At 42.9% G+C, this 263,803-nt stretch overlaps 2 protein-coding genes and 1 pseudogene across 3 annotated transcripts; 1 reads left to right on the top strand and 2 right to left on the bottom strand.

Moving 5' to 3' along the window:
• Positions 1–15,289: 15,289 nt before the first annotated feature.
• Strn (striatin) lies at positions 15,290–106,238 on the top strand. Of its 2 annotated transcripts, XM_075955694.1 has the most exons (19): positions 15,290–15,640; positions 58,637–58,740; positions 67,532–67,605; positions 74,170–74,248; positions 76,808–76,975; positions 78,413–78,548; positions 83,061–83,196; positions 86,088–86,198; positions 88,831–88,917; positions 89,389–89,532; positions 92,896–93,032; positions 93,788–93,963; positions 96,538–96,585; positions 97,782–97,903; positions 99,262–99,429; positions 101,191–101,331; positions 102,313–102,420; positions 103,407–103,493; positions 103,584–103,829. In XM_075955694.1, the coding sequence occupies exons 1-19, from the start codon at positions 15,407–15,409 to the stop codon at positions 103,751–103,753; spliced, it is 2,430 nt and encodes an 809-aa protein (XP_075811809.1). In that variant the 5' UTR covers positions 15,290–15,406; the 3' UTR covers positions 103,754–103,829. The 2 variants fall into 2 exon arrangements, with proteins under 2 accessions (XP_075811809.1, XP_075811810.1); XM_075955695.1 differs by lacking the exon at positions 88,831–88,917 and having other exon boundaries at positions 15,291–15,640; positions 103,584–106,238.
• Positions 106,239–130,609: 24,371 nt separating this feature from the next.
• Positions 130,610–250,141, bottom strand: Vit (vitrin). The gene is made up of 14 exons (XM_075955552.1): positions 249,932–250,141; positions 228,639–228,708; positions 212,633–212,698; positions 195,263–195,419; positions 187,199–187,332; positions 181,887–181,964; positions 174,342–174,527; positions 161,474–161,518; positions 159,729–159,791; positions 154,858–155,005; positions 139,978–140,081; positions 136,454–136,680; positions 134,160–134,673; positions 130,610–131,195 (listed from the first exon to the last, which is right to left on the bottom strand). The coding sequence occupies exons 2-14, from the start codon at positions 228,688–228,690 to the stop codon at positions 131,017–131,019; spliced, it is 1,953 nt and encodes a 650-aa protein (XP_075811667.1). The 5' UTR covers positions 228,691–228,708; positions 249,932–250,141; the 3' UTR covers positions 130,610–131,016.
• On the bottom strand, positions 225,603–227,985 carry LOC142839548 (large ribosomal subunit protein uL5-like; annotated as a pseudogene).
• Positions 250,142–263,803: the final 13,662 nt, after the last annotated feature.

The following is a 263,803-nucleotide window of genomic DNA, read 5'->3' as shown; positions in this document are numbered from 1 at the left end:
GCATAGCATGTAGTATTTAATCTGATAAGCAATTTTTGCATGTATATAAATGATGATATACATATATTAAATCCAGTGTAGCACGTAAGTTTAAATATGGCAGATGACCACTGTCAAGAGCTGCTGGACTTGAGAGATGGACTTCAGATCCCACTTACGTCAGGCATGGCAGCCTGCACCTGTGATGCCAGCCTGGGAGTTGAAGCAGGAGGACATGCATGTGCAGCCCATACATGCACACCCATGAACACATACACCATATGAACGATTCGTTCTAGATTTAAGAAGCTGACATTTCTGTTGTGTGATAGGCACTGTACTAGCCTTTCTAGATCCATTCAAATAATGGCGAATGATGGACATAATTAACCCAAATGTACAACGTAATTACAACAGTCCTATTCCTCACAGTTTTTTCATCCTTAATTAGAATTTTTAGGTTGATGTCAGAAATGGTTAGAAAAAAAAGCTATAAATAAATTTCTTTTCTTTTCTTTTTTTTGATTTTTCGAGACAGGGTTTCTCTGTAGCTTTGGAACCTGTCCTGGAACTCGCTTTTGTAGACCAGGCTGGCCTCAAACTCACAGAGATCCACCTGCCTCTGCCTCTGAGTGCTGGGATTAAAGGCGTGCGCCACCAATGCCCAGCTAAATAAATTTCTTTGTTCTTTTTTTCTTTTTTTTTTTTTATTTTTCGAGACAAGGTTTCTCTGTGGTTTTGGAGCCTGTCCTGGAACTAGCTCTTGTAGACCAGGCTGGTCTCGAACTCACAGAGATTCTCCTGCCTCTGCCTCCCGAGTGCTGGGATTAAAGGCGTGCGCCACCACCGCCCGGCTCTAAATAAATTTCTTGTTCAGGACTTTCCACCAAATCAACTGTTTTTAACGTCACATCATCTTGCCAATTTGGTCAAATATCAAGCCAGGTACATCCTGTCGTTACAAAACTGAAGGCGTAAGTCACAAACAATGCCACACCAGTTTGGAATTATGATTAATAGGGTGGTATTTATTTAAAGGGGAAAAAACTTACAGATAACCGTCCCAGACAACAGCCCTCTGCGCAATCAGGAAGGAGTCTAGTTGCTGGAATTGGAGCAGGAAGCGAAAGAGAACAAGAAGGGAAGTAGCAGCTTTTTTAAAGGGAGAGAGACCACGCCCCAATGGGCTAGTATCTCAGCGGCTATAGGCTGGAGGAGCGGAAGGACCTCCCGCAACACAAAACTAAACAGTGATTGCCATAGGCACCCATTTTCAAGAACAACAATCTTGTTCAAAACACGTTTACAGAAATAGGGGTGATCTAGCTCCGAGCCTGTCAGCCCTGAGTCAGAACAGTCCCCCGGGGTCTGAAGTGACAGCTGGCATCCCCAGACGAGGAACCTGAGAGGCTTCGGCTCCGAAAGAATTTTACGGGGAAATATTTGAGGAAAAATGGGGTTTCCAGGAATAATCACAGATGTCCCATGCACAATTGACAAAATGACAATAAAACCGCCAAGAGAGAGAATCAATATTACGAGAGCGAAGAGAGCATGCAGGCCGTGCAGTCCCAGCAGTATTCTGCGCTGTCCTGAGGTCCACTGGTCCCTGCCAAGTGAGACTGTCCCCGCGGGCTGTGCCTCAGCTGGAGACCCATTGGACAAGCCCTCATCTACTAGTCTGAAACTATTCTGCATGGCTCCCCACAGACCAGCTTCTCATGCACACATACTTGTCTTCACACTTTATTAGAGACTTTTCGTATATGCATATACATACTTAAATATGCATATATATATATATAGCTGTAATGGGGATTGAATCCAATGGCTTGACACATTTAAGCTGTCTACCACTAACTATATCCCTATTTTTTTTCAAGACAAAATTTCTCTGTGTAGCTTTGGAGCCTGTATTTCTGTCTTAGCATCTGTCATTTCTTTCTTTCTTTCTTTCTTTCTTTCTTTCTTTCTTTCTTTCTTTCTTTCTTCTTCCTCTTCTTCCTCTTCTTCCTCTTCTTCTTCTAAACATAAAAGAACTTTTTAAGAGGCAAGTGTTCACTTTGTAGCCCAGGCTAGCCTCAGATTCACTATGTAGCCCAAGCTGACCTCAAACTTCAACAATCCTCCTGCCATTGCCCTTGTATGCCTGGATTACAGGCCTACTCCACCGCCACAACTGCCTCTTCTCCTTCACTCTCAATCCCATTCAAGAAATCCATCGGGCCGGGCGGTGGTGGCGCATGCCTTTAATCCCAGCACTCGGGAGGCAGAGGCAGGCGGATCTCTGTGAGTTCGAGACCAGCCTGGTCTACAAGAGCTAGTTCCAGGACAGGCTCCAAAACCACAGAGAAACCCTGTCTCGAAACACTAAAAAAAAAAAAGAAAAGAAAAGAAAGAAATCCATCGTTTTTTATAACTTTGATTAATGATTTGGTTGTTAAATCCCTTCTTTCTAATTCATTTCTAATTACACAGAGAAATGCCTCTCTTGTCTCATTTGAGAAACCAAAAAGGGGCTTTATTCTTGTCTAATGAGTGTAAAGTAATGTCAGAGGAAAAAGGAAAGTTGAGTTTATGTCTTATTGTCAGCTAACCAATTGTTATGAAATTTGCATTCATTGACATTTTGAGAAAATTCCTCCAACCCACTACCACCACCCTGAAAAAGAAATCCATGTTGATATTTGTGTGTAATTTCCTCCATATTATAAAATTGTGTGGCAGATGTTTTAGCTTGTGATCCTCTATATTCTTTTATATTTGTTTATAAGCTTTCTCCTGTAATACTACTCTAATAATATGGAAAGAAGTTAGTGTTTTTGGTTTTTTTTTTTTTTTTAACCTCTGGGCCTTGCACACGCTAGGCAAGCTGTCCGCCACTGAGCTGTCACTCGGGAGTTTTTGTTTGCATATCCGTGTGTAGATAGTGTGCACAGGTACCTGTACGCTTGTTTACGTGGGTGTACACGCACGTGGAGACCCAAGGTTGACGTGGCATTGAAAGACCCTACAGACCCCCTCCTCAAAACCCGCAGCTAGCATGCTCCCGGGGGAACGTCCTGTTTGTTTTAAACAAATCTCCGGGTCAGCAGCCAGCCTGCTCCCGTAAGAACATCCCAGGTGCCTGAGAGAGCAGGAGATAGAGATAGGAAGACTGCAAGGCAAGATGTCAATAAGATAGGATGTCAACAAAGCAGGTTAGCTATAAGATAGGAACAGGATGACTGTTGCCAGGCATCCATGCTGAGAGAGGAAACCTTTCATGCCCCCCGCCGCATTCCGATAACCACGCTTTTGCTTCTGTAAACTTGCTTTTTGCTCTTCCCTATAAAAAGCCAGCCCTCCAGTTGGCAGGTGCGCAAGTCCTCCGAAAGACTTGCTGCCCGCAGGTACCTGTGTTTACTCAATAAACCTCTTGCTAATTGCATCCTGTGGCCTGGTCTCGGAGTGTCCTGGTTCTGGGGTCTTCATCAGAGAGGAAAGGTCCTCTCTGAGGGTCTTTCATTTGGTGCATTGGCCGGGAATAACATCTGTCTTCTGGGGATGCTCTATACCAGTCATCATGTGCTGTATCCAGGTAAAAGCCTCTGGTTTAAAAATTGGAAAAATTAAATTAAGTCACTTTAAAATAATATGCTTATAAAAAAAAAACCTACAGATTGTTGGTTTCTATATTTCTTACTATGCAGTGTGTCCAGAGGAAAGTAAATTCCCAGCTCTGTTTAGATGGATGCAGGACTACACTGTCTTCAAGAACTATTGCTGTAAAAGGCCTGGCACAGGGCCAGGGCCATATGAACAGCCCAGCTGAGCTTCTAAGCCAGCCCATGTTTAGATCTGAATTTAACACTTGTCTGCTCACAATGCTTGTGATAAGGTGGGGGCCCCGAGTTGCCCCACAAGGCAAAGATCTGCTAAAGCCTCTCACCCCACTACGATGGCAAAGGGGGTGTTACTGAATGATGAGGTTGAGTTAAAATGGCCCTTTTGACTCTTTATAATGTTTATGGCTATTTAAAAAAAAACATGGCAAAGATTCTCATTTATTATTAATATAAAAAAGGTGCATTTTGGGTTGTTTTCAGATTCTGTCAATGATAATATAAAGGATGTCGCTAAGTTTTTAAGGTAATATGTTATCTAATTCTGAAAATCCACCATGCTAATGTTCAAAGTAGCTGTAAGCATATTGTCAAATGATATTTTTAATCTTGGTCAGTTTTACAGGAATAAGATAAAATCTCAGAATTGTTTAATTTGCATTTCCCTGATGATTAAGGATGTTATATTTAAGCAAATTTTAAATATCTTTCAGTCATTTCAAGTTCATTTGTTGAGAATTTACAGTTTTGGTCTGTGACATAATTGTACTGAAATATTTGTTTTTATGAGGATTAAGTTCCTAAGTTCCTTATATGTCTCATGATACCTCCCCATTCTACAGGTTGATATTACATTCCGTTGATTATATCCTTTGCTATACAAAAAGCGTCTCAGTTTTAAAAATCTTATTTATTGATTGTTTCTCTCAATGTCTATGCCACTGAGGCTGTGTTTGAAAATGAATTTTAAACTTTTTTCCTTCTATAAAAAGTTCAATATTGTTGGTTTTATGTTAAAGTCTTTAATTTGTTTGGATTTCAGTTTTGTGCATAGAGATAAATATGGATCTATCTTCATTCTTCTACATGATAATGTCTAATTAATTCTTAAAGGGAGAAACTGACAGTCAAAATGCTGGGCTCATGGCAAATCTCAGGGGGGGCTGCAAGGCACCCCACTAATTCGGCCAAGGTAAGAGAGGTTCTCCAGGGACCAGTTAAAATCTATGCTCCTTAAATGATTAATAAAAGTTTACAGGCATTTTACCCAACCTCTGAAGGTCAGCAGACAGCAGTAGCCATGGCCTACATAGGACAGGCAACATCAGATATAAGAAAAAGTTACAGCAAGTAGATAGGTCACAAGATTATACCTAGTAAAATTTGGAGAGACCAAAAAAAAAAATGTTAAACGAGGGACAGAGAAAGGGAAGCGAAAGAGAGAGAGGCGGGAAGCAAAAGAAAGATAGGACTCAGACAGATTAGGAGCCTGGGCAACAGAAGATCAAAGACAAATGAAGAGGAACACTGGAACTGAGTAAAGAATACAAACTGGACACCTTACGAACTAGAAATTTGGGAAAAAGACAAATAAATGACTCGTTCCTCCCTGATCACTTCTGAATGTATGACCAAAGCCTTTTGTTGACCAAACGAGGGACTTTTGCTTTCTCTGCTGTTTTCAGTTCTGCAGGAGACGCAGGCTGCTTGTCTGCCTCTGCCTCTACCACGCCCTCCTCACCAGGATGACCACCTCTCCCTGCCATCACCGCTGAAGAAATCCTCACCTCCTAGCAACTGCCTTGATGCTGTGCTTGCTCTAAAGCCTGCATGAGCCCTGACTGCTCACTCTACAGTCTTGCTCCCCTCACCCATGTCAGACTGCGATACAGCAGTCAAATGCTACCACAGGTGCCCTCCTGTGCCTGACTACTGCTCCTGTGCTGGGCTGACGTCGATGGACTAAGGATCCTACCAGCATCTGCATAAAGGACAGGCGAATGGCAAAATGGCAGGCTAAGCTGTGCCAGGCAGAGCCGAAAATGAGGGCGAAGCTTGCCAGGGGCACAAGGCTGGCGGTCCGAGCTAAGCAGGTACACAAGACTGAAGTTCTCACAATGGACACAACCCTGTACATTTGGATAAAGCTGATGCTACAGGATGCAATGGAAACCTGTAGATGCCATGTGGTGCCAGCTGGACCGAAACTGACTTCTCCGGCACATTCTCTGGAGTTGAGGAACAACACTCCCGGTGTCTACAGCAAAAGAGATTTGTATTCATAATACTGAACTTGCCTCTTATGAGAAGGCATCCATGTGTTTCTTAGGGCTGAGTTAAGCTCTTTGTAGTCAATAGACTATTATTGCCACAGTGTTGGGTGCTATTCTCGGGACTACAGTGGTTCACAATGTCTACCATGTAGTTACTTTCAAGCCTCATTCAGATAATTTTGTTAAGAGCTATGTACACCCTAGAGATGTTCTACTATCTTCTCCCAATACTGCTCTGTAAAGTATAAGTTATTTTGTTTCATCAGTTGTACTAGTTTTCATATGGCTATTGTCTGAGCAAATCTTTCAGAGGTGGTGCTCCATAACAGGAGGGGCCTGGACCTGTTGCTTTTAAAGAAAGGGAGTCTTTGTGCTACACTCAGGGGAAAATGTTACTTTTATGCTGACCATACTGGATTGGTTAGAAGATCCATGACCAAGCTTAGAGAGAGATTAAGACAGAGACAAAGCTGTTCGAATCACAACAAGGATGGTTCGACGGATGGGTTAATAAGTCTCCCTGGTTTACAACTCTATTGTCTTCTTTGATGGGTCCCTTGATTATCCTCCTTCTGATTCTCCTGTTTGGGCCCTGCATCTTAACCGCCTGGTCCAGTTTATAAAAGACAGGCTGTCAGTCATTCAGGCCCTAGTACTGACCCATCAGTATCACATGTTACCACAACAAGATACCGAGGTTCTGTAATTGCTTTGAGTAAAAGATTTAACTCATTAACAAAAAAGAAAAAGGGGGAAATGAAAGACCCTACAGACCCCCTCCTCAAAACCCGCAGCTAGCATGCTCCCGGGGGAACGTCCTGTTTGTTTTAAACAAATCTCCGGGTCAGCAGCCAGCCTGCTCCCGTAAGAACATCCCAGGTGCCTGAGAGAGCAGGAGATAGAGATAGGAAGACTGCAAGGCAAGATGTCAATAAGATAGGATGTCAACAAAGCAGGTTAGCTATAAGATAGGAACAGGATGACTGTTGCCAGGCATCCATGCTGAGAGAGGAAACCTTTCATGCCCCCCGCCGCATTCCGATAACCACGCTTTTGCTTCTGTAAACTTGCTTTTTGCTCTTCCCTATAAAAAGCCAGCCCTCCAGTTGGCAGGTGCGCAAGTCCTCCGAAAGACTTGCTGCCCGCAGGTACCTGTGTTTACTCAATAAACCTCTTGCTAATTGCATCCTGTGGCCTGGTCTCGGAGTGTCCTGGTTCTGGGGTCTTCATCAGAGAGGAAAGGTCCTCTCTGAGGGTCTTTCAGCATGTCCTTGCTCAGTCCCCACCTTCTGCAGGCTCTCAGAAGCTGGAGCTTGTTTTAAGGTCCGGACTTGCTGGTCTGGCTAGTTCATCTGGTTAGTTTGGCTAGCTCCAGGGAGTCTCTGAATCTGATCTGGTGCCGGGATTACAGGCAGGCCACCAGGCCCACCTGGCTTTTTATGTGGCTTCTGGGAATGTGGCTTCTTCCCATGACAAACACCTTACCTGCTGAGCCATGCCCTCAGCTCCCCAGCAGGTTTCCTATGCCGCTTTCTAGTCACTTTGCCATTGTTGCAACTTTTATCCTAGAATTAGGTACTTCGTTTCCAGTTTTTACATCTTAAGAACTAGTGCTACATTTGACTTTATACTCTTTTTTGGGGGGACAGATTTTTCTAGGCCTTTTTTTAAAAAAAAAAAACAACTTAAATTTTGCTTCAGACTGCTGATTTTTAAAGTAAGCAATGCATTTTGTTTTGTTTTGTTTTTCTGTTGGTTCGTTTGTAAGTTTGAGTTAAGTTTGAGTTAAGTTTTACTAAAGTTATAATAGAAGCTGGATGGGTGGTGGTGGCGCACGCCTTTAATTCCAGCACCTGGGAGGCAGGGGCAGGAGGATCTCTGTAAGTTCGAGGCCAGGGCTACAAGGTGTTAGGGAAAGCATGCTTAGAAAAGAGATGAAAGAAGAGAAAAGGTTATGCTTTTCTGAGTTGGAAAACAAGCAGAGTTGCGAAGTTGCATAGCTATGCGCTGAGAGGTTGGGTAGTGGTGAGGTTCTAAGAGGGACGTCAGAATAGGGCTTGGCCCTCTGAAAACAACTTAGAAATGCCTACTGATCCTGAGATGACGTACCCTTGTGAACTCAGATCTCACTGATCCTGAGATGACGTACCCTTGTGAACTCAGATTTCACTGATCCTGAGATGACGTACCTTTGTGAACTCAGATCTCACTGATCCTGAGATGACGTACCCTTTGTGAACATAGATCTACTGATCCTGAGATGATGTACCCTTTGTGAACTCAGATCTACTGATCCTGAGATGACGTACCCTTTGTGAACTCAGATCTCACTGATCCTGAGATGATGTACCCTTTGTGAACTCAGATCTGATACCCTCGTGAAAATCTCTTCCCTTGGTGACCAGTTCTTTAATGTGATCGTCAAGGCTCTGTTTAATCTGACATGGGACTTGACATCTTCTTTTTATTCTTGCTGGTGTCTGTGGCCACAGTGTCCTCACCTGTCAGGTAAAGATAACATTACAGTTTTGGGCAGAGACACGCTGGGGCTGGGATCCCTGCCTCTGAATTGTATTGTCTTTGTGAGTTCTATAAATCATAGCAATATACTTCCTGGCATCTCACGATCTATGTGTTGACACTTGGGGCTTCTTTTTTTATTTTTTATTTATTATGTATACAACATTCTGTCTTTGTGTATCCCTGCAGGCCAGAAGAGGGCACCAGACCCCATTACAGATGGCTGTGAGCCACCATGTGGTTGCTAGGAATTGAACTCAGGACCTCCGGAAGAGCAGGCAATGCTCTCAACCTCTGAGCCATCTCTCCAGCCCCAGACACTTGGGGCTTCTTAACATGTCACCTACATTATTTACTTTTTCTTCCTCAAAGCGTCTAAACTTTACTTAACAACCCCCCCACCCAAAAAAATTCTTCCTTCTAGCTGACTCTCGTTTGTCATTTACCCCTCCCTCCTTGTCACTCAGACTTCTTTCGTGTTTCCACACTGGCTACATCTCATACAATCATGGCAGTGCTAATTTGATTATCGCTGTATACTTAGAACTATATTTAAACTGCCCCTCCCCCCTGAGGTGAATTTGCTTGTACTGATTACAAATGAAGTTTGGAAACAGTCAGCAGCTTGGTCATGTTCCATACAAGCTCACATAGAAGTCCGTGTGAGCTGGTTCAGACCGCGTCTGCCCTCCTGCGCTTGGCACTTTGTGTCCTGCTGCAGAGAGGAAGTCTGGGAAAGGAGATAGCGTAGATAATGGTAGAACTTTCTATCGTAGAGACCAACAGCACGTTCTGCAACTAACACGTACTGAATAGTACCTGTGTTGAGAGTTACCGAGGAAAGGGAGCAAGACAGTGCTTGCAAACTCGGTACAGTCCTGTTTTGAGAAATTGAAGAAAAGCCAAAAAAGTCAAAAATTAAAGCAAAAACATGAGGTTGGAAGTTCCATCTCCATCTATTCTTTTAGCTTTGTTTTTGTTTTCTCACATTAAGCCCTGGTTTTTTTCTCTTACATATTTATATAAAACAATGTACAAAAGGAAATTATGTTCTGCATTCCTTTGAGGATTGACTTACTGTGTGTTTGGGGAACCCCAGGTGAGAATTGGGAAGGTGGTGCTGTTCAGAGGGAAGGTCCAGTGTTTTCTGCTGAGAGTGACTGGACCTGGAAAGGACTTCTTTTGTTTGTTTGTTTGTTTGTTTGTTTGTTTTCGAGACAGCGTTTCTCTGCAGCTTTGGAGCCTGTCCTGGAACTAGCTCTGTAGACCAGGCTGGTCTCAAACTCACAGAGATCCCCCTGCCTCTGCCTCCCGAGTGCTGGGATTAAAGGCGTGCACCACCACCGCCCGGCTGGGAAGGACTTCTGCTCAGGCGTGCACACACACTCACAGCTTCAGACACACTCGCTCACACACACAGCTTCAGACACACTCGCTCACACACACAGCTTCAGACACACTCGCTCACACACACAGCTTCAGACACACTCGCTCACACGCACAGCTTCAGACACACTCGCTCACACGCACAGCTTCAGACACACTCGCTCACACACAGGCACATTGAAAAGAGCTTCCATTCACTGGAAAGATGACTCCGTTGGTGACGAGCACTTGTTTTTCTAAAGGACCTGGGTTTGATTCCCAGCAACCAAGGGTGGTTTAAAACTCTCTGTAGCTCCAGTTCCAGGGAATCTGGTGCATTTTTCTGGCCTCTCTGGACACGTATGTGGTTCATGCAGGAAAACATTCATACACAAAAGATAAAAATAAATAAGTGTGTGTGAATGTATATATATATATATATATATATATATATATATATATATATATGCAGAATATGATCAAAACCTAATATGTTTGCTGAGGTAAATACTTAGGTTGATCACTACTAATATTCTTTTTTTTTATTTTTTTATTTTTATTTTTGTTTTTCAAAACAGGATTTCTCTGCAGCTTTGGAGCCTGTCCTGAAACTAGCTCTCGTAAACCAGGCTGGCCTCAAATTCACAGAGACCCACCTGCCTCTGCTTCCCAAGTCCTGGGATTAAAACCACCACAGCCTGGCTACCACTAAAATACTAAGAGAAGGCTAGCAACAGCTTCAGAACTCTGTAATCATCTCAGGCTGTTCTGGGCTCATTATTTATATTGATTTAGGAAATCTTGCTGTTGCCTTGAAGTATTTATTTCTTAACTTATCAACAGTCACAAAACTAAAATTAATTTTAATTAATAATGAATTTTTTAAATATACATGAAATTTTATTCTAAAAAGAGATCTTTTACCATGACGTATCAAAAACTGGCCAGTAAAATAAAATAATGTGTTTTGTTTTCCAAGATTCGAAATAATCCCGACTCTAATATACTGCTAATGCTCACTTGTCTGTATTTTAATTACTCCTTTTATAGATTATCTAAAAAATCTGAAATGGAACTTAAAAGTTAAACTTATTAAAAAATGAATTTTAGTTTAATTTTAATTGATGTGTGTGTGCGTGCGCCTGTGCAGGTGAGTATGAGCGCCCACCAAAGCCAGAGGTTGTCCATCCCCCAGACCTATAGCTACAGGTGCTTGGGAGTGACACCCCTGCCTTGGGGGCTGGGAGTCTAGCTAGGGTCCTCTGGAAGAACAGTGTGTGCTCTTCATTGCTGAACCGTCTCTCCGGCCCCAAATGACAATGTTAAAACTGAGATAAGTCAACATTCTAAATTCAGATTTGCCCCCAAAGGAAGAGTCACTGCAATAATAGCTAATAAAGGCTATTTCCCTATCCTATCATGAATTTGTGATGCAGATTTAATTCTTGGACTCCAGACGACAGAATCCCTTCATTCTCAGTGTACATGGCTGTTTCCACAGCTCAGTCTTTTTTTTTTTTTTTTTTTTTTTTGGTTTTTCGAGACAGGGTTTCTCTGTGGCTTTGGAGCCTGTCCTGGAACTAGCTCTGTAGACCAGGCTGGTCTCGAACTCACAGAGATCCGCCTGCCTCTGCCTCCCGAGTGCTGGGATTAAAGGCGTGTGCCACCACCGCCCGGCCACAACTCAGTCTTTATCAAAGGGCAGATCTCGGCACCGCATCTGGGGACTCTGTGGGCAGCTGGATGTAGGAAGAAGCTCCCTGACAAAGGACAGGCAGGAAGGAGAGGGGCCAGAGATGGACAGGGCAGAGGTAAATAAGCATGGGTTATTGCAAGTTCCTGTTCCCCAAAGTGCTTTTTGTCCATTTGGAGTCTTCTTTCTACCAAGGCAATTTCCTTTTTTTCTGTCCAGAACTCTGAAAGAGCTATCAAGTTCAATTTGAAGCCTTTCTGTGAAATCCCAATAACTGGTCATTTTGCACAGTTTGGGGGAAAATAGCCACTCGTTTTTAAGGAAAAAGAGAAAAAAAATCTGACGAATTGTCAGTACTGAGCCTCCAAAGCGTACGTGGATAACCCAAACGCAGCGACCACGTCTACCGTCTGAGTACGCAGTTAGCCGGTCACGTTCATCTGAAGCCGCTAAACTGATGGATGATACAAGAGTCAACACCTCCACAAGCGCTCGCAAAGACACTGCTTCTCATGTCACTTGGGCTCCGCTGTATAATGAAAATATTGGGAAGCCAACAACACCGTGAGTTTTGTTTGAGGCTTAGAGGTTCGTTTAAGCATTAGTCGTGCTGGTTTGGGGATTATTTTCATGTAGGAACGCAAAAGGAGAGCAAATAGCGACGAGGGCCCTGGCATTTAGCAAGGCCTTAAGTGTGTGTTTTGTGTGTGTGTACGTGTGTAGGTGCGTGTATAAATTTCAGTTAGTCTTGTGAACTCTAGTCTAAAAATGGCTATGATTATTCAGTATATAACATATGTAAGGGCTATGCTAAAGGCTTGAATTCATTCTCCTATATAAACGCACGACTATTCTGTAAGACAAATGTTATGTTTTAATAAAAAAATGAGAGAACTGGGCCAGTGGGAAGGCTCAGCGGGTAGAGGCGCTGCTTGCCAAGTATGACACACATCCTGAGTTCCACCCCCACATGCTGAGAGAGGGAATCTACTCCGTAAGTCATGCTCTGATCTCCATACACGAGCGGCAGATGTGTGTGCCCGCGGACACACGCAAACTCACGGACTTTCAGAACCTAACTCCTAGAGGAGGAAAATAGGATGTAGCTGCGTAAACGAATGCAGACAGATTGTAACAATATATATATCTTTAATGTCGAAATAGACTTACAGAACCACCGTTCCAGTGGAGATCAGGAAAGCAGAAGCAAGGCTGGGAGCACGCTCGCCAAATTTATAGGCAAACATTAGCCGGAGGCGAACACGCCCCCCAAGGGGCAGGACTTATCCCTACAATAGGAGATCCATGGCCTAATAGTAAAGCAAAAGAGCCTTAAAACTTGTTTAAATACAGTTTCTTTTGTTAAACTATCAATAAAATGCCACCACATGCAGACCTTTTAAGTGAAGGTAAATTTCATAATACCATTTTGCTACAACTCCTATTATTTTGACTTATTCACTGTTATTTCTATGATATGGGCCAAAATACTATTTTGATTATAAACAAGTACTCAAAAGTAAAGAAGTTATTGAATAATGAAGTTGAATATGAGTTAAAATAATGCTTTAGTACGTATTTCATAGTAGTCCAGGATATTTAATTTTTTTGGAAGTATATATGCGTGTGCACATGTGTGAAATCTACACGTATTTCTGGATTGCTCCCCACCTCCATCTTTAGTTTAGTCTTTATTTTAGTTTATTTCTTTATTGAAACAGGAATCTTTCACTGAACTTATTGTTCATCCTTTTGGCCACGAACGCCATGCATTTTCCAGTCTCCACATCCACAGTCCCCACAGTCTCCCAGTGCTGGGGTTGTGGGTGGCTGCCTGCATCTACCTGCATCTGCCTGCATCTGCCTGTATCTGCCTGCATCTGCCTGCATCTGGCTTTACGTGAGTGCTGTGAATGCCAACTCAGTTTCCCACGTTTACATGACCATCACTTTAGTGATGGAACCATCTTCCCTGCCTTATTATCTATATGTTCAATTATATTTTATAGTCTTTTATGAATCAGTTTAAAGCAATTGTCCAAAAATTCTTCTGTTATAGGAAAAAGCAGATTCTTAACATTCAAACTTATAAAATTACTTAAATCCCTCAGATGGAAAAAATTGATTCCTTGTTTCTCTGATATATATATATATATATATATATATATATATATATATATATATGGGCGAACTCAACCTGTTTTTAATTAATTAATTAATTAATATTATTATTTTTGAGACAGGTTTCTCCAGGTAGCCCTGGGCTGACTTCTGCTTCAGGACTGTGCCACCATGTCCTGCTCAACATTTCTTTTTTAAGGTCACTGAACTAGCAGGCAGCAATCTGGGTGCTAGTTTTGGCAGTAATCTATCACTCAAGGTCTCCTTGAGGACAGTCTCAATTTCTTGAGCTGTAAGCGAGAGGATCCGTCTGGCCCCCAAAGGACATTTAGAGCCAAAATAATTTATGGCACAAGGAATTTGGCCAGGCCTGGATCAACTTTTTATGATAATAAAGAATGAATTCACAAAGCAGATACATTCAGTAACTGAGAGAAGAGGGCTTGCCATTGCTGTTTGCAAGCTGAGCAGATACAATGTATTTCCTGTCCTTTTCACTAGTCTCCATGGGAAGACCAGGGTGCAGAGAGAGGACAGGGACAGGATGTCCTTCCCTTGCAAGTCACTCACCAGCTTCTATCTTTACTTTTTCTTTTTCATGCCCATAGAAACAAGATTACAAATTTGTTGCTAGCGAGACAATTAAATAATTACTTAATTTCATTCTCATTTCTGAAATGTTCTTCGGGCATCTTCCTTTCTCCCGTCGGCGTGATGTGAAGTTTTAGTGGTAGTAGTTATGAAGGAGCACAGAGAGAGAAAGTACTGGCAAGTCACTTAGAAGGAAGGATTTTGGTGTGCCTTTGGTGTTAAAGGTCAATTGCCCAAGAAATTGGGAAAGCGACAAGTGAAAGGAAGCGGTTCCTGGGTATTCAAGGACGCAGTGAAGCAAAAAGGGACTTTGCTACTCCTGAGTGTAGCCCTTAGGACTCTGTATGTCAATCTGTGGCATCTGTCTTTATATTCTCGGCACAACATATAACTGACAATAAAATGCTTGTTCAAGTGAATTGGGTAAAAACTGTGCGGCAATGACGGGAAAAAAGAGATTGAAGAAACAGCACTTGTTACTGGAGATCTACAACTTTCACAGAATTTACCAAAGGATTACAACAAAGGGATTTCAGATTACAGGTGTTAAACTAGAATTTGGAAGAAGTCCTCCAAAACCGCAAATGTGGAATTTCAGCAGAGACCAGAGTGCCTCCTAAGCAAAACCGATCTGTCAACAAAACTGAGTCCCTCGGGAGAAAGGAGGGCAGGCGCGACCGTGACCCCTGGTCCAGGGATGTCGGGGCTCCGATGAACCCCCAGATGGGCGACGAGGGAGAGGACCCACCGGATGGCTTGCTTTGAGCCTTTTTCTTAACAAAACAACCAGGAAGCCCTAAAATATGTGCAGCTGGGGCTGGTACTCGGAGTGATAACTTCCGCGTGTGAGTATGCAACAGGGAGCGCCGCCCGCGAACTTCCGCGTGAAGGGAGCCTGCGGCGGCTCGCCCGAAGGGCACTGCCCCGCCGCACCGCGGGAGAGGAAACCCGCGCAGCCCCGAGGGGAGGGCGTGGCGAGGAAGGGGCGTGGCCTCAGCCCCGCCTCGGAGAGGCGCAGCCCCACAGGCGGCCGGGTTCGCCACGCCCCGGGACTACATTTCCCGGCAAGCCCCGCGGGCTGCAGTTGACCCACTTCCCGGCCCGTCACGGGCTCGCCCGGCCCCCGCGCCCAGGCGGCTGCTCCCTGCTGACTGGGGTGTGGGCGGGGAGCGGCGGGGGGAGGAGGCAGAGCTGGCCGCCGCAGTTTGCCGCCGCTGCTGGGCGCCTAGGCAGAGCTCCCCGGGGTTCGTGCGGGCGCCATGGACGAGCAGGCGGGGCCCGGCGTCTTCTTCAGCAACAACCACCCCGGTGCTGGCGGTGCTAAGGGACTCGGGCCTCTGGCGGAGGCTGCAGCGGCCGGAGACGGGGCGGCTGCCGCGGGGGCGGCCCGAGCTCAGTACAGCCTCCCCGGGATCTTGCACTTCCTGCAGCACGAATGGGCCCGCTTCGAGGTGGAGAGAGCCCAGTGGGAGGTGGAGCGGGCGGAGCTGCAGGTAAAGACCCTCCCGGCCTGGCCATCTTCATCCCGCCTCTTCTCTCTCTTCCGCCCCGCCCCGGACCCTTCGCCCCCTCCCCCAGCCCACTCGCGTCCCCTCCCCCTTGCCTCGCGCCCATCACTTCCAGAATCTCATCCCCCCCCTCCCCCTCTTCCTCCAGTCACCTTTGGCTTTTGCTGACCCCATTTCCTAGACCCTGTTTCCCGCTCCCTCTCCTAATGCGTTTACCCTCCCGGAGCCTTTTCATCGGCTGTTTTCCCTCTCTCAACTCCCGTGTTCATTTCAACTGTTTGCCATGCCACATCATGGGATGTCCCTTTCGGTTTAACTGATTGGGCTGACAGTAGTTTTGAGAGCCTCTGAGCAGATCATCCTGGCTCAATGTGATGCACCTTAGGTCTAGGGACATTCATCGCCAAAGGTTTTGGCAGTTGCCTAGTCTCTGCAAGGAAGGTGACCAGAGAAGACAACCCAAGTTGTATCGGCGAGGCCCTGGCTTTCTGCGAAAAGCTGGCGTAGGGCTACAGTGGTACTAACAGGATCAGCTTCAGTTTTCTGACCGAAAATGGCTCTTCACTCCCTTTCTGCCCCTTCACCCCCTCCCGCTTTTCGTTTAGATTCGCAGGTTTTTCAATGAAGGAAACTTGATGGGAGTCAGCTGAGTCTGAGAGGGACCTATTCACAGGCTCCAAAACTTCCTGAGAGTTGATGTTCTGTTTAGTGTTTTGCAAGATTGACATGTACTTTACCAGGAACTAAAGGGGCTTCAGTGGTACGTTGCCTCCTTGCATAATCTGCAAGATAAAGCGCATCTGACAGAGGGGAGCTGTTGTGGGCCCGCAAAGAACGAGAGGTTGATGCTTCCCTGGCCATTCAGTAGCTGTTTATAAAACTTGTAACACACACACTAATTGCCAAAGGAACCCAAGGAGCTGTGAGTGCTTGTGCCTCCCTGTTTCATGGGCTAATCCTGCATGCTTATGAAATTGGAGCACAGTTTTAGTTTGTGAAGCACTTGAAGTGTGTTACTTTTTTTGGTCTTTTTTTTTTTTCTTTGCACAAAAAAACAGAAAGAAAACTCCGCTGAAGAGACTCCTTTAAGCAGTGTACGGCCTTGTGAGGCTGGCTTGGTGTTCAGGCGGCTCTGGAAGGCGCAAACAGGCAGGGTTGTAGTAAATAGGTCTATATTAAAGACTGTGCCAGCTTGTGACCTTGAGGAAATCCTGTGACCTCTCTGGGCGTCAGTTCTATCACGTTCTGATCCAGCACTTGCTCAGGGCTCATCGAATGCCCACCTAGTGTGCACAGAGTCCAGATTAACAAAACCGACAAGGCTGCTGCCCTCATGGAGCCTCTGTTCTAGTCAGGAGAGCAGGCAGCGAATAGAGCTGTACGATACGGCCTGTAGTTACCTCTGTGAGGAAAAATAAGAATACAGGAGTGGAGTGTGGTACAGCGGCTGTTTAGATAGCCTAGCTTCGGGGAGGTAGGTCTGGGCAGTTGAGTTAAGTGAGGAGCGGACTGCACGGTTTCTTAAGTTGTATGTTTGTGTCTTTGGTGACTTTCTCACACCCACTGTTAAGTTTTTTTAGTATCCACTTGATTTGCTATTTGTAAGTTTTCTCTGATTTGGTACCCAATCAGATAACTGAGCGTACACAGAGAAGTGTGATTCTTAGACTTTTACCTTGGCTGGCCATGCGCTCTGTAATTGGGCTTACAGAGCTCAGGTTCAAGGCACCATCGAAGGCACGCCTAACTAATGCAAGGTGGCTGCAGATGATTTTTGTTTGTATCTGCTGAGGTTTTAGCATATTTTCTAGTTTAGAGAATATAAAGCAAGTAACACTGATCTTATTAAAAACAAGCAGTTAATCTATGTGTACCTTGCTATGTGTAGGAGCTTTGTGAGTTCCAGACCATCTTACCTTTGCTCGTTCTAGTCTCTGATGCTTAAATTTTACAGTTCATCTCCAAATTTAATCAATCTTTAATACTTGCACACACATCCAAATTAACTTCAGGTAAGTTTCCTGTTATTGCTATTAAGAACATTGCTTATTTTTTTATAGCACCTTTTGATTTGTGCTCTAATGAAAGGAATTGTTCCAGAGTAAGTTAAAAAAAAATCATAGAATAAGTAGGGTAGTGGTGACACATGCCTTAAAACCCAGCACTCAGGAGACAGAGGCAGGTGGATCTCTGTGAGTTCGAGGCCAGCCTGGGCTACAGAACAAGTCCAAGACAGCCAGAGCTACAGTGAAGCCCTGTCTTGAAAAACCAAAACTAACTAACTAAAAAACAAAAAGCTAAAATAAAATAAAAAAGTAGAATGTTTTATTATTATTATTGGAGGATTTGCAATAATGCATGGTCTTTGTGCCATTTGTTAACATAATTGAAAATTAAAAAAATATACTTTAGATCAATATTAAATTAGATTTTTTTTCCCTATATGTGCCGTGGAACTTTTGCTAGAAGAAACAGCATAAAGTCAAAGAGTTAAATGAGTTGTGATGACACATGCGTCTGTCTGTGTCCTTTTATTTTTTTAAATCTCTTCCGAAGTCATTAACACCAGTCAACACAAGTGTCTTTTAAGATTCAGTCTCATTTGTCCCTTTAGGAACCTGTCAATCCTGCTCTCTCAAGTCGCCAGGGCTGAGTTGTGAAAGGCAATCCCAGTTCTCATCTGTCTGGGCGGCCTTTGTCACTTCCTCCCTCCTTCAGATGCTGGGAGTGAGAAAGTAGTCACATCAGAAAGAACTTTTTCAGCTTGTTTCCTCCTTTCCCCGCACCCATGAGAACTGGTGATTCATGAGGGAATGAAGAGTATCAAGGTATCACTGAGTTCAAGGAAGGAACTGAAGAAAGAGTACTAATAATATTTGAGAATATTTTCCATGTATGAGACATTGTGCTGGAGACCCCAGGAAGCATGCACCCTAATTTATTTGGCAGTGCATAAACAGTAGGTGGGAGACTCAGGCTGCCATTTGAGAGGAGACTCAGCAGCAAATGTGGAACATGTTGTAGAGTAATAACCTCAGGTTTAGTAATTTGAAAATTATCTTACAGGAAAGCAAGCGTGTAAATGAAGTAATCTAGATTTTGATGTTTGTGTGGGAGTGGAAGAGGCCCTGGTCTCTGCCCCAGAGTGCTGGAATTGCTTAGATTAAGTAGTATAGCATATGTGGTATAGAGGCCCTGTGCAGGAGTGTTTAGGAATCGAGATTTTGGCACTAATAATTTGTATTTCACTGAGCAAATATTTTTCAGGTATGTAGTTCATGCCGGATCCTGTTCTAGGCATGGAGAAGATACAAGATCTTATCTCGTGAAATTTAATCATGGGGTCAGGTAAACAGTGATGAATACCTGCTACACTGGGAGTAGCACACGCTCTGGTAAAGTAAAGGTGTAGGAAGTAAGTCTTTACAGACAGGGTGTCATTTGAGCTGAAACTTTCCTAGGCAGTACCTGAGGTCCAGAAAGAGTTGAAAAAGCCAGGAGCAGGGAGGGTGCTTAGAATACCAAAGGAACAGCAGGGAGGCAGCTGTGCTGGAGTAGAGGGGGGGAAGAAAGGACGCCAGAGGAAGGTACTGGGTTCCGCTTGTTATAAAGATGTTGGATTTTGCCGGGGTCTGGCAGCCTGTAATCTCAGCTACTTGGCAGTCTTAGGGAGAAAGATCACAAGTTCAAGGCCAGCCTTGGACTATAGAGTGAATTCAAGGGTGACATGGGCTGCTTAGTGAGGCCAGCTTCAAATGAAGAGTCAAATGAGGACTGAGGATACTGCCCAGTGATAGTGTTTGCCCTGGCGGATTGGATAGCCTGTAGAATGCTACCTTTGCAAAAGGAGCATCTTTAAAAAGGGAACCTTAGCAGGGATTCCGAGTAGGCTCAGGGAGGTGGGTGGAAGGGGCAGCGGGAGTATTGTTTTAATTCATTGAGGCCTGAGTTAGAGTAGGTGGTAGTGGACATTTTTTTTGCATGTACATTTTGCTGGCATATTATTAGAGTAGGCAGTATAGTAGATAGACAGGAAGGTAACTAGCCAGGTGTGCTGAGGGATAGAATATGAGGTTTGAGGAAAAGGGGACTGAAAACGATCCAAATGCATTGCTACTGAACATCTTCGTAAGATAGCTGATGTTTACTGAGCATTTAAATGAAAAATGTATGAATTTTAAAATGACCGTTTTTTGTTAATTATGGTAATTATTTCCCATATCATGAAATGCAGCAATGGCATAGACCTGTTAATAAATCCATACTCTAAATTTACTATTATATTTCATGCCCATAATATATATTTGCCAAAAGTCTGACCTCTCAGAGCCTTAATATCCTCCTGGTAAGATGAGAATAATAAATTTCCTTGTGAGGATTTAGTGAGATTATTCTAAAGTACCTAGTATGTGCTTGGTCTTTAAGTCAAGTAGGTGCTGAAGGAATGGTGGGAAATGCATGATGTTCCTTTTTACTCCCATTTATTGCCTTCGAGAAAAGGATAATCTTTAGTCATACATTTACCTTGAATCAGAACATGATGGTGCCTTCTGAGACCATGAAGTCTAATATTTTGGGTCTGGTGCTGGCACCGAAGCCATCTAACAGGAATGGTAGTCTTTTGTGTCTGCTCAAAACATTAGTTCTATACTACAAATGTGCTTGCCTTTCTCAGCAGCCCACCATGTGGCTCAGCTCTAGTGGATACCGTCACTTAGCTTTGCCCTACATCTTACTAACCATCTTACAAAACTAACCACCTGTTTTAACTTTTTCTCTAAACTACTTTAAGTTCGGAACAAATGAACCCTCATTATATCATTTTGTGAATAGATTTTTAGTTGTATTCATATCCTTGATAATTTCATAATCTTTAATTATACTTCGGAGGGATTACAGGGATTTTACTCTTTTGAAGCATATCCTTTTTTGTTTGCCATTTCAGTTCAGTTTTCTCAGTCTTTTTTTTTTTTTTAATTATTTTACTATGTGCACAGTGTTCAGCCTCCATGTATGCCTGCCAGCCAGAAGAGGGCATCAGATCTCATTACAGATGGTTGTGAGCCACCATGTGGTTGCTGGGAATTGAACTCAGGACCTCAGGAAGAGCAGTCAGTGCTCTTAACCTCTGAGCCATCTCTCCAGCTCCCAGTTTTCTCAGTCTTAATGACACTCTTAGAATAATCTGGGGAACCTGTTAATTCAGAATCGTAGAAATTAGGCTGTAACATTTTTTGGAGTTCCTATGTGGTTCTAATATGCTACAAAGATTGGCAATAAATACTTAGTGTTTTTTTCCCTTTTTTATCCTTTCTGTCTCTCTCTGTCTCTCTTACACACATACACATATACAGTGTATATAAAGAAGTTTGGCAGATTTCAACACGTGTTGGCATTCAGTATATGGAAGGCTTTTTATAGAATATGAGATATAATTTCTGTTAATTTCCATTGTTCTTTCTGGTGATAGCTAGCATTTTATTTTTAGGCAGTAGCCTATTATCGTTTGACTCACCTCCTACTGACTGAAGTATATAATGACAGTAATCTTTGAGGTGGAATGAACTTCGGAAGTAATTCAAACTTTTTAGGTAACAGGAGAGGTTAAATGACCAAGAATGAAGTGGGTTTTGTATAAATGCTGTCACTTTTCTCTTCTGATATTTTGACAGGCTTTTTCTTTTTTAGAGTCTTTTCAGGTTCTTTACCTCCTCTGCCACCTCTCCCTTCTCCTCTTTTGTCCTCTTCCTTTAGATTCAACCCAGGGCATGCTAAGCACACCCTCTGCCACTGAGCTAAACTCAGCCCCAGTGTCTCCTTTTATCCCTAAAGCCTTCTGAAGTAATCAGTCACACTTACACTTGCTTTTTTTTTTAAATCTAAAAAATGATTTTAATATGTTTCACTGATTTCTGGTTAGATACATCATTTACATTTTTTCTCTGTTTCTGGTATTTTGTGTTTTATTGATTTTTTTTCCCCCCAGAATATGGATTTCTGTTTGTATAGAATTTTGTTATACTCTTTAAATCTGATTATCTTACAGAATGTCCGGCTATAATTTTTTTAGATAGGCCCCCTGGTACACTGAGCACGGCCGCGTGTATCTTAGTCCTTCCTTCTCCTTTCTTCTCTATGGTTTCTGTCGTGTATCTCCACCCTTGATTCTGGCTAATGTTCTGACTTACCTTCCAGTCCACCATTTCCCTTCAGTTCGTTTCCGTCTGTTATGGCTATGCAGTGAGTTTTAGCTTGGCTTATTGTTGACAGTGATTTGGATTCCTTTCGCAGTCTGGTTCTTGTTTTTTGATGATGCCGTTGTCTTTGCAGATGTTTCTAAGGATGATCTTTGTAGCCCCAGTGTGTGTCATTTTGTCGGTTTCTTAGGTTTGAGGTGGATTGTTCCCCTTGCTCTTTGCTCACAATGACCTGTTCCTTTGTGAGTTTGGTTTTGTGTGCTGCTGCTTTCTTCTTTGGAAAAGTATAAGATTAATCTGAATTTCCAAAGGTTTTGCATTTGACTTTTGGTTGATTACTAGTAATTGGATGAATTACTAGTTCAGTACTACCTTAAACAAAAGTTGATACTTGGGGCATTTGGATCACTCATGTGTTTAGGATTGGGTTGTAAGTGCATTGAAAACAGACACACTCCGCCGTCTCTGCCTGGTGATTATAAACCCTGTAGCGTCTTTCCCAAATGTGAGCTATGTCACCCACCAGCTGTCCACTCTGCATGGTCTGGGTGGTTGTTTTGTCCTTGGTTTCTTTCATTGTTCAGCCTGATGTGATGCGCTGCTGTGCTCTGGTTGGTCTGTATACAAAAGCTTTTATTTCTGACCTCCCGGGGTTCTCATAGTCTCTGTAATTTTGACCAAACATTTTTTGCTATTTTGTCAGTTTTATGTTGCTTTAAAGAAAATTGTTATAATATTTTCTCTAGAATTTTTAGCTGTTTTCAGTAGAAAAAGTTGCTGAATTCTTGTTTTTAGTCTCACAATATAATAAGAATGTCCTCAGTGTGTATTTTGGGAAAAATAATACTCAAAGCTCTCCCTCATATCAAGAGATAATGCCTGTGTAACCCTAAACTTTCTTTCTTTTTCTTTTTCTCTTTTTTCTTTTTGGTTTTTTGAGACAGGGTTTCTCTGTGGCTTTGGAGCCTGTCCTGGAACTAGCTCTGTAAACCAGGCTGGCCTCAAACTCTCAGAGATCCGCCTGCCTCTGCCTCCCAAGTGCTGGGATTAAAGGCATGTGCCACCAACGCCCGCAACTTTCTCTTTTGATTATTTGTTTAGATTTTTCTTTGATACAAGGTCTTGCTTTGTAGCGCAGGCAGGCCTCAGACTCCTGTCTCCATCTGCTGGGTATGGGGTTATGAACCATCACCGCTAAATTCCAGTCTCTATTCACATTTCTTTGAATTCTAGTAGTAGAGGGAGACCCACAGTTCCCCTCTAAAATGTGTGTCCTTTAGGCAGAATTTAAAGCAAAATTCTTGACTTTGTGGTCTTTGGGAAGTGTCTGAGAGACCAAATAATCTGGATAGATCCCTTTGCTTTTGGTTTATGAATCCTGCTCACGGTGTCCACGTTTCAAGTTAGGCCATTAAAACAAAAAAAACCAAAACCTTGCCGTTGGGATCCTTGGAAATTCTTACCTGGGTCACCTCTCCAGATGGTGGCACAGTCTTTGACCATCATAAGTTGGCAGCGTGGAATGTGGGCCTTAGGGCCAGACAGCTCTGTCACTTAGGGTTTTTGTAGGCTTCTCTTTTATTTATAAAATGTTGGTGATAACATACAAACCAAGCAGGATAGATGAGGGTTTAAGAAATAGAAAGTATGGGTCAGTGAGGTACTCTCCTGGAAAGGTGCTTGCTTCTAAGCCTGCCAGTCAGTGTTTGAACTCTGGAATCACATGGTGTAAGGGGAAAACCAATTCTAACTTCCATTAATACACACTGGAGCATGCTTGTGCACACACCATAATAAATGAGATAAAAGTGGATAATATTGTAGGGATATACTGATAGCCTAACAAGTGGTTAGCTTTACTTGGTTGATGTCTCTGGACAGAATGCATTAACTTATATGATCTACTTAACATGTTTTAGAAGCTAAGTGATTCAGTTGTCATAGTAGCTGCTATACTCTCTGCACTGAATGTAGTGGTTTGAGAACTACGGGGTGTTGATGTTAACGGACAGCCTAGCATAGCAGTAGTGATAGTGCTGAGTGTGTATGCACTAGACATAGAGGAGAGGAGAACAGCTGAGGAAGATGGACAGGGGAGAGAGAAATCAGGAGCCCGGACAGATAGGAGGAAAACTGCACATTTTTTTTTTTTTAACTCTTACAGGATGTTAGTATAATAATCTGAATGTCTCATTGAAGCATTTGTAATTGGAGAATTCTGGAGCTTACCTCCCAAACCCATGTTTCTACTTGTTTTCTGTCCTAAGAATATTTTGTCTTTGAAGAAAATTTAGACTATAAGTAGTCTCAGTTGGGATAGACTTAGTTTGAACTGAGTCTTAGTCCCTAGCCCTGGGCCTGCTTGCCTCCTGTTTTGTTGTTTTCTTTGTGTAGTTGCTTCTGGTTTCAAAGAACCAAGTAAATGATAAGATTATGGCTATGTGTATTTTGAATGGCTCTTGCAGTTTAAATTCTCATCACTTGGAAAGTGTTTTTTTTTCCCCTTCAAGTTGGAGAATTCATGGTATACTGAAGAAATGATGTAGTTAGGGACTTAAGTCTTAAACAATTTGTGTTCCTCAGAAGTATTTAAGTATATTGTTTACAAGTCGTTCCCCCACCTCATCCACAGTGTGCCTCAGACTGACTTTGATAACTGTATGTAGTGGAGGATGACCCTCTTTCCTGCCTTCCTAACTTCTAACTTCCTAACTTCTGACCCTCCTTCCTGCCTCCCTTGCTGGGATTTACAGGTATGTGCTACCATACCTGGTTATATGCAGTGTTGGAGATGAAACCAACAGTTTTAATTTTTATGTAGGGAATACTGAAATAAACCTTGTTTTCTTCAAAAACACCCAAATTTTGAGCCTTTGAGTTTGTTCCAAGGCTAGTAGTATATTTAGATTCAGTGTATATAGTTTAGTATGGTTTGTATGTTGATCAGGCATCAAATTTGTATAATGTTGTGGTTATTAGGTTTTCTTTGCCAGTTCTATATATGCTGTGTGAGGACAGAATGATTTAAGTGTGCCAACTGTATTTGCTGTTATGCAGAGAGTTAAGGCAATAAGGTTTAACTTTCATTACGTAACTTTATCTGAACAAGACTATGGATATTAGGTAGTATTGATTAGGAGGAAATTTTATTGCATAGGAAGCTGGAAGCAATTTGAAAAAGGAGTACTTCATTCAGGAGATGCAGTGGGGAGAAAAGCAAAGGACTACTAGGTAGGAGCTATGGAAGGTGAAGCTCGGGAAGTATTGAGCAAGTGTGGATGGAGTAGGTATTTTGGGTGTGGCAAATCCGTTCTTGGCATAATTACACTAGAGAGAGCCTTTCCAAGGAAGGGCCAAGGAAGGGCCAGAGGGAATGTCTCACCGCGGATCGCACAGGCTCCATTAGCACTCATTTGCATGAGGTAGAAATTGGATCCAACACCAGTATATCTACTTTGGAGAAATAAACATGACGTCAGATTGTACAAGGTGATACCAGTTTCACTTGATGGAAAAGTACAGCGCAGTCTGAATTGTTCTCTCTCTCTCTCTCTCTCTCTCTCTCTCTCTCTCTCTCTCTCTCTCTCTCTCTCTGTTTTGTTTGGCTTATGCTTTCTAAATGAGAAGGTTGTGCTATAAGTAAAGGACCTTAAATTACAGGCACAACCCAAACCTGCTCCTAAGGAATGTGGATTCCTATAAAGCTAAGGAAGAGCCTGGAGATGTGGGTCAGCACCTCATGAACTTGAAAGGATAGGGCTAGTCAGAGGAGGCACCTGTCCTCCCAGCAGTCAGCACACTACTGTGACTGCTGTCTTCTTTACCCTCTATAAGCAGCATTTTGTTTGTTGAGTACCATGTGTCAGATACATTGCTATTTAAATACTTCACATTTAAATTTTAATCTTTATAAAACTGTATGTAGAAGGTATTGATTATTCCCCAATAATTCCAAAAATGAGAAAGAATAAATGTTACGCCATAGAACAAGTTGATCATGGTTTTGGGCAGAGTAAGTAGGAAGAAGTATTTTGACATTTTCATTTTCTTTCATACTTCTTGGTCAGTCTATAGGAATGTTCTGCCTCCTAAATTCTGATCACCAGTGACTTTCTCTGGAAAATCTGTTTGACTTCCAGACACAAAGAAGTATCATGCACCTTGAGAATACACACACACACACACACACACACACACACACACACACACACGTATATATACACATATGTGTTAAGCTTTTAATATGAGTGATCATGTTGCTAGAAAAGATGTTTAAAACAGTATCTTAACATTTTAAAGTTAAGATATGTTTATATAGTTATTTGTTGGTGTAAGACCAGGTTTACTTGCCCTTCACTTGTTTTAAGACTACCAGCTAAAGGGGCTAGAAAGGTGGCTCAATGGTTAAGAACAATGGCTGCTCTTCTGGAGGCCCATAGATGGATTCCCAGCATCCACATGGCGGCTCACAACCATATGTTAACTCCAGCCCAAGGAAATCAGATGCCTTCTTCTGAGCTCCGAGGGCCCTCCATGCACATGGTGCAGACATACTTGCCGGAAAACACACATAGAAGTAAATAAATAAAATGTTAAAAAAAATGCCAGTTAGAGTTTTGTGTTGTCATTCCTGAATAAACCACAATTATAACATGCTGTTAGGATTTTGGTTTTGGTTTTCCTTCAGTAAAGCACACTAAAAGCAAACATCTTAAGACTTGTGTGGCCCTTTCCTTAGTGTTACACACTTGTTCCCACATCTGTTTTGTATTTTTTTTTTTTTTGGTGACTCTTCTTCCTCTGCTTTCCTAGAATCTTCCTATCCATTCATCCATCCACCCACCCCACCTTCCTCCTGCCTTCCCTTCCTTCCCCTGCCCGCTTTCTAGATAAGTCATCTAGTTAAATTCATTTAAACTGTAGCAGTGACGTAAACATTTTTGACAGGAAAACCAATGACTGTTTTGTTTTTGAGTCAGAGGATTTCTCTGTGTAGCTCTGGCTGTCTTGGAACTCACTCTATAGACCAGGGTGGCCTCAATCTCAGAGATCCTCTTGCCTCTGCCTCCTGAGTGCTGGGATTAAAGGTGTGTTTATATCCCCCCCCCCGCCCCATCCTTTTGTCTCTTGATGAGCATATACAGTTCTGTGGAAATCAAAGTATATAGAGGAATACAAAGAATGGCTATTGCTGTGACTAACGTGTGCTCTGGGCTTTGGACAGTGTTTCACCAAAACAAGAAAATGTGCCGGTTCATCCTGGAACACTATCATTCCATCTGTTTCATGCACGGCATGGCATGTTTGCTCGTTTGCTAGACTGTTACTGAAGAGAAGGCTTATCTTTTAAGGCCCAGCAGAGTGAAATAGTTACTAACAAATTATTCTTAATTGAATGGCTCTCATGTTAGTTACAGTGTTATTGAATATGTATCAACATAAACATGTGTATATATGTTTATTTTCTCTCCCATCAAATTTTCTTAGAGGTGGGCCTTGTGTCTCAGACATCTGTGATGTTTGTTTTATGTGACCATAGCAAATGTACAGCATATATATTGTTATTAGGCAAATACTTTATCTGTTCCTTTTGCTGCTAGACAGTTGTACCTTGTGACTTCCACCAGAAAGAGCCATCTGAGGCAAGTCCTTTCTGCATTCTTGTCATACAGAGCATTGGGCCCTGCCCTGCCAAACCATTTTGACAGGGTTCATTTCAGGGATGCCACTGGCTTCGTAATTGCTGCTGGATGCTGCTGCAATAAATGGCTGCGAATGGGTGGTTTTGTTTTGGTAGTTGTGAATAAGGATTGTTTCCCACAATCCCCTCCTACATATTGAACTCTGACCATCAGGAAATGCCTTTGGCATCATGTCCTAAAACATTTTTATGATCCACAGAGTCCTGTAACATTTTTCTTTTTTTTAAAAGCCCATACCCTCAAATTTTCCATTCTTCTTCTTTCTAAATAGTTAATTGCACTTTTTTTCCCATGGCAGTCTTATTTTGAATAAAAATATCTTAAGACTAGTGTGGTAGTTTGTGCCTCTTGGGACTGAGGATGTTGATATAGAAGGATCACTGTAAAGGCATCTGGTCAGAAAAACCAACAACCAAACAACCCCACCTCTTCCCTAGAAAACAAGTAATTTAGGTATTGTTATCATGTTTATTTTTATAATTTTGTTTATATATTGCTTACTAATATATTGTGGTATTTAATTTTTTTTATTGAAAAAAAATTTCCGCCTCCTCCCAGCCTCCCATTTCCCTCTCCCTCCTCCCACTCCTCTCCCCTCCCCCTACTCCTCTCCCCCTCCCTCTCCAGTCTGAAGAGCAGTCAGGGTTCCCTGCCCTGTGGAAAGTCCAAAGTCCTCCCCCTCCATCCTGGTCTAGGAAGGTGAACATCCAAACTGGCTAGGCTCCCACAAAGCCAGAACATGAAGTAGGATCAAAACCCAGTGCCATTGTCCTTGGCTTCTCAGCAGCCCTCATTGTCTGCCATATTCAGAGAGTCCGGTTTTATTCCATGCTTTTTCAGTCACAGTCCAGCTGGGCTTGGTGAGCTCCCAATAGATCAGCCCCACTGTCTCTGTGGGTGGGTGCACCCCTTGTGGTCCTGACTTCTTTGCTCATGTTCTCCCTCCTTCTGCTCCTCATTGGGACCTTGGGAGCTCAGTCCGGTGCTCCAGTGTGGGTCTCTGTCTCTATCTCCATCGCCAGATGAAGGTTCTTTATTTATGGCTAGAAACCAATTATGAGTGAGTACATCCCATGTTCATCTTTTTGGGTCTGGGTTACCTCACTCAGGATAGTGTTTTCTATTTCCTCTTACACCTTTCAGAATGGCTAAAATCAAAAACACTAATGATAGCCTTTGCTGGAGAGGTTGTGGAGGAAGGGGTACCCTCATCCATTGCTGGTGGGAATGCAATCTTGTGCAACCACTTTGGAAAGCAGTGTGGCGGTTTCTCAGGAAATTCGGGATCAACCTACCCCTGGACCCAGCAATGCCACTCTTGGGAATATACCCAAGAGATGCCTGATCATATGACAAGGGCATTTGTTCAACTATGTTCATAGCAGCATTATTTGTAATAACCAGAACCTGGAAACAACCTAGATGTCCTTCAATGGAAGAATGGATGAAGAAAGTGTGGAATATATACACATTAGAGTACTACTCAGCGGTAAAAATGACTTCTCGAATTTTGCATGCAAATGGGTGGTGTTTAATCTTAATCTTTTTGTACTCTGGACCTTTAGATAAATGAAATGCCTTAATTGCCCTAAAGTTGGAATTCTTCCGTCTGAGCCTGCTTTTTTTCATTAAAAATGTGTAGGCCAGCCAAGTCAGTAAGACTAAATAAAGCTCACAGGACTCAGGAACAACCCAGGTTGATGAGGCCTCACAGAAAATGTGCCATCAAGCCTGACTTGGGGGTGTGCCTTGTTGTCTAGTTCCTAGGGATACTGAGACATGAGAGGACCTCTTGAGTCTAGGATAACATAGTGAGACCCCTGTCTTTCCTGCTTGATTCTTCCCTCCCTCCCTCCCTCCCTCCCTCCCTCCCTTTCTCCCCTCCTTTCTTTTCCTTCCTTCCTTTTTTTTGTTTGTCTTTTGAGACAAGTTTTCTCTGTGTAACCCTGGCCGTCCTTGGAATACACTTTGTGGAAGAGGCTGGCCTCGAACTCACAGAGATTGACCTGCCTTTGCCTCTTGAATGCTGAGATTAAAGGCATGCACCACCACCACCCAGCTGAGACCCCTCTTTCAGAAAAGAAAAGCGTATCATTGTGGAATTTTTAAAGTTAAAAAGCATTCTGTACTTTCCCTTCATGTCCTCTTAGGTTATCCTATTTTAGCTTTCCTCATTTAAAAATCAACCAAGCAGTAACAACAAAGGAAACCCCTTTCTTTCTCTGCTCCACTATTGAATGGCAATGTCTTCTCTGCCTCCATTCTTTTTATTTGTCTAAACTTCTCTGAACAGACCACGTTTATTATCTTCTGGTATTTTCCTGGTTCTCTTGTATCATTTTTTTCTCATTTTCTTTGTATTCCCCTTTGTACCACTGTTTCTCAATCCCCTGTGATCTTGTTTATGTCTCCATGGAGTTTGCCGAATGCAGGGTTACGCTGTCCCACTTCCTCCAGTGGATACCTTGGTTTAGCTCTTCTACTCTAGCCAGCACGATTCCTTTGTCTACACCAGTGCATCTTTAGCTATGTTGACAGTTTTATTCAGTTAAACCTGACATGTCTAGTTTTTGCAAATGTCAGGGATGACCTGTTATTTGAAATTTGATCATCTACTGTAAAATCATTTTTCCAAAGCAGGGTGACTCTCCTTCCCACACCCAGCCCCTTAACCTTGATTCAACTTTTAGTTAGTCTTTTGCTTTCTTGTACTCTTTCGGTTATGCATTGCCATGTGAATGCTTTGCAGTTTTTAAAACATTTTAAATTATTTTATTCCCAGTACTGCTGACCTTAGCAGTTCAAGCAGGGGTCTTCCTAAGTTTTCATTTGTAATGTCTTCTTTGGTACACATAGTCTACACTGTCCTACTGCCTAAGCAGCAAAATAATTAACTAAAAATTGATTAGTTCATGACATTCTTTTTCTTTTTTTTTTTTTGCCTAGTATAGATCTCAGATCTCTTTACAATAAGACTGTTCATATATCCTACTTATTAGAGTACTAGTCATTAGAGTACTGCAACCCTTCTTTACATATAAACCATATCTACTTGGAGTACTTATTTTGTCATTTGGACCAATGAATCCTGTTTAATTACTTCTTATACATCTGTTCAGTTGATGTAGATATTTATTGAGCCTCTGCTACTAATATTTGCAGGTGACTGTTGTAGGACTTGGGATGTAGCAATTAATAGCATGGCCTGTTCTTGACCTCCTTAGACTTCAGCAATTTTCTCTGTACCTCAAAAAATTATCTCCAGTACATATCAGAGTAAGTGTTGATGATGTTACTGTACAGTGTATGCAGCTATCAAAGCATCTCAGGCCCGTAAATACATACAGTTTAAGAAAGTGGAACCAGCCAGATGTAGTGGTTCACATTTTTCTTTTAAATCTCAGCTTAGGTAGGCAGAGGCAGGCAGATCTTTTCAAGTTTGTGCTCAGCCTGTCCACAGATTGAATTCTGGACCAATCAGGACTGCATGGTGAGACCGTGTTTTTTTTTTAAAAGTGGAATTAAATAATAATATAAACAATAGTGTTATTAAAACAAAAAGGGAAAGTTAGAAAGGCAGCCCTTTGCTTCTCACTCTAGCTAGAGAATGGGATTTTCATTTTGGAGGTTGAAGAAATCTTTGGGCAAATGGCTCTTTTCATCATCTTTGATGCAGTAAAAATTAAAACATTGTCAAACTGATGCTGCATTAGTTCAGTTATATCCCACTAATCCACTAACTCCACAAGCCTTACAAAGGACAGGAGCAGAATACAAAGAAATAGAAATCGTAAGAAGGAACTCCTTGTCCTGGAGACAGTTCTTTCTCGCTCTGTTCTCCCTCCAGCTTCTAGTTCCACCTAACAGTATGGAAGTCAACATATGTTACTGTTTCGTTCTGTAGTTTGCTCAGAGAAGTTGAGCACTCTGCGAAGGTTGCACGAACTGGAGAATCCAGCGTCAGAATCACAGACTCTTGTAGAATTGAGTTTCTTCCAAAAAAAGCACTGGCTTTGCATAGGACGATTCAAAATTGATATTCAGCCCCAAGTTTTCAAGAAAAAAATGTGTTATATTCTTCACTGGATTGTCTTGGAATTTTCTTAGAAACTTGTACACTGTGTTTGTTTGTCCCCCCTCCAACCTCCCCAAGACAGGGTTTCTCTTGTATCCCCAACTCTCCTGGAACTCTGGGATTAAAGGCGTGCGCCACCACTGCCTGGTTTAGGAATTTGTACACTCTTAAGATTAATATGCTTAGTGTTAAATGACTCAGTTCGTCTCAGATAGTTTTATAGTGGTCTAGTTTTTTTATTTTATTTTTATTTCCTAGTCTCCTGTGTTTTGATTGTTAGAATACAGTTGATTGCTTAATATTTTATTTAATTTTGTGTATTAGGCTTTAGAAGGAAATGAGCATTATGATCTTTGAAATTCAGATAGTTATGGGTACATTTGTTTTAATCAAACAATCTATATTGATTTTTTAAAAAGTGTTTATAACTATGCTTTAAGATTAATTGTAGAAAGAGTTGGACAATGAAGAAGCAATTTAAAAACATCAGTTTCTTAAAAAAGACTTTAAATTCAGAATTCAAAGTTAAATTTAGATTTTATTTGTGAAAACTAAGATTTATATTTAGAAGAAATTATATAACATTTAAAATATATATACATTCATATACCTATATATACACACCAATCAAGATTACAGAAATACAGAAAATAAAAGTATTTCTTTTCCCAAACCATCTACAAGAGTTTTACAAATCAATTTATAATTTACTGAACATATTTCTGGATTTTACATATGCATGCCCATGAACATTCCTGCTTTTTATTATGTTTACATTTACCTTGGTGGTAATTGGGATTTTTTTTTTTTTTTGCTTTTTCGAGACAGGGTTTGTCTGTGGTTTTGGAACCTGTCCTGTAACTAGCTCTTGTAGACCAGGCTGGTCTCGAACTCACAGAGATCCGCCTGCCTCTGCCTCCCTAGTGCTGGGATTAAAGGTGTGCGCCACCACCACCCGGTGGTAATTGGGATTTTTATGTTTTATGTCTTCACAATTAATATTTCCCTTCTTTAAGTAAATATCTCATACTTAAAAATACCTAGAAATATGCCTAAGAATGTATGAGTTTTATTTCTGGTGTGAGAAGGATTTTTTTTTTCCCATTACATTTCTGCCATCTTTGGATCTCTTTGCAGAAATACTTTAATCCTTGCCATTTTTCATCCCAGTTGAGTTTCTTACTGTTTTCCTTGTTAATTTATGATTATATCTTGGTTAGGTTTTTGTCAACCTGACACTAAATAGAGTTATTTGAGAAGTGAGAACCTCAATTGTGAAAATACCTGCATCAGTTTAACCTATCGACAGACTTTCTTGATTAACGATTGATGTGGAAGGGCCCAACTGATTGTGCATGGTACCACCCACTCCTGGTAGGTAGAAGGTCCTGAGCTGTATAATAAAGCAGGCTGAGCAAGCCACGCAAAGTGTTCTAACCATTGAGTTACACCTCCAGCCTGTGTAACTTTCTCTAAATTTATAGTTTCTGCCCTTCATTTGATTACATATATTTACTTGTTATTTGTCACTTTTATAAAATATTGTGTTTACTGCTAAGAAATGATACTACATTAAGAAGGTATTGTAGGAGAATGTGGATAGGCCTTATATGAGATTAATTACTTGGTCCTTTGTTTTATACAGCTCAACAATTTGTTTATTTTACAGGAAGTGTTACAGATTCTGGAGGATTATGCTTTATTACACAAGCTTAGAAGAAATTCTGTACTGATTTTAAAACTTATAGGAGTTTAGCCATTTCAGTGACCAGGATCTTTCTAACTTTAGACTGGGGAAATCAATAAGCAGAAGTTGCCTTGGTTTTTATAATTGTCCTGCTTTTAAAACATATTTAAAATAGGGAGCTCTAACAAAATATCAAGTACTTCATGGTGATTTTTTTATTATTGTTATTTTTTGAGGGTGACCTTCTGTCTCTGTAGATAAAAAGGAATGGTGTTAGATTTTTATGGAGTTAATTTATATCCTGCCACTTTGCTAAATCTGTGTATGATTTTCAGATTTTTCCTGTTTCCTTTGGTATGGTACATATATAATCATTCCATTTATAAGACATTTTCCCACTTTTTCTCTTGAATAATACATGTATACAGTTGTATGAATGTTTTTCTTACTGTATTAATGATAGTGATGACAGCCATCTGGATTAACTTGAAGTGTTTTCCTAAGTGTAATTTGGGGTGTTTTTAAGTAGGTGGTGCCAGTCCATCTAAAAGGCATAATTTTAATTGCTAGAATTCTGAATGTTGAAATGCAAAAAGATAAAAATTCCGAAAATCTAAAATCCTAAAAATGATAATCCCAAGAGATTAAGGTTCTGAATGTTGTAGTTCTGGAAGTTGAAATCATGAAAACCACAATTTCTAAAGGAAATGAAAAGGTTGTATAAAATTGGTCCAGAGCTGTGAATGTAGCTCAGAGGTAGACTGTAGCACAAATAATAAAATCCAGAGATCGTTATTGGGATTCAGCCTGAAGATCAGAAAAACAGAACAACCAAGCCACTAGAGAGCTCTTACCTCTCTGAATTCTTTAGACTGAAAGAGAGCGAGTTCCTGTCTCATCCCGCCTTACATTCTCTAATGCTGGGATTAAAGGCAGGAAGCACCACCACCCAGCCTCTGTCTGTCGCTAACTAGTGTGGCTTCTTGGATTATGTGTGCCACTACTGCCTGGCCCGTATGGGTGACTAGTTTTTCATTCTGATCTTCAGCAAGCTTTATTTATTAAAATACAAATGAAATATTACTAGATTTTCTCTTTTTGTCTAAAATAAGAAGGCTGTAAATAATATAAGAAAAATTATATACAATAAGTACAATAACTGTATTCAATATATACAGGCAATAAATATATCAACAGTGTCCAGTTCATTTCCATTTGACACATACAGAGAAAGTACTCCATATCTATTTTATCTTGGTGAGTCCAAAGTCTTCTATTTAATTTACTTTCTATCATAACTTACTTTCTCTGTCTGGTAAACAAGGAAAACTATATCTAGTCTGCAACTCCCTCAGAGATCCAAGAAGGAAATAATATTAGCTGAGTAAGCAGGAAGTATGAGCAGACAACTTCCAAAAAGTATAAGAAATAACAAACAGCTGGCTGTATGGACAGTCACCCAAGGTTTCTCTGCAATGTTGGGGCATCCATCTTCAGCCTACAAGCCTAGAATATTCAACAGACTTTTCTGTGGAGTATTCTGAATGGCTGTCCTACCTTGTCTCTGCAATGTTTGGCAGTTACTTTCTTTTGTGTCCTGCTTGTTCAATTACGACAGTGTACTGTCATCTGTTGAGGCAAGGACATTTTCTTAGCCAGTTGCTTACAAGCTTTAGACACAAAGAAGGTAAACTCCATGTGGAGTTTCTTTGATGTCCATTATCTTCTCTGAAGAGATTGGTGCTGCCAGGAGCAGACATGTCTCATTTTCATTAACAAAAAAAAAAAAGAACCTATGTTTTTAAAATGTCTTAAATTCCATATTTAGTAGATCTCTGATGTGCTTGAAGATAACCTATCTATCTAATATATATGCTTGTTTGACTTTGAATACATGCCTAATGTGACTTCAAGGTCGATTATAATAAATTCTAACCCGCATTTCATTATCATCCTAAACAGCTGGTAATAATAATTTTCAGGGATTAGAAATTTGTATTACATTGTTAGGTGAGTTGTATAGGTACAGTACCTTGAATGAGAGTAGAAATGTATGTACAGTATGTTCTAACAAAATTAATCTCAAATTTGTATCAATATATAAAATTTGCATACAATGATATAAAAGTCTAATCCTGTGTAAAACATTTAAAACTAGTAGTTGATTTTTAAAAGTAGATTCAATAATCTGCCCTTTGATCATATCTGTATCCTCCTTTTTTTCTTAAAAAAACAGAATTTAATCTCCTTTGTTCAACTTACCTCCTGACCATCACCAATAATATCTTGTAACCATCCCCCCTAAATAATGAAAAATATCCATAACCCATTGAACGACCAAAAACCACCCACCCCACCTCTTGGGAATGTGAGCATTTTATTCTTAAATTTACTCCTGCTGTCTGGGAACAACAGCATCTTTAGGGGATCCTGAAAAGAAAATTTTCGTTTGTCAAGTCCTGAGAGGGTAGCTGTAGTATTTGTTGTTCAGTCTCTGCGTAATGGGAAAGTGCAGGGCTTGTCTCAAGGCCTGGCTAGAGTAGTCTGTGAGGCTGGATCATTTTAGCTAGCCACCTTGAAATTTAAATTGTTCTGAGCAATTTGTAGTTCAAAGCCAATATTTAGATGTTGTTTTTTATCCTAGTGGTGTTATCTTAGTCCTGGAGGAATCATCATTGTGGGGTCAATATAAAAATCAAGGGATAATGAGATTAGTGGCAATAAGAATAGTCCTTAAATATTTGTTTTTCTTCTGTCTCGTATCAGGTGGCACTTCGTATATAAGACAGAGATTTTGGATTTCACTTTTATAAGCATACTTGGGTTTAGAGAGTGACACTCAACTCCAAAGCCAGCTTTATTCTCTAATTGGACTGCGACTGCAAAAGGACCATTTGCATTATGTGTCTGTAGAGAACAGCAAAAACAAACATTTGGGAAGATTGATGAAATTTTATCCTGTTGGAAGTGTGATATACTAATAGGCCAATTTGCACCTTTTCCTCAGACATTTTTTCTGGACGATTTGTCCTTTTTCTTCAGATGTCTCATTTGTCCAGTGGTCTTCAGATTCCTTAGCTGGAACATTTATTTTCCTGAAAAGACAGAAACAAAACCCTTCCCCAGCCCTAATTTTGGGGGAGGTTCTCTTTTGGCAAGTTATATCTGATCAAATGAGAAGCAGTCCTTAGTTTTATAGGTTAGTTCAGATTAAACAGCCATGCTGTTTCATGAACTATCATCCCTATTAATTAAGAGGTTTGTCTTGTTCAAATCAAATCTTTATCAATTTTGATGGTATCCATAGCTTTTCTTCTGTGGAAACAAAAGCAAAACCTCTTCACAATGTAACAGATGTCCTGGTTTCCATTCTGAGGTCAATACCTCTTTAAAGTATATTGGCTGACTTAATTCTGTAGTATTTTCTACTATCCAATGTCTCTCTGCAGCTGTTGTTCCTTTCTCATTAGCATTTAGAAAATTCAAAGTTAATAAAGCATTATGCAATATATTTCTGGGGGTATTTATCATCCCTTTATGCGTATTTAACATATCCTTTAGAGTTCGATTTGACCTTTCTAAAACTGCCTGTCCTGTAGGATTGTGTGGTATACCTGTAATATGCTTTAGATTATAAGAAGCAAAAAACTGTTTCATTTTCTTAGAGACATATGCTGGAGCATTATCTGTCTTTATTTGTACAGGTATACCCATGATGGCCATAACTTCTAGCAAATGTGTGATTACTGAATCAGCCTTTTCCAAACTTAAAACAGTTTCTCATTGAAAACCTGAATAGTTATCAGTGGTATGGTATACATATTTTAGTTTTCTAAATTCTACAAAACGGAACACATCCATCTGCCAGATTTCATTTCTTTGAGTATCCGTTAGGTTACTTCCTGCTGGTAGTGGTGTTTGGTTGTATTAAGAACAAGTAGGACATTTCCTTTTTATTTCCTTGGCTTGTTGCCATTTGATGGAAAAGTCCTTTTTTAAACCTTTGATATTGATGTATGTTTTTTAATGAAATTCTGAGGCCGTCAGCACATTTCCAATCAATAACTGATTGTTTTCTGCATTACCCTGTGCTAGAGAACCTGGCAGACTTGTATGGCATCGGATGTGTGTGATTTACTTTGGATGCTTCCTGCTCCTTGTTGTATCTTGTAACTGAATAAATAATAAAGTCAGTTCTGTATAAATCCAATGGTTTTTATTGCGGTACAACTCTTTCTGCATATTTTGTGAATCAGTAACTATGTTGAGAGGTTCTTTAAAATCTCTCATGTACCATGAGAATAGTATATATTTCTGACTTTTAGACAGAATCATAAGGGCTTTGATTTACTTTACTTTAATTTTCTGATTTTTAACTTGTCTTTCCTGACTTATTTGCATTAGTATAGACTATGGGGGCTCCAGTTATTGGTGTATCCTGTACAATGTGAGGTCGGCTCCAGCTAGTTATTTTTAAAAGTTGAATTCTCTTGCTTTTGGGATAGTTGTTATTAATCTCCCTCCCTCCCCAAATTACTATAAGCTCTTTGCCAGGCTTTATTTTCTTTCCATAATTTATCAACTTCATTGTTATTGAAAAGTACTATAATTTCTGATGTGTTTATTCCTGCTAATTGATATACTCTAAATTTTCTTCTTAGAATTAACTCAGAGACCTTTTCCGCTTAAGTTTTTAATTTTTTACTTGGTTTATGTGGTAAAAGATCCATTCTAAGATAATATCTTCCCTTTGCATTGAAATTCCTGTAGGGGAATGTTTGGAGGATAGTATGACCTGAATGCAGTTAAGATTCGGATCCATATTATCCACATATGTCTTCTGTAATTTCTCTTTGATAAATGCCAGTTCTCTTTCATCTTCATCTGAGAGACTATTTAAGTCCTTGTCACCATCTAAGGGTTTGTTTAAATTAATCAGGTTATCAGGACATATCCCAATAGTGGGCCATAGATGGGAATTATCTCCTAGCAATCTTTGGAAGTAATTAAGAGTCTGTAATCAATCTCTCTTAATTTGCACCTTTTGGGGTCTAACTTTTTGTAAATCTATTTTATAGTCTAAATAATTAATAGAATCTTCTCTTTGTATTTTTTTCAGAAGCAATTTGTAATTTACTACAAGGCAACATTTTCTTCAAACATTTATTCTAAAGTTTCTATATTTGAATCAGTAAAATGTCACCCATGTAATAGTAAACTATAGAGTATGGAAATTGCCTACGTATCATTTCCAATGTGTGACTTACTAAATATTTGCACAGCGTGAGGCTATTTGACATTTCCTGTGGGAGAATCTTTCATTGATGTCTCTAAGCAGGCTGAAGATTATTATAAGTAGGCACTGAAGGCAAATATTTCGCTGTCTTTTTTTTTCTTTTTTTGTAAAGGTATAGTGAAGAAACTATCTTTTAAATCAACTATAAGAGACAATCCTTTAGGCAACAGAGAAGGCAGAGGAATGCCAGACTGTGGAGAGTCAATTGACTGAATCACCTTATTAACAGCTCTTAGATCTGTTACCATTCTCCATTTTCCAGATTTTTTTAAACAAAAGATATAGAATTTCCAAGAGTTGGTTGATTCTTCAATAGGCTGAACATCTAGTTGCTCCTTTACCAGTTGTTATAAAACCTGCACTTTGTCTGTTAAAGGTCATTGCTTAACCCATACAGATTTGTCTGTCAACCATTTTAAAGAACGGCTGTTAGTGCCTTTGAAATAACAGTAGCTGTTTGGCCCTGTTCTTGTACAACCTGAATGGTTGGTGACTGTTCTTTATAATACTACCTTGTAATAGTTTTCCCATAAACATACATTAATTTATGGTTTGTTTCTTTGTTAGGGAAATGTTAATTTGAGTATTCCATTGCTGTAACAAATCCACATCCCTACAAATTCATTGCTTTGTTAACCACGTATGGTTTTAATATTTCTCTCTGTCCTTCTGGCCATATACATTCAACCTACCTCACGCTCTGCTTTACCTGAGATAAAGTTCTAATCCCTGAAAACTGAATATTTACATCCTGAAGAGGCCAATTTGGATGCTAAGATTCGGATCAAATTATTGTTATATCTGCACTTGTGTCTTCCAGACCTTCAATGACAACACCATTAATTCATATTTTTAATTTTGGTCTTTGTTTATTTATAGAAGTTTGCCAAAATACTTGCTTTATGGTTTCTCTTAAATTTTTGGTTCTCTGTTCTATAGCTGTTCCATTACCCAGAACAGTATGATTTCTTATAACAGACATTAGGTTCTTTAATTGCTCTGGGAAGGAGTTTTCTCTACTGTGGCAGGAAATGACTGAACTGGATAGGGGCCTGCGAGGTCTTCTTGGAGTTTCCCATTAGCAAAGGATTACCTTGAATTTTTTTTGTTCGTTAGTCCAATGCCTGCCTTTGCCACATCTTCTACATAATCCAGAAGGGAGAGGTGTTCGAATGGATTATTCTTAGAAAAAACATTATTTCTAGGAACGCCCTGTCTACAATCCCTTTTAAAGTGACCTTATTTGTCATAGTTGTAACATTTGATATTTTGTTTTTCTTCAGTACTCTGGAAATCAGCTCTCCTCCCCATGCATCGTCATGGTCATGAGGTTCAGTATTAGTTGTATCTCAAATCCATTCCTCCAGAGGTACTGACCTTACCTTTAATGACCTAATTATCCTTTTGCTTAGAGGATTGTCCTTTTCAAAAGCCAGAGATTCAATTATTATTTTTATAGCTTCTGAATTTGGTATTATTCTGTTTACTGCTGATGTCAGTCTTTGTAAAAAATCCATAATGGCTTCCTTTGGGCCCTGCATAACTTTAGCAAATGACTCAATTTATTTTCCTATTTCTCCAGTTCTGTCCCAAACATTCAAAGCTGCTGCACAGCATAAAGCCAGGGCATAGTCATCATATAGACATTGCCTTTCTGTAGTACCATATTCCTCCAAGAATTTGATACTGGGAAATTTCCCTACCTCTAGCTTTACTCCATTCAATAATCCTAGCCTCTTTCTGTGCCAGGTACTCCATGTAACTGTCTACCATGCTCTAAAACACCTTTAACCAATTCTATCTAGTCTTTAGAGATACTTCTGTTATAAACTAACCACAAGTTTAACATTTGATTCACAAAGGTGAATGCATGCCTTATTAGACTATTACTTCCTTGCATTTCCTTAAATCTAACATTGGCATAGGAGTCCAGTTAGCTGTTAACAGAGTCTCTGCCATTTCGCAATTCCTGTGAGGTTATTATTGTATGTATTAAGGTTGGTTGTTTGAAAACCTTAGGCTGTTCCTCTCTAACCTTATAATGCAGTGCTGAAATTGTTCTCCTTTAAATTTTTCTGTCTAAATTTGGATATCTTTGTGCTCTGTTTTATTAGGTTTTTCTAAGACCTATATCTCAGCACTCAGATAATCAACATTTTTAGTGATAAGACAAAAATGATAAAGCTAGTAATGTTTACAATTGACATTACATAATCCTGATGTGGGAAGTCCTTCTGTATATGTGTTGCTTTTATTGGCTATTGAATAAAGCTGTTTTGGCCAGTGGCTTAGCAGAGTAAAGCCAGGTGGAAAATCCAAACAGAGATATAGAAAGAGAGTAGGCGGAGTCAGGGAGACGCCATGTAGCTGACAAAGGAGAAAGAAGCCAGAACAGAACCCTACTGGTAAGCCACGAGGCCTGTTTAAGCTTCTCGTCAGAGCGTTTATAGTACATGAGACCACGCCCAAAGTGGGATGGTATCTTAAAGGCTGTTGGCTGAAGGAGTTCCTACAGCAGAATCCCATCAAATTAGACATCCTCTCATTTAATTGTCCATTTTCAGACTGTCCAGCATATTATCATACTGAGACCCAAATCCCTCCACTGTAATGGTTTTTCCCATTAATGTGGGAAAACCTCTCTCTTTTAACTAATTCCTCCCTTTAAGAGTTTCCAGTTGTATTCCCAAGTCTTCTAACGATGTTGATGAAGATGTGAGGCTTGTTGCTGCTGAGTAGTTTAGTAAGGGCCGACTGGATGTCAAGGCAGCTACCTAGTTTGGCAGCAGCCCGAGAAGGGGGTTCAAGGAGAGAGACGGTTGTGAGGGTGGGGTGAGGTGAGGAGCCGGCTGTCTGAAAAATGCACAGGGGATTGTTCAGAAAAAAGCACGTGTGGCGGTTGGCAGGGGTGGGGGTAGGGAGGCTGCAGAGGTCCCTGAAGGCAGAACCAGTCATCGAGGGAGGTGAGTGCTGTGGCTTTTGTAGCCCAGGTGCTTCTGTAGTTTGGGTGGCAGCTGGAGACTTTCTGAGAGGCTACAACAGGAAAATCCCAAACTTGCTTGGAGGCTTGGAGAAAAAAGCAAAGAGCCTATCTGGGTAGGACTGGAGTGCCATGTGCAGCTCCGTCCCTTGCTGGTTGCTAAAAAGCTGCAAACAACTTTTTCATGAATTCATACCCCAAACTTTGGCCACCAATTGTAGCACGAATAATGAAAACCCAGAGACAGATATTGGGGTTCAACCTCAGAAAAGCAAAGCAGCCAGCCACTAGAGAGCTCTTACCTCTGTGAAATCTTCAGACTAAAAGAGAGCAAGTTCCTGTCTCATCCCACCTTATACTCCTCTCTGCTGGAATTAAAGGTGTGCACCACCCCCGCCCCATCTTCTGTGGTGGCTAACTAGTGTTAGCTGCGGGCATTTGAGGCATGTGTCACCACTCCCTGGCCTGTATGGGTGACTAGAATGACTGTTTTTCATTCTGATCTTCAGGCATGCTTTATTAATTAAAATGCAAATGAAATATCACCACAGCAGACCACTTGTCTAGCATGTGTAAGACTCTAGATTTGATATAACATTGCATTAAAAAAAGAGCTGTCAGTGTGGCTCAGAGGTAAGGTGCTGCACCAGGCCTGATGACCTGAGTTCCTAGAGCCCTGTGATGAAAGGAGAGAACTGATTCTCACATTGGCCTGGGGGAGGGATGAATACTTTTATGGTTGCATGCTTGATGCTTGCATCCTTTCAGACAGATTGAATACTTGGAAACCAGGGAAGCATCATTTTGTATTGGAGGTTAGTGTGTGAGTCTCAGAGGACAAGGTATAGCAGTTTCAGGAACATGGCACAGAAGATGGAAAGATTAATTGGCATGTTCTTGTCACTGTATAGAGAGTCACAAAAGGAGCGGTGTCACTTAGAAAATTACATGAATGGATTATTTGAGGAAAGTGATGCCCATTTTCTAAAGAAAGGACAATTTGGCAATCTATTGCATCATGAGACTTCAGAATGTAGTGTTATTGTGACAGGCAGTTGTATGGGCGCCTGCCTCCAGAAATTGCCCATCATCCATCCACTTTTCTCATAAATCAAAGTCTGCCTTCCCTTATTTTGGAGGTTTGGGTCTTGCCTGGAACTTGAAATCCTCTTGCTTCAACTCCAGGGGTGTTGGAATCATAGGCGCAGGCCACCAAATCCAGCTTTCAGAATGCTTTTCTTCCTGTGTGTGTGTCCACAAGTGAGCCATTGCCTCAGATGCCCTCCCCCACCCCCCAGGTTTCTCATTAGTTTTGCCTTGAACCTATCAAGTGGACTAGGCTGCCTGGCTGGGTAGCAAGCTCCATGGGTTTTCCAGTATCTTCTTTTTTTTTATGATTTATTTATCTTTATTTTATGTGCATTGGTGTGAAGGTGTCAGATCCCTTGGAACTGGATTTTCAGACAGTTGTGAGCTGCCATGTGGGTGCTGGGAATTGAACCCTGGTCCTCTGGAAGAGCAGTCAGTGCTCTTAACCGCTGAGCCATTTCTCCAGCCCTCTTCTTCTTTTTTTAAAAAAATTTTTAAAAATTAATTAATCAGTACCACACACTCCCCCTTTCCCCCAACACATGCACTATATTTCTTCTATATATTTCATTTGGCATCATTTCTAAAAGTAGAGATACAAATTGTACAAAGTCTCAATTCTAATCTGCTGTGTGCATTTTCCACAGACTTGACTCTTAGCAGGCACATTATCGTAAATTGACTTCATAAGCCTTGTGTATGTGTATAAAAATATTGAAGCTTAGCTGGATGTCATGGTGCACACGAGAACTTTGGTGGTTGAGGCAGGAGAGTCATCAATTGAAGGCCAGTCAGGCCTACAAAGCGAGAATGTGCCCTTCTTAAAGTAAATGAAGACATAAATGCTAGGTCTGTCTTCAGTTCTATATATAAATTTAACAAGATCTCTACTCTGAGTGGTGATCTCTTTGTTTTTCCCTTCATAGTTTTTAGTGTATATTCTTTGTACAAAATGACGCTTTGTTATGATATACGTGCTTGTTGTATACTTTGTCCATATTTGTCTTCCTCTTGTATAACATTCTCCCCTTCTTACCGTCTCCTCCCGTATAGCTTGTGCATATATCTCTTATGTATGGCTATATGTAAATCTTGATTCCTCATCTGAGAGAAATCATACGCTATTTGCCACCACTGAGTAGCAGAACAGGCTTTAGAGGGCATGCTGGATGCACCTGGAGGCTGTTAGAACTGTTGGACAGGACAGGTGTTGCTGGTGTGGTGGGAGGCTGTAGAACTGTTGGGCAGGACAGGTATATGACAAGTACTTTGGGAAAGTCACTGTGGAAAAGCTGGAAGTGACTTTTTGTTATTGGTTTTTCTTTTATTTTAGGAAAATACAGTGTTTTCAATGTTTTTTGTAAGAACAAATGCAGTTTCAGTTAGACAGTCCTCCAGCAGCACCTTCTGACCCAGCAGAGGGCTGAGAAGTTCAGCTGGTAGAGGCGCTGGATGCCAACCCAGATGAGACCCAACTTCTCCAAGCCGTCCTTTTACCTCCACAGACACAAAATGAATAAATGTGATAAAAATTAAAATAGTGCCAGCAGGGATTTGGTGAGTCTGATTAACAGGCTAAAACAGGAATAATGGAGGCAGGTGTATTGGTGCGCGCCTGTAGTTCTAGCACTTGAGAGGTGGAGGCAGGAGGAACAGGAGGGTAAGATCGTCCTTGGCTACGTACTAACCTTGAGGCCAGCCTGGGCTTCACGAGACTTTGGAATTTGACAACACTGAAGAACAGATTGGAGGCTAATGTTATTTGTAAAAAATAAATGCAGGTGGAAAACACCAGATACAGACTAGGATTCAGACCAGACCCATTTGCGTATACCTGTATGTTTTTCTCAGTTGCTGTCCTTTATTATCATATAGCCTTAATCTTTTAACAATTATTATACTAATATATTCCTTTGATGATAACAAAGTTGGGTTTTCCCTTTAGAAAAATAGGAATCTTTTTAGATTTACCTTTTTAAAGATTTATTTTTGTCATTTTTGATTATGTTTATCTGCATGTGGGTTTGTGCCTGAGGGTGCAGGTGCCTGCACATGCCAGAGGCATCAGATGCCCTGGAGCTGGAGTTACAGATGATATTGAGCCTCTGAAAGAACAGCAAGTGCTTTTAACCACTGAGCCAGCTCTCATCATTTAGAAAACTAATTTTTAAAAAGACATTAATGTTCACAACATACTTTATAGACTTGGTAAATAACTCATTTATGCTCTTCATTTGTATAGCAACCTGTTTGCTAATTATTAACCTAGTTTTATTTCTCTGCCCTCTCCTCCCTTTCCCTTTGTTATTTGGCTGATTTTCCTTGTTGAAACATTTACTGGTAATGAAATTGTTTCTACAAGTGTGTCTTTTATTCCTCTTGTTAACAAACTGTCAGGAGTGGAAGTTTCTAACTAATCTGGTCTGTTTCTTTTCAGGATGTGTACTTTTTAATTTTCAAATAAATACTGAAATTTATATTTAGCAAAGCCTGCCTCCTTTTTTCTTTTTTTCCACTTTTCTTTTGTTTTTTAAAGCAGGTCTTGCTATCAAGTATTGATGGGCCTTGTACCTGTTGTGTAACTCATCTGGGCTTGAACTCATGGCAGTTCTTCTGTCTCAGCCTCCACCTGTTGGAATTACAAGCACGCACCACCATATGTGGGTCTCTTTTCTTAACTGACTTTTTTCCCTTTCCCATTTTTTCTCCCTGTCTTGGCCAGTTTTTTGGTATAATGACCTGGAAAATTCTCCTATCTTAAATTGTGTTCTAAACCTACTTAAGAACATAGATTATTTCCTTTTTTGTTGTTTTGTTTTAGGCAGGGTTTCTTTGTGTAACAATGCAGACTTTTCATGGAACTGACTCTGTAGGCCAGGCTGGCCTCAAATTCAGACCCACCTGCCTCTGCTTCCCGAGTGCTGGAATCAAAAGCATGTGCCACCACCCCTGGCACATAGATAATTTCTGATGGAGAATTTTTAAAAATGCCTGAAAATTTGTTAGAAAAATGTAAAATATCATAAATTTCATAAAGTACTAATTCTATATTTATATATAGAATATTATTTGGTTTTCAAGTAGGAAATTGTATATTTTGTGTTTCAAAGGACATAATAAATACTGTGAGCTGAATCACCTCTGAGTGGGACACTGGTAGAATTTGAAAGTAAAAGGGTATTTATGAAGAGAGAGAGAGACAAAGTGCAAAGGAAAGGCACAGATGTGGGGACCTGGGGTCTTCTCTAGCATGTGAGTAGAAAGAGGAGCTGGATCAAGTAGTGGGTGTCTATTTCATCTCGTAGAAATTGTATTTATCTGCACTCCACCTCAATTTTTTAGCATCATAATCACTGGGAATGAATGCTTGAAATGCTAAAGTATGGTGTAGCCCAGGGCAAGTAATTTTATTGGTTGAAAACATTGAGAATTCTCAGGGCTTTCTAATGATAAGCAACACCAAATATTACAGAAGTTCTATTTGTAAGCAAAATTTTTAAAACTTACAGATTCTCGAATTTTAAAATTAAGGTCTTCGTGTAGGACACTTTGAATTGTATTTCCACGTAGAGTCATTGCTTTTAGATAGATAGATAGATAGATAGATAGATAGATAGATAGATAGATAGAGTCTACAAATTTAATAATGTTCTTTTCTACTTTTGTAAATGTTTATTTCACTCAATGAATCATTTTTGCTCATGTTAGAGAGTTTGTTTTATCAATGATTTTTTTTTGCTAGAGAACTTTTGGTGGACTTGTTTTTATTTATAGCTACCAACTCAAAACCAAATTTGATATTTTTTTCTAGTTATGAACTGTCATTTTTTTATTGCTTATATTTTAACTTCTTCTAACACCATTGCTAGAAGCTTGACTTTGTTGGTGACAGGGGAGATATTTTTCATAAAGAAACTTGGGGGTGGTTGGAGGAAGGCCACCTGTTGGTGTCTGGCTGCTCAGCCCCTAAATAATCACACAAAAACCATATTAATTATTAAATCACTGCTTGGACCATTAGCTCTAGCTTCTTATTTGTCAACTCTTGCATATTAATTTAACCCATCTCCATTAATCTGTGTATCGCCACGTGGCTGTGGCTTACTGGGTAAAGTTTCCAGTGTCTGTCTCTAGTGGGGTTACATGGCTTCTCTCCTCTGACTCTGCCTCCTTTCTCCTAGCATTCAGTTTAGTTTTCCCCCTCCCCCACCTACCTAAGTTCTGCCCTATCAACAGGCCAAGGTAGTTTCTTTATTCACCAATGGTAATCACAGCATACAGAGCGGAATCCCACATCAGGTGGTGATGTTTGTTTGTCTAGGGAGTAATTCTCAAGCTTCCTAATGCTGTGACCCTTTAATATAGTTCATGTTGTGACCCCTGACCTTAACATTACTTTCATTGCTACTTCATAACTTTAATTTTGCTACGGTTACAATCGTAACATAAATGATTTTTGGACCTAGAGTTTTATTGTAGGGGTCGCAGCCAACATGTTGAGAACTTCTGGTTTAGAGCATCTCACTAGCCCTTGCTGGCCTGGAACTGACTGTATAGCCCAGGCTGGTATCAGACTCAGAGATCTGGTGTCTGCAGAGGCCAGAAGAGGTTGTCAGATCTTCTTGAACTGTAGTTAACAGACACTTGCGCTTCACCATAGGACTGGTAATCAAATCCAGTCCTCTGGAAGAACAACAAATGCTCTTAACAACTAGGCCATCTCTCCAGGACAACTCCCCCCACCCCTTAATTAAAATGACTGGTTATTGCTTTTCAACTTTGAGTTACAATACATAGTATTCAGTTGAATTCATGCAGTTTTAGCTTTCTTATTGAGCTTTAACCTCTATTGCCTTAACAAAGAGCATAGCTCTCAAAACAGTAGTTACTATGAATGTAGTAGTATCTTAGTTTTAAAAAGTTTTTTGGGGGGGAGGTAAGGTATGTATGTGCGTGTGAATGTGTGCTCATGGAAGCTAGAGGTATCAGATCCCCTGGAGCTTGAGTTAAAGGTTACAGATGATTGTGAGCCTCCTGGTTTGGGTTCTGGTAGCCAAACCCAGGCCTCTGTAAGAGTAATATGTGTTTTTAACCATGGAGTCATCTCTCCAGCTCCTCTTTAATTCCTTCTTTCTTCCGTGTATGTGTGCACTTACCGCTTTTCTTTTTCTTTTTTTGAGACAAGCTAGCATGTAATGTAAGTTAGTCTCACACTCACTATGTCACTAAGGATGAGCCTCTTGCCTGCATCTCCCAGGGGCCGGGATTACAGCTATACACTACCATACCTGGCCTATGAAACTATATTTTTTAATCCAACTTTCTTGCTAGTCCTCTAAGCAATTGTCAGGAATGTTTGTAGGTTTGGGAATGAGGATGTGCTTAAGGAACGGACTGTTTGGAAACCTGGGAAAATCATGAGGTCATCAGAAACTTCCTGATGTTATCTAATTTGTATGTGCCGTCATGAGCTGATTATGTGAGAGTAATTATCCTAGTATTTTATATGACAATTTGGGAAGCTAAGGCTTTTTCTTTTCTTTTCTTTCTTTTTTCTTTTTTCTTTTTTTGTAATTGCATGTGTGGAGATGAGGATTGCTTTGTGAGAAAATATCTGGTAGCATTTCAGAGGCACTTTGTCATCTAAACGTTTGCCTTGTGTTACTGCACAGACGTGACAAGCACATGAGAATTGGCCCCGAAATACTTAGGAGGAAGTTCTGATAAGCTCACTAGTTTCTCAAAAGGAAAAGCTCATGGTAGAATAAATACCATATTAAAAAATTCACTTTTGAGTGAAACATCAATTGGATATGTGTCTCCAGAGTTAGACAGGCATTCCACTGTATTCGTGTTTACGTCTGTAATTACTTTTCAGATTCTGATGGACTGTGTGTGCATGATTTGTGTGTCCCTTTCACCTATATATTCTACGCAGCATTTGTTTCTTCTACGACTGAGTTACCAGGCTGACCTAGACCTTCTGTCCCTCCTCCTTCATCCGTGAAGGAGCAGATTGCAGGCAGCTCCATTGTGCTACTCAATGCCAGTGACTGTGTTGGACATCGAACAGGGCTTGCCTGACATTGCTGAACAAGTCAATGGCAGTACTTGTCGGTGTCACTTGGCCATTATCTTGTCTTAGCTCTTTTGTAGTTACATATATGTGTTGCCCTTATGCCCCAACTCTATTAGAAGTGTGTTGTGAATAGGCCTTTTTTTTATTTGAGACAAGACCTTGATGTATAGGCTTGAACGGCTTTGAACTTCTTTATTATGTAGCCCAGGCCAGCTTTGAATTCAGGATCCCCCTGCTTCAGCCTTCTGAGTGCTGGGATTAGACGCATGTGCTACTATACCAGTAGGCACATTTTATTTTTTCTTTTTTATAGTCTTCTTTTCAGTATTTTAAATTGGTAGGCAATAGGTATTTCTAAACATGCAGTAGAATAGAAATATGTTTGTAGGTTTGATCTCTTAATCAGCAGACTGCTAATATTGTAGTCCTAAGTAAGGAATTTGGAGGAGATTTAGAAAGCTGCTAACCCATACTCGTGTGGAGAAGAGAGCTAGGGTTCTGTGACACCCGTCTCTCCCTTCATATCAGCCTGCTGCTTTATTTGGTTCCTGATTGTGTCCCAGGGTTAGTCAGAGCCGCTCCAAATGCAGCTTCGGTCCACAATACCGTGATCTGTAGTACCTGGTAGACGTACAGGTTCCCAGGCCCCGCTCCAGTGCTCTAGATAGCACTAGGTTGTGACTGCCTTTAGGAAAGGGCTGGCAGCCATGATGTGCCAGCGACCTAGGTCAGAGAGTGTCTGTGTGTGCAGGCTTTCTCCAGGGAGCACGTGTAGTTATAAGAAGGCCTCCGTGGGACATGGACAGGTTATTGAGACGAACTTCACTGTGTTCTGTTTCTTAGCATAAACAACCTACCATGCTGACTCAGTTCTCTTGTTTGTGTTCAGATTAGAAGTTGAGAACCTTAAATCAGTTGTGCTTTCTAATGCCTTATTTTGGATTTTTAGTGAAAATGAGTTCCCCTTATGTCCCACAACTGATCAAAAACAGCTGGAAATTGTGGGCTTTAGTGACCTCAGTTTTGAATTCTTATTTATTTAGTTAGTTTTGCAAGACTGGGTTTCTCTGTGTAGCCTTTGCTGTCCTGAAACTCACTCTGTAGACCAGGCTGGCATAAGACTCATCTAACCCGCCTCTGTCTCCTGAGTGCTGGGATTTAAAGGCATGCGCCTCCATGCCTGGATTCATTTTGAATTCTAATCCTTTAAATTTTAGAGTGTGGAATAGTTTGAAAAGTCTCAGGAAAGTATGGAGTACATTTTAAGTGTTTTAATTGTTTATTAGACACTGTGCATACAGATAAGCCTGTTTAGGAATAGAAGATATGTTCTGTCTTCAGCATTATCTGAAATGCTTGGGCCAGAGATGTTTAAAAATTCATAGACATTTTAATTTTTGAAGGATTTACATACATTTTACTGGCTAAACATCCCTAATCTAAAGGTCTGAAATCCAGGATGTATTCTGATGCTCACATTTCAGGTATAAAAGTTCAACCTGTGTACATTTTTTTGGCAAATTAAAATTGAGAATAATTTACAGATAACTGATTGGGCTGGGGTTATAGCTCATTGGCAGAAAGCTTGCCTACCATACCCAGGGCCCTAGGGTTGGATCTATAACACCACAAAACCAAACAAACTTAACCAACTTGCCTTGTTCAGTGTCTATCCTGTATGCATTAATCTTTTTTTTGTTTGTTTTCTTCTATAGATGAGAAAATGAAAGTTCTACGCAGTTATGTAAAAGCAAAGATCTTAATGCATCATGGATTTTTACTTTGATTTTTGAAGATAATTCTATTTTTTCAGAACTACTATTATCACGTACATGTTTTTGAATAGAAAGTGACTATATGCTGAATTGTGAACTTTTAAAACATATATAATGCTTAAAAGATAGCTTTATACTTTATCTTTGCTCAGTTTGAATTTCTCTAATTTTCACAAACTTTTCAGAATGATTTTTTATCAAGTGCATTCATTTTCCTGATTCTGGCTAGTTAGATTTTAAGAATATTGATACTCTTAGTGCAACAAGGCTTTCTAAAGAACTCTTCAGAGGTGACTAACGGTAGTGGAAAAGTTTATCTGTAAATACAAGACAATTGAGAATGTCCCCTCCGGAGGCCAGTAAACTTGCTCTCTGAACATCTCCACCTCTCATTTGATGTACTCCATTGCCAAAGTGTGTAGGGAATACATTTAAGGCTTCTTGAGCTGCTGCATTCTGTCATACCTTATTGCAGAAACCGTCTCTCCAGTAGGTGTGTGGCTTGAGTTTTCCATACGATGATACGTTCATTATCTCTCTCTGTCATCTTGGCTCATTTGTGAGAATGCTGTTTCCCGGGATGTAAACCACTTAATCTCTTGGTGCATCATTTTATTTCTCTCTTTAAAAAAATGAATTTTGACTATAATATCCCAAACAGTCTACATATTGATGCCTCGGGAACTGAATTTGGTAGATGAGTTTGTTTGAAAACACATTGTCATGCTTCGAGGACAGCCTTCAAAGGGTGTAGAGAGTATTAGAAGGTGTTTTAAACTCAAGGTCTTCTGTCCCTGTCACCCTAGGACCTGGAGAAACATTTACAGTCATTAAATACTTAGGAATTATTCTAGAAAGGTGTAATTTACCTTTTATTATTTTTTAAGAAAAGCAAATAGCTGCAAGCTTCTCCTCCCCCCTCTTTTTTTTAATCTATCTTGTACATAATTCCCTGCCAGTGTATGTAGAATTCCCTGTGGTAACCGCTACATAGCTGTTACCTCTCTCCTCCTATTTCAACCTTCTTTCCTTTTTTCAGCCCCTTCTTCCTTCTGTGTCCCACTCTGCCCCTTTTCAAGTAAATAATCCAGTTCAGAAAATAGTATATTGTGAAATCTTGGCAATCTTTACCTGTGATTTATGTTGGAAAGACAGATATATAGCAATCATGTTTTAGGTCTGTGAGTTTTAGAGAAGAAAGTAGTCTCCGTATGCAGCAACATATATTTTAAGACTGTTTTCCAGGGGAAGAAGATGGACAGGCTTGGCATTACTCTCACAGTACCATTCCTGTACTCAGAGGCCTTAGCTGAGGTGCCGATTTCTCCAGGTCTACTAATACTTTTTAACCTGATGGACAATGCATTGTACATGTAGTCTTACCTCTGTGCCAATGTACTTAAAAGCTACCATTCTAAAATTGCTGGTTTAAAGAATATATGTATTTCAGACTAATAGATATTGCGCATTACAAGGGAAGGCTGATCCAGACCACATCATAGAAATAAATGCCTGTTTTCCGTCATTATTATCCCCATTGTTGTTGTTAGTGTGAGTCAGGATCTTGGTCTTTCCCTAAGCTGATGTTGAACTTGTTGTGTAGTCTAGGCTAGCTCGTGGACTAGAGACTAAGTCACATAAAGATAAATGAGATTTTGTTTGTGTTCACTAATAGACACTCACTTGTTTGTGATAGGGTCTTGTGTAGCTCAGGCTGGTCTTACACTTTGACTCTTCAGCTTCCCACTTGCTGGGATGACAGGAATGTGCCTAGCTTTCATTACTTTGACATTTTTCTTTTCTTTCTTTTATTTAATTTAGCATAATTTCTTTATTGAATCCTTAGGAATTTTACATCATGCACCCCAATTCTGCTTACCTCTCAGTCCCTCCCTATTATCCCCTCACCTCTGCAGTGCCTCCCCAAAAGAAAATTAACAAAACCAAACCAAAATAAGCAAAAAACAAAAACCCCAACCAAACAAAAAAAAACATAGAAATTTGAACATCTTTTTTTTTTTTTTAAGATTTACTTATTTATTATTTATACAGTGTTCTGTCCACATGGATGCTTATATACCAAAGGAGGGCACCAGATCTCATTACAGATGGTTATGAGCCACATGTAGTTGCTGGGAATTTAACTCAAAACCTCGGGAAGAGCAGCAAGTGCTCTTAACCTCTGAGCCATTTTCTAGCCCTGAACATCTTTGTAGTATATTTGAACCTTAGGTTTCTTTCTGTCTGCTTTTCATTGCTTTTCTATTGAATTCTTGATGTTGTACTACTGACTTGTAGGTAGTCTGTATATGCTAAGAAGAAATAAATTTTGTGATTTGTGGTGTCCTTAGTTCCATTTGTTTTGATGGTTTACAGGGAATATCTTATTTTTCAAAATACTTTTTCAGAAACTTCTTAATTATTATTTAAAAAATGTAGATGACATTTGTTAGTCTTTTAGGGCCTCGGGATGTAACCATGTTATTCACTGGCCTTCACACATGTATATTGCACACAGACATATATACATACATACAAATAAAGAGTGTAGTTTCTTTTAGCCCTGGAGATTGAACCTTTGTACTAAGCATGTTCTCTGTCATTAAGCTATACCTTACCCCTGCAACACTTCTCAGTTTTAAAGATCCTACCGAGTTTGTTTGCATTGTTCTATACCATAGGTGTGACTTAGGAAGTAACTTTAGAACTTTAATGTGTTTTAAATATTTGGAGCTTCTGGGAAGGAGAGGTGGCTCAGTTGAGAACACCCATTGTTCCTGCAGAAGACTTGGGTTTGATTCTCACACTCACACAGTGACTCACAATTGTCTAACTCTAGTTCCAGAGGATCCAGTGTCCCCTCCTGACCTCCACAAGCACCAGGCATGCATGAGGTGCACATGCATACGTGCAACCAAACACTCATACACATAACATTAAGTAAACATAAAATTTAAGGTATTTTAGAGCTTTTAAGTAATTTTGTTGCTTATTTTTGATTGCTTACTTCTTATTTCTATGTGAACTTTAGAATTGTCTCACTTTTTAAGATTTTTGTTAATTTGCTGGTGACTTGCCAAACATTTAAAGATGAATTTAGGGAGAAGTAAAATCCTGTAATGTTTTTATTTAAGAACATGGAATTTTTTTTTAGTAGTTCATATCATTGTTTTTGATTCCCCTTAGGAGAGTATTTATAACTAAAAACAAAACAAACAACAAAAAAACCCACAAATATTTTTAAAGTTTGTTTTCTTGGAGTTTTGTGGTAGTCACCCATATGTAGAAGGAACAGCGGGCTGTGTTCCTGCCGCCCGGCTCCCGGCCACCTGGCTAGCTTATGCCCCGAAATAACAACACACAAATTGTATTCATTTAAACACTGCCTGGCCCATTAGTTTCAACCTCTTATTGGCTAATTCTCACGTCTTGCTTTAACCCATATTTAGTAATCTGTGTAGCACCACGAGGTGGTGGCTTACCGGAAAAGATTCAGCATGTCTCACCTGGTGGCTGGCTCCATGGCGTCTGCCTGACTCTGCTTTCTTTCTCCCGAATTCTGTTCTGTCTTCCCCGCCTACCTATGTTCTGACCTATCAGGCCAAGCAGTTTTCTCTATTAATTAACCAATGAAAGCAACAGATAGATAGAAGACACTACTACATCATTTCCCCTTTTTCTGTTTAAACAAAAAGGAAGGCTTTAACTTTAACATAGTAAAATTATGTATAACAAAACAGTTATCAAGCAAGAATTACAGTTACAATATTTATATCTATTTTATCTTTTATCGTAACAATGGAAAACTATAACTATCTATCTATTCTTCAACTCCATCAAAGACTCCAGAAGGATATAATGTTACCTAAGCAAACAAGAAATAAGCAACTTCCAAACTCTAGAAATAACAGAGACATCTTGCTGCCTGGACAGTCACCCAAAGTTCTTTCGTACCGTTGGGGCATCCATCTTCAGCCTACAGGCCCATAGTATCCAGCAGACATTTCCATGAAGTGGAAAAATTTCAAAGACAGTTCAGTCACTTTCTTTTGTGTCCTGCAGAATGTCTCACAGACTCTTTCATGAGTCAGGAACCCCAAAGGATCAACTCACCTTTAGGCCAAGTTCAGCAGTCCTCTTCTCTGGGGGTTCTCTGTGTCCAGTTTATGTAACAGTCCAGGCAAGAGCAGTTTCTTGCCCACATGGCTAAACAACTCCATCAAAGATCTGAGAAGGGAAGTAATATTACTTGAGCAACCAGGAAGTACAAACGAGAAACTTCCAAAATGTGCAACAAATGACAGAGACAACTGACTACCTGGGCAATCACCCAAAGTCTCATTTGCAATGTTGAGGCAGCCAACTTTGGCTAAGGCTTAACGTAACTGAGATACCATTTTCAAAGGCAAGAAACTTTTCAGAACTATCTTACCCTGTCTTGGCAGGATATGACAGTCCTGTTTCTATCCATTTACGGATACTCTGTATCTCTGTCAGTGGTTGAGGTATGGGCTTTTCTTTGCTCAAAGGCCGGTTCTGCCAAGAAGACAACCTCCAAGTGGAGTGACTTTGGTGCTCAACATTCTCTCGGGAGTAGAGTGGTGTTGCCAGGAGTGATTGTCTCACTACCACGGAACTCTAGGTTAGATTAAAAGCCTTTTTCTACAGCTCTTTGAAGAGGTTGAAGATTATATTATCTATACTAAATATAAACTCTATGTATCTAAAGAACCTGATTAGCCTAAATATAAATATGACAAACATAGATGACTATTGTTCTATAATTCTTGATACCTATCTAACTTGAAGACTAAGAGAATAAAAACTGTGCAATAAATGAGGACAATGACCTCCAAATGTAAACAATGTATGTCATTACATAAACAATATATAAGTATCTTAGAGGTAGAAGTGTACACTGCAATATGGTAAATATATATCAATACAATATATATATCAATACATAATTTTTTTTTTTTTGGTTTTTTGAGACAGGGTTTCGCTGTGGTTTTGGAGCCTGTCCTGGAACTAGCTCTTGTAGACCAGGCTGGCCTCGAACTCACAGAGATCCGCCTGCCTCTGCCTCCCGAGTGCTGGGATTAAAGGTGTGCGCCACCACCGCCCGGCCATAAAAAATGTTTTAAACTGAGGTAGAAGCATATTTGCATACAGTATTCAATATAATTTAACTTTGTATCAATATACAAGAATCGATACCAATATAATTTTCTAAAAACAATAACTCACAAATACCAATTGATTATCCCATCACCAATACCCATATAATTTGCAAATGATATTTCTTTTTTCTACTTTTATCCTTATTTTTCCTTAATTAAATGACTTTTGTCAGCACCTCTAGCACATTGGTAAATGATTATGTTGAATTGGGTATTTTTTGTTTTGCTTCTAACTTGATTTCAGTACTCCTAGGTTTTTCTGTTGTATATATTGTTGGCATTTCGGTTGAATTGGAACCTTTTACTTTCAAAGTTGTTATTGTATCTCAGTTGATTTAAAAAGTCAGCCAGAAATCTTAAGTTGAAAGAAAAATTGAGAGGACCTTGCAAAGAATTTGTTTTTCCCTGAATTATAAGGGCTAGTTGCCAGCTAGCCTGATAGTTCATTGTCTCCGTCCGAATACCTCAGTGTTTTATTTCCTACAAAGAAATACTATCCTGTGTAACACACTGCATCAATATCAGGAAGTTAGCCCTGATATACTAGTACTTTCTAATCCTCAGGCTCCCTTCTTCCTGTGCTGTCTGTCTGAATAGCTCTGCACAATCCATCACAGTTCAGAATCATACATTGCATTTGACTTCTGGTGTCTTTAGTTCTTCAACCTGAAACAGTTTTTTTGTGACTTTATGAGTTAACTCATTTGAAGATGACAAGAAGGCTGACGCGAAAGGACTCTAATGTTGGATTTCCTCAGTGTCTCCTTCGTCCTTATGTCTTATAAATGTCTGAGCTTGAGGAGCACCATGGCTCCACGACTCTCTCAGGTTTGCTTTGCATGCATTGCCAGTTTCTGTAACACTCACAGGTTTTTCTGTTTGATTATTAACTAGACTCTGGTGTGAATTGATAGACAAGGGAAGTAAGTGTCGTAGGAAGGCAGGCAAGTTGCCAGTGGGTCGGAGACTCAGTCACAGTACAGACTTTATGTTATAGGTTGAACTGTAGAATTACCCAGGGTCAGTGACATGTCAGAAGTTCAGAAATAACCAAAGAATATAGAGGATGAAATTGGTGATTTATGTTATTGTTACTTTGCTTGGTTACATTTATTAGGTTTATTGTTTTTACTAACAATAATTTTTTTTTTAAATGTACTCATTGCTCTTTCAAAGCAACTGGTTGCTTGGCCAAATGAATTGGGCTGACATAATCTTCTGACGAGCTTTCATCTTCTTCAGCTTGAAGTGTATGTGCCATTGTTGTGTATATGTCACCTTATATACATTTAAAGCATTTGAGGATCTTTGAGGTGAGGACAGATAATTGTGAATATTCAGTGCCTTTCCCCCTTTTTATCTAAATTTGAGATCCTGTTTCTATATACAGTTGAATTGTTGCCAATCTTAATTACTTTAATAAGGAGAATGTCCTTTTAATTGAAATAAGATCTTAAGAGCTTTTTGAAATGAAAATAAACACATCATAGTACCTATTTATAATTCAAAGTTATGAGGAGTAGCAAATTAGATTTTATGTATGTTCATCATGGTACTAAATAAGTAGAACTGAGTCTCATTTAAATTAAATAGAACTAAGCTTATTAGTTTATTCATTAAACCATTGTTGGACAACCCTCGAAATTCTTTAGGGGCGTTTTAAAGTCTTCCTTAAGTATGACATTCTTTCTTGAATGGGAAGCAGTGTTCATACATACACAAATAACATTGCTGTCTGTCCCTGAGTTGCTGTGGTAGAAATGGGTGAGAAGAGCATGTGCAAGTAGTAAATTGGGGGTTATCTGACGCACCTTAAATGAGCACCTTCCTGCCTTTCTAGAGCTTACAAACTGCTTGGACAAGCTAGTAGTCCAGCGCTTGCGGTTCTTTAAGCAGTGATGTTATTTCAGTCCTCAGTGTCTTTCTGTTTCTGCTGCTCTTTCCTGTCCCTTTCCTGCTGAAGCTGAAAGTTGTGTGTCCTTTGTCTCATGGTGAAATGCTGAATTGTTGTCACTCTTCAGGGAGGAGCAGTGTGCTGAGGCTCGGCATCTGATTGTCCCTTTTCTCTTCTCTCTCTCCTTTCTCTCACATATGAGAAAAGAGAGCTATTTATTGTTTGTAGAGTAAATCTAGGACCAAGTTAGGGACTCTCTTATAAAATTTAGATATATCAGGAAACTTCTGAAATTCCATACGTGTACTTGTGTGTCTCGGTTCATACTCACTCCCTCCCTTCATCTCCCCAGCACCCTTCTCTTCCCCATCTTATCTCTTGTCTTCCTCACAACTCCATGTCTTAACTACAGAGTCCGGTCTGTGCTGCCCATAGGCCCACATGTGTGAGTTAATCCACCGTTAGTGCTGCCCCTAGGCCCATGTGTATGGGGTTATCCACTGAAGTCTGGGGGACCTACCAGTGCCTACCCACCCCAAAGTGACTGTCTTCCTCACCACCTCTAGGTACTGTCCTCTCCTCAATGAGGGGTCTAGCATGAGGAAGTCTTTCCTCCCTCATATGCCGGGATGTTTAACTCTCATCTTAATAATGAAACTCTTAATTTGGAAGAATTTATAAGAATTCTGGTCATTTTGCTTTCCTGCCTTCATTTTTTATAAAAATGAAACATCTTCCAAGGTATTTTATACCTTGGACAAACTGCATGTCTACTTTGTACCCTGTTTGTTGTTTTGTAGGTCCTTAGGGAAGATGGGGACCACACATGGCAACATCCCTTTCTGAAATAAACTGCCCATAGGTCTCTTGTGGATATTGTTTTCAAATTAAGACTTTACCCTTTTCAGCTAATACTTCTTTAGTTTGCACTGTGACGGATTTGAAAAGGAATTGTATTAATTGCTGTTCTAAAAGTTGTTTTTAAAATGTTGTTCTGAACTGAGTTTTGCCTTTCTCTCCCTTCCAGGCCCAGATTGCCTTCCTCCAGGGGGAGAGGAAAGGTCAAGAAAATTTGAAGAAAGATCTAGTGAGGAGGATCAAAATGTTGGAATATGCCCTGAAGCAGGAAAGGTAATCAGTGGGCTCCTTCTGTTCCCACCTCTTCATTATCCTACCATTCCAGAACTAAAACCATATCTTAGTTCTGTGTACTCTTGAGAACCCGAGTAGGGAATAAACATTTATGTATGATTCTATGTGATTTATGTATGCAGTATGTTAATCTTATCATAAATAATAACTTTAGTACTATAATTTACATGACTTAAAACATTTTAGCCTTATTTATTCACACTCTGCCTCTTATATGAAGCTTATGTTCTTTCTAGACGTGGACTGTCACCTGTTTCTCTCCCTTCCACCTTCTGCTCTTTGTTTAGGTTTGCTTGTTTTTAGATAGCCTTAGACTCAGACCCCCTGGGTAGACAGTGTTAGCTGGCCTTGAACATTTCGTCGTCCTGCCTCTTAACTCCCAAGTGCTAGGATTATGTTCATGACTGAGGTGCCTAGTTAACATATTTCCCGGTTCTCCTAGCATCCCTCAGTCCCTACCCATTACATTCTCTACCCTCTACTCTGAACTCTTCAGCCCAGGGGCTGGTCTGCCTTTCCCCCAGAGGCTCTTCCCTGTATAATTTAGATAATTTGGTTACCTGCCCCCTTTTTTATACCTTTGACCTCCTGGCTACACTCCCCCCCCCACGCATGCACGCACGCAACCCTCCCTCTCCCCCCCAGTCTACTCTGGATGTTCCCAGATGTCCCTGTTACTGCTTTTACCTACATTCTCTTTTTTAAATCTACAATAAACTTTCTTTTCCACCATACCTAAGAGCATCCATGTCTTGTCCTTTTTATTTCCTGTTTTTTTCATCCATGAGTAAAATTATATTTTAATTGTAAGGAAATTTTTATGATGCTTCTCCCTTTTTTATAATGTAATATTCAGTTTGATACAGTTTCCTAAGAAAAAATTGCTCTGATTGACAATGCCTTTTCATAGACAGTTGAAGGAGCTGTGGGCCTGCTGCCCAGCTCCCAGCTGCCTGGCTAGCTTATGCCCCAAAATAACAACACACAAATTGTATTCTTTTAAACACTGCTTGACCCATTAGTTCTAGCCTCTTAATGGCTAATTCTCACAATATTGCCTAACCCATATTTAGTAATCTGTGTAGCACCAGTCTTACCAGGAAGGATTCAGCATGTCTGACCTGGCGGCTGGCTGTATCGCGTCTGCTCTGGACAAGGGAGGCATGGCGTCTGTCTGAGGCGTCTTACCTCACTTCCTCTTCCTCCCAGCATTCTGTTCTGTTTACTCCACCCACCTATGTTCTAACCTATCAGGGCCAAGCAGTTTCTTTATTAATTAACCAATGACCTTCCTCCATCAATAGACTTTAAATTTTTTTTTTCCTTTGTCCTATGTGAGATACTCTTATCTCTCCAGAAGGAGAGCTTGCCTTGCAATTTTGCTAGTTTGGGTTATAAGTAAAGGGAAATAGGTCACATGTGAGAGTTTGTGGATTAAGTTTCTTTAATGGGTTGTTTTTGGATTTTTTTTTTTAAATCAACATTCTGAAGTAGTTCATTGTTTTTAGTAATATGAACATTTGATAACCTGGTATTAGAATTCTCTGTTTTAGTACATTTTTGCCTTATTTTGATAGTCTCTTGCTTTTCTTCCTTTTTTGAAGCTGACAAATGAACTAGGTGTAAAACCACCATAATATAGCATTAACATTAAATATTTTTAAACATTGAGAAATTGATACAAAAGAGGTTTCTCTAGTTGGTGGAAAAATAAATGGATTTTTCTATGCCTTAAGAAGTTGATTGAAGTGACATCAGGGAGATAAGAAAAACATTTCTAAAAGTATGTAATTTGCAAATATTTTAAATCTCAAGCTGTCTTCACTGTAGGCTTTTCCTCACTGTAGGTGAGGGAAATGAGAACGGTAATAGATGTATTATTTTGAGGAAGTACAGTGTGTGTCCTAGCTCACTTTCTGTTGCTGTGATATAAACCTATCAAAGCCAACTTGGGGGGAAGGCTTTGTTTCATTTTAGAGCTTCCAGGTCACAGTCCGTCACTGAAGGAAATCTGGGCAGGAACTCACGGCAGGAATCTGGAGGCAGGAACGGAAGCAGAGACTGTGCTTCCTGGCTTGCGCCATTTGCTTTTTTGTTTGTTTGCTTGTTTGTTTTTTTCCTTTATTTAATTTTTTTGTGTGTGTGCATGTATGTCTGTGCACTGCATATGTACCTGGTACCTGCAGAGGCTAGAGGAACTAAGTTACAGACAATTGTGAGCTTTCATGTGGTTGCTTGGAATTGAACCCAGGTCCTCTGGAAGAGCAGCCAGCACTCTTAACTGCTGAGACATCTCTCCATCCCCTTCAGTTGCTTTCCTGTTCAACCCAGGACTACTTGCCAGGGGTACTCACAGTGGGCTGGGCCCTCCTACATCAATCTTTAATTAAAATACCCTACAGATATTCCCACAGGCCAATCTGATGGGGACAATACCTTAGTTGCTGTTTCCTCTTCCCCAGGTAACTGGAGTTTGTGTCAAGTTGACAAACTAGCAGTATCCAGACCCAGAGACTTAAAACTAAGTAATTGTTGTAGAGTCATAGGTCAGAACTCTCCAGGCTGAATCTAAAGTCTGTACTCTTTTATTATTTTGTTATCTATAAAGCAGTAGAACTGAAACACAGATACTAAAGTAACCAGAAATGTGTGTGTGTGTGGGGGTGTGCATACACATGAAGGCTTGTATCTAGACGTACACTGAGGTGCTAGGGGCTGAGGTAGAAATGTGTCCATGATCCCCAGTGGGGTCAGAAAGAGGGAAGCAGCTATACTACCATCACAACAGGTAAGATGCCTTGCCAGTGAGGCAAGTGTAGAAAGTAGAGAGACCACATCAGAACCAAACAACGTGCACAGTAATTTGTAGTCGTGTACGAAGAATGTTAAGAGTATAGTGGGCATTAGTTATTATTTGATGACTGCAAATGGATTGTGGAGTCTATTTAAGGAATTTAGACATTTACCTTAAACATGGAAGGAAACATGGAAAGCTTTCAGATGTTTCTATCAAATGATCTTGAACTAATTCTCTTGTACTCTTTACTCGCCTTTGCCAACTGTACATTTTTCTTTGCTTGATTATGCTTGGTGTCAAAGAGCCTGTGGTTTTTTTCCTTAAATTATTGCCTAACTCTCCCCTAACTAGTTTAATTTGTAATTTCTTTTTTGTTTTTTCCCCTGTGTTTTCTAAGAGCAAGAACCTTCTTTTATCTAACCACCATGTACTATTGTTGGTTTAATTCTGTTACCTGTCAGATATCCTAATAGTGATCTTCATAGCGGATCATACCCTACCTCCAATCTAGGATCCAGTCTGAGATCATGCTGCTAGGGGAAGGTTTTAAGCATGAAATACATTTTAGAAATATCTTCCTGGGGACTGTACTGGAAAGGTCTGCTTATCAGGGCAGGAGTGTAATAATAAATGAGAAATGATAAACATAGTACCTGCTGGAATAGTAGTATCTGCCATAAAACATTTTAAGTACAAAGAATCTAAAAAGTGGAATTATAAAAATGTGGAGATGGTATCCTAAGAGAGAAAGGAAAAGTCAGGAATGACTCCCAGGTTCCTGACTTGGGAGAGAGGCAGTGGAACAAAGGAAAGAATACAGTTGAAGGTGGATTGCTACTGAGCCATGGGAAGCAGGTGCATTAGATAAGGGATAAGGAGGAAGAGCCAAAAAAAGAGTCACCGAGGAGGGAGAGGCGGTGTTTGGGAAGAGGAAGGAGAGGGAGGTAGACACTGCCAGATGCCAGTGCAGTCTCCATGCAGGCTGTGGCTGAGTGTAGTCACTGGGGCTTGCCCATTGGTGCCTGCTGATGTCCTTGACAGGGCAGTTCCCCAGAGGTGGTAAGAACAGGAGCCAGGTCACAGGAAGAAGCAGAGGGAAGGGAAAGAAGAGACAGGTGAACCCCCTGACTGCAGATGGTTGTAGAGCAGAAGAGAAAGAACTGGATAAGTCTAGGGAGATTTCCTTTCTTTTCTTAACCCACCCCCGTTAACAGAGGGATTCAAAACCAGTTTTGGTTTTCTGGGTGTTGGTGAGGTGATGTGGGGGTTTTCCGATCCAGTGGCACCTGTTTTGTTCAGTTTGGTTCGTTGTTTTCCCTTTGGACAGAGTCTTGATGTTCACATTCATCAGCTGTGGAACCCCTGTAGTTTCTGGGTGCTGGGATTATATGCATGCCTCACCATGCACAGCTACATGAAACTTTAAAAAAGATTCATCATTATTATGATTAGTTGTGTTTCATGTGTGTGGATGTTTCACCTATATGTGCACCATGTGTGGGCATAGTATTCCCAGAGACCAGAAGAGAGTGTTGGATTCCCCTGGAATTGGAGTTATAGAAAGTTGTGAGTTGCCATGTGGGTGCTGAGAATTAAACCCAGGTTTTCTGGAGAGTGGCCAGTGCTCTTAACTGCTGAACCATTTCTCCAGCCCCTGCAGTGACACTTTTTGAGAATATTAACAGATAGATACAAAGCATGTTCTTTATATCATGGAGCTTTTGACTTCTTTTCAGTCCTAATCCCAGGAATTAAGAAAAAATGGATTGAGGGCATTTGAAACAAAAATTTGGAGACATTAACAACTTAAAAATTTTGTGTGTGTGTGTGTGTGTGAATGTTCTTGTGTTTGAGTATAGGTGTGCACATGCTATACAGTGTGTGTGTACTATGGTACGTGAGTGAAGGTCAGAGGGTGACCTTGAATGTGCGTCCTCACCTTCTTTTTTGAGACAGATCTCTTGCTGTTTACCACTGCTTGTGTCAGGCTGCCTGGCCTGTGAGCTTCCAGGGATTACAAACATAAGCTCCTGTTCTGGCTTTGTGTGTATGTTTGTTCTGGGCATCTGAACTTAGGTCCTTACACTGGGCAGGCTGGTACTTTACCCAGGGAGCCATCTCCTAGACCAAGCTTAGTAACTTTATACATACTCTTGCAAGCTTTAATAGTTACTGTGTTTGTCATTTATTTTGCCCTGGTCTGTTTTTTACGTTTAATTTTGTTACATCAGTTTATTGCAATACAGTCACAAATAGAAATATCATACAGCAAGATTAAGGTGGCCACTCAAACACCTTTGCAGCCATGCATCCCGGTTAACGTTTGTACATCTAGAATGGCCATTCAGAGGTCAGAACCTCACTTCTGATTTTCTACTTTTAGTATCAGTTACATTCTTATGGCCCGAACCATTTTAAAGACGATTCAGTACTATACCATTTCACCTATAAACAGCTAAGTAAAGATCAGTGTAGATTTTCTAAGTTCCCCTCTTGAAAGAGACAAAATAAGAACTGGATCTTTAATATAGATGAACTACTCACCTAGCAATGAATTTATCAAAACTTCCTGTAAAGCACAGTAAACTTTACAGAATAAGGAGGCTTACATATTTCTTTTTAACAGTGCAGTGTTTGACTCCACATTTTTTCAGCAATTTAATTTTAAGGAATCGATGTAAAACCAACTTTGAAGCTTTCTCTTGTGTTTCCCATTTCTCTGTACTCATTGTGACTTTTATCTTTACTGTAATAGTCCAACTGTCTTCTTGCTTTTTTTATTTCTAAATTCTAATTCATCTTCTAGATAAAAGGTAAAATTTTCCAATTTTAAAAAGGATTAATCATAATATATCCCTGCTTTGAAATACCTAGTTAATTTCAAAGCTATTCCTATGTAAGTAGCATTTTTTTTTTCAGATACCTTCTGTGAACTCTGTTTCTTCTAATTCTTTTGCTCACTATACCTAGTGTTTATAGTATTTTGACCTACTGGATGTTTATGTTTTAGGAGCCAGAGCTTGTCCTAAACACAATAGTCATTTGTGCAAATCCAGACAGAAATCTCTTGTACATCTTAATGATTGAGGTTTAGTCAAAATCTCCCGTTACCTATGTTTTGCAGAGTTAGATGATCCTTTGTCCACATTCTTCAGATATATGCTTACAATGCTTATGTCAGTGTGCAATACTTTTTGTATTTTCCTATGCCCTAGGCATCCTTGTTTTCACTCTTACTTCACTATAAACTGCAGGTTATTTCCAGCAGTCAGCTCACCACCTTGCATATGATAAGAATTCAGTAGTGTGTTGAAATTAATCACTAGGGAATGGGGAGATGGCTCAGCTAGTAAAGTGCTTGCCATGCAAGTATAAAGACATGAGTTCAGATCCCCAGCCTTCACAAGAAACAAAGCAAAACCAGGCACAGTAGTACTTAAATGTAACCCCAGCATGGGGGCAGAGATAGGCACTTGAGTTTTACTGATGAGCTAGTGTAGCTGAAATGGCAAACTCTGAGTTCTATGAAAACTCTGTCTCAAAAAACAGTATACAAAATGATAGTGGAAGACACTTAACTTTGTCTTCTGTCTCTACACAGAAACACATGAGCATGCATACCAGTACACTCACTTGTACATGTGCGTGTACACACACGATCATTCTTTTTAGTGTTAGCATTTTAGATGTGATTGGACATGTTTTTTTATTCCCAACATTTTATTTATGAGATTGGTTTTTAAACAAAGCTAAAATAAGAGTTCTTCAGTGTATTATAACTTTGAAACATGTTTTATACTACGCAGTAAAGGCCATTCCGGGGTAGGGAGTGTAGGTGTATATGAAGTAATGAGATCTGTAGTTATCCTGTAGGTCATGAGACAGAAAAAAACAATAATAAACAAGATTGTTAACAAAATGACTTGAAGTATCAAAACAGTAGGAAGCCATGAGTTCTTGAGAAACATTGTAGCATTTTCTCTCTCAGGATGGTCTAAGTTTGAGGAGGGCTGTTACTAAAGTTTATTTAGAAAATTTAATAAGAGGGAAACACAGATCTTAGGAGCCAGAGCTTGTCCTAAACACAACAGTTATTTACATATTTTATCTTGGTTTAATTTTTTGTGAAGTAGTAGTTGATAACGTGACTGTCTTGTTACATATATTGTATATAATATTTTCTGGTTGTTTTAAAACTAACTTCTGTTGCAATTTTTTCTCAGACCACTAGAATGCACTCTAATGCAGCGTTGTTGTATTGAAATGCTTTTTCCCTGTGTGTTTACATCATATAAATAAGCTTCATATTGTGACTACTTTTATTTGGTGTTATCTGATGTCAGGCCAGTTTTGTGACTTTTAAGTAGTGTTATTTTGTCTGTGGCAGATGTACTATTTCCGGAAATCTGAAGAATGACAATTGCATTAAGAATCTGTTTACTTTCTTCTGACAGCGAGTCAGGAAAATATCTCCACAGCTTACCTTCTGATCATCTAGTATATGGAAATAGATGTGGATATTTTTAGTTCAGTGATGAAATCACTGTGTTAAGAGACACATTGGGATATGGAGAAGCATGTTCTAGATAATTTGGTGGCTATAATCTGTAAATTGTCTTAAGACTCCCCTCTATATAAAAAATATGGTTTTTATCAATAGCTACAAAATGATTATTGAGAAATAGTGAAAGATTTCAGTAACTTATATATCGGAGTGAATAATTTTCTTTATCTAATTTTAAATTATATAAAAATCGTAGGATAAGGGTTCCATCCATTTTTTGGAAAACAATTTTAACTTTAATTTTTTGTTTGGTTTTTTTTGCCTATATGTATGTATGTATGTGTGTACATATGTATGTGTGTACATGCACCATGCATGTGCCTGTTGCTGAGGAGGGCTCCTGATCCCTGGAACTAGGGTTACAGATGATTGTGAGCCTTCATGTAGGTGTTTCGAATCGTGTCCCAAGAAGAGTAACCAGTGCTCTTAACTGATGAGCCATCTATCCAGAACACATACTCCTCCCCCCATACCATTCTTTTTTTTTTTTTAATAAGGAAGAAATGCTTTCAATTTGGCTATGTTGCCTTTTCCTTCATTCTTGCTTTGGTTCTGAAAATTATTTTTATTTGAATATTTTATTGTTGTTTATCTTAATTTACAAATATTTGTTCACAAAAACCCTTCATCTTGTAGAGAAGAGTTAAAATATACAAATATATTAAGCATATGTGTTATTTTTATTTAATCTTAAAAAATTTTTCTTATGTGGATAATTTTTTTTGTTTCATTTGTCTTGATCTGAGATGGTTACATTAGATGACTAGTCCAGTTAGCTGAAAATAATAATACTCTGCTAACTTTAAAAAGAAATTAGACAGTCTTCTTAATTATGTTTTTTTTTTCTGACTAAAGATAAAGTACATGTTAACCACTACTGCTAGGCTATCTCATTGCCTTCATCCGGGTTTTGCCATGTTCTGATTGCTCACCATAAGAATATTTGGAGAATTGTAAGTACCAAGTAAGGCACATAACAATATAGATAATGTTTCCTTTTAAGATAAACCCAAGTATTGAGACAGGCTAGTTTTAACAAATTAAATTGTATAGTAAAGGCCTCTTTTTTTAATTGATATAATTCAGCTTAAAATCATTAAGAAAATTTGAATACAACAGAAACTAGAATTTATGTGGTTCATCCTAGGTATAAAATAAAATTTTTTATTCCTAGTATTATCCCTTTGTTTGCTTCGTTATAACGGCAGTTGGTGATTCAACAACCAAAACGGCAAGTTTTTCTTTTGTTGTTGTTGTTACAACTTTGACACCATGGAAATCTCAGCGCCTTTGAAAGTTCTAGGCATGTTTAACTGGGACTGTTGCACACTTATAACTTTTTTTTTACATATCTTAAAGCTTCTTTAAGTTATTTTAACATGGTTTGTATTTTCTCATTTCTTTATTAGAGCCAAATACCACAAGTTGAAGTACGGGACAGAACTGAATCAGGGGGACATGAAGCCTCCAAGCTATGATTCTGGTAAGCTGCTTATAACGGCAGTTTAAGTTAAATCTAATATTTTGTAGAAAAATTTGAAACTATAAGTTAGCATCTATTTGCATGTTATTTTTGTTGTCTTGTTTTTGGAAACTAATAATTTCGTGTCATGAGATCATTTTGTAGCACTTTTCCCCATCCCTTTTTTAGTTCACCGTGTTCTGCCTATGTTTTACATATAGTAGAAGGTTCATGGGGTGGCTGCACCAGCCATTTCTTAGTGTGTCTTCCTTGCATTAACCGACACGTTTGGCATGAGAATACCAAAGTGCATGCTGTTCGGAAATCCCGTTGAAGAGCAGAACTATGGAAACATGAAGTTTCTTCTCTGAGCATAAGGGAATTGGCGAATCTCTTACCCATGATGCCTCAGTGGGCTGGGGATGCAGCTTAGCCTGTACTAGGCCCTACGTTCAGTCCTCAGTACTACCAGCAGCAAAAAGCAAACAAACTTGACTCCTTAGGTGAATTTTCTTACTTAGTGGAGCACAGGGTATGTTCATTAGCAGATGTAAATGAAGAGTGAGGAAAATTGTACCAAAGTTATTACCATACATAACTTCTGTCCTATTTCAGATGCAATTCTTATTCAAATAGTGGAGGTATTAGCAATCATTTGTATGTCATTTATTAAAATCCCTACCTGTAATTTTAAGAGCTTCATTAACTTTAATCATTTAGTGAAGATATTGTTATTCTCATTTTATCTATGCAAAACTAAAAGTCACGAAGTTGGAGAATTTTCCTGAGGTTAACCAGTCATGAAATGATGTGGTAAATGGAGTGAACTCAGGCTTACCAGAACTCAGAAATTCATATTCTTCCTATTTTCCACATTTGAGTACAATGGAGAAGCTTTCCAAAGTGGATTCTAATGGTCTCACTTTACATCCCAGAATATTTCAAGTATGTTCTTAAGGTTTTCCCAAATTCTTAGTTATCTGTTGTCTCTCGGTTGACCTCTGATTTTATTAATTTGAGTTTTCTATGTCTTCAGCTAATTCAGCTCAGGGCTGTCAGTCCTCTTTTTCTTTTCAAGGTCCTAGCTCATCATTTCTTTCATTCTTTACACTTTTTCCGTTTCATTTATTTCTGCTCCGGTTTTGATAATTTCTTTCCACCTATTTCTTTGGTTTTTTTTTTCTTTTCAAACTATTGAAGTGCATTTTAAAGTATTTATTTGGGTTCTTATTCTTTTCTTATTTTTTCATTTTAAATTGTGTGTATGATATATATGAACACGTGAACTTGAGTGTAGTTTCTGTAGAGGCCAGAGCAGGTCATAGGACACGTAGAGCTGGAGTTACAAGTGGTTGTGAGCCAGCTGATGTGCATGCTGGGAACTGAACTCTGGATCCTCTGCAAGAGCAGTGCACGCTCCCAACTGCCGAGCCACTTCTCCAGTCCCTCTTTCTGCTTTTTTATTCCTATTTGAGGTATTGTGTCTTTTAGTTTTAAACTTATGCAAAATTTTATTTATTTTATAATCATTATGTATTTATTTATTTATAGATGACTATCATGCAGTTGCCCTCATACTTCCTATGTAACTGAGTCAATCTCTGGTCTTCTCCTGTCTCTGTTTTCTAAGTCTTAGAGTATATATAGGTGCCCCTCATCCTCATTGGTTCAATAAGATATGTTAAAATTCCTTCCATGATCATTTCCATCAAAATGTGTCTTTCCGCACCTTGGTAACACATTGTTAATTAAAAGGTACTCTTCTTTTTCTTTTTACCCCATTGCATGTATAATCTTGTTAATGCCTTATGAAAAGTCTCTATGCATTTAAAGAACAGCAGCATATGCAATGGTGTACTTCTGTCTATTTTGATCAGGTTTAATGATCTATATGTTTGAAGGATGATTGCCAAGTTTGTTTTTTCCTGTAGAATATCATAGGGTAGAATGAAAATTTGTTAGAAAAAGCAGAGAAACCAGAGACAAATTATAGAGTGATCTCAACCTAAACTGAACTTTTCTTTGGCATGAATTTCATTCATAAATCATAAATGGGGACCTATAGCAAAACTTTAATATATATCCAGCTGAAACTAGCATTCATTGTTTTATATAAAGCAAGGCATTGTGGGTGGTAGCCAGTGTATTTTCTTTTAGTATGTTATCAAGTCATTATATTTCAGTCATTATATATCAGTCACGATCACCAATGAGGCAGTTACTCTGAATTTTAGTATTTTTGTCCATAGCAACTGCAGGACAAAAATACCCTTATTTGTTCAGTTGAATAAACAATCCCTTCTCATCACACATAGCTTTTGATAGTTATTTGCTCTTCAAAACCATGGAAGAAATAATAGAATATTCAGTTTATGATTTCTTATAATCACAACATTTAAAAAATATGTTATCTGTATAAATAATGATCTACTTAAGAAATGTAGTATCATCAGTGATGTCACTCTAGCCTAATTTAGGACAGTTACCTTAAAATATGTTGATCTATTTTATATAAATGTGTGTGTCTCATTAATTTCAGTTTTTTATTGATATTTATTGAGCTCTACAGTTTTCTCTGCTCCCCTCCCTGCCTCTCCCCTCCCCACATTAACCCTCCTGCAAGGTCCCCATGCTCCCAATTTACTCAGGAGATCTTGTCTTTTTCTACTTCCCATGTAGATTAGATCTATGTATGTCTCTCTTAGTGTCCTCATTGTTGTCTAAGTTTTCTGGGATTGTGGTTTGTAGGCTGGCTTTCTTTGCATTATGTTTAAAAAACCACCTATGAGTGAATACATGTGATAATTGTCTCTCTGTATCTGGGTTACCTCACTCAAAATAATGCTTTCTAGCTCCATCCATTTTCAATTCAGGGTGTCGTTATTTTTTTCTGCTGTGTAGTACTCCATTGTGTAAATGAACCACATTTTCCTCATCCATTCTTCGGTCAAGAGACATTTAGGTTGTTTCCAGGTTCTGGCTATGACAAACAAAGCTGCTATGAACATGGCTGAGCACATGCCCTTGTGGCACGATTGAGCATCCTTTGGATATATACCCAAAAGTGGTATTACTGGGTCTTGAGGAAGGTTGTTTCCTAATTTTCTGAGAAATCACCACATTGACACCCAAAGGGGTTGTACCAGCTTGCATTCCCACCAGCAATGCAGTAGTGTTCTCTTTTCCCCACATCCTCTCCAGCATAAGTCGTCACCTATTTGAGGTATTTAAAGCTATACGTTTCCCTCTTCGGTTTGCTTTCATTTTATCTCAGGGGTTTTGGTATATTGTGTTTTCATTTCATTTCATTCCAAGGACTTTTTTCCTTTCTTCATTCTTCATCGGTCCATTCATCATTTAATACTGTCTTGTCTTACTTTGCTTTGTCCTGTTTTGTTTCATCAGGGTCTCACTATGTAGCCGCTGCATGTAGACCATGCAGGTCTCACTCACAAAGATCTGCCTGCCTCTGCCTCCAAGACCTGGGACTCAGGTCTGTACAGCACACTAGCTCCATACTTACTGTGCTTTTAGTCTCCCTTACTTTGTGTGTTTTCTTTGTTATGTTATCAAGCTTTATTGCATTGTGGTCAGAGAGAATACATGGAGTTATTTCAATTTTTCTGATTTGTTGAGATTTGCCTCGTGTGCCAGAACATTTCTGTTTTAGAGAAACTTCCATGGGCTGTTGAGAGGAATTCTATAAGGTTTGGGCAGAAAATTCTGTAGATGTCTGTTAAGTCCATTTTGTACTTGATGACATTTAACTTTAATGTTTCTCTTTATTTTTCGTGTGGAAACCTGCCCATTTGTAAAACTGGCCATTGAAGTGACCTATCATTACTTTATTGTGGTTAAATCTGGCTTAATGTTTACTAGTATTTCATGAATTAGGATGCCCTGGATTTGGTGCTTAAATGCCTACAATTATAATGTGGTCTGTGGGTTGTTATCTTGATAGAAGGAAGTGGCCTTCTTTACTTTCTCTGATTAGTTTTGGCTGATGTCCATTTGTCAGGTATTAGAGTAGTGATATATCTTCTTGTTTCCTGGTGCATTTGGTTGTAGTTACCTTCTTTGGATCTGTTCACTCAGTATCTATCCTTGAGCATGAGGTGTATTTCTTGTAGACAAGAGAAAGGTGGACCCTGTTTTCTAGGACAGTTGGTTCTTATATAGTTGTATCTTTTAATCGGTGGTTTGAGGGCCCTGGTACTTGGAACTGTTATTGGAAGGTAGGTCTTAATCGCTGTCGTTGCTGATTTTGTAGTGTGTAGCAGTCTTACTTGGCTTACCTGTTAAACTGTCATCATTAATCTTTTTCCTATTAGCCTCTTGAGTATGCTCATCCTCCTGTTCATCCCAGAGTGTTCCTTGTATTCGCTGTAGGCCGGTTGTTAGTCACAAAGTTCCCACCAAGAAGTCAGCTTTATTCTCATGGGCCTGCTCTATATGGAAGCTTGGATTTTATTTCTTTAATTTTTAACACCCCTCCCCTTTCCCCATGCATATTTAGTGTGGGGAGTTCTTCTCAGGTCTTGTTTGTACTGAATTCAGTACTCCTTGTACTGAATGGGTGTCTGGGATTTTATTGAAGATGTGTTTAACGCCTTTGACCTGGAATTATTTTCTTTCTCTTTCTCTTATGTCTATAATTCATAGATTAAGTCTTCATGTGGTATTTCAATAACCTGTGAGTTTTATTCATTTTTTAAAAAAATTTCCATTGTCTTTAGTTGGAGGAGCCTGAGAGGACAGAACCCAGGGGAGCTAGTTAGTGTAAGCAACTGGAAGGGCCCAAGGCCGAGTGGTGGGCTGAACAGGTTGGCAGCCCTACGACGGGGCCTGTCTGCTGGTGTGCTCAGCTAGGGTCCTGTAGGCAGAGTTCTTCATTCTGAGAGCCTGTCGCTCCCAGATCAGCTAGACAGACTGCCTGACCAGTAAACCTCAGGTACCTCTCTGTCTCCAGTTTCCCCAGTGGTGGGATTATAGACACAGACTGGTTTTTTGTTTTGTTTTTTTTAAATTTTTAAAATTTATTTATGTATTATGTATGTGTGTTCAGCATGCCAGAGAGGGCATCAGATCCTATTATAGATGGTTGTAGCCACCATGTGGGTGCTGGGAATTGAACTCAGGACCTCTGGAAGAGCAACAGTGCTCTTAACCACTGAGCCACCTTTCCAGCCCCTTGTTTTGCTTTTTAAATAATTTTACTTTTGTAAATGTGAGTGCTAGGACTTAACTCAGAGTTACATGTTTATGTAGCAAGTGCTTTACTGATTGAACCATCACCCTGAAGCTCCAGCAAAACACCATTAAAAAAGAAAAAATAGGCAATTTTCAAAAGACTATCATAGGTATGTAGTATCTGATTCAAAGCAGTGTGTTTATTGCAGTGCTTTGATTAAACACTGCCATGTGTGTTTCAATTATTTTAGTTCCCTCCACCATAGAATTTATAGAGCTGTTTAGTAGTACAAAGGTCTAGTTACTGTGCATAAAAGAATTTTATTGGGGTTCGGTAGATGGCTTAGCAATTAAGATATTGAGAACCCAGGCTGGGCTTCAACTTTTGATCTTCCTGTCTCCACCTCCCAAGTGTAGATTGTAAACGTGTGCTACCGTGCCTGGTTACATGCAGTGCTTGAGATAGAGCCCATGCATGCTTTAGCATTCCTGGTTACATGCAGTGCTTGAGATAGAGCCCATGCATGCTTTAGCATTCCTGGTTACATGCAGTGCTTGAGATAGAGCCCATGCATGCTTTAGCATTCCTGGTTACATGCAGTGCTTGAGATAGAGCCCATGCATGCTTTAGCATTCCTGGTTACATGCAGTGCTTGGGGTAGAGCCCATGCATGCTTTAGCATTCCTGGTTACATGCAGTGCTTGGGGTAGAGCCCATGCATGCTTTAGCATTCCTGGTTACATGCAGTGCTTGGGGTAGAGCCCATGCATGCTTTAGTGTTTCTGGCCAGCATTTTACCCACGGAACCACATCATATCCCTAGCTGAGATCATTTCTTTCATTCGTTCCTTTGTTCATTTTGTTTTATTTTGCTTTGTTTTGAGACAGGGTTACTCTGTGTAGTCCTGGCTATCCTGGAACTCACTCTGAACCAGACTGGCCTCTAACTTCAGCTCTTAAACATCTGCCTCTGCCTCCCAAGTACTGGGACTAAAAGTATGTGCCGCCACCACCGCCTGGCTCTGAGATAATTTCTTTGTGTATGTATCAGACTGTTTGGGGGTTTTGTTTACTTTACTTTTACCACTTCTAGGATTTATAATATTTCTATTTACTTCTCACAGGAAGAAAATTCTCAGGCTAGTGAAAAATGAAAGAAAAAAATGTCTTTATTCTTAATTCTGTTGCTCTAAAGAGAACTCAATAGAGATACTTAATCATACAGAGTTTTTTATTACTAAGATTTGAGTTAAAAAGTTTATATTGGCCTAAAACATAACTCTTATAAGTTACAGTTTTTGTATTCTTAATCTTATAATGTTTATTGGACACTGTTTATGAATTGGGTTGCCTAAACATGTCAAATACGTCAATTACATTATAATATTCTCTAGATGAAGGCAATGAAACAGAGGTGCAGCCGCAGCAAAACAGCCAGTTGATGTGGAAACAAGGCCGTCAGCTACTCAGACAGTAAGTACTGAAGGGTAAACGCACAACTTGATAAAAGTGGGAAAATTTTTTCATGCTCTTTTGTTTGTATTTTTTTCAAAGATTTATTTATTTATTCGGTATACGGTGTTCTGCCTGCATGTATGTCTTCATGCCAGAAGAGGAGAGGGCACCAGATCTCACTATAGATGGTTGTGAGCCACCATGTGGTTGCCTGAAATTGAACTCAGGACCTCTAGGAGAACAGCCAGTGCTCTTAACCTCGAAGCCATCTCTCAGCCCCCTTGTTTTTATTTTTAACTCATTAAGTTTCCCTTGTATTATACCACAGCTCAGAGTAGTAAATAGTAAGGTAGGTTTTAAAAAGCTTAATTGATTTACTATTTGTTTTTCATATTTACATTTTCCCCTCACTGTTGGAATTTGTGTAGTTACAAGAATTCTGTGTCATTATTATTCTCATTTCATCAGCTCTCTAAGCATAGACATTTCACTACAAACCAGTAAGGATTCCCATATATATTTGTGGTACAAGCCTTCTCACTACACTGAAGAACTCCTTGGATCCCTGAATTTTGCAGGTGCTGCCTAACATCTACTTTCTCCTAAATGCATAACTAGGGGTCTACAGAGGTCCTGATGTCAAGTCGAAGACTAGATCTGTAGTCTTGGAAACTGGTGTACTGATGTATGCCAAAATAAAAGAAAATTTGTTCTGTCTTGGACTTTTAGAACGGCTTATTAGTAGTTTATTTCTCAGATTTTCAAAGTAGATTAATGCCATCCATTACTTTTGAGTCTAGAAAGAGAACATTACAATATTTCATGCTTGTCTTTTATCTAGGCAAAGTTAGAAAAAGAATTAAACTAGTAAGTGGATTTTGGTTACTCTTCTCGCTTTAGTCTTAACTATGACATGTATTGTCCTTTTAAATTTATTTTTGGTACTGTGATATTTTGGTTCTGTCGTTGCCAAGCCTCACAACTGATCTACTTCTGAGCCACACTGACCTCCTGTTTGCTTGTTTACTCATGTCTTTATTGACATGCACTCGTTAAGTTGCCTAGGCTAGTCTTGCATTTGTAATATTCCTTCCTGAACCTCCTCAATAGCACACACCTGTCGCCAACACAGTTGAGGAGGCTCAGGAAGGAATATTACATATTGAAGGCTAGCCTAGGTAACTTAATGGGTTTTGTAAACAGGAATTTGTGATTTAGTGTTTTTGCCAAAGTGAGGTACATACCAAATATTAATTATTAAGAAAAATGGCCTGGAGATGGCCCATTAGTTTCAAGCACTGACTACTTTTTCAGAGGCCCTGGTTTGGTTTCCGTAACCCATATGGTGATTCAGCACCGTTCGTAACGGCAGTCCCAGGGCATCTGATGTGCTGTTCTGATTGCTGCAGACACCAGGCACTCACGTGGTACATTCATGCTCATGAACAAGCCTAAAATCTATGTCTTATTTTATTATAGTAGTTTTCAAAAACATCTGATTCAATTCAATAAGTAGAAATTTATTCAAATTTTGAAATCAAGACTTTTCTGTAGATACTGAATGGAACTGAAAAGTGAAATCTTGATTTAATAAGATGTATTGATCACATAGCTTTGTGAGGTGCCTTTCAGCTCTCGTAGCTATAAAAAAATGAAAACCTGAAGTAAGCTGAATTTAAACTGTCTTGTCAACTTTTGTTTTCATGTTTCCTTTGGTAGAATGCACACCCACTATATAAATAAACGTGTGTCATCTGTTGTGATATCCATGTCATTTCCTTTGTTCTGGTTCCACCACTACCACTTTTGGTCTTTTAAAACAAATTATTATCAACAGTTGACGTTAGGACTCTTGGTCGCTTTTGTATAAATTATGGGTGGTAGTAGGACTCGTTGATGAGAATAGAAACAGTTTAACAAAACTAAGGCTGCACATGGAAGTGGCCGAAACGGGCTTAAGACCTAGATATGACCGCATACGCTATGCTCTTTTTACTGTGCCTCTGACTCCCTGGAACTACACACACTGATACGAGTCTGTATACCTCATGCCCCACAATTTAATTGTCTATTTTGTTTTAGAGTTTCTCAAGACAGAAATGTCTCTTCTACAAGTGACTTATGAAAAATGTTATCCTTTTCTATGTTCTGGAAAGAAACCAGTTAGATTAGAAACATTCTCTCCAGATTTCAGTTAATGACACTTCACATAAGAAATGCTAAAAACAACTGGAGCCATTATTGTAAAATAGTGATGGTAGAGTTTGGGAGGAGATTGTTCTATTCTTCCTAAAGAAGAAAGTGTGCTCTGAAACACACTGAAGAACAGTTTCTTCTTAGGATAAATGAATAGTGTTATTGTATACTTCTTCAGTTTTTCTCAGTGACTGTAGAGGCTGGTACTGCAAGAGGCAGCCCCATCTGCAGCTGGAATATTATTAACAAGTCTTACTAACATAGTACTGTTCTGTTGATCCCTATGTAGTCAGTGAGTTTGAAGAAATACTTTTATTTACGTTTTAAGGTTTACAATGCTAATTCCTGTGTGACTGAATTGTAAGGAACGTCTTTGTGCAGGTACCTCCAGGAGGTTGGCTACACAGACACTATTCTAGATGTGAAATCCAAAAGAGTGCGAGCATTGTTGGGCTTTTCAAGTGACGTCACTGACAGGGAAGATGACAAGAACCAGGACTCGGCTATAAATGGCACAGAGGCTGAAGTTAAGGAGACAGCAATGATTGGGTGAGTATTTTAACTGGAAATTGTTTTAGCTATAACTTCAGTTTTTATTGAATAGTTTTGGTGTGGAAGGCATCGAACTTTTAATGGTGACTTAGTAATAAGTTTAGTTAATTAAATGTTATAATAAAAAAGTTTCAATTAGTTAGAAACCTTTATTATGATTATTTTAATTCAGGAACATAATTTTTGTTTAAGGTATTTTATTTGCTTTAAATTGAGGTATTTAACAAATTTTAGTATCTTGAAGCTTTGTTAACCACTGTTAGAATCTCATAAAAGATGTTCCAATTAAATACAGATATGTAATGATGTTTTATTGGTGAAACAGAAATCAGAAAGTAAATATCTTCTTAATCATTTCGTGTATAACACAGTATTGTACCTTATCTTATCTTTGATATAAAATAGCTATTTTAAATATATATGTATATACACAAATATACATATAATTTGAATAGATTATAAAAATTCAAAAATTATTTGAACTGTTTGATTTTTGTTTCAGACCACAGAGCATAGACATAATTTTACTTAAATGAACATAAATAGTTTAATAGAATTATTCTTTATTAGAGAAATTTGTCATAAATCTTCACTGAATTAAAAAAAAACCCAAAGATTCTGTGAATGTCTAAGTCTGTGTTGACTTTGTCTTGATACATATTTAGGATAAAAGAATGGTTGATTGAACTCTGTACATTTCTTTGGGAAACCATTTCCTGTTGTTTGAAATATAAAAATATGGAATTAGATGAAGGTCCAAAATAAAAAAAAATTATAAATAAAATGCCTTTGGACCTTTTAAAATTGCAACACAATTCTCCTTAGAGACACACAAGATGTGCATGCTATGAATTAGTTGTATTTTTCCCTTCTAAGTCAGTAGATTTGTTATATAGTTATGGATACTTATATTAGAGGTCAAAGAAGAGTTACAGAGGAGAAAGGCTAGAGAAAGATGGAGGCAGAGCTACTTAAAACAATATATATGATTATATTAACATGAAGATAATCTGCTCGCTCAGAAGGGAACTCAGGGCCGCTCTTCTGGCCAGCTGTGATTGAAGATGACTGAAGTGCTTGCATACTTCTTTTTTTCTTTTTGGTTTTTCGAGACAGGGTTTCTCTGTGGCTTTAGGAGCCTGTCCTGGAACTAGCTCTTGTAGACCAGGCTGGCCTCGAACTCACAGAGATCCGCCTACCTCTGCCTCCCGAGTGCTGGGATTAAAGGCGTGCGCCACCACCGCCTGGCTTTGAATACTTCTTGTTTTACTGTTTCAATTAATCCACAGAAATGTAATAGATGGGAAACAGTGTAGGTCATATTATAGTTAGGGGGTCACATATAATATAAGTTACCAAAGTCTGCCAGTAGTTAATTTTTATGGTGACGTTTTGAAAGATTACCTGAGTATGGTTGTACATGTTTTAAACCAGAAAATCCGAGTTAACGGATTCTGCTTCTGTGCTGGACAACTTCAAATTCCTTGAAAATGCAGCTGCAGATTTCAGTGATGAAGACGAGGACGAAGACATTGATGGAAGAGAGAAAAGTGTCATTGATACTTCAACAGTGAGTTAGAGAACTCATTTTCCAATATGTTACGTGCCATAATGCATATGTTAAAAAGCCCATGTCCTTTACATCTTGAGTACTTAAATTCTTTTCACGAATTTAGGGCGAATAAAGTGTTTTTATTACTGACTTTAATTTCAATAATATTTTTAGTATAGAATCTTTCCCATAGACTACTCAGACCTTTTGTTTACTCATTAGACAAGGCAGCATCTGCATAAAAGTGCAGAGATACTGAATGCTGCATGTTGTAGCAATGCCCTGGTGTTGATAATTATGACGGGAGAACTGACGGACACATGGTGGTGCCTGACGGCAGCTGTCATCAGCTCTGAGACTTGTAGTTTTTGTCTCTTAGGAGAGCTGCTGCACAGACAATTTCTGCAGATTTCAGGAATTCCCCCATGTCTTTCTTGAGTTGTTTAGAATTCCTAGGTGTTTTTATTCCATCTTTATTAAAGTTTATTGACTTAACCATACATTTCCTACAGTAAGAAGTGTCTCTAAGTTGCTGTTCCTTCTTTCTCTAGTCTCTTCCCTCCTCCTTTTTCCCCCCTTATTTCTTTTTCTCCTTTCACTGCTTCCCCTTTCTCCTCTTTAAAGTAAGGGATGAAGACATGCTTCACTGTTCAGCCAGGCGTGTGCCTTTTCTCAGTGCAGTAATCATTTACAGTGCTGATCCTAGCCCTGTCATAGATACATTTGAATACAAAGTTCCCTTCACTAAACAAGTTATAATAGTATGTGCTGGCCTAAATGTCTGTCACTTTTTCTTTGTCTTAATTACCTGAAGTTGTATGGTTCCTTATGGTTTTTGGTGTGATGATTGTTTTGAGATACCATTTTCCTATTTAAAAAAACTTTATTCATTGCCTAGTAGCAAATAACTCGTGTTATGTTTCTTTGTTGGTAATTATATCAATCTAAATAAATTGACTTTAAAAGTGTGTTAAATGATTAGATTAAAAATTTCTAACAGTAGCCTAACCATTTGCTTTCTTAGTTCCTAACCATTTTATTTCTTTTTATGTAATAATATTCTTAAGTATTGGTGACATTCTAGTTAGCACAGACCATAGGCTATTATGAGTATGTGTGAAGGTGCATCTGTTGGAAACAGACTTACCCATTCGCCACATTTAAATACTTTTCTCCTTCATCTTCATCCCATGCTAGGCATTGAACCCAAGTCTTGTGTTTACTAGGCAAATGCAACACAGCAGCCCAAGAAGAAAACTAAATTTAAACAACTGGCTATTTTTCTTAACAGTTTTATTAAGTTTTACATTGTGTTGTGTAGATTTTCATGTTAGGCACAGCCTGACAGGTGCATGTCAGAAGGATTCTTAAAAGCTTTCACTATATAGAATGGTAAGCATGACTTAGGAAATGAATTAAATTCTATACAGAGAAATTGATTGAAATTTGTCCTGTTAACATGCTCATAGAACAAGTAGGTTTTTAAAACATTTTAAAGTGAGGCTCGCAGCACTCTGGAGACAGGCAAGAGGATCTCTATGAGTTCTTGGCCACGCTGGTCTACACAGTGAGCTCTAGGACAGCCAAGACTACACAGAGAGACACTGTTTTGTTTTGTTTTTAAGTTTAATTTTTTTTTTTTAAAAAAAGGTTTAATTTGAAGTGAGAGAATATGGCTCTTAGGTACCGTTGACTGCATTTAGGCTGTTGTACATGATGTCTCTGGCCGCACACTCTGCTCTTTCTTTCTGCTTGATTTCAGGGTTTGCATGTTCCTTGTGTTGCCATCTAGAACATTTTCATCTTTTGTTCAACCTCTTCCCTCATTACGTCATCAGCATATCATCCTCATCACCTTAGAAGAGTTAGGATCCTGAAATTGTACATGCTTTAAGATGTTATTTTTTTCGGTGTAAGAGATAGTTTCTGCTGAAACAATTGCCTTATTCAAGAATGAGGAAACAGCAACGGAATTAGGAAGTGTTAGGTGTTGTCTTAGTAATTGAGGAATACTGATTTTTCATATTAGGATCTCTAGGATTCTAGTGATTTTCAGAGTTGTCTTTTTTTCTAACCTGCTTGAAACTCAGTCTAGCCTATAACTCATTTCTTTTTTTATCCTTGTTTATGTTTTCAGTACCCTCTCTTTAATTGTTATTGTTACATAAATGTATGCATGTATGTGTATGTCTGCATATGTATCACGCTATATATATAAACACAGCTTGGATCTCTTTTTGTTGTTTGTATATATGTGGTTTCAGAGTTGACCACTCTGCAGTGAGCAACCAGTAAGGGGGCTCATCCCTGGGAGAGGTTAATTCTCCTCCCAGCAGTTACAGTTGTTTCTGGGGTGGAACTTGGCAAAATTCCCCCCTTTCATGTTAACATGTCCTATGTCATTGCTATTGTTCTTGTCTAGTCTGCAGCTATTTCTAGGACAGACTGCTTCATCTGCTTCACAGTGGGCTTGCTAGTATTCTGTTTCCTACAGTTCCTACCCCAGCTGCCATAGATGCAGGAGCTGTGATGTGGATGTACCCACTGGGACTGGATTCCCCTCAAGCTGTTGATCTCTGTGTTGTATACAGTTGTGCGTTTCTGTGATCGTCTCCATTGCTATTCATTTCTCCTTAATTTCTTAAGTGGGGAATTTCCTGTGTAGGGAAGGGAAGGATTACTATTACAGATTTTATCCCTTTCTATTTACTGATCATATATTCATTTGGCAGCCACAGTTCTTTTTTCTTTATACCTAAGAAATACATAAGAAAACACAGGACTTCAGTTTGTTTATTGAAAATGAGACTTGATAGGCATGATCTGTAATGACGGTGATACACTTGGTGCCTGTCTCATTTTGTTTAAGGTCTAGAAACATGTCTGTCCTACGAATTGCTTTTGTGACTTAATACTATGTTTAGTAATAACTAGAGCCCCAAATACTCTGAGACAGCTAAGACATATAAGACATTGAGATGTCTGACGTTCTGGTTGCTACTTCTGGATTTTCTCTGTCCCCTTTGTTAGGCAGTGAGAACAAGAACTCTTCATCTTGAGGCTAGTGATGGCTCCTCTGAAGCAAGCTGGTCCCCTAACAGAGACGGAGACATGAAACCTTTAGAAGTAACTGGTGCATTTATATGTGGAATTGTGAGGGTAGGGTAGCCTGTTGGTGGTGCCTCCTTTTTTTTTTTGTTTTTTTGTTGTTTGTTTTTTAATTCTGTTTTTTATTTTATGTGTGTGGATAGCTTGCCTGTTCGTTTTTTTGAGCATCCATGCGTGTGCTCTTCTGTCCATGGAGGCCAGGCCAGAAGAGGGCATTGGAATCCATGGATCTGGAGTTATAGTTAGTCATCATGTGGGTGCTGGAAATTGAACTCAGGACCTCTAGAAAAGTAGCCAGTGCTCTTAATTGCTGAGCAATCTCTTAATATGGGCTCTCTGTTCAGAATCTGCTATGGTTGTCTTATGGGTTTTGTTATTTTTTATTTTTATTTGTGTTTAATGGGTTTGCTAATTGTTAGGTTGAGAAGTACTATAAGTACTATTTCTTGATTTTAGAGTAATACTTAAGTAATAACTCTAAGCAGAGAATTACAGCCTCATTAAATACCTCATGATTTTTCCTGTTTAGTTCCTATATACACAAAGATAATGAAGACTGCCACAGAGCACAGGCATGTTGGGCTCAACCCTCCCTATTAGGTTTACCCTTTAAAACTACTGGATTTGTGGTTTCGTACAAGTCTGAGTTATATCATTCTGCATATTCAGTGTTTTAGGGGGAACTGAATGTGTGTAGATCTACGCTGGGCACATGGTGCATGCGTCTCATCCCAGTGTTGTGGAGTCAGGAGCAGCTCAGCTTCAGGACTACCCAGGGATACATAGTACAACAGGAAGTAAAACAGAGCTGTTAGAGAAGTCGAGGACAGTAGAAATAATGTAGGAACCTTACAGTGTTTCTATTCCTAAGACATTCATTTCTGAGTTTGTAGTTGTGACATGGGTTTTGTGTGGGTATATTGTAGTTATATTGAGTTATCATGGCTATAGTCAGGAAACATTTCACAGTTAAAGAATGTCTCTTGTTTGGGTTAGTTCAGAATGTCTGAAGACTGCACAGACTGTATCTAAGGAATGTTAGTTTAATTGTTCTTATAACATGAATGTGTGTAATTTAAGTACAAATTTTACTTATCCATTTAGATCTATATCTATCTATATTAGTTTAAGTAATCATACCCTTGAACAAAGTTTAAATTACGGCTTTAACATGTACAATGTTTGTTTTTAAAAAATACAATGTGCTACATAGAAACCCTGTATGGGGGGATACAATGTGTTTTTTACTGCTTAAAGTATTGGCAATTTTTCTTTTTTTAATATAGCAAATACATTCCGAAGGAAATAGTTGCTTTGCTTACTTGATTACAAGGGGATAGTGTCTCTTTTGTTTAAGTTAAATGAGTAGTGTTGACTAATAATTTTAATTTGACATGTCCCGTCCCCCCCTCCCCCCCTTAGATTGTTCGGAAGAAAGCGTTGCCTGACACCAGTGAAGATGGAGACACTAAGGAAGCTCTGAAGGAGTTCGACTTCCTTGCCACAGCAGAGGACGGAGACAGCGAATCGAGAAGTGCAGGCGATGGGACAGACTGGGGTAAGGAAGCATCCTGTGTCCAGTCAGGTCTGATGAATGCCGCGAATTCATGCTTTGCCAGGCGGGTGATGTTTTGGAACCAGTGTGATTCTGAAATGCTGCGCACCAGTGATTGTCCAGGTTGTGTGGTTTCCTGTGAGGAAGATTATGTAACTGTTGTCTCCTCCTCCTCCTTTAAATATAAGGAATATGGTATGAAAAGAATTTGAATTAAAACGGGCTAATTTGCTTTCTTTTCAGACAAACAGAACCTGCTGATCTAGATTTTGGGGGAAACTTGAGTATGAAGATGTAATAGAGGAATTTATTTTTCTTATGTCTCACATTGTCTACATAAAACAAATTATGTTAGAAAATTATGGTTTCTATGCTTCTTTAGGTTTTTATAGATTATGCCAAAGTTTGAAAATAAAGGAGAACATGCAGGTCTGTGCTCTGCCTTCTCTGCCTGAGCTTATTTCTCATTACTTAGGTGTTTTAGGTAACAGTTTCCCAAGTGCAGGAGCTGGGCTAGCATTGCACTGTGCCCGGTGAGGTCTTCAGCACAGATAGGACTGTCTTTCCTTGCTAGTCTTGTTGCAGGCACACCTGGTACTGGCTTTTCTGCAAAGGCAGCTGGATTCTCCCTCATATAACTAACTCTCTAACCAAAGAGCCACAGCCCAGTGGTACTAGCTGTGCGCCAGTGTGTGTACACTTTAATTCAGTGTGATCGTGTGCTAGGTCAGTTAGTGAGTGTAAGTAGACACTCTCAGTTGATAGGAGATTTGGGCCTTGAATCTTATCTAAACTTTTGTCTTTAGATTTATTTTATTTTATCTGTATGAGTATTTTGCCGGCACGTATGTCTGTGTACCATGTACATGCCTGGTGCCCGAGGAAGTGAGAAGAGAGCGTCAGAGCCCCTGAAACCGGAGTTGCAGATGGTTGTGATCTATCCATGTGGTGTTGATAGTCAAGCTGCAGTCCTCTGCTAGAGCAGTAAGTGCTCTTAACCTCTCTGAGCCGTCAGTCCAGCTCCTGGCCTTGACTTATTCATTTTTTTTTAAAGAAAAGAATTTTTTAACTGCCAGGCATGATGATGTACAACTTGAATTCCAGAACTTGGGAGGCAGAAGCAGGTGGATTTCTGTGAGTTCAAGGCCAACCTGGGCATATAGTGAATTCCAGGACAGCTAAGATTACAGTAGTGAGTGTTGTTCTTAATGAGTCCCTTGAGACTATAAGAAGACCAATTTTTCCCTTTAACAGATAAAATTATTTCAAGATTTAAGAGCAACCAGTTCATTGTTCTGTCTTTAAGACTACCAGGGTGACTTAGTAAGCAAAACTGCTTGCTGCCAAACCCGACAGCCTGAGTTTGGTCCCTCGAACCTACATAGTAGAAGAAGAGAACCTACTCCTGCAAATAGTCATCTGACCCCACGTGTGTGCTACAACTCTTGGGAATAGGACACACGCACATATGCACACACATGTGCGCACACACATACACACACTCAAATAATTAAATAAAAATTTTGAAAGACTTGGCAAATATTAGCATTTTTAAAAAGATTTATTTATTTTATGTTTATGAGTGCTCTATCTGCATGCATGCCTTTATGCCAGAAGAAGGTATCAGATTCTACTAGAGATGGTTGTGAGCCACTATGTCGTTCCTGGGAATTGAACTCAGGACCTCTGGAAAAGCAACCAGTGCTCTTGACCTCTGAGCCATGTCATTGGCCCCCCAAAATCATCATTTTTTAAATTGGCTAGTCCTTCTGGAAGAATAGACTCTTCCTACTACTGATTAATATTACATCAGCTATCTAACCAGATACTTTACTAAACTGGATTGAAACTTAAATTACTTTAAAAATAGATTTTTTTTATTCTTATTTATTTCAGGTAATCCCAATGTTAATTCAGCAAATAGATTGATCAAGTACTTTCCATGTCTTGAGTCTTGTAGGTAAAGACTTCTGCTCCTTTGGTACTCACTGGATCTAGCATTGTTCATAAAATCAGTAGCACCTGCCTAAAGCATAAACCTCTTTTTTCTTTCTTTTCTTGTTTTGGATAATTATCTTTTTAAAAAGGATTTATATCTTAATAAAATATAATAATATAAAACAAAACTAACACATCTGGGTCGGACAAGACAAAGAGAAGGAAAAAAGCTCAAAGAAGGCATAGTGATTGCTCATACACTCAGGAGTCCTATAGAAACACACACATACACACACACATATGCATGCATGCAGAGGACCTGGTGCAGACCTGTGCAGACCCTGTGCTTTGATCTGTTGGTGTGGAGGACCTTGTTTTCTTGGTGTTCTCCATCCCCTCTGGCTCTTACACTCTTTCAGCTTCCTCTTATGCAGGGTTCCCTCAGCCTGGAGGGGAGGGATTTGATGGAAACATCTTATTTAGGGCTGAGTGTTTCAAGGCTCTCACTCTCTGCTTATGTCTGGCTGTGGGTCTCTGTATTTGTTCTCAGCTGCTGCAGGAGGAAGCCTCTCTGTCTATGACTAATAACTATTTCCCTGGCTGGAACTCTTGAAAAGACCATTTAAGATGATTCCGTGTAGTCTTTTAATAATAGTCTTCTATCACTGTATACATATGATATGAAATACATTGAAAATGATTATAACACGCCTGGACTTAATGAAATATCTAGATTTATTTTTTCTGTCTTTTTTTAAGAGAAATGTTTTGTCAATTAGAAAATTGAATTGACCTTTGTTAGGTGTTACATTTTGTCTGTCACCTATCTGAATATAAAAATGGCTTTTCTTTTTTTGGTAAGTGGTATTGTGAAGAAAATCATTGTGTCTTTCAGATATTGATTTAGAGTATTTGGTATTTTATTGAAGAAAGACTGTTTGTCTCACTCTGTTTAGAAAAGGAAGATCAGTGTCTCGTGCCTGAAGCCTGGAATGTGGACCAGGGAGTAATTACCAAACTGAAGGAGCAGTACAAAAAGGAGAGAAAGGGGAAGAAAGGGGTGAAGAGTAAGTGGAAAACATTGTATCTATAAACTATGAAGTCTGCATCTTGATGTCTTCCAAGCTTCCAAGGTTTCTTTTTTTTTTTCCAATGTTTTCCTAAAACTACTTACTCTTTTCTTTTCTGCTCCTGATTTCTTTCCTTTTGCCATCCCTCGGGGGTTGAAATTAAGTGGCAGTGACTGTGAATTAAACAAAAATCATATGTAAATATGGAATTTTAACAAAAGTGTAAACCTCATGCGAATGCCGGCCTGTGAATTTGAACATAGGAATGAGTTGGCCTTTGAAGGTCTGTGTGCTCAGTCACAAGGGTGTTTATTTCCAATGCCAATTTATAAATCTTATTTAAACTCAATTTGCCGGCAGTCTACCAAAGTTCCTGCTTATACTTTCAGATCTTGAGACAAGAAAGAAGTTAATTTCTGCCCCTGAATAGTATGTGTTCACAACATGAAATTCATTTGCTATTGTCTCTATATGCTGTACAGGGCACACAGTCAGACATATAACTTAAATGAGTCTGTTTTCTAATGTAAATGTTTTACCCAGCTTTATTAATAGCAGTATTACCAGTTACCTTTTTTTCCCTTTTCAATAAAATGTATACCATATCAGAAGCAGAAGCCAAAATCAAATTTATAGCCCTGTGGATCATATAACTCATTATGCAAATGAAAAACTTTTTAATAGATCTAGTTAAGTATATAAAATGGAAATATAAATCCTCACAAAACCTTGATAAAAATATTCTTCAACAGCCTTTTCGTGGCTGCAGTGTAGCTCAGTTGGCAGAGTGTCTCCCTAGAATGCATGCACAAAGCCTTGGGCTCATCACTGGAACTTCCTAAACTGGGTGTAGTGACTTGTGTCTGTAGTCCCAGCACTCGAGGTAGAGGCAGGAGGCCCAGGAGTTCAAGGTCATATTTAGCTACTAAAGAGTTAGAGGCCGCCCCAGGATATAGGAGACCTCATTTCAAAAACAAAACAACGCACTTTTGTGGGAGAATAAGATTAAACTACTTCTTGTGCTTCTACTCACTGAGATGATAAACATGGCTTTCCTCTTTTATGGCAATAGTGTTGCAAGGAGAGGGCCTGCTTGTTCATCCCGTCCACCCAGCTAGCTTACACACGAAATAATCACAGAAACTGTATTCATTAAGACTGCTTGGCCCATTAGCTCTAGTTTCTTATTGGCTAATTCTTACATCTTAATTTAACCCATTTCTATTAATCTGTGTATTGTCACATGGCTGTGGCTTACCTACAAGATTCTAACAGGCGTCCGTCTCAGGCGGAGGATCCATGGCATCTCTGACTCTGCCCTTCTTCCTCCCAGCATTCAGTTCTGTTTTCCCTGCCTACCTACGTTCCGTCCTATCAAAAGGCCAAGACAGTTTCTTTATTCATTAACCAGCGAAAACAACACATAAACAGAAGGACCTCGTACACCACAATAGGAATTTCATTCTTTGAGATGTGAAAATAGTACAAAATGAGATTAAAATCTAAATTTAGTGAGAAACGGAATTATAAGTTAGCAAAAGATTGGAAGGAAATACTGCATTCCCTTGTTACTTTTTAATTATGGCAAAACATATCAAGACCAGTCATTCCTGGCAGACATTGTTTTACAATCTGCTAATTACCATTAAAACAGTTAGATATTTACTGAAAATCTTAGAATTTTTAAATTGTTAATTCAATGAAAAGTCTATGTCCATTACTGATGTTAACACAGTTTTCACAATTACTGAAAGTGTTATCTCAAACTAGATAAAATCAGAACAAGAAAGATTAACATTAAAACAAAACCGCTTCATCCCATTTTTCAAATATTCTAAAAACTTTAAACTTAAAAAATATATTGACATGAATTGCTATGACTTTTAGAACCATTTTCGAGCCAGTTAAACTAAAATGTTGAGGAAAATTTGTATATCATACATTAGAAATGGCTTCCAGATTAAATCAGTGTTGGTATATTTCTTTGGGACATTATGTTATACAATGAGTGTCTTGCACTATGAAAAGATCTTTTAATTGGAAAGGTTGCCAACTCATCTACTCTTACATTGTGGGTAGAATTTAGCCCTTCAGATCTAAAACTGCACCATTTGACTGGAATAGTATTCCTTTAAACAGAAGCAATTGGATTCTTTACACCTAGGGATTGCATATTTAAATATATAGCACATGGGCTTTTTAAGTAAAGAAGTGTTAATTCTATGGGGGAGAAATTCGAATGTCTTACATGAAGATAAGGCATGTAGACTAAGGCCCCCACATTTTACCGTTCTCACTTGTTATTATGTTAAAACAGTAGTATGAGGACAAGTGAAGAGCTGTGATAATGAGAAGAATGAAGTAAAGCTGTGCATTGTTATACAGAACATTAGTTTATAAGCTACCAGATACACTTTTTAATCGAGCTGCTACCCACTGTAAACTTGTTGTTTTTAATTGGTCTAGTGTAAGTATATCCAGTCAAATGGTGTACTCCAGTCATACTGTCTTAAACTTTTCTAGGAATTCCTTAGAATTGCTTAGAAATAGTTGTATTCTTTGCTGGTATAGCAAATACCATAACGGACTATGGGTAAGATTTTCCCATTCTTAATTAAACTTGTAACAGGAAAAACTACCGAAGATCTGTTTCAGCCTCTATCCTATATAAAACAGTCAAAACAGGGATGTGGGAGAATGAAGAATCAAAGCCCAGGTAAGTGACCAACAGGGCATGAGACTTCACTTTGGGGTCCATAGCTGCAGAATGTAAGGCAATGAATGTAACTTAATTTAAACAGCAGGAGTGTATTGTTCAGTTGAGCTCACATTTGGTTCCTGATCTCTGCTTGTCTGTCTTCATTTAGACCGATAGTCACTGGTTTTGTTGTAGATAAGTATGACTTTTAATGGTACATACTGGACATGACATTCTTTTTTCATGTAGTGATTCTATTAACTTAATTTACAAAAAAAAATATGTAGTTAAGTATAACTCTTTTCCAGAAATAATAAACTCTTAAAATTTGAAAATTTCAAAAATAGCTGCTCCTAATTGATCAATCTAGTAGGACGTTTTAAAGGTGAATGTTGGCAGATGTGAAAAAGCTTACTGTACAATTTTTATGAAATGAGTGATTCTGTTTTCTCTTTTTTTTCTCCCCTGCCCTCCCCCTTTTTTGGCTAGGGCCCAATAGGTCAAAACTACAAGATATGCTTGCTAATTTGAGAGATGTTGATGAACTTCCCTCATTGCAGCCATCTGTTGGCTCCCCTTCCAGACCCAGCAGCTCCAGGCTTCCTGAGCAGGAGATCAGCAGGGCCGATGAAGGTGAGCACCTGGACCATAGCCAGGACTGGCGCTTTAGAGTTTACTCTGTCTGCACACAGCCACTTTCTTCAGTCAGTGGGGGTTGACTCCAGCTTCGTCTGTGATTTGGGGGAAGGGGTATCTTAGTTTCTGGTTTAGAATAACCACTGATAACAGAGTAGTAACAGACTTGCCCCGTTCCAAGGCTGAGAAAATTGAGTCTGAAAATTGGTACTAAATGTTCACTTCGAAAGGCACCATAATGCTGCAAGTCTGAAGTTCTGTCCACTCACACCTATGATGGATGGCATGCAGTTTTAAGGTAGAGCTTAAAGATAACCAGTTACCTGAACAGCGATTTGCCCAAGGTTAAGTTTATAGTTATTACTGCCTTTGCATTTGAAAGCTGATACCAAAGTTCATGTTATTTTCACGAGTTTGTCCCTAATATGTGACCAATACATTTATTTTAAACTTAACGCCATTGTACAAGATTTTGTTAAGTAATTATATTTTTTAAGCAATCCACACAGAATAGTAATTCAATTATATTTTTTTTGTTACAAAGTTTACACCAAGCTAAAAAATTGTGTTGTTATTGCATTGACTTTTAAAAACCTTAAACATATCTGCTCACATTTTCTTCATTACTTAATCATTACTTTTTTTTGGATTTGATGCTTCTTTCCTTAAACTCACGAACTGTGAATAAATAAAAAACATCTTTTGACATATGGGCAAATTGTCATCTGATTTACTATGGTTGAAGGAGTCTCAGAATGACAACAGTTTATGAGATTTTCTGGGACTATCCATGTCAAAACCTATAGTTATAATTTAATAAAAGAATTCACAATAATATGCCTCATCATTTTTAGATAATGAACTTGATGTTATGATGTATTAGATATTCTGAATAAACAGAAATGAAGTGGAGAAAAAGGTCAGCATGCTTAATTTGTTGATTTAAAAAATGAAGGGACCCCGGACATCATGGTGACCACATGCTTTAGTCCTAGTATTCAGAGGCCGAGAAAACCAGCCTCCTGAGAGTTTGAGGTCAACCCAATCTACAGAGCAAGTTCTGTGCAGCTAAGGGCTGCATAGTGAGACCCTGTCTCAAAGCAACAACAAAATGGAAGGAAAACCTCCCGCTTTCATATTTTCTGCTTCCCATGTTTCCTTGTTTCCTTTTAAAAGTCCTTATCCACTTGCATGTATTTTTAACATGATAGTTACAGCCATCGTGTAGAATAGTTCTATCTTGTTTTAGTATAAAATCATATATTGATCATTTTCAAGCTCAGCCTTAGTGCTATATATTATACTTTAGATTTAAAATAAAATCCTTTCTCCTGAGTTTTTTTTTGGGGGGGGGGGAATGTTACTAGCTTTTCCACAGTACAATTCTATGGCATATAAATATGAAAAAAGTCCACGGTTGGAATGTCACTTGGTGATAGAGCATTTCCCTATCAAGCAGAGCTAGGTTCTGTCCCCTGCTTTAGGGTTGAAGAGTGTGGGAGAGACTATTGCTTAAATATTTAATTGCCTGTCACTAAAGAATCTTTACCCAGCTCTCAGGAAAAGCTTCCATACTTGGTGTAGTATTTGAATTCCAGTTAGTGTTCTAAAATCTAATTAGGGGCTGCAGTGTTTAGTTACCCAAAGCACTGTAACCTGTTTCTTAACTTCTGAGGCCAGAGAGAACAAGATGCCCACCCACTTAGAGATGTGATGTCTCTGTTGCTTTCTCTTCTGACCACTGACTAGACTTTCTAGAATATTAGTTACCACTAACCCATGCTGTGATCAGTCTCAGGAGCCTCTGTTTCAGGGACAAGGTCATTTGTATGAAAACGTTAGAAATGAAAAACGTAAGAAACAAAGAACACCTGCTGAATACCTAGACACACATAGATAATACACAGCTGAAGCCCATTTTTATCAATGCCACTTCTGTGTACATGTGGCTCGATAATGGTTTACTTTGTATTGTTTTATTCTGACAGTGATTTTCTTTTATTTCTGACCAAAATTTTGAGTTTCTGTTACTGGTACTAGGTCTTTGTCACTGTTTATCCCTGGCTAATTTGAGCTCATTACGTAGACCAGGCTGGTCTTGAGGTTCACCTGCCTCTGCCTCCAGAGTGCTGGGTTTAAAGGTGTGCACCACCACACCCAGACCACTTCTGTTTTTAAGAGCAAATAACTATGATTTAATATGTTCAACAAGTACCTATTAATAAACATGATTAACTGTAGCACTGAAAAACAACTTTTAAGTCTGCTGTACTTGATATAATTAACTCACTTCTTTGTTAAAAGATAACATCTCTTTAGCAAATCCTTTGACTTGCTAAATTCATCTTAAATGTTTCTCATCAATGAAGAAAGGCAAGCTCTGGAGCCTTTTTGGAATAGTTTTCTTTTATAAAACCTTAATTTAGCATTTTGCTTTTTACTGGCCCTTCAGTGATACTGGTTGGAAAGATTGAAGTGCTGTGTTCAAAGTTACAAAGTAAGAAGTTCAAGTTGATTACACAGTAAAACTCCATCTCAAAGCACAGTAGGCATCTATTAAAGTTCTGAAATGGACTTTAAAACATCTTTAAATGATAGAAGGCATGTGTACAAATGGGAGCAGCTCATTAAGTAATCACACATCAGAATTAGCCATCACCCCCAGATCAGGAGCCAGCGCGTTACCAAGGGGTAGCATCCTGTGTGACCTCTTTCACCACTGGTCACTTGTTTCACGCTCAGAGGTAATCACAACTTCCAACATTGTATATTAATTTTCCTCAGAGAAGCGCATTGTATAGTTTTCATTTTGAAATGTCTGCAATATTTGAAGTGACAGAATTACAGTTTTGTTTTGAATGAGATCAATAGTGTTCGACATATAGCAAATACTACTTCTTAATATACTTTGTCATTGATAGGCATTATTTGAGAAATTAGCTTGAAATATCAAATAGAAAATTTACTATAATTACGCCATTTTCTATATAATGATCCAGGAAAGGACAATAAATTATCAAATTTGTTTCTGTTTTACTTTTCTAATTAGATGATGCTATTAGCAGGATAATATATGAAAAAGCAGTCTTTAAGATTTTTCTACTCAAGTAATTTCACTGTTTAGAGAATTGCCTAACAGTAATGTAAGATTACTGTTAGGTACATAGCCCTCAGGCCTGTAATTCCAGCACTTAGGAGGCCAAGGCAAGAGAATTGCCTTCGTTCTGGGCCAGCCTAGGCTCCGAAAACAAAAGTAGAACAAACTAAGATGTACATGTTCTCTTATCAGAAAGGTAATACAAGCAAGCAAGAATAGCTGTGAAGTGTGTAGATGTGTAACTCGGCTCTGTCTCCCCTCAGTGGAAGCACTGACATTTCCGCCTTCTTCTGGGAAGTCATTTATCATGGGAGCAGATGAAGCCCTTGAAAGTGAACTGGGGCTTGGAGAATTGGCAGGCCTCACAGTGGCCAATGAAGCAGACTCACTAGCTTATGATGTAAGTAGCAGTTTTCTTTTTTATGCCATTACTATGTTTGAAAATTAAATTTACAGAAAAAGATGTCAGAGGTTAAGAACTTTTTCACAAGTATGGATCTTGGTTTAGTTTTAATTTCACATTTTGCAAAGATAGATATAAAAATTAGCTGGCATTTTCTAAATAACCTGGAGATTAAAGTTGGAGGCTTTGCCTAGATCTGGGGGTCAGTATAGCATATGCATTGGAATTCTCTTTCCCATTGCAAAGTGTGTGCTGTGTTTTTGTTTAGGCGCCTGTGATAAGTTATGTCTTACCAACAGCATTTGTCCTGCCTCTTCAGTTCATCCTGCAGTGCGGGCTCCGCTCGATAGCCCTAATTTCTTCACATATGTATGCTTACCTCTTTTCTACTTATTCTTCCAACAAAGGTTGTACAAATTACCTAGTCTATAATGACTAGAAGCAGAAGTTCCCATTACATATTTTTGTCCTGTTTGCCTAAACCACGAAGACTTTACCCAGTAGCTAATGGGACTTTGACTTCCTTCTAATGCAATCTCACATTTTTAACCTCAAGAAAAATCGCTGTTATGTGTTCCCAGCAACTACATGGTGGCTCACTACAATCTGTAGTGAGATCTGGTGCCCTCTTCTGGCCATGCAGGGATACCTGCAGGCAGAACACTGTATACATAATAAATACGTCTTTAAAAAAAAAGATATATTTTGTTGAGAATCAGCTATCCCAACTTGATTTTTTGTTTCTTTAATAGATAGCAAATAATAAAGATGCCTTGAGGAAGACGTGGAACCCTAAGTTTACATTAAGAAGTCACTTTGATGGCATCCGAGCCCTTGCTTTCCACCCCACCGAGCCTGTTTTAATAACAGCGTCAGAAGACCATACACTGAAAATGTGGAATCTGCAGAAAACAGCCCCAGCCAAAAAGTAAGAATATTCTAATTTTACTTACTTTAAGATTAAATTAAATTATCAATAGGAAAAGACACAATATTTTAAAATAATTTTCTGTTATGTTTTCCATATCTCTCTTCAGGTTCTTTATTTTTTACCAGGTGAATCTCTGATGGTTCCCAAGGGTTTGTGACTGCTGATCACAGTCCTTATGCATAAGTGTTTTAAGTGGCTTTTTATTTATAAGTGAGGCCTCTTGCCTGTAATGAAGATCCCTGTCAATGTAAAGAGATATAAGTAGGAACATCAGAATTATCAAAACTTTGACTTCACTCTGGCCCATTATTTACAGAGTTTGGATTTACAAAGTGAAGATGTGGTTAGGGATTTTTCTATGACCTTAGCTCTTTTTTTGACAACAAGTTTTCTATTCTAAGGGGTTTGTATGAACTAAGGGCTACTGTTGTCTTTGTTTAGCTGCTTATTCTTGTCTTGGTGTGTGAATGTCAATAGGCACACTGTCCTATAAACTGTTTCCTTAGCCCCCACGCTAGACCAGGTCTAGATGAGGCCTCCTCACACTGTCACAATTCCTCCTCTAATGGGAGAGAAAACATGGGCTGTAAAGGGTAATTTTCAGAATGTGAAAATTTCCAGTTATATCATATAATGCAGGGAAATTTTTATCATTTCAGAACTTCAAATCATTTCATATTTAAAATAAAACATAAAACTCTTGATAGTATCAAATATTCAACATGAGTTGAGAATCTAAATATTAAAAAAAGAAAGTCAAAGCCAGAACTATACACACGGCAGGATTTCAGCAAATAGTACTTTAACTTCCCTGTGTTTTCATGAAGGTTAATATGTCTGTCCTTGATTCTGTGGAAACTGCCCACGTCATCAGACTCTGAGTGCACTGCATTACTTAATAGGCGAGATTCATCGTAGACATTGGTTAAAAGCAAGAACTCACCATTTTCTACATCATGTTGCAGGAATTTTAGGTATACATTATCTTTTTCAAGTCATTCAGCTCAGAGGTAACTAGGTTATTATTTGCTTGTGTAGATATTTTACTAATTTGTTTTTGCTACTTTGCTAAATCAGACATTTACATTTAAGTCCATGTAACTAAGCTGGAAGCAGAGCTAGCATAACTAGCATATCGTGAGAATGCTGAGAATAAGAAAGGCAAAGACACAGCACATCCAAGGAGTAAATAACCCCTCTGCTGACTTCATCCCATCCCCATGCTCAGACTGCACCCGCATTCTGCCTGTCCCGTGTGAGTCTCAGCACTGACGCTACCTACTGGTGTCTTTGAAACCGGGCTGCAATTTCTTCTACAAGCAGTACAGCTTCTGTGGTGCCTGTGTTACATCTGTTGTACTTAGTAGTACTCTTGTGAGTCACACAGTGAAAGGATCCTTGCTGATGGAGGCTGGATGAGGGGGTGGATGATTGTAACAGTGTGAGGAGACCATGTAACACTAGTGGACGAGTTGTAACAGTGTGAGGAGACCATGTAACACTAGTGGATGATTGTAACAGTATGAGGAGACCATACAACACTAGTGGACGAGTTGTAACAGTGTGAGGAGACCATGTAACACTAGTGGATGATTGTAACAGTGTGAGGAGACCATGTAACACTAGTGGATGATTGTAACAGTGTGAGGAGACCATGTAACACTAGTGGATGATTGTAACAGTGTGAGGAGACCATGTAACACTAGTGGACGAGTTGTAACAGTGTGAGGAGACCATGTAACACTAGTGGACGAGTTGTAACAGTGTGAGGAGACCATGTAACACTAGTGGATGATTGTAACAGTGTGAGGAGACCATGTAACACTAGTGGATGATTGTAACAGTATGAGGAGACCATGTAACACTAGTGGATGATTGTAACAGTGTGAGGAGACCATGTAACACTAGTGGATGATTGTAACAGTGTGAGGAGACCATGTAACACTAGTGGATGATTGTAACAGTGTGAGGAGACCATGTAACACTAGTGGATGATTATAACAGTGTGAGGAGACCATGTAACACTAGTGGACGAGTTGTAACAGTGTGAGGAGACCATGTAACACTAGTGGATGATTGTAACAGTGTGAGGAGACCATGTAACACTAGTGGACGAGTTGTAACAGTGTGAGGAGACCATGTAACACTAGTGGATGATTGTAACAGTGTGAGGAGACCATGTAACACTAGTGGATGATTGTAACAGTGTGAGGAGACCATGTAACACTAGTGGACGAGTTGTAACAGTGTGAGGAGACTGAATAACACTAGTGGATAATTGTAACAGTGTGAGGAGACCATGTAACACTAGTGGATGATTGTAACAGTGTGAGGAGACCATGTAAGACTAGTGGACGAGTTGTAACAGTGTGAGAGGCTGTTTAACAAAGTGCCACTGCTGAGGTGGGAGTTTGTCTATGTAAAGGTATAATTGGGATAAGAAGAGCCTCTGTCCTGAGGCTGAGGATGTTACTGTCATGGGGTCTATTTCTGACACTGTTCTGTGACTTAGTCATGCTGCTCACTACTGAAATGTGCGACACCTAAAGTCATCTTCTCTCTCTGGTTTAGGAGCACTTCTCTCGATGTGGAGCCTATCTATACGTTTAGGGCTCACAAGTAAGTTTGTGATTTCTTTATTTTAAGCCACCATCTTTATAACACAGTTTGATTGGAATATTATACATTCTTTCAGTTAAATGTTTTAATAATTTTTCTATTTAGTACTGGGGCCCTTTTATTTATTAATTTTTTTTTATAAATGTGAAAGAACCTGGCAGATAATGTAAATACCAAGTAGGGATCCTGGTATGCATGTACATTTTAAACTGAAGCCAAGGTGTTTTGGTTTAAGTATTAGAAAAGCTAGCACTGGGCACCTGCTGCTGCTCCTGGTTCACAACAGCTTGTAACCCCAGCTCCTGTGATCCGACACCACTCTCGTGGCCTCTGTGGGCACCTGCGCAGAAGTGACATAACAGCCACACATACAAATAAAAAGTAAAAATCATTTAAAAAGAAATCTTAGCATTTTAAAAAGAGATCTTAAACATAGTCTACATAAAAATATTCAAAGTCGAGGAGGGGGGCACAGCTTAAAGATAGAAGGCTTGCCCATTCTGCATGAGGCCCTGGATTTCCTCCTGAGTAATGTATGCTCACACACATGCCTCTTGTATTTTTGTTTTGTTTTGTTTTTCAAGACAGGGTTTCTCTGTAATAGTCCTGACTGTCCTGGAACTCACTCTGCAGACCAGGCTAGCCTTGAACTCAGAGAGATCCGCCTGCCTCTGCCTCCTGAGTGCTGGGATTAAAGGTGTGTGCCACCACCGCCTGGTTTGGCACTTGTATTTTTAACCAAGAATTTTTCTTTAGTTATTATGTATTTTCTTCATTTTCACTTATGTGTGAGAGGCATGTCTTCACTTCATTTGTCAGAGAAATTAAATGTAAAGGATGAAAAAGTAAATATTTTTTCAGGTTTAGCAGACCATATTCTGTTGAGCTGTTTCTTTTTTTGTCCTCTTTTGGCTTTTGGTTTGGTTTTTGTTGGGGATTGAACTAAGGGTCTTAATTCATGTAATATTCTTGGTTTTGTTTTTGCTGTGTGGGTTGCTGTTTTAATTTTTAAATATGTAAAAAGCTTGAGAACTATACTAGGACTACTAGTGAATTTGGCCTCAATTTACTAACCTTTGGTCTGGCAAAAAAAAAAAAGAAAAATGAATAGTACATTGTAAATTTTGACAAGTTACATTGTAGAGTTAATGTGTGAGAATAGCAGCTAACTGCCGTTGATTCCTTTGGTGTCCCAGAGGTCCGGTACTGTGTGTGGTGATGAGTAGCAATGGCGAGCAGTGTTACAGTGGGGGTACGGATGGTCTGATTCAGGGCTGGAACACCACCAACCCCAACATCGATCCCTACGACTCTTACGGTAGGTGCTTCACCAAAGCTCTGAAACAGTGGTGTCTTTTTTTCATAGTATATATTAAGGGTAAAATTATGTATTTAAAAAACTAATAAAGAGAAGCATGTCTTTATCTCATTCAGAAGGACTCCTGTAAATACAGGAAACAGATCCTAATGCCAAAGGAAAAAACAGGCTGTTCTTAAGAAAAGAGTTCATCTATGCAGTCTTATTGACAGAAATAATGGTTTGGTTGACATGCAGTCTTATTGACAGAAATAATGGTTTGGTTGACATGCAGTCTTATTGACAGAAATAATGGTTTGGTTGACATGCAGTCTTATTGACAGAAATAATGGTTTGGTTGACATGCAGTCTTATTGACAGAAATAATGGTTTGGTTGACATGCAGTCTTATTGACAGAAATAATGGTTTGGTTGACATGCAGTCTTATTGACAGAAATAATGGTTTGGTTGACATGCAGTCTTATTGACAGAAATAATGATTTGGTTGACGCTCGCTATCTTCATGTTAGACATCTGTCTCTTACGTGAAACCTTGCAACTCCTCTGTAGTCATGTTTCATTATGTTTTTGGCAAACAACTCTAAAGATAAATGAATGCTAGCATTATTCCCTTGCTCAGTTATTAGAGGAAAATAGAAGAAGCTAATTAGTTTTGAAGTCCAAGCCTCCAAAATATTTTTTATAAAGGACCTCAAAGGTTAAGGAATGGCCTTTCAGCTAGGTTTAGTGGTGTAGGTCTGTAATCTCCAAACTTGGCAGGGAGCAGTAGGAGAATTGCTGTGAATTTAAACCAGTGTGGTCTATTTAATGAGTTCCAGGTCAGTATGAGTTCCAGAATAAACCCAAGCTGTCTACCTGTCCTCTCTCCACCCTCAACACACACACATGTAGACATGCATGCGTGCACACAGGCCCTTTGGTTTTAAGAACAGTTTTTTTTTTTTTGCCATGAATTCATATTATCCTGTGTTTCTAGATGTTACCATAAATTCTCTTGTAAAACTCTTTAGAAATTGGCTGCTTTAAGTTTTGAGTTAATGCAGAATGATTTAACATGTCATGCTTTGCCATTAAAAACATTTTAATTTCACTACCAAACTAAAGTAAACAGAAATCTCTTCTTATTTTATTTAATAAGCATTAAAATAGAGCTTTCTTAAGAAAGCATACTTGGCTTCTTCATTCTAATTTAGTATTTCCAAACCTTATTTGTATATTTCGAAAACTACTTGTAATTCCGACAGTATTTCAGAAGAATAATGAAATAGGAAGATTGTGTTATACCGTTTCTGGGTACGTTTAATGTTTACAGTGGAACCTAAATGCCTTTGCGCTTTTTCTTCCTGGTTTTGCACAGACCCTTCTGTTCTGAGAGGCCCTCTGCTGGGCCACACAGATGCCGTGTGGGGGCTGGCGTACAGTGCGGCACACCAGCGCCTGTTGTCCTGTTCAGCAGATGGCACTCTACGTTTATGGAACACAACCGAGGCTGCTCCGGCACTGAGTGTGTTTAATGATAACCAAGGTACAGTCCTTCAAATCGAACATTTCCAGATATTTTGTAAAATATCCAACAAGTAAATGATTCTATAAACTTGACTTTATAAATTTCTAAGGTTTTTTTTAATGTAGCAACATTATTGTTTGACATTTGAATGCACGTATAATTCTTAAAAACAACATTTGATGAGAAAATGGGGCTTAAATTTAAAAAATTGAGACATAGCTTATTTTCAGTGATGATTACCAATGTTAAGGATGTGTTCTCATGCAGCTGGGGAGCAAGTGCAGTCCGGGAGCTGGTAGAGGTCTGGAGCTGGACCCTTTCTTCTCAGCTGCTCTGTGTCCTTAGTCAGTCCCTGTTACATATTCCCAGCCAATGGTTCCTCGTGTCAGGATTACTCTCATTATAGGTTAGTTTTGTCTATTCCGAACCACAATAAAATAGCAGTCTAGCTTTTCATCCATGTAACATTGGTGCAATCCAGTGCCCGTTTCTTTCCTTTATTATGGGAGAGGATTATATTAGGCTACAGTTTGTCTACTCATCTATCTCCTGTCAGACACTGAGGCTGTTATGCGCAAAGTCTGTACAAATTTATAATTTTCACAATTTATTTATTTATCTCTTGGTATTTACTTAGGTTGTTCCAGTGTGGGGCTATTCAGAATAATTTATTATAAACATTCATAAATTTTCATCATGGGAAGCAGAGACCTTTCAGTAGAATTGCTGTGTTTTAGGATGGGTGTTTTGTTGGTGACTTACGTGAAATAACCAACATTGTTCCCAGAGTGCTCATGACACCCTATAGCTGCAGCGGCGCGAGGTCCACATGCACTGCGTCCTCACTCGCTCTTGACGGTGTCGTTCTGTGTCCTTTCAGCCTCCTGTGGGCGAGTGGAAGTGGGTCCTTCTGTGTCAGTGTTGATTCTTGGATAGCTCATTTGGTTGTGTGCCGTTTTCTTGCTTTTCGCTTTTTGGCTGTTAGACAGTTTTGAATTACTACCTTGCTTTAGTTAGGTGTGGAAACAGATTGTTTTATATTTACCATTCTATTTGTTTGTTTTCTTGTGGCAGTGCCTGGCTATATAACCCAGATTCACCTTGAATCTGTTGTCCAGGCAGACCTCAAAGGCCTCTACTTCCAAGTGCTTGGGTATAAGGAATATGCTGTCACAGTGGCCTTATCATTCTGTTTTTGGTATAGATGAGTTCCAGGTTTAGTCCCTTGATAATACCGTTCTGTATTTGTGTGGTAGAGAAATATTCCACCATTGACATGCACTCCAGGCCACAGAACACCTTTATTCTTCAGCAAAGTCATAATGTGCACTTAGACTTCGAAAGCTTAACTCCATGCTTGGCCAGCGTGGTATCTCTGAGCTGCACTCCAGCCTGAGATGGATTTGTTATTGTTGTTTTCTTTTCTTCAAGATGAGTTTTTAAAATACGGAGTTCTTACTGTGTTAGTCTATGCCTGAAATGGAAGTGGAAGCTATAAAACTTATGGTCCATATGTTTTCATTTTCTTTCTAAATAAGTTTGCATTCTATGAATGGATTAGCAGGATAATGGGGTAGAAAGCATTTAACAGGTAAGGATAATAGACTAAGGCTAAATGTTACAAAAGAAGTGCTCTTTACTGAATGGTTGTAAAATAACTTAATCTAATGTTAAGTCTGATTTACTTAAGTAAATCATACTTTGTTTTGTTTTGCTGCATTTTGAGTACTTTCTCAAGTAAAACTTAATTGTCATTCTCTTTGAATATCTCTGACTTAGAACTGGGAATCCCTGCTTCTGTGGATCTAGTGAGCAGTGACCCGAGCCATATGGTGGCATCATTCAGCAAAGGATATACAAGCATCTTTAACATGGAAACACAGCAGCGAATTCTCACTTTAGAATCCAATATAGATACAAGTATGTATACGAACTTTTAAAAGTCTCTCTATTCATTTTTAAACTTAATTAGAAGCGTAACTGCCCAAGTCACTATGAAGAATGCTTGAATTATAAAGTGTTCTGTAGCCCAAATCTGAGAACACATTTACTTAAAAAAAAACTTGCTTTGTTTTATTTCAGTCTAAGCCACTGAAATAAAACAAACAACAGAAAAACTGCACCCTGAGAACTTACTCCACGAAGCCACGTGACATTTTTCTGTTGTATATCGAAATAACAAGCTGAATATAGTAATTAACCTCTTTGAAAACTCTTAAATAGTATACAGCAATTATTAGTGTGTTCCTTAAAAGCTCAGAATCTGGGGGGCTGCAAGATAATGGTCTTTTCCCTTATGTTGCAAAGAGGAACAAGTCCAGAGCCCTCATTCTGACGCCTCTATGAAAAGAGCTCCGTATTAGAAGGAACTGAGATTTAACTTTGAAGATTATTTGCATATTGTTGGTGTTTGTTTTTATTTTGAGATAGGATCTCAATGCGAATTTCTGGTTGACCTAGATGTAGATGAGGCAGACTGCTCCTGAACTCTGAGAGATCCACCTGCCTCTGCCTCCCAAGTGTTGGGATTAAAGGTGTGGACCACCATGCCCAGCCAATAGAACTCTGTTATGATAGCAAACATCACAGAATCTGTCGACTTAGATGTCATCAGTGACTTTAGGTCAAGTCTTAGGTGACATCCATGTATAGCAGGCTGTAGAAAAGGAACTTCTGACTTCTAATCAGCTGTAAATATGCCAGTGTGGTTTAGCTTAGGCAGTGCTCGCTCGTTTTACAACACTGAAGCTGGAGAAGTGATTAGAGAGTAACTGAACCACAGCCAGACTAAAGTTGCATTGTATTTATTTTTTCTTGTCTGTTTAGGTATTTATATCTTCCTTGTATGAAAAAAAAATTACTTTGACCAATTGGTATTGATTTTTAATTTTTCCTTTTTAGCAGCCAATTCTTCCTGCCAAATAAACAGAGTCATCAGCCATCCCACTCTCCCGATCAGCATCACTGCTCACGAAGACAGGCACATCAAGTTCTATGATAACAATACAGGTAAGAGCCTCCTAAGCACTGTGTCGTGTGCTGAAGCGAAACCAGCAACAGCAGCAAGAAACTAAAACAATAAACACCTACTAATATGCTAATTGTGGTGTCTAATGGAAGCTTTATAGTCACGGAATAGGTCCTGAAACACTTTCTCCACTCATATCTGCTGAGACTGTGTTATGGAATATAATTTTTAGTTTGTTTAATAGTGAGCAGATAGCATATTCTAAAGCCACAAACCTATGTACCAATAAAAATGATCTGTTGCAATCCATAGGGAGTATTAATAGAAACAGGTTGGAAGCAGAGGCTGGTAATTACGTTTTGTTTTAAATTGTTCTGTTATCGAATAGCTGTGTTCTGTTCAATATTACACAGCTTGATTCAGTGTTGTATAGGAAAACCCTCAGGTCATTTGTTTTGTGTGTTTTTCCACAGGCTGATTCTTGCTGTATTATATTAAAATTTGAGTCCTGACTGAATGGGGGTGGAACTTCCTCAGTTTTCAGCAGTCTACGGAAATGCACAGAGCTTTACCTGAGCAGCCTTATTTCTTAGGCTTATCTGCCTTTTAATACGGTCACCTGCAGTTGTGTTTAGTTGCTAGAAATTTAATTTTTAAAGTTCTTTTCTGTATATTGTTTCCACCAAAACTGTGGCCATGTTTTCTCTTTTCCTTTGTCTCTTTGAATTTGAACTGTCTGTCCTAAACCCACGTAGTTTGTAACTAAAGGGTACACAAGATTAGTGACCTCTGGCTAGTAAGACTCACTGAATTTATTGTGGCTTTAAAAAGTCTGATCTGAAATTTAAGCTATTTTTGTTTTTTCTAATTAGCATGACCGAGGCAGGAGGGGGAGATAGGTTGGGAAAAAGTTGATCCAAGAAGTACATAGAGGAGGAAGACTGGGGAAACTAGTGTAGTATGGAAGCTGGCATGTGGGCAAACCAAAGAAATCATCACTAAAGAGTAATGATGTCTTTTTCCAAAGGCAAACTGATCCACTCGATGGTAGCCCACCTAGAAGCTGTTACAAGTTTGGCAGTTGATCCAAATGGCCTGTACTTGATGTCTGGCAGTAAGTACATTAGCTGTGGATTATTTTTTTGTCCTTATCATCTTCATGTTGATGCAATTATTCCTTTCAATCTCCTTTCTTTTGGAATAGGTCATGACTGTTCAATACGCTTATGGAATTTAGAAAGTAAGACATGTATCCAAGAGTTCACAGCTCATCGGAAAAAATTTGAAGAATCGATCCATGATGTAGCATTCCATCCTTCCAAATGCTATATAGCCAGTGCTGGAGCCGATGCCCTGGCTAAGGTCTTCGTATGATGTGACTCATCAGCTTCACCTTCTAGCTCTTTATTAGTCAACTGCACAACAGAGATACAGAAGACCAGGGCAAGCACCAACGCATCCTGCCCTTTTGTTCTGCTGAAGGAGCACAGAGAACATTTGTTAAAGTATAGTTTTGCAATTTGTGAACTGTTTTCTAAAATTAAGGTTTGTTCAGGTTGCTGCAAGCTCAGCTGAATCTGTGAGCCTGAAAACTTTCAAACTCCCCCCAAAGAGGCACTTTCATTTCTGGGTTGTTCTCGTTCGCTAGGCAGGCCTGAGCGAAACAGGTTTAGCATCTCCCTTCCTGAGTGAACAGGGCCCGCTCTGCTGGATAGTTAACAGTTCTTTGGCTGAGAACGCAGAGCAGGAGCTTAGATAGACTCTACCCCAGACACCTGCTACACAGGCTACGTAGTCACACTGTGCTGTATCTGCTCTACTAACCCCATTGTGTAATGACCAGACAGTGTTCAAGTGAGTTTCTAACATAGCTCTCCTTTCAGCTGTTCTCATAAAGCACGTGACAAAACATTTCACCTAGTAGGAGGAAAAGATGCAATAATACGTTAAGAATATTATTCAGAAATGCTAAACAGATACTTAGTTTGAAAGTAGATGTGGTACCATTCTAAAGTCTAACTGTCAAGCACCCATTATGAACAGCAGTTAATAGGGTCGGCGTTCACTAAAGGGTTTAACTTACCCAGGTTTGAGATCCTGTTTATTTTTAAGGGCAAACAGGGACTGTCTCTATGATAATTTGTTTTAAAAGTTCGCCTCATTTGTGTGGTATTTATAGCACTAGAGTGATTATTTCATGTTGACTGAAAAAGGAGGAAGCTATTGATTAGCACCCATTTCTTGACACCCATGTAACTGGTTCAGATAATGCTCACTGTTTCTTCCCTGCCTTTCACACTCATGTTTTCTGACCGCTGCCATGAGCAGTTTATAATTATTATGTTGCCTCGTCCAGAGCGCATGGTTCTCAGGCAGCTGCTTTTGCAGCTCTAATAGAGCAGAGCACCTGAGTCCACCACCAGCATCTCTGAGAACTTCATGGAGACCTAGAGGGAAGACGTTATTGATGCCTGTGATGTCTGTGAGAGTCCTCCTCCTACCTTCACCTATTCTTTAATTGGAACACACCTATTAATGAACAGTGATTCAGTGCTCTATCTAATAAAGCCATGTCTTCAAAGGGCAGATTTCACATTTATGTGACCCATATGTAGTCAGCTTTTGGGAGACTCAGAATCCTACTGGCCTGCCTAGTGCCCTTCCGTGCAGACCTCCTTCCTGTAACTGTCGGGCACCCTTCATGCCCTTCACATTCCTCTGTGAAGTGACAGAGACCAATATAAATATTTAAAGTAAATTAATGTCCACCTTTTCACCAAAATCTATGCATCATAGGCTCTAGGTCTTAAAAATACTATACCTATAAATGTTATAACCTGTTATAATGATTCCATTGCCATAGCTGTGGCATTTCTAGTGACCTATTCTTTGAAGTAGCATTCTCATGGTGATATGGGTAATAATTGACTTAAAGTTTTTCTGCTCTAAAGGCAGATGCAAAATTTTTGCAAGCAAATTTTCATTAACATTATAAGACCCATGCTAAATTTCCCTGGTTGTTCTCTATGTTTGTGCTTTGATTAACAAACCTAAGATAAATTAATATACACGAGTGAACTGAATTAAATGCTTATGTTTTATCCAGATACAAAATTTTACACTGCGATGGGTAAATCTCTCCCTTCTTCACAAAAGGGTGTTCTAACCCGACATTTGTAGACTGTTAGAAGGTTCCAGTTAGAAGCAGTGTATTTATGACCACAGTTACAGCTTTCATTGCTTCCCAAAGTCTGCAGTGTATGTCTTACTCTTGTCACCAACATTCTGGAATCCAGGAGAGGCTGCCCTGGTCATTCTGTGCCTCGTGATTGGGTGGGAAACAGTCCTAAGATAGACGAAGTGTAATGCAGATGCTAGGACTGCTGAAGGGTTTTAGGAAGTGTGCGTGGTGCATTGAAAACTGTACATAGAGAGAGTCTTCTAAACTAGCCCTGTTTGCTCTCAGCCTGGACATGAGCCAAAGCTGTCTTCCAGCCGATGGTAGCATGGACATTTGTCTGACTTTCCCCGTCCTAATGAACATTCACAAAATGAAAATTTCAAGATTCAAAATCACCGAAATGCTTTCATAAATATTTACCGGATTGTAAATATTCTGAGTCAGCTGTTTGGGAATAGTATGAAAATCAGCAGGTGGGTTAGGCTCCTGCCTTATTTTCATGTGCGGTGGATACGTCTCTGGGAGCTTCTAGTACCCTTCTCAAAACGCAGCTGCCACATGGAGCTCATTTGCTACTCAAACCATAGACAAATAAGTGATATAATGACCTTCAGTATTTTTCTATTGAACAAATTTATCAATTTTTGCCATTAAACAGATGATTAGTTATGCAAAGTATTTAGCTTTTGTAATCATTTAGTTGTAACTAAAAGGGGAAAATTGAGCTGTATCACTGATAATGAACTTTGTGAGAAATTATTTGTTTATCTAACTTCCATTCCTTCAGTATTCTTGCTATAAATTTCTTTTGGAGATAATGATTCTTTATTTGAAAGATGTCTAAAAATGTATGTATATTTTATAAATATATATTATATATATTAAATGGATATATATAATATATAGACTATATATATATATATATATCTAAACCATGGGTGCATTTTACTGTTTGTGTTCTCCCGTTTGGAGGTCGTATACTCAGAGGCTGATGGGTATGGCAAGTGTTGTGCTGTTTGCTTTCACAGTATAATATAGAGCTCTAAGTGTTTAAATTACTGTACATACTATACTCACTATAGGCTAGCATGCTTGTTTTAAAGACTGTCATTCTAGTGTATTAAAATCTGAATGTAAGAAAACCTGGCTATTCAAATGTGAATTGAAAAAATTCCATTCTCAGTACTGAGCTGTTTCCATTGAACATTCAAGCTTTCTGACAAAATGTGTCGTTGAGAAGGCAATAGCTAGAAAGGAGAGGTGCCTTTAAAACCTTCAAATGCAGCCTTATAGCGAGGGTGAAGACTGAATCTGTGTTGGGGTGGGAGGGGGAAGAGAGAGCGTGTGTGTGTGCGCGTGTGTGCGCGTGTGTGCGCCAGTGTGCCAGTCTGTGAAGATCCTGATTTTGTGACAGTCAGTGTCTTTTAATGTAACTGCTCAACTTCTAGGACTTCAAGGGACATTTCATGCATAATCATTGTGCTCTTTGGAGCACCTTAAATGCTTTCCAAGCGTTTTGAATGTGAATCCCTAGAAAATTCAGTAAAGAACAAATAGGTGTTTTTGAATTAAAATCAACTTCCGAGAACAAATCATTGGTTCCCCAGATTTACGGGATTCTCACCGATGTAATTTTTTTTAAAGCTTGCTTCTTTTAGTACTTCATATATTTCCCCCCTGTTCTCAAGAGTATGCCATGAAATTCTTATATGGTGAGGATCAGACTAGTAAAAATCGTTTTTAGATGAAACACTTGAACTAATTACAATTCCACCTAAGAACAGTCTTGAAGAGCTTCAGTGGTCTCTCATATCTACCTCATTGTCATTGCTGAGTCGAACGATGGCTGGTGCGGTTGGAACGTCTGTGCTGGTGCTGCTCTCGGGCTTGGGCATCTCCGTGTGCTGTCACAGCGCAGGTGAAACATCCAGGATTACTTCTAGGATTTTGCTTCTTCGTTTTGTTTTCCTCAAGGACGGCTTAAAACACCACCAGTGTGCTTAGTGAGTGGAGAGAGTTAGTCCCTGGTTGTTCTGTGTAATATTTTAAGCCAGGAATCAAATTGTTATGAATTTTCCTGAAACTCCAGGCACAGTAGCACACTGAGAGGCGGAGGCAAGAGGATCTCAAGTTCAAGATTATCCTCAGTTATATAGGGAGTTCAAGGCCAGCCTGGGCTACATGAGCCCTTGTCTCAAAACAACAAAAAGTTTACCTGGAAAAAAAAAGTATGATTTTATTTGGCTTACTTTATTCTTTGAAAGTTATTACCACACTCTTAGGTATATAATTACTCACTTTACTGGCTTAGAAGTTGCCTCCATGATGGTGTTACCTGTTGGTTTATATTGCAGTGCTCAGAGTGTTTGACACTGGGATTCTGGTCATACAAAAGTAATATCTGATGAAGTTCATTGTATGCGTGTGTGCGTGTGTGTATGTGTGTGTGTAATGCGTCATTTCCTAAAGTCAGAAAATGAATATTTCTCTGTTTAGCAGGTAAACGATTTGAATCAGTTTTGCCTTTGCCACTGGAAGCTTTGTAATTGTCCTTATCAAGCATGTGTCTAGGTCTCCGTGTCAGTGGGAAGGACTCCACATTGAACAAGTATTTAACAGAACCTTTACATCAGTTTTGTTGTTAGGTGTTTAATTTCGAAAAGTTTTATGTTAGACCAAAAGAGATCTTTAGATCCCATTATGTATTCTAACAATGTCTCTGAAGTGGTGCTGAGGAGTTTTTCTGGATCTTGACTAGTCAAGCTTTAGATTTCACTTAACTGGGACCACATGTTCATCACCCCTCTGGTGCAAATTAGAAAGTTCATGTTAATTTAAATTAACTTTAATGTCTGCCTGGGTTGTTTCCAGGCTGTGAACCAGTGAGTGCCTTGTTAATGTAGAATGATTTTCCCTGTTGCACGTTAGCTCTTTCTGAAAGGGTCTCAGAGACTGGGTTTGGAGTGACTTGTGGAGTGCTGCTGAGTTGGCAACACAGTATTAGGAAGTCTTTGGTCTGCCATGTCCCACTCTTCCTGCTTCCCCTTCATTGGCTGATGTCGGCCTCTTGTGAGAAAACTAATATAGCCCCCTCCACACTTTTTTTTTCCCATTCCAGATTAAGGAGTAACCCTATCCCGCCCCAACTATATGATCCAATGCCTGTTTTTAGGAAGAACCACTTCTTTGTAATACTAAAAATCTACCACTTCCTTTATGTCTTCTCAGTATCGGTTTACTGGAGTGAACCTCAGGGTGTCATCAGTTCAGAACCCTAAATAACCCTTTATCTCCATACCCCAAAACCCCAACTGGTGATCCCTGGGCCAGATTGTTTGATATTCAGGTGTCTTAAATTTTAGTTTATAATATCAATTAATGTAAATCCAAATGCTAATTTTTGTGGTGCAAGAAGTTCCTTTTGTAAATTCAGGGTATGGATAAGCTAATAATGATATCCAGTTTTGGTGGCTCTAAGTGTATTATTTGTTTTTAAATAAAGTGTACAAAATAGTTAATGTGCTCATAGGTGTGTCTTGAATTGGACTGCTTGTCAACTTTGGAACCTAGTCATCACTTTGCAGTGAACCAACTGACATGTTCTAATGTCTCAGGTCTTTGCTAGTGGGCTAACAGAGGGATGCAGAGAGCCTGGAGTATAAGACACAGTACATCCAAGTGCAAAGTAACAAACCCTAGCAGCTGCAGACTGTGAGGAAGGCGGAAATGCTTATTATGAAGACTTTGGGCCTGAGGAAAGCCAGAACAATTCAGATGCCTCGTGAGACCAGTTCAGCGCCACTTTAATATTCTTTCCCCCTTTGTTGGGCTACTTGCCAACCAAATATATTCTACATCCTCGGACCCACAAGTCACCATTCCCAGGATGTATGATGTCAAACCACAATACAGTATGGAATCTAAAAGAGACCTCTTCGGCACCCTAGAGTATGTCCACTCTTCTTTGTCTATGTTGGCCTGGTTTGGAATGTATTTTCCAGTGTTGTCAGAAATTCTCATTTGTCTTTTTAAATGGGAGCTGAAACATGCCTTTGCTGGAGTCACTTTGAAATAATTTACCTTGGAAGGTCAAGAGCACTCAGAATTACTGGTGACTTGCTGAGTTCTCTAGGTCAGCCTGGGGTTGGAGTAATAGTATGAGATGCACTGGGTTTCCCAAGACCACTGAGATTTTGAGAGACGCCAGCTCTAGCCGGGACTTAAGGTATTCTCAGGAGCACCTGGGAGTCTGGTTTTCCTTTTAATGCCAATGAAACATCTGTTTGTAAACTCGGTTTTCATGTGCTAGGACCCGCAATTCGGAAAAGCAACACTGCATGAAGCTCTGAAAATTCTGAATCCTTATTTTTCAGGGGTAGATTTTGGGGGGTGATGGTGGTAGTGGTGGTATTTATTATATGTTTTTTAGTGCTGGGCATCAAACCCAAGCCAGAGTGTCTTGTGTACTAGTCCAGCACTGTCACCAAACTGTGTCTTTAAGACTTCAGAGCCTTAAAACAACACAACTCCGCCAAAAGAGAACAACTTACTTGGAGCTCACGCAGTCTTGTCTTGAGTTGATTCTAGATTAAAGGTCGTGGCAGCTGTAGTTGAGCTTGAATAATGGTCTGGTGACTTTTGTGAGAGAGTCTGCTAGTGTCCTCACAGAAAATTCTCCTTTCCGCAGTCGGTTCCAGCCACTCAGCTTACTTACCGAACGACCCAGACACTAACTCCACATCGACTTACGCTGTACACTCCAGAAAGCGAAGTAGCCCAGTGATGTAGAACTGCCAGCAAGACGTCTCTTAAACGTCTCTCAGGATGCTAGAGATGGTGATGTCAATCCATGTGCCAGAGCTTTAGTGTTCCAGGTTCCCAATCACCTAAAAAAGAATACTTTAAAAAAATAGGTAGGCTGGGCGGTGGTGGCGCACGCCTTTAATCCCAGCACATGGGAGGCAGAGGCAGGGGGATCTCTGGGAGTTCGAGGCCAGCCTGGTCTACAAGAGCTAGTTCCGGGACCGGCACCAAAAGCTACAGAGAAACCCTGTCTCGAAACCCGCCCCCCCCCCAAAAAAATAAAAAAAAATAGGTAGATATTTACATACCAGCATCATTAAATTAAAGGTGACATTATAAAGCTCCACCTTCCCCAAGTGAGAAAGCTTGCTTTCATTAAAGAAGAGAAAGTCCACAAAAAGCAAACCTGTGTGTCACTCAGGAGTTAGAGAAAATGCATCTTGTGATTTTCCATGCAGTGTGCTGGAATACTAACACTGACGTCTACCTGTCTCCTGTCTGAGTGCGACCAGGCAAGTACGTTTTCACGTGTAAACAATTGAATTAGAGCTAGAGAGGTTTCAGTGGCAGTTTATTTGCTGAGTAACTTGGATGATAACGGGAAAGAAAGAAAAGCGGCCAGGCCTGTGGCCTGGACAGTGTGCCTTCTGCTCCTTCTGAAAGTCAAACGCTCCAATTTTGTTTTACATTGGTCCTATGTAATGAAAGACTTCAAAGGAATAATACCAAATGTAGGACCTTCTGGCTGGTAAAATAGCAGCCAGCAGATTTTACTATAGCGTAGGGAGCCATTTTAATGAGTCTGTTGGGTCATCTGCATAGGTCAGGATGAAGACGTTAAAGTAATGTTAACTGAGAGGTAGTCTCGTGGAGGAAAATCGTTTTCAAAGGATGGGCACTGTTTTGAATGGTTTCAGCTGCTCCCCATACACTTCAGAGAATCCTATTGATAAAATCCAGTGCACATTTTAGAAAAAGGAAACCCAGTGGTCACGTGTATGTTCTGACAGTTGCTTGTGAACTGCCCCCACCCCAGTGTCCAGCTGCTACGTCACAGTGCCGTCCATTCACTAGATAGTATCTGCTGACCGAGAAGCCAGTGGTCATGTTCCGCTCGTCGGTTACTGCGGATCCTTGGCCCCCGGATACAAGTTAAAATGAGCATGAAGCTGACCCCATGTATGATATGCGAGTACTCTTTAATAGCCGCGTCATCTCACGGAGCCAACAGCGGCAGAGTTGGGCTCTGCCAGTTGCTGTTGACGGACTTTCAAAGCACACAGATTCAGCTAAAGCAGCGTTTTTAATCTCAGTCCGCTTAAGTGGAAGCTGTTCTTCATTGAAACTACCTGCTCAGCTTCCTGATGCATCTCGGAAGGAGCCAGACTTGCTCCCAACTCAAACATGCAAGCTTCCTTCCGTTTCTTTCCTCTTGCCCTTTCTTAGATTTTCTTCTTTTATTTTCTGTGTATGAATGTTTTGCCTATAGGTATGCATGTGCATGTTGAGCATGCCTTGTGCCCGTGGAGGCCAGAAGAGGGCATTAGATCCCTAGAACTAGAGTTACAGGCAGTTGTGAGTTGCCCTGTGAGTGCTGGGTGTTGGAGAGCAGTCGGTGCTCTTAACCATGGAGCCATCTCCCCAGCTCTACCCTCCTTTTTAATTGGCGTAAAATTTGTGCATATTTATGAAGCACAGTGTGGTGTTTGGATTCATGTCTTTATCTGATAGTGACCAACTCATGGTAATTACGTACCATACGTCACTTTAAACTTAATTGTGGTGACTACTTTTGAGGCTCTCTCTGATATTAGTACGTTATTGTTATTTCAGCCTGCTGTGTGGCAGAGCACCGGAATTTATTACGACTCCTGTCAGTTTCTGATATCACCCATGAGGTCTTCATTGAGTTGCTTGGATGATTTCCTGCATCCGTGAGATGGAGCCGTGTCTCTATTATATAGCTGACGTATTTCCTCTGCCATGCGCTTTAGCCTGTACATGCTGTTGCAGATGACAGTATTTCGTGATTGAACAGAATCCCGCTGTGCTGGCAAGGATGCAGAGAAAGAACAAGTAAATAAAATTCAATATTACTGGTGGGATTGTAAATTAGTGCAACCCTGTGCACTAGTAAAATACTAAAAAAAAATTCTAAATTAAGCCGTGAACTCTTATTTGTGTAGATTGCTTAAGTACACACCTAACTGCAGGTGTTTTGTTCTATGTTTGAACTTGACTGTAGGTACAAGCAATGTTATACCCTCAGTTATGTAGTTTACATACATCTTGGCCTCTTCTGATAAACATATTAAGGTTTTGTTTTGTGTGATTTAAAACTTATGTTGGAAGTATAATGATTAGCAAGGAACTTGTGATACGTTTGTACGTTGTCCTGGAAAGCATTGGGAACTTTGTGTGGCACCGTGAATATAGTGATGGGGGATTGTACTCAATGTCTTGATTCTCCTCTGTTATCAGCTCACATTTTATATGTTAAGAACCGCCTGTTTGCCACCTAACAAACTAAAACAGGGATTTGCTTCTGTCTTCCTAAGCTCCGTAGGGCAGAGTATTTTCCCGTAACACTTTGTTGATGATGTTCTATCCAGAAAGGATTCAGATATTTGTTGGCTGAATAAAGAGTTCCTTTGTCCTGCACGTACTGGCTTTGTGGGAGCCTAGGCAGTTTGGATGCTCACCTTACTAGACCTGGATGGAGGTGGGTGGTCCTTGGACTTCCCACAGGGCAGGGAACCCTGATTGCTCTTTGGGCTGATGAGGGAGGGGGACTTGATTGGGGGAGGGAAATGGGAGGCAGTGGCGGGGAAGAGACAGAAATCTTTAATTAATAAATGAATAAATAAATAAAAGAAAAGAAAAAACTAAAAAAAAAAGAGTTCCTTTGTCAAAACCCAAATCTATATAGATCCTCCAAAGCAAAGAGGCTGGAGAGGAGCCCAGCAGTTGAAAGCACTTACTTACTTGCCACTCTTTTTTTTTTTTTTTTGGTTTTTCGAGACAGGGTTTCTCTGGGGTTTTGGAGCCTGTCCCGGAACTAGCTCTTGTAGACCAGGCTGGTCTCGAACTCACAGAGATCTGCCTGCCTCTGCCTCCCGAGTGCTGGGATTAAAGGCGTGCGCCACCACCGCCCGGCTTTACTTGCCACTCTTGCAAGGACCCTCGTGTGGTTCCCAGCACCCACCTCTGCCCACCTGTCCGGCTCAAGGGCTATCCTCTCACCACATAAAGACCCACACACATATTTTCAAAACAAAGGGCCAGGAGGTTGGGGCGGTGCTGGGAAAATGTCTAATCCTGTAAAGTGCTTGCCTTACAAGCATGGAGACGACCTGAATTCCATCCTCCAAACCCACAGAAAACGCCAGGCTATGTTTCTGGGGAGGCAGAGACAATCAGATGCTTTGGGCTTGCTGGCAGCCATTCTGCGATAATTGGCAAGCTCTAGTGCAGTGAGAAGCCCTGTTGCAAAGAACAATGCGGATGGCTCCCAAGAAACACCAGCTGAGGTTGGCCTCCACATGTGTGGGCTTGTGTACATACCTTACCAGTCATTTGGTAATGCTCAAATGCATTTAGGTATGTGGATCTGACTCTGAGATTGAGGTCTGTGCCCTGATTTGGAAGGAGCTTGGGTCTTACCTCTTTAATAGCAACAGACAACTGAAGGTCCTCTTTACCCCTTACTCTCCTCATCCTGCCCATCTGGGGCTGGGCCCTTCATGGGGGAGAAGAGCCGTCTAATCCTGTCAAAGGTGTCCTTTCTTCACTCCCCCGTAGTTGAGTGCCTGCTATGTGCCAGTCGAGGAGCCTGAGAGTGAGTAGACAAATTCTTTGCCTGCCACAACGTACATTCTAGCCAGAGGCACAATAAGCAAAATACACAGACTATTAGAGGTAGGTGCTGGAAGAAAGTGTCACAAGAAAGGGGTTAGTTTAGTGTATCTCTTATTGTGATGTGAATGGGAGACTAATAGCCCATATAATTAATTTAAAATAATAGAGGAATTAAAGATGTGCATCTTCCACCATGCCCCTTCACTCCTTCCTTCCTGATCGGGATCGAGCAGGTCATCCAGAAGTGCATGCCCCAGTGCATAACCTCTAGCAGGTCATCCAGATGTGCATGCTCCAGTGCATATGTCACCTCTAGCAGGTCATCCAGATGTGCGTGCCCCAGTGCATATGTCACCTCTAGCAGGTCATCCAGATGTGCAGGTCATCCAGATGTGCATGCTCCAGTGCATACGTCACTTCTAGCAGGTCATCCAGATGTGCATGCCCCAGTGCATATGTCACCTCTAGCAGGTCATCCAGATGTGCATGCCCCAGTGCATACATCACCTCTAGCAGGTCATCCAGATGTGCATGCCCCAGTGCATACATCAACTCAGTCTATATGTTTCTCTGCACCTTTTCTGATGTCCTGTACACAGTGAGCTCCTTCAAAATCTGTACACATGGATCAGTGCTAAATTTCTCTTTGTTGTTATCCATTTTCCTTTTTATCAGACAGGGTCTTGGTGTATAGCCTGGGTGTCCTGGAACTCACTGTGTAGACCAGGCTGGCCTCCATTCACAGAGATATTCCTGCTTCTGCCTCCCACATACTGGGATTAAAAGTGTGAGCCACTGTGCCAATTCTAAATTTCTTAACACTCACAAGAAGCCTTTTTTTTTGTTTGTTTGTTTTTTTGTTTTTTTGAGACAGGGTTTCTCTATAGCTTTGGAACCTGTCCTGGAACTAGCTCTTGTAGACCAGGCTGGCCTCGAACTCACAAAGATCCGCCTGTCTCTGCCTCCCGAGTGCTGGGATTAAAGGCGTGCGCCACCACCGCCCGGCTTCACATGAAGCCTTTTATGAGCAAAATGAGAGGATCTTTTGGTAAGCCAGTTTGCCTTAGGAAAATGAAATCATGTATTCTCCGCACTCACTGTTTTCACCCAGCAACAGGTGGGTGTCCCTTTACGCCCACAGGTCTTCATTCTTTTAATGACTGTCTTACTCCATGGCCCTTATTAACCCTCTTCCTATGTTGATGGATATTCACTTTGTTATGTTTCACTTCTATAATAAACATTCCCGTGTGTATACTTGTGATTTTGATGGCTTTCTTCTGTGGAATAGGTTCCCTGGAGTGCACTGGTGTACAGAAGGATGTATGTACTTAATTTTTTAATGCATGTTGACAGACTGTGCCTAAATCTAACAGTAAGTGTGTAAAAACACTTTCTTCTTTATAACCACTGGTAAGAGATGCTAAATAACAAAAGAGAGAAAAGAAAGGGAAGGAAGGAAGGTAGGAAGAAGGATCCTAGTAGCTGTGGTGGTTTTTTGTGTTCATTTTTAGTTAACTGACACCTAAACCTCTGGCCATCTTGAGTTTCTTGATGATTTGAACTATCTCGAGTTTCTTGATTTGAATTAGCTCATACAGTTAACAATTAGCATAACAAATTACCACAAATTTAACAGCTTAATCTTCTGTTATTTCCTAGTCCTGGAGGTTAGAATTCCAAGCTCCCTCGAGTGGATTTTTAGCTCAGGGCCCATGTGAAGAAGAACCCACTCTCTCGAGGATGTGGGTGGAATCCACATTTCCCAGCTGGCAGTCGCTTTCCCTGCTTGCTGCCTGCTCCGTGCTCATGGTTTCTGCAGCTTCAGCTCTGGCAAGGGTACCCGAATGCCCCCCAAACTCTGGCCTCACTTTTTGCTCTGCTCTTCTTTAAGGGGTACTTGTGACCCAGAAGTCTCTGTAAAGGTCAGTAGCCACGGGGCAGAGTTCTGTGCCTTTCAGGTTCCCCTACAACAAATGGCCACAGCTGCTCTTTTCCAGTGGTTTCTCATCTCCACTCCTAGCCAGATTCTCCTGTGTTCGCCTGTTTATTTAGCTAATTTGTAAGTGCTGTACTTTAGGTATTTTCTAATGTTTCCTATGATTGGAAACCCAGTTCTCTAAGTCCCTTGCCTGCTGAGCACACAGAGGAGCCCTTTCCCCATAGCCTTGACCCCCGGGTCTCTCTCCAGCTCTGCACTCACTCTCACTTCTTAGACTGCTCAGCCATCTAATTTACGAACATTTGTCCCTTCCGACATCTCTTTAAGTTCTCCTTTCATATGGTGTAAGCCTATTTTATTTGCATGTTTTTCTGCCAGTCTATGATGTGTCTGTTGGTATTTATACCTTTTTGCTCTTCAAAACTTTATATTAGGATATGAGTATATATACTTTTTCTTCCTTCCTTTCTTCCCTTTTCTTATTTTTTTTTTCAAGACAGTTTCTCTCTGTAGCCCCGGCTGTCCTTGAACTCACTTTGTAGACCAGGTTGGACTCAAACTCAGAGATCCTCCTGCCTCTGCCTCCTGAGTGCTGGCGTTAAAGGAGTGCGCCAGCCTCAGTACCCTCTTATTAAATACTTTTTTTCTCAATGAATTAAAATACCAGTATAGAGAAATTATCACATATAATTTCTCTTTATAGGTGTCAACAAATGGATCTAACTACAGTGGCTTTGTGTTTGTTTACAGTGGTTTATTGCATAGCACAGCATAGTCTCCCTTGTGTTTGTTTACAGTGGTTTATTGCATAGCACAGCATAGTCTCCTTTGTGTTTGTTTGCAGTGGTTTATAGTATAGCACAGCATAGTCTCCTTTGTGTTTGTTTGCAGTGGTTTATAGTATAGCACAGCATAGTCTCCTTTGTGTTTGTTTACAGTGGTTTATAGTATAGCACAGCATAGTCTCCTTTGTGTTTGTTTACAGTGGTTTATAGTATAGCACAGCATAGTCTCCTTTGTGTTTGTTTACAGTGGTTTATTGCATAGCACAGCATAGTCTCCTTTGTGTTTGTTTACAGTGGTTTATTGCATAGCACAGCATAGTCTCCTTTGTGTTTGTTTACAGTGGTTTATTGCATAGCACAGCATAGTCTCCTTTGTGTTTGTTTACAGTGGTTTATTGCATAGCACAGCATAGTCTCCTTTGTGTTTGTTTACAGTGGTTTATAGTATAGCACAGCATAGTCTCCTTTGTGTTTGTTTGCAGTGGTTTATAGTATAGCACAGCATAGTCTCCTTTGTGTTTGTTTACAGTGGTTTATTGCATAGCACAGCATAGTCTCCTTTGTGTTTGTTTACAGTGGTTTATTGCATAGCACAGCATAGTCTCCTTTGTGTTTGTTTGCAGTGGTTTATAGTATAGCACAGCATAGTCTCCTTTGTGTTTGTTTACAGTGGTTTATTGCATAGCACAGCATAGTCTCCTTTGTGTTTGTTTGCAGTGGTTTATAGTATAGCACAGCATAGTCTCCTTTGTGTTTGTTTGCAGTGGTTTATAGTATAGCACAGCATAGTCTCCTTTGTGTTTGTTTACAGTGGTTTATAGTATAGCACAGCATAGTCTCCTTTGTGTTTGTTTACAGTGGTTTATAGTATAGCACAGCATAGTCTCCTTTGTGTTTGTTTACAGTGGTTTATAGTATAGCACAGCATAGTCTCCTTTGTGTTTGTTTACAGTGGTTTATAGTATAGCACAGCATAGTCTCCTTTGTGTTTGTTTACAGTGGTTTATAGTATAGCACAGCATAGTCTCCTTTGTGTTTGTTTACAGTGGTTTATAGTATAGCACAGCATAGTCTCCTTTGTGTTTGTTTACAGTGGTTTATAGTATAGCACAGCATAGTCTCCTTTGTGTTTGTTTACAGTGGTTTATAGTATAGCACAGCATAGTCTCCTTTGTGTTTGTTTACAGTGGTTTATAGTATAGCACAGCATAGTCTCCTTTGTGTTTGTTTACAGTGGTTTATAGTATAGCACAGTATAGTCTCCTTTGTGTTTGTTTACAGTGGTTTATAGTACAGCACAGCATAGTCTCCTTTGTGTTTGTTTACAGTGGTTTATAGTATAGCACAGCATAGTCTCCTTTGTGTTTGTTTACAGTGGTTTATAGTATAGCACAGCATAGTCTCCTTTGTGTTTGTTTACAGTGGTTTGTAGTATAGCACAGCATAGTCTCCTTTGTGTTTGTTTACAGTGGTTTATAGTACAGCACAGCATAGTCTCATCGCATCTTACAACCTGTTCCTGTCAGTACCTTTTTACATATTCTTAGGCATTTGAAATTTGTTCTTTACTCCAACTTTATGTAATTAGTAGTTGAAATTATTTTGGGAAGTTTGGCATAGGATATCATTTTCTCAGTGAAGAAAAACCCACTTTGTTTATATCTTATTAGTAACTAATAATATTAAGAATTTTCTTTAACTGACTCCTGTGTTTTTTATTAGTTAGTATGAATGAATTTCACCATTTTTAAGGCCTATTGCCTCTGCATAAATATATGTTGTGTACAATAAACATAATACTAAATTTCATTAATCCTAGTAGTTTTTTTCCTAGTATCTTGGGGGTTTTCAGAATAATATTTCATAAAAATACTCTGGTCTTTTTTAATGATTGACAGATTTTCTTTACTGAAGCCTTAATTGCCTGGGACTCTATCTAGTGTTAAGTAATGACGACAATGACGTCTCCCCATCTACAACTGACTGTAGTCGAAATGGCTTCAAAACTGTTATTTAGCATATTTGTGTTGCTAGTTGGTCAGTAATCGTTGGTATATCCAAGTGGGATTTCTCCAGTTTCACTCAGCTGTTTTCTTAGGAGCGGCTGCTGGACTTTGTCAGGTACCTTCCCAGCATCTTCTGATAGGACCGTGAGTCAGCTCTCTTCAGAAGTTGCTGGCCAGGGCTGAAGTGGTGGCTCAGGTGTTAGGAGCTCATACTGCTCTTCCAGAGGATCCAAGTTTGGTTCCCAGAACCCACAGTTGCCTGTACCCCAGCTCCAGGTAATCTGCTGCTTCCCAAGGCACCTGCATTCATGTGCTTGTACCTACACACACACACACACACACACACACACACACACACACACACACACACACACAGAGAGAGAGAGAGAGAGAGAGAGAGAGAGAGAGAGAGAGAGAGAGAGAGAGAGAGAGAGAGAGGTAAAAATCAATCTTAAAAGTTGCTGACCAGCTGGATTATATAGAGTTCTGACACCAGAGCACCCTCAGAATAAAGCCTCCTGAGCACAATGTATTGTCTTGCTTAGGGTTTCTGTTGCTATGATGAAACATAGTAACCAATAAGCAAGTTGTGGAAGGAAGGATTTATTTGGTTTATACTTCCATATCACTATTTATCACTGAAGAAAGTCAGGACAGGAACTCAAACAGGGCAGGAACCTGGAGGCAGGAACGGATGCAAATACCATGGAGGAGTACTGCTCACTGTCTTGCTCCCCAATGGCTTGCTCAGCCTGCTTTCTTATAGAACCCAGGACCACCAGTTTAGGGATGGCACCACCCACCATGGTCTGGGCCTCCCCCATCAATCACTAATTAAGAAAATGCCTTATAATTGGATCTTATGAAGGCATTTTCTCATTTGAGGCTCCCTTCTTTCAGATAACTGGTTCATGTGTCAAGTTGACATAAGACTAGCCAACTCAATGTGTTTTCCTAAAAACCCATGTTTTGGTCGTTTTAGTTAGAGCTTTAAATTGTCTCAGATGTGTTGTTTGTATAGGAGTGTTTTACCTGTGTGTGTGTATGTGCTCTGTGTGCACATCTAGTGTCTGAGGTCAGAAGAAAGCCCCAGATCCCTGGAACAAGAATGAAGGATGGTTGTGAGCCAGTGTGGGGTGCTGGGAGCCAAACACGGATCCTCTGCAAGAGCGACAAGTGCTCTTCACCTCAGAACCATCTCTCCAGCCCCTGGAGTTTTAATATACATATTCATAAGTCATATTAGCCTGCCGTTTCCTGAGGACTGAGAATATGGCCAGTGTGTGTGTAATATCCACAAGTTCCTGGGTCTATTCTGAGAGAACACATGCTACAATTTAACTGGAGCAATCAGAACGTTCAAACACACAGAAAACCATTTGCCATAATCTGCTAAAACTGACATAGTCTCACATGGCATCTAGAAATTCTGCTTTTGGTGTACACGCATATGAACCTAAGTTCACTGGGAGTGACGTTCTAGAATGGCAACAGTCTTGAGCTCAAGTCAAAGATTAAGTGTTCAGCCATCGGATGGATAATGTAGAAGGTGTGGCGGGCTGCTAGCTTTACACCCAAAATAACAACACATAAATTGTATTCTTTCAAATACTGCTTGGCCCATTAGCTCTAGCCTCTTATTGGCTAACTCTCGTATCTTGATTAACCCATTTCTGTTAATGTGTGTAGCACCACGAGGTGGTGGCTTACCAGGAAGGATCTCAAGTCAAAGATCAGCCATAGGATGGATAACAACTCTTTTGTGTGTTCAGCATGAGCTATGAAACAAGGAGGATGAATGGTTTCTCTCTGCAGTAACCAAAGGTGCATCTCAAGCTGATCAAGCGTGGGAAACTTGCTGGATGCTTTTGCTTCTAAGAGTATGAGAGTGGGCAGGATCCACTTGTGCTGTTGTGAATCCTGCAGCCTGTTCTGGCAGCTTCTGCGTCTGCTGAAGTAGATGACCAACGTGGGACAGCAGTGCCCCCTCCCATCCAGGAAGAATCCGTGGCTGATGAGAAACACCTAGCCCTTCCCTAGACGTCCAGAGCGCTCTGCTTCCAGGACCCAAGAAAGGCGAGCCTCCTTCATTGCAGGAAGAACACGGGGGATTCTGGCTTCTTCCAGAAACGTTCTTTTTAATTAGTGATTTGAAAATACTATGACTGGGACAGATGTTAAAATATGCTCTGTGTTTTCTACCCTTCAAACGTAGGCGAGGTCCCTTCTAGGCCCATTTCACTCCTTGCTAATCAGAATTTATAAATTAGCCTTCAGAATGTGACTTAGTTATATAACGTTTTAGCTTATTTATTAAAGGGTGAACATTGGATATTTTTCTAAAAATATTGGTAAATGATTTTTGTTATATTTACTGTTGATACACTTGTTCTGAGGACATGTCCACTTGTGAATTCTTGGCCACGTGTGGCCCGCAAGCCAAAGGTTGGACACACCTGTGTTTGTGTTTCTTCTGCCCTGGTTCTGACCACACCGCAGCCTAGAAGACCCAGTTCTGGTTCTGAGGGCTACCCAATTCTCAAACTATTTTTTGTTCAATTAAAAGTTGCTAAATTTGTCTGTTTTGTTTTTGGTGTTTTTTCACAATACTTAAATAATTCCTGAGATAGAATTGGTTTTGAATCTAATATTTAACAGGTTTCGTGGTCTTTTTCAGTCTCTATTTTCTCCTTTGTAAGACAGTGCCTGGAGCATTAGTGTGGGAGTTAATTGGGATAATATATGTGAAAGCAGTCAATACGAGATTGCCAGGTGTCTGATGACCACTCAGGAGGGGCCTGTTGCTCAGTTCCTTCTTCCTTGTCTTGACCGCCTGAAGCCCGGGACAGTTAACAGGGCCTGGCGCTTGGTGGGAAACTTCAGTGAGGTGTCTCAGCCAGCTGACTGAAAGCAACATGTTACAAAGGCTCCTTGGTTCAGAACACGCAGGCCGTGGGTGATTTATTTAGACTCCTCCCTGGAAAAGAAATCACACCAAAGGAAAGCTGACTTTCCCCATTCCCGGTGTTTTTCCAGAAAAGGAGGAGTGTTTACGGACAGTGCCTCATTCAGGAAAGACAAGAAAGCTGCCTTTGAATCCCCTGAGTGCACTTCTTTAATACGGTGTTTGTGAAAATGGTGGACGCTAACTGTGAGAACTGGCTCGCGGACAGACATGGACCGTTTCACACCTTCCTTTCAGAGTGAGCTGTGTTCTCAGAGTCTTTGTTTGGTCCTTCACAATCTCTACCTCTTTGATCTCCTAAGATAAATTTTGCTATTGGCAGTCCTAGACTGGGGGTGGGGGTCCCCCTAGTGTAAGAAAGTCAGTGTGATTGTCAAGTCACAGGTCCAAGGGGAGAGACTCATTAACAGTCCCTGGCAGGCCACTTGCTGTTGAAATGGGTGAACACTGTGGGATTGGATACCCTTAGAACCCCCCAGAGACTACCCCATGTGGCCTTCAGCACTCCCTAGGGCTGCTGAGTGGCTATACTTTGGCTGTCAGCGACTCCTGACACTGGGTGGGTTTGCCACGCTGCAGCAGGCTAGGCAGGGTAAGACAGAGGGCACCCAAGGGATCTCAGATGGGTTCTTTCTTTCAGAGTAATGCCAGCTCCATGGGAACAATGCTTACACCAAAGGAGTCAGGTGACAGGCAGAGGCATGCTGGGACACCAGTTGGAGAAGGCAGAAGATCCATCTGAAAACCTGCAGCCATTTGTTGACAAGGGCCGATGGGACAAGACCCCACTATCACCGAAACCAGGGAGATTGCCAATAAAATGCCTGATGAGAGCTTTCTGGAGCAGAAAGGATTGTGGGTCCACTTCTCCCAGACTCCTCTCCTGCTGTGATCCTCAGATCATCTCTGCTGGTCCCACAAGGCTAGGGTCAGACCACAGCTGCCCCTGTGGCCTATGTGGAGGTGCAAAGCCTTCGGGCTTCTGAGGCAGAACCGTTTGCCCTCATGTGCTATGGAGTGAAAGGTCCCTCAGAGTCCTGGCTGTCTTACACCCATGGAAATTTGCCTAAGACACTGTTAAGAGTTATGTCAAAAGCCGGGCGGTGGTGGCGCACGCCTTTAATCCCAGCAGAGGCAGGCGGATCTCTGTGAGTTCGAGACCAGCCTGGTCTACAGAGCTAGTTCCAGGACAGGCTCCAAAACCACAGAGAAACCCTGTCTCTAAAAACCAAAAAAAAAAAAAGTTATGTCAAGAAAAAATTCCTCAGAGCAACCTGCTTTTAATATACTTTGTTTTTGCAAATGTTCAGAGTTCCTTGAGATTCAAAGACAATTATTCATTAATAAAATATGTCTTCCTTAAAGCGATGAGAAGGCCCTTCTACATGAAGATTCCTGCCTTTCCTGACCCCTGCACCTCAGTTGCTCAGAGCGTATGGTCACTGGCAATGATTCTATGAACAACTTTCTTTTTTTTTTTTTTAAAAAAAGTATTTATTTGTTATTCATACAGTATTTTGTCTGTGTGTATGCCTGAAGGCCAGAAGAGGGCACCAGACCCTATTACAGATGGTTGTGAGCCACCATGTGGTGGCTGGGAATTGAACTCAGGACCTTTGGAAGAGCGGGCAATGCTCTTAACCTCTGAGCCATCTCTCCAGCCCAGATAGGTTCTTAAAAGAACCTATCTGCAAATGGGCTAAGCTTGTCTGAAGGGACACACAGATGTGGTGGGGAGCTAAAGGGATGTGGGAAAGGAAAGGGGCTCAGCGCAAGGTCATAACTGGCGGGAAGAAAAAGTAAATGGTTGCATCAGCAGGGTGGACACTCGGGAAATGTGGGTTTGTAGCAGAGTTTTCCTTCCGACTTGTATGAACTCAGGCAACTCCCCACCCTCTCTGTGTCTTGGAAAGAAAGGAGTACTCACTGAAGATATAATGAGCTATGAAGATTTGTTTGTCCCATGGTAGACTCCAGCTACGGCTGATGGACATGCAACTTCTCTTCTAGAAGACGCATGGAAGCAAGATGGTTTTGGAAAATACATCATTCAGTAGCTCCAATGTGGTGGGGTCCCATGACACGATGAGGATAAAGCCGCTTGTTGAGCCCACAGGTGAACTTTGCAAGCTACTCCAGTGATTGGATATCATTGTCACCAAAACGGCCCGAGGTCTCTCCAGCCTGCAGGTGTGGGTGTGAAGGCAGATGCACAGTAACCACTGGCACGCTGCAGGACCTGCACAGTAACCACTGGCATGCTGCAGGACCTGGGTGTGCCCCAGATCTGCTCCTAAACAACCTGGCTGACCCTGCCAGGGCAACCTTGGCTGCTGCCCACATGGGCAACTCCCCCAGAAACTGCCATGTGCCACCACTGTTTTGCTGGTGGCGTTCCTTGCTGACTGCTGAGGACTTGAGCTCTCTAGGAGGACCGGTGGCTTTTCCACTGTAGGAGAGCACCCACTCCAAAAGCGAGGCTGTGGATGTTCCCTTGGGTCACAGGGCTGAGAAGCCGCTCCTGCGATTCCATGTTGAAGTTGTCCCACAGGTTAACAGTGGGGTTTGTCTGTTTGTTTGTCGGAGGAAACAGATCACCTTGCATATCTTAGAAAGGCATTTCTTAACTTGTCATTCCCATAGTGATTTGAAACCTTTCGACAAAATGTCCCATCTCTGCTTTAAAAATGTGGCACAGGCGGGCTGGAGAGATGGCTCAGAGGTTAAGAGCACTGGCTGCTCTTCCAGAGGTCCTGAGTTCAATTCCCAGCAACCACATGGAGGCTCACAACCATCTGTAATGAGATCTGGCGCCCTCTTCTGGTATGTGGGCATACATGGAGGCAGAATGTTGTATACTTAATAAATAAATCTAAAAAAAAAAGAAATGTGGCACAGGCCTATTGAGTTGGGAAAGTAACTCCCTTCCCTTCAGCTCTAAGGGTTCCTTGTGGAGTATCAAGGCCATGGGTAAAATCAATAGTGTGATGTCAGGACACAGCTTTACAGATGCCTGAGGATGTCAGAGCAACGACAATTAAATTGATCTTGGGTCTCGTTACAGTCTGTGTGGTTCCTATGGCTTCTGGCCCCAATGGGTATCTGTACCCATTGGTTATGTAAAAAGTCTTTGTAGGGAACCCAGATTCCTCTTTGCACTCATCTCAAGCAAGCGTGAGGCTGGGGGAGTCCCAGAAAGGAGCTATTCATGGGGTGGATTTGGTAGCAACATCTTGGCTGGCAGCCAAGGGCAGTATTTGCTTGCGTGGGCAGCTCTTGCTTACAGGCACCGTCTGTGTAAGTACAGGGCAGAGAGAAAGCTCAGCTCAGTATTTTTTTCAATTAAAAGACAAGAAAGAGGGAGGGGGATGGAATGAAGAAGGAAGAAAGGAAATTCTGTCTCGAAAGTGTGATCTTTGGACCGTCTTTGTTTTCCATGCCGATGGTCACTTGAGTAGTTTTCCTTAGTGGGACCGGCCTAAAGAAATAGAAGTGGGTCTTAGACTGTGGCGTCTGTCCCCCTGGCCATATGAAGAGCTTTTCCCTGGATAATAGTATGTAACCAGCAGGAGTTTGCCATCCTAGGGGCTAAGGGAAGCGACAAGTGTTGGCTTTGTCCTTGGTTAACTCACAAGGCAGCTCTCAGATGTCCTGGTTCAGGGCTTTCTGGATACACTCACTGGCATTCAGCTTGCTGCCTCACAGAACTTCCAGAGAACCGGGCTCCTTGGTGCGAGCCTGCAGGCTAGGCACGCGGAAGGTTAAGGCGGGAGGATCAGGTATTTGAGACCAGCCTGGGCTACGTCATAGGACCACCTCAAAATGAAACAAATCAGGCTTATTAAATTTTGTTAAATTAATAACTGGATATGGTTGTCATGCGTGCCTTTAATCCCAGCACTCAGGGAGACAGAGGCAGGCAAATCTCTGTGAGTTCGAGGCCAGCGTGGTCTACATAGTTGTTCTAGGTCAACCAGACCTGCACTGGGAGGCCCTGTCTTAAGTAAATAAATACAAAATAGTGATTATGTAAAATGAGCACCAGCTAGCACTGGGGCCCTGGGTCTTGAAGTTGGTCCCTAAGCGGAGGGACGTTCCCTCTGTTGGTTCTCAGCAGAGCTGTGTGCCAGTGTCCAGATGAGAACCATTGCGGAGAAAGGTGTGACAAGAAGGTGACCTGGTTTCCTGTTTTTCTCCCATCCCTCATCCTGTTTCTGAGACTCTGCTGTGTTTGGCTTTCGAGACGGTGAGTTACTCCAGTTTTAGACTGAACTGAGCTTCTGTTTTGTGCAATGGAAAAAGATTCAGCCCTCACAGCCTTGTGCAGGCTCTGTCTGTGCAATGGGGAGCCTCAGCCCTCACAGCTTTGTGCACCGTATCACCCCGTTCACATGGTCTCCTCTTTGTCCATTTTCCTTTAGCCGAATGCAATGGGTTCTTTCCGTAAAACCCAGCTGGCAAAATTTCCCCATGTTCACCAGCCTGCTGTCGTGTTAGCAAGACGTGATCTGTGTGTTGAGTGTCTCCTACATGAACTCACAAGCGTCCAGGACAAACACCAGGTCTCATTCATCTTTTTAGCCTAATACTGGTCCTGTTGCCCGGCTTAGTAATGTTTGTTAAATGAAAGTTATAAAACTAAACACAAGTTGGGCAGTGGTGGCGCACGCCTTTAATCCCAGCATTTGTGAGGCAGAGGCAGGCGGGTCTCTCTGTGAGTTCAAGGCCAGCCTGGTCTACAGAGCAAGTTCCAGAATAGCCAGAGCTGTTACACAGTGAAACCCTGTCTCAAAAACCAATAAACAAGCAAAAACTAAACACAATAAAGGATGTTCAGCTTTAGGGTAATGGAAACAAAAGGAAGAACCAGGGTAGCCACGTGATAGAGTCAGTCTCATAGTGTAACATGAGGGACTTTGGTCCTAGAAACACAGTAATCGTATCATGTGGTAAAGGACCTGAGTTGCACATGAAGACAATGGAAAAAAGGAACTGGGGTAGAATTAGAGACTCCCTCTTAGCCATCCTGTTCCTAGAAGGAGCATCTGCCTCTTGTTCTACTTGTGCCGTTGTGTTGGGTACCATCATCAGATACAAAGATTTTGTTTCCTGGGTTCTGTGCCTATGGTAATGTGTGAGGGTTGTGTCCAATGGGAAGGGACCACGGGCGCCTGTGGATCAGGAGAGGGTAGATGAGGAGAGAGAACCAGAACCGTAGTCCCTCTGAGCAAGCCAGAGGAGACTCTGCAGGGGAGCTGGCATTTGGTCTGACCCTTGAAGGGCATGTATGTAAGAGCTTATGAACCCTGTGTGCGTGGGGATGCCGTGGAATAGATTGGTACCCTCCCACCTGAAGTGAGCAGGCTGGCTATTCACAGAATCAGGGAGAGTGATGGAGAAAGTGGCGTTTCGCATTGCACAGACATTTCACAGACTCTTCACGGTGTACATTGAATAGCCCCTGAGAGTATACTTGATGGAATCCTATGTCCATTTCGAGGTTTCAAGCTTACTGGAAAATGTCCAATGCAGTCACGTTGGTCATCTTTATGTCGCTGTCGATAGAAGCACAGTGGGTAAGGGTCTTCGTTTCCTAATTTCCAAGTTTCAGCCCATTATCAGCCCTCTCTCTTGTCTCTGGGCCATGGTGAGGCGGAGCATCCTGACACAAGAGTGTGATGGAGCAAAGAGACAGAAAAGGGAACAGGAACAAGACAGCCTTCAAGTCACACTGCACAATCTGCTTCCTCCAGTTAGGACCAAACAGTGACACTAAATTATAAATCCATCAGTGGAGTAACCTACTGATCAGTTTAGAGACCTGTGATCCAATCATCTTTCCTTGGTTGGATCCACGAGCTGGGGACCGAGCCTTTCACACAGGAGGCCTTCGTGGTAACTGTTCATACTCAAACCATAACAGCCCCCTAGGCTTGATTTTCCAATCCGCCTTTCCCAAGTCTATGGCCTTAGACATCGCCATGGCTTAAAGTAGTGGCTCTCAACCTGTGGGTTGTAACCCCTTTTGAGGGGGCTGTTGAGCAACCCTTTCACGGGGGTCCATATCAGATATCCTGCATCCTGGATATTTACATTATGATCCATAACAATAGCAAAATTATAGTTCTGAAGTAGCAATTATACAAATTTAGGGTTGGTTACCACAACACGAGGAATTGTATTAAAGGGTTGCAGCATTAGGAAGGTTGAAAACCAGGACCTTAAAGGAATGATCTGTGAGATCCAAATAAGAAGACTTCCCCAGCAAACGGTTGAGGCAAGTTAAGGCATGCAGCCTCGGCATTAAGCTTGGTTTACAACTGTCACGGTCAGCCATAACTACAATTCCATTTCTTAAGAGATTGTTTGTAATCTCTAGTCATGCATTCAGTGCATAACCCCATGATGGTAATTATAGATTTTAATTCATTTGTCTGTGCTTCCCACCAGACTATGAATTCCCCAAAGACTCTGGCTGAATAAATGTCTTTTTCCAAAATAATTTAATTCATGCTTCCAAGAATATTTCCTACTTATTCATTTATATATTGTAATTTAAGGGGAGGCCTTCTTGGGACTTTGGCTGGAAAAATAACATTATTTGGAAACTTCTTTTAAGGTGAAAAAAATTTCTTGGACACAGGAGGGTTGTATTTTCTATAAACTCATGCTGGCCCCTGAGACAGCAGCTGGGGAAGTTGCTTTATGAAGGGCTTGCCCTGTTCAAAAAGGGTATTTAAAAAGCCAAGAGAAACAAGAAATATCTGAACCTTGCCAGTGTGGCCAAAAGATTTTTTTTTTTCAGATCCTTGCTGTAAAGCTTTCAGCTTTAGCAAAGAAACTTTTGCCACAGGCCATCAAATTCTCAGAAGTGGGGAAATCAGGTTGAGTGGCGTTGAGACGGCATGGGTACCCAGAGAGGCTCAGTGAACATTTCTCTTCTGTCCATCAGGGGTCATTTCTGAGAGGAGAGAGGGCAGGGAAGAGGTTTTTTCTATGAAAGCACATTATGAAAGGCAAAGCTACTTCAGGAGACTGGCTGCAGAGCTTGAGGTATCTAGAGAGCGCTGTGAAATGCAGACCAGAGTGCAGGAGAAGGACAGAGTGAGGTTTCCGAACTCCCACCAAAGCGTGACTGAATGAGCCCCCCTGACCTGCCTGTCTCCATGTCTGCACAATGTTCTGGCTTGGGTCTAAATGTGTCTGGATGGCTGTTTCTAAGGGTTTCACTGCCATCCTGCTTCTGCCGCTCTGGGCCTGACTTCGGCGCCCACGGTGAAGTTGCAGCCAAGCCTCCCATGTTTGAATGTGCAAACCACTCTGTGTATACACGACCCCATTCTCCATAAGCCTCGCCCTGGGTAAGCTCGCAGAGGAACTGGCCCCTCGCTTCATTTGTCCCCGCCCCTGCCGCCCCTCGCTTCATTTGTCCCCGCCCCTGCTTCCAAGCTTCCTTTAGCTCTCTTGGCTGTTGTCTGGTGCTGTGACCGCTCTCTTCAGCCCATCCCCAGTCACCTTAGCTTTCATCACTATTTTTCTTTCCCTCTGAGTCCTGTCATTATTTCTGCTAGTTCGAACATACGCACAGACAAGTCTGAGGATATCCCGGCTTCATAGCACCTCCCCCACCTGAAATACTTTCCTCCCTCCAGCACCCACACATCACTGTGGGTGTCCTGCAGTCAGTGCCCATAAGGCTGAACCATCTCTCCATCCCACCACATATTTTCATAAAATAAAGCTTTAGTTAGTAGTCATCTTCATTTAGGACACTTCCTAATATATTTTTAAGTGCTGGGGTTAGAATCAAGCACTCTGTGCATGCTGGTCAAAGTACTCTACCACTGAGCCACACACACCCTGGTCCTCTTTGTTTATATGTTTGTTTTATATTTTGAGACAGGGTATCATTAAGTTGACCAATCAGATCTTGAACTTGTGATCCTTCTGCCCCAGCCTCTTGAGTAGCTGGGATTATAGACATGTGTTGACGGAAGTTTCTGTCCCACCTGGTCCTGTAGTCGTTCAGTCCCAAATAAACACACAGAGGCTTGTATTAATTATAAACTGTTTGGCCTACTGCTCAGACTTATTACTAACTAGCTCTTACAGCTTAAATTAACCCATAATTCTTATCTATGTTTAGTTACATGGTTCGGTACCTTTTCTCAGTAAGGCATTTTTATCTTAACTTCCCCTGTGTGTTGCTTGTGATGTCTCTGCCTTTCCACTTTCCAGAATTCTCCTAATCTGGTCGCCCCACAAGTACTTCCTGCCTGGCTACAGGCCAATCAGCATTTTATGAAACCAATACGAGTGATAAATCTTTACAGTGGACAAGAGCATTATCCGACAGCACACATGTGCTCCCTGTTCATCACTGAACATTCCTTTGCATGAACTGTATGCGTGTTTCCCAAGCCGATAGACCAGTCCTTGGCGGAGGAGACGAAGCTCAGTCAAGCTCCTCCCTCTTTGTTTTAGTGCATACCCGGCTCTAGTACTGACTTTTCTCTTTCTTTCTTTCTTTCTTTCTTTCTTTCTTTCTTTCTTTCTTTCTTTCTTTCTTTTCTTCTTTCTTTCTCTTTCTTTCTTTCTTTCTTTCTTTTCAAAAAAAGAAATAGCAGAAGATGCCCCCCACACCTAGAGATTTCTCATCCCACGATCAGAAAAAGTCCATGTCATTTTTTAAACATTTATTTAAACCACACCTACCACCTCAAGACAAAAAGAAAAAAAAGAAACGTATGGAAGATTACATAGTTCTAATGAGAAATAAAAACAAACGTCTCAGAAAAGCTCAATCCAAACCCGCCATGACAGCCGTCTTCTGGATATAAGCGGCCGTCAAATTGTGAACTCTTCAGCACACGCCCAACAGTGCAGCATTTGGACCCAACCTTGAACTCAATGGCCAGCTTTTTAACAGGCCGGCTTTGAAGCATTTAAACCACCAAATGGCAAAAAAAAATAGTTACAATGCATGTATTTCTCCCAGCCCTACCCAAGCTCTGCCCCCTTCTTATGCCCCACGAAGAGGGGCAATGCTGGCGCATAGTCCCAAGATCACTAAGACGACCAGCTGTCTGCCCTGAACTCAGTTCCGAGGCTGTGAGTTGAACTCTGTACAGATATTCTTGACGATCCTGGGGATGAATTTGTAGAGGTTGTCAAACTCATCCACGAAGAAGGAGTGGTCCCTGGCAGGGTGAGTGGCAATCACCTCCAGCTCGTCCTGCGCAGCCCATGCAACGCCTACTGCATATGTGATCACCCCTGTGGACACAAAGACGGGATGAAACAACGTCCTGGGCAAAGGGATAGCAATGAATATTTTCCTTCTGGATTCCCCAAATCAGAAATATGCCAAAGAAAACAAACGAGAGAACCCCAGTGAAGCTCTGATTTCTAGAAATAAGCTAAGTGTGACTCTTCATTCAACAAGCAATTTGAACATCACTCTATACAACAGCAACAAAAGTCATATAGCTGTTGCCTTAGGAGCTTATAGTCTTTTGACCCTGTTTGAGCATAGGGTCTTTGGCAGACATAATGAGGAAGTAAGTGGCAATGAGGTCATGCTGGAAGAGAATGTGCTCCTAATTCAATACCACTAGGTCCTTAAAAAAAGGAGGGAGAGATGGAACCCAACACAGACATTGAGCGTCAATAGATGGAGGTCAGAATGAGGAACCCACAAGACTGAGAAGAGGTAAGGACAATGCTACCCAGAGTCTCAGAGAGCATGCTCTTCCTGACGACTTGATACTGGGCATCTCAGCTACAGAATGGAGCAAAGAGAAATGACTGCTTCACTCCAGGTTTGCGCTGGTTCCCATTTTTCTTCTCTCTATTGTCTAGGATGCAAGGAGCCAGCTGTGGGTTTTACAGTGTTGTCAAGGAGCAGCCAGAACAGCTTTGCTGTTTGTGGGCCTTTGACTAAAGATAGAAAGACTTTATGCAGTCAAAACTATAGTGGCATTTCAGATGTGTTTTAATAAATAAAGTTTTCAAGAAGATCAGAGAATAAACAGCCCCACTGGTCAGCCTTATAGACCAGGAAGCAGTACACACACCTTTAATCCCAGCAGCCACAGAAACTGGGTGTTGCACGCCTTTAATTCCAGTGGTGCATGCCTTTAATCCCAGAACTAGAGAGGAATATAAAATGGTAGGAGACAGCTCTCAACCTCAGTCTCATTCTGAGATTCCAGGAGGCAGGATCACCATTTTCAGACTGAGGTCAAGGTAAAAGCCAGTGGCTGGCTGTTTTGCTTTTTTGACCTTCAGGCTGAGCCCCAATTTCTCTGAGTTTTTATTAATCGTGCTTCAAAAAAACTACACAACAGCAATAGAAGCTGGGTTTTCTAGAACCCAGGACCACTGTTTTGGGGAAAATTTCCATGAGCAACAGGGGCAGATGGTCACCCTGGCTGGACTTGGTACTCCAGGGGACATAGTACTTATTGCATTTTCATATTGAATCTCAGAGTTGGGCACTAAGACTGGAAACCCCATGTCATTAAAGCCCTTAACAGAGGTCTCTAACTCCAGTTCTGGAGTATATAGCGCCATCTTCTGGTATTCAAGGGCACTGCATGCACATGATGTACAGACACACATGCAGACAAACACATCCATTCATATAAAATAATACATAAATAAATTTATAAAAGTATATATAATATTCTAGAAGGCAACTCAATTACACATAGGCACAAAACAACAAAGCCAACCGTGGTACGGAGTTCTGTGCCCTTGCTTAGGTCTCTAGCGATTGCTAACCACTCAGTTTCCTTTGTTTTGTCTGTTAGTGTTTTGAGACAAGGTTTCACTATGCAGCCTTGACTGGCCCAGAACTTGCAATGCAGGCAAGGCTGGCCTTGACTCACAGAGATCGGTTTGCTTCTGCCTCTGGAATGCTGGGATGCGTGAGCCACCATGTCTGGCTCTTGGTTGACCTTCATTACTTGAGGCTTCCTTCAAGCCTGCTCTAATTTCACAGCATTTCTCCGAACAAGAACTTTATGTCCATGGACTGTACAGGAGATGTTTCCATGCAATTGAGATTCTTGTAAATTTTATAAAAGATTTTGTTCATCTTCCATGTTTTTAAAACCTTTTTTGGCTTTTTAAGATTTTAAATTATTTATTTATTTTTATTAGTGTGGGTATACATGGGGACACACGCGACCCAGCTCATGTATGCGCCACACCCTGAGCGTGTGGGCGAAGGAGTCAGTTCTCTCCTTCCACCTTTATGTAGGTTTGGGGGATCAAATTTATGCCCAGGCTTCCACAGTAAGTGTTTGTATCCACTGAACCTCAGGAAATTTGGCATGGAATCCTTTAAAAATATTTTGAATCAAGATTTCCCCCAAAAGACCAAGATCTGGTTAACGATCATTGCCAAAACAGTATTTTGCCTCTAGGTATGGTAACATGTCCTAATAATCCTAGCACATGGGAGGCTGAGATAGGAGGATTCTGTGTTTGAGGCCAGCCTGAATTTATATATAAATATCTCCCAGAAAAAAAAAATCAAAACAAAAATGAATAGCCACCTGCAATATTGCATTTCTTTAAAAGCATCATTATTCTGTAAAATGTACAAACATGATTTGGAGTTAATAAAGTTAGAGGTTTGTAATCTTTCAGAGAATAGAATCAAATCCCACTCTTCCACACCTCCCCCCCCCCCCGCTACTTTATGCCCCTGTGGAAGGAGTTTTAGGCCACAGGGTATAAAAGAAAGGATTACTATTTCATTGCCTGCAGGCTTTGGGTTTTCCAAGGATACTTGAACCAATAGGCTGACTCCATTTGAGTCTGTGTCCCCTTCTCAGAGATGCCTACACTGTTCTCTCCCTAACACTCTCCCCATGATCGTAAACATTAAAATAAATAAATAAATAAATAAATAAATAAATAAATAAATAAATGTTTGTGTACATCTGCATGTGAAGTGCCCATAGTGATCGAAAGAAGGTGTCAAATACCTCCAACTAGAGTTTCAGGTGGGTGTGGGCTACCATGTGGTGCTGGGAACTGAGACCGGGTCCTCTGCAAAAGCAGCAAATGCTAACCACTGGGCCTCCTCTCCAGCTCCCTGTTCACATTTCCTTAAGCCATAGACAGAGCCAATGCATAAAAAGACAGTTTCCCCCCTGTGCATCAAGGACCCTGCTCCTCTACCTCCAGAAACTCCGCTGTGCCCACGCTTATAGCAGGAGTGCTCACCCTTCAGGTAGGCAGCCATGGCCGGGATCCGCACATCATCGTAGGACCTGCCGTCAGTGATAAGGATCATTATCTTCCTCTTGTTGGGTTTGGACTTCTTGAAGAGTTGTTCGAGGGCATACTGGATGGCAGCCCCTGTGCTGGTGCCCCCGCTCCAGTACCCCACCCTCTTGATGGCACTGAGGATGTCGTTTTTGCTGTTATAGTCGTCAAACCCAAATTCCAGCCGCTGCTCGTAGGTGTACTGCACGGCCCCAATGCGCGTGTCGGTGTCTGAAATCTCAAACTCCTTGCTGAGGTTGGCCACGAACTGCAGAACAGTGCGGAAGTTGCTTGTCCCCACGCTGCTCGAGCCATCAATAACAAAGCCGATGTCGGCAGAGTTTAAACAGGTCTTGCTGCAGGCCAGGCGGTCTGTGTCACAGATCCGCTTCACCAGGGGCTGCACGGTCTTCTGAAGGCTGAGCCAGCTCTGCACGTTGAAGGTGTAGAAGCCATTTGTCCTGCACACCGCCTGGAAGGCAGAAAGGAAAGATGTCCAGGTCAGGGGTCAAGTCCTTCAGCCTGCCACCAGGCAGGTTTTACAGTCACACTTCCTGTGTTAGACTTTACAGTACACTTTAGTCCAGTTTTCTGTCTGGGTACTGCTGAGGTCAAGACTCCTCCAGTAACCTCTGGGCTCACTCCAGTCCCCTTTGCTGAGTCCCTACCTTACAGTGAGATGAGCAAACTCATAGGGAGATGTGCGTTGTTGATTTAGCTTCATATTTATGCCTCTGCTGGTTCCTCAACTCATTTGCACTGGAAATCAGCCAGAAGTGGGGTGTTTATGGGTACCAACCATCACAGGGGATGGACTAAAGAAAGCTTTTGTTCTGATACACAAACAGAGATGTTCCCAGGGCAGCCCTGCACCCCGAGGGAGGGGATTCACAGTTGCTGAGTGGCCACTTGGGTTGGTGTCACATGACACTCCTACAGTGTGGGATGATGTGGGACCCCCTCATCATGAAACAAAGGGCCAGCTGTGCAGGGACATCCTCCAGTCCCTGAGATGGGAGCATCAATTTTATCTGTCATTAAATTCCAAGCTCTGCCGGCCACAACAGCCCTGCCTCCAGGCAAATGAGTGCTTATTTGTCTGTGCCCAAGCTTGTTCCAGAAAAAGAAAAAAAAATGGAAGGGAACAGCAAATAAAGCCTGAGCGAGTTGGTTAGTATGTTCTTAGAAATGACGAGGCTTGTGTCCTGAGAGTGGGCTTCAATCCTCGAGCCTACAGACCTCTGGGGATCTGGCAGAGTCTGATGTCAGGACTACAAATGAACTGGTATTAACGACAAAATTATTTTAAGCAAGAAATAACTAAAATTTTTCCTAGAAAATATTTTCTTATTGATGTATAAAAACCGAAATGGGGTTCATGAAACTTTCCACAGCCTAGGCGCATGAATACTGGGATGGAGCCGAGGGCTGGCTCGTATGTGGAGAGGAGGAATCCCACGAGACAGCCGGTGGGAAATCATGGCAGGAGACAGTGGTGGTGCTGGCTGTGGAGGGGAAAGGTTTTGGCGGGTACACAGCGTGTATATGTGGAGGTCACAGCAGGCATGGCCAGGAAGGGAGGTTGGGGCACCATTCCAGGGCACCCCAGCAGCAATGGGTAATGGCGAAAGACTCGGAGCATGGACCCCAGACAGATGTTTCGGAGTAAACTGGGGAACCTCAAAAGGGGAATGGACCAGTGGCGCAGTATTATCTGAGGCTTGGGAGCTGGTTTAGGGCTGGAAATAGCAGAGGGTGAGAGCTGTGGTGTGGGTATCAAGGCGTAATTCTGGGATGCCAAGGCCCCGGGGCAAGTGTGGGGCCACCCAAGAGAATCACAGGAACATGACCATTTTGATCTGGGAAGCGTAGACATCCTTTGTTTTCTTTATCAGATGGATTCAGTTGTACTATGAAGCTCGCGCTTTGCATGCCTGCGTGCGTGCGTGCGTGCGTGCGCATGGGTGTGTGAAGTCTACCAGGCTCCCCGGCGCCATGAGAGGAGCAAGGGGACATTTTAAATGAGACACTGAGGATGCAGCTCTTGCCCTCTGCTCGCAAGCTTCTGAGTACGCAGTGAGAATAAGTGTTGGCTTTGAAAAGACAATTCCAGTTCCCCTGCGGGACGTCCCATTCCTTACTCATGGGTTTCATGCCCATTTGAAGGCTCTAGCAAACAGTTCTGAGGTCATCAGAGCTTTTCAGAGTGCAGAGGCTCCTGCCCTTGAGTGGGCCCCTCGGCAGTTTTGTACCTTGCTGGCAAAGTTGGGCTCCGTCACGTAGTGCTTCTCCCTTTCCGCAGCCCCCTCGACAGTGATGAAGAAGACATTGATCCCAGACTCTCTCGCAACACGCGACACCTCTTCCACTTTGTCTGTGGGCCAGCCGTCCACCATGACCACAGCCACATTGGGAGCGCTGCCCCTGTTCCCATTTGCTTTGGAAAAGAAGTTCTTGGTTACAAAGGAGATGGCACGACCTGGAAGAAAAGGAAAATTTGTGCTTGGAGTGATTGTGGTAACTACAAAAACAGGAACAGATCACAACAGTACAAAGAGGGCTAGGAGACAAGCTCATTCCCACTTCAGTTTTTTTTTCTTCTTCCTCCTATCTCTGTCTGTGTGTCTATCATCTAGCTCTATCTATCTATCTATCTATCTATCTATCTATCTATCTATCTATCTATCTATCTATCTATCTATCATCTAGCTCTATCTATCTATCATCTATCTATCTATCTATCTATCTATCTATCTATCTATCTATCTATCTATCTATCTATCATCTATCTATCTATCTATCTATCTATCTATCTATCTATCTATCTAGACAGGGTTTTTCTGAGTAGCCCTATCTGTCCTGGAACTCTCTCTGTAAACCAGGCTGGCCTCGAGCTCACAGAGATCCTCCTGTCCTGCCTCTCGAGTTCTGGGATTAAAGACATATGCCACCACCATCTGGCTGTTTCTTCTTTTTATACATTAAAAAAATCAGTTTATTTTTAGGTGTCCTGTGCAGCATCAGTCAGCTTCTTCCCAATGTTGTACAGTTTCTCCTTAGCTTCACTTTAAAACCCAGAGCTTCTAACTGTCTCCCGTTGGAAAAGAGAAGGTTTTAGGGCCTAGCAAGCAGGGGAGGCAGACTTCCATGAGGTCAAAGGGCCCCTTTTTCTGCCTTGGGGGAATAACAGTATTAGACTCTTATAGGCCCCTAAACACTCTCTGTTGTGTCTGAGAACACGGGATGGGAGGGGTCACAACTTGGAGTGACATTAGCCTCATCCGGACCTCTTACAGCCGGAGTGGGCCCAGTGCTCCAGCTGTTGTGTGGCCAGCTGTCTTCCATGGTTAGTGATGTCTTTTCTATAGTCCAAGTCCGAGGGTATAGGTTTGGCTGGCCATGGAAGGGATATACCTCTTAGCAATGGAGAGGCTGGATTCCAGCCTTAGCTGTGACAACTACCAGTCCTGTAGGTCACTCAGTGTCCTGGGGCCTAGATTTCCAGATTAACATCTGCTTCAGCTGAGCGTCACAATCGTGTGGAATGATGGAGTCTGTGGCACGCTTTTCTCACGTGCGTATTTCACCCTGGGCCAGAGCCTCGGGACATTTTCAACTAATCCAACCCACTTTTCCTGCTTTCCAGAATTTCCCTAGTTTTATCATGGAAAGCCATAGGTCCTGTGCATATTGAGACAGCCGCTCTGATTTTGAGTTAGCGTGGCTGCACATAGCATATAGCATAGCTCTCAACTTAGATCCTATGGATTGTCTGTGTGTGTGTTCCCCAAAGGGAGTCCTTGTGTATATGAATATATAAAAGGCCACAGTTGCTAGGAGATTCCCAAACAGGTTCTCATTTCAGTAACAGTCGCCTTGTTTAGACTCTAGCGTCAACACAGTTGTACTCGGTGCTCTCCTGGGTTTGCTCAGCATCCTGGCTCCCCTAGCTTAAAGTCTTACCTGTCGATTGAAAGCTACAAGTGGTTGCATCCAAAACTGCTGGAGAAATGCCTTAGACTACCCTTTGTGAACTGGCTGCAGAGACCCCGTCATAAAGGAAAAACGTGGCTTTTGAGAATCCGAGGCATAAAGTGCCCAGCAGTCCCTTCCAGCATATTAAGCAACCATAGTCAAGTGCATGAGTTGTAAGATGCCATAAGATCTCTGACTCAATCCAGTCTTAAATATGGTGGCCTAAGTGGACTAGTGCTCAACATCCATTCTCTCCACCTTGAAATGAGAGGCTGAAATCTGAAAGCTACATTACCCATAGTCCCTTGGGCCTGTACTTTGGGCTTCATCTTAGTTCCCCAAGTTGATTCTCTTGAAGGAGGTTTAGGAAATGAAAGGGAGGCAGAGGCTGTGACTTGGGGAAACTGTGGTATATTTGGCTTCTTGGTGCTGTGTTTGGTTGGCAGCTTTGATGGTGTTGAGGAGTGAGGGGGGAACTTGTGTGTGTGTGTGTGAATGGGGAGGGTAGGGCATGGCACTGGTGCTGTGAGCTGTGCATACAGCTTCCTCGTCATGGCTGCCTTCCGGTTGCAGCAGGTTCATGAAAAGTCCTTGTCGTCAGGATTTGAGAACAGCTTTCCCGACACTGGAAGAAGTAGTGGCTCCCTTACTGTCGCTTGCTCTGAACAGCACCTTGAGAAGTCATTCTCAATGCCTGAACCACACTGTGCCTCTTCAGCCCTTCCTATGGTCCTCTATGAACCAACTCCCATGGACCTCAGTCATCCCTGGATTCCCGGATGATGCAGAGGCAGACTAAGAACATATCGCTCTCTGCAAATGTCTACCACTGCGTTAGGACACCTCTGTGACATCATCAGGAATTGAGAGCCTCGCTAGGTTTTCTCATTGGAATTTTGCTTGTATTACCAATAAATTGAACACAAATATGCAGTCTCCTCTGTCATGCTTATGATGCAGAGAGCGTGGCTTTGCAGACAAGGATTCAGTGACTCAGCTAGTGTTATTTAGCATTGCACTGCTGTGAAGGGTTCTGCGCTTGCCAAATATTAATGTTCTGGTCACTAGAGAGATATGAGAGGGAGGGAACTCATTATTCAGACTTTTTATAATTCCAGGGATGCTCTGTGGATATTAGTTCTGCTTGCTGTTTTTCTCCATGCTCCGTACATTTATGCCACCATAACTGGCATCTGACTTCCCTTGGCCTTAAATGCTTGGAAGTTTCCCTAAAGTAGAACCAGCCTTCCCCGCAGCCTTCGAAGATGGTTGGTGTAAACCCCACCCCCTTGTCCAGTCTCCTCTGGGTGAACAGGTACAGTGGAACTTCTGGGGCTGCCCCATGGAGAGCTAGGCTTGAACTTCTAGGGCCACTTGCCCCTCTGAAGGTTCAGATGCCACAGAGAACTCATCTTCAGACACAGGGCTTGCGTCTCTTGGCATAGTCACCGTTACAACAACTTTGATGGGAACAAGGCCCCTGAAGGGACCTCCAGAGTGACAGACCTCGTGCTAACTGGTTGGTATTTATAGGCCAACTATGACATGGTCATTACAGCTGTCCTATTAGTCCCGAGGAATGTGGCCTCAAGCCACAGAGGCAAGGGCCACTGAGGCACCGGCGTCTGACCATCCCTGCACCCGAATCCATGGTGACACTTTTGGAAAGATGCAGAGGCTGCGTGTCACTTCTTGATGGATTATTTTTTCCCTCCTCCTCCAATATAGAATATTATAAGACAACCACATAGAAGGCGCACCATGGTAACAAGGTAGAATTACCCGAATCTGGGTCACATACCTGCATTAGAAAGGCCTCCTCTCTGGGTAATTTTCTCTATAGCTGTCTTTAGATCTTGAGAATTTGTGTGAGTTTTGAGGTTAAACTGGGTAGCGGGGTTGTCTCTAAAGAGAACAAGAGAGAAAAGTTAGCTAGAAAGTTATTCCCTTTGGAGGAAAGCAGAAATCATGGTTGATGCCTTCGTGTACAAATAAAATGGTTGCTGGGACAAGGCCTGAGGCTGTGTTCATGAAGTGTTCCTCGGCGGACAAGGACATACGGAGTCTGGGGTCCTCCACAGGGACCATAGGGACAGCAGGCGGCTTGGGACAGGAATGGAAGGTTTGAGTTATATTTCTGACTGTGCCGTGTCATAGCTGTGATATCTTTTTGTTTCTTCTCAGAGCACAGAGGAAAGTCCTCTTTCGTTTATCTCCTCAGGAATGAATTTCCTTTTCTTTTATTGATTTTCTTTGACACCATCTTACATGTATCTGGGTACCTAATGTATTCTGACCATCTGCCCTCCTCTGCCCCCTCTTATTTTCTCCCCATCCCTCTCGCCTCTACCCACGTCCCCTGTCTGATCTTTACTAGTTAATCTCCCAGATTTATGACTTTTGGTTTGGTTTTGTGATCCTTAACTAGGGCCACTGTGCGACCATTGGATTGAAATGTCTATGAGCCTGGTGGGGTCATCAGGGAGTATACAACTCAGGACAATGATTTCTCCACTCACAAAAATCTATCAATCTAGCTGTGTAGTCTTGAGGAATCAATTAACTTTTGGGCTGGGGGTTCAGCTTCCTCAGAGGTAGAAGCATCATCATAACATACCATATGCAACCCCATAACACAACAATTGCATTGCTACTGTAGTCCAGTGGGGTTCCACCATAGGGAGGTAGCAGTGAGCTCTCAGTGTTTCCGGATTGCCCAAATCCTCTGCAATAAGTGTGTCAGACGTTAGACCCTCCGTGGGTGACCAGAGACCTGCTAGCCATGCCCTGGGTGCCCCCAATGCTGAAATCAATTAGGAATAATGATGCCAGGAAGACCATTGTATCTGTCTCTTCTTGTGACTCCTACGAGTAGGTGACATGACTGAAATCTCATCAGAAGGTGAATGCAATCTCAAGGCAGCTGGAGCCGGAAGGAGCAAGGAGACGGAATTGGGACCTTTCTCTAGAGACTAACACTCAGGTGTGGCAGGGCGATGAGAAGAGGGGGTGTGGAGGAGTGCCAGAAGGGTGAGGTTTCTTCCAGGTGTGTGCGCACCCTCAGTCACAATGCAGCAAGGATGTGAGATGAAATCAGATCTGTTGCGACGCTGACACTCAACCACAGGCAGGGCAGTGCCCCAGGACAGCATCTCCCATGCAGCCACACAAGGCTGCACGCTTTGAAGGAGCCCTCGCTTGGCTCAAGGATGCTGTTGTCTTGAAACTCTTAGTTTTTGAACAGGGGAGCCCGTACTTACAGAACTGGTGCGGGCTGTGGGGCCAAGTCTTAAAGAGGTGGGGAATCTTTTAAAAAAGACTTTCCATGGGGGCTAGAGAGATGGCTCAGCGATTAAGAGCACTGTCTACTCTTCCAGAGGTCCTGAGTTCAATCCCCAGCAACCACAAACTGGCTCACAGCCATCTGTAATGAGATCTGGTGCCCTCATCTGGCCTGCAAGCATACTTGTAGGCAGAACACTGTATACATAATAAACAAACAAACAAAAAGTTTTTCCACAAACAACAAAAGCCCAGCACTGAGCAGCTGCTTGGGTAAAGTGCGTGGAAGTGCGTTCTTAGCTTGTCCTTGAAACCCCAGTGTGGCCCACAGGGAATAAGCCATTAGGACTTCAGACTGGTAGAGGCATCCTCTCCTTTCTTCCTATCCTTTTACCTTTCCTATTCCCAGCCTTCCTCCACGGCTCAGGCCAATCTCAGCTATGCCCAGAAAGTGTGCTTATCTAAGTGGCTGGTGACAGCAGCCTGAAGGGCCCTTTGCCTTCACAGTCGTCCAGGAAGGGCTGTTTTCGCCTCCAGCCACTGACCTCAAGCCCTGTACTTATTCACAAAACCCCCGTGTCCCCATTCCTCATGTCCCAGTGGTTCTGCTGGCCTTAACTTTATTCTTGGTTCTATTATGAAATTCTATTAGCTGTGGCGGTGCCAGCAGTAGCATCTGCCAGAGGGCTCTTTCTTCTGTTCTAACTCGGCCTTGAAGACTGTGCTGGTCAAAAAATCCTCAGGGGCTCTGGATGTAGAGTAAGGAATGTGCTTAGCAGGTACAAGACCCGAGGTTCAAGCCACAGCATCAAAGTTAGCTCATGCCTGGTTAGCATGTATCAGCTCGTGCCTGGTTAGCATGTTTCAGCTCGTGCCTGGGTAGCATGTGTCAGCTCGTGCCTGGTTAGCATGTGTTAGCTCATGACTGGTTAGCATGTGTCAGCTCATGCCTGGTTAACATGTGTTAGCTCGTGCCTGGGTAGCTCGTGCCTGGGTAACATGTGTTAGCTCATGCCTGGGTAGCATGCGTCAGCTCGTGCCTGGTTAGCATGTGTTAGCTTATACCTGGTTAGCATGTGTCAGCTTATACCTTGTTAGCATGTGTCAGCGCATGCCTGGTTAGCATGTGTTAGGCTCTGGGTTCAATCCCCAGCATTAAGAATGAATGGAGATGCATGAATGAAGAATGAATGAATGAATGAACGAATTAGTGAGTGAATCAAGCTCCTTGCTGTGATTTGGATATTGTTTTGAGTTCACATGTTGGGAGTTTAGTCCCCGGGAGTGGAAGTGGTAAGAGAGCTGAGGTCACTAGGGGAGCAGCACTGGGAAGGGATGGTGGTGACAATGGTGGGGGCCTTGAGCGCCTGTGAGTCATGGCAAGCATGAGGCTGAACTGCTCTCTGGCATGCTGACTGGCAATGTGATGCCCCACTGGCATGTACTGTTGCAGCCTCCCAAGAGATCTAGCAGACCTGAGTTGATGCTGGTGTCCTGCCCTTGAACCCCAGAACTGTGAAATCTTTTTCTCAAAGATGAGCTGTGTTATCAGGCTAAGAAAAATACCAAATGCTACACCCAGTCAGACCCATCTCCTACCTGTCTCCTGTCTATTTCCATCCTTTTTGTTTTTTTGGGTTATTTTTTTAGGGGGGGGTCTCTGTGTAACAGCCCTAGGTGTCCTGGAACTAGCTCTTGTAGACCAGGCTGGCCTTGGACTCACAGAGATCTGCTTGCCTCTGCCTCCCAAATTCTGGGATTAAAGGAGTGCGCCACCACTGCCTGGCTCCTTTCCATCCTTTCTACTCTCAGCTTTGGCCTTTGATCTTTTTACTGAATGACTAAGATTCTGTTTGGATCTGGACCGTCTTTCAAAGGTTCCCATGTTGAGATTGACTCTCATTCACGGTGTTGATGTGGGATTTTCCTCTGTACACTGTGAATATGATTGGTTAATTCATAAAGAAAACTGCCTTGGCCTGTTGATAGGGCAGAACTTAGCTAGGCAAGGAAAACTAAACTGAATGCTGGGAGAAAGAAGGAGGAGTTATGTTGAAGGAGCTGCGGGTTGCATTCCGCTACCCAGCTCCCGCCACCGGCTAGCTTTACCCGAAATAACAACACACAAATTGTATTCTTTTAAACATTGCTTGGCCCATTATATCTAGCCTCTTCTGGGCTAACTCTCGCACCTGGACTAGCCCATTTCTAATAATGTGTGTAGCACCCCAAGGTGCGCTTACCGGGAAGATTCTAGCCTACGTCCATCCTGGGTCAGAGCTTCATCGCATCTGCCCCAGAGAGGAGAGCTATCGAGTCTGAGCTGCTTACTTTCTCTTCCTCCCAGCATTCTATTCTGTTTACTCTGCCTACTTAATTTTCTCCTATCAGGGCCAAGGCAGTTTCTTTATTTAACCAATGACCTTCCTCCATCAGAGTTAGGGAGAAGCTACGTAGCCCTGCTGGAGACAGATGCCCAAAATTTTACCCGGCAAGCCACAGCTATGTGGCAATACACAGATTAATAAAAATGAGTTAAATTAAGATGTAAGAGTTAGCCAATAAGAAGCAGAGCTAATGGGCCAAGCAGTATATATTTATATACATATATATTTAAATAATACAGTTTCTGTGTGATTATTTTGGTTCTGAGCAACCAGGACGAACAAGCAGTTCCCCCCACCCCCCAACATGGTGTTATGAGGAGGTGGTGAAAACATGAGGGGGGAGGAGCTAGGCTACTGGGGGCGTGCCTTTGAAGCAAGCGTGACACTAGAATGTCATACTAAAGTAGCTAAAAATGTGGAACGTTTTCTCATGGGTCTGTGATGTGACTTAAATTTCTTGGACTTTTGGTCTTACAGCAATGCAGGAGCCTGTTGTTTTTCTCCTCTGTGGTGGAGACACACTGCTATACAGTACTAGGGCAGCTCTAATTGTTGACTTGGTACAAGCTAGGACAACTTGGAAAGAGAATTTCGGTGAAGGACTGTCTAGATCATCTTGGCTATGAGCATGCTTTTTTGGGATTATTTTGGCTGCTTTAATTGGTGAGAGAAGGCACAGCCTAAAAGTGGACGGCACCATTCCCTGATTTGGAGCACCGGACCGTGTAAGAGTAGGGAAGGTTAGCTGAGTAGGAGGCGTTCATTCATCTATTCTCTCTCCCTGAATTCTCTCCTTGACTTCTCCTCAATATTGTGCTAAACCCACCCTCCACCTGCCGGCATTCCGTCATACATATACACATCATACGCAAATGCATCTTCAGAGGCATGTGGTCCAGCCAGTCATACACTTGATAAAAGGTGCTTTTCGTTTTATTTAATGCCATTTCTTTAAAAATATTGGCTCGTTAACTAGACTGTGGAATCCTGAAGAGGAGAAACTCTATTACATACATTTGTTATCTTAGTGGATTAAAAGGCTGGACTGGGGACCTCTGAAACCCTTCCCAACGGCTGAATCAATGATAATTATGATTATGGGCAAAGACATGGAACTCGTCCATGAAGGGTTTCCCAGAAAAATGTAATCAAATCACTTAGATAAAACTTACATGAATAATATTTTCCAATGGCACAGGGCAGACAAGTTTAGTACATGGTAAACAAAAATATGCTTACGAAATTTCATTCTGAGTGCATTATGGGAAGGGGTGTGTTGTTAACCTGCAAGCGATGGCTACTCTTAGGACAGTGCATGGGAGGTTGTGGCTGTGTTTATTCTTTTCCAGGGTGCATGGGTTGTCTGCCTGACACGGTCACCCGGTTATTCTTCAGGCAGGGCTACTAGGGTTTCGATGCTGCTTTTCTGGAGTAGTTAATGTGTTGGGGGCATGGTCTTCAGAGTGATGGAGTTGACATGGCAGATTCTTCGAGATAGGTAGGTGGCCGACTCGACCCTAGCAGAGGGTAACTAAGCGATGGGAGAAACATCTTTGGAAGGAATTAACGTGGGCCTTTAGGGACTGGATCAGTTCCCACAAGAATGGGTTGTTACGAGGATCCTGACACCTCCCCATAGTTCTTCGAAATTGGTCCCATTTGTACATATGCCCTCCTGCTGCGGGAAATCCTTCATCCAGTAGCCTTTAAATTACCCTCCCTCTTGGGCTTGGCCTCTTATATTATAAATGCTGATGTAAAGTGTGAGCTCTCTCTTCTGGCTGCTGGATTCGATTGCTGTTCTCCGTTCCAGCAGAGGACTGTGATCTGTGAGTCTATCCCTAAATAAATAGCCCTCTAGTATACTCAGTTCTGAGCTAGCGTGAGATTTCTTTTTTTTTTTTTTTTTTTTTTGATTTTCGAGACAGGGTTTCTCTGTAGCTTGCTTTTGGTTCCTGTCCTGGAACTAGCTCTTGTAGCCCAGGCTGGCCTTGAGCTCACAGAGATCTGCCCGCCTCTGCCTCCCGAGTGCTGGGATTAAAGGCGTGCACCACCACCACCCGGCCGTGAGATTTCTTTTTAGCATCCATCATCACCATCCTTTCTGCAACTCCTGCCCTGGGTTAACACCCTCCATGAGCTCCACATTGAAGTTAGGCAAAAGCTAGTGATACATTCAAACCCCTGGAAATGTGAGCTAAATAAAATTATCTTCCTTATAAGTTAACAACCATCAGGTACTTTGTTATAGAAACAGAAAACAGGAGCAGACAGAATTCATTTAAATTAAATTTTAAAAGATTATGCCCGCCGGGCGATGGTGGCTCACACCTTTAATCCCAGCACTCGGGAGGCAGAGGCAGGCGAATCTCTGTGAGTTCGAGACCAGCCTGGTCTACAGAGCTAGTTCCAGGACAGGCTCCAAAGCCACAGAGAAACTCTGTCTCGAAAAACCAAAAAAAAAAAAAAAATAAAAAAAATAAAATAAAATAAAAGATTATGCCCCTAATAGTTTTGTGTAGGCAATCTTTGAATTTTTAATTTTATTCCAAGTTCTCGTCAAATGAAGCCACATTTTCTGTCTCAGCAGATTAGAGATTTACTTTGAAAATGAGAGAAAAGTAATAAAGTTTGTACCTTAAGGGCAAAACATGTAATCATTCTACATTTGGAAGAAGAACTAGGCTCAATGCAAAGTGAATGATTCAGAACTAGCAAGATAGCTGTACACAGAAGGGGTTAATCTGCACGCCTGCAAATGGCTCCTGGGAGAGGGTTTTGGGAGCAAGAACACCCGTCCGAGGTGAGAAGAGGTGGTTTCTGAAGGATTTGGGTCGGGGCAGATGAGATTGGTATAACAAAATGTCCACATCTCCTTGGTGCTAAAACTCACTAGGGGCTTTTGTTAAACCATGTTGGTTACTTGATATCTTCCAGAAGAAAATCAAACATTGGCCTGGGAGTTTCTAAAATAAAGAATCTATTGATTCCTTCTCAGGGAGATTTAGGAAGCCCTGGAGTTTGGAGGACTTCTGCTAATGTCCTAACCCTACTGTTCTGTTGGTGTCCCAGAGTCTACTGGTCTACCTCCCGATACTTTCAACAAGTGGATGAACCTCTCAAAATAATGTTATGCCAGTAGAGAAATATTAGTTAATCACAGTTCCTCCAGCAAGAATCTTTGAAAATGGTTTTCTCTAATCAGGCAGTGTTTGAAGTTTACTATAAAATAATCTATATTTAGCCATTTAATTTTCATTGTGGGTTGAAATGGACATGGTGTGAACTTGGCCACTGAAATGAAGCATGCCTATGAGATCAGGAAGAGGTGCTAGGGAACATGCTGGTGGCTGCAGGGGACGTGACAGACTTTCCCCTTGAGGGCTCATATTGAAAATGATTCTGGCTCCAGCCTCTCAACAGCTCTGAGCTTCACGGGAGCAGCTACTGTCAGCCTGACTGGAAGAGACCTAGGCCAACCTGCTGAGGGACTTGGTGCAAAAACCTTACATGTGGTCACTGGTCTTTTAATTTCCTAGCAGAAGAAAAGGGGAAATAGGGTCTTCCAGAATTGAGCTTTTAGATGAGTTTTTATGTAATTAATAGCAGTATTTCCCCGAGAGTAGCAAATAGACCTGTCTCAAGCACTTTCTGCTGGAGAAAATGGGACATTCCAACTAATGACCCCAGAGTCCCTACAGAGGCAACCGGCACGCCAGATGTTAATCTGTAACCACACTGGGGGGCTTTCTCGGTGAGAGGTGGGATGTTGAGGCAGCTAAAGCAAGCTCTTGTCACATTGAGTCATGTTAAAAATGCAGATTTGCTGTTGGAAAACCAGCATAAGGTCTGAGGTCATGCATTACCTCATTGGTAACCTTCCTAATGCTGTGACCCTTTCCTCTGGTTTATCATGTGGTGGTGGCCCTCAACTGTAAAACTATTTTGTTTCTACTTCATAGCTGTAATTTTGCTACTGTTATGAGTTGTAGTGCAAATATCTGATGTGTGACCCACAGGCTGAGAACTGTCCTATGATGCCGTGGCTCACTCTTCACGTAGCAGCGTCTTAGTGAATGATTTAAAATTCCAGATGATCCTCAATGAGGTCTCCAGAGGCACGGAAGGGAGGAGAATAGATAAGTCTACATAACGGGAACTGTAGATATGTCTCAGCGGTTGAGAGTGTGTACTGATCTTGCAGAGGTCTTAAGTTCGGTTCCAGTGTCCATCAGCAGCTCATCACCATCTGTAACTCCAGCTCCATGAGGATCTGACCCCCTCCGCTGCCCTCCATGGATAACTGTCCTCACCCCCCCCCACATAAACACACATGCACACACACAGTTAGAAATAAAGCTAAGTCTTCAAAGGAAGAAATCTAGAAAGGGAAGAGCAAGTCTATGGTACGGAGCTCCACAGCCCTGTCTAGGTCACCAAGAAGGAGGCATGAGAGTCAGTAGCATGAGCCGCACATGAGGGCAACATAGGCCCGTGGGAATAGTCACGCCTTCTCTCTCCAGTTGTATGAAGAACGACTGAGAAGCTGGGGGATCCATGGTTCCATATGCAGAAAGTGATGTCACTGAACTGATGTCTAATTTGGGCGTCAGGAGTTTTAAGGACTCCCTAAGTGGTTCTGATGTGCACACCAAGATGGCTGTCTGCTTTCAGGAGGGAGGGTGATCTCAGAGGATCCCCCACAAGCCCAGCCAATGTGAGATAGGACTTCACGGGTAATCACTGGCAAAGCCAAGTGAGTTTGTTTTGTATGTACCTCAAGAGAACCACACAGGAAGGTGTATTAGGATTAGCTAAAGGAACAGAATTGATTGGATGAATGTATATTATATATACTATAGTATATATACTATATAATCATATTATATCATATATCACATAAACTATATTGTAAACTAAATATAGTATATATACTAAACCATATTTTTTTTTCAAGACAGAGTTTCTCAGTCTGGAACTCACTCTGTAGACCAAGCTGGCTTTAAACTTATAGAGAACCACCTGCCTCTGCCTCCTGAGTGCTACGATTGAAGGCCTGTGCCACCACTGCCCAGCCACTATATATATATATATATATATATATATATATATATATATATATATACTATATAAATAGATATAGAGTATATGTATATACTATATAAGAGCCAGTCTAATAAATCCCCTTTTAATATATATAATATAAAATATATGAAAATAACATACAAGATACATGCTATAAAGTATATAATATATGCTATACAGTATTCAATTATAAATCATATACAATTATGTTATAGATAATTATCATATACTATTATTATACACCACAACACATGATATAATAATACATATACAATATACTAAACACAATATATTGCATATACTATATATTATATATCATGTGCCATACATTATATATCATGTCTTGCACACACACATAGATGTATGTATGGGGATTTATTAGACTGGCTCCTAGGAGGTGGCTCAGGTAGTCCGCAATGGCTGTCTCTAAACCACATTAGGACTACTGAAACACTCAGCCTCTTGGACCCAACAAATATCAGAGTCTCAGTCTTTCCATCTTCAGACAGCCTCCTCTGTCTTCAAAGCTGCAATAGGCATCTCTGTTTTTCTAGTCCGTGTCCTTTTGGTGGACAATAGCTGGGAAAAGCTTCTGGCTTTCACAGACTTGTTATTAGACAGGCCAGCAAGGTGACCATCTCTGATCATGTCAGCGGGGTCCTTTTGGTTCACACACTTCAGACATTTGCATGTGGACAGCTGTAAGGACCTTTATTCTGCTACACATGCAATGCCGTCTTCACTTCCTCCCTGCACTCTGACTGTCCACACATAGGTGGCGCCACTGATCCACAGACAGCTCCTGCTTGCCTACCGCTTCACTGTCTGTGACTGGGCATCTCCAAGGCTGCAAGATGATACAGGAGGTGTAGCCCAAGTCACACCCCATCAAAGAGGTAGCTGCTGTAAACCTCAGGGCAAAGGCACATTTATTTTTAAATGAAGAAAACTAGCATTTTGCTGTATTCCAAAGCCATTTTTTTTTCTATTTTGAGGCACTAGTGTTGGCAATGAAGTCCAAGAGAACATGCATATTTCCTTTCCATTTACGGGACTGAAATGAACAATTATCAGAAGGCTAGGGATCGGGTAGCTCCCTGTGGATGTAGACTGAGCTACAAAGCAGGCTTCCTGCTGTTTGCAGTCACCCTGCCTGTTGGATGTCATCTATAGCAATTAGCTCTGACTGGGCTTTCCTCGGTTCGTGCCCCCCTTGGAATTAAGTTCAATCACATTCCCGCCAAGTTGTATAATTTTAATTTTAGAATACACGTGCAAGTCAGAGCCTTGACCTTTGACCTCGGGTTCCAGCACTGAGTCTCTGCCCTTGGGCTGGTGGGAAGCATCAATCATGAATAGTTTCCCCGGTGGATGAGCAAGTCTCCCTTTGAAGTCTATCTTGTTTGACATTTGGGGGATTATCCCGTCTGATATTTGCCCTCTTCCCATGGTTGCGCATTTAGTGGGTGTTCTTAGGAAAGTCGTGCGGGATGTCTGAGTCTGCACCAAATGCCACCTGACCTCGTGGAGGCTTGGGAGGATGACTGTGGGAGGAATTGTCATGGTTGCTGACAGGATGTCACAGTCGTGGGTTGTGAACTCTGCAGGCAGAGAACAGGGGAGAGAGAACATGCCAGTGCTGTGGAGGGCCAGACCTTCTGTCAGGCGGGACCACAGGAAAGAAGGCGGCCAGTGCGAGGTGAAACATTGAAGAAGCAGATCCAAGAGGAGAATGGACAGAGAGAGAGAGAGAGAGAGAGAGAGAGAGAGAGAGAGAGAGAGACAGAGAGAGACAGAGACAGAGAGACAGAGAGATTGGAGGAGGGGGAGGGATGGAAGGAAAGGATTGGAGGGAAGGAGGGAGGGAGGGAGGGAGGGAGAGAGAGTGAGAGGAGGGAGAGGGAGGGAGAGAGCGAGCAAAAGCAGTTACACATCAGTTTTGTGAGCACACCACAACACTTCGCTAGGGCTACCCGTGGCTCTTGGTGCCCAAGGAAACTTTCAGTTAGGACTCCCTGAGGAATCAAATACATTGCGTTCCCCAGATTTATACATCCAGGGCTTTTACTTCTTACTTCCCCCTTACTACTTGGCATAAGTCTTTGAAGTTCTTAATTTAATTTTTGCAGAGTCTAAATCTAAAAGTCTGAATTCTGAGCCTGCTGTCCTGAGGAACTCCTCCAAGGGAGCTGCGTGGAGCGGCGAGAGTGGACACGGAGGTGGGAGCATGAGAGGTGGAGACATTTAGTCACTGGGTTTCCTCAGGTTCCTCTTAACCTCCACCCCTTCCTCTGCAGTTGTTCTTGACAGGGTAGGCATTTCTTAGGAAAAGCCTGGAGATTTCACGACACTATAGCAAGGCAAAATCAGGAGCCTTTAGGCTTCCTGATTCCAAGATAAAAGGATGATTTTAGCTGTGTGTGAGCGGAGAACGGGGCAGTTAGTTTTACCGGAAGGATCCATAGTAAAACACATGGCAAATGTCTGGGTGTGCCTTGTCAGGGGGTGTTCCCAGAGAATATCGGTATGTGGGTATGAACTGACTTAGGGAGACCCAGCCAGGGTGTGTTATGGGTTGGGCAGGATGAGGTTGGGATGGAATGGAAAAGCAGAGAAAGGGGTGGCAGGATTTCTGGATATTTAGTAAAGATGCTCACTGTGCATCCTAGGATTTGGTCCCTAGGACCAAGCTGGAAGAGTCGAGGACCAACTCTTGCAAGTTGTCTTTTGGCTTCCACCCACGTGCCGCGGCATGTGTTTGCCTGCATCTTCTTTCTCTCTTTCACACACGTAAATAACAAATAAATAAAGTCTTCAAGCAGAAGGGGCTGGAGTCTACTCTTTCATGAGGTGCATTTTTCTGCTGTTGCTATTGTCTGTGGATGCCAGCGTCTTCCGTGTTTGCCTATGGACTCGAACCAGCAGCTCTCTGGGAGGCATTCAAACATTTGGCCTCAGATGGAGTCTCTATCGTTGGTTTCTCTGGCTCTCAGCTGCTGCTTCTTGATGGGAGTAGTAACCAACTTCTTTGGCTCTTCAGCGTGCCGACAGCTTCTGTGGGACTATCTAGGCTCTAATTGTGTAAGCCAATCAAATAAACCAAGTCAGACAATCCTATTTCCTGCTGGTTCCGTTCCTCTGGAGACCCCTGACTCACACAGAAGGCAATTGGACCTGGTGAGAATCCCCAGGCTGTGAGGGGAATCAGATTCCCCACCGGACAAGCTTTTCCTTTTTCAAAGTCACAGCCCAGTCTGTCCAGTCTCTTAGCCACTCCCCTTTTTCGGTCTGCACTAACGCTACTTAGTGATGAAGAATTGAAGAGAGATGGGAGGTGGGATCATTGTGCACCTGCAATCAAGAGCAATTTCAGCTGGATAACGTGACCCCCTTCAACCCTGTCAGGACGCCCTCCATTTGGTTGCTCTCAGTCCACAGCGGCTGTCCAGCCCTGGCAGCCCTTCATTTCATCATGGATCACAGCTAATAGGGTCTCGGGACTGCAAGCAAGAAGCAGCAGGCCAGCCCAGCGCTCATTTATTGGCTATCTTCTGAGGCAGCCGTTGAATTATACAATGCTAGGGCTGGCGGAGCCCTAATAAATCATCCGCTGACCCCATATTTTACAGGTGTCGGCATTTACACGGAGAGGTTAAGTGCTTGCGTAAGGTCCCCCAGTGAGGCTAAGGTCAGAACTCAGGTCCCCGCCAGCCAGTTCACCAGGCGCTCCTCCACACCCTGCTACGGGCAAGGCGAAGATGACAGATTGGCTTATATGGGCATTAAAATGGAAAGATAGACACACATTTGCCCTAAATGCTTTAAATTAAACAATAAGCACCCCAGACGGAGAAAAGGCAGGCACCAGGCAGTGTTTAGAGAGTGAAATTGAAAAGCAAGGATGCAAACGCTTTCTTCCAAATGATTGTGTTCGGGAAAACACAGGAGAATGTTGCAGGAGGGGCTGTGTTTCTTTGCTTTGTGTTACTATATCATAATGCTACAGACTGGGTGTCTTATTAGGAAAATAATTGTATTTCTTGTATTTCTGGTGGTTAAAGACCCCATTTCCGGGGAAGGTTTAGTGCTCTGCCCTCCCCTAGCAGACAGTGGGAGGCAGGAGCAAGGGCGAGGAGAGCCAGAGGCATTTTCATAACAAAGCCACCTTCTTGATAATTGACGTGGTCCCTTGATTATGACGCGAGTCCGTTGCTAAGCACCCTGGCTGTCCCCACCTCACACCACTATAGCTCTGAGAGTGAAGCTGCCAATCATAAACTCTGGGGCCACATTCGCACCTCAGCAGGCTGGAAGGACCTTCTATGGATTTTGCTTCCCTGATATATTTATTATTTAATTCTCATCAACACCCAACATCTGGGGCCATTCTTCTTTTTCCCTTGACCTATTCATATCACACCGGAAACCCAGGTACGGCCAGCTTTTTTTCCCAGCTATTGTTGACGCAAGCTTTGACTCCTCCAGTAAAACTGACTAGACCATCTGGCACTAAATACTGGTATTGGCTCTTTGTAGGAAGGCTGGCCCTGCGCTTGCTGTCTTCAAAAGTAACATAGGAGAGAAAATGGGGTGATGTTTTGAGAACAAGAGAACAATAACCAAAAAGCCACTTTTTTTGTTTTGCTGTTGTTGGTCCCCCCCCAACCCAATTTCAAGTCAAAACCTCACAAGGTGACAGGACACTGTTTGGTGACTTAGCGGCAACTGATTATCTCTGACTATTTGCAGGTGCCAGTCAGCCAAGCTCCTAACCTCCCTGTCAGAAATAGAAGATGGGAATGAATGTATTAGACTTGAGTTCTAAAAACGTACTTGTTATAAGTTATTTGGAAAAGAAAGCATTTTCACTTCTTTTTCTAGTAACTCAAAGAAGAAGCTGCTAACACCTCCGTATGACATCCGTAACTAATGTGCTGCCCCAGGTCGCCCCCGGGCTGCTTGCCAGCTAGGGAACGTATGGAGGTATCCGAACGTTGGAATGCTCATAATTTTCAGAAGGAATGGCCACATGGTCTGCGGAGCTGTGAAGCAAGAGAGCCGAACTCTGTGTTTCTTTTCAGTTCTGAGGGCTAGACGATAGGTTTGCGTGGAAGAAATGCCTCATGGGTACGCGAAGCCCCTTGGTGGATAGCATGATCATGACCTTGCCCCTCATAGCTGTGTGAAATGTGCTTACAAATGGGAAGTTTATGCCTGCTTTTTCTTTTGATGGTGATCAGCCATGTATCTGTAATCTGTTGTAAGGAGGACCCCTTCCATACCTAAACTAAGATTGAGTTATTATTCCAAATTCAGGGGAAAGAAGGTTGAGTTTGGAATGTTGCTATGGCCCCTTAAATCTTACCCTTAATGAAATAATTAGATGAATCGGGGCCAGTAGTCTCCATGTTCAAGACTGGTGGAGCCCCCCTCTCTACTACGGAACTCTCTGTCACCCAGTGGACAGTGTAGGAAAGAGAACACACAACCTCAAGCTCCGTGGCAGCTGGCGTCTTACCTTCAGGTAAGCGTTGCCAAGGTCGCAGCCCCTCAGACAAATGTTTTCACAGTCAAGGCTAAAAGGCGACTTAGCTTTCATCGTCTAGAGATAGGGAGACTGGTGGAGCATAAGTAGGTTATTCGTTACTTGCACCCAACACTCTTGATTCCTACAAATAGTACTCTCTGCATCAACCATAAGTGCAAATGGCATTTACTCCCAAGCATGTATCTTTAGCCTTTTCTTCCCTTTGGGAAGGCTCATATTTCTTCAGTGGCGGATGGATCGCTTCTATTGTTGGTTTTTTAATTACATTTGCATTAGAGAAGAGAACGAATGAGAGCTTCCGGACACATTGATATTTGTGGTTGAAGTTAGCTGTGCAGTGCCACTGGCAAACCGGGCTCAGAGCATTAGCTGCACTTACCCGTACTGAACAACACCCATGAGAGGACCGTCAGGGCCAATGTCAAGAGCCTGGGCAACATCTGCTAAGAACTGCTTCTGGATCTGGAAGCGGCGCTTGCCGATGTTGGTGCTCCCGTCAATTAAGAAGGACAAGTCAACTCTGCAGTCTGCGGGGATGGAAAAAGATGCTGTGATTCTGTTTGGGTCTGAGGGCTTTTATCTGAGCATCTTCTCTCTCTGTGTTCCCGCCTAAGGCTTGCAGGGCTCCCTTCTAGGCATCTTGTGGCTTTCGTTCACCACAAGCTCAGAGAATCCACTGAGAAGAAAGTGAAAAGAGGTAGAAGAGGTGCAAACTCCATTTCCCCGAGGACCAGGGTCCTGGATCCCTGGGCTTGTTCTTGTTTCTCCACCTGCTTTAAAATTCCACGGCTCAGTCACCACTGTAGACTTCAGAAGACAGTGACACCCGACGTCACTTGGGAAGAGCCTCAAGATGGATTCCCAGGCTCAGACCACGGAAGTGCAGATGCCTAGAAGCCATGGGAAAGGCTCAGTGGGTAAGGGCGTTGCTGAGCATGCATGAGGAACTGAGTTGGGATCCCCAGCATCCAAATGAAAAGCTGGGTGTGGCTGTGTAGATGCCTGTGCTGTGTGGGCTAGAGCCAGGATGACGCAGGAGCCTGCCAGGCAGCCATGCTAGGCAAAACAGCAATCCCTTGGCTCAGTGAGAGACCCTGTCCGACTGTCTAAGGGAACGAGATGGAGAACAACAGAGCAGGTACATTGCATCATGCGCGTGGTGAGGGTGCCTGCACAGACACGTGTGCTTAACCCCCCGTCCCTCACACGCATGCCCACACAAGCAAGGAAGTACAGTCTCGTAGACGTGAGGATTTGCCATGACCAAGTGTCAAGAACTTGTGGCCTTTTATTCTCACCCTTCGTGAAATATGTGGGTTGTGAAAGAACCCACAAGGCCAGAATGGAAAGGGTGGGAACAGGAATTATAGAATTAGAAATAGATAGAATGTTTCTCACTTCCCTAGGTGAAAGAGTGGAGGAAATTATCCACATACATTTGTAAGACAGTTTTGTGACTTTGCTGAATCCCTCCCCGTTTCTATTGTGAAAGAGTAGGGTAGGTAGATGTTCAGGGATAGAATGTCTGATCTCCTCAAATAAACCAGTGTTCCCTTGTCCCCTGGGGTTGGGGTCTAAGGAACACAGAGTTTGCCTGAATCCCCAGGCACAATAAAACCATATATACATTTTGTTTCGGTATATATATGTATATGTGTATGAATGATACATATATTGGAAGTATTTATGTGATACACATTCATTGTTATAAATTAAATTATAAATAGTTTATATAAACTTATAATTTATTAATTAAACTATATATAGTATATTGTGAATATATATTATGCGTTAAACCATATACATTCATATGTAAACCATATATATAGTTTAATTCATAGTTACCCACACCAAGAGACTAATAATAACTAATAACAAAGCAGAATAATTACAAGAATATACTATATTCAAAATTTAGGGTTATTTACTTCTGGAACTTTCTATTTAATATTTTCAGATTGCAGGTGACGACAGGTAATCGAAACTGCGGAAAAGGAAGATGTGCTGTTTCAGATAGTTGTGAGAAAGGTGGCGTGGATGGTGGGGCTGTAAGTTAGTTTCAGCCTTCAGTGCTAATCGGGCTAACAAAGCAGTATTGTTGCCCTCTGCCGTGGTGCTGACCCAGTATGATAAAACTAACGGTTCATTGCTGAGCTGAGGACCTTATTGGGAGTCCATATAGCCTTAAGATTAATAAAAAACGAATGAGGAATGAATTATTGAATGATTGCATTTGAGGAGACAATAGTATTTTGGGGGAAAAAAACCACTTTTACAGAGAACCTGAAGAATAAAGAATTTTGATCTGGAGCATTCGAGAACACCTGAGGGCCAGCACCCCCTTGTGGTTGAGGGAGAAACTGCGCAGACAACCTGCATGTTCCTAATGGCTGTCGTGTTCTCTATAAAGGACACATGGTTTCTTTGGGGCTGGCGTTGCTTGCCCTCCACTAACAAAGGCCCCACAGACAAGAAGAGACTGTTGAAAATGCCAAGTGCTTGTGAGCTAACAAAGTTGGAGGCAACACTGAATAGAAAGAGTTAGTAATGAGTGAAGATGCAGAATTGGTGGATGGAGAAAAGTTGAATGGAAGAACGTGCTGGAGTAGCTGCTGAAATCAGAGGAGGTCCTGGGGCGACCAGAGGGATGCTCGTCTCCCTCTGCTCCATCTTTCTGTGTAGCAAATCTCACAGCCTTTTGCCCCAAGTGCTTTCTAGTCTTCCCTATCTAGCTGGCTTTCTCCTAAGTTGCCTATATTCTAAGCGAAACCCTGAGATAAAGATAAAAGGAAACAAAGCAATCCAACCAAATGTGGTTTAAAGAATCTTCTAAAGACAGGGGTGAAACAGAAGACAGGCAGAATTGCTATAATGTCACTCCCAAATGGCCAACGGGTGTTTTTCTAGGTCTTGCCTTGCACTGTGAATTATTGCCAGCAGGTGGCAGTAATGTTCTTCAGGGCTTTCGGTCCACTAACGGGTTTCCGGAAACATGGATGGACTCCTGGGATCCACTCAGAGGTACAGAATCCGTTTTGCCTTTAAAGAGGACCCTCGAGTTTGAGAAGCACTCAGAATAAAGGTTTTCCTTCAAGACACCAGCAGAGTAGTTCAACATCGCTGTTTAAGATAGAGGAAAACCGATTCTAGGAAGGAATAACGGGTTTCCCCGGTTCACTTATTTTCAAGAAAACAGTACACGGATTTGGTAGCATCTGTTTTGGTTCCTCAAGAACAGTTCTTACTCTTTCTTACATCTTGAGCTATGTTCAGGAACAACGTGTTCATTTTTACAGCAAGCAATTTGTCTGGTTCGTTCTCTTGGACTTCTGTCTGGCCTGACTGCTGATGGCTGATGCAGAAGTCACCTATGTTAGGTCTCCCAGGATTTTTTTTTTAAAATTATTTAATCCTCTCTGGGACCAAACACCAGGTCTTACTGTACATCCTAGGCAATCACTCTATTACTGAAGCAAAAGCCCCTGCCTCCAAACTCACAGGATGTTTTAATGGCTACTCTTCTGCCTCAAGGAATATACAGGATAAGACCCAGCGGGCTTCTTCTGCAGAAACGACAGCATGCTGATGTGAAGATGACGTCAGTACTGACGGGTACTCTGCCTTAGTGTCCTATCCATGGTCACAGGGAAGGTTCAGGGTGAGGGAGAAAGGTCAGGTGTAGTGTCTACGGGAATCAATTTTTCTTAGTTCTGCAGTACAGTTCCTCGTGGTACAATTCTATCGATGAACTCATGTTTTGTGCTATACAATACATATAATATAAGGTCCATATTTTGTAACCTTGGATAATATCAGAGCCACGCACAGGTCACGGGTGCTTATGCAGTTCCCACACAATATCTGTGAGCCACTCTCAAGGGCCACAAGTAGCTTTGGCTCTGGACTCAGTAGGTTTGGGGTGCGGGCTCTGCCTCTATATTTGTTCCAAGTTCCCCGGGCAACTTGCTGGATGCTCTTGGTCCTCTGACCTTACTGCAGTAGCAAGTCTAGTGAGAGATGGTGCAATAGGTACTAGGCAAGAGATGGGCATAGTTAGTCTAAAACACACCACGGGCATTTCTTACAGCAGAGTCGGGACAAATGCTGTGCAACCACGTAAGGGCATTTTCAAGTGTTTTCTTTTGCTATGTTGGAAGATAGGACCCTCCCTGTGTTCCCTAGCCCCTCCTTGGTGGTATTCCTGGGTGTCTTCTCCCCTGCCCAGTGTCGTTCATCGTTTCTGGGTCCTCTCTCTCTCTAGCTCATCTACACCACATTCATTGCTCCACAGTCTAGTCTGTGCTTTGAGCCACAGTTAATCTCCCAACTCGGAACTTTTGATTTTTTTAAATTCTGAAGCGTTTTAATATCCACTTAACATTCCTTCTCTTTTCAATGTGATAAAGAATGACATGCGCTGTCACCTTGTCTCCAACTCTGAATCTCTGACTGGGCTGTCCCCTCCCATCCACGCCTCAGATCTTGCTGTTGGACTGAATCTCTCGTAGCAAATGACAGACACAGACAGTCTCCTGTCCCCAAGCCTGCTTCATCCTGCATTCTTTAGCACAGTTCCATCTATCCAGTTGCACAAGTCTCTTTTTAAAAAATTTAAATGACATCTATGTGTTTACTTAGTGTAGGGGGGCAGGGGGAGGAGAGCACACACACAGAACTGTTGGGAGTTGCCTTTTTCTTTCCACCGTGGATAGATAGAGCCTAGGACATTAGGCTTAGCAGAAGGCGCCTTTACCAGCTAAGTTGCCTGTGGATGCCATTTCTAACTGTCTTACTCTGCTCCAGCCCTCGAGTCCTGTGGATGTCATGTTTAATTGTCTTACCCCACTCCAATCCTATGGATTCTTCCTTTTCTATATTTCTTGTATCTGCCTATTTCTCTCATTTCTGGTTCTAGCTTCAAGCTCTAGCTTCCGTTACCTCCGTGGTACCCATGCCCCTGCCGACCAGCCTGGCAATTCTTTTCATCCGCCTCGCTCCCCCACCCTTTCCCATTCTTCACCCTGTTGCCATAGTGACGTTAAAAAGGACTCAATCCTCTTCCCCCGCCGCATGCAGATACTTTAAATCCTTCAGAAGCTCTCCATTCTCTTTAGAACAGCGACAGAAGATAGGGGAGAAATAGATCTGTGGTAGGTAGAGTCGGTCCCAATGGAAGGGAGTAGGTAGGGGAGAGAGAGCGCTAATCAGATGCTAAAAACATCCTGGCTTTCTAGCTGCCAGCTAACTCACTTGGATCTCCCTGGGGCACTAGCTCCGAGGACTGTGTGCTGAACTCTTCTTCGGGCACAGATCCTGGAAAGAGAAGTTAAAGTTGTTGTGACTTCCAAGTGTAGGAACACCTGGCCTTATTTCAGAGAAGGGGACAGAGTGGACATTCATAGCCGGCTTGGCTCATAGCAACCTCTTTCCCCTCCTGGCCCCATCCTGAGAAAAGTAAGTCCTGACAGCAATGCCCAAGAGTACTCTGTTGGATGCTCGGAGGACCTTGATCTGCTCTCGTTTGAACTCGTTCTATCTAAGGCCTGGTTTATTTATGCGAAAACATTACAGGCACGCCGGAGTACATTATTATCTCTAAAATTCTGAAACTGTGGAGGTCAGGAAATGAGTCTGACTTGTTCAGACCCCTACTACGCTCAGCACACGTAGGTCCTTGGCCAAATTTTGGTGATACAGGCACTGAGCAAAGATGAGTTAGACACACGCAGGGTGATCTAGAGAAGGTTGTGTGTGTGCCAGAGTGGAGCACAGCTCGGACAGAAGAGCAGGGCAGACAGGGTCTCGGCCCCAGCACTCTGAGGCTAGGGACAGAGGTACAGGATGCTTGGAAAGGCTGTGTGGACGTGGGGCTTCAGCTGGGCGGGGGTGCGGTGTCTGGTGAGGCTATGGACGCAGAGCGCAATGATAAGCCACAGACACAGCCAGTGCGCGTTCTGTTGGGACGGCTGCGACCACTGGGATGCTCAGAGGCAGTGAATACGTGCAGGAAGCACGTCTCCCTGTTTTCAGCATGCCTGGCAGTTCTGGAAATTTCTGGCAGTGGAGGCAGGTGTGAGGTTCTGTCCTCCTTGCTTTTGTTGTTGTAGTGAGTGTCCTCCTCCTCCTTTTTTTTTTTTTCAGTTTGCAAAGCACATGACTTCATCTTCCCCCGAAAGGTCAGCCAGCTTGCCCCACTTCCTCACATCATTGGAAAGTTCGTTTCTGGTGCTCTACAGTGTTTCTCAGCCAGAAGCCTCCCAGGGACACATCTCAAAGCTCTGCATTGTGTGGGGGGTTGAGGGGGAGCAAGTTTAGAGGCTTGACCTTCCTATCCCTGTCTCCCCTTGCCAGAAAAATCTTGCTTCCTCCCAAGAACAGGAACGCTTTGTTAGAAGGTCAGGCATTTAATGTGGTAAACACACACACACACACACACACACACACACACACACACACACACACTGATGAGAATGAAAAACCTCAAACCATTTTCTTCTAACTTTCTTGTTTGTTTGTTTGTTTGTTTTGTAGATAGTGTCCTACTATGGAGCCTTGGCTGGTCTGGAGATCGCTATGTAGACCATCCTGGCCTCAGACTCACAACAGATTCACCTGCCTCAGCCTCCTGAGCACTGGGACTGAAGGTGTGCACCACCACCAGGCAGCCCTCCTGAATACCACTTTCAAAGGGGACTGAATTAGGGAACAATTGTGCGTGCTGCTGGAAGAAATGGGGGTCTAAGCCCATCTCACTGGGAACTCATTTCCGCCAGCCTTTGCCTTCCTGTTTCCTCTCTCCCTTTTGAAGAACCAGTATCACCCCGCACATCCCTTGGTAAGTCTGAATGGGCCCAAACCAGGACCTGAAGGTCCCAGGAGGAAGCTTTTAAACAGCCGGGCTGCCTGAGCCACCAGCTGGACTGTTAGGCCATCCTCGTTCTCCCTGGCTGGGCATCTCTGTCTGGACGGGCTCGAGAGGCCAAATGGATACTTACCTGAATCTAAAAGGACTGGTCCAGGCTTCCACAGGTCCGTCTCCCCTGAATTTCCGGAAAAAGAAATAAAGTTACTAAAACTGATCCAGGATACGATCTGAAGGGAAGTGCTAGGGTGTTGCTTCCCAGTCTCCCAGGCAGAGAGTCCAGCGGTGGAAGACGGGATCAGGATTTTGGAGGAAGCAGTATGAAATCCTAGTGATGTTCCTTCTACACGGAGCTCTTAAAACCAAAGACGTGTGCTTCGTTCCCTCTTCACCAAGGGACACAGGACTAAAAGGAATCCCCGACTCCCAAAAAGCTCATCCAGCCAAAAACAGCCCAACATACTTCTGTATGGTCCCTGCTGCGTTAGTGGCCGGTTGGTGCTACGATACTTCTAGATATACCAAGAACATGGAATTGCTTTCCTTGTTAGGCATCTGACGTATTTTGAGTTAAAAAATTTCCCCACTGTTCCAGTCATCTATCCATCTTTCCACCCACCGATTCACCCATCCTTATTAACCATTCAATATACACCCAATACCATTTAAATTACACCCATTCCACCTGCTTGGCTTATATTCCAAACTGGCCTTCTCTGCCAGTTTCTGAGTTTCCTCTCCTTTCATGCCTCAGAGCAAAGAAGCGTGGCCCTTGGGTTCTAGGGCACGAACATGCTGTGAAGTAGAAAGGGTGGTGGAGAGGGGGGATTTTTATCCAATACACTCTGTTCTTATTTGGGAAATCTGGAAGGTCAGGAGGGGCTCAGAGGCAGTGCAAGCATGTTGGGAAGCCTCACAACACAAGATGGCTTATTTCTCTATCTATCTGCCCCGTGCCCCAGCCTCATGCCCTTCCTAGAGGTCTCGAGGGCCTGAGAAGTTTTTTTCCTCTAAAGGCTGTCTCTTCTGCTGAGGTTGGAACTACTAAGTCACCCAAGTGTGACTTAGTATCTTTTTCTTCATGTAACGAGGCCAGGGAGTTTTTAAAAAGGTTAAACTTCTATGTATGTCCTTGAGGGGTAAGACCTAGGTTAACCTGGTGTGGGCATCACTGGTTCTGAGTGAGTCAGAAGCACCCTCTCCGAGCTTTGACTAGGTTGAGTGGGGTTGTTGCCATCACCAAGACCTTCAAAACTATCCTTAAATATTGTTACTCTACCCTTATCACTCCAGTGCCACCTGCTGGTGAAAATCAGCACCGCACTATTTTCCTTTCTGAAAAGATACTGGTCGCTTCTCTGGTTTTCCCCCCAAAATTCTTACAATGCTATTTTATTTTAAGGATTTAAAACTTCCCTCAGCATGAGGGCTAGAATGATGAACACATTATGGCTTTTGTGACCCCAGGTTCTTAATTTTGTCCCTAAAGCCTGTCCATCAATGCCACTCTTGTCTCGCTTGGGACAAATCGGAACAAAATTCTCATTTATTTAATAGCCAGGGCCTGAAAAATATTTGGACAGCTGAGACTTGGTGTGCTTTGGACTTGGCGGTAGTGAGAAGCAAATGTTTCAAAGGACATTTGTGTTCAGGTGTCAGAAAGGGACAGGATGGCCCAGGAAGAAAGAAGTCAGAAGACCATCCATCAGAGGCTGCCAAGAAGAGACAAGGCATGCCTCACTCACCGTGTCCACAGTTCACCTGCAGCCTTCTCCTGTGACATCATGAGGAATTATCCTGGCCTGACTCCCACAGGGAAAGTCAGAGGAGTCTCTCTGACTAGTGGAAGGCTCTCAACAAAGCACACAGTCCCTCTGAAGAGTGGAAGGCTCTCAACAACGCACACAGTCCCTCTGAAGAGTGGAAGGCTCTTCACAAAATGGGGAATTATTCTGATGACAGTATTTGTTTGGCCATCCCACAAAGTTAGATCTAAGGGAAGTATTCTCTTCTGAGTGAATTCCAGTAGGAAGAACACCCAGGAACCACCTATGTTTACCCCGAGCTCGCTCAAGGGCAGTCAGAACCACTTTGAAAGTAGTAATTAACATTAAACCGAATTAGGTACACCTCTGACCCCATTCGCACATAAGAAAACTGGAACACACACACACACACACACACACACACACACACACACACATTGCCTTGGTTGAACTTTGAGCCCAGGTCAGTAGGCTCCTGAAACTGAGTTTTAATCTTTCTTTATATATCCATCCATCCATCCATCCATCCATCCACCATCCATCCATCCAAACATCCACAAATCAGTCTATCCATCCATCCATCCACCATCCATCCATCCATCCATCCATCCATCCAAACATCCACCATCCATCCATCTAAACATCCACACATCAGTCCATCCATCCATCCATCCATCCATCCATCCATCCATCCACCCATCTATCCATCCCAACATCCACACATCAGTCCATCCATCCATCCATCTATCCATCCATCCATCCATCCATCCATCCATCCATCCATCCATCCACCCATTTATCCATCCCAACATCCACACATCAGTCCATCCATCCATCCATCCATCCATCCATCCACCCACCCATTTATCTATCCCAACATCCACACATCCATCCATCCATCCATCCATCCATCCATCCATCCATCCATCCAAACATCCAAACATCCACACATCTGATTGCACCACAGAAAAGCTTGGCCTGGCACTGTAACTCCTGATGTGGTTAAGTCGTCAAAAAGACCAGGGATAATGATCCTGCTTCTCTGACTCAATGTGGTACTGAGGCAGCTTTCAGAGCCTGCTGTTCCCCTGAACATCTGGAAGTCACTAGGACCTGAGAGGGAGCTGCAACTTACAGCCATTGGACCTATAAAGCTTTATGGGCCCGAAGCCCAGGTGGCCTGACAGTCCCCAAGTTCCTCCCTGGTGAGTCTCTGGTGTGCTTTGAGGAGGAAGTAGAAGTTTGGCTGTGAGCAGGCCCCCAGAGCTGGGCGATGCTAGTGACTTCCTGTCCCCTTTCCTGGTTGTGTGTCCCTAGGGCAAGAGGGCAGAACACTTTCCTCAGGCTTTCTCTTGCTGTACCCACACAGGAAGAGAACAGAGGCCAGCAGCTGTGCCCAAGGCCTTGGCACGCCAGCAGCCTGCTGCAAAGTCACTTTTAGAAACCACTGGGGACATTTGCTAGCCCTGGGCATGAGTTCATGCCAACAAGGCATCAATGGCCCCAGGTTTACAAACGGGATGCCCTCCAATACACACTGAGAGTTATTTATTTGGGAGCTGGAAACCTTTTTTTTTCTTTCTTTCATAGAAACACTAATTCTGTGCTTAGGTTTCCAGGCCGGAGAAGCTTATTTGACTCCAACAGAGCCCAGGAGGCCACACTTGATATTCTTACCTGGGTACACATACTCAAGTATGCATAGCCAGAACTCAGGTGACCTGCTTATTCTAGAAGCAAGAGAACAGAAGATGGGAGGGACTTGAGAGTTACAGGCTCAGTAGGACAGGAGTCAACTGTGAGGCAGAGCTTGCCCGGTTGGGGCCAGCACTATTTTCAAATGAGCAGTAATTCTCAGACACAAGCACTGTGTTCTGTTCCGGGTGCAATGTTCTACCATGCGCTGCCAAGTGACAGAAGGACCCACTGCAGGAATGGGAGAGATTAATCCCCGAAACAACGAGACGTTAGGTTGAGGTTTGAAGACTTGAAAGTGTCCCTCGAGTTGACGCTCAGCTTTCCTCTGGTTACTGAGGACCTCAAAGAGCTTTTGTTTGGGTAGAGAATCATTTGGAAGGGCCTTCGACCAGATGCATTTCATGCACTTGTTGTAACTCCAGGATCTAACAGTTTTAGGGCTGAGAAACTTGTCAGCTTGCCTGACAAGTGTGAGCCCACTGGAAGTGAGAGCGGGTGGAGACCTACCAACCCCAGGTGTACTCACCTGCCTTTATTCGGTGTGCCCCCAGCCACCACCCCCCCACTCCCAGCAGGATCTCTTCTGAGCTTTCGTGGCTATCCATTTCTGTGAGTCTTTCCCAGGCAAGGACACACTGAGAGTTCTTTCAGGGGAGGGGCAGTTTGAGTGACTCAGGCCAGTTGTGGGAATGCTAGCTTTCCAGCTTCCTTTCTGTTGCTATGTTACCATACTCTGACCAAAAGCAACTCCTGGGAGGAAAGAATTCGCTTATCTTACACTTTCTAGCTATAGACCGTCGTCGAGGGAAGTCAGGGTAGGAACTCAAGTGGGAACTTGAAGGCAGAAACCTTGGAAGAACGGTGCTTGCTGGCTTGCTTCTAGCTTCCTTCCGCTTAGCTAGCTGTCTTATAGCCCCGGACTACAAGACTAGGGAACAGTGCTTCCCATGGTATTCAGGGACCTCCTACATCAATTAAAAATCGAGACACCCTCCTACAGACAAGCTCACAGGTAATCTGCTCCCGGCACTCCTTCAGCTGAGATGCTCAGGTGAGTCCAGGATGGGTCAAGCTGACAGTTAAAGCTAAGGAGGGTAATGGGTGAGAGGAAAAGAGCTGCAGAAATGGACAGAACGTGGGCTTAAAAGGAGGCTAAAGACGTGAAAGAGACGGGAGAGGAAGTAGAAACCCATGGAACGAAAGAACTGGAAGATGGTTTGGTTAGAAGAAAGGAACAAGACCAGATGCGTTTAGTAGGACAGAACCTCAGATCAACTCAAAGGTGGTCAGACAGTAAAAAGGAGACAGGAGCCATTGACTGGGAACGTGGCCTTGTTGCCAGCCACCCCCAGGGCACGGCTGATTCTCGGTATTTACACTTTATCCCAGAGGCCATTCTGAGGAGATTACTTAGTGTGGACTCTCTGGAGGGGACATAAGATAGTATAAGTCCTTGGGTCTCCAACTTGATAAAAGCCCCCTTTTTGTCTTGTTGAGAGCAGACTAAACAAAGATAGTTCTTGAAGCTCGAAATGTCTTGGCATGCCAAACTCTGCTGACCCGGCATTGAGCTGGAGAAAACAAGGGTGACCATGGAAATGCATTTCTAGGGTCATAACTAGAAGCAGCAAGCGGCTTGCCTAGGCTGACCCCTGCTCCTGTAGGCTTCTAGGCATCTTTGGGGACCGCTGGGCATTCTACAGGCTCAGTAGATATACACGCAACCAGCAACTACTTTCTTCTTTTATTTTGTCCCCTGCTGAAAATGGCTCTGGTTCAGACAGTTTCTGCAATCTGGGTGTGGGGCCCACGGATGTGAGCTTGTCCCACCTAGGGTAAAGGGCAGAGAGTTTTGAGCGTGTTTTTTGCTCTTTCAAAGTTGTTGAAAACAGGTGTGGCCACAGACAAGCAAGCCTGACCTAGGGTCTGGTTAATTAGTATTTGGTGTGTAGAGGTGGATTCGCTCCACCTTGCTGTTCCTGCTCCTTCAAAGGAGATTGCCAGGGTTCCAGGGAGTAGCTGCCTGCAGGATACTGGGTCTATTCCTTATATCTTGTTAATGAAGTCTGTTGCCCCCCCCCCCCTTTCGCAGCGAAGTGTTTAAGTGGGTGGAGAATTCTCGGTGGTTCACTATTCACTGAATTTCCCTCCCGATGCTGTCCTGTGTTTCTGCCTTTTATTTCTCTCACATCTCTGTTACTTTTGCTCAATAATTCTAATCCTCACGCTCCTACCCTGGAACATGCAAATTTCATTGAGGCTGAGCCCCAGCATCTGCGCTTGGCTCCACCATGAGGGGTGGGAACTGCAGAGGAGGCGGAAATCTGGGCCACGGGAACAAGAGGAGAGAATGCCCCATGGCTTGGTCAGTTCTGGCTCTGAAGCCAAGACTACAGAGCATACATGGGCAAAGGCGTCATTGTGCAGTTCATCCTGATGGGGGTGGGAGGGATGGGGACTAGATCTTTCTCTCTAGTCGGGTATCAAACGAAACAGAAGCTGCGGGGCTGACAAAGCGGCTTAATGGTCAGGAGCGCCCATCGCGGCTTAATGGTCAGGAGCGCCCGTCGTTCTTGACGGGGAACGGGGTGGAGGGATTCAATTCGGCTTCTGTGGCAGCACCAAGTCAGCGAAGAGACAGGAGCCCGGCTGGATGTCGCAATTCAGAAGCGCATTCCTGGGAGAGAATGCATTTCTCTCCCCCGCAAGCACAACAGATGTCTCCAAGCAAGAGGCGCTCTTCCCTTTCTCGGGAGATGATAAAGATTTCCCTTGATCTTTGGAATGAGTTTCCCTAAGCAGGAACTTCAGAGAGTATCTGTTTTCAGGCTTCTGAGAGCCTTGTTACTGAATCCTTAGGAATCGCTATCTAAACCTGTATGAAATCGCCTCTGGGAAAGGAAGACAGGGCAAAGGCCTGGGTTACTTGCCGTCTTCCTTACTTCCTGTACAGGTTTCCTCACAGGTTTGGACCTGAGGGCCGGGCATTTTGTTGGCCCAACTGGTTTAAGGCTCTACTTGCTCCAAATCCTAACGGGGAGGACTTGGGTAGTTAGTACCATGCAGAGTAGCAATGAAGACGACGCTGAAGCTCTCCCCTGGACGGGAGCCAGGACTGTGTCTGCTGCTCGTGTAGGCGGTGGGGGACCACAGGCCTGAAATCGCAGCTGGACTGGTCAGAGCATGAACGGGAACCTGGCTGTTCTCAGTCTTTCCGTGAGTCAACCTAGCAAGCCCGGACCAAGGTCAGAACCAAGGCAAAGCCCCAGCGCTGTCTGAACCTGCCTTGAAGAAGGCATTGGAATGCAAAATAAATAAATAAACAAATAGGTAGGTAAATAAATAAATGAATTAATAAACAAATAAAGTAGACTGAATTTAGAATGGTGGCTGGACCTTTTAAACACTAAACACCCTTGCATTTTATGACTGGCAAAATAAATCTATTGTTTGTAAGGGCCTGGTTCTCAAACATAATTCGTCTCAACTGTGCCATGTGGGGTGGTTAAAGTACTCCTTCAACAGAAATGTCACGTAGCGTTTAGCCATTTGCCTAAGCTGCGCAAACATGAAGTCGGTGCAAACAGCATTGGCTTTCAGTCATTTTTTAAAAGCAACCAATGGGTTAGCCTCTATGACTCCGGGAGAGTCACGTGGAGCTCAGCCTTCATCACTTCCCGGGCAGTTTCTCTGAAGGAAGGCTTTCAGGCGAGAGGAGAGATGGAGGAGTTTGCAAAGAGAAACACAGAGCCCCCTTGGGGAGGAAGTTAGCTGAGGGAAAGACCCACGTTTCGTAGGAGGTAATAAGAGGATTCTAGTGTCTTTTAGGTCTGGCCACGGTGGATTTTTTTTTCTCCTTTTGCTTTATGTCAAGGCAGTTTATTATCCGCACGATCCCTTAAAGAGACACAGGCACTCTGTAAAGAAGTCTTCTCTACATACTGTGTGTGACAAGGAGCCCTCATGCACTGTTTATCCAGCAGTGGCTGCTCTCTGGGTTTGGTATGTAGAAACACATCCCTCGTTCTGCACACCCGTTCTCAAGGACAGCACACAAGCGCAGCCGCAGGCCGGGAGCCCCTGTTACCGCTCACCTTCTTGATGGAGCAATCTTCTCACGCCAGCCAGTGCCCATGCATATTGGCTTTTCAGTTACTTACTTTTATTAATTTCTATTCATTATGACATTTTATATATACACAGCATTATACTATGCTCCTATTTATTTCCATCCTTCCCATTGTCTTTCCCGAGGCCTCCCTCCCCTATTGGAGGTGCCTTTCCTGTGTTGTACCCCCAAATAATCCTCCCCATTTTCAGGTCACACATATTCCACCCCCCTCGTACCCTCCTTCTTCTGCTCTCCTCCACTTTGTTCTTTTAGACCCCTTCTCTCTTAGTCCCTGTTCTACTTGCCCCCCTCTTTCTCTCTCTCTCCACCCACCCACCCACATACACACACCCCTACCCCCACATACACACCCCCCCCAAATCTATATTTCACACGTGAGAGAAAACACGGGATGTTTGTCTTTTGCACTCTGCTTAAAGCAATGATCTCTACTTCCCTCCATTTTTTTTTTGAAAACGCCGTAGCTGCATTTTTCTTTATGGCCGTATAGCAAGCATTCCATTGTGTGTGTGCAGTGCATTTGGGCTTCTGTATGGCGACTTTACCATACTCCTAATGGCGGGTAAGTAAATCTTCACTTCCCATCATGTGAACACGTCCACGACCTTTGTTCCCACGCTTGGATAACACTTTTCTTACAACTCTTTCTTGGTGAGTTCTGTCATTGATTTCTCCACAGACTTGTCCAAACTGTGTATTTCAGTTTGCAGTAGGAATTGTGTGTGTTTGTTGGGTTTGGTTTTGGTTTTTCAAGACTGAGTTTCTCTGCGTAGCCCTGCCTGTCCTGGAACTCACTCTGTGTCAAAGGGAGTGTGCTGGTAGATACCAGTCACCTCTTGCCCCAGTTCCTACCTCTCCTCCCAGTCCCTGCCCAGGACTGGAGGGCAAATAAATGGCCCTGCCATTTTTGGTCTTGTCACTAGGGGGCGCCCTTCTACCCCTCTGGTCTATCCGTACTGTGCATACATTTAACGCTACACCAGCTGTGGCCACTAAAATGCTTCTCAAAGTGAACCTGACTGGGAAGACAATACTGCAAGCTGCCACTCTGCCTGCTAAAATAGAGAGAGCCCAGCTGAGCCAGCTGGACCTGTGGCTTGTCTAGCTTTGCAGAACTCTCGTAGAAGAATAGCTATGGATCTGGTTTTCTGGGTGGCTTTCTCTGGTGCTGGGTGCGCCTCTCCTATGAAGACAGCCTTATTCCAGTCCCGTGAGAGAGAATCCCTGTGCCCCTGGGTCTTGGCTCATTACTCCTAACCCTGGCTTGGTCTTTCCTGATGTCTTGTCTAGTATATTCATGGGTCAGTGAAGGGGCCATGAAGTGTGTCCAGCACCTGCTTCCTGGGAGTCCTCCCACGCCTAAGCTTGCTTTCATGCGCTGAGAGCGCTCTTGTCTCTTCTGCATCTAGATAGTTTGTTGTTACCCTTCCTCTAAGGCAGTGATTCTCAACCTGTGGATCGCAATGCCCTTGGGGTGGCATATCAGATGCTTGCAATGATTCCTAACAGTAGCAAAATTGCAGTTATGATGTGGCAATGAAATAATTTTATGATTGGGGGTCTCCCCAACATGAGGAACTCTGTTTAAGGGTTGAGAACCACTTAGAGTCTAAGGGGTTGTGTCCTGCCTGAGAGGATGCCTTAGTCTTTAGTGTAGGACAAAGATGACTGCCCGGCCTCAAACACAGTCAGTCCCTATTCCGGCTCCACATATGCCAGGTGACCTGCGTGGAAGGGATTGGCTGTGGATCTTAGTGCATTGGGGTGGGATGATCACTGTTGTATTCTAGAATGTTGTCCGATGACACATAGTAGACACTCAACAAATATTTCTTAAATGAATTAGGCTTTGTTTGAACGCCCAGGCACACCCACTTCTCTCAGCTCTCCGTTTAAGTCACACATATACAATAACAAGCGATCTGTCTGTCAACGCTGTGAGCCGGGTTTTCTTGTCGTTGGCAGAGTATTTCAGCCTGTTTGAACTTAAAAGTAGTTATTTGTGCTCCAATTTAGGTCTCTGTCTCTGTCTCCTTTCATCGCTTGCTGAAGGTTAATATTCAGGAGGATGCCTATATGTTTTTCTTTGGGTTCTCCTTATTTAGCTTCTCTAGGATCACTAATTATAAGCTCAATGTCCTTGGTTTATGGCTAGAAACCAAATATGAGTGAGTACATCCCATGTTCCTCTTTTTTAGAGACCTAAATTGGAGCACAGGACTGAAATCTCAAGGTCCAAATCAGGAGCAGAAAGAGAGAGAGCACGAGCATGGAACTCAGGACCGCAAGGGGTGCACCCACACATTGAGACAATGGGGATGTTCTATTGGGAACTCACCAAGGCCAGCTGGCCTGGGTCTGGAAAAGCCTGGGATAAAACCGGACTCTCTGAACATAGCGGACAATGAGGACTACTGAGAACTCAAGAACAATGGCAATGGGTTTCTGATCCTACTGCACTCACTGGCTTTGTGGGAGCCTAGGCAGTTTGGATGCTCAACTTACTAGACCTGGATGGAGGTGGGGGTTCCTTGGACTTCCCACAGGACAGGGAACCCTGATTGCTTTTCGGGCTGGGGGGGAGACTTAATTGGGGGAGGGGGAGGGAAATGGGAGGCGGTGGCGGGGAAGAGACAGAAATCTTTAATAAATAAATAAATTAAAAAAAAAAAAAAAAAAGTAGTTATTTGTTTACTAAAGGTGATTTCATGTAGTTGGGTTAAAATATCATAGCACATATGCACAGCTAAGCTTCAAGAAAGGCACCCATGAAGTTGGGAATGGAGCCTGGGGGCCTCACTGACTTCTACCGCTAGCCTACTTTATTATATAGTCTTATATTAAGTATATTTTAGAAAAGGGCACAAAGCAGTCTAAATTACTATTAATGGTTACGCTCATAGGCCATCTTCCTGGAGGTCCTACCGAGCAACAGCAAGGGCGTGGGCTTCAATTCCTTGATGTTACAAGCATGTGTATCACTTACGAAGTTCACATGAGAACTATGGACTCAAATTACAAAGTAACAATCTCACACTGATGAAAAATTTTTAAAGAGGGTCATTCATAAAAGTAGATAGATGTTTATCTAGGACAGTGGTTCTCAAGCTTCCTAATGATGCAGCCCTTTAATACAGTTCCTCATGGTATGGTGACCCTCAATTGTAACATTTTTGTTGCTACTTCATAACTGTAGTTTTGCTACCGTTACAAATAGTAATGCAAACGTCTGTGTTTTCCGATGGTCTTAGGTAACTCATGTGAAAGGGTCATTTGGCTCCCAAAGGGGTCGCAACCCATAGGTGGAGAATTGCTGATCTAGGACCAAAGGGGTAGTGACTCAGGTTCAGGCTCACAGGAATGGAGTTTCTTTGGGAGCGATGAAGATGTTCTAGAATGTGATTGTCGTGATGGTCATATAACTATGGATATACTAAGAACCCCTGAATAATACTAAGACCCCCTGAATAAGAACTTTAGACAGGTGGATTGTATGGGATGTGAAGGGTGTCTCAATACAGCTGTTATTTTAGGACAAAGGCATTTGGATATCCAAATCTGCTTTTTTTCCCCCCGCATGCAGAATGGCTTTGGCTGGGCCATGCAGTGGTTAAGAACTCCTCCTTCTCTCCCTACCTGGGCTCCCGTCTTAGCATCTATGGTGCCTGCTGCACAGAGGCTTCTCTCTCCCCAAGGATGCACCCAGCAGCGTGTGAGCTGTGTGGAAGCGGGTGCTGTGTGAGTAAGAAACGGGACTAGTGACGGGCTGGGAGGCTGCTGTCCAAAGCCCCTGTCCCAAAGCCAGGAATAGCAAAGCTTTGCCAGGTTGGGAGTCACTACTTCAGGTTTTTTGAGGAGTTTTCAGCCAAATTGGCATCAAGATTCCCAAGCTGCCCGGAGAAGCCAAGTAAACAAGCCACAAGTCACTGTTGTCTGTTACATAAGAACGGGAGCCCTCTGGGAGAGACGACAGCTGATTCAGACACTCGAGTGTATTTGAAAGAATGAAGAGCCTGGGATGTCATAAAGAAAAAGCGCTGGTTCCGGGGACTCCTATGAACCCTGGTCACCCAGTACCACAGGCTGCTTCTCTCTTGTCGCTGCCAGACATCATTAATTGTGTTACTATTAATGAAATTAAGCAAGAATAAGATCGGGTGGGGAGCGTGTCTGACTTATTTCCAAACTTTCAAAATTATTATTATTTTTTTATGATTCTCTGATCTGGGACTCTTAGGTCACAACTTCCCCCATGAGGCTCCTATAAAATGGAACATTTACAGTGGAGTCAGTGCCAAGAATATGATAAAGCATGTGATGTGCTCGGCCCAGGGAGTGCATGTGCTGTGCTGTGCTGTGCTGAGAGTTGCCGTTAGTCACTGACGATGTTAGGGAAGCCCAGAAGCCTCTGATCTTGCCACTTCACGGCTCAGATTTTTACCTATGTGTTTGCTGATGGCAGCAATTCCAGGGATTGATGTTTGGATTCCTGTTCTGCTTGCTCACTCGTGTGACCTAGGACTTGTTCCCGCTCTCCTTATTCCTTAGTTTCTTCACCACAACAATGGAGTCGCTCAAATTAAAAGTCATATAGACCTGCCCCCCCAGGGCTGCTATGATCTAGTAAGCTAATCCAAGTCAGTTGATTAGAAAAGGGCCCAGTGCCTTGAAGTGTACATTCTCCTGCAGGAAATAAAAGGATGGGGAGATGGGTGGCTGGGGGGGGTCCTGCCACATGGCTATAATGACTGACAATTGGGGGAGAGGCTGAAAACAAGGCCTGGGAATTTCCTCCAAGCAGGAAAATGTGTCACCAGACAGGAACTATTCAGATAAACCTTCCAGGATAATAGCGATTCTGTTGCACAATTTCCCATCCCCCCCCCCTTGCTTTGTTGGGAAACTATTTGATCCTACACAGGTGCTCTTTATCTCAGGGCGCTGAAGATGGAAGCCCGGGAGAAACTCGAGATTGAATTATGTGACAAGCAGCGCATCAGCTATCTGGCTTCCTAGAGGGATTCTTTGGTTTTACTCCTAATATCTAAAGACTTCTGGGGTGTGGGCCATTTATTATTTACGGAAACCAACAGAATCCAGCAGCGCGGTGATGTTGAGAATTAAACCTCCTGTCTTTTTCAGCTGTGCTTTTGGGGGAGCCGTGATCTTGTAAAAATAATGCTTCGCATACTGTCCTGTCTTTGTGGGTATGGCCACGGTAGTTGTGTTTTGAGCCTGAAAGACACAGCCCGCCTCCCACGCCTGTGATGGTCTCACGGGCTCCCTAATTCCTAGCTGAAAAGGCGAGGACTGGCCACTGTACACCAGGCTCCAACCAAGTTGCTCCACTCGGGATACGCTACCTGCCCTTGTAGCACACAACAATCCATGACCCACCTACTCACCCATGTCCTGGCTCCTGCGGCCCATGGGTTGGGCTCTGGGGCTGCTGGATACAGATGCTGTGAACGGCTTTGATGTGACTCTGTAGACGGCCTCAGCTACCGAGATGGCTAGAGTCTGTGTCAGGGGGACAGGTTGTGTGGTTGTCCCTGTATCAGACGGGTTCTCATAGGCTTTTGTGGCCTCACCTGTAAGAAAACAGAATTGCATTGGTGCCTACAATATAGGCTGTAGGATTTAGGACCAGAAGTCAAATAAATGTTTACTGAACACCACTGGCTTTTAGACCTGTACTAGTGATAGTGGAAGGTGGGATCTAGAGCACTTTCAGAGCAATAAGCCAACAAGCAACCAAAGATTAAACAGCACACTTGAGTGACACTTCAAAACCATAGCGACAGAGGGAAGGCAGAACAAGATTAGTTGCTAAGTTACTTTGCCAGGCACCCTAAGGAGAGGTTTGTCTTGGTTCTTTCTTCTTCCTAACCTCCATTTCTCTTTCTCCCTTCTTCCCTTTCTATCTCTTTGCCATCTCCATTGCAATTGGCCTATGGATACCTGGTACTTCCAGGGCCTTCACTATAGCTCACTCTTAGGGAACGCATTTCCGTTTAAAGTGGTTCACAACCAGTCAGCTGACTCTATTTGGCCCCAGACATCTTACCAATAACTGGGATAATGGAGCTAAGTAAATAGCAGGGGTCATGTGAAGATTTTGGTTGCTTCACATGTTTTTATTCTTTGACAATTTCTTTTTTTTTTTTTTTTTTTGATTTTTCGAGACAGGGTTTCTCCGTAGCTTTTGGTTCCTGTCCTGGAACTAGCTCTTGTAGACCAGGCTGGCCTCGAACTCACAGAGATCCGCCTGCCTCTGCCTCCCGAGTGCTGGGATTAAAGGCGTGCGCCACCATCGCCTGGCCTCTTTGACAATTTCTTATGTGTATATACTGACTTTGGGGCATTTCCACTTCCTGTTACTGTCTCCCATCACCCCAAACCCCTTTCTTCCCAACAAGGTCCCTCCAACTTGATGTTCTGAATTTGTTTCACTGAGTTTAATTTGGATTGCATGCATGAGTAGGGGTCGAGGTTATTCCTTTAAGATTTTATTTTTATTCTTAGTCATGTATTTTTTTATGTGTGTGTGTATGTGTGGGCTTATGCATTTGAGTGTGGTGTCAGTGAAGCTCACCAGAGAGTCAGATCTCTTTGAGCTGGAATTACAGGTAGTAATGAGTTGCCCTACATGGGTGCTGAGAATTGAACCCCAGTCCTCTGCAAAAGCACAAGTGCTTTTAACCACTGAACCATCATCTCTCAAGCCCTAGTGGGAAGTCATTTCCAGGAGCATGGAGAGCTGATACAAGGTTCCAATTGCTTCTTGCAAAGAAAGTCTAAGTTTGTTAAAGCTCCAATTGCTCAGAATATCAATGAAAGTTTAGGGAAAGGAGGCTACTCCACACAAGTTGGGGACTACCTTGGGAACCTTGGGCCAGGACTGTAGAGAGACCTAAGAGCCCCCCCTCCCGCCCAGCCCCTTTACCGGCACCTCAGCTCTAGGTCTATTGCCTTTGGCTACTGGGCACCCTTTGGAGTATTAATTCTCTAACTGCGAATCTTGTGATCTGGTGTTGCCATACATTACTCTAAACTTAGTGTCTTAAAGCAACAGAGATTCCTCTGCTTATGGTTCTAGAGGCCAGGATTCCAAACCAAGGACTCTCGAGTCAGATTTAAGGGGTCAGCAGCACCAAGCCTCCTCAAGAAAGCCCGAGGGTTGAATGTGTTTCTCGCATCAGTAAAGTTCATCTGGATTGGTCTGTGGCTGTCTCTAAAGTTAGCATCCTTGTTTGGTTTCTCTGCCCTGTCTTCATATAACCTCCTTTCCTCAGGGTGTGATGTAATTTTCCTCTGCTTTCTTTTTGTGCAGATGTATGTGGTTGTATTTCAGGCCCACACAGATAATCCATGATAATTATCCAGTGTCAAGACCCTTAACCATACTGGTAAAAAGTGCTTCTCTCCCTATAAGGGCGCACTTGGTTTACAGTGATTGGGATATTTAGTATCTTTTTGAGGGGAGCTTTTCAGCCCACCATGGAACCCTGGCTCTAGTATTCACCGTGATTAGAGTTGATGCATTTAGGCACCAGGAAAAGCAGGCCAAGGGGGTAACATCTGAGGTTAAAAGATGCCTCTTCCTCTTCCAAGCTTGCTCTTTGATATGGTAGAGCACTGTGTATGTACGGGATCCTAGGAGAACAGTGTTAGAGCTACAGGCCCTGCAGACCAACATTTGGTAGGTGTTCAGACACACTGCCCAGCACTGGCACCCGTTCCCTTACACATCCCAACACTGTCACCTTCTGGGGTGAATCACACCACTAATTTGGGAGGGTGAACCAGACAAAAACCAAATCCAGCCCCGGGGTTTGATCCAGCCATCCCATCTGCTCTTGTGGGCGGGTGGCAGATTTCTCATTTTCATTAACCCTGTTGCTTGCCAACAGTTAGCCATCTTTAAATCGGTCAGAAGACCAGGCCAGACAATTGTTCAAGAGGCATGGATGCCTTCCGGGTTTCAGCCGGCATCTGCACCCTCCGGGGGCAAAGCCAAACCTGCCCGATGTATGACATTTTCTTTACTTTAAAGGACAGCCATTCATGATAAGTCCTAGAGGAGTGTTTCATTTCTCAAGAGGGATCCTCTGCCTCGCGCTGTTGCTAGAAGGCTTTGGCGCCTCTTGAGGGAGGTGTGGGCCCAGCATGGCTTTGCTTCATCTGTGGGGGGCATTGAGTAGAACTGCTTCTGATTTCAGTGAACAGGATCAGGATCCAATGATTCATATATACACAATCAGGCAGCACACACATTTTTACTCCCAAATAAATTAATTCAGCCATAATGCAGCAAATAAAGCGTTGGCTAGAACATCTTCCCATCATAGGCTTATTATAGTTTGAAAATCACAATTATCCCTTCCAGTTGGCCAGATCCTAGGCTCCCAATTACCCCAGCTATTTCTGTGAATATTTCTTTTCAAGAGAGCAAGAGATTAAACATGAGCGCAGTCAGTGGGTTGCTTGACAGGACCCAGGTGCTTTCAAACACTTGATCAATTTACCCAAGAGTAAAAAAAAAAAAAAAACTCTCGTCCTATGTGGGCCATGTTTTCTTGTTCCCTGTCGCAGCTTAGAACCATCTTTACCATGGAGGAAGAGGATGTCACTCTTCCGGCCCTAACTTCTCCCAGGTCCTTAATGAATATTACACTCTGGGTTCATTTTGAACAACTGGACACAACACCCAGCCAGTTTTAGTGACAGTGTTGTCAGACGGATGGAAGTGTAGTCTCCTTCCAAAAGGTCTCACAGACATGCCTCAAACTCTCTTAGGTATGGCCACCTTCTCCACAGCTGCAGACAGAGCCCCAGAGCCCCCTGCACCTGGCAGGTCAATGGAGTTGAGCAGAGGGAGGGGTACGGATGCCACCACTGGGAACTGTTCCCCGAGAGGCTGATTCACTGGATCTCAGATGGGCCATGGAGCTTTGCTATAAGAACTGCAGCCCGGGCCAGATTGGGCTCTTAGCCCCACTGTGGCCAGCTTTGCTTCTGAAGCTATCCAAACCTGTCCTTTATGTGTGGGCCTGTCATGCCTACTTGGCAGGGCGCCTGTCATGTGGGTGAAGTGTATAAGTCACCCATACAGAGCTTGGCACATGTAGGATCCAATAAATGGTAGGAGCTGACATTTCATACTACCTTATGCTTCCCCTCTGCAGGGGACAGCAGTGCGCCTTGGGAGCCATGATGGGGACAGAAGCCAAGATGCCTACAGGTCTGAGTGCTGGGGGAAGATTTGGTTTTCTCACCACTAACTCATTCTGAACTTCGGGGCTGCACACCAGGGCAGGAGATCTAAGACCCACTGGTCAACCACTAGCTGTTGGTGCCTTGGAGGATGTTTTTAATAAGCATTCCCAGGTGAAGAGGAGAGTTCCGGTTTACAGGAACGCGTGGAGGCAGAGGCAAGGTTAGAACTCAAGCGTGGTTGAACCTAAACTCACGCTCTTTGTCCACTAACAGGGAATGAAGTAGAAGACTGGCCTTGGTCACCAAAGTTTACTGTCAGCAGTGACAACAGGTGACAACAGGGTGGATACAGTCGTGAGGTCAGGGGATGCCTGGGAGGTGATGTCATGAAGCATAGGGCCTCCTTCCAAGGCAGGGCTTAGTCACAGCAAAGGGGAGGCGGGAGAGTGGTGTCCTGTCCCTCTTTCTCAGTGACAGATTTCCTCAGCCTTCTTCCGCCATGACACCAAGAATGTGCCTCCCCAGTCTTTTTGATACATTTCTACAAATCAACACTTATGTGTTTTGATTTAGCCCAGAGCAAGAGGAGGTGGCAGGCTGCCCACTTTAGGGTGGCTAACTGCCTGGGAGAGGCAGCCTTTACATTGCCAGGGAATATCTGTCCCCAGTGGGAGCCCTGCAAGGCAAATCAGATACCTTCCCGGATGCAAGTGAGATATAACTGCCTCTGAAGATGGTGGCTATGCTTTGGGGGGGGGGGGGTCATCCTAGCCCGCTTTACCTATTAACTCATTCTTTTAAGAGCCTAGTAAGCATTTTATGCAGCGTGCGGAGACCTGAGCCATGGTTAAGCCAGCATCTACCTCTTTTCTGCTTTGTCCAGTTTCTGAAGGAATTTGGTCACGTAGGAAGAGTAGCAATGAGGCCGCTCTTTCATGATTATCACTGCGATTATTTTTTAATGAGTAAGAACTCACTCCATGCAGGCATGTCCTTTCGAAGAGACAGAGTGAGACCCCAAGCATCCCTTTGATACTGGCACACTCGTCATTGACCCAGGAGGCATTCAGTGGTGAGTGAGGGCACGGGTGAAGGAAGAAATGCAACTCTTTGAGACGCTGTGAAGCGTGGACAATCTGGAAATGAGCGGCAGATAATAACACCTGCTGATACGCCCCAGAAGCTTGAGGTGATGTGCTAATGGGCACAAGTGTCATCCGCGATGGTTGGGCTTTAATGGTGGGACTCCTGGGTGCTCTACAGATTTAAATAGAAGTAGGAGGGGACGTCCCATGGCCCACTTGCACTACTTCAAACTGCCACGAAGGCATAAAGGCAAGTGTGTGGTGGGTGGGGACAGTTCAGTGTGGCTGTCGCTGGTGTAGCTAAGGGGAGCTTTGGACAGACCTCTTCCTGAGGCTTTGAGTTCTAATGGATTCCTAAACCCCAAGGCAGTGTCTCTTACCCGACCCTTCTTCCTGCTCTGTGCCCACAACTGTTTCCTGCTTTAGGATGATGCAATCCGTCAGCCACTAAGGAACCAGTTACTATCACAGCCTTGGGGGAATTGCTAAACCCTTCTTTGGTCAGCTTTATCTGAAGCAGGGGAAGATAGGGGCACTCTCTGCCTCAGGCTGTTGTAACCCAGGGCTCTGGCTCAGAGAGAGGACTTGGCTGTTAGCTGTGATCACCAGATGGCTGTGCGGGGACCCTTCCCGTTTTTCAGGTTATGACTGAGGGTTGAAGCCAGAAGGACCTGAATACTCCTTTCTATAACAAAATATTTGTCCCTGAGCTTCTCACACCTGTGACCATTCCAGGTTAATCTGCGTGGCCACTAGACCCAAGTCTCCCTGAGCAGTGAGGGAGGGCAAGGACCAACAAAAGGGAGGGACCAGAAGCCATGCTGTGCACTGTGCGAGGGGTCTTCAGGTGAGAGTCCCTTCCTTCCTTCCTTCCTTCCTTCCTTCCTTCCTTCCTTCCTTCCTTCCTTCCTTCCTTCCTTCCTTCCTTCCTTCCTTCCTTCTGCCTTTCCAAGCCTATAGAAGCTGCCGGTGGATGTGGCTTGTCCATGTCCTGCCAGTCTTTCTTTCACAGGCACACCCTGGACCCCCTGGAGAGTTTTGCAGAGACACCAGGGGAGTATTCTGGGAGGCTAGAAGCACACAGAATATAAAGAGAGAGGGTCTTGGTACTTGTACTGCACAGTCCGGGCATTACTTGGCACTGGCAACTCTCTCTACCCTTGAGATCTCTAAGGTTATTGGTGCCATTAGCACATCCCTGGCCAAAGGCCCTCAACAGCTCCAGGCCAAATGAGAAGGGAAAGAGGAAGATGATCTCACTTCAGAGCAACTCAGGCACCAGGGCAGTCTACAGAGAGGCCCAGAGTTCTGAGCACAGGGGCTGCTGGTTCCTGGGATGGTATGTTAGGAATGGAGGAAAAGGGTAGGGACAGGACAAGAGCAGACTAGATAAAACAGAACCCAGTTATGCACACGTCACCTCTTTGGAAATCACCAGACTGCAGAGGCTGCAGATCCAGATGAAACGGAAACTATTAGGAGGCTCCCGCCGCTCTCCTTCCCTTGTCCCCACCAGAGGAAGAGAGGACACATCTCAGATCCAGCCCTTGAGGTATCACCCCACTGTGGTGAACAGGGATGGCTGTGTTCTTGAAACTCAAATGCGTCTTGATTGCTTCAGTGATTAAAAGATCACAGAAAGTATAGGAGAGGTGGATGAAAGGCAGGCAACTCCCAATGTGTCTGCGAAGGCTCCTCAGACCAGGAGTCTGTACCCGTGGAGAAGATCTAGCACAGTGATTGAGGGAGAAGTGTTTGGAGCCAGGCTGTCTGAGAGTTTGACTCCCAGCTTTGCTAATTTCTTGCTGTTGGTCAATGAAAATCTACCCAGCTTTTCCGAGCTGGTGTTTTCTGCAAACTGTGTATCAAGGGCTACGAACAGGGCATCTTGGTAGCAACGCGGGCTGACTAAAAACTACCAGGGAAAGGTCTTGTCACAGTGCCTTGCGCACAGCAAATATTCCAGAAATGCTAGCTCTTAAAATTCCAGAGCCAAGTCTTCCCTACATCCACCAGTAGAATGAGCCAGATCCATCACCCGCCTTCTTTCTGGAATGCCAGATCCTGTGAGAAAGCCCCTGCCTAAGTGAGAAGTCCAAGTGCCTCCCACACCAGCACCACGGAGGGCACAGGTCTGATTTAGTGCTCGGGGAAAGGGATTCCTTAGTTTCTGCCATTTCTGGCTCAGGAGAGCCTGGCAGAAGTGCCCTATGTCCTGATTCAGATCCAAAGCTTGTTTGCTTGCTGCTAGTGAGTGGGTCCCATCATTCTCGCTCCTTCCCTTTGTTTTATAGCCAAGCAGAGGCAGCCTCTTCCCTTTTAGTTGCCAGGAAACATTTCTAGGCATAAGGTCATATCATCATCTAAAGTAACAGTAATGACATCCAGGACAGTCATTCTGAATGAAAGTGACACAGACAAAGAGACATGCTCCACTCGTGAAAATAACAAAAACCCCTCACTCCCAAACCACAGCTCTCTGGTCCCGTTGGTTTTGGTGCCAGGTTCCTGGCGTTGGTGAAAGCATCTCCAGGGTCAGCGGGGCTTGGCCGGGTAAGATGGTAATTCCCATGCCATCTCCTAAAGCATATCATGGCACGTTCATGCACTCACGCAGCGTGGATGAAACAACACGTGACCACTTGCCTGCTTTGCCAGCTGGCGTTTTGGATGACAAGTATGTAAGAGTCGACGGGTAGGTTACACCCTTTTGGGGTTTACTCTCTGCAAAAGAAAAGAAAGAGAAATTTATTTCCGGGGCTGATTTCTACATCTTTCCGTGCCGATAAATGGATTATATCTTTTCCAATTTGTCTCTCTTGAGCTCAGCAGCATCTGTCGCCCTTGCACCGAGTTGTTGATTCCAAAAGGAAAGTCAAGTGGCATTTTGTTTTCCCACGGAGCATTTGTTTTATTAATAACAGAATGAAAGTCATAAAATCTCCATAACTCAGAGCTGCTTAACATTAGCAATTTCTTATTTTGCTCCTGGAGATGTGACATGTCAGCTAACACGTTTTCATGCACGGGGCTTTGGATGTTCAATTGCAACAGGAGACGGACGCAAAACATTCCACACAGTCTTCTTTCAGGCCTGGGACTGGCCCTCTGTGGATGGTCGCCTCTCGCTTTCACAGACCTGGGGGACCCATTGAATTCCCGGGCATCACGGACACCCGAGAGCAGCTGTATATGGGCCCTCCTTGACAACAACCATTGGTGGCCACTTGGGGAGAGACGTCAGGTACAGGGCAAGAAGAAAGAGCAGTCGTGTTTGACAAGGACACAGGAGAAGCAGGAAAGGGAAGACACCGGGCCATCAGAGCTGGACGAGCAATGATCTGGTAGAGAAGTAAGCCGTCATCAAGCCTGGGATGACTGAAATGGGCCCCGAAGCCTATTTCCTGTGGAGCCATCTCATTTCCAAGAGATGCCGGACAGTGGGCTCTGTTCTACAATTAAATGGAAACTTCCAACGGAATACAGACAGTCTCCCCCCGACCCCTTACAAGTTCATTTATCTCCACACAGCTGTTAAGGTCCCAGGCCATAAGCAGTGTGTCATGTAGTTATGACATGAGGAAATACCTTTGAAGATTTATTTTACTTGTGTGTGTGTGTGTGTGTGTGTGTGTGTGTGTGTGCGCATGCACATGTGCGTGTGCATGCTGAGGCCTGTAAAAGCTTTTGGATCTCCTGTAGCCACCATAGGCATTTATGAGGCCTTCTGCGTAGGTGTGGGGAACCAAATGCCAGTTCTTTGCAAGAGCGTTAAGGGCTCTTAACCACTGATTCGTTTCTCTAGCCCCGTGCAGGAATATCTTAATGTTTAGGGCCTTGCTACCTTTCATTGTCTTCAGTGGGGATGGGGTGGGAACTTGCTATCATATTTATATGAAAGCATTAATCTCTCAATGGTAAGGGGCGGTGTCACTATGGGGATTGGAGTGAAGTAGGTCAGAACACGGCCCGGGAATGAGCCAAGCATCCTATTGACCCAGGAACTGTGAGGTCTCAGAAAGTGCCTGAGCCTAAGAAAAACTGGCTTTCTATTTATATTTTACTTTTTCATATCATTTTTATTTTTATGGTCCTGAGGATCAAACCCTGGGCCCTTCGTGTGCTTAGGTAAGTGTTCTACCACTGAACCATACCCCAGCCCGTATGTTTACTTTTAATTAGCTGCTATAATCTTCAAGACTCTATTTTTTTTTCATTGAGAAAATATAAGTAATGACACAACCTCTAAAAAGTTACAGGGATGCACTGAAAAATGAAATTCAAAAGTGTTTGGAGCTGCATATGCCCACAAAGATGCAAAACTTTATTCAGACATTACCTGTAAGTTCCACTCAAAGGCAAACAATCTGGCTTACAGGTGCCTCTTACTTCATCGTATTAAAACTACCCGGGAGCAGAAGGGGTCATTTCCAAGCCCTCAGCCATGTCCCGGCCTGCTCTGAGCAGACCCTGGTAGAGGCAGCTTCAGACCTCCTGCTGGCCTCCTGGCTATGGGCCACAATGAGTTCACACATAGAGAGGCCTAGGTAGAAAGAGGCCTCTACCCTCTAACTCTTCTTCTCATGACTAAAACTGGGTCGTTCTTAGTGTTTCTGTTCAGAAGGCAAGAGAGCATGGGCTCAGCTGTCTGAAATGTGGATCAAAGTACCCACCTAGGGCAGTTGTTAGGGGGCCTACGCTGGCCTCGTACAAACTGGCAGCGTCCAGGTATTATGAGGACCCGAACCACACACCCTATCTCTCTCCGACAGCTCCCAGGTCCCCAAGGCAGATTAATTAAAGAAGCACAGTGACCTATAAAAATAAAAACCCAGAGAAATGTCACATCCGAGCCTTCTGAAGAGGGCTCTGCCATGACCGGCCGTGAACTTGCGATTCACAGGGTGTCCTTAGCGGCAGCGTGACAAGACAGTGACCTCCCTAACGTCTTTTTTGAAGAGGTCCCCTAGTCACTGTGTAAGCACACACGCTTCTTATCTTTGGCCACAATCATTTTCTGTTAAATGCCACAAGGTAGAATGAGGGAGATGGAAGATGAGATTTATTGGGAATAAACTTGTTAAACTGATTTTATTGTGAAAACAAAAAGCCAACAACAACCACAAACATCTGTAACACTCTGTGCTTCTCCTTTCTAGGAATGTCCTGGACGGCAGGCTGAGTTGTTAGCCTGAATTCTCTCGCTTAGGCGGGACCTGCTTGGTGCTTTCCTATGTGGAGGTTACAGTTCTCTCTTCTCAACTAGACACTGTCGTTTGGTCTCTGTCCTGAGTTCTTAGTTATAACTTACTCTGTGGCTGACAGCCTTCCATGATTTGATAAAGACACCAGGGTCGTCTGTATAACTTAACAGGCTGCGGAAACGGGGGTTGCCCCTTTGGAGGAGAATCCCAAAAGGATCTGTTTTTTCTTTTGTCACAATTCTGATGGAGGAAATAAGGGCTGGGACCCAGGATGCCTGATGGGGATCAGAAAACCACCTTGTCTGGAAGAGCCATGGTATAACGAGACATTTCTCTTTCCATGGGGAATTTCTCCTTAGGATAAACCCATCACATCCAATCTTGCTGGAGGCCAGGCAGCTTTGAGTAAGAATCTAGGTTTAAATCCTATGGAACGTCCTTAGAGAAAACAAGGAGGCCGGGTCTTGTGCAAGGAGAGGGTAAGGTGAGCATAGGATGTTATCCTCTGCTCCAAATCAGATGTGACAGGGCACCAGAACGAGCAGCTTTTACTGGCCAAACTCAGGGGATGTGAGACACAACAATATAATGAAGGTTTGTTGGGTGTGGTGGATAATAACATATTATATTTAAAAGAGAAAGAGTGAGTCCCTAGTCTACATTAAACACAGCCGTGCAGGGGGCTTAAGGGGAACGCTACTGTGGAAGGAATGACCCAACTAGGAAACAACGTAATTCTGCAGCTACAGTCTGCTCTGTTTGCATAGCATCTGAATTTGTGATTCAACTCATCTGCAATTAAAATACTTGGAAACAATTTGCAGCTGTGCTGAGCTGCAGGTGGTTGTTTTTGCGTCATCCTTTCCTAAACAATAGAGTGGACTAGCTACGTACACAGCAACCACATTGTTAGGCACAGAAGGAATCCGGAGCTGGCACAGCAACGGGAGAGATGGCCATAGGTTGTGCGCAGACCTTTGTACAGAGGGCGCTTGAGCAGCTTGCAGGTTTTGGTACCCCGAGGGGATACTGGAGAACCACTGACTAATGTCTTAATTATGAAGCCAGGATGGGCAAGGAGTGTAAAAACTGCTGAGTAAACATTACTGGGGAATGAGTTCCTCAAGCTCTTAAAGTATCACCCTGCTTGCTAACTAATTACACACATCATGGCCTTGGGGAAGTAAGTATATTATACTAGGCAAGCCATCAAATTTGGTATCAGTAACAATGAAAGAACCTGGCAGTATAACTCTTTGATATGGCCATTATACTGTGACACCATGACGTTTTGATGATATAACCTTCCCTTTTCAGAATATTTGGGGGGCTGGCATGATGGCTCAGGGATTAAGAGCATTTGCTCCTCTTGCAGAGCATCTGGGTTCAGTTCTTAGTACCCACATGATGGCTCATAACTATCTGTAATTCCATTTCCAGAGGTCCTGATCTTCTCCTCTGGCCTCTGTGGGCAGCAGGCACACACATGGTGCACATATATACATGCAGGCAAAACACTCATGTACATAAAACATAAATATACCATGAGAAATGTCTTTTGAAATAGAATCCAAACACACACACTCACAAAACCAAACCAAACCAAAGCAAAGACAAAAAAGCAGCTGGCCCCATTTTGGGTCCATTCTGTAGGGCGTACTTTTAGACAACTGGTCTAGACTTCATAGATGTCTTTATTATTCATGATGACAAGATGTGACATGGGTGGGGGAATTAAAAGAGACCGAAGAGATTTGACACCTAAATGCTAGGTCTAATCTTTGATCATGTTACAGATCACAAAAAGGGAATAAATTATTCTGAGGATGATTTTGAGCACATGAATAAGAACTCTTTACCAGACAGTGGTGCCTCAATGTTCGCTTGCAGATGTGGTACCGCGATAGTTGCTCAGAAAGCGTTTACACTGCTAGAGACTCGTACACAGAGCCATACTTAACAGATAAAATATCAAGGACACTCACAACGCTTTCCAGAAAAGTTATCTTTAAATGGTATCTATGCAAGTAGACAAAAAACAAAATGTTAACAACTAAGGAATCTGGGTGAAAGAAAGATGGGCAGTAATTGCGTTCCCTTTCAGTTTTCCTTAGTTTGTTTTCAAAATAAAAGCCTGGCTCGAAGGAATAACAAAGACAGGAGAAGCCCGTCATAACGGCTTGGAGGGAGCTGGTTGCCTTTCTACTGTGAAACTACACTCCAGGAGTTTTGCGAGGAAGAGAGAGAGTCAGAATTTATTATCTGTAAGACTTCCATGACGCTAGAAAGTTGAGCTGAATGGTGAAGCAATGAATTGAACAAAAATTCAAAATAATCTAAAATAAAATTGTGACTCGCTCTTTCTCTCCCGTGCTGCCACCTCTCCATCTCCCAGAGAGTTTATGGAAGAATGTTTTAGATATGGGGTTCATTTGGCCCACCTGAAGGACTAGTTTTTTTTTCTTTAAATAACCCAACTTAATAAATGTGATTCACTTTATGTGAAGTGGGACTGGATTTGCAGACAGCTATGATGCAGCTAAGAGAAGCAACTGCTGCATTATTTCCAGGTTTGACTTTGCAGTGATTTATCATGTAAGAATGATTTCATAATTCTTGATTTTAGAATGAATGTTTCCTATATTTCTGAGATGAGGTGGGCTATAAGCAAAAACTAAAAAGCAGCTGTAAGCCTGCATTTCATCCTGGTGCCACCTCGGATGCCTGTATCCTGTCTTCAGCGTGGGACCATACCTAAGATGATGAAGGATTCTCTCCATCTGGGCAGCGATAAAGACTTAACGCCGTGAGCATAGCTTCCTGTGTACCCGGACTGCCCAGCAACTTTCCGAACGAGTATTTTGCCTCCTGAGTTATCCAGCACACCACTATGAAAAGAAAAAAAAATCTTACACAGAAGAAGGTACAGAAATACTGCCTGTTAACAGCACAGTAGCCAGTCTCTGTCTTTGCCCCCACACACGAAAGGTTAAGGGAAAGTTTGCTTCAGCTTGCAGCCCAATCCCCAAGATGGTGTTTCCACGCCTGGCCTGGGCCCCTGGTCTCCAGGTCAAATGCCCTCACCCTCTTGGCTCTTATGACGCAATTCTCTTGTCCCCTAGCTTTCCCAATCTTGCTCTTTAATTGTGTATTTTCAGTCTTGTCTTCTTAAATTTTTCTTTTAACTAATTAATTACTTTATTTATTTTTTTTCTTTTTAGACAGGGTTTTGCTAGGTAAATCTGGCTTACTGTGCAGACCAGGTTAACCTCAAACTCTGAAATTTGCCTGCTTCTGCCTCCTGAGTGCTGAGATTAAAGGTCTGTGCTTATACACTTAGCCCTTCCCCTGCGCTGCTCCCTAGTTTTTAATCCTATGGAGCTTCCTTACAGAGACTCTCTGTTTGTGGAAAACAAAGCTAAGAGCATCTCAAATTCCCTTAAGAATTCAGCCTCCCAATGGGTGGTGGTGATGCCTCTTTCTGAAGAGTTTTCTATTCTCTCAGACTTTGGTCCAAGGAACCCACTCCCTCCTTCCTTCTCTTCCTCTCTCTCTCCCTCCCTCCTTCCTTTCTCTGCTTCTTTGGAGACAAGGTTTCCCTATGTGTCCCAGGCTAACCTCAAAGTTCACTGTGTAGACCAAGCTGGCCTTAAAGTCCCAACCTTCTTGTCTCACCGCACTCCCTCCCCGACAAACCCATGCTTGGCTTTCTAGTGACTCTTTTTTTTTAATTAATTTATTTATTAAATATTTCTGTCTCTTCCCCGCCACCGTCTCCCATTTCCCTCCCCCTCCCCCAATCAAGTCCCCCTCCCTCATCAGCTCGAAGAGCAATCAGGGTTCCCTGCCCTGTGGGAAGTCCAAGGAACCCCCACCTCCATCCAGGTCTAGTAAGGTGAGCATCCAAACTGCCTAGGCTCCCACAAAGCCAGTACGTGCAGTAGGATCAAAAAACCCATTGCCATTGTTCTTGAGTTCTCAGTAGTCCTCATTGTCCGCTATGTTCAGCGAGTCCAGTTTTATCCCAGGCTTTTTCAGACCCAGGCCAGCTGGCCTTGGTGAGTTCCTGATAGAACATCCCCATTGTCTCAGTGTGTGGGTGCACCCCTCGCGGTCCTGAGTTCCTTGCTCATGCTCTCTCTCCTTCTGCTCCTGATTTGGACCTTGAGATTTCTGTCTGGTGCTCCAGTGTGGGTCTCTGTCTCTGTCTCCTTTCATCGCCTGATGAAGGTTAATATTCAGGAGGATGCCTATATGTTTTTCTTATTAGCTTCTCTAGGATCACTGTATATGCTCTACTATGTTCATAGCAGCATTGTTTGTAATAGCCAGAACCTGGAAACAACCTAGATGCCCATCAATGGAAGAATGGATGAAGAAAGTATGGAATATATACATATATTAGAGTACTACTAGGCAGTAAAAAACAAGGACTTCTTGAATTTTGCATGCAAATGGATGGAAATAGAAAACACTATCCTGAGTGAGGTAAGCCAGACCCAAAAAGAGGAACATGGGATGTACTCACTCATATTTGGTTTCTAGTGACTTTCTGTATTCTTATTGACTCTGTATTTGCAGGTCTCACTTTGTTGCTCAGGTTGACTTTGGGCTCCTGAACTCAAGTAATTCACCTGCCACAGACCCCCGAGGACCTGGGACTATGACAGGTGCTACCACATCAAGCTTCCCCCTTGTTCTTTGAAGTAAGACTTTGTGCCGGACCATTTCTCATTTGACTTTGACATATCCCAGAATGAGTTCAGTCACTTGAAGGAGCAGGATAAAATTATTAATGGTACGTGGCTCTTTGAGGGAAAAGGGGAGGAAGAAGGAGAAAGAGGGAAGGGAGGAGGTAGAAGAAGAGGGAAAAAATGAGGATAAAGAAGGAAAGTAACGGATCTCCCAAGGCTGATAATTGTTCCTTGATTTGTAGGATTTTTACCAGGTTTTATGCCCTGATGTGTAGGGACTGGTATAGCCATCTGCGAGGCAGGAGGCCCACCTCAGGTCCTAAGCAGCACCTTTACAATGTGGTTACCTTGCTCTGGAGTCTACCATGGCTCCTCGTGGGTATCTGCAAGTTATGGCGTATGAATCAAAAGTACCAGGATTTGCTCCCGTCAACACAGACCCTTCCCTCCAGGGGTAAGGTTGCCATTTCCTGCCCTCCCCACTCCACAGTGACTCAACAACTTTCAACACTCCCATTCCCTGTGGCCACGAAGAAAGTGATAATAGCACTTGACATGTAAAACACTTAATGGCTCTAAAATCATCTCACACTTGTCTCACCACCCTTCCCAGCAAACTTCAGAGTCCTGGGGCGGAGGGAACCCTGTTATTTCCTGTTCCCTAGAAGCAGGCTGCTCCAATGAATGAGTCACTCAAGGTTTTGTAACTAGCGCGTTGCAAGAGGGATTTGAAAGCAGGCCGGTCTCGCTGATCTCAAACTCCAAGTTTGTCCCTGTTGGTTGTGGTACTTCTTAGGGTTCAGAAGCACAGACACCTCCCCTTCTAATTCCTTGTCACTTCCTGTAGCCTTTATTGCTCCACCATGGAGTCTGGCTAGCCTCTGCTCGCTGAGGCCCTCGCCATTCCATTCACATGGCTTACATTGTGCTGCCGCCTTCTCTGGGTCCCCTCATTGCCCATGCCCTTCCTCACGGAGAGCCTGATGCCATCTTAGACTTTTGTGCTCATAACATACTTGGTGATTTACCATCACCTCTAAAGATTTCTGGAATTAAGCTTGCTTCTTAAACAAGTGAAAAAAATTTTAAAGCAAATTTACAAATTATCGTTATGTGTATAAAGATGTTTCGCGTGCATATATGCATACCACATGCCTGCCTGATGCCTACAGAGGCCAAAAGAGGGCATCGGAGACCCTGGAACTGAAGTTACAGGTGTTTGTGAGCCACACACTCCCAACCCTTTGTGGGTGCTGGGAATCAAGCTTGGGTCCTTTGGAAGAGCAGCAAGTGCTCTTAACCACTGAATTCTCTCCAGCCCCTGGGAAAAATTCTTGTGGGAAGGATAACATTTTACTTTTCTATGTAAGAAGACTTATCAGTGGTTTGGGGCAGGGAGCTCTAACACCAGCTCTGGGGAGCGAGTTGTTAAGCTTTTAGGATTTCACGACCCAGTTGACTTGACATTGAGGGTTTGAGACCAAACATCCTAAGAGTAGGCTAGTGAGATCTGTCTGCTTTCTGACGCCTTACTGGAGAATGGGCTGTTAAACATTTACCACCAGATCACCAGACCTCAGCTCTGCACAGTTGTGTGCTCGGCCTCGACATTCACCTCCTTCCTGATCCTGGTGCCTGAGGTCTGAGATAAACTGAGGGCCAGTTCCTCAGATGGGAGAGGGAGGGTAGACCACTGAACGAAATGTTGAGTGGCCCCTGTACTGAGGATAGGCACACACTCAGAATCTTCAGGAAGAGGCCTTGCATGGGGAAAATGGTCTCCCTGTTGCTCTGTCTCACCTCTGCCCCTTTACACACATGGGTTAGAACATGCTAGATGACTCAGTGGGTGAAGGTGCTTGCCAGCTGTGAGGAACTCTTCTTCCCTTCCCTTCCCTTCCCTTCCCTTCCCTTCCCTTCCCTTCCCTTCCCTTCCCTTCCCTTCCCTTCCTTCTTTTAAAAAATAATTTATTTAACTTTATTTTATGTGCATTGGTGTAAAGGTATCATATCAGATCCCCTGAAACTGGAGTTACAGACAGGTGTGAGCTGTCATGTGGGTGCTGGGAAGTGAACCCAGAATCTCTGGAAGAATAGCCAGTGCTCTTAACCACTGAGCCATCTCTCCTGCCCCCCCTTCCTTCCTTCCTTCCTTCCTTCCTTCCTTCCTTCCTTCCTTCCTTCCTTCCTTCTTCCTTCCTTCCTTCCTTCCTTCCTCCCTCCTTCCCTCCTTCCCTCCCTCTGGTTCTCTCTCTCTCTCTCTCAAATCAAAGATAGCCCAGCAAGGACTCATGTTTCATGAGCCTTCTCTGTCCCCTTGGTGTGAATTAGCCTGTTGTGTCAGGGTGAAGTCGCGCTCCGCCAGTTGGATGAGATGCAGTCACAACCCGAGTCAATGACTCCATAAAACACGGAGCCACGTGGGCTCCGGTGTGTAGCTAGCCCATTTCGGCTTCTGGTTCATCCATTTTACAGTAGGAATTGACTTGCTGTGACACTGTCACTTAGTTTGTGTGTTCCCTTGCGTGGCACTGGTGTCATTGCTAACACCAGCCTAGCCTGATGACCCAAGATAGAACCCAGAGCCCATGTAAGAAAAAGCTGCACGAGGCAGTGTGCATTTGTAGTAGGACTTCTATGGAGAGACTGGAGGCGGAGACTGTAGAGGAGCCTTCAGAGTAGCTCATGCGCCATCTAGCCCGAAATATGAGGGATGGCAGAAACAAGAGAGACCCCGTCTCAGTAAGGTGGAAGGACAGAGCTCCCCCATATTGTCTCTGGGCTCCACACACAGGACATGCCATGTTTGTGCCTCCCCCATGAATGAATGAATGAGTGAGTGAATGAATGAATGAGTGATAAATAAATAAAGGAAGGGTCCGTTTAAGATGAGCCTGAGCCCAGATATGATGCTTCAATGTGACCAATATACCTTCGTTTTGAAAGAATAAAATAAGGCACTCTTGAGAAAACGGTTGTTCACGATCCGATGTAAGAATATCAAATCCTTTAATCCAAGCTAACTTGGGTTTCTGAAGCCAGGTCTGTTCTTGGCTGCCTCCTGCTCTGCCTTTGGAAGGGAGACTCTGGCAGGGGAGGAACTGAGCTTCCACAGAGCACACTCCCTGAGTGGTATGTCTCAAATCTGGCTTCCTGAAAAACAGGTTCTCTCTGTTTGTGGAAAACAAAGCTAATAGCATCCGAATTCCGGTTAGTCCCTGAAGACTTCTATTCATCCTCCCAATGGGTAGTGATACCTCAACTTTTGCTACTCTCTCAGACACGGGTCCAAGGAAACCACAATGACTTTCGGTTGCTCACAAACAAGCTGCGAGTCTTGTTCTGATCTCATCTGTATTCTTTTCACTGACTTCTTACGTCCTGCTCTGCACACTGGGCTTGCAGAGCCCTGATCCTCCAAACATCCTTCTCGGTTTCCTCCTTAGGCACGTGTCCATTCCTCTTAAAGCCTTCTCTGACCATGATTCCTGCAGAGTATACATAGGGCCTCCCTCACTCCACACACTCGATGATGCTGGGCCCTGTGGTTCTTATGTAAATGTGTGATCTGGAGCTCTGGGCCGGAAGTCAGGGACACAGGGACTCTGCTATTCTCTGTGCAGCTAGTTAGCAATGACATTGACTTTGCTGTGCCTAAGTTCCTCTTCTGACAAATGGGTGCTGGTGGTAGTCTTGAATTGAAATGAAGCTGCGAGGAAAGAGGACCATGGAACGGTTTACTCATCATTTAGATGACATCTTTGGTAAGGCCAAATTTACTATATGGTTCTGTTTTGCTTAAAAACAAACAAAAAGCAAAACAAAAAAGATAAGGGTAAGAGGAAGCCAGAATGTGCAAAGAAAGAAAAAAAGAAAAAAAGAAGAAAAAAGAAAAGAAAGAAAAAAAGTGAGGTATCAACCGTTTAGGATCACAGCTGGAAAACCAACAAGCAAACAAACAAAAAAAATCACTCAAGGCAGGCTCAGCTTCTGTAGCAAATATCGTTGTCTACACAGATACCACACTGTCTGTGCAGGTATGGATCACAGAATACTATTGATGCTGGTGGTGTGTGAAGGGTGTGCAAATGTATGTAAGAACACACACAAGCATTCGTGTGTGTGTATCAGCATAGGATGCACAAACAAATGTATGCAGGAATGAATATTATATGAAATATTGGGGAGCATGTACTTGTGTGTTTGTGAACTTGTACTTGTGTAGATGCCTATATAAGCTTGTTTCCTGCGTGAACTTGATTTCTAGAGGGATGCAAATTATTTTCATTACCTTTTCTTGAATTAAGTTATAAGTTAGCATTATTTTTCTGGAATATTCTACAGCTTATATTCAATAGAGTGTTTGTAGTCCTGTTTCCACCGAAACCTTTCCCCCTCCTTTTTTTTTTTTTTTTTTTTGGTTTCTCTGTGGTTTTGGAGCCTGTCCTGGAACTAGCTCTTGTAGACCAGGCTGGTCTTGAACTCACAGAGATCCGCCTGCCTCTGCCTCCCAAGTGCTTGGGTTAAAGGCATGCGCCACCACCGCCCGGCTACCTTTCCCCCTCCTATTGCTGTGTGCAGAGGATAAGTATATCTAATATGGTCTCCTGGTAATTCTTAATCTGTATCTTATGTGCAGTGTTTTGTTGTTTGTTTTGTTTGCTTACTCCAGATTTCATAGTGGACTAACTAGCTGCCATCAGAGGAGATTTTTAGATCGTTCAGCAGAACAACCAATTAGTGTTTGTGCAAACCAAGAAAAGAAAAAAAGAAACCAGAAGCCCAAACGATTCAGACATTATCTAGCACACAGGCCTTGCAGCCAAGGCTGTGCCAGCAGCAGTGATGAGCAGCAGGGTGGGTCTGGCTTACAACCCCTTACTCCGACACTTAAGAATATAGCCTTCGAAGATCCACACAGGATATATTCATCTGATGTCTTTTTGTGTGTTTTTGATTTTGAAGATAGGGTCTCACGTAGCTCAGGCTGGCCTTGGAGTCTATGCAACAGAAAATAACCTGTCCTCCCCGATTCTCCTGCCTCATACTCCCAAATGCTGAATTACAGGTGTGCACAGCCACACCTGGCCCTGTCTTTATCTTGAAGGCGTGCCTAACAGCAGCAGACACTTCAGAGGGGAATTGCTGTGAAGAGTGTGGAAGTTAGGTTAGCTGTGCAAAGTGTTGGCCATGTGCAGGCTCACTTGATCGCCAAAGATATTAAACAAGCACACATTCCACTGTGTTTGGCTCTCGACGTAGGGAAAAGAGGTCTAAGGAGTCTGTGAAGATCAATTTGCCTTTCTTCATTTAAGCTGTGACTGAGTTCAAAGCATGTCATGCCTCTCGTTGTCCCTCAATCCCAAAGTGACAGCTGGACAAATGGAACCACCTGTCACCCTCCTCTGTCCCCGGTCTGTCACCATAGCTCTGGTAGCTTCTCTCCTAAACTTCTGGTCATGCCCATCATTTCTTTGCACATTGCAGGCAAGAGAAACTGTGTTGTACAGGGTCAAGAGCTTTCTTTTCTTTGCCGTGGTCATGAAAGAATACAGTGTTCTATCTGCTTCTATAGCTCGTCTCTATCATCCGCATTCAATTCTCCCTTATCCCCTAATATTTAGCCCCTTTTCTCTTCTCTTTTCTGCATGTTATTTTGTATCCACATGTCCATATGTTATTGACAGGATTCAGAATATGTTTTTTTTATTTTTGGTGGTGGATATATGCATAAAAATACACTTAGCAGTGACAGTATAGACTCTGATGTGACATTCCATAGCTTCAGTTCCAAATGACTGTCCTAACTGTCTACATGTTGACAGAATCATAAAGTTTTGGGGTCTGATCAATTATGGTGTGTGATTTTGTTTTCATTTGCAATTTTTAAAAAAAATTATGAAATTTAAAATTAAATAAAGGTGGGGGAATCCATCAAATTCTGTAAGAGCACTGTGAAAGCAGACGCAGAACCATGCATAGCTTCTCGGACAAATTTCTGGACAGAATGCAGGAGGCGCGGCCAGATTTGTACATTTTTGCGTGCTAACGACCGCAACCCCGCAGCAGAGGGTCCTCGCTAGCTCTTTGATCACTGATGGTTGAGTAGGTCGCAGTCACTCACCTGTGAATCGCGGCGCCACACACGCTGGAGTAAGACGCGTAGACACCAGTACCGAAAACGTGGTATTTGGGGTCCTGGCATCCTGCTGGGCATTTCACCATGAACTCAGAATTGATGATCTTTCCAGCTTTGACATCACAGTTGATCTGCGGTACAGCTGGGAACACAAAATGAGGTCAAAATTACCCCCTTGCTGTGTCAGCTTCTATATGAGGTGACATGTTAGGTCATAAGTATTCATTTACTTAATCTGTGAAAGTCTGAGTCTGAATGAACCCTGTATCTATCCCTTCCATATGATGAGGTAAAGGCATAGCGAGGATGTTCCTCAGACCAAAAGAATGATGGCATCTGTTGTATTGAACTATGCTAAAAGAGAAAAATAATAAAGGCCAGCTCCTATTCTGGTTTGGACAACCAGTTCATTGAAAATAATATGGAGAAAAGAGCCACCTCCAGCCATCAGAATGTGATCTGGAATCAGTGGAAGGAGGGAACTACTGGTTTTCTCAATGCCCTGTGATTTTCCCAGGAAGAAAAAAAACTCCTAAAGGAGGCAGGAAAGACATTCTGGGAGACAAACAAGAGGAGTGGGGGTTATAGAGCCAAAGATAACAGAGATAAGGTGGCCTGGGCAGCCAAGAGGGAGAGAGAAGTAGCTAGGCTGGGCCAGGCTCAGGGGATCTGTGAGCGATGTGGGAAGACATGGAAGGTGTTTGGACAGGGAAAGCTATGGTCCTGGAGAATTTCCTTGGCCTAGACGTTGGCTTGCTATAGGACCCATCTTTGCCTCCAGCAGAGTGTATCCATTCTGGTCTCCTGTGCTTTCCTCTTTGTCACAGCTATAGGAAGGCCTTGTGGACCGGAAAGTTTACTTGAGAATACACACAAAATGTTTTGCTGGCGATGTCTGAAAAAGGGTTGGATGCTTCTCTGAAAAGATTTTTTTTCCCTCAAAATAGAAAGGTGCCCCCCTCCCCAAGTCACAGCTTTGTAAATTGTGGGGTTATACAGGTCTGTGAGTTCAAGACCAGCCTGGTCTACACAGTGAGAACTTTTCTAAAAAAGAAAGAAAAGAAAATGAAAGAGAGAAAGAACATGAAGTTGGATGGCGGTGGAGAAAGGATATGATAGAAATTTTATTTTGTTCTTGAGTGTCTGCGTGACTGCCCTCGTCCATGTGTGTGTGTATGAACATATTCTCAGACATCCGAGGAGGCAGGCGAAGGTACTGGATCCCTTGCAGGTGGAGTTCCAGGTGGTTAGAGCTTTATGAGGGCTGGGGACCAAACTCAGGTCCACAGGATGGAGCAGCAAGGGCTCGCAGAGGCCAACCCATCTCTCCAAGACCCTATGCTACATGTCTACAAGAAGCAGAGCTCTCCCTGTGGGTGACTACAGAGTTCAAATGTCGATCAACTTCGCGAAGTATTAAAGATTCCCTACGGTATCCGATATTTAGATAAGCTTTAATTCTTTCACTGTAAAAACAAACAAGCATATCCATCTCATTAACACAAACTTGCTTCTGTCATTAATAAACGATAATTTTATGATTATTGATAAGTATTTCATTTATGTATCTTTTTATACACCTGCATACTCAGGTGACAAAGGTTTCACAACTGGGTTGTGAGTCGGAAGTTTAAGAAGTGTGCTCTGAAGGTCTGCTGCGGTGGTGCGCACCTTTAATCCCAGCGTTCAGGAGACAGAAGCATGCGATCTTTAGGACCAGCATGTTCTCCACAGCGGCTTCCATAGTGCGACAAGGCTACATAGTGCGACAGTCACCACAAACAAACACACCTGCTCCAGGTGACTCTACCTGTAGGAATGCCTTCAGGTCTGGGTCCTGTTTTTAGAAGAGATTCCAAACGTGCTTCTAAACCATACACACAGCCCAGTAGGGGCATGCTCACAGGGGTGCTGGAAGACATTACATGGGAGTCAGGATTGACAGAAAAGGGCCGTTGAGGAGGAAGAACTCAGAGGGAAGGGGTCTTTTGTCTGTCCTAGCAGCGCTGTTGTGAGCCCTGACACCCAAGGAGGGGGGCTGCACTGGGAAGGTTAACTTGCCATAGAGGTAAATTTGCCAAGAACTTTCTAGGAACCATGTTACCCTAGGAATGGGCCGTCCCAGGAGGCGATGAAGGGGCCTTTGGTGAAAGCCTGCACGCAGAGCAGTTGTAAGGGGTTTCTATCCTGGGTAGGAGGTGGAAATTAAACCCCTCCCAGTGCTAAGAGCCTGTGATTACACTCCGAGATTCAGGAGCTCTGCCAGGCCACCCACCCTCTGAGTTACCGAGATGCTCTCAGAGTTGTTAATGCTTTCCAGCTGTACCCCAAAGCGCATGCTCCTCCCCCTCCTTAACCCTAGTGGAACCGAATGAGCAGTTACATTTCATTCAAGTTGGAGGGAGATTGGAAGTTGAACTCCTGCTCCCCCTTGAGCCCCCCTCCCGCCAGCTTTGCCACTCAGGGCTGGGCCAGCATGGCGCTCCTCCTGGGAGCCAGGGTTGAGCTTGATCACAGGCTTAAGCAATTTGTGGTCTACATTAAGAACGGCAGCTCCGTGCTTAAAACATTTAGTCGCATCCTCCCCACCGAAGTTACTTCTTTTTAACCTTCTGTTCTTTTAGACTTTGATACACAAGGCTGGGTCTACTATTTGGAGTCTTAGAGTATACATTTTTTTTTTTAAAGACAATTTGGGGACAGAAGATGCCACTGTTCTCTCTCCACCGATTAACTAGTTGCTTGGTCCCTGGGTCTAACTGGGGCCCTCAACTCCCATTTCCTCCACAGATTGCTCTTAAATATGTCTTCTTTGGATGGGAAGAAAACAACAGATTTCTGGGTCTTAGCTATCTGAAGGAAGAGATAGCAAACCCTGTGGATTAGGATTGCATTCTAATGATACTTTAGCATTCTGAGATTTTGGATCTCCGGGAAGGCTAACCAAATCTTTTGGAGTGGAATAAGTGAAGCCAGATCTGGAAATGTATTGAATGAATACTCAGGGTATTTAAATAGGGCATGCTGTAGGATTGTCCGTGAAATCCGTGCCTAGAAAGACAGATGGAAATGCCCCATGGGAGTATTTTGCCTCAAGTTAATCAATTTTTTCCTTTTTTCTTTGAGAAACATTTTTTGTGTTTCTCTCTCTCTCTCTCTCTCTCTCTCTCTCTCTCTCTCTCTCTCTCTCTCTCTCAATTTCAAACACAATATATTGTCTGTCCCCAGACTGATTAGCGAAGTTGAGTGTCTGAAATAACTTTGTCCCACGGGATGAAACAAATGAAGGGCAGATGCCCACACAACTTTGGAAAAGCAAGGAAAGATGGTGAAAGATTGGCTAAAGGTCACATCGTTGGTAAACTTAAACTGAAAATGAAGCCAGAGAAAGTGAACTAATTAAATTTTGCAGAGTAATTGCCAAGATCATTGGAAAGTGTAGTCAGTGCCCAGCTAGGAAAAAACAAGGCGTTTTATATTTTTCTGACAGCAGTTCTTTGAGTATATGAAAATATATTTTTTGTAAATTTTTTATGGTATTTTCCCAGTTGCTTGTGAAGAGATCTGTTTTCTTGTAACGAATCTTAATTGTCTCTACTTGGCGACAGATAAAATGACTTCTCTTTGCTTTGTAAGTGGGCTGAACCTTCACGATACACCATTTACATTCATTCCTCTTCTTAGTTTTGGATTTTATCCGCAAAACACATGAAACAGGCGTCTTTAAAGAGAAGAATAAGCGAGGAAGCCCCGGCAGCATCCTGCTCAGGAGTGAGGGAACATCAGACACCAGGTGAAAGCTGTCTCTGTTGCTATCCCCAGGCGCACACACATAAGTTCTAGAAAGATTTCTTCCCAAGAACATTCAAAGAAAACAAGACAAAGCCGCTCCCATCCTGCTGCTGTGGGGGCGAAGGAAGCCATGGAGACACAGGGCAGAAGTCGCTGAAACCTGGGGCATCCCAAGATGCTTACCGAGCAGTTTGGGCCAGGCTATAAGCTCTGCTTTTGTCTTCACCTTTACCCAGCTCCTAAGGCTACTTTTCTTCCTATAGCCACCACCACGTTCATACTATAGCATCTCGGTGGCAGCTGAGAAGTCCTTCCCAGGGAGCCTAGTACAGCCACGGGGGGAAAGAAGATCGCTTGCAAACCAAATGGATTGAGCAATCAGGTTCCTGTATATCACCCGTATTATCACAGATGTCCCGTTTCAGAACAGAGAACTGATGTTCTGAGCCAATATTTTAATGTATGATTATGACTTTAAAGGAGGAAGCCAGGAATTGTGGCACACATCTGTAATCCCAACACTCAGAAGCGGAGAGAGGTAGATCACAGTGAGAGACCATACACAGTGAGACCCTGTCTCAAAAGCAGAACAAAATAAAGCAAAAATCGAGAGAGAGAGAGAGAGAGAGAGAGAGAGAGAGAGAGAGAGAGAGAGAGAGCTCCAAGTGTTCATGCTGTGTGAGCCTCCTGTCTGAACTAATAATGGCGGGTTTTGGCAGGTGTGATAACCAATAAGCCAGGTTTCTGGCAGGTCAAATCAGACCGTACATAGACTTCTTATTTTACTGTTCATCTTTTCCGTGATCCCAGAAAAACCGCATTACTTCTGGGATGAAATTCCTTATTAATTAGGGAAGGCCTTTGTAAGCTCGCTCCGTGGTGCTAATGAAGAAGAATTACCACACAGAAGAGCTCCTGTGTGAAAAGTTTTCATATTAAGCTTCATTTCATTGGGCTGCGGTATTCAACCAGTTTAAAATTTGTACTTTAAAGAAAATTACATGGAGAGTTATTAGTTTAATGAAATAAAAAGAACATCGACTTGAAGACAAGCGTGTCCTTCTTGGCCCTGACCTTCCATGAATAGGTCACATGCATTCTTTATTTGGGGTGATTTGAAAATTATTCTTTTTAATTTTCTTGAGCAGTTTTTTTATTATATAGAGTTTGCTCAAAAATTATCAGTAGCTTTTTTGCTGCCGTTAATAAAAGTTTGAAGCTCATTGAGCCCTTGTCCCAATCCCTTCTAAAGGATTTCTGGGCTTCCCGATACTATGTTTCACTTTCCTAAGTGCTTGCCATCTTGAAACATGGCGTGGATCACTGCCCACACCTGAACTCCGTTCCTCCTGCTCTGTCTGTTTAATCGCTACTAGGTTTTTCAAGGTCTTAGCTCCAGTTGGAGCATCATTCATCTAGAGCATAAACTTCAAAGAGGACAGGGACTTTTTTGGCGAGGCGGGGGGGGGGTCTATTTTGTTCACTGGTGTTCAGTGGAATAGCGAATGAATGAAGCAATCTATTTGAAAATCCTGTTTTTTTTGTTTTTTGTTTTTGTTTTTTAGACTTCTGATTCTGTCATTTCTCTTTATAGCAAGCCTGGTTCAGGGCACATTTCATGTCTGGACTGCTAACATAATTGCCTACTTCCTGGTCTTTTTGGTCTAGCCCCACCCTTTGTCCCAACCCTTTCTTCATGAACAGCATGGTGAGTCTTGAAAAAAAAAAAATGTGATCGGATTTTTATCATTCTCCTGCTTAATAGTCCTCGGTGGCTTTCTCCTGTCCTTGGACTCATGTCCAGCCTCCTTAGCTGCAAGGAACTGAAGGGTTCCATCCCTGGGCTTCCCCTTAATTTTTTTTGCCACAGTTACATGGATGGTGACAAGGTTCCAGACAGCAAAGATCTAGGAGAACAAAACACCAGGGTTAAGATTTTGATATAGGAATAGTCTCTGTGGTTTGGAGAACATGTCAACGCCTGTGGGCTTGGAGCAAAGTGATTAAGAAGACATCAGCAGGGACCAAAGCACACGGAACTTCACAAGGTCAAAGCCTGCCATGGGTGTCTTCAACAGAGCTCTTTCTAGGACTGAGGAATACTCTTTTCAGTGGGAAAATAATGTCTTGAAAAGTTCGTTGAACCATTGAAGTCTTACGGGGAGGGGGTGTGCTGTTCTGATGAGGAAGAGGGATGCTGTGGGGCGGTTTGTGGGGGTGAGCATCCGAGTGCAAAACGTGAGAGAGACAGAGGGACAGGAAGTGAAGTCCTGGAAGATCTTCCTCCATGAGGAGGAACCCATCGCTGGCCCTTGAAAATCTATAGTAATGGGTCAGAATATGACAGAATGTCACTTCTAGGGATGTTCCTTTTTTGTAGGCAGTAGTAGTACTGTGTCACAGAGGGAATGGGACAGGAGGGTCACAAGAAGATAGGAATGGCTAGGCAGAGACATTCATGAGGGCATAAGCCTCAGATTCTGCAGAAGCCACTGGAAGAATTCCAGACTGTTTTTTAAAAAATGGGCACAGCATTGCTTTTGTCCAATGTCTGAGGGATAATATCTGATGATGTCACTCCAAACCTTGAAATTACGGCTTCTCAATGGTAGGGCTGAATCTGAATCCAGTAATTCTGAATCTAATTCCACTGTACACTCAACTGAGCTGGGATTTAACTGTGAGTGTGCAGCACGTGAGATCCTTGGTCATGAACGATTTGTCAGGAAGAATCTACATAAGAGGCGCTTGGAGGAGAGACAGACATGCAATAGAAATCAGTAGAAAGACAGTTGAATAAAAAGCTCCTGTATTTGTTGTTTGTTTTTAAAATACAGTCTCACTGTGTGAATGAGGCTGGCCGAGAACTCAAAGGGCTTCCCGCCTATGCTTCTCAAGTGCTGAGATCAGAGGTGTGTGCCACCATGCTCAACAAAAGGTACTCCTATTAATACACAAAGACACGCTCAAGCTCTAAGCCCTTTAAAAAGTGTATGACTTTCCTCATCATTGCTTCCTGTCAGGTTGAGAAAATGCCTTTGTCCATGTGGAAGGATGGGTGGAAAGAAGGATGGGTGAAAGGAAGGATGGGTGGAAGGATGGTTGGCAGGAAGAATGGATGGAAGGATGGGTGGAAGAATGGGTACAAGGATGGGTGGAATGATGGATGGAAGGATGGGTGGCAGGAAGGATGGACGGAAGGACAATGAGTAAGGACAATGTGTGACAAGATATCTATAATTTCCCTGTGGCACTACAGCTTTGGGGTGTCTGTCAATGTTTACGACTCACCCTTCCGGTCCTAAGGTCAAGGTTCTGTTAGTTCCCCCTGGCTGTTGTCTCTTCCATAACTGAAGTTAAAATAAGTAAATGCTTCTCTAGTTTAATCTTCCAGGGCCATTCTGAATTCAAACATCACAGACAGATACTATTGGGTGAATGCAGGATATGCAGAGTAAATATGTTGTATGTGTGTGTGTGTGTGTGTGTGTGTGTGTGCATACACAGACATACACATACGTCTGTATGCTCCCCCTGAATACATGCAAGGCAACTCACTAGAGCAATTTTCTTCGTGTTGTCTTCCTGTTATTTCCGAGAGCCAGGTACTACAGGGTTTGTGCTTCACTGAAAATCTGCCACACAGAGGGTCAGCTTTCTTTCTTACCCACCTATCCCAAGGACGTCTAGAAATACGATCTGCCTTCCTCATAATCTGAGGAAAGGTACGCACAGCCATCTGTGTAGAGAACAACCAACACTGGCCAGGAGTCTCAGGAAGGAGCAGATACTGAAGATTAACTACAAGTTGCTAGATGTGAATTTCCCTAAGGAGCTATGGAGCCTTGTGCCTCTTCTATGCAATCCTCCACCCGAGAGCTGTTTTTCCTCGCCAGTGTTCAACACACTCAATAACCAAGACCCAGAACAACGACTTCTTCATTCTCCAAGCAGTGTGTCTGGAGAGCATCGATCCTCTCAAGGTTGCTTTTCCAATGTAATAGGACCAACTGATGGGTGTGAATGTCTAAACTAAAGACTACGCTTCACCCCAAGTTAAGCCCATTTCAGCAGACTCCTGTGTAATGAGGTTACTCAGAATGAGGCTCCTGCGCCTGTGGAGAACATCTTCTTCCCTTTGCTGACTGCGGTCTCCACTCTGTACACTTACTGCTCAGGGATTCCTCAGGAGTATCCATCCTCCAGCCACAAAAAAAGAAAGACAACTTCTAGAGGCAGAGCCTGCCTGATGGGCCTTGACCCACTTTCTACTTGTGCCTCCCAGATTCCCCTACACCAAGAGCCTGTCCTGCTGTTCCACTGTCTCCTGACCTCGCCCCACCTTTGCTCCCTATGAAATCAGGTCAGTGGAGGTAGGCAGCTTCCCGGCCTACTTCTGCCTGTAAAACTCTTGGTTTTCACGTCTTGTTTTGAATCTTCTTTTGTGAAACCACCATGAGTCCTATCGTAGACTCCTTGTTTGTTAGTCTCATGTAACCTTTACCACATTTTATTTTACGGCGATTTTTGTTGTCCATTGTTCTGCATAGCCAACTAGCAATTACCTAATGAGGACTAATTATATACTCTTGGTACTTGGGACTCTTTTTGGGGAAGGCAGACGACATGGAAATGCTGAAAATAATATGTGGTAGGGACTCAAGGGTGCGTGACACACGCAGGAGGCATCCAACCTAGTTATAAGCGTGTGCTGAAGGAAGGCACTGGGGCCACGAAAGCCTTCTCGCATCCTTTTTTGGGGACAAGAAGGACTATTATCATCTTGTCTAGTATAAGATTGGATGCTCGCTGAAGTCTGAGCTTTCTAAATAGACAGCCGGTGATGTGCTGTGTTTTGTTGACCATAGTGGCTATCACCTGGGCAGTACCGTTGTCCCTCTTGATGCTGCTCTGCCCAAGCTAATCATTTCTAGAGGTTTTCCGGGGCTCCCCTGTGTGTGGAAAAAGTCTACTGATGAGATTTTACAACTTAAAAGCTATTCTGCCTCCAGCACAGACAGTCTGCCAAGTAGCGATTGTTCTAGAGTCTTTGGTGGCCATAATTTATGTGGAAACCCAAGATGAGTTTATTACAGTATGGGCTGAAATGCCTATGAGTTGAAAAGTAGGCTTGTTTCGGTTGCATAACCCACCCATAAATGAAGTTAGGGTCACAATCCACAACCATTCTGTCATTATGCGGAGCCTTCGACAATCAAGAGAAATGGAGCAGCATTTGGGCAATTTGTTAAAAACTGCTTGAGCAAGCTTATGCCGACTGAACCTACCACGAAGGTGCCTCTGGGCAGGGTTAGATTTATAGCTTCAAAATGTACCGAGAAAATGAGAGCCTTGGAAAAAAAAAGTCACCTCTAAGAAGAAAGTGTTAAAACTCCCATTAGTACAGCAGGGTCAACTTTACTTTGGACTGCATACAGAAAGTTAATTTATTAAGTCACCCACATGCTAATTCTCTCTATATGTAATTTTTTTCTTTCTAGTATTCTAAAACAGTGGCCAAACTTTTGTGTGCTCTTCCCCCTGGCGTCAAGGTTGTAGCACAAGGGAGAGAGTGACCCAAAGATAACCCTCCCCCTGTGTTTTGGGAATTACTATCTCTAAGTCCCCCTTACTTGAAGGAATTGTTTTTTTTTTTTCTTGTTCAAAGGCCATGAAGAGAAAACAACAAACAAACAAATAGTGCTCCTAGGGTGGGGTCAGTAGGCTTCAGTGGGGGAAATGTTCCTCTTCTTCAGCAGCTTTTGGGGGAGCATTGTCTCAGAGCAGCAAGAGTGCGATACGTGTCTCCTAGGGAAAAGCCCTAAACACAAAGTTTCCTCATCTCTGCCAACAGCTGGTGTTCAGGAAACAATGGAGTTGCCCACCTTCCGTGGAAGACAGACTTGGGCTCTAAATCACGTGAACAATCTCCCTGAATCTTCCGGACGACACCCAAACGTTTTAGGGGCTGCAGCACTGGGGATAGGGGAACCACTGTAAGTAAGGAATTTGAATTTGAATTCCCAGCTCCATGACTGCCAGTTTGGAGTTAGACTTGATTTGATTTAGAAAATCAAGTAAAAAGTCGAACTCAGTGGGATTAAAAAATGTTTATATACCGAACGCAGTTACTCATATGAAAGCACAGCATTGACTTGGAATGAATGGTCACCTAGAAGCCTGAGGAGGGTCTGTGGCATGGCTGTTCCTTATTCCATCCCCACGTCCCTCTCTGCGGTGTCTTCATATCAGATTTTCTCCAGCACACGCTTAGTATTGTGTTCTAAATCTAAAGGGTCCCCAACAAAGTTCAGTCAGATCCATAGAGACAACTGGGGACCGTGGGCCAACCAAAGAGGTGGAAAGAAGGTAAAGAGGATGAGAAGAAAAAGAAATGAAAAACCAAGGGTGTTAGGAAGAGAGAAGAGCTCGCTACCGAAGATGGCGTCAACCCCATGAGTAGGCAGAATAGACGGATACACTGGTCTGCCAGCATTCTCGGGCCAAACCAGAGGAACCAACAGAGGCTCTTCTCCTTCCTGTGCCTTCCCTACATCTCTTCTGCCTCACTTTGCTTACTACCTCATCAGCACTCACTCCCCCATCCCTCTTACACTGCCAAGGGACACTTCCCTCTGTCCCCACTTCCTGTGCCTTATCCCACCTGCTAGAGTTTAAAGGCTGGCTTTGACAACCGGTGGCAGTCCTTAGCACTCGAGCCTCCAGGACTCTCGGATAACATCTGATGTGCTGGAAGGTTCTGAGACTTGTCAGATGAGCAACGCTAACAAACTGTCTCCCCATCGCTATTTCATCTCTGCCGGTTGTGAAGACTTTTGATCTTAAAAAAAAAAGTCACTGGTGGAACATGAAAGCTTCCAGAAGAGAGGAGGGCAGAGGGAACTGCAGAGGACCTCTCTGGATGGTCTCACATCATATCTACAGCCAGCATCGGTCTTGTCTCAGCCTTTCATCCTCAGACTCTCCAACTTTATGAAGCGTGTCAGAAACCCCTTGCTCATCAGACAATAGACGGCTGTAGTCCCCCTGTAGGTTCTAAGTCAGTAAGACTCTGGCTGGTCTGGGAACTTTGAGAATCTCATCTGCTCTTCCACTGGGCCCTACATAGTTTGTTCAAGGACCTGCTTCTATTGCTTTGCATTTAAAATCCAAGATAAGATAGATTCTGAGATCTCACCTGTAAACATAAGATGGCCAAGATTTCTTTGTTTAGTGACAAGGAAGACCTCTACCTCCCTTCTCTTTGAGAGTATGAATGTATTATAGGCCAGTAAAATAGGTCATTGTAGGTCAATTCTTGCCCTATATTTCAGCCGAGGGGAAAGGCTGATCTTCTGAATTCATGGTTCAAGGCCTCCTTAGGTACTGGGACCCTTCAACACCTGTAGAATGAGCTTTGCGTAGAAGTACACAGAAGACAGGCACAGCTGCATCTAGTAACCTCTCCAAGAAATGTGAGAACATGAAACTGTCTTCTATTCCCCCATCTGCATCCATGTATTTCTATTCAGGCTTTATAGATATGTTCATACTGCCTACCTGTGTGCACATGGACATATCATGTCTGCTCACTGACTAGCTGTTTTCTGTCTTCTCTCTTCGTATTCTGGTATTTAAGGTTGTTATAGTGGTAGGCAGGGCTGCTTCATCTTCTTAATGCAAACGTCCTCACTCATCTCCTCAGAGAAAGATACTACCCTGATTAGGTCAGACCCCAACCAGTTTAGAAGGATGTAATTCAGTTCTCTCTCTCTCGATGGGATCAGGAGGGAGATTAAGGGAGACTGGGGGAGGGATAGGAGAGAGATGTGTGGGGATGTACAGAGACAGGCAAAGGTGCTGGCTCTTTGATTTGGTTCTTGTGACCTTCCCATCTGGGCACCACTCCCGGGGAACTCCAGCTGTGCTTCCTACCTTGGTTTCTGTGAGTTACTCCAGGTCCTGTCCAAATCCTCTTTTCTACTTAAACAAATTGAGCTTGGATTTCAGCTAATTGCAAACAAAACAACCTGTTCTGAGCCACTCCCCGCTGCCTCCCACGGCCTCATGATGAAGTCCAGATTCCCACACAGGTGTGAAACTCTTCACCACACAGAACAGCTAACTTCCTACCATTGCCCAGACCCCTTCAACTCCTTCTGTGTATTTCAGCCAAGTTGAAACTTTCCTTTTAAATTTCTTTGGAGGTTGGAGGGGTGGATTGGGACAGAATCTTGTTTTGTAGACCAGGTTAGCATTGAACTCATGATCCTTCAACCTCAATTTCCCAAAGTCTGAGATTATAAGCATGCACCACCACGCCTGACCAATTTTTTAAGCTGTTTTTTAAAATCTTCAGGCCTTGGGGGTTGGAGAGATGGCTCAGTGGTTAAGAGCATTGCCTGTTCTTCCAAAGGTCCTGAGTTCAATTCCCAGCAACCACATGGTGGCTCACAACCATCTGTAAAGAGGTCTGGTGCCCTCTTCTGGCCTGCAGACATGCACACAGACAGAATACTGCATGCATAATAAATAAATAAATAAAGTATCAAATAAATATTAAAAAAAAATCTTCAGGCCTTGAGCATGTCCCCCGACCCTCACCCTATTGTTTGTAATGCCATTCCCTCATCTGCTTTATCAGAGTTCACACACAATTCCTCCATGCATAGTCTCATAGTTCTGTTAGTCCTTTACATGCTATAGACTGCTGTATTGCTCTTCTTCCTTCCTGACTGGTGTGTGAGCTCTGTGAAGGGAAAAGTGTGTCTTGATTCAGTTGTATCTGGGTGTCTAACACCAGGCCTGGTGCTGAGCTGGCCTCTGGTACATCCTTGCTGAATGCCTGAATGCTGTGCCTTCCCTGCCGTAAGTTACCTAGTCCAGCTGCAGACAAGAATCGGAAGAATGAAAATTACCCTGGCCCCAAGCTATAGACTATAATTTGCAAATACTCCTGAGGTCAAGAATCAGATGCGTCCCTGGTTTGGGACTATTCTATTACATTTATCGTGTCTTTTTCCTCCCTTATTTAATGCTTGTGCTAGAGTTTCTAATTAGAGAAAAGACTTCAGGCATTTATTGATTCGAATGTGCTGCATCACAAGGGAGCTTTGGAGAATAAAACTCAAATTTAGCATATCAGAAATTCAATCCATCTGAGAGCTCTCCAAGGGGTTTGCCCTTGGGTTACTTAACACACACTTTCATAGTCACTGAGAACTGTTGTCATGGTAATCATGGAACTTTTCATGATTTTTTGTATCAGAGTTAATGAAGATACTGGAAATAACCCAAAGGAATCCATACTTGGGTGTGCATTTGTCTCCATATTAACCCAATAGTTGTTTTGAACACACATCTGCCCCAGTGCTGGCCCTCTTGGCTCTTGGTCCTGATGGGATAAATAAACAACTGCTTCTTTTTGAGTATTTCCACCTAAGAGTCTATGGATGGCTGCCCTTTCGGGCTCATTCCAGCAGGAAATCCCACATGGTAGCTTTTAAGAAAACGAAGAAAAAAGGGGGTGGTTGTATGAAGCAAATTTCTTTCTTTTATTTCAAATTATCCATGCTGCTGATTTCAAGACACTTAAATTTAATGCCTGTAAAGAAAGCCTTTGCTGTGGGAAGCACAGAAGACTGACTTTGTCTGAAGTCTTTATTTTACAGTTGCCTATAAACTTCCATCACGCCTTCACTTCTGGATCCAGAAATCCCAGCGCACTCAGAGTGCACAATTTCCATCTGTGTCTTGTTCTGCCGGTTAGTTCCCATCATTCGCTCTGTCCTTCCTCCCCAGTGAGAGGATCCCTTACTCTCAGTGAAGCATGTGTATGCGGCAATCAAGACATTTCCGTCTATTTGTTACTTACCGAATCGGTATTTAAGTAGAGGTATTATGTTACTGTTATTATTATTATTTTTGTGAGCTAGTATGTGCTTTTTTCATTCTTTCTTATTGACTGGAAAGAATGGGGGTGAGGTGGCCATTTTTGACAGCTAAGAGCCATGTCAAAAATGGCGTACATACAATCTAATGATCTGGAGCTTTATTAAATTACAGCTTGATTTTGCTTAAGGGAGAGGGACTTTGGTCTCACGTGAGTAGTAATTAGTTTGGATTTTTTTTTGATCAACTTATCTGAACCAACAATGAAATTCATTTCTCTTTTCCATTGTTTGCATGTGGTATCTGCCAGGTACTTCTGCAATTTACCTCCATAACCAACCCAGAGTTCAGTGGGAGTGGAAAATGTCCCAGTGCTGCAGCTTGCTGAGTTCTTTCAGAGAGAGTTACAATCCTGATTTTCAGTATAGCAAAGAATTCTAGGAGGAGTCGGGGTGAAGCAAGCTCGGGTTTGTCCAGAAGACAGTGCACGCCCAAGGGGTGGGTAGGATTCCTCAGGACAGGGTCCCACTTATGTGCCATAAAGGAGCTGTTTGTAGCTATGGTCCTCTGTCTTTTGAAGTTAGATTGTTTAAAATACGTAATTTACAAACAAGTTCAAAGGTTAAACAAAGCCTAAAAATTAAGTTAAAAGAACCATGAATTCATTTGCTTATTTCTCTTACCTTCAACAATTTCCTTTTGTAAATGAAAATTTATATTTTGGGGTGTGTGTGAGATGCACATTGTTTAGGATTATGGATGAGAGGGGGTGCTTAGGGGATTAAACTTGAAGGTGCTGTAGGTTTTAGCCTTAAGCTGTTTAAATACTTGTTGGAAATAGGTATTGGATAAAGGAGTATTGTCCCTCTGTAAGTAATTCACCTCCCACTCTACCCCACTATCCCCATGAGTGAAGAAGGTTTGCAGTTTCAGAGGGGACCATCCATAATAGTGGGGACTGATTACATTGTGTCTGTAGTCAGGAGGTAACTGGTTACATTGTATCTGTAGTCAGGAGGCGACTAGTTACATTGTATCTGTTCAGGGAGAGACTGCTTACATTGTATCTGACTGGTCACATTTTATCTGTTCAGGAAGTGACTGGTTACATTGTATCTGTAGTCAGGCAGTGACTGGTTACATTGTGTCTGTGGTCAGAGAGTGACTGGTTACATTGTATCTGTAGTCAGGCAGTGACTGGTTACATTGTGTCTGTGGTCAGAGAGTGACTGGTTACATTGTATCTGTTCTGGAAGTGACTGGTTACATTGTATCTGTACTCAGGAAGCTGTGAACAGGCTGTGGTGCCAGACTCTCTCTCTCTCTCTCTTCCAACCTACCTATCTACCTGCCTATGTACCTACCTACATATCTATCATAAATAAAAACCTCAAGGTTTTCTGAAAGTGGCTTACTTTCCCTGAGAGGGCCTAACTCCTAAGGATTCCCTAACCTTCCAAAATAGCACCAACACTGAGTACAAAATATCCAAACAGCCAGCCTAGGGGAGATAGTTCACATTCAAACCAGTACATTCTGCCCCTTGACCCCTATGCTCATGGTCATCTCATAACACAAACTATAATTATTCCAAATTTTAAAGTCCTTATATTCTTTAATACTTCCAACAGTGCCCAACAGTCCAATTACTTCTGAGACCAAGGTCATTTCTTAGCTGTGAGCCATTGTAGAGTCAAAATCAAGTTCTATGCTTTTAGCATATAGTGTCTCGGAGTGCCCATTCCCTCCCCAAAGGGAGGAATGGAGGAGGCGGGGCAAAAAATAGATAGGACCAAGTTCGACAGCTCCACATTGAGTCTCCATTACTCGTGATGAAATCATCTGGGCTCCAAAATACTTAGGGAGCCTCTCTCCTCCAGTTCTGCCGCCTGCAGCACATGTAACGTCTCTTTGAGCCAACCCACTCCATTCTTGCAGCTTTTCTTGGCAGATGTTCCATGACCTTGGGATCTCCAACATCCGGGTCTTCATTGTCACTCAGGCATCATATGCCAGTTTCATGCGAGGGATTTTTAGGGCTGCCCTGTAGGGACCCCAACCCAGCCACACACTGCCTGACCCTGGAGCTCTGGTGGTACAGCCCTCTTGCTGCCAACGCTCTGGCATTTCACTTCCCTGCAAAACCAGCACCAGGGGAACAATGCTGCCGAGTTTGACTCCAGCTATCTCTCTTACAGCTGTGTGCCTTGCTGGCTCTATTTGAGAAGACAATTTCCTAAGCCTGGAGCAGGGAAGCCCTTCAGAGGCGCCTCAGTGAAGGTGTAGTCTTTTCCGACGAATTTTCATTTTCATGAGCTAAAGACTTCATGGCCTCTTGCCCTTGGCACACCTTCCCTGTCCCCACAATGCAGAGCAGGAGGGTTCTGTTTCATAGTGTTTATCGCTTAACACTTACAACTGCCTCTCTGCAACTTCCAATTCGCTCAGGCTCTTCTTATCGAACTGTGCAGCTTTCGGGTCCTTCTGCGTCCCTTGTTGTGCTCACTACAAAGCAGTGAGCAGTGACCCCAATACCACCTGAATACTGTCTTGTCTTGAAGTTTCTCCAGCCCACACTGGGTTCATCACTTTCAAATTTGGTCTCACCCAAGTTCTTCAAATGCATGAACGAACTCTAATTCTGTTCTCCACTGAGTATCTTATTTCCCTCGGAAACCCTGAGAGTTGGGTCTCCACTGCGCTTCTTTCTCTCAGCATTGCCGTCTTGCAAACGGCCATTAGAACGGCCCGTCAAGTTCCGTTTACTGCATGATAGTGCTTCCCTGGCTCATGCGCTCAAACTCTTGCGCACTCCTTCTACAAACCAGCTCTAAAGACCTACAAACCACAAGCTCAGGTTTATCAAAGCAACGGCATTGGGAGAGTCAGGCTGCTGGCCACACTGCCTTCACACACACAAATCAGAGTTCTGTGGCGATATTCCCAGTGGTTTGGTTTTGTCAGTTGTGTTGAAATTGCAGCCAGTGAGAAATGTAACCAGATCCGTGTGGGGTGTGAGTGTCAGGGAACACTTCCTTTTTCTTGTCTTCTTAATTTCCCTGGTCTTTCTTCTCTTCCAGGCATGCTGGTAGACAGGAAGCTTCGAAGGACTTTTGCTCCAGCCATCCCGAGTCTTCTGTCATGGGGAATCGAGACACCAGCCACAGAATGTCAGAGTTGCCTGGCTCTCTGTGTGAATTTTGAGTTTTCCGGTTGCAGTGGAACCACATTGGTTTTACTTGAAAATCAGGATTTATAGCAATGGGGGGGGGGTGAGGTAGATAATGAGTAAGACATATCTCCATTGAAATGTAAAGCAACCGACATAGAAAGAAAAACCCTGGCCAAGAGCAAACATTACCAATCACAGATGCTAATGCAATGGTTCTCAACCTGTGGGTCACAACTCCTTTGGGGGTCCAATGACCCTTTCATGGGGGTCACGGATCAGATACCCCACACACCAGATATTTACATTACGATTCATAACAGTAGCCAATTACAGTTATGAAGTAGCAATGAAATAATTTTATGATTGGGGGTCAGCATGAGGAACTGTATTAAAGGGTCGCGGCGTTAGGAAGGTTGAGAACCACTGTTGTAATGTAAGCGAGCCCACTCTCTACATGGGGCACACAGCCTGTGCCACAAAGGGACTTTGATTTTACTCACTGAATTTGGGCTTCTTGGTCTTCTTTGCCATGCCTTTATTTGAATGCATTCCAGTTAGCAGCAAAACTACGTGATGAAAATAAAGACAAAATGAACCTAATTAGTATCATTTCCCCTGAGCACTGTTTTCTTTACCGTCTCCCATATTTGCGATGCACTGAGGCATTTTCCCTGATGAAATGAATCTTTTCTTGTATTAGGAATAGTAAGAGAGCCAGTTGGTAGAGTGTCTTAGTCCTGTTGAAAGGCCCTTCCCGAAAACCTCCTTGGTATCTGCCACGTCTGCCGCCTTTTCATTTCAACACACCAGGGCTGCAGCTCCTTTTCCACAGCAGCGAGTGTGTATGGGGCCTGGTCCCAGGAACGAAAGCTGGGTGTAGGGTGAGCACCCACCCTTTTCCTGTGACCATTCCTTGGGTCCACAATGGGCTTCCAAGTGTCCAGTTTGTCATGTCCATAGAGCTACACACTCGGAGCAGAGCATGTGTGTGTGTGTGTGTGTGTGCGTGTGTGAATGTGTGCATGCATGGCGTGTGTGTGTGAGTGAGTGTGTGTGTGTATGTGTGCGCGCACACGTGCGTGCACATAAGAATGACTACAGGAAGGCTGAACGGAGACCTATAAACAGCCTTAGCACAGGATGTATTGAAAAGAAGACACTGGAGAAGGAACAGGAAGGAGGGGAGAAGGAGAGACTATCAGATCTGAGGATGGACCACTGTTGTTGTGATCTAGCAGCTCTGGTCCTGTACTAGCCTCAGAACCAGAACCAGAGCCTCAAACAGCAGCTTTTAGACACTGTAACCAGTGAAGCAGGGGACCGAAAAACTTAAAGCCACATTTCCTGGCTCTTTTTCAAGTATACAGAATAAACCTGAGCCTTTAACTTTAAAAAATAATGATAAATAAAAAATAATGTTGACTTTTTATTGCAAAAGTGATGCATGATCCTTTTAGAAAAATGCAACAAGCAATAAAGAGGATATGGATGAACTCAGAAGTGTGTTTTTTTTGTATGCATGCATTTTTGCATACATTTATATAAGTACTTAAAACATTTGGTCTTGCTCATACCATTTACAAATTATTTCAACATATATATACATATATGCACACACCATGAACACACACATATATACACATTTTCCTTGTCATTAAATGTTCTTACCACAATCTTTTTATTTGTTTGTTTTTGTTTTGTTTTGTTTTTCAAGACAGGGTTTCTCTGTAGCTTTGGGGCCTGTCCTGGAACTAAGTCTTGTATACCAGGCTGATCTCGTACTCACAGAGATCTGCCTGCCTCTGCCTCCTGAGTGCTGGGATTAAAAATGTATGTCACCACCACCTGGCTCCCACAATCATTTTAACTGTCTGCAGAGTATTGCATTATATGCATGTATTGCAACTTAACTGATCCTCCATTTAATGTAAATAGCTTCATCTTGGAATAGATCTCTCATTATTTCATTAAAACAAATTTCTAAATAGAATTTTTGTTTGAAATTTACATCCACTTAAAATTTTGGTATATACTATAACAATTTTTCATAGTATTTTTTTTGTTAGCGATGTATGAAAACATCCACTTCTCCATTTCTACAAGTTCACTTAGTGTTGTAACCAGAAAAGCAGTTCCTTGTTTTCAAAAATGCCATTAAATCCTCCATGCTCCTTCCTTCATCAGGCATCCCCATCTCACCAGGCATCCCCATCTCACCAGGCACCCCACCATCTCACCAGGCACCCCACCATATCACCAGGCACCCCACCATATCACCAGGCACCCCATATCACCAGGCATCCCCATCTCACCAGGCATCCCCATCTCACCAGGCACCCCACCATCTCACCAGGCACCCCACCATCTCACCAGGCATCCCCATCTCACCAGGCACCCCACCATCTCACCAGGCACCCCACCATATCACCAGGCACCCCACCATATCACCAGGCACCCCACCATATCACCAGGCACCCCACCATATCACCAGGCACCCCACCATATCACCAGGCACCCCACCATATCACCAGGCACCCCTTCATCTCATCCACTCCAGGGAGGTATGCTTTTAGCTCACCCTCACTGTAGCTACATTTGGAGATGACTTGCTTTCTGGATAGAGCTAGGGCTCTGGAAGTGAGCACAGAAAAACACAACAATCTAAGCAGGCACTTGAATCCAGATTGAGGACACACACCTGTTTTATCAGCACTCAGGAGGCTGAGGCAGGAGGACCACATGTCTAAAAAAACACAAGATAACTGATCTCTCTCTCTCTCTCTCTCTCTCTCTCTCTCTCTCTCTCTCTCTCTCTCTCTCTCTCTCCCTTCCTCCCTCTTTCCCTCTTCCTGTCCCTCTCCCTCCCCTCTCAATAGACAAAGATATATTCGGTTCAGGTACAAGAGGACCCTTAAATTGGCAGCTAGTTTTTAAGGAAAGGGTAGTAACATCACCAAGTGCTTGAGAAAATTACACAGTCGCTGCTACAGTACGACTGTGCCCCCTTAAAACTGTTAAATTGAAATTTTAGCTCTTAAGGGTATGCAAGGGAGGGGATGGAGATGCAGATAGCCTTGTCATGAATGAATGGGGCCGCAGAGATGGTTCCATGGGTAAAACACCTAAGTTTTAATGTACAGAACCCAAGTAAAGCTAGACACAGTAACTTAAATCTGCAATCCCATGGACTCTTGTTGCTATGGTGAGATGGGAGGAGTCAGAAGTCTCTCCCAGAAGCTCCGTGTCCAGCTAGCAACACAAGCAGCCAAGAGACCCTGTCTCAAACAAAACCCATCTTCAAAGTTGTGCCTGGACCTCTCTACAAGGGCACTGTGGCAAGCCTGCACTCACTCACACACAAGTCACACGTACATACACGTGTATCGTACACACGAGAAATAAAAATTTAAAAGGAATGGAATTAGGGCCTTTACAAAAGCGGTCTCAGCTGTTTAGATCCACCGATCATAGAAAGGGGTGTCAACTGCTGGTGTCTTTATCTTGGCCTTCCCAGCTTTTAGAAACTCGACAGATTAGCGTCCAGCTTTTGTAGGCTACTACTCTATGACAGTTGACTACAGCAGCCTGAACTCGCTAAGACACTGTAACCGGTGCCAATGACACAGCTCCCATGTTAGCCTGCGACAGGCTCTTAGCGCTAGCTGAAGTGCGGGCAGTTGCCTGTTTGGCCATCCAGCAGCAGAGACAGGCAGGAGACCTGAATGAGAGCAGTAAAGGCAGCCGAGAAGCATGAAGGCTGCCATTTTTGAGGTGTTATTTACTCCTGGGGGTTGGGTGTGTGCGAGTTTCCTGGCGGTCTGATTTTTATAGTTGCCTGTGTATTATTTAGTTCTGCATAAAGGTCCCTCTTTCATCTTCTATGCAGAAAGAAATAGCCAGAATCTGGGAACGTTTTGTAAAGGATGTACTAAGCATATAAACACAAACAAAGAAGCTAACAAACAAATAGTGAAGTTGAAGGCATGAAGTGAAATAAATTTGAGGGTTAATTCTTGGGAAAGCTAAATATTAGCCATTGGGGCCTGTGGCTCACTGGGAAGTCTTTAGAAGTCTTGGTGTCATTAGGACCATAAATATTTCATCAAGACCATCCCAATACTTTTTTTAGTTACCCAAGACCCAAGAATGAGTGAGCACATGCGTGGTTGTTCCGGTTTACCAACAGAGGTTAACAAAGTTCTTACTGTCCCATGCACACAAGCCTTTCCTTGCCTTCTTCTCAGTATATGGGCTTTTAATTAAAACACCTTAGAATCCCGACTTCCAGGGAGGGGCTGTTCAGTACAGCCTGTACATGCTCCATCTCTAGGGGCACGTTTCCTTTCCTATTTGCAAGCTATCTCTTGCTATGTTTTAGGTAGCATGCTGGGAGGCTGGGGAGATGACTTGGGCCGTCTGCACAAACACACAGACCTGAGGAGTTTGGCTCTTGAGCATCCATATAAATACTGGTACAGGGGTTTGTATCTCTAGCACCAGTACTTGGAGGCAGAGACTGAAAGATCTCTGGAGCTCATTGGCTAGCACCTAGCCAATCACAGAGGTGCAAATTCAGTGAGTGACCCTGTCTCAAAAACAAACAAACAAACAACAAACCCCCACAAGGGCCATAGAGGGAAGGCTAGCATCCTCTGACATCCACACATGCCTATGTAAAGAAGCAGACAGATCTGCAAACCAAGGCTTTTCAAACAGTAGCTTTAGTTACCTACCCACTGAGACCATTCCTGTCTAAAAACCAGGAGGAAATTGAGGCAAGAATAAAAAGTTCTGATGCAACCACAAAGCAATGCCCCTCAGTGTTCTGTTTTTGGAAACCCTAAACCTGTTTGTCTTTCTTTTAGTAGCTCTTGAAATCTCAAGGAAGTTAAATATTAAAATTATGTTTTCTAATTAAAAAAGTTCTGCTACTTCCTGCTCTCTCTTCCTCACCGGTGTGAGAGCAAACTAACCAAAATTAAGGCACCGGAAGAACAATTGTTTTAAAACTCGATTTAAAAAAAAACTGATCGTACCAATAATTTATAAATAGAGAAAACACAAAAGGCTAAACTGGAAACAACATAGAATTTCATCAAGGGTTTAAAATTCAGGCTAAAAGAAGATGAGAGGCTGATTTTCTGTGTCATGTCCCTGTGCACAGAACACAAAATTACACTTAATCCTGGCAGGGAACTGGGGTTAGCGAATTCCTGTGCTCTCTTGGTGCAGGCGGAACCATACAGGAAAGCAGTTTGATAATAGGTTTCAAGAGCCCTGGAAATGATCTCCTCTGACATAGAAACTGCCCTCTTGGGACTATATCTCAAGTTACCTTCTTTGATACAGACAGAGATTTATGTAAAGATTCTCATTAGAGCATTTTTAAGGGCTATCTGGAAAGAACAGAACGTTGGAAACGTCCCAGCAATCGGGAATGTGTAAGCATTGGTTACAAATGACGTGCAGGGGGTGACTGAATCAACTGAAGTGCTCAGCTCGAATGTGAGCCATGATTTCGACAGTTAAAATAGAGGCAGAGGAAAAAGACCCGGAACAATACGCCAAAATGTTAATAACGATGAAATCACGATTTATATATCTATATGTATATTCTATGTTCTGCATGTCTCCCGACTGTATCAGATCACTTACATGTACAAACATAAATTTCATACTACGGGTGTCTCTTTTACAATTAAAAACAGACTTTATCATTCAATTATTTTTAATTTGGTCATATTATAGTCATATGGACTTATAATTAAAGTTCATTCTAAAGTTATTGGCATAATTAGTCTGTGCCTGTGTTTTCTAGCAAGTTATGAATTATAATCTAGTTTCCCGGGAAGACATAAAATGTCAGGCTAGCTCATCAATAAGCAAGTCAGGAAGCACCTAGGTGCCTGGAACTTTCACAGAAATGCCTTATGTTTGCATAGAAACAGCTCATTTTTTTTTTTACAGAAATTTCTTGTTAGATCTTTTAGGCTTCCCATCCAGTTAGTGTCCACAGCACCTTTCTGAAACCTTATCTAGAAAACAGACCATCTTAAAGTCATTCAAGTTCCCTAATGTTTGACTTGCGATATATTTACTCATTGGAACCTTAGGGCACATGAAATAAGTGAGAGTTTCACAGCAAACACAGGACTTTATTTTCTATAATTTTGTGCAATATCAAGGCAGGCTTCAAATCATGTATGGTACACCTGGGGGGGACCTTTGGAATTCATCCCCTGCCCTTTGTTTTAGGGAATGAAACCCAGGTCAAAGTTAACACCTTGGCTAAGTCCGAGGCTGGACCCAAAAAGCAGGTGTGGCAGCAAGAGTCTTGGTCTTTTGACTTAATTTGTCCCCTCCTCCTCAGTAGAAATGTTGGCTTTACTTGGAGCTCCTAAGACAAAGAGGAATACACAATTCTGCAGTACACTTAAGGATATCTAAAAGAAACATGGGCTGGAGAGATGGTGCTTTCTGCTCTTCCTGAAGACCTGAGTTCGATTCCCTGCACCCACATCAGACAGCTTACAACAGCCCCTGTAACGGCAGCTTTAGGGGGACCTGGCACCTCTGTGGGTACTTGAATTCATGTGTATATACCTCCACACAGACCTCCCATACATGGTATACATAATAAAAGTAATAAAAATAAATCTTAGAAAAGGAAACGCCACTCTAACACTCAATAACTGGTGTTAATTTCGGGAGTTTGGTAGTATTTGTTGGATGGCTGATGCCTTCAGAATTCAGCATCCCTAAGGACAATCCTTTGCTGGATCACTGTGATGTTGAATGGCTATGGTATTGTGGAGCGCCAGGGAAAGACTGTCTCAAGGATGATTGCTTGAGGCAGAATGCCGAAAGGTCAAAGGTGCAGCTCTCACGGGAATAAAGATGGGCCACCAAGAGAATGAAGAAGAGAATAAATAGGCCACTGAGGGAGATGATCCCATCTCATTGAGACTGGGTTTTTGCAGTGAAACTTTTTGGAGGACCAAATGAGGATTTTGAGTGCGGGAGTGAGGGTCAGCGAATTCCAAGGACAGGAACAGCATCTTCAAAGGTCTGGGGGTGAGAAATGCTACTCCAGGAAGTTCAAGGTCAAAGCTGTGGTGAGAGATGGAAGCAGGAAGGACCACAACGGCCTCATCCCCAAAACCTTCAAGACCCAAGACTCCGTGCTACAGGGAAAGGAGAAACGCCAAGGAGTTTAAGTCAAGAGGATGGTGCTGGGAAATGAACTTCCGTAGCCATGTGTGGCGGCTCACACCTCCAGTCCCCCGAGTGGTCATGAGACCTTCTCTCAAAGCAAAGCAATGAACAAGAAGAATAGGCATCATGGAGACCAGCAGGGCATGGTGGAAAGTGAGGGAGGACTAAGGGTTTGGGGGTGGGAAGCTGTCCTGATACCCAGTTAGGGGTGAAGTGGGGGAGGTTGGAGTGCTAGGAAGACGTAGGAAATGGCCCTGACCAGTGAGCAGAAGAAGGAGATGCTGCGGATGAAGACATCTGAAGACTCAGAGGAGCTCAGGGGCAGTAATGTCCTTCTCTTTTTTCAATAATGGACGTATTTACTCTTCCCTCCCCTGGTTCTAGTATATCATGACTAATAAAAATTGTAGCAGTCAACCACTCACTCAATCTGATGCATTGATCCTGGTGTGCTGTGTAAATGATTAGTCATGCTAATTGTTGTATCTATTGCTTCATTTACATACCTATTTCTTCTTCTTTTTCTTTTTCTTTGTACTGTGAGAATGTTTCAGATCTATTCTTCTGGTAACAATACAGTACCAGGAACTGGTCACTATGGCATGCATAAAAATCCCAGAACTTACGAATCTCACCAAGAATGACTCCTCCTCATGGCTTTTATTCCCCAGACCCAGGCAACCCATCTTCTACTCTCTTCTTTGACTTTTTAGGTTTTCTATGTGAGTTCATACGGCATCATTTTTCTCTGTCTCTCTGTTCATGTCTCTCTCTCTGCCTGTGCCCGTGTATGCCTGTTTTCATGTGTGGGGATGCACATGTGTGTGCATACGCAGGTATGTATACATGTATGTGGAGGTTTGAAGTTTATGTTAGGTGTCCTCCTTCCTTGATTGTTCTCCACTTAAAAACATTACAGTTATTTCTCTCTCTATCTCTCCCCCTCCCCCATGTGTGTGTGTGTGTGTGTGCAGGGAAGGGCGCACTTGCACACAACTTAGTACTATGTGGAGCTCAAAGGAGAATTTGTGTGAGCGGATTCACTACTTCCAGCTCTGGGTCCTGGGGATTGAGTACTACCCACTATAAAAAGGTTTTCTGACAAAGGTTGAGAAGAGCTTAGGTCTATGATTATAGACATAAATCATCGTCACCTAACTAACTAACAGTGGTAAGTTCTAACCTAGGGCCTATGACCTCTTCAGCCATGGACTTTTGACCAGGTTTACAACACCAGACATGAATTCCTTCCTCTGGAACAAGACACAACGCCAATCAGAGAGAAGTTGATTACCCTACGACAGTACACACTTACACCATTGTGTATATCTTGCCTTGCACGTTGGCGGTGTAGTATCATGATACACTGTTGGGTAAGACTATGACATTTTTCTTCCCCAAACTGGCATAATATCTCTGGCACTATGAAAGCTAGCCAGCACGGGGGAAGTGTCCGGGTTGTTTAGAGATTAATTTCTCTGTCCTGCAGCCAAAGTGTAGGGTGTGGAGACATTACCCTAACTGAAAGAAGCCAGACATAGAAAGACATCTGGGCTCTGAAGATGGGTTAGTGGTAAAGCATTTTCCACATAGACGCCATGTCTGGAGTTCAGATCTCCACATTCTACCAAAAACGGGGCAAGTGTGGTGCTGCCTGTAACCCCGTTACTGGGGAGACAGCAACAGAGGATCCCCTGGGCAAACTGTCTAAGTAGATTAGCTGAATCAGGGAGCGCTGGGCTCAGCAAGAGATTCTGCCTGAATAAAAAAGGAGAGAAGGCTGGAGAGATGACTCAGAGGGTGAAGGAGCCGGCTGACAAACCTGTGCTGGAAATTTGGCTGGCTTGACCTTGTTCAGGTGTTGTGCATATAACCGGAGTGGCTGTGGGTTTAACAACATGTCCAGAAAGACAGCTTTTCACAGCACCTGCTCACCGTCTGGCTCCTGTTTTCTCCCGACCTGCTCTCCTTTAATGTTCCCATCCATCCATCAGTGGACACATGGGCCGAGTCCATGCTTGGGCTCTTGTGAACAGTGCAGTCATAAACACGGAAGTGCAAATGTCTCGGAGCACGCTAATTCTGTTTCTTTTGGATATGTACCCAGAAGAAAGGTTGTAAAATCACAGGGTAGTTTTATTTTTAATTTTTTGAGGAACCTCCATACCACTTTTTATAATGAATGCCATCATGAGCGTACAATTTTATATACCCACCGAAGGGACCCGTATAGACTCAGGATGCTCCGAGACCAAGCTCTTAGCACAAAGGAAATGTATTTGCCTCAGAGAGACAAAAGCAAGGAATAAGAGACCAAGACAAGATATAGAGGATGAGGGAGAAGGGGAAGCTAACAAGGAAGGGAGGAAGGTCCTTAGCAGTGTAATACATACACACACACACACACACACACACACACACACACACACACCAGATGACAAAGGACTGCCTCTTTTTCAAATGTTCATCAACTCATGAGATTGCACCCATCTGATAAAGGCCATTCAAAAGATATAATGTGATATATCATGGTGGCTTTGATTTATATTTACCTAATGATTAGTGACGCTCAACTTTCAAAAAAAAAATACATCTATTTGTTAGCTATTTGTCTATGTCCTTCTAAGAGATGTCTGTTTTGGTCTATCTTTAAAATTAGATTATTTTCTTGTTATTTATGGTTTTGAGATCCTCTATAATATTAATATTAACCTGTCATCAGATACATGGCTTGCAAATATTCTTTCTCCCCCCACAGGCTGTCTCTGCACTCTATTGATTACTCCCCGCGCTGTGCAGAAGTTGTCTGAGGTGACCTCAGACGTCAGTTTTGCTTCTGTTGCTTGAGCTTTCAGGGTCAGGTCTAATGAGCCTTTTTTTTTTTTTTGGCCTGGACCAATTTCAAGGCGATTTTTCTAGGCTTGTTTTCAAGATCTCTCCAGTTTCAAGTCTTACATTCAAGACTTTTTTACTTTTGGTTGATTTTAAGAATTGGATCAGAACTCAGTATCTAATTCCATTCTTCTGCACACGAATATCATATTTTCCCAGGGCTGTGCATTTAGGAGATTATCCTTTTCCTGTTATCTTTGCTAAAGATGAACTGACTATAAGTTTATTCCTGGGCCGTCTTCACTTCCTGTTATTCTTTTTCTAGTACCATGCTGCTTGGATTGGCATATCCACTGTGGTTTGACTGTGATAGGTCCCTGGTAGGCTGGTGTGTTTAGACACCTGGTTCCTAGCTAGCGGTGCTGTTTTGGAAGGTGGAAAACCTTTGGGTGATGGGCACTGTCTGGAAGAAGTGAATCACTTGAATGAGCCTTGAATTTTTTTTTTTTTTTAGTCCAGCCCCACTTTCTGACTACCCTCTGCTTCCGGACTGAGCTCACACTGTAATTAGCCCCCTCAAACTCCTGCTGCCATAATTCCTTGCTCTGACGTAGTGTATCCCTTGAACTTTAGCCAAAGTAAACCCTTATTCCTTTAAGTTTCCTCATTTCAGGTACTTGGTTACAGCATCAAGAAAAGCAGTAAATACAGTAACTTTGAAAACGAAATTAAAATAAGTTTTAAAAATGCTTTCAACTTTCTTTAGTTCAGCTCAGGAGAGGAAAAGTAGAAAACATGGTGTTTGGGAGCCAAAAAGATAGCTCCTTTAAAGAAACAGTAATTGTTAAAGAAATGAGCATTGCACGGAGGGCTGCCAGTGTTTTCATAGGCCCGGGCACCGAGGCATTCAGAAGTCACTGAAGCCGTGGTCCAAGAGGTCCTGGCTGCGGTTTGAGCTGGCCCAGGAGTCAAACATTTTAGCGTTCATTGTATGGATGTTCCTCATTTTATGACATGCGAAACGTGAGACGCACAGGGCCATGGAGGTGTCCAACACAGTTTTTGAGAAAAGCCTAGGAGGTCAGGCAATATGCAGACAGGTTGGATGTTCTGCAGGGACGTGCAAGTGACACACAGAACTCGAGCAGCGAGTGAGTTTCTGGGATTTTGGAACCGCCAAGAACATGGGATACCCGCTAAGGAAAGTGGCAGGCGCTAGGGGAGATGTCCAAAAAGAAGCCACAAGTGTTAGACCATAGCTACAGCCATGTCCAGGACTGTTGGAGTCCATTGGCACAGAACTACCTAGCCTCTGCTTTCATGATGGATTTCAGCCTCCCTTCGGCCCCTCTTTCCCACCTATATGCCATCTGCCCATTTTGGAATGAGCACACCTATGCTCCATCACTATATACTGGATGACCATGACTTTCTGCTGTTCCAGAACCTCATAATTAATAGTTTGCTTTGTGCCTCAGAAGAGACCTTGAACTTCAAACTTACAGTGTGGAGACTGTTAAAGCTTCGGGGACTCTTTAACTTGGGTTAAATACAGTTTATATTATGAGATGACCATGAGCTTTGAAGGCAAGGGCATAATATATGTCGAATCTGAAATGTGCCCCCTAGGTTCCTGCTTTGACTGATTGTTCCCCAGTTGGTGGTGTTATGTAGGAGGCTGAGAACTTTTTGAGGGTCAGAATTGGCTTATGGAATTGGGGTACAGGTCACCTAGGCTGACTTTGGAAGGTTGTGCCTGGCCCTTTGTTCTGTTTCTCTGTCTGTTTCCCTGTCTGCTGTGACCCACAGAGCCCCTGCCACACCTTCTGCTATGAACCGAACAGCCCAGTCCCACCAGGCTCTTCTTGACATTATGGTCTGAAACCCCAGCCCAGTCTAATCTTTTCCTCCTGTCGTGTTGTTCTGGCACAACAATACAAAAGCAGAAAAATTCTGTACATTTACTGAGTTTCTTTACTACTTCTAAAGGGTTGTTAGTGGGTCTTTTCTACATGTCATGTGTCCTATTCTCATAGACATTTTTTGAATTTTTTCAAATTTAACTAGTATTTTCGAATTAAATCTTAATTTCAATATTGTGTGTGTGTTGGGGAGATGTTGATCAGCGCAGGTGTCTCTATAAGCCAGAGGCATCAGATTCCTCCAGAGCTAGAGTTACAATGGGTTGGTAACCGCCCGATGTAGGTGCCAGCTCACCTGTAGGAACAATACACCTTAATCACCAAGCCATCGCTCAAGCCCAGTGACTTATTTTTTAACCTTTTCCTTACCTAACTGATCTGACTAGGAATTTCAGCACAAGAATAGACATATTTATCTTATTCATCATCATAGAGGAAGGACTTTGTGCTTTCAGTGTGGGATTGTTGTCATATGTGGCTTCCACGGTGTAGTGTGGGATTGTCATATGTAGCTTCCACGGTGTAGTGTGGGATTATTGTCATATGTGGCTTCCAGGGTGTAGTGTGGGATTGTCATATGTGGCTTCCACGGTGTAGTGTGGGATTGTCATATGTAGCTTCCACGGTGTAGTGTGGGATTATTGTCATATGTGGCTTCCACGGTGTAGTGTGGGATTGTCATATGTGGCTTTCCACGGTGTAGTGTGGGATTGTTGTCATATGTGGCTTCCAGGGTGTAGTGTGAGATTGTCATATGTGGCTTCCACGGTGTAGTGTGGGATTATTGTCATATGTGGCTTCCACGGTGTAGTGTGGGATTGTCATATGTGGCTTTCCACGGTGTAGTGTGGGATTGTCATATGTGGCTTCCACGGTGTAGTGTGAGATTGTCATATGTGGCTTCCACGGTGTAGTGTGGGATTGTCATATGTGGCTTCCACGGTGTAGTGTGGGATTGTCATATGTGGCTTCCACGGTGTAGTGTGGGATTGTCATATGTAGCTTCCACGGTGTAGTGTGGGATTATTGTCGTAGTGTGGGATTGTCATATGTAGCTTCCACGGTGTAGTGTGGGATTGTCATATGTAGCTTCCACGGTGTAGTGTGGGATTATTGTCGTAGTGTGGAATTGTCATATGTAGCTTCCACGGTGTAGTGTGGGATTGTTGTCATATGTGGCTTCCACGGTATAGTGTGGGATTGTCAGTGTGGTTTCTATGGTGTAGTGTGGGATTGTCATATCTGGCTTCCATTGTGCTGAGGTACAGGGTGTCCTTTTTCTGCTTTCATTATCTGAGCATCCTTGTGAGGAAAAGGCCAGGCCATGAGAGGCAGGGAGCTGAGTAACTAAGTCTCCCTTCTTGGGTCTGTGGTACATAAGAAAAGGCAGGGTGTGAACCACCCTGTTAAGATTTGTTTCATTTTGTTTTAGGAAATTCTTCTTATTTTCACCTCCACTTTTTTTTCCCTAGGAGAATTTTATTGGCCTTTTGAATAAGGTTTATTTTCTAGGAAGAATGACCCCATCACACTTCTGCCGAGACCAGCACATGGCCTCCCCTTTGCTGATTCTGTGGCCCCAATGCAGCTTGTCCTGCACTTCCTGTCTGCCATGCTGAAACCCGACCTTCCCAACAGCACCGCATGGAAATCCAGGAGATCCCAATGTAGGTCATATCTGAGGTCCAGATCACCATGTTCCTGAATCCCCAAACCAAAATTCCAGGATCCGAAAAGTGATATTTCCCCATAACGTATACTGTCACAGCCTCAAATCTTTCTCCAGGATTTCTTCCGCCTTGGCTCCACTGACTGTGCAGGGAGCAGCAATCTTTTATTTCCTCTGATGCTGAAAGACCTGACAGGGATCTAACTTTGAGAAATGCAGGTCTCTGGCCTGTGAGCTGCTCCAACCCTTGTCTGCCCTGCTCTCCCCGATGCAGGTATTGAGACAGAGCCTGAGTTTGCGAGGTTCCTGCAAGCGGTTCTCCTTTTCACCTTGACCTTGCACCACTGAAGAACAGGAGGCAGCTCACTTCCACTTCTTTAATGTTAAAAACTTGTTAACCTGTAGCTCAAAGTAATGAGGAAGTGAAAGACTGTACTCCCAAGGTGCACGCTCCCTTTACTACTAAAGCAGGCCTGGCGTATGAAGTAATTGCATTGATGAGTCAGCCTAGAGCAGGGAAAGCCTAATGGAGCCGAATTCCACTTGGCTCGAGCTATCCTCAATCCGTCTTCTAATCAAGGCCATAGCAACCTGGGACTCCACCTGCACTAAGCAATGCATACACCCGCTCTAAACAGTCTAATTGCTCCTCTCAACAACCTTTTGGTAACCCTCCTTTGGGGCGATTTTCCACTCAAGAATGTCCTGTAACATTCGGTGGTTAAAGACAGAAGACTGGTCCAGCTTGAACTGGTCAAACTACGTCTTCTGGGTGAACTCTTACAGACAACCCCTTATTTATCACCGCATGCTCCTGCAGAACTGGGTGTGTATATGATTAGTAGCAGGCAAATTATGATACAGCACACACAGGTAAAGAAGGGCTTACGAGGGGCTGGAATGATGGATCAGACGTTGAGAATTCAGTTCCCGGAATCCACAAAGAGCATTGCCCCGTGTAGCTCCTGCTCCAGAGAGACTGACTTAATTTCTAGACCATGTGGGTGTGATGTGGGAGTGTCATATATCAATCTGTTGATTTCATTGGCTAAGTAATAAACAAACTGCTTGGGCTCATAGCTTAGAACATAGGTGGGTGGAGTAAACAGAACAGAATGCTGGGAGGAAGAGGAAGTGAGCTCAGAGATGCCATCCTCTCCTCTCCTGGGCACACACACGCGATGAAGCTCTGACCCAGGATGGACGTAGGCTAGAATCTCCCTGGTAAGCGCACCTTGGGGTGCAACCCAGATGATTAGAAATGGGCTAGTCCAGGTGCGAGAGTTAGCCTAGAAGAGGCTAGATAGAAATGGGCCAAGCAGTGTTTAAATGAATACAGTTTGTGTGTTGTTATTTCGGGGCATAAGCTAGCCATGTAGGCGGCTGGGGTGCTGGGGACGCAGCCCTGCCGCTCTTATTACTACATGGGTGCTTGCATAGACAGTGGCTCTAAGACAGTGGTTCTCAACATGAGTCATGACCCCTAGGGCTGAATGACCCTTTCACAGGGGTCACATATCCGCTATCCTGCACATTAGATATTTGCATTATGATTTGTAACAGAAATGAAATTACAGTTATGAAGTAACAATGAAGTAATTTTAAGGTTGTGGTCACTACAACATGAGGAACTGTATTAAAGGGTCACAGCATTAGGAGGGTTGAGAACCACCGCTAACAACAAAGTGATGGTGTCTCAGAACTTGAACGCATGTCCTCTCTATGACTTCAGCCCGGTGATCATCTGATCATGATGAGATTTTTTTTTTTTTTGCTTTTCAAACTATGTCACCTTTTTTCCCCAGTCCTCAATTGTGTCCAGGCAACTCCCTCTGAACAGGCTTGAACATGTTCATTTTGTAATGCACTAAACTCCATCTCTTCCCCCATGCAATTTGTGCACTGAAGTCTGAATCCCCAGGTTCTCAGAATATGACCTGGTCTGAAAGCAGGTGATTGGCACAGATAATTGGTTGAATGGGATGAGGTCATACTGGAGTTCTTGATCCAATAAAACTGATGCCATTACAAAAAGGGAAAAGACAGGCTCAGGCAGGCACACAGGGGGCTCCAGGTGAAGGTGATGGGAACAAAAGTGTTGTACCCATAAACCAAGAACATCAGAGATTTCCAGAAAGCATCCAGAAGTTAGGGAAGAGGCCTGGGGAAGACTTTTTCCCTCAGTACTGGCTGAAAGAACCATCCTCACCGACATATTGATTTTGGATTTCAAGACTCCAGAGCCGGAAGGCAACACATTTTTGTTGCTCTAGGTTACCCAGCTTGTGGTAAAGCCCCAACAAGTTAATACAGACTATCTATACGGACTTCATGCCCCTCTGTTTCAGCATAGCATGCAGATTTATGTCAGCCGGCAAAGCCCCAGACAGTGGGTACTAAGGACAGAATATTCCCCCTGGTTTAGTTCTAAACACACCAGCGGTGTCTGGAGCCCAGTAGGTCTGCTGTTCCTCAAAGACATTCAAACTGTATTCTTGGAAAATAAGAGAGGCCTCAAATATTTCATCTTCAAAGTATGAGAACTTAACCGCCTAAGTAAAACCATTGTCTTAGAAATATTCCTCTTCTTTTTTGAGAAATTAAGAAACAGAGGGATCTTAAATTCAGGATCTGAAATACGTGTTTGTTGATCAAATATGTGTGTATAGTAAATGTACCATGTAAACCACATATATGATATAAATATTTGCTTTAGATGAACACACACACACAGAGGCATCTTAAATTCGATCTATTCTTAACATTCCCCCCTTAAACTTCTGTTATTGTTCATGTGTTCTGTCTTGGCTTAAAACCTTTCTTGGCCAGATTCAAAGAGCATCCAGATCCACACAGCCTGGTACTCACCGAGCAAGACTTCAATAACAGATGCCTTCATAGTGGGGACAACGATGCCCATAAATATCAAAATGGCACCCTGGAGAGAGAGAGAGAGAAATATCATCAACCTTCAGCCAGGAGTTCTGAATCAGACACCTGAAGTATCTGGGGACATTCTGCATCATTTTGCATTGCCCTCTGGAGTCAGGATTCAAAGCTTTGGCTTTCTACAGGAAGATGCATAGATGGAACAGGACGGCTGCCCCGGTACCCAGAGAGTTTATTCTCAGTTAGAAAACCATTTTAGTTATCTGCCTCTGATTTTCTAGAGATTTCCTTAGGACTGACAAACAACCTCTCGATTTTGAGACTGTGTCTCAGTTGTCCTCAGATTTGGCCAACAGCCATATTTACGGTATCAAGGGAGGAATTTAAGTGTACAAATAAATCAACCCTTCAATAACTATGAAATTCCTATAATATGGCTCTTCTTAAAGAAAAAGGTGATAAAACTGTATTAAAATTCAGTTCTCACACCTGCATTGCTGGTGGGAGTGCAAACTGGTATAGTCCCTTTGGATGTCAGTGCAGCGATTTCTCAGAAAATTAGGAAACAACCTTTCTCAAGACCCAGCAATACCACTTTTGGGTATATATCCAAAGGATGCTCAACCATGCCACAAGGACATGTGCTCAACTATGTTCATAGCAGCTTTGTTTGTCATAGCCAGAACCTGGAAACAACCTAAATGCCCCTCGACTGGAGAATGGATAAGGAAAATATGGTACATTTACACAATGGAATACTACACAACAGAAAAAATAACAACATCTTGAAATTTGGAGGCAAATGGATGGAGCTAGAAAACATCATTTTGAGTGAGGTAACCCAGACACAGAAAGACAATTATCACATGTACTCACTCATAAGTGGCTTTTAGAAATAAAGCAAAGGAAACCAGCCTACAAATCACAATCCCAGAGAACCTAGACAACTAAGAGAGACTTACATGAATCTAATCTACAGGGGAAGTAGAAAAGACAAGGTCTTCTGAGTAACTTGGGAGCATGGGGACCTTGGGAGAGGGTTGAAGGGGAGAGAAGAGGCAGGGAGGGGAGCAGAGAAAAATGTAGAGCTCAATAAAATCAGTAAAAAGAGCCAGTTCTCACTCTTAAAATGCATAGTTTAGCAGAGGTGTAAAAACATCTGTGAAAGCAAATAACCATGGCATCAGAGAGCATGAGCGAGCACGAGGCCTCATGAGGAAGTGGAAGAGGTGTTTACAGAGCAGTGGGCCTCTGATCTTGCTTCATACTGGTATCGCCGGGAGTTTAAAGACTGAATCAGAGTCTGTTGGGGATAGAGTCTGCAGAGATGGAGCTGCACAGGTGGAGCTGCAGAGATGGAGCTGCACAGGTGGAGCTGCACAGGTGGAGCTGCACAGATGGAGCTGCACAGGTGGAGCTGCACAGGTGGAGCTGCACAGGTGGAGCCGCACAGATGGAGCTGCACAGGTGGAGCTGCACAGGTGGAACTGCACAGGTGGAGCTGCACAGAAGGAGCTGCACAGGTGGAGGTGCACAGATGGAGCTACACAGATGGAGCTACACAGATGGAGCTGCACAGGTGGAGCTGCACAGGTGGAGCTGCACAGGTGGAACTGCACAGGTGGAGCTGCACAGGTGGAGCTGCACAGGTGGAGCTGCACAGATGGAGCTACACAGATGGAGCTACACAGATGGAGCTGCACAGGTGGAGCTGCACAGATGGAGCTGCACAGGTGGAACTGCACAGGTGGAGCTGCACAGAAGGAGCTGCACAGGTGGAGCTGCACAGATGGAGCTACACAGATGGAGCTACACAGATGGAGCTGCACAGGTGGAGCTGCATAAATGGAGCTACACAGATGGAGCTGCACAGGTGGAGCTGCACAGGTAGAGCTGCATAGTTGGAGCTGCACAGGTAGAGCTGCACAAATGGAGCTGCACAGGTGGAGGTGCACAGGTGGAGGTGCACAAATGGAGCTGCACAGGTGGAGCTGCACAGATGGAGCTGCACAGGTGGAGCTACACAGGTGGAACTGCACAGGTGGAGCTGCACAGGTAGAGCTGCACAGATGGAGCTGCACAGGTAGAGCTGCACAGATGGAGCTGCACAGGTGGAGGTGCACAGGTGGAGGTGCACAGGTGGAGGTGCACAGATGGAGCTGCACAGGTGGAGCTGCACAGATGGAGCTGCACATGTGGAGCTGCACAGGTAGAGCTGCACAGATGGAGCTGCACATGTGGAGCTGCACAGGTGGAGCTGCACAGATGGAGCTGCACATGTGGAGCTGCACAGGTAGAGCTGCACAGATGGGGCTGCACATGTGGAGCTGCACAGGTAGAGCTGCACAGATGGAGCTGCACAGGTGGAACTGCACAGGTGGAGCTGCACAGATGTGCCACTCTTTTGTGGCCTGGGAGTTTGTTGGTAAATCTACTTTCTGGGAGGAAAGCTTTAAAACTCCTCTGATAGTTCAACATGCAACCAAGTTCAAAAGGCGGTTGTTTAGCAGGGCTGCTCTTCACAGCACACACGAGTCCCTTTGTTATCTTGTTAAAATGTTGAGTGTTAGTCCACTTGGTCTGGGCCTAGGAACAGGCACATTAAAGGAAGAAAGGAGAGTCTACAAGTATACTGCCCTTAATGTGCCCAATCTTATCTGATCTAGGAAGCTAAGCAGGGTCTGTCCTGTTTAGTGCCTGGATGGGAGAAAGGAAGGGGATTATGTCATCTGTGAGAATAAGGAAAAGCTTCATAGTTCTGGGAGCAGCTGGGCCACCTGACTGGAATGAACAGTTTCAAAACAAAAATAGGGAAAAGGGACATCCAATGTAGGGATCAGCATAAACAGGGTTCTAGGAGCTGGAAAGCACAGCGGGCCTGAGAAGGTTGTTCTCTATAAAGACTACACCTCCGTTCTCTTAAAGATGTAAGGAGACCTTGAAAGCTCACCAATACCACGATTCTCTGCACGTATTCGATACTTCATTTGGTTTTGAATCCTTATGACAAGTCAGCATGGTGAATTTGAAGGTCGTCATTGAATAGATCAAGAAACAAAGACTTAAGAAGTTCCAAATTATGTCCACAGGGCCATGAGAGGATGAGACTGGAGCACAGGAGTAGGAGGGAGGCATCTGCCTTCAGTTCATTCGATAGAAAAGAATATGGCGGAGAACCCAGACATAAAATTGGCCTGCATTTTGTTAGCATTATCACCTAAAAAGTTTGAACAGTATCACTGGTAACAAAACACTCCTTCTCTCTGGGCAAGCGGCATCCCCCATGCAACAGGGCTGCCTGAAGTTGGCATTCATCTCTCTATACTCTGCTGGGGCCCAGAAGTTTGCTGGTAAATCTGCTTACTGGGAAGGAAAAGACCCTGAGTTGCACAGTTTGCCAGTTTCTATGATATGGATGCTCACAGAATCTCATTTTTAAGCCACAAGAGTGATGTTCCTAGGTGGGAAATGCCTGTGCTTATATTCGATATTTAGATATGGATCTGCGAAGGCTTAGCACGAAGTGCTTCTCAGTTACGAACGAAATGTCAATACAAATACCAATGGATTTAAAACGGTTTGATGTGTGAAGGAATTGCTCTAAACAATTGTGTTAGCTACAAAGAGTGACGGCCTCACGGTCCGGCTTCCCTTTCTTCTTCATTCTGAGCAACAATTGTGATGAATCAGGTTTCCCAAGGGATGTTGTTGACCACCAGGTAACAGTAGAGCAAGGGTCTTTAATTTCAGAGTTAAGACATACAACTTAAGACTGCTTGCTAACTGGATTCTGAAATGGCTGTAGTATATTTTGGAACTAGTGCAGTAAGCAGTTTTTACTAATGGGAGACACTGCTGAGCCATGGGTTCAGCCATAAATAGCGGGCGTTCTTATGAAACAGGTGCAGGATGTGAAGTGTCCCACCTGGCTGCCTACGGCCAGCATGACCGTTACAGCTCAGTGTTGTAGACTCTTCCTTCGCGCTCTCTCACGCTCCACATCTCCATCTCCGAGGACCACTGGCTTGACATTCCTACTACATCCAGAATCAGCCCATAATGTCTCCACCAGTGCCCCTGGTCTAGGCCACACCCTAGTCCATCCAGATTCCTTTAGTTAGCCTTCTCGGCAGGTTAACTGGCCTCACCCTTGTTGACCCAGATTGGTCTGTGGCATCCCTCTGCTCAGACCTGAACAGTGGCTCCCAACCATCCTAGGAAGAAAAGCCACACTCTTCTCAGGAGGCTCAAGGTCCTACTGGATGTCACCACGTTTCTTCCTCCTGATCTCATTTCCCCCCGAATTTCCCATTATTCTTCCCCTCACTTAATCATTCCAGGGCACACTGGGCTCTTGACTGTTGCTAGAACATGATTTTCTCCTCATGGTCTCACGTGTGCATTTACTGTTCCACTAATTGTTTGCTCTTCCCCAACACGAGCAATCTTTCTCCCAAATCTTTGTTTGAATGTTGCCTTTTTAAGGGACATTATGCAATTGTCCTATTTAAAGCCATAATCTCCCTTTCTATCCACTGCTAAGCCCTATTCTTACCTTGCTATATATTTTTTTCCTGGTTACTTATCGTTTTTGACATACTCTATAATTTACTCATTTTGTTTGTCCAGTGTTGGGTTCCTTCAACAGAATGCTAACTCCATGAGGATGAGACTTTTTATTTGAGTTTATAGATGCTCAGCAAATACATGCTATATAACTATGTGGGTACCGAGGACTGTTTCCTTTCCCTAGAAAAGAAAACAAAGAAACACAAAAGAGGGAAGACGATCCGGATATACACCAAACCCAGTAAACCATACATTTTCCATGGTAGTCTACCCACAAACACAAGGGGGAAACTGGAGAGCAGAGAGGAACGCTCCCAGCCATGTCCTACAGCTGCAGAAATCATGAAGGACATACATGACCTTCACATGTGGGGTTGCATGGATAGCCACCAACCAGATCCAAGAAACGACATCTCTAATCCTGATGACGACATTACCCAAATATGACTCATGAGTCATAGAACTGACCAGAAACTCTGGTCTTCTGGAGAGTGTGTTGACGATTCTTCCTCACCCCTGCGCCTTCCTTCCTTGCTTGGCCTGTTTTTTTTTTCACACTCTTAAATGTAAATGTGGTTTTTTAAATGAGAGGAAAAGCATTAAAGCCTTTCTCTCTCTGGTACCCCAGAGTCCAGGACTGAAGCCCGCTCAGGTTCTGTAGAAGGGAAGGCGGCCAGTACCATGAAATCACAGGGAGTGTATTCAGCAACCTGGGAACCTTAACTCCTCCTGTGCTCTCAGGAGTGTGGACAAAAATTGAGAGAGAGCTTCCAAAAGAATGCTGCTTGTGCATAAATTATGAATTGTGCTGTGAGCTATAATTTAAAAGTTCCCCAATCTGTGGAGTTCTGCTGAGGGAGATAAAGCCTGGGTTGTGAAAGAAAAATATGCACTAGTGTGGGTAGATTAGCACAGCCAACTCAATTAGATATCAGTGCCTGAAGCTAGAAAAGGCGAAATCTGTAATAAATAATTCTAGCACCTTGTTCCAATTTCATCTCTCTGGCTGTGAGAAAACACTCTGACCCAAAACAGCTTAGGGAACAACGATTTGATCTCAGCTTACAGGTCAGAATCCATCATCATGGGAAGTCAGGGCAGGAACTGAGGCAGAAACCAAAGAGGAATGTTGCTTTCTGGGTTGCATACAGCCCAGAACCACCTGCCCAGGGAATGGTGCTGCCCATAGTGGGCTGGGCTCCCCTATGTTTTTAACCATCAAAACAGTCTCCCGCAGACACGCCTACAGGCCAACCTGAACTGGGCAATACCTCTGAGATTTTATTTTCAAGGCTTTGTCAAGTTGACAGTTAAGGTTAACTAGTCAGACCTTATATTTTCTTTGCAGTCCTGAAAAAACACTTCCCGTATGTTTCTAAAACAGGAGCTCCCTATGCTGCTTTCATCTTCCTCTCTCTCCTTCTCTTCTTCCTTTCCTCTCAAATCCAATCCACTAGTAGCTGAGAGTGGCCTTGAATTCTTTGCCACCGCAACAGGTTTCTGTGGTACTGAGGATCGAAACCAGGGTTTTGTGCATTGGACAAACACTTTACGAACTGAGCTCCATCTTTGTCCCCTCCCTTTGTCCCTCTTGATCATTTGTTTCCTACGTCCTGGAGGGAGTTGTCAATGAGGCCCCAATCTGCATTTGCTGAGAAAATGCCTAAGGTTTGTTCTTACACAGTGACCTTGGTTAGAAAGTGGGGGCTGACCTAGTATTTCCCACTTTAGAGAGAAGGAGTCTGAGGTCTACAATGGGCCGGACAATTCTTTAAGGTCACATACTAAAGTCAGCCCCAGTTTTATGGCTCTTGTTTCTGCATATTGTTTATTCCTTGGTGTGCATAAAATGTATTTTATTGAGACTTAAAAACAAAAGCCAAATTGACTTTTCCTTAGATCTATTTGCTAGTGTGCTTGATGCTCCACAGGTAAGAGGGTAAGCTACTTAAATCAAAGAGGTCGGAGAAGAATATTGTTCGGTAAGGTGGAAGGAGACCAAAAGGACACCTAGAAAGAAAACAGCTCACGTGGTCCGTGCAAATGTATCGTAATCTCCTTGTTCAAGGTTTCCCTGGGTGCAGAAACTGACGAACCCAGAAATTAGTAAGGCAAATAAAGATAAAACAATGATTAGCTCCTCCAGTTTGGGAGAGAGCATTTATCATCACGTGTGTGTGTGTGTGTGTGTGTGTGTGTGTTTCACTAGCAGATTAAATAGTTCCACAATAACTAGAGACCAAGCTGAAGCCACAGGCTGTCATAAGATGTGACCTCTGGGGAGGAGTTACCCACTTCCCATGATGTCCAATATCTGACAAGGACAGCCACAACCTCTGACCTGCTTTCCGGTGCCCTCCAATTAGGAAGGAGCAGCTTTCTGAAGCACGAGTCTGCAAGCACAGTCACCTGCCAGACTCTTCGCAGCCCACTCAGTCTCTAAAGAGAAAGGCTAAATTCCTTGGGGAGTCACGAGAGACTCTGAAGATATGATCCGGGTGACCCTGCAACACCATCAAACTGAAACTCTCTTTCAGAACTCTCTCCTCTGCCTCCAGCACCTGGATTTCCGATATTTGTCTGTGTACGTTAGCACCATGGCTCACTCATATGTCTCCCTGGAACACCTCACCACCTTCACCGGCCCCCCACAAACCTAGCCATCGTCCAGGCTTTCAGCCCATGGTCCACCTCTTTTATAAAAATCATCCTGATTTCCTAAAGTCAAAACCTATCTTCATTCATACTTTGGTTCATGATTCAAAGGAAAGAAAGACAAAAGAACAATAGAAAAAGGAAAGTCTCTGTGTGCCCTATGTGCCTAGCAGGGAGAGACAAAATGCATGTTCCTGTATCAAGTTGCTGGGAGCCTTCCAGAGGGAGACTGACATGTGCTTAGTCATAGCTAACATTTATGGGAGCACACGCTAAGTGTGGATGATGCTTTAACTCGTTCATCTTTACAACGGCCTGGGAAGGCCCTGGAAGCACACAGGAGTCAATGACGTCGCCCAAGGTGACAAGGCTGACAGGAAGAGGAGCTAAACTCCCAGATCAAAGGCCCTGCCTTCTGTACTGCCATTACCTGGAGTCTCCAAAGGAGACAGTGGTGCCCGTGGGTCAGTAAAGGGCGCAGAGAGAAACCACTCTGGAGATGGTTCCAGGGAACAGCCTCTGCTTTATGGCGTGTGAGTAACCACTTGTACAATGGAAGCCTGGCTCGGACTGGATAGTGAGGGCTCGCACCGCCAGGGGCTTTCTGTGGAAGAAGCACACGGAAGGAGAGGGAAGACTTCTCTGCAGGCCAGCTACCCCCTTCTCAGGATACTTCAGAATTCAGCGTTCCCACTTCAGGAGCACGGTGGGCCACACTTCTAACTTAGACGCTCAGTATGCCGAGAAGGCTGGCCACTAGGTCATGCCTGCTCTTTCTCCTATACGCCCCAGACCACCTCTGCATTCTGACTCAGTTGGTCTAAGCTGGAATCATACTGTTCGAAGGCACTCACACGGATTCCACTGGGCAGTGAGCCTATCTACTCTCAGAGCTACCAGCAAGGAAAGATTGAGTGGATGGCACGTGGCTCGCGTGTGGGGACTGGAAGAAGCTTGAACAACTTAGCTGAACTTCAGGGAGCGACTCAGCCAGGCATGGAAGAGGAATGAGGTTATTACAGAGGGAGGAAGGGGCTGCATAAGCCTTGAATGTCATGCCTAAAGAATGCGAGATTATTCCTGTAGGCAACAGGGAGACATGGAAGGCTTAAGAATGATTTTTTTTGCATTCATCATTTTTAATAAGCCCCTTGGAGGTCTACTTGAGCCACCCACTTGGAAAAAAATCTGCCCCATTGGACATATTGAGGTGATATAATGGCGGAGTCGGTCTGATCTAGGGGTGGTATGGAGGAGCACCCGACCATGCTCGGTCCATGAAGTGGAGGGAGCCAGAATCCATCTGGAAACATTTAACAGCTATGGAGAGTTTGAATGTTACTTCCACGATGCTGCAGTTCCCAAGGGACAGAGGTCTCTGTGTGGAGCGAGGTCACATCTGCAGTCTTCTGCCTGCCTGGAAATCCTTAGCCACTTGTCACTGATGATCATGAGATGATCAGAAGAGAGGAAAAGGAGGTTAGCACTCAGAGGGTCCCTTGAAAGGTGGAGGTGGCCTCGATGTGGACAGTGGCCTTTGCACAGATTATAGATCTGGGGGCTTGGTCTCCATGACTGTAGTCACTGCAGCTTTATACCAACAGGCCTCGTGGGGGTGGGGGGGAGCTACCAGAGTCTTCCGATTTGAAGGGCTGGAAGATCCCATGTCGCATAACTTCATCTCATGCACACATGTACTTTTGAAATGGTGTAAAAGGACCTTCAGGCTATGTGTGCAAGATGTGGACAAAACATGTGAGTGTTGAGTTTGGACTTGGGTCCTATCCTCGGGATATCTCGAGGATATAAATGAATTCAAACCTTCAGAACAAAGTCCCAGATTCAAATGGCTCTGGTCCCAGGCATTTCAGCTAAGGAATACTCACACCATAGTAATTACTACTTTAGGTGGGTTACATCCTGAAAACTGGGCAGAAACGAAACAGTTTAATCTTACGTTTTGGGAATAACAGTTGCCTCTCTCATTGGAAATGAAGAAGGTGGCAGAAGGTTCCAGGTCTACTGGCAGTCATTTTGTGACCATGAGAAAATCCACACTTCTGGAAAAGTTAGCATAAGAAGACATTGGGCAGTCTTGGGTATTTCTGGGCATCCTCAGGTATTGCAGAGAAATAGACTGGAAGCTTGGAGCCTGTGCCCAACTCTGTCTTTTGTTTTGTTTTTATTTTGTTTGATTATTTTTTTGAGACAGGATTTCTCTGTCTGGAATTGGCTCTTGTAGACCAGGTTGGCCCTGAACTCACAGAGATCTGCCTGCCTCTGCCTCCCGAGTGCTGGGACTAACAGCGTGCGCCAGCACCGCCTGGCCCCCAGGGCCCAACTCTGGATCATCTGTTATATGAGATAATAAATCTCCTGTTCAATTCAGTTACAACTGAGGGATTATTTCTATCTCTGTAATTATCAGTCTTTATTCTTGTCCATGACTTTAATTAGAGAAGACTAACGCCGCCTGTCATACCCCAGAGTCCAGAGTGTTTTCTCAATAAACCATGTAGTGTTTCTTTCTGGGACCCACAAAAAATTCCTTGAAGAGGCAAAATGGGCACTAGAATGTTTAGAAATCAGAGCAGTGGAGCTCACGTGTCCAGTGTCACATGTCACACAGCAAGGTCTTCATCTTGTTGTGTTGATTGTATCTATGTATGTGTTGGGGTGCGTGTGTATGTGTGGGCATGTAGAGACCAGAAGACAACCTCAGACGTCATCTTTCAGTCACTGTCCTTCCTCCTTGTTTTCTGAGACATGGCCTAGATAGACCTCATTGCGTAGGGTAGGCTGGGTGGCCAGTGACCTCATGGATTCTCATGTTTCTGACTGCTCAGTGCTGGGATTACAGGAGTGTGCCACTATGTTCAGCTTCAGAAGTGGGTTCCGGGGCTGGGATGGAGGTCTTCCTTCATGCTTGCACATCACTTTACTGAGAAGGCCAACTCCCCAGTTTAGTACACATGGTATTAACTACATCAGACTTCTCAAATAGCCACTATTGTACAATTCAAACTATGCCATAACTTATTTGCTAATTATTATGAGGGGAAATTTCAACTCTTCTTTTTTTCTGAGACAAGGTTTCTCTGTATATCCCTGACTGTACTGGAACTTGCTTTGTAGGGCAGGCTGGCCTTGAACTCCCAGAGATCCGCCTGCCTCTGCCTCCCGGGTGCTGGGATTAAAGGTGTGCACCATCACCCGGCTAAATTTCCACTCTTATTGGTATGCTGTTCACTTTCAAAGTCCAGTGACATCTATAGCTTCAAATCTGGTAAGATCAAGGATGTCAACAGCTCAAACACAGTTGCCGAGACCATTCCCTTGAGTTTCAGTGACTCAGCTGGTCAACGCCTATAATCTAGCAAGAAAAGACACCTTAGACCCTTGGAAATATCCCTGGGCCCCAAGAATTGAGACATTGAGAGCCTTCATATGCGGGATTGCTGAACTGCAGACCTCGTGAGGCCCTGCATAAAAAATGACAAAACAAGACTAGATGAGAGAGGTGACAGTGGGCACAGCCTCGGGCAGGGGGCAGGGAGGCATTGAGCAGCGCCTTCATTTCTGGCCACTTCCCAGGTCCCATTTCCATCCGAGAGAGATCCAGCTGGACTCGGCTCTCGGGCATGACATACATATTTCTGGACACTTTTGCTCCAGCCAGTTTTGAGTTAGTTTCTGTTTCTGGCTTGAATTAAAACCTTTCCTCGTGTTTATTTTTTAGTTAGGTCTCTTTTCCCTGAAGTGATGGCTAGTGGAATAAAAAGGCTTCAGATGAGAAGGATGCACGCAATTCTCTGTTGGCCTTAGAGCAGAGGCTTCCTAGAGAGGCGATGTGGAACCCTGAAGCCAGGGTCTGGAAAGATGCACGGTGAAGGGACACAATGAGCTCTGGAAATGGATGACCCCAAATCACTGCTACATTGCCGTGGAGTTTCCGTAGATCATGATAGTACTGTACCAGCAAGGGGCTTTTACAACTTTGAAGACCTTTGCTTGCTACAATTGGGCTAGGTGGAAATACCCCTGTTTTTGGCACCTCATGGATGGCAGCTAGTCAAGTAGCTAAAACACCCCCAATGACCAAGCCAGCCTCCCACAAATAAAGAGTCAGGATTGTCTAATCTCTGTAACTGGCAGTTTCTCTTGATGTTTATGAAAATGTTGCGTGAGCTAATATTACCACCCGAGGATTCCCCTTATGTCTCACATATACATGGATGGATAAGGTGGGAACTCCTTATGGATGCAGTCTTTTCTTAAAGGCTGGTTTTCAAAAGAAATTGTGAGTATGGGGGTGGCACCTGAAGGGAGGTGTCTGTCCTCTGATGTCTTTAGAATCTGGAGTCCCAGGCGGTTATGAGCTGTTTGACTCAGGGACTAGGAATTGGACTCAGGTCTTCTGGAAGAATAGTAGGAGCTTTTAACCACTGGGCCATCTCCTCAGTCTGCGGATCAATCTTGATCACTGAGAAAATCCCACGGCAGAGGTACCCATCCATGGTCATCGGGTTGGATTAAACAGCTCATGCATGTTTCATTGACAGACACGTACATACATGTCTTTGCCACTCATCTATGTGGTGGTTTTTCATATTTCAGAAACCCCAAAAGGGAAAGCCTTTTTTGGTATGTGTTTGAAACGATCATTTTGTACCTCGTTAAGAACCTGCCATATGGCAATGCTTACCACATCCACAAAGGCTCCCACCAACAGTGACTTCTAGGGGAACTGCAAACAGCAATTACATTCCTGAAGTGGTAGTTGAGGTCTCACATTGCCGGTGAGGGGAAGATACGCTGGCGTGCAGGCACACACCCATGAGCTCTACCGAACTCCTCCCAAGAGCCATTCAAAATCTGGGGAAGGAAACAAGACCCTCTAAAATGAGGTGGGCCAAGAGAATACGTCGTGGTTACCCCGGAAACCAAGAAAGGCTTAGAAAGAATCACATGCAGCTCTTAAACATGAACTTCTCCCATCAGAGATGGCTTTCCCTAATGCGTTTGACACCACATTAGCGTTGCCTCCTATTTGTGAATTCTCTCTTGGACTATTGCGGTTAGTGACTGCCAAGGGCTATCTACTGTGAATTGAGCGCTGAGTATCTGTTTCGATTCAACTGGGATCCCCAGAGCCTTCACTGGTGCGAACACTTTGTGCTTTCTCATGTGGCCCTAGTTCTGAGGCGCAGAAAAACATGTCCAGTTCTGAGTCGGCCTTCCAGCTGAGGTGGGAATAGGAGGGTGTGTTTTTGTGACCCGTGCTTTCCCGACTGCCTCTGTGTAAAGAATGGGTTCGTCTCAGATGACAGGGCTTCGGCTCCCCCAGAGCAGAGTCGAGGCACATTCTTGAATCCCATTGAGGAGAGGCTTGTGGAAACTGGAGGGTGTGGAGGGGTGACTGTGGCTGAAGAATTAAGGGCTGTGGAGGATTAAACTCTGGAAATTGCCAGGAACAAACAGAAAGAGCTCGTTGAGAAGCAAGATACTAAATTCTCTAAGGGAACCCACCCAGCCTCTTACCAGACTGTTCTTAGCCCTTAAAGAGCTCTTACCCTCACCCACGTGCCTCTCCTTATAATTTTTGTTATGTCACACGAGTTTTGTCCCTTTATTTCTCTTCATGGAATGATTTATTTATTCATTTGTTTATTTTTATTATTATTTTTTTATTGAGATAGGGGAGTAGCTCCAGTCTCTGAGTGTTTCTCTTGGCTCCCCTGTCCTTTAGCATGGCCCAGACTGTGGGGACAGTGGAGGAGGGAACAAGCTTGGGTTCCAGTTTCTGTGCCTCTTTGGAAACCCAGCTTAATTTCCCAGAGACATCACTGGGAAGTAGTTGTCCTTCAGACTCGGGACACAACGGACTTGATTTTGACTTATGATCGACTTGTCTATCAACACAGGGAAGAATGCGCAACCACCAAGACTTCCTGTATGGCTGGACATCATGGCACCTGGCACATGCCCACAATCTCAGCATTCAGGAGGCAGAAGCAGAAGGACCATCGCCAGTCTATGGCCAGCTTGGTCTACACAGCAAGTTCCAGGCCAGTTAAAACGACATAGTAAGACACTGTGTCAAAAACCAGCCCACCAAGCCGACAAACAAACAAAAACAAAATTAAAGTCAAGCAAACAGACTCCCTCTGTGAGACAGTCTTCTTGGGGTGGGCGGGTCACTGGATGCTACGGAACCAGGAACATGGAAGGCAGAAGAAACCGCACACAAAACGCCAGCCTTTCAGAGACTGAGGGGAAACTGCGAACCCCAAGCCAGAGCACCTACCACCATCTGACTGTAGGTAAGAGATCCCCAGTAAAATGAGGGCATCTTTAAAAAACCCATAGCTGTCTTTTGGGACCTAAAACAGTTGTTAAATCCTTCATAGCTTGGGGAATCTGGACACCAGCCTGTAACAGTACCAGCCTAGCAACTGTAAATGGCTGTTAGTGGCCAATGGGAAAAGAGTAAGCATAACACAGCGAAAGTGAGAACATGGATGTGGGGTGTAGCATATACACTTGCAATGTTATTTTTCAGTACTGCCGAGTACTGTAAACATGCTGATGCACCCCACATGATTAAGTTAAAACTTGACCAAGGTGATTGATAACCTATGGGGCACAGCTTGAAATATTAAGGAGCCAATCAGATTTTATTCAGAGCAGAGGCAAGAGCTCTTCTAAGCATGAGTTCACAGTGTGGGTATCTGTGGAATGTTGAAGGTACTAGGAGGACACCTTCTCTCTGCTTATTTACAATGTATCCGCGATTTCTCCTGTCCTCTCTCAGCTCCAAATACCACCCTGGCCTACCAAACTTGATCCCACTCAGGACCCACTCAGGACCCACCCAAGAACCACTCAGTCATGCTGCCATGACTCTTATACCCATCTGGCAGTTTGAAATGCTCTCCCCAGAGATTTTGTGGCACTTTCCATTATTCTCATGAATAGGCATGCAATGAAAATCATTTCCCATTTCACTGCTCCTACGTCCCCCAACCTCCTTGCTTGTGTTTTATGCAGCACACACACACACACACACACACACACACACACACACACGCACACTTTCTAGTTCATGCCCCAACATTAGCAGCTCCTAAAAAATGGAAGCTCCTTTGTTCACTCTTCTTCCCCAGTTCTGAGAACTGGGGGTGCACACTGGAGGCGGCCCAGTAAATAATAGTGATTGCTGTTGTAAACATTGTTATCTCGGCCTTCCTGAGTGGCTCGTTCCTGTTCGAATACACATTTCCTTAGAGTATTACACAAGCAGGGCTGGCCTGGGCAAGCCAGCTTGCACCTTTATGTCTTAAGTGTGTTTTCTCTGTCTGGGACAACCTTGCACCTTTATGTCTTAAGCGTGTTTTCTCTGTCTGGGACAACCTTGCACCTTTATGTCTTAAGCGTGTTTTCTCTGTCTGGGACAACCTTGCACCTTTATGTCTTAAGCGTGTTTTCTCTGTCTGGGACACAAAGAACCCTGATCCCCTGGAAGTTGTACATACTTCCTCAAGGAATAGAACCCACCCTTTCAAAAACTGAGAAGGAGGAGGAGGAGGAACCAGGGTTTCTTCTTGTGACAGCCTGAATGGTGATTTCCCACCAAGTTCTGTTGCATAGCTACATGAAACTTTAGCTTTCTTCCAACCAACAGAAAGAATCTGAGATGTCATTCCTGAAGTTGTGCCAATGTAAAGAGTGGTTTTCTTTAGTCTGTGCTCTAAGGAGCAGTGATTTCTTCTTTCTATAACAAACTGCTAACTTCACCGCAGTGAAGATAAAGGAAATCTTTTGGAGACACAGGCTATGCAGAAGGCTTCCATGTCTCCACCCCGGGACCTGGAAAGTGATTCTTAAATCAGGAGATTGTTCAAGAACACTCACAACCCAACACACCAATCTCTTCCTGTCATTCTCTTTCCCCTTTCTTTATTATTATGGAGAGGACTCAACTGCAACATGGACAGCCATGCTCGAAGTGTGGCTTGAAATTTAGGTGTTCGGGATAGCAAAGACTGTTCTGAACGTAATTTAAACAGTAACCACAACAAACCAGACCCTGTGTGTTGAGAATGCGAGCCTGGCATTAGGCGTTCTGGATTTGAGCCGGAGATCTTCTTATCTAGGACTTCAAACTTTAAAAACTTCTCAGTCTTAGTTTATTTATCTGTATAAGGAGATGGCATCAACCCTTGTCTGCTTATTGTAAGGGTTACGAGTTAATGGATGAAAGGGTGTTAATACCATTGGGTTTTTGCTGTCATTGTTTTTTACTTGTTTGTTTATATGGTTTTTGCTTTTCCAGATGGGGTTTTTCTGTGCAACAGTTCTGGCTGTCCTGGAACTGCCTCTGTAGACCAGGCTGGCCTCGGACTCAGAGATCAGGCTGCCTTTGCTTCCTGAGTGTTCTCATTGGGTGATGAGTGGTTGTTCTGTCCACACTGCCGTCGCCACTATTACCACCTCTACAAAATATGGCCACTTAGATATTAGTTTAGAACCCAACAGAGCAAACAGTTGAATCTCTCAATAGGATGCTTCCTAGAGCTAGTTATGACTTGATTCTTGTGTGTTTTTGGCGAAGGAAACTGGTGTGGTCTGAATGTTAGCATCTCTCAAAGCTCACATACAATCCCAGCCCCAAAGGCAGTAGTTTTGGGAGTTGGAGCCTTTGAGGACGACTAGAGACCTTATGAATAGGAGGAAAACCGTCATCAGAAGAGGCACCAGGGGCTGGGATGATGACTCTGTCGGCAAGCGTATAGCCGGGTAAGCATGAGGACACAAGTTCAAATCCCTAACACCTATGGAAAATATTGGGTGTGGTCCACACATGTCTATTACTTCAGTGCTGTGGGAGGTGGAGACAAGAACATCCCTGGGGCTTGCTGCCGGCTAGCCTCGCTCCAGAGTCAGCGAGAGACCCTGTCTCAAGAGAATGAAGCGGTGAATGACAGACATGGCACCCAGCTCTTCCTTTGCCCTCCTCCGTGTGCCCACATGGTGAGAGCAGGCTGTGTACGAAGCAGAAAGTTGGCTCTCACCAGACATGGACTCCATAGGTGCCTCGATCTTGGACATTTCAACCTCCAGAACTCAAAATAAAATGTTCTCTTTATAGGCCACTTCGTCTGTGGCATTTCTTACAGCAGCCACAATGGACTAAGATGGAGAAGAAGGACTCACGGCTGCCATTTGACTAAGTACTTGGAGGGTCCCAGCAGGAGGCTCTGGATATACGTGTCTTCCAAAACTCACAGTTGGAAATACCAGCACTCAGTGTGACAGGAAGTAAATCATGAAAGGGAGCCATCATGAATGGCATCAGACTCAAGAGAAAATTCCACTCTCTGTCATTGGGTGACTCAATGAAAAGATGGTTGCTTATAACCCCAAAGTCATGTCTGTATCATACTCCAGCCTTTGAGCACTTTGATCATGGCTTTTTATTCTCCAGAACTGTGGGAAATTGAGGTTTGCTGTCAGTCTACAGTGTTTCGTTATAATACTGCCAATTGACTGGAATGCCTAGAAAGGAAGCAATTCCGTATTTTTCCTCCTTTATCTTCTGTTGGGGTTTGTAAAACCCCTCCACCGATTCTCTTAAAAGTTTTCTAGAAGGTTGTGTTACCTGATGAGTCAAATGACCAAGAAACAATTCCTGACAATCCTCAAGAAGAATTGGAAAAAACCTCAATGAAAAAAATATAAACTAGAAATGGCGCTAATTTTAATTTTATATAAATTCTAAGACCAGAACAAAATATGACTATAAAAACTTCCTCAAGGGGAGTCCAAAGCACATCAGCATCTCTGTGTTGCTCGTTTCCCGCTGCAGGTTTGACTCAGGACAGGGTTTGGACATCCCTCGCTTCACTTCCCCTTTGTCCCCTGACGCTTAGCTGTGGATTTTGACCTCGTCACATCTGCTCTGTGTGGAACCTTGCCATTTCCAGGTTGCCATGTAACGTAATTTTTATGGACGGTTCCATCAAGCATCGTATGGTGCCTGTTTTGGATACATTCCAGGAAGCCCAAACGTTTCTACTCATCCCCAAGGACCTCGGGAAGACTTACGAAAAAGCTCCTCGCTGATTAATAACAAATTCTACGGCCGGTATCCACAACTGTTTGTGTTATGGATGAGGTAACCATGGAAAACACAATAAACAAAACAGAAATAGCCCTTGCTCCATGGCGAACATGTGACCATGGACATGCTGCCGTGGGAGATTTTCTTTCCTTCAGCTTTTCTACTTGTGGTCTGCAAAATAGGAGCTCACCTTGGTGATTTCAGGCTGATGTGTGTGTGTGTGTGTGTTTAATTAAGATTTTACTGTCTAACAACGAGTACAAACAAAAAGTGATTTCTGGTGTCTATTGTCTAGTGTGCTATTGCCAAGCACTTCCTATACCTCTATCAAGCAGCATTTTCCTTGTGTAGCTTCTCCCTCTCCTGTCTTCCTGGTGTTTGGAGGAGCAAGAATTTCCCTGTCTTCAGGCCACCACACACACACACACACACACACACACACACACACACACACACACACATCTTGAAGCAGAGACAGAGAGCTTTCTCAGTCACCAAAAGTTGCCTCTTTGGCTTATCCTTAGCTGAGTGAAGGACAAGTTCAGACCCTCTGAGTGGCAACTGACTTCTAAGACCTACAAGAACCGCACAGAAACCCTCAAGTCATTTTCTAATCCCACCCAAAGAGTTAATGTTTAAGAGTTTGAAGACAATCACAAATGCCTGGCTCCATTGAAGCTCTGGTTTCTTGCTTAAGTCACCACTTCAATGAAAATAGTTGCTAACATTTGGTGCCGACAGGGTGACATTGGGTGCTTCAGGCTCTGACTGAGGGCTCCTTGCCACAGTTGTATGAGGTACGGATTAACTCACGGATGAGAACACTGGGACCCACGGCTTATCAAAGTTTGAAGGGTCAGAGCCTGTTGACTGAACAGTCTCCATAGCGCCCTCTAGCATTGCAAGGCCATTTGGCCTCAGCCTTGGTCTCTCATGGCGTCTTTAAACTCTGACATCTGACATTATCTTTACAAGAAGACATGCAAATAGTCATGCGTATATGCCAACGAATGGGAAAAAAATTGGACTCACAAGTTTACGACTTGGACCCTCCCGTCCTAAGTATACTGTGGATAAACACAGACACACACACAGATACACACACGCAAACACACACACACTTCCTTTAATTATCTTGTGAAGAACAGTTGAATTTCATTTTCATATGTTATTGTCTTAGTAAGGTTCCTATTGCTATGATAAAACACCATGACCAAAAACAAAGTGTGGAGAAAGCGGATAATTCAAGTCACACTCCAACACTTAAGGAGGTCAGGCAGGAGCTGAAGCAAAGGCCATGAAGGAATGCCTCTTACTGCCTTGCTCCTCGTAGTTTGAGCAGCCTGCTCCCTTACACCATCCAGCACCAAGTGCCTGGAGTGGCCCCACCACAGTGGGCTTGGTCCTCCCACTTCAATCGCCAACCAAGAAAATACCCCACAGGTTTGCTCATAAACTAATCTGGTGGGGGGGGCATTTTCCCAACTGAAGTTTCTTCCTCCCAATTAACTCTAGTTTGGGTCAAGTTGATAGAGCACACACACAATTTTTACTTAGTCATTTAAATACAAATATTTCAAATACAGTTTCTGTAAGTCTGTTTTAACACTTCTTATTTTAATGTATATGGAGTCTGGACAACGAAACAGACCATCTTATCTCCCTTTTCTGTGTTATAGTTCATATGAGGAAATGAAGGCGTCTATTTGTTAGGTCTCCAGGGTCATTAGATGACCTTCTACTAGCAGACCTCTGCTGTGGGTCTTGTACCCTGTAAAGATTTGTCACTTGTATTGGTTTAATAAAATGCTGATTGGCCAGTAGCCAGGCAGGAAGTATAGGTGGGGCGATGAGAACAGGAGAATTGTGGGAAGAGGAAAGGTTCAGTCTGCAGTCGTCACCCAGATGCAAAGGAAACAAGATGAGAATGCCTTTCTGATAAAAGGTACCAAGCTACATGGCTAACACAGACAAGAATTATGGGTTACTGTAAGTTATAAGAGTTAATAAAAAGCCTGAGTGAATAGGCCAACAGTTCATTATTAAGGTAGACCTCTGTGTATTTCTTTGGGATTGAAGGACTGCAGGACCTGGTGGGACAGAAACCCCTGTCAACAGAACACTGTGTTCTGCCCAGCACTCACTGCCCTAACACCGGGCTCACTTTGGGGGATGGTTTGAGGAGGAGATGCTATGTGGGTACACACCAAGAGTACGTTCCTGGAGGATATCTAGAATTTTCCTCTGACTGTATAAAGAAATATCATCCTATAGAAAACACTCATCTTCAAACCCCAGTTGTAGCTGCCAATCAATAATACTAAGCCTCATGCTGGCCCTGGGAAGGAGGAGATGCTTGCACTGCCCTTACTATTTTTCAAAAGGGGAACAAAAGTCAAGCAGTGTACCATGTCTTTCTTGAGGGAGCACAGTGCTCAGGCAGGGCTGCTAGGGTTATTCAAGACTCCTGGCTTGGCACAGTGGGCCAGACCACACAGCTTTCCTGTGTTCCACGTGTCTTACAGGAACTACAGTGGAGAGCAGCACAAGCCTGACTGTTTCTTGCGGCACTATCCAAACCATCCGCTGTAGTTTCCCTGAAAGAACCTATTCTCCCTGCGATTGGTAACTTGCTGGGAAGATAATTAGATCTGCTGAAGGACAGCCACAAACGCGATTTCGGCAGAGATGCCGAGCGGGAGTTCTCAGCGTTCCTGAGGTATTTCCTTTCCAGCCTTTCCCGTTGCAAGGGAGGTAGCAGGTATATTTAAATGAAGTTGAGCCTGGTAAGTTAGCATATTGTAGTAGAAACGCATTCCTTGTAATCTTAAAAAGTCCTAGTCTAATGCTTGTTTTTGATAAAAAGAAGATATTTTAATTTAATAAGTAAAAGAAGAACCCTCGCAACTTTTTACTAGTGGGCACACACACACACACATTTAGCAAAGAAAAAATCAACCCAAACAAACAGTGTTTGATCCTTCTTTGCTTCAGGGCATTCCATCCTTCAAGGGACCAGGGAAAAACAACCTCATAACTTTACCACCAAAACTTCCAAATTTATTGAAACACAACATAATGTGTAAATTTAGCAGAAACACATTTTTTTTTCCCTAAACAACCACCGTGGCCAAGAATGCCTGGTTTTGTTTTTATAATAAACTCCAAGAAAAATCTTGAGTTCCACCCTTGCTTTGGGGCTTGCTTGGAGCAAAGGTTCCTGTCTAATTGTTCAGTCGGATCCCCCTGTTTAACCTGCACTTTGGGCGTTTATTTCATGTTTGTACTGGTTCCACACAATCGTACTTAAAAGAGATTGCACATCCTTTCTTCTTAGGCAAAACAGAACAATGCAAGGCTAACAATGCCAACCCCTTCTCAGGCTTATCAATAAGAGAAGCATTCAGCCTAAGCAAACACTGCTATTGTAAACAGTCAGAAATTGCTCATCTAGCCACATTCCGGGAGACCTGCCTCAATGGAGAGTCGGCTCTCTCTTCACAACCCTGTGCCCACTCCTCACACAGCTTTTCAGGCTTTAAGAAGCTGCTCTAGTGTTACTATGTTCCTTATGGGAAACAAGCTGAGTTTTAAAGAAGGCGAGAAAGAAGTAAGTCACTTAAAGTTTCCACACAAATATCACATTTTTAACTTACTTTAATCATAATTAAGTTGCTTTAGTGACACAGCAAAAACCTTGTTCTAACATTAATACCTTAGCATTGTTTATTTATAACACGCACAATATGGTGATTACAGCTAACTAGCAGCTACTTCTATTACAATCCTCTTTAAATTGAAATTTACCGGCTGGTTTCGGCATTTATGCTTGTTTATCAATGAAAAGTACTTTGTAATGTTTTTATAACAACGAATGGAAAGCAGCCATATGTACATGTACATCTTTAGCCCTCACCAGACATACCTTGTTTGAAGAAAGCAGTGACTTTTTTCCCCTAAGCTTTCCACCACAAAGAAGGGTTATTCTTTTTTCTTTAAGATTTTCTGCATCACAAATCCCATCCAAATTATTCTAAAGAAGAAGCAAGAGGAGGTCCAGGAACCTTTCTCTTCTTAGACGAGCAAAGCAAACATTCCCATCTACCTCTTCTCAGCCCTTTGGGAGGCACATTTTGTCACACACACACACACACACACACACACACACACACACACACACGCCTCTCATACTGGGTTTAGTGCTGAATTAGGCGGTCCTCTTTCAAATTTCCACTCCCACTTGCTGTTTTGAGCGAAGGATTTCTAAATAGTCTTTTCTTACCCAAAGCACACTTCCAGTAAGCGAATTCTACAATTAGATATTCGGAGACGCAGAAGTGGAGGAGTTAGATAGGAATTTTTATTTCTTTTTAAAATATATGTTTTTAAAACTATTCAAGCGGAGCAGTTGTTTTTTTCTCCTCTCTCTCTCTCTCTCTCTCTCTCTCTCTCTCTCTCTCTCTCTCTCTCTCTCAGCACTAATGAATGTAGCTGAATTGAGTTGTTTGAAGACAGAAAACTGCAACCACCGCCAAGCTTATTCTACTGGCCTCTCCCTTTTGCATAGAGAACACAAATTTTTCCTTGCTGTGGAAGCTACTGTTTGCTTCGCTTTGTTTCCATCCTTGCTGCTTAGGGCGAGCTCCGTGAAATAATTGCAGTGTAGGCTGCTGGTGACAGGACACACGATAATAATAGCGGGAACTCCGACTCATGTTTCACAGAACATAAAACCAAACCAAAACAAAAACCACCACCCCCCCCCAAAAAGACCAAAACCCTCTTCTTGGATCGATCTCTTGAATATCTCATATCATTGAGGGAAACTGCCCATTTTAGTTACTTGGACATTAGTGACATCAACTGAGCTAAAGGGATTTGGAGCCAAAACATACATAAGCATATTAAAAAAATAATCCAACCAAAAAGTAAAGTAAGAGCCACCCGGCAGTGTCCAAGGCTGCCCTGTCTAGCAGTGTGGTGTGACATCCTTTTCTCCAGCTGGGCAGAGGGCAGCAAAGAACCATTCCTCCTCCTGCTGGGGAGGATGCACTCGCGCAGCTGGAGAAGTGGACTTCCTCCCATTCCTGGCATGCCCCTGTCCTCATCTGCTGGCACTGGGTGGGGGCACTCTCTTCTCATGACTCCGGCTGTCATGCCAACTAGACTTCCTTTTTTCCTTCCCATTTGTGCCCTGAAATTATTTTCCAATCTTGTTTCTTCTCTCAACAAATGCTGGTGGCAGCAGGATAGCAGGAGATGCTTCCCCTCGGAAGGTGGGCGGTCCTGCTACTCCTGATCGGGTGGCTTCATCTGAAGCATGACTGAATGGAGCTAATAAGAAGCTGGAGTGCAGATTCTCTGGCACTGTTCCCTGGGAATGGTGCTTATCGTTTGCACGTGACACGTTCCTTGGTACTCAGAAGTGTAAAGACGTATATAGCATGTAACATGTTCTCGATATTTAGGAGACTTTAAGGGCCAGTAATGTCAGCTTCAGTTTACAGATAAGGGACCTCAGCCTCAGAAAGTGTGAGCAGTTTCCCCAAGGTCATTCACGTACTGGAACAAGATCTCGTATTTATTATTTAAGGCTTCCTTCCTCTCAGTCAATGAGACTGTTTTCATGCTTACAACCGCCCTTTTCACTACTTTTAAATTTAAATCCTTACGGTGAATAAAGGACAAGTAAAATCTAAATGTGTGAGAAAATATGTTGAGAGCTTCTCAGAGATAAAGGAAATTGAAAAATCATTATGTGTGGGTTGAGAGAATTTTAAGAAATAGAAGCGATGGCTACCCAGTGTTCCAGATGTGAATGGTGTTACCAAATTGTGACCGAAAATGACAAAAATTTTGTCATAGCAAAATTTGTGTAATATAGCTTTACTGAATTAAAAATAGCAAAAGGGAGTAATTCCTTTAAAGAGTAATGAAACGTTATTTGATTTTAATAATATTGACCAAAAAAAAATAGGAATCTAGCCTTCATGGCAGACATGTTGTGGCCTTGTCGTGCTGCTGATGGAGGTCAAGGTGGCTATTCTGGACAGAAATTCAAAAGCACACGGTTGAATACATGCACCCTACTGCCCACCATGCACTCTGGTGCATGGTGCGGTGCTCTCGGGAACTCATGGAGAACTCAGGAAGCAAGCGCGAGATGCACAGGGTGAGAGACGAACACCGCAAGACAAGGCCTAGAGCTCGCCTTGCACCTCCGTCCCCACAGTCTTCCCTGCGGGACTATTTGTGGCTCTCACGTTCATTTTCTTCCTGGCTTGTGCAAATATCAGCTAAGTGAGGCCAGTCCTAGCTGTCCTGTTTAAAGTGCCACCCCATGCACTCTGAACATTTCCATTTCCTCTCCTTTGATCTATTTTTATCTTACAGTATTTATCGACTTCAATCATATTTCCACTTGGTTTTGTTTGTGATGAATATAGGATAAATATAGACCCGGAATGAAAGAGGCTTTATCTGTTTTTTTTTTTTGTTTTGTTTTTTTTTGGTTTTTCGAGACAGGGTTTCTCTGTGGTTTTGGAGCCTGTCCTGGAACTAGCTCTTGTAGACCAGGCTGGTCTCGAACTCACAGAGATCCGCCTGCCTCTGCCTCCCGAGTGCTGGGATTAAAGGCGTGCACCACCTCCGCCCGGCGGCTTTATCTGTTTTATCTACAGACGCCTTCTTGGCTCTTGAATCCAACGCATCCTAGGCACACAGCAAACAGGAGCTAAATGCATGATTGGAAAAAGAAATGGTGACTTAGAGTGAGGAGGGTGAAGTATCAGGATCCGTGGAATAAATAGCATCCAAGAAAAATCTAGAACCTCATGTAAGCCAGCAGTGCTGGGAACGGAGTCCACTCCCCATTCCTGGACATCTGCTACAGCAGCACTGCCTACAACTAAATCGGCTAACTCGGTGACTGTGAGGAAATCCTCACTTAGTTTTCAGAGCCACAGTATCACAGGTTCCTGGTGAAGAGCCTTGAGGTTGCTCCTTGCTTGGCATAGGGTAAAATATATAATTGAGGACAAAATTGTGGGGTTGGAGGGGGATGTAGTTCAGTTGGTAGAGCGCCTGTCTGGTGTGCGTTAAGCCCCAGGGTCTATGCTCAGCACTGCCCGAAATGGCTGTGGTGGAGCGGGTCTGTAGCACCAGCATCAGCATGGGGGGAGGAGGCAGGAGGACATCTCAGCTATGTAGTGAGTTCAAGGCCAGCCTGGGCTACAGCAGGCTCTTCTGGATGGATAGAAAGGGGGCAGAGAGTAAAACTGGGCTGTACGGTTTCCTCAAGGAAAGTGCTGCTTGTCAGTCACCCCTGGTTGCTTGAAAGCACATGCTCTTTCGCAAATCTCTTGACACACGCTAAAGCTTGGTGTCCTAGACTTATCTTGTGCCCAGCACAAAAACTCCAATCTCTCCTTAGACGGTTCCCTGTTGAAACTTTTTATTATTGTCATAAGCCGTGAGCTTGATGGTTCTTGAAAATACTGTCTCATTTCCCCCTGTTTTTGCTCCATAGCATATGAGGCGATCTTCACACGGCAGAGCCGTTCTTTTATGCGACTTTGAAAAACGCAGGCTGGCAGTTAAGAGTCTACGTAATGAGGCAGCCTTTTCCGACACTCCTGATATATGCGCAGGTAAAAAACACAAGAGTTTTACGAAGAAATGCCTTCATAAAACAAACCCACTGAAACATCTTGGGTTTTATCGTGTTTGATGCTACATCAATTTTTCATAGAAATACAATTTGCCTTGAACTCTTCTGTAACAGCTCTGATGCTCTCCCTGTGCAGCTGGAACTCACTCCTGGAATCGGATGCTAGTTCTGTGTCCCAGAGGCTGCTCAGCAGCGCCGAGCACACACCTTTGCGGCATCGAGGAAAGTGGAAAATCCACCAGCCCAATTAGCCTTCGTTAAATTTATATCTCCACGGTTGTCAGAAGCAAAGAGGTTATTAGGAGAAGAATTTACCTTTCCAAGAACAGGAGCCAAGTGAAGAATGGGGCAACTTGCGGGTTTGGGAACAGATGGGCAGAGAATTTGGCCAAGCAGTGTAAAGCTAAAAGAAAGGGTGAGAGCAAGGCAAAGGAAAAATTAATTACATACTAACCACGAGCCACTAATTGTGAGTAAAAGGTAAATTCAGTGAAGGAAAGGAGATGGTTGGGCATTTGAATGCATCTTCTTCTTCAGGTCATTAAAGCCAACTGCAAAAAAAAAAAAAAAAAAAAGGAAAGTCAAAAGATTACTACTCTCAGATGCTGCCCAGAAGCCAGTGAGTTGGACCCATTGTAAATACTGGGCAATACTCACAATAATCTAGGATAAACAGACAAAAAAATAAATCCAGATAAGTCACCATGACTGTCATGGCCTATAAAAGAGGTTGAAAGACCTAGTTAGTGGCCGACGACAGGCATTGGAGAGTTGCCTGTGCATCCTAGCAATGCGTGCCACTGCTGACCTGGCAGGCTTGCAAGCACAAAAGCACCTCGTGCATAACCAGGGTTCACAATGGGGAGCGGGAGATTATAGGCCCTATGGCTCGCCATTATGCCCAGTGAGCAGTCAAATCGAAAACAAAAGACGGGTTCGCAGAGCGTGGTTAACTGGAGCTCTGCTGACATAGGCTGTGTTCTACTCTGCGATGTGATTTCTCTCTGTAGGCCTTGGGCCGGCTGGAAAGTCTCTGCTATATAGTGTCCCCTTCTGCTGTGGGGACAGCATATACCAGAGAAGATCTTCTCATAGCGATGATAATGCTATAAGAGGGCAATAAGAAGAAGGTGAGGGTTCTTAGAACGGGTCTGATGGGTCTGACCCATTCTTTCAGCTAAAATTCCATCATGAGGACAAAGTCAAGGGCCTTGTACTAGTTGCCCATGAAGAGGAAATGGCAAAGGCTAGGACCTGCAGCTCGGTGTTTGAAAATTTAACTAGTTTGTTCTAGGTTCTGAGTTCTAGTCCGGCACTGGTAGAGGAGGAGGGAGAGAGAGAGAGGACGGACTTTGACAAAAGAGAGAATGAATGTTGAAGAGAGGAGGGAAGAATCGGGATCAGTAATTCAACTGTTAACCTTTTTCTGTCCTTATGCTTATCATATGTCTCATCAACAGCATTCAGTTAGATTTTTAATTTTCCTAGGTTGTTTCTGCATTAAAAAAAATTTGACCCATTTCTATTTATTGTGATCACTGCCATGGTTGGGGTTATTTATGTACCTTATTTGTATCTTTCGATAATTTTCTGTCTTTGCTGATTTGCATTTTCTGTCCTCTGTTAGATTGATGACACTTTTATGTTCCTCACTTCCTCACCATTGTTTTGGAATTGCATATTATGTCACAGAAATGCAAGGGTTTCCCTCTAAATTTGTGTCTGTAGATGTCATTTTTTTTTTGGTCCAATTTACATCTTATTTTTACTTTCCTTTCTGGCCTTCTGAGACTCTCGGGCCTCTTTACTGTTGTTCCTAATTTCTGGCTGGCTTTCTTGTCTGCGGGTTAGAGGGTAAAGACATTACGCGAGGAAGAAGACACAGACACGCGGCGGTCCCATGTGGGTGCACTTTTAATGGAGGAGGGGTAACAGGCAGGTAAAAGGTGTGCGAACACAACGGGGAAGCGGGGAAGAAGAGAGAAGGGGGGGGGGCTCGTGGCGGCCCTCGCTTAACGGGGAATGCAAAGGCTTCTGGGAAATGTGTCCTGCGCTGGCATGCGCTGGCATTCGTAGTCCAGCGGAACGCTGGGAGCTGTAGTTTCGAAAAGGAACAACATTTACTTCTGTCCTCTCTGTCCTATCATTCTGTTGACAATCTCAGTGCCACTCTTTTACAACACAAAATGAGACTGCTTTAATTCACTCTTTAAAGGGCTATGCACACCTTTAATTTTAATATTTGGGAAACAGAGGCAGGCAGATTTCTGTGAGTTTGAGGACAGCCAGGGATACATAGTGAGACCCTGTCAAAATAGGACCTGTGTAGCAGGGAAGTCAGGAAGAACCCTGCGTACTGGGTGATCACACTTAACAGTCTGAGTAATTAGAGCAGTTGGCGGCGCATAGCTAACCGAGGCACAGAGAACACCGCATTCCCTTGGTCATATCTTGCCCCAAATTGATAAATGGTTTCAATTCTGAGTAAACAGCAGAAAAATGTTCAGATTTCCTGGTGGATACCTCTCGAAACTACCAAAGTCACGGAAAATTAGGACTGATTAGAGAAACTGAGGCACTATGGCCTCTAAGCACAACACAATGCTAAATTCAACCCTAGTGCAGAAAAATGAGGAAGAGCAGCAACGAGAAAACAGTGAGATGTAAATGAAGTGTATGGCTTAGAGATGGTAGTGCACCAAGGGTAACTTTCCATTTTGATAATGTTGCAGCCACAGGACATGGTGATATTTGAGGGAGCCAGAGAAATAGCAAAAATTTCTCTGAACTATGTTTATAAGATTTTTTTTCCACATAAATCTGAAATTATTTCAATATGAAAACATATATTAAAAAGATGATGTCATGAATGGAAAATTGGAGGAGAAATAGAAAATAACTAAGAAATAGCATTCGGTTTGTTTTAGGAGATCTGTATTCATGACTTTTGGCTCGTGAACACTCAGCTTCTTTATTTACAGAAGGAAAAAATAATTTGCCCTTTTGAGTGTCAGATGGGATAAAGTTGGGTAAGAAAGGACCCCATTCATCAGGAAGGCTGTGCAAATGATTATTACTAATTACAATTTCCTGTGCCTTTTTATTGGAGACGATCAGAGGTTCCAGAAGTTCTATCTTTTCCTCAGCATTTCCTGCTATGGTGGAGATGAAGTTCACAGTAAATCCTAAGGTTTTCTAATGGTACCCACTTTCCTGGCTTGTAAGTCTACGTGGATTAGAAGCAATGGGAGCTGCATTCCGGTGGGAGCGAGGGCGTGAATGTGCCTGGAGGTAAACAAATCCCCTGTCACTTGCACAAATGAGGGCCTCCAAGTGCTTTTTAAATGGCACAAAAGAGGGCCCAGGTCTCTCTATAGAAGGGATTCAACGAAGCCCACACTCAGCCCAGTCACACACATCAACATATTTCTTATAATGTTTCAGTGTTAATGTTCAAAAGGAAAAAAAGAAGGCTACCCTTTGGGAAGAAGTGTACAATAGGTGACATCTGTGTCTGGGCGAAGGTGGCCAGGGGGCGGCAGTGACACCGTGGAGACTCAGAATTCCCATCGGAGTACAATGAATAGGATTTCTGTTTGGAGGGCAAAGCCCCAGAGGAGACGTGACTGAAATTGCAACACAAGCCAAGAAGAGGCTACAAAGAAAAGCGCAATAGGCTTAGCAACATTAGCATTAGAAACTGCAATGTGTTCCAGGAAGAAAAAGAAGTCTGCACATGCACCATAGAGAAATCAATAGGCAGATGATCAAATTAGAGAACATGCTTGCGATAACTATAAGAAAAGATGAATACACTAACAATATATATACTTAAAAATCAATGAGAAAACCTCACATGAACTACCAGGAAGAAAAGAGGCCAATGTGTGTGTGTGTGTGTGTGTGTGTGTGTGTGTTCACATTGTGCATGATGTGACCAAATATGCACACACACACACACACACAAGCACACACGCACAAAATAAGTGGATAATAAACATGTGGAGAAAAAGCATTTAATCATATGAGAACATTAAAGAAATACAAATTTAAAATGATATTGAAATGCCATTTCTAGCCTGCCTCTCTGGTACTGATATTTTTAAGGAAAACTTTCAATACACGGAAGGTGAAGATTAGTATCCCTGGCTATGTGTACTTGCAGCAGACTGTGAAATTACTGCATCTTCCCTCAAAGTGATTGGGAGGCAAGAATTATGGAGACCACCAACAACAACCACCAAAACCACCACCTCCAACCACTACCACCAACCACAAAATAACACGAACCCAAAAGGCCCAAACCAGTTTTTAATCTCTGACCCTTTGACTGCTTTGTGTTGTGGCAGAACACCTCAGACTGCATAATCTATAATCTAAAGGAATTTCTCACAGGTCCAGAGGTTGGGGAAATAGCAAGGTGGTGGCCACTAACCAGGGTCTCCATGGGCTGTCTTCCTACAGTGTAAGGCAGCAGGCTGAGAGAGGGCATGAGAAAGCAAGAGACCAGATGAACAGCCTCGAGTCTGTGGTCTTTTATTTTATTTCATTTGATTTTATTACTGAGACAGGGCCTTACTTGTGTTGCTCAAACTCTTAAGTTCAAGAGATTCTCCTGCCTCCACTTTTGGAGTAACTAAGGTTGCATGTTCAAGCCCTGCTCAGTTGACATGAACCCACTCTAGCTCCCCTGTGGTCTAATCACATCACAAACGTTTCCCCCCTGAACCCCGTTTCACTGGGGATTTAACTTCCAACATGTGGTTTTCGCGGGACACATTCCAACCATCACAGCCCTAGCACACATGGGTAGAGTTCCTGGGCTGGAGGTCTCCTGGCTCAAGAGAACTGTGACCCTGGAGACCCTAAGGTTAGGGCAAGGGTGTATTTTCTCTCACTTGCCATGGGGTGACGACCGCCATCCTCCTAGGTGCCTTGCACCAAGGTGCTGTGCTGTGTGCCATAGCCCTGGTCATGACCGACAAGGCTGCAGAGTGAAAATCACCAGTTTGAACAGTCCAAGTGCAACCACAACGCTTTGGAGCATCTTGGGCTTCTTCTCCCTCTCACCTCGGCAGTCTGGATTGTGGCTTCAAATCTACATTCGGAAGCCAGGTACCGTCCTAGGCGCATTTCCTGTATAAATTCAATTTAATCCTCAAGCCACGCCCCAAAGTGCCAACAATATTACACATGAGAAAACGCGAAGCGATATGCTAATGACAACAGCTAGGAAGACAAAGTTATAGTTTTCCCTGAGCTGCCGAGGACACTCTAGGCCGCAGGCACCGTCCCAGGGCAGATGACAATAAAATAAAGGACAATAAAAAGAAGATGTCACCCAAGGTCTCTCTTGATTAAATGATGCTAATAAATGGTGTTATCCAGAGCAATGTTTGAGTTCGCTGCATAAATCCTCATTCTAGTAAAGACATGCTAACCGGGCACAAAAATAAAACATTGTTCTCTCTCTCTCTCTCTCTCTCTCTCTCTCTCTCTCTCTCTCTCTCTCTCTCTCTCTCTCCTTCTCTCCTTCCAACTTCCCTCCTTTCTTAACCCCCTCGTGTTATATGCTTGTTTACGTTTTGAGATAGGGTTTCACTCTGTAGCCTAGCCTATAACTCACCACATAGCTCAGGCTGGTTTCAGATTCTCCACATTGTTCTTCCCTCAGCCTCCCGAATGCTGGGATTACAGATGAGAGCCATCAGTCCCTTCCCCTTCCCACCGATCTCTCATTAAGAACAACAGGCTAATTGAGATAAGATACTTTGCTAGCTGAGAAGCCTGGGCGAAGGTCCAATTTGGGGTCGGCTTGCTTTTCCTATTTCCCAAGTGCAAAGTATCTTATTTTGTGTTTATTAGTGTTTTACCTGCATATCCATTCATTCTTGTACCAAGGAGTTCAAAAGAGGAGGTCAGTTTTCCAGGAACTGGAGTTACAGTCAGTTGTGAGCCGTCATGTGGATGTTGGGAATTGAACCCAGGCCCTCTGCAAGCGCTAGTGCTCCTAACCACTGAGCTATCTCTCCAGCACCTCTAAGTACAAATATTAATGTCAGCCTAAAAGCCAGTTTTCAGCCATGAGAGTTCTTTTGGAGCTTGATCCACTCTTCCGCCCTGCTCGTAAACCAAAGAAGCTTCAGTCAATTTGTTGGCATGAAAAACTGTTTTGCTTTCATATATTTTGTGATGTATTGGTGTTCAAAAACGAGTTAGCATACGAGATTAATTACAAAGCACTTGAACTAAACGAACCCTAATTATGATGAGAGCTGATTATAACCACTTCATTAGTAGATGAACAAGAAAGCGGGCACCGTGAGCAGATCAAGATGCTCATGGCCACAGGGCAGGCGGTGAAGAGGATGCACACTTCCTGGAAACCCCAAAGTTAGGGGTCAGTGTCCAGCTTGAGGGTGTTGTCGCCATGCCATACCAATCTCATGGAGTCTAGGAACTGGGAGCACATTCTCTCCATAGGCTTAACTTTGAGAGGTTTCTCGAAATTCAGACGAAGACATCACTGGACTCAGTGAGTTTCAGGATATGTATTCAGCATTTGCTTACTGACAGTCTTTCACGATACTTCAGTCTGTTCCTTAATCTTCCCTGAGTGTCTTGCCCCAGCCTTCTTGTTCCCTCAAATAAACATGCTTAAGGACACAGGATGGAAGAAGAAGGCAGGAGTTAGACCATTAGGGAGGATCTGTCTTGTTTCTGAATATGTCATAATTTCCCTTAATTATTTTTATCATCACCTCAGTAATTCTCCTGTGGAGTGAATGTTTTTGCTTTTGTTTTGACTACCCTCAAATGTATGTATTGGAGCCCTAAGGCCCATGTGATGGCGTTCGAAGATGAGCCCCGGGGAGGCAATTATGTTTAGATGAAGTTATAAGGGGTGGGGAGGAGTTCCCATCATGGGATTAGTGTCTGCATATAGTAAACCTTCTCTCTCTCTCTCTCTCTCTCTCTCTCCCTCTCTCTCTCTCTCCCTCTCTCTCTCCCTCCTCCTCTCTCTCTCCCTCCCTCCCTCCCTCCCTCTCTCTCTCCCTCTCTCTCTCTCTCCCTCTCTCTCTCCCTCCCCCTCTCTCTCTCCCTCTCCCTCTCTCCAATGTGTGAATACAGAGAGAAAGGACCTTCCACCTAGTCTGTAAGCACTTTGACCTTGTTTTCTCCCCTGCTTTCAGAGCAGTAAGAAATAAATTCCTGTTACTTAAGCACCCAGCCCATGGTCTTTGTTATAGCATCCTTAGCTTACTGATACACTCTGCAGACACCTCAGAGCAAATATTCTGCGTCCATCTCGGGAGTCCATCCGCACAGATCAGCAGGACAGGATCAGAGCCCTGGGACCTGTCTTGCTTCCATTTCACTTTTTTTATTAAAAGAAATGCCTGGTAGGTGGAGGCAGGGATTGGTGTTTTGGGTTTGGGATCAAACTCAGGGACATATGCATCTAGTGGGGCATTTTCAAATGGAGCTACTACCATCAAATCCATCCCTCTGCAGCATGCAGCTCACTCAAAGGCTCTCAGATACGGAGCGGCACATCTATCACCACAGTTGGGTCTAGAAATTTCATCCCTCCAGAAAGAGTTCCAACCTCCCTTATGCATCTTTCACTTCTATATAACTACCAGTCCATAGCCATCCCCGATCAACTTCTTCTCCATAAATTAGTCAGTTCTAGCGTTCACAGCAACGCAGTCAGACACTACAGGGCCTTTGTGGTCATCTTCTTTTGGTTAGCAAGGTATCATTATGGTTCATCTGTACTGTAGCACGGTCTAGTCCTTTATTTCTTTCCATAGCTAAAAAATATTACATTGCCACAAATTTTTTATCTGGATAGGTGTGGAAATTTCTGATTTATGCCTTTGTTTCCAGGCTTGTCCTTCTAGTTTGTTCTTTTCCATGAATCCAATCTCCTGGATGAGGTTTATCGGTGCTTGGGTGCCTCGTCTGGCCTGCCACGCCTTTCTGCCATCCTGTTGTGCCTCTGGCAGAGTTGGGGGACTGCTGGCTTTGCTTGCTTGTTCCGGATGGCACGGCATCTTCCCATCTGACTAGAACATTCTTCATGTCCTTTTCTATTCTCCCTACTCCCTCTGTTGTGACTAATAGACCCAAGAACACTCCTGCTAGGGCACAAGACGCTTGCTGTAATAATGGAGTCTTCATGAACTCCGTAAATTCCAAAGTTAAGTTTTATCCCCATTTAACTTCAGGCCTCATATGGAGCTTGGAATAAAAATCAAATAGATGCCCTGATTCAGGGGAGGAGCTTGGTCCTGCCTCACCTTGGTATGCCAGACTTTGTTGACTCCCCAAGGGAGGCCTTACCCCCTTTGAGGAGTGGATGGGTGGGCAGGAGGTACGGGAGACAGTAGAAGGGGAGGGAGGGGAAACTGGGGTTGGTGTGTAAAATGAAAAAGAATTCTTTAAATGAAAAAAGAAATTGTCCTTTCTTTAATCCCCCCAAAGTTAGATAGATGGTCAGATATAGACAAAGTCTAATATTTTAGATACTTCTGATAGCCTACAAAATAATAAATAATTTGAAGAACTTCTTCTCAGTACTTATGTGAAAAGTACTTTATGGGTTACTAAACACCAAGCTTATCTAGGATAAACAAAACAAACAAACATAAAACCAAACTACCATAAAAGCACAGCTATTTTATTGCCTTGTTTAATTTACTGACCAAAAATTCATTGATTACACTATTTTACTTTCGTCTCAATAACTCAAATATCCCAGTAAATAACTGGCTTAAAGGAAAAAAAATTTCTTTTGAATTTCACCAGACAAAGCTCCTTCCACTCAAACTCTCTGAATTCTGACCATGTGATCCTTGGAAACAAGGCACAGCAAATAGGTTCTGGTGCCAAGGGAATACTTCGCTGCATATGAAACCTAAGGTGCCAAAACAGAGTTTGTCCTTAAGAAGTCGGAGCTTGGCCAGTTGACCAGTGTCATTAGCTCATTCTGACAGTGAAGCTAGTCCCATGGTTTGTGCTTAATGTCATTTGAGAAATTAAAAAAAAAACTTGCTTCTTCTTCATAGTTAAGACTCTCTTTAACATCTAGCAGTAGTACTAGTATGCCCTTTGGGAACTCTGAGTCAATGACTGGATTGTAAATGTTTATGGCTTTGACCAACAGGCTCATGGGATATGTGAGATTCAGTCAGATCCCATCTTCTATTCGTGGAAGCACAGAAGAAGAAGTCTAAGTAAAGGGGAAGTCTCGAATACCAGGATTTAGCGAAATTTCACGAAACCTACCCAAGTATTCTTCCTCTTTTTCTCCCCTGCCTATTCCCAACCCACTTTGAGATAAGGCCTTATATGTAGTCTCGTTTGGCCTCAAATATGTGACCATCCTCCTACTTCAGCCTCCTGAGTGCTGGGTTTACTGGTGTGCACCACTGTACTGCATACTTGTTTCAGAATCTTATTATGTCGTCTAGTTTGCCCTCAACTCCTACCTCAGCCTCCTGAGTGCTGGACACCACACGTGTCTTTCTCTCATTTCCGTTTCCTGGGAAATTACTTCAAGTAGCTAGTTAGATCTTAGAGTTTGAGTTCTGATGACTAAATTACTACATATTTCAACATTGCTCTCATGGGGGAATGTGACCTTTGACCCTGACCTGGGAGCTCTGTGGAGCAGCTAAGATGATGACAAAGTGCACCTGACTAGGCAGGACGTGAGCCCCAACTTCAGTCTCCCCAGCAGCACACAGCTTCAGAGGTGTCTGGTCAGCCTTCTTGGCCTTCCTGTGGATGTTGTTATTCTCTAGAACTTCCTAGAAGTCTCACCCCCTGCAGTCGCATTTGAAAAACTGCCAAAAACTGAGACTACCCTCGGCTCTCTCAAATGCTTCCTTTGGGCAAGCCTGTGGAGAGTGAAGGCTCGCAGGCAGAGAAGAGATAACGAGTTTCTGTGAGGAACTTTGTTTTCAGAGCCTTAACCAAGAGGGTCCTTGCTTGTTGCCAAATGATTTCTGCCCGGCTGTGAGCCATTAGGCTACTACAAAATTCTAGTCTCTGTCAAAATCACTGTAGCATTCAACTTCTGAAAATTGTTTCCTACGTACCTTAGCACAAACAAAGACT

The sequence above is a fragment of the Microtus pennsylvanicus genome, chromosome 21, assembly GCF_037038515.1.
Source record: "Microtus pennsylvanicus isolate mMicPen1 chromosome 21, mMicPen1.hap1, whole genome shotgun sequence".
Taxonomy (NCBI): Eukaryota; Metazoa; Chordata; class Mammalia; order Rodentia; family Cricetidae; genus Microtus; species Microtus pennsylvanicus.
Note: the sequence above shows the minus strand (reverse complement) of the source record. Positions and strands in the feature narration are given on the sequence as shown.

What these genes read in the sequence shown, in the direction of transcription:
- Vit (XM_075955552.1), bottom strand. Translation starts at nt 228,690, where the DNA reads ATGGGCATCGTTGTCCCCACTATGAAGGCATCTGTTATTGAAGTCTTG. An exon ending in TGTTATTGAAGTCTTGCTCG is followed by an intron (nt 212,699 to 228,638) that starts GTGAGTACCAGG and finishes TTCATCACGTAG; the next exon opens with TTTTGCTGCTAACTGGAATG. An exon ending in CATGGCTGCCTACCTGAAGG is followed by an intron (nt 131,196 to 134,159) that starts GTGAGCACTCCT and finishes TTGTGTCCACAG; the next exon opens with GGGTGATCACATATGCAGTA.
- Strn (XM_075955694.1), top strand. Translation starts at nt 15,407, where the DNA reads ATGGACGAGCAGGCGGGGCCCGGCGTCTTCTTCAGCAACAACCACCCC. An exon ending in CGATCCCTACGACTCTTACG is followed by an intron (nt 97,904 to 99,261) that starts GTAGGTGCTTCA and finishes GGTTTTGCACAG; the next exon opens with ACCCTTCTGTTCTGAGAGGC. An exon ending in AGAATCCAATATAGATACAA is followed by an intron (nt 101,332 to 102,312) that starts GTATGTATACGA and finishes TTTCCTTTTTAG; the next exon opens with CAGCCAATTCTTCCTGCCAA.